The 246,373-nt window shown below is 39.0% G+C and overlaps 1 protein-coding gene, 1 non-coding gene and 1 pseudogene across 10 annotated transcripts; 2 read left to right on the forward strand and 1 right to left on the reverse strand.

Annotated features, from left to right (window-relative positions):
- The first annotated feature begins 17,719 nt into the window (after positions 1-17,719).
- LOC148004781 (U7 small nuclear RNA) lies at positions 17,720-17,775 on the forward strand (annotated as a pseudogene).
- A 13-nt stretch (positions 17,776-17,788) lies between these two features.
- Positions 17,789-17,851, forward strand: LOC120093933 (U7 small nuclear RNA). Its single transcript, XR_015626207.1, has one exon. It is a non-coding gene; the product is annotated as a U7 small nuclear RNA (small nuclear RNA).
- Positions 17,852-89,529: 71,678 nt separating this feature from the next.
- On the reverse strand, positions 89,530-226,191 carry Rspo2 (R-spondin 2). 9 transcript variants are annotated; one of them, XM_087558656.1, is made up of 6 exons: positions 225,946-226,191; positions 225,045-225,309; positions 157,466-157,654; positions 144,019-144,162; positions 142,079-142,267; positions 89,530-91,394 (listed from the first exon to the last, which is right to left on the reverse strand). In XM_087558656.1, exons 2-6 carry the CDS (start codon positions 225,136-225,138, stop codon positions 91,279-91,281), a joined length of 732 nt encoding a protein of 243 aa, XP_087414782.1. In that variant the 5' UTR covers positions 225,139-225,309; positions 225,946-226,191; the 3' UTR covers positions 89,530-91,278.
- Between the last annotated feature and the right edge of the window lie 20,182 nt (positions 226,192-246,373).

Here is a 246,373-nt window from a genome sequence, read left to right on the forward strand (position 1 = left end):
AAATTCATAGGCAAATGGATGGAACTAGAGAATATCATCCTGAGTGAGATAACCCAATCACAAAAATCACACATGGTATTCACTCACTGATAAGTGGATATTAGCCCAAAAGCTCAAATTACCCAAGATACAATCTATAGACCACATGAAGGGAGGCAGGAAGGGGTGGGTGTTTGGGGAGGAGGAACACCATCATAGAGGAAGGGGAAGGGAGGATGGGATAGGGGACTTATGGGCAGGAAACTAGAAAATGGAATAATATTTGAAATGTAAATAAAAAATATCCAATTAAAAACAAAACAAAACAAAACAAAACAAAACAAAAACTACACCATACCAAAGTCAAAGCACTTTGGAGCAGCTCCCAGAGGAGCTATCTAAAAGCAAGGAAGTTAACTGAGTTCTTTATTGGCACAAAAGTTCATGAAAGCACAAACCTGGAGATATACCCAAAAAGTAGCATCTGTCTAGGTGACCTGTGATGGCATGTCATCTCTACATCCAGGTGTGTTTTGTTTAACCTTAGTAAGTAAAGCAAGACAGATAGCAGAACTGAGTCTATAAGTATGAAACTCAGAAGGAATAAAAGTGACACCAAGAAATAGAAAACTATTCTATTAAAGTTAAACTATTAGAATAGGAAATATAGAACCAGGAAATTGGATACTTGGGCAATTAAACCAAGCACTAGTTTCTTGAGACAAGCAGCAAATAGCTATAAGATTGGCAAGCATGATTATAGATCAAATGAAACTTTGGAATCGTGGTTCAGACAGCAACACTCATGAGCAGCTTCTTTATGACAAGATCTATCCTATGTATAAGGGATGATGTAGAAAATATGGTAGTGCTTCTGTCCCCATGGACTCTACATTCAAAGGGTATGGCTAACAAACACAAAGTCAATTCTTAATTGTGTAGCTATAGCAAGGTATGCTGTTTATACAATAACAGAGCATCTTCTCAGCTGCCCTACTAGAATGGGCAAGGTCTTCCTGAGGAAGTGTCATGTAAGTCAAAATGAGAACAACAGAAAGCACAACACAAACAGCTCTATCTGTGAGAAGACCCTTCTGCCAAGAAAAAAGCATGAGGACAACGTGTCCCCATAATGCTCTTTTTCTTGACCACAGATGAATACACCAGCTCTTTCAAGCCACATTGAATATTGGTGAACTATACCTAAAATTGTGAGTCCAAATAAACCCTCTTTTTGTTAGGTTTCTTTTGTCAGAGTATTTTATCACAGCAACAGAAAAGTAACTAAAACTACCCCCATGCTCAAAACAGAGTTGGCATATTTAAGAAACAAAGAAGCTGTCATATGTAGCCATATAAATGAGGTATATGGCTCAAGGTAGGTAGTCCTGACCTTGGAAAGGAGGACAATACCCAGCTCAAAGACGGATGCTAAGTCTCAGGAAGGACTTTGAATGCCACTAGTGGAAGGCTATTGAAGAAGTGTGCCTTGGTGAGCAGTTCTGGAAGACTCTCTGGATTTTCTTCTGGTGGTAGCCTGCAGAAGCAGAGCAGAGGAAACAAGAAGGACTCTCAGTTCCACAGAACAGGACCCTTATGAAAAGGGGAGTGACTACCACAGTCTAAATTTGTGGACAAGGAGATATGTACCACCCCAGAGCAACTAGAAAATTCGAAAATTTGAATAGTTTTGTGGAGCCTGAAATGGCAACCACAGGAGTGCCCCATGTGAAGCAGAAATGGGCAGGCCTACCCTTCCAACCCAGCCTTATTCCCCTATCCTTTAGTCATTATAGGAAGATATATGTTGTCCCAAGAGGGCCACTGCACTACTATACAATTACATATCAAGGCTAAGAGAGGCAACCTGGTAAGGGTCATCCATTTTCCATGATTTGGCTTTCCCAAACAGGTGAAGGCACATCCCTTGTGGGTAAAACAGTGACCCGGAATACTATACCTTCTATTTGGTTCACATGCTTGGGGAACTTTCTGTACCAAAAAAAAAGAAGAAGAAGGAGGAGGAGGAGGAGGAGGAGGAGGAGGAGGAGGAGGAGGAGGAGGAGGAGGAGGAGGAGGAGAAGGAGGAGAAGGAGGAGAAGGAGGAGAAGGAGGAGAAGGAGAAGGAAGGAGAAGGAGAGGGAGAGGGAGAGGGAGAGGGAGAGGGAGAGGGAGAGGGAGAAGGAGAGGGAGAGGGAGAGGGAGAGGGAGAGGGAGAAGGAGAAGGAGAAGGAGAAGGAGAAGGAGAAGAAGAAGAAGAAGGAGAAGAAGAAGAAGAAGAAGAAGAAGAAGAAGAAGAAGAAGAAGAAGAAGAAGAAGAAGAAGAAGAAGAAGAAGAAGAAGAAGAAGAAGAAGAAGAAGAAGAAGAAGAAGGAGCCTACATGTGGTCTCTGGCACAAGCTTTAGTTCATGCTTTACCCTATGAAATTTCATAGACCCTTATTGACCCTAACAAGAAGCCAAAAGTCATGTCTGTGGGAGTAATCTAGGAGCAGACTTAGTCCTTCTGTGATGTTATTTTCTAGGACTAGAAACTATGATCCTTACAACTGCAAAACAAAAAGGACAGGGGATGAATCATTCTATATGTACGTTATAAATTCTACATGATGGATTTGAAGTGAGCAGCAAACAAATGATTGTTCACATTACATTAAATACCAAGTAAAACCTTGTGTGGCTATCATATCAATAATCCAAAATAAAAACCTCAAAAGGAGTCTTTGGAAGCCATTACCCACAGGCTAAGGCAGGCTAGTTGTAATGTTACCATCAGCCTTTAGAAAAGTCCTAGAGAATTTCATAAGCAAGCAGGAAGCAGTGTTCTGAAAATTCTGAATTGTCATGATATAATTAATAACTGTATTTGCTAACCTTATGTCACAAGACAAGAGACAAAATTAGCTGGGAACATAGCAGTAGAGAACAGAAAGGACTTCTTTCCCTAACAATGGACTTCAAGAAAAAAGGATGGGTGTGACTATTATCTTTATAGAATACTCTAAATTAAATTTGGTAAAGAGCAATCATAGAAAAATAAATTTGTCCAAGAACTTGCACACACCAAAATAACACTTCTTATTGGTGATATTGTTTTACCAACAAATAAAGATAATCGCCAAATTTTCCTTAGGAATCATGTAAGAATGTGTGATGTTCATCTTTTGTTTATGCTAGACCAAGGTGGACAATACATTTTAGTTCCTGCAAAAAGTTAAATGAAACAAATCAGTAGTTATAGGGGAAAATGATAGCTAAAAATCACAAGTTGGAGAAACTTAGTTTAAAAGTAACTGAAATCCTAAGGATACCATGAAATACAGCATCATTGCAACACTTGTTCTAATCTATCTTCATCATTTTCACATAATTAAGGAAATGCAGAAGACCACTCTGCCTACAGGCTATGGACATACATATTTAAAAGAGTTTGATACCAATATTACTCATAACTTATTAGGTCATTCATGTGTAAAGTGTTTTAGAATGAAATGTAAATCAAGATAGTCTAAGTATTTCCAGCTTAGAAAATGCTTTCATACAAATATCTCTATTTCACTGAATCTAAGTACTTAACAAGAAATCATGCTAGAAGGTGCTAAGATAAAAATAGTTTTCTGATATAGGGAAATATCAGTGTTTTGATTAATTGTGACATACAAACCAACCCAGTCCTAAAATATACTGTGGTTTAATTTAAACTCTGGACTCAGGAAGAATGAGTCTAACTAAAGACAGAAAAATAAATGCTGAACATCTCAATGTCCTTCTTTATATATCTCTATAAAATCACCATTCTTATGTTTTTTTTACATTCTCTAAGAAACTTATGGCAGAAGTCTCAGTGGTTAAAGTGCCTTCTTCCCTGGCAGCATGAGAACTGGAGGATAGACTCCCAGAAGCTGCATAAATGTCAGATAGGTGTAGTGGCCAGTCTGTAATTCAGTTCTGCTTGATCACCAGAGTAAGTTGACTAATGTTACTAGTCATATTGTTGATCTCTGAGTTTGATTGAGCAAGCCAGCCTAAAGGGCTATAGAAGAGTGATGGAAGAGAATCCTCAATACCTCCACATGCATAAACATACAGGAGCACATGCATATACGTGCATAAATATATGTGCATTCCCACAGGAGCGTGTGTGTGTGTGTGTGTGTGTGTGTGTGTGTGTGTGTGTGCGCGCGCGCGCGCGCGGGAACTTTGATACCTATCACATTTTATTTAACTCTTCATTTCTATCCATCAGGATGTACTAAGGAAATCTAAATTAATCCTAAATTAAATTAAACTAAATAAATATTAAATAAATAAATATCTGTGTTTCATTCAACACACACTAATATATAAGAAAAGTTTATGTTAACGTGAAGTGGTTAAAGCAGTATTTTTTGTGTATTCTAAAACAAAAAAGAGGCATTAAGTAATCATCAATAAAAGAGCCTATGAGCCTAGCAGCTAATGTACACACTCAAAAGTCCCACTGCCAGGGGGTTAGTCTGGCACTCTGCCAACACTGAGCATTGCCACCCCCCCCCAGAAAAATGTGTGGAATAACAGAACATACCAGACTCTAGATTAGTTACACTTACTAAATGAGCAGTCCAAAAAGCAGTAAAATGCAATATGTGTTGGCTGTTGTTATCAACAAGGTAAAGGATAGGAAAAGGGAAATATACAATGCATGCTATTTGCATACTGAATATTGACCTATGTAAAGCATGAAATCAAATCTTAAGAATAACATTCCGTACTCAAAATTGGGTGTGTCTACTGCTTCTGTTCATCTAAACCACTGCTCACAATTCCTTATTTGTTCATGCATCAAGGATTTGTTTAAGTTATTGCATGAGGCTGACTGTATAAACGTGGCTCCTGTAATCATGGAGATAATATTCTGTCTTGATACAAATAGCAATGCCCAAAGATTCAGAGGGCACTTAAATATAAGTGATTAAACAGATAACAGAAATTTTATATAAAATGAAAGGGTTTCAAGATATATGATCCCTAGTAAATGAACTACAAATTTATCCTTACCTCTTGTACTTTTGCTATTTATGAACTCATTAAAATTTTTATGGCTTTAATTCTTAAAAACTGAATAGAAGTACCAGTAAGTTCATAAATCCTGAATAAAATGTGTCATAACTAGCCATCTGCTGTAATCAGGTCTTTATCAAACATAAACTTGGACTTTGGAAACTAAGTCATTGGAATGTGGGTAAAAACACCTTGAAATCAGTACCCAATAATTTGCTCTCCAAAAACATTATTTCCCAAGTCAGTAAGTCGGAACCCCTAAGTACAGATCTGAAATGAAGTATAAGAATTAAATTAGTATCCCAGGGATTCGGGGGAATACTGAGATCTGCTTTCAACTCAACCAGCAGGGTTCTAGGGCGAGATGAGTGAAATAGATCAACAAGATTAGCTACATACTGGTAATCATTGAAGGCAGATTCTGGTCTGTGAAAGTTCATCGTATTTTTCTTTCCATAGTTTTATCTATATTCTTATTATTTGAGCCAAGTTCTTAATAAGAGGAAAATGCAACTTGGAATCAAAATAATATTCCACAATACAAGAAGAGATAGAAATGGAGTTGTGGAAAGATATTGAAAGAAATTAAACTGGAAAATAGCTTAATCAGATTTGTAAGTTTTAAAGAAATCCCTCTGGCTCTTGCATAGTGCAGAGTTCCTTAGGCAGAAAAGCTAGAGTGGAGCACTGCAGCTGCTGAGATCAATTATATAGAGAGGTGGGAATGCTGCAGGGCTAGGCAGAGAGGATAATGGAAAAGGAAAACACTAGTTCTCTTGATGGGTTGCTGCGAGAATGGCAGGGCCATTTGCCAATGTAAGGTCAGCAGAATAACCAGAATTAGGAAGGGAAATATTTGGCTGGGACATGGCATTGCTATGAAACTCTTATGGGACCTCAGGAAAGCCAGCTATCTCTGTATTTAGCTCATATGCATATGAAATTGTGGTCCCAACGTAATGTGAAGTACTTTAAATAACAGAGGAATTATTAATACAGCATTTGAGCATAGGTAGTAAGACCTTGGTAAACAACCCAAAGTAAGTACTATGAAAGTTGTAAGTTTTCAATTTTGAAAATTCTTTCATTCATTTTAGATAAGCATGTAGCTATTTTAAATATGGAAACCACTAATTTCTATTTACATCAACAAATTCAAGAGTAGATATGCTCAGACAGAGACCATCGTACACATGTAAGCACGAGCCCTTTCTGAAAAGTCAACTCAAATGTGATGAGTAGATAATGACTTAAATCCTAAGAGGAAGCAGATAAATTTATTTTCATAACATGTTAAATTACAAACAGCTAAGAAAGAAACAAATCAGGTGCTGAAATTTGAATGGATACGGGACTCCTTATGTCAGCCTAGTGGGACAGAAAGTATTCACAAAGATAACATTTGTTTGTGCATCTCCTTGCAAAGAAGAAAAAGTAGACCCTAAGAAAATTCCAAGCTATTAATATTTATAACAGAATAATAAACTGTAGGCATCTATTTTTCAACCTACTTTAATAGGGGATTAACTGCCCCTCTAGCCCACTGCCCATAATGGGCATGGAAAGGAAAGATTATTAAGATACAAGGGAAGTAGACCTGTTTAGAAGTAGTTCTTTAGAGAGATTCCAGTCTTTGTTGTTCTCAGTTCACTAGCAAACACCAAACACAATCGGCAGTTTTAGTCCTGTCCACTCAGCAGACACCACACACTAATGACCATAGGCAGTTCAATCCAAAAACAAAACAAACAAACATACATACTAAAAGTAAAAAACAGAGAGAGAAAAGCAGGTGCTGGTTCAACAGGCCATCAACATGGAGAAGAATGTAAATTGATCCATCCTTATCTCCTTGTACAAAGCTCAAGTCCAAGTGGGTCAAGAACCTCCACATAAAACCAGATACACTCAGACTGATAGAAGGGAAAGTGGGGAAGAGCCTTGAGCACATGGGCACGGGGAACAATTCCTGAAGAGAACACCAATGGCTTATGCTCTAAGATCGAGAATCAACAAATGGGATGTCATAATATTGCAAAGTTTCTGTAAGGCAAAGGACACTGTCATTAGGACAAAACAGCAACCAACAGATTGGGAAAAGATCTTTACCAATCCTACATAAAAGGGCTAATAACCAATATATACAAAGAACTCAAGAGGGTAGACTCCATAAAATCAAACAACACTTTTAAAAATGGGGTACAGAGCTAAAGAACGAATTCTCAACTGAGGAATATCAAATTGGCGAGAAGCACCTAAAGAAATGTTCAACATCTTTAGTCATAAGGGAAATGCAAATCAAAACAACCCTGAGATTTCACCTCACATCAGTCACAATGGCTAGGATCAAAAACTCAGGTGGCAGCAGATGCTGGCGAGGATGTGGAGAAAGAGGAACACCATTGTTGGTGGGATTGCAGACTGGTACAACCACTTTAGAAATCAGTCTGGAGGTCCCTCAGAAAATTGGACATAGTACTACCCGAGGACCCAGCTATAACTCTCCTGGGCATATACCCAAAAGATACTCCAACATATAACAAGGACACATGGCTCTACTATATTCATGGCAGCCTTATTTATCATTGCCAGAAGCTGGAAAGAATCCAGATGTCCCTCAGCAGATGAATGAATACAGAAAATATGGTACACTTACATAAGGGAGTACTACTCAACTTTTAAAAACAATGACTTCATGAAATTCTTAGGCAAACGGATGGAACTAGAAAAATCATCCTGAGTGAGGTAACCCAAATCACAAAAGAACACACATGATCTGCACTCACTGATAAGTAGATATTAGCCCAAAAGCTCAAAATACCCAAGATACAATTCACAGACCACATGAAACTCAAGAAGAATGACCAAAGTGTGAGTGCTTCAGTACTTCTTAGAAGGGGGAACAAATTCTCACAGGAGGAAATGTGGAGTCAAAGTGTGGATCAGAGACTGAAGGAAAGGCCATCCAGAGAGTGCCACACATGGGGATACTTCCCACAAGCAGTCACCAAACCCAGACACTATTGGGGATGCCAAGAGGTGCACACTGACAGGAGCCTGATATAGCTGTCTCCTGCAAGGCTCTACCAGAGTCTGACAAATACAGAGGCAGATGCTTGCAGCCAATCATTGGACTGAAAATGAACGGTGTCCCAAATAAGGGAGTTAGAGAATGGACTGAGGTAGCTGAAGGGTTTACAACCCCATAGATTGTGGGGGAGGATAATATCAATCAACCAGACATCTCAGAGCTCCCATGGACCAAACCTAGGAGTACACATGGAGTGACCCATGTCCTCAGCAGCATACATAGCAGAGGATGGCCTTGTCAGGCATCAATGGGAGAAGAAGCCGTTGGTCCTATGAAGGCCGGAAGCCCCAGTGTAGGGGAATCCCGGAGGTGGGGGAGGCAGGAGGGAGTGGGTGGGTTGGTGGGGAGCACCTCATGGAGGCAGGGGATCGGGGGCTGTGATAGGGGTTTCCAGAGGGGTAAACCAGGAAGGGGGATAACATTTGAAATGTAGATAAAGAAAATATCGAATAAAAAAAAAAGAAGGGGAAAAAATTACGAGGCTCATCGCCCACCCGAGCTGAAGCAGCAAGACGCTATAGGATCCTAATGAGAAGTTCACTGGTGAGTTTCTCTCTATGACGTCACCACAAGCAAAGTTCCACAATGCAGTGTGAGCCAAATCAATACATGTGTATCATCAGTGAAGCATAGCAAGGTGGAGCAAAGCCTACCCGTGGTCGAGCTCCCACTGTCTGTGGGGTCATATTTATATTCCATCTGAACCTCGTGCCTCCTTTCACATGTCTGTTATAGCAAAACATCCTTTCACCAGTGTGCCCCAGGAAAACATTACTTGTTATAATTGACTTTCAAAAGAATCCAGAAGTTCCACTTCAATAAACACAAACTTTTCACACTGTTTGATTCCATCTAAATTTTTGCTTCTGATTTGGAACTTAAAGTCACAAGGCTAAAAATATAGCTCAGTGATTAAGAACAGTTTCTGTGCCGGCTGAGGACCGGTCTTCAGTTTCCAGCACCCACAAGGTAGCTCACAGTCATCTGCAACTCTAGTTCCAGGAGAGCCAATGGCCTCTTCTGATATCCATGGAAAACAGACATGTACATACTACACATACATACATGCAGGCAAAACAAGTATACACATAAATAAGTAAAGTAAGTGAATAAATAAGATATAATATAATAATAAGAAATCCTTAAAAACCACATTTGTGATAATCCTTAGATATCAGATTTCAAAGTCAGTCTCCTTTGAGAACAAGTGCCCTATGACCCAGTAACTCATACAAACTTTATTCTATAGTTGCCTTTTGTCTTTCTATAAAGAATATAATGGTTTTTAATGAAAACACACAATATATTACTAAATGTATGTAATGAATTGCTTTTCTTGTTGCTATGATAAAAACCTGACAAGAAGCAAATTAAGGAATAAAGACTTTATTTCTGCTTAAGGGTTTGAGAGGATTCTGCATCACTACGAACATATCATAGTAGTAAGAGAATAAAGTACTCAGGCCGTGGTCATATCTCATCTACTGGCAGCAAGCAGAGAAATGAATACTCATGCTCAGCTCACTTTCTCTTTCTTGTTCAAGCCGTGAGCATGCCGAGAGAGCCAGGTTGGGCACTGACCTTTTAACTGAAAGTGCCTAATCTAAAAATCGCTCATAGACAGCCTAGAGGCTTATTTCTAGGGTTTTCCAAGTGAGCAATATTAAGCATCACAAGTACAAAGTATTTCTCATCTCTTCCAGGAATGAAAATCATCTTGCTACATCCCAACATGCTTATACTGATCTAAATTCCAGCATTCTGCGTAACTCTGACCTCTGTACTCATGGCCTCTGTCCCTCTCATTTGGGGAGTTCCTGCAAGAATGTGGGTTGCTACTACCAGAACATGTCCACAACATTTCTCAGAAACCAAGAAAGTAAACATTAAAAAAAAGGACAGCTCAGTGCTTTCAACACCAGATAGCTAGACTCTTTTAAAGCTTAACTATAACAGAAAATCACATCATTACTTGCACTTGGACTCTCAAGTTTAAAACATGATTTACCACCACTCAAAAACTAAGAATTTTTTACAACAGTTGTCAATGGTCCTTACTGAGGACCACAGCAAATCTCCTGACTTTAGGAATTGGGAGGACAGAGAAGGAGTTGGAGGCCAGGGGATCCAATGGGCAGTTAGTTCAGCCCAAGATCAGTACCTAATTAAAGCTGCCTTGTAAATGTTCCCAACGGGGAACAAAGAGTACTACTGGAATCAGTACCACCACTCTGTGGGACACCATCAAGAGCTAAGACTGAGGAAAAGAACCCAATCAACAGCTAGACAGAGGCAAGGCAGGCAAGTTCAAGGGGAAATGGGGTACATAATCTCCCTTTGTCCATGCCCTCTTCTATCTGGGATACCACCAGAAAATGCCACTTGATTAGGGCAATCAGGTAAAGCCCCCTTTCTTGTACAATCCTGATTTGTGGCAACCAACCACCACCCTAAGAAAGATACCTCTTGTTTCCTCTCACATGTGGGACCTAAACATTCTAGATACACAAAATCATATCTGTACCTATGCTGTGAAAGCAAAAGCAAAATTGGGAAACAAAGAGGACTAGCTGGAAGTGGGAGGAGAATGAGGAAGAAGGCAGGGGTGCTCAATGTATGCATTATTCTGCATGAAAATGCCACTTTAAAATTATTAACACCTCCCCGTTTCCAGTAGGTGAAGAATTCTAGTGTGGTTCAGCTGGTTGTCTCTTTCTCAGTACCTCCCTTGTGGGTACAGTGAAGCTCTCAGACAAGACTTTGGACACCTCAGTACTTAACTTTCCAGTTCACTTGAACACTTCCTACCCAGACTCAGATCCATATAGGCTGTTAGAACAAGGCCTCAGTTGCTCACCATTCCTTATGGGCATCTCCATGTGTACTATACAGCAAGACATCGGGTTCTTTTTGCAGAGAGAGTGAGATGGAGACAAAGGGATGAATGGAAAATCATGGTGGAAGCCAGTTTTTTATAACTCAATCTTGGAAATAATGTCTCATTATTTTTCCTTTATTCTGTTCCTTAGTGAGTGTACAACCAGCCCACCGACAAGAGAAAGAGGTTGAAAGATATTAGTGGTGGGGAGAGGAGTTCACTGTGAGTGTGTCAAAGGTTGCCAACTGCATGTGTTTATAGTGATCTGGATTAGTTTTGAGCTGCCACGATGCTTGAATTCACACCTTACCTTTATTATTTGCTAGGTGTGAGAGCCTTGAAGAGGCATCAAGGCACTTTCTTCCTAGTTTGATCATCTACGAAACAGGATTAGTAATGGAAATGACACCTTTTCTGGAGAAGTTAATGTAGGTTCATTATGTGAAAAATGGACACAAAAATGCAGAACAGTACTTTGCACATGGGAAGCATTCGCATAACACTAGGCAGTATTATTTTAATAACTACACATAGAACGTGCCCTCTTCCACTCATTACACATGCTCAAGAGGGAGGCATCATGTTTCACATTGTAAAAATAATGTGATACAAATGAGAAGGTTATGAAAGAAGCCTCCCCAGTAGTCTAGGCAAAGCCACAGTCATCGGAGGCAAAGCTGCAAAGCAGCACCTCTCTTGCCAAGGGACATTCCCAGCCCTAATTTTTAATAGCTAAAGCTTCAGCCAAGGAAGCAAAGTGTTTCATTTCTGTTCCACTCCCTTAGCCTCATATCCTCATGTCACAATAGCTTATAGCTTATTGCCCCAATACCAACATTCCCTGTTCAGTACGGAAAGAAGCAAGCTACTTGGGCTGATAGTACTCTGCCTGTAGCTCTGAAGTCAACTTTTACCCACCTCTCCTTTTCTGTAGATGACCACAACACTATACACACAAACGCACCACAGAGATACAGACTCACATATGCTTTTAGGCTCAGACACAATTGTTAGACATAAATATTATTTACCACTAAAAATCACCTAGAATTTAACAGTAAACATCCTTAATAAATGAGGGTTTTGGGGCTTGGTTTTATTTATTTATTTATTTGTTTATTTATTTATTTATTTTTATAGCATTTACAGTCTCATCATGGCAAGCTGCTGTCCTTTGGGAAATATAAGGAATTCCACTCACTCCAGGAACTTACATCACTTGGTCATCTGAGCGTAATGACACCATAAATAAATGTCCCAATAACTCATTAAAATTTTTATTATAATTGCCTACTGACTTTACTTACTTACACGCAGGACACTTAAACTCCCTGGAACCAGGTTGGGTCTATGAGACCACTCCATCTCCCTTTTACTTGGCCATTCTCTTCCAAAGCTTGAAGGAGGCTTTCTGATTGCTGTATGAAAAGAGAAGGCTGTGGTGGTGAAGTGCTATCCATCTTTCATTTTACTGTTGTGACAAAACTATAAATTCCAGTTTAGATTCAGCTAGAATGTGTACTAGCAAAAAGACTTATTAAAGTTCAAAGATTATCCTGAGAAAGACAATATATCAAAACAAATGACAGACTTAGCTTTAGAGATGTGGATTCCTTGCCATCAATGAGTATCATGAGGTCTCTTGGTGTTTGGTTATAATTGTTATAGAGTTTTATCACAGAAGTCAATGTTTCTGCAGTAGCCACTAGAGGCTGGGATCACCAGAGCAGGCTCTGAAGCTGGGCCTGTCTAGTCACTCATGCTCATTCTGGTCTCAAGTCAGGTTCTAGCTTCCTCTCCTCTCCTGTTTTGTGTTGGTCAAAAGCAGATCTTTTTGCACTCAATCCAAGCTAGCTGATATGCCAGGATCTTCCTACTCCATGGATAATGATCTGCTCATTGAAAGTATGTTCAGGGTGAGACAAGTTCTTACAAATCAGGCAGTTTTTTTTCCAGTTACAAAAACCTTAAGCATCATCAATCACAGTTCCATGAATGTTGTCTTTCCAACATTGTTTCTCTTGTCTTGTTTACTGCTCCACTATTTCATTCTGGAGAACACTATCACATACAATATCAAGTTACATTCTTTCAGTGTGACTGACTTCAATTCTGTCCTAAGCAGTAGATGTGACTTTTCCTTGGACACAGAGGCAGCCATTGAAAGCAACTCATCTTTAAGCCTCGGGGATAGTCTCAGGGTGTTCATGTGTTTCATGCCAAATGAAACAGAGCTAATCCTAAGAATATTTCTGGAATGTTTGTAAAATAACAACTCTCTTTTCTCTGGGGTTGCTAATCAGACAGGATATAATCCTGGGACTTCTGGAAGCCACATTGCTTCCTCTTGGAGACAACCAGCCTGAGAATGGGGCCAAAACAGAGAAACAGACTGTGTGGCTGGAGGAGATAGTGTTCCTGTAGACATTGTGTGATTACCTGGATTCATCCATGCTGAGACATTTCAATTAAATAAGCCAGGATTTCCCCTTGGTGCCTAATGCAATTTATAATAGACTTAGGTCCTATAAAATCAAAGGAACCAATTTTCCTTCCACAACTTCAGTGGCGGGGGGTTAATGTTCTAGACAGTGAAGCCGGTTTCCAATGGCCTGTGAATCTATGGATTTAGTGTCCAGGCCTTTCTTGTACGAAGAGAAACTTGCAGCATTTAGTCTGTATATTGCTAGTGACTACGTTGTTAAGTGAGCTTTTTCGTTAGTTGGGGAACAAGAGTTTGAATTTTATACATTAAAGTAATACAAAACAGAAAATATATAGGAAAAAGATGTCTGTGATAGAGGAGTATAGTGATATATATGGTAGGTACTGTGAGGTCAGGCACAGAAGAGTGAATTATATAATTAAAATTAGGAACCCATAGTAGTTAATATAGAGAAATTATACCACTTAAAATATAATGTTGCAAAATGTAGTGGGATTACAGCACCAGACAGCCCTACAAAAGTTGAAGCGAATACCAGCAGCAAACCACTGAACTGAGAATAGGACCCCCGTTGAAGGAATCAGAGAAAGAACTGGAAGAGCTTGAAGGGGCTCGAGACCCCATATGTACAACAATGTCAAGCAACCAGAGCTTCCAGGGACTAAGCCACTACCTAAAGACTATACATGGACTGACCCTGGACTCTGACCTCATAGGTAGCAATGAATATCCTAGTAAGAGCACCAGTGGAAGGGGAAGCCCTGGGTCCTGCTAAGACTGAACCCCCAGTGAACTAGACTGTTGGGGGGAGGTGGCAATGGGGGGAGGATGGGGAGGGGAACACCCATAAGGAAGGGGAGGGGGGAGGGGGATGTTTGACCGGAAACCAGGAAAGGGAATAACACTCGAAATGTATATAAGAAATACTCAAGTTAATAATAATAATAAAAAAAGTTGAAGTATTTGGAGCTCTTTATGACTTTCTTATTTTCTGGCATGAATAGCTCCAGTTTTTCTTCCTTCGCATTTCATGTGACAGGGTTCTCAGACTACCAACAGCAAACGCTGCTCCTCTGAGATGATTTTATTTTGTTCAGGCGTCTCACAAAAATAAGGCTTGAGAGGAACCCAGTCAGTCTAGATACTGAGTAGGCAATCATAACATGAGGACATTGTCTTTGTTACACTATTTTCTAGCCCTCTTTGTGAAACATAAATCTGCCATCTGTCTTAGGCTACCAGCTCATCTAATTAATCCTCTTCGGCTATACTACAGTGCAAAGCACTGTGCTGTGGTGACACTCATTCACATATGTGATGCACTTCCATCATGTGCACACTTCCGGTGGACAAGCTTACCTCCTCTCTTTATTTAGTCTGCGTTTTCCCTGGCAATGTAGCCTCCATTTTGTCATCTCCACCCTTCCCTCGGACTCACATTTGAGGAGAAAAAGAAAAAGAGCTATGATACCTGTCTTTCTGTGTTTGTTCTTTTCTTCACTTAAAATAATCATCTATCGCATCCATTCCCTTGAATGTGAGAGAATATACCTATTTGTATATGAGTAACATCACATTGTGTATATAATGCCATATACAGTACACATTTTTTGTGACAAGTACATAGGCTGACTCTGTAATCTGCATGTTTTCAGTAGACCATGCTGAAACATGGGTATGTAGATATCATTTATTGTATGATGATTTTTCAGTCCCTGGAGTATAAATTAGGAGACTACATATCTGGATCACATGGTGTTCTATTTTCAGCTTCTGTGGAACTTCCATAGCAATGCCCATAGTGGCTGAGCCATTTCACAATCCCATCAACAGTCTAGAAGGCTTTCCTATCCCACAATATCTTCAACCAGTATTTGTCATTGAGGTTGTTTTGATTTATTGATGATGGTCATTCTGACTACAGTGAGATAGGATTTTATTTGTATTTTTGTGGTAAAAAATGTTAAACACTTTTTTTACTGGCCATGCTGAGAAGTTCACTTGCCAATTTATCAATTGATTTACATGCTCTTTTGGCCTCTTCTTCTTCTTCTTCTTCTTCTTCTTCTTCTTCTTCTTCTTCTTCTTCTTCTTCTTCTTCTTCTTCTTCTTCTTCTTTTTCTTCTTCTTCTTCTCCTCCTCCTCCTCCTCCTCCTCCTCCTCCTCCTCCTCCTCCTCCTCCTCCTTTATCATCATGTCATCACCTTCATCTTTTTTCAGCTTTTTAGAGGTGCTATGTATTTTTTCCTCCCATTCTGGAGACTGCCTAGTCACTCTGTTGGTTAGTTCCTTTGCTGTGGTTAAGGGTTCAATATGTAACCCATGCGAGAATGGAACTCTATATAGACCAGGCTGGCACTGCATTTATGATCTATCTACCTCGACCTTTCATGTTCTGGGATCACTGGAATGTACCACCATGCCCCAGATGACTCCAATATCATTTGTTAATGAAGCTGTCTTTCCTCTAATGTATGTTTTTGTTACCTTTTTGAGAAACAGATGCCTATAGCTTCACGTATTTACTTCTGGATTTGTATTTAATCCCATTGATTTACCTGTCTGTTTATGTTCCAATACAATGATGTTCTGTTACTTTGGCTTTAGAGTCTAGTTAGAAATTAGATACTGTGTAACTCTAGGATTGGTCTTTCATTTCAAGATTGCTTCAGATATGGAGGGTCTTTTGTACTTTTAGAACAGTTTTGGCCTATAATTTTCACCATAGAAATCTTTAAGTGCTTTAATTAGATTTTACTCCTAGATATTTTTTCCTAGTGCTACTATTTTATGAATTTATTGTTATTTAATTTTTTCCAGGTCCTGCATGGACATGAAAGGGATGGCATGGCAGGATTTCCACCTCTGGAGCAGGGCAAGCAGGTTGTGGTCCTCTATAAGTGTTGATGGTTGCTGTAGGCATAACGATTGTTTGTATAATAATGTATGCATTTTACATTTTGCTCCTCCTTTGAGAGAATGTCCTCCGCTGCCAGGTTAATGACTCAGTAATAATCAAAAATAGCACCATTCTGGGAACCAACAATGTGTCTCTGTGATGCTGAGCCCTTCACGACAACCCTTAAGACTGTGGGAAAGAACTCTAAAAACATGAATTCAAGAATACATAAATCAGTGTAAGAGCTATCCCTTACAGGATTTCTCAACTATGCAAAACATAAGAATGCAATATAAATTATATGAGGGTGAAGTGGAAATTTCTGGTTTCTTTGGAGGCTCAGTTGCCTCACACAATGTTTTTATTGAAACTGTCTTATGAGGGGATGATTTTGCTGAAGTAGACACGTGAGAGGATGTTTTACTGAGAACAAGCATGTGGTGTTTTTCTGGAAGCAGCCTGGAAATAGGACATAAGGTATTTTGCTAGAGAAGATGCTTGAGAGAACACATGATATTTGGAAAGGGTATAAATATAACCCAACAGACAGTGAACAATGCTTTAACCGTATAGCATTGGTTCACCTTGCCTTTGCAGGCCATTGTTGGACTTTGTTGACACCAGTCTTTGCTGAAGATGCTCTATGGTATTTGTTTGCCTTGCCACTCTTTGCTGGCCATCATTTCTCATGACTTCATACAGCAAAACACCACCAAAGAATTTCTGGTAGTTTTCTGACAGCTTCTTGCTGTTTCTGAGAACTGATTGGCATAATCTTGTGGTTTCTTCTGAATCAAATTGCCATGCTAATTCATGAATGGTATTTACAAGTGGATCAGGCTACAACTGCTGAAGTAAACTGCTAGTATCATTAAAATGCAGATTGGATTTGCTCCAGAGAACTATTTCTAAACAGTTCCACATTCTCCTTTGCTCATCAACCTTTCTTTCCCACTATCTCCGGTGGGTGCTGGGTTAAAAGAGGGGCTAAAGCATTTGAAAATCCTTATTAAAAATAGGTTTTGAAAAATATAAACATGTATGAGGGGCTTCATGGACCTAAAAGAACAGAGGCAGCTGCACTAATGAGCCAGCTTTTCAGAAAGATATTAAAGAAGGAGATAAAGAGATCTAGAGCGTCATCTCAGGGCAAGATCCCACCCAGCTAAGCTTACTGTTTATGTTTACAAAAGCAATTCAATCTCTGAATTTATTTGCTATGTTTTAAAAAAAATTGTACTTGCTGTCAATTTCTAAGAATCAAGGGCTGAGGTCCTAAAATGTTGATTTCAATAGGGAATCCTAGTTAAGTAACTGAATTCATACATAAATAAAAGAGAAGGCTTTAGTCTGCAAGAGAAGCTAACTAGAGAGAACTCCTTAGAGAGCTAACATAGGTCTTTGAGAATTTTGTCCAGTAGGTTTTCTGTCAGAAAGCCAAAAATCTATTTACAGACCTCTTACAGCTCTGTTAGAATTTTGTCTGGTAGGTTTTCTGACTTTAATTGGAAAACCAAGAACTATCCAGAGAGCTATTACAGCTCTCCTAGAATGCTTCTGATCGAAGTCAGAAAATCCATGATCTAGCTAAAGAACTATCTAGAGAGCTATCTCTAGAAGACCACTGAGTTGTCAGCTTGCACCCATTATTGACATCAACTTGTTTTGTCTGCTGCTTCCAACACTCCTTCCCTAGGAGCCGCCAACCAAGCCTAGGCTGGTCCTCAGCAAATTTTATAGCTAAAATACAAAAAAAAGGGTCTCTCTGTGACATCTTAAAGACACTCACACACACACACACACACACACACACACACACACACACAGACAAATGGATAATTTCTCTAATTTCACAGCAGGCTTGTTGCTGATGTACAAAAATGTTACTGATCTATGCATGTTCAATTTGAATCCTGACCTTTTAGAGTTTTACAACAGGGTTGAAAGTCTTTTGGTGAAGACCAGAATATTCTAAAACTATGATCAAATGATATGCAAGTAAAGATGAGTTAACGTCTTTCTTCACGTTCAGATTTTCTTTTGTTTGTTTTCCTGTCTCATTGTTCTAACTAAAATATCAAGCAGTTTAATGGATCAATGATGCTAGCACTCACCCTTATCTCATTTCTGATTTTGTCAGGGCTAATTTTATTTTTTCCCCAATCAAATTATGATAGTTCTGTGTTTGCTGAATGTATACAGCCTTATTACTATCTATTTAGTCTTAATTTTGGAGGCTTTATCATGAAGAAATTTTGAATTTTGCCAGAAGTATTTTATCTCTCTATTGAGAAGATCATATAATTTTTTTCTTTTTCAATCTATTTATGTGCCTGCTTATATTTATTGGTTCACATAAGTGAAATTATTTTTGCATCCACAGAGTAAAACAAAGTTGACCAAGGGGTATGACCTTTCAACTGTGCTCTTGAGCTCAGTTTGCAACTATTTTGTTGAATATTTTGGCATCTCGATGCATCCAGGATATTAACACTTTACTCCTCATTGTATTTGACTCCAGTTTTGGTGTATGGTCTGATAGAATGAATCTGAAAGCTTTGCTTCTCTTTATGCTTAGAATCATGTGAGAAGCATTAGTATTATTTCTTTAAGAGCCTCATAAAATCTGCAGTGTTTCTTTGATATCTAGGTTTGTTGTTGTTGTTATTGTTGTTGTTGTTATTGTTGATAAACAGGCATGCAGCCTTCTCTCTGGATATCCAATGTCTTATCAAATTAATTATTGAGATGAATGGTCATTAATCAGCCATTTACCAACTTGACACCAAAACACACCACTTTATTGCTTTAAATATTACATTTGGGGTTTATTATTTATTTCCCTCTATTAATTGTGGATTTGGCTTATTCTCCCTTTTGAAAGGTTTTAAATGAATTTTTAAAATTATTTGATTTCTCTGATTTTTAATGTAGACACTGTAGCTATAAATGACCTAATATGTACCCTCCAGTTTCTGACAAGGTATGTTCTCATTTTCCTTTGAATCTAGATTCTGTAATATCCAACTAAGATTTCCCCAACAATTCACTGATTGCTCAAAAGTGGATTGTTTTCAGTTTCTTGTGATTGCTACCTTCATTTCACTGTCGTCTGTCTTAGTTAGGGTTTTACTTCAGTTAACAGACACCATGACCAAGGCAACTCTTATAAGGACAGCATTTAATTGGGGCTGGCTTACAGCTTCAGAGGTTCAGTCCATTATCATCAAGGTGGGAGCATGACAGCATCTAGGCAAGCATAGTGAAGGCAGAACTGAGAGTTCTATAATTTCATCTGAAGGCTGCTAGACGAAGACTGGCTTCCAAGTAGTTAGGACTAGAGTGTAAAAGCCCACTCCCACAGTGACACACCTACTCCAACAAGGCCACACCTCCAAAATGTGCCATTTTCTGGGCCAAGCATATTCAAACCACGATACCTTCAAGTGAATAAAAAAATATTTTTAAAGTATTTGTTAAAGCATGTTTTGTATCCTAACATAAAATCTATTTTGGTGGACATTCTAGGAACTTATGGAGAGAATATACATTATGCAGTTGTTGAGTAGAACTTTTTGTATGTGTCAACTGTCCCACGCGCGACCTCTCGCCGGCAAGAAACACGCGGGTACATAGAAATCCTTGCTGCGACCAAACTTTATTAAAATCTTAAGGAGGAAGCCCCTTGCGCTGGCATGGCGCGCTTATATACACCCTAGCGTGGTGCATCCACACCTGATTGGTTGCTTACTCATGACCTCATCAGGCACGCCCCGGAATGGGCAAAGACCTGGCATGAAGGCTCTCTTGCACATGTGCACACAGTTAATTTCCCGATAGGGAGTCAGCTGGCGCGGCGAAGGCTAGCACCATCTTGTCTAGCTCGGCCTTCCACGTGGGGCGCAGTGGAAGCCAGCACCATCTAGTGGTGGTAAATGTTATTGCGGCCCTCTACATCTTCCCCTTATCATTTTATTAATTAATAACAATAAATTATTGTCTAGGCTGGTCTAGGTCCCTGCAGTTACGTCCATCTGCTGTGGCTCCTGTCTTAGGTCGTTCCTCTATCTCACAGCCTTATCCGTCGAAGGGTAACCCTATCGCCACCGGGCCCCGTGTCTTAGATTGGTCTGTGCATGAGGAAAGTTGCCCGTCTCTGGATACCACAGTGCTGTGTGACAGTAACTGATAATGACCTAGGGCGAACTCTAAAAAGAGGCCAGCCAGAAGGTGAGTTAGTGGGGAGATCATGATCACCCTATCGCGTGCAATGAGGAAACCTCAGCGATGTAGAAGGGCTGATCGAAGAATCATGGAGTCTCTCTCATCCCAGTGTAATGGATCCACAGATCCATGGGGTGCAAGAGCAGAGAACTCAGATACCGACTAATTTTTGAAGATAGATAACCAAATTTTAGGGGAGGCCCCTTGTTCAAATGGCCACAAGTGCTTGAGTGATAACGGCCTTGTCACGTTTCTGTTGAGATCTGAGTTTGCAAACCAACCATAGCATGAATACTAATCCACAGCATAGGGCTGCACCAAACAGAGCCACCCCCACCCATTCTTAGAAGTACTAGGAATCCAAATCCAAAGAGGCAGTGTGAGGGCTAGAGGTAGTTTCCAAGGGATCCATCCGGGAGTCATTTCTAGGCATCAGAATTCTCCGTGTCAGTCGTTCCGGTAGCCAGAATGGGTTGTCTTCTTCCTGTGGGAAAACACAAACCGCTCCCCTGGATCTTATTAAAATAGGATCCGGGCCTTTCCATAGACCAGTCAAAACATTTTTCCATTTTACCATCTCGTTTGGTCTATCAGGCTCTGAATAGTGATGTTCGGCTGCAGTATGGCCTTGGGCGTCAAGATTTAAAAAATTAAGGGTGAAGAGTGCCATGGAAACAGCTACTCTTGGTACTGAGGGTAGAGCCTCCTCAACTCCCCCTTTTTGTTTAATTAAATAGGATTTGAGAGTGCGATGGGCACGTTCTACAATGCCCTGTCCCTGAGGATTATATGGGAGACCAGTCAGGTGAGTCACCTCCATCTGGTGGCAGAATTGTTGCAATTTTTGAGAAGTATAAGCTGGTCCATTGTCTGTCTTAAGGAGTTTGGGTTTACCCCAAGCGCTCCATGCCTCAAGGCAATGTTGAATTGCATGTGAGGCCTTTTCTCCTGTTAGAGGTGTAGCAAACATAATGCCAGAGCATGTATCAATAGAAACCTGTAAATACTGAAGTTTTCCAAAAGAAGGGATATGAGTAACATCCATTTGCCAGACCTGTAGCAGTCGGATTCCTCATGGGTTAACTCCCACATGTGGTACAGGCAGGAATTGACAGCAATTTTGACATTGGGTAACTATCTCCCTAGCTTCTTTTCTAGTCAAAGCAAATCGGCGGCGTAAAGTTTCAGCCGTCACATGAAATTGTCTGTGAAATTCTTTTGCTACATCTAATTGAGGAGACAAGGCAACTGCAATCACTCTTGTAGCTTTGTCCGCTAGGTCATTTCCGCGGGACATTGGCCCAGGAAGGCCCGCATGAGCTCTAATATGTGTTATGAATACAGGGGATCTCCTGCTGAGAAGGGTAGATTGAATTTGTTGAAAAATTTGAGCAAGTTTGCTGGAAGGCCTGATTAATCCAGCCACCTCAAGAACCTTAACTGCATTAACCACATAAGAGGAATCTGACACAATGTTAAGCGGGCCTGGGAAGGTCTCGAGGACCTCTAGCACCACTAAACATTCCACCACTTGAGGTGAGGTTTCATTATACTGCTTAGATACTACCTTATTATTGACCACATAAGCACCTATACCAGTTTTTGACCCATCTGTATACACTACAACCCCATCAACAAGTGGTTTCTGAGACATTATGCGTGGGAACACAATGGCTTGGCTTAAAGCAAATTGTAGGATCGGGTGTTTTGGATAATGATTATCAATCTGTCCAGCAAAGGAAGTAACTAACACTACCCAAGCATTTGAGGTAGCAGCTAATGTTTGAACCTGAATGGCTGTATATGGTACTATCAAGGTTTTGGGTTCTTTCCCAAAATGAGTAATAGCTGCCTTCAACCCGTGGAGTGCAAGCTGAGCAACCGCATCGGGATACCAGTCAATAATCTTAGCAGGAGATGCATTGGGATGGATCCATAATAAAGGCCCATCCTGCCACAAGACAGCTGTTGGCAGTTGCATAGTTTTGAAAACACACAAGTCAAAAGGCTTGGTCTCATCAATGCGCTGCAATTGAGCATCCTGTAAGGCTTTTTCTACAACTTGTAAGGCCTGCTTTGCGGCTGGCATCAATGCTCTCGGAGAGGAGATATGAGAGTCCCCTTCCAAAAATATATCAAATAAAGGTTTCAACTCAGTAGAGGAAACCTTTAAAAATGGTCTCAGCCAATTTATATCTCCCAATAATTTTTGGAAATCATTTAAGGTATGTAAATGATCTCTGCGAATCTCTAATTTCTGGGGAACTATTTTTTCAGGATAAATGGCCGATCCCAAAAATGAGCCAATTTCTACAATTTGAACCTTTTCTGCAGCGACTTGTAGTCCCCATTGTCCCAGTGTTTTGATTAAGATGGGATATGAGGTCTGTAAGGTTGTTAAATCTTTATCACACGCTAAGATATCATCCATGTAATGAGCCAGCAACAAAGATGGAAATTGCTTCCTTATAGGTTCAAGGGCTCGTTGCACATATAGTTGGCAAATAGTGGGGCTATTGGCCATGCCTTGAGGCAGGACCTTCCACTGAAATCTCTTATCAGGTTCAAGATGATTAATAGTTGGTATAGTAAATGCAAACCTCTGTCTGTCTTGTGGACACAGGGGATGGAAAAGAAACAATCCTTAATGTCTATAATTATTATCTTCCATTGCTTAGGTAAGGCAGAGAGTAAGTGTAGGCCTTGTTGGATCGAGCCAAATAAACGCATCTGTGCATTAATGGCTCTCAAATCATGGAGAAGTCTCCATTTTCCTGATTTTTTCTTTATCACAAAAATAGGAGTATTCCATGGTGAAATGGACGGTTCTAAATGACCAAGCTGTAATTGATCATTAACCAATTTAGTGGCAGCTTCTAATTTTTCAGAGGATAGATGCCATTGAGGAACCCATATTGCCTCTCCGTAAGCCAGGGTATGGGCATAGAACCCTCAATGGCACCTAGGAAAAACCCAGGCCCTGCCTTCCTATATTACCTTCTTGTGGGACCGGTTCTAATTTTCCTTGTTCCTAATCCCTTCCCTTTCTCGTAGCCCATTCTCTTCATAATCTCGACAGCTTGTCGAGAGTACTCGTTGGTCAATGTCAGACCTAGACCCTGTAAGACATCCCTCCCCCAAATGTTAACAGGAAGAGGGAGGACATAAGGACTAAACCTTCCTGATTGGCCTTCTGGAGCATGCCAGATCAAGGAGCATGAGCTGATAGTGGGGCTGGCCTCATACCCTAGTCCTTGTAAGGAATGGGATGATTGGGTGACAGGCGATGCCTTAGGCCACCACTTAGAGGAGATAACGCTCTTATCAGCCCCTGTATCTAGAATTCCCTTAAAAGTTTTCCCTTCTATATTCAACTCTAAAGAGGGTCTGGAATTAAGGTCCATCATTAGATAAGCAGAATCAGTCCCGGAAGAGCCAAACTTCGTGGTGCCTCTAGGGACCCCGGAAGAAGGAAAATGATCATGTAAGCTTGGAAGAATAATCAACTGAGCAATCCTGTCACCTGGGGAAATGGAAAAAAACGCCTTGAGGGCACGAGCAGAGAACTTGAAGTTCTCCCGTGTAATCTTGATCTATTATTCCAGGGTGAACAATAAGTCCCTTTAAGGTTAAGGAGGACCGTCCCATAATAAGGCCGACACTTCCCACAGGTAGGGGGCCTTTGTAGTCAGTGGGGACAGGTTGCACACCCATCAGTGGCATTAATATGAATTGGGTGGTGGAACAGAGGTCCACTCCTGCTGAGCTTCTTGTGGCTCTGCGAACCATGGTGTCCGTCTATTGTAAGCTGGAGTCCCATAAGTTTTGGGGCCCTGAGACCTGGGGCCCAGATACCCGTTTTTTGGAATATTTTCACCCCCTTCTGCCTGGGGATTCTCGGGCTAAGTAAGCCTGCCTCTGATATCTTTAACTGAACAACACTCACTAGCCCAATGATAGCCTTTCCCACACTTAGTATACAGTCCTGGTGCTCTCTTCCTAGTTCCTAGTGAGGGCTTGACACTCCTTTTTCAAATGTCCTGGTTTGCCACAGTTATAGCAGACCCTGCAATCACCTGTGCCTGAGCACTTTTGGCCCTGTAGGATAGCAGCCGCGAGGCCGGCATTAGTAAGCGGGCCTCCAAGTTCTCGGCAAACTCTCAGTCAGTCCTGTAATCCTTTGCTCTTCCTAGGTGTATTAGCTGCTCTGCATTCCTGTGTGGCTTGCTCATGGACCAACTGTTCCACTAAAGGCATTGCCTGTTCAGGGTCTCCAAAGATCCTGCCTGCTGCCTCCGTCATCCTAGCCACGAAGTCTGAGAATGGCTCCTGGGGGGCTTGTATGATTCTCGTTAAGTGTCCCCCGGACTCTCCCTTCTTGGAAAGTGCCTTCCACACCTTAACGGCGGCAGCAGAAATTTGAGCGTATGCTCCCCAGTCATAGTTAGTTTGATTATTGGCATATTGCCCTTGTCCTGTTAGCAAATCAAGCGTCCAGTCTCTCTGATTGCCTTCAGCAATGGCATTGACTTTGGCCTGTGCCTGAGAGGCATCATACCATAAGGCTTTCCATTCCATGTATTGCCCCATATTAGGGAGCACAGCCTTCACTGTTGTCTGCCAGTCTCCTGGCAAGCCTTTCGACTTGAGCAATAGTAAAATTGGCACTAACTCCATAGTTACGGACTGACTCTGCAAGTTCCTTAATTTGAACATATTCTACTGGTACGTGAACACGGCCTCCATCGGTGGCCTCAAACACCGGGAATGCCTGCTGTATCTTTTTCTGTTCCTCTTTAGTGAGGAAGGAATCTGAGTGGAATCTCTCCATATAATATGGAGGGGCGCTGGGGCTTATAGGCTGGGAAACCGCTTGGTTTCCACCTTCTTCTTCCTTTTGTTTACCCAAGCTGTTAGCTCATTGTTCATCTGGGTAGTATCTTTCTTTTTCACAGCGAGCTGCCTCATCTTCTAAATCCTCTCCCTCAGAGGAGCTAAGCTCATCTGTCTCTGAGCTATCAAGCTCTGAAGTCTTTGAATCCTTTACCAGATAAAGACTTCTGCTTTTCAAGACCTTTTTCTTCCTTCTCTGTTTTATCTCACCCAGGGCGTTTTTTCCCCACTCTCTCACTTCCGCATTGGAAGGGTCTTTTTTCTTAGGTGCACCTTTTCTCTTTGAACTCTTTAATTCGTTATCTAACCCGGTTTCTGACGCACCGCCTCACCCTTCCCCCAACGCTCTCCGCTTTGCTGTTACAGCTGGGCAGTTCTCACGCGACCTCTGACGCTGTTAGGCGGTAACTAGAAACTCAAAGGTCAATAGAAACAACCCGAGGGCAGCCAGAGCAACCATAAAGGTTCCTGCCACATCCGGCAAAGGAGTGAGCTGGAACAGATCAAGGCTAAACATGGTCTCTCCGAGTCTTACCCCCACTCACAGCTTCTGGATTTCTTCCGTGAAACGGAGGCTCCCCTTGGCACCGGCGATGATGTGTCTTTTTTGTCCCGGGTTCTCGGCACCAAATGTCCCACGCGCAACCTCTCGCCGGCAAGAAACACGCGGGTACATAGAAATCCTTGCTGCGACCAAACTTTATTAAAATCTTAAGGAGGAAGCCCCGCGCGCCGGCATGGCACGCTTATATACACCCTAGCGCGGCGCATCCACACCTGATTGGTTGCTTACTCATGACCTCATCAAGCACGCCCCGGAATGGGCAAAGACCTGGCACGAAGGCACTCTTGCACATGCGCACACAGTTAATTTCCCGATAGGGAGTCGGCTGGCGCGGCGAAGGCTAGCGCCATCTTGTCTAGCTCGGCCTTCCACGTGGGGCGCAGTGGAAGCCAGCACCATCTAGTGGTGGCGAATGTTATTGCGGCCCTCTGCAGTCAACTAAAGTTATTTGATCTATAGTGTAATTTAAAACTGAAGTATCTTTGGAGAAAAGCATTTCTTGATGACTTATCAAATGGATCTATTGTTGAAGTCACCACTAGTACTGTAGTGAGCTTATTAACTGTTCTTCTGTCCCTTTATGTCTAAAGGTATTGTTCTTTGTCTTAGGATTTTACTGCAGTGAACACATGATCAAGGCAACTCTTATAAGGACAGCATTTAATTGGGGCTGGCTTGCAGGCAGGTTCAGTGATGGCATCTCAATCAGCTCTATTATTAAAATTGATGGCTAAATTAGCTTTTCTAAACAGCAAGAGAATTGAGGAGTCCATCTCCTCTATCCTTTCCCTCTGCTCATGATAACACATATCTTTTCACCTCACTTGGACCATATGCAGACATGTTTTCTTTTCTCAGGGCATTGTACATCCTAATGAATTGGAGACTCATAATAGACATGTACAAAGACTTCTAAAGTCTGTAATAGGACTTTGAGAAAGTACCAGAGAAGAGATGGAGAAAGCTAAATATATCCCTAATACAGTTAAGGGTGTGATACAAGGAAGGAAGAGGAAAATCAGATTAGGGGGTACACACCAATGTGGTTTGCAATGCCATTCATAGAAGAACGAGGCAAATGACAGTGAAAATCAAGTACTTGGTTTTGCCCAGTGATTTTGTGCAACATTTTACATGTCTAGTTGGTAGTTTCTTTCAGGCAATTGTAGGACTGAGACTCAGGATGGAGAGATCATTGATTCATTCAGTCTTATAATAAAAATGTACAAACACTATGAGATTATAGCCCCAATTCTCTTGCTGTTTAGAAAAGCTAATTTAGCCATCAATTTTAATAATAGAGCTGAATGAGATGCCATCACATGACATAGCATTCCAAGCTTTGTTGAGAATAGCTTATAAGGAAGGACAGGAGAATGCTTGTAGTCTTAGTTACTCTTCTATTGCTATAAAGAGACACCATAACCAGGCTAACTTTTATGGGTATTTTTTCTTAAGTTGGTGACTTTCTTACAGTTTGAGAGAGTCTATTATCAATGTGGGATACAGACAGGTTTGATTTCCATTATTTGTCTAGTTACTTTATGAGTGGCATTACTAATCACATTGGTGTACATCTCTGAAACCAGATTAGAACATTAGCAGACACCCTTATATACTAGTCCTCAGGCAGCAGACAGAGAAAGAGACACTGAGCTTGGCATTGCAGTGGAATTTTAATCCAACAACATGGTTACTTTGGCAAGGGACCACATCCAAAGGCCTTCTAGGTCTATGTGATCCAGTTGGAATGAAGACATACAGGTTATAGTAGATCTGGCTGGAATATAAACATGCCCTTAGTACACACCTTTAATCTCTAGTTTGTAGAAGGAAGCAACCATGTTTGAAAGTGACATCTAATTAAAGGGCAAACAAAGTGGTGAGTCAGAGAAAGATTTGACAGAATGAGACAGAGATAGAATATGCCCAACTCTCATAACAATAGACAGGAAAGAGAGTCTACTTAAGAACAGCAGAGGGAGAGAGAACAAGGTAGACACAGATGGTGTGTGTATATATAGCAGCTTTACCAAAACTGTTTTACAGAGACAGGTTGCAGAAAGAAACAAGCTAGACACAGGGGAAGACAGAAGAAACCAGAAAATGAGAGAAGGAGCCAGGAGTTTAGAAAATATTGCCAAAGTTAGTATGAGCCAAGCAAACCATTTCAGTCAGAGACAAGAGAAGTCTGATTGAATAGGAGTTGATTTTGGGAGATTAGACTATATAGAGGCTAAAAGCATCTAAGCTTACACCTAGAGATAGTTAGGACACAGAAAGAAATGCTTTGGGCTCAGCCCAAGCTGTGTATTCACACGGCTTGTGTACGGCTCTCATCTCATCCCTTCCTCAGAGGAAATAAAAGTGACATTTACATGACATGAACTTTTGAAACCTCAAAACCCACCCCTAGTAATGCACCTCCTCAAAAAGGGCCACACCTTCTAATTCTCCCCTAACAGTTCCATTCCCTAGTGACTAAGCATTCACATAGATGAGCCTATGAGGCCATTCTCATTCAAACAACTGTACCTGTGCTTAAGGGACCATCTTCATTTCAGGACTGTGCAGTCCAATAAGCCTTCCTTGGTGCATGACCTTATCAGAAATACAGCTTCATGTGTATTATGATTTACCTCAAAAGCTACATTATCCCATAGAGATATTAATGAAACAGAGTGTACAATGTTAAGTGCTTAATAAAAGCTATCTGGTCAATGTTACAAAGGGAAAATGGTCAGGAAAATTGATGTATCATTCTGGGGTCCCTTTCTCTCATCTTCTGTGTAGTTTAGAGAGAGTTCTTCATAAAGCAGATGTTTTACACTCCCACACAAGTCCCAGTTCCAACACAGCCCTCCATGTTTTGAGGACACATTTGTTGGTTAAATCCTTCCTCCCTCCTGCACCATGCTGGCTGTAATGTATTCTCACAGCCAGAATGGACAGCATCAGAGTGAGAGAGTAGGCTCAAGACTTTAGACTCCTCTATCTTCAGACACTTCTCTTGGTTAGAAATACCATTAGCCTCCAACTGCTAGAAACCTCTACCCTAAGGAGCTTAATCCAGAGACTGGCCCTGGGAGAGGGTCTCAGGATTAGCAAAGATTCATGCCACAGGCAAAATAAGAAATTAAGAGCAAAGCCCAGATTTCTAGCCAGTAATTGTCAGCATTATCTGTGGATTTTTGTTCATTTTGTTTTTGTTTTTAATGTTTATTGATGTGTTACCTGAATGTATGTCTGTGTGAGGATGTCGGAAACCCTGGAGTGAGCTGCCATAATGGTGTGAACTTCCATTGGGGGCTGGAAATTGAACCTGGATCCTCTGAAAGAGCATCCAATGCTCTTGACTGCTGAACTACCTCTCCAGCCCTAGCATTATAGCTTCTGTTTATGACTTGTTATGGTTCTGACACCAACAACAGAGTGCTACATGTACATTGTGTGCATTAACCCTCACCAGTTCCTCATGGGAGACACTAACTTTTGTCTTTGTTTGACAGATAAAGGGACTGGGATTTAAAGAGGTTAGACAGCCTGGACACCAAGTGCCAGGAAAAGAATAAGAAAGCTGCTCTTAGCCATTCAACAGAACAAAAGTCCTGTGCATACAACATTTCTTTTAAATGATGTTTCAAAATGTGCTGCGTTCTTCCACACACATTAAGCCATTAATGTATAAATTAAGCCATTCTGTATAAAGGCTCCCTCGTTCATTTGTTTGAACATTCACCATATTCAGTGTATGCTGAATATTAAATGTCGGTTTTCATTTACATAGTCATTCCTAAAGGGGCATGATTCTAGGTAGAACAAACATTGGACATTTCTAGAATAAGTTCTTTAAAGTGTAAGCTAATTTAATAACGAGTGTGGTCATGCCTCATGCTGAACCACAGATGATATTTAGTGATAAGGAAAATATCAAACAAGGAATATGAATGAAAAGGGTGTGCTGGGAAAGCATGGGAAAATGTCTATACCTTTTGACATAATTCAATGAAAATTAGATTGCTTTTAGTAGACAATAATAAAATAAACCAACCAGAATGACCAGACAGAAGAACGACTGCTCGATTTCAATTCATAAAAACTTCAAGTGGAATGAAATGCCAAGGGAAGTGATTATTTTTTTTTTAATGTTGAGAAAACTAGTGGTTGAGAATTTATAATTTTGTCTGGTTTTGTTCTTTGAAACGTACCCAGTCCTGTCATGATCTGAAATTTCAACTACAAAGTTCAGCCACCAAATATCCTTTTTGGTGGAAGTTAGTATGTAACAAAAATAAATAGAGTCCCCACAAAGTTGAACGCTTCAGGTTTAAAACCAAGGAGGGAAAAAAAACTCTGGGTTTAAGTTTTGCTCTATACCGACGTCGGCCACTAGATGGCGAGATATGATGCAAAATGAGGCAGCAGAGGCCCTTAAAGCGAGACAGTCACTGTAGAACTAATTGAGGCTACAGAGGAGATTAAACCTTGCTGCTTCCACGGAAATGTGATTCACGGAAGTTACCCTGCTTTTAATCTTTATACTTCATTTTAATCATTTGTTTTGTGTGTTTGTAGGGGTGAAGAGGTGCATGGGTGCCGAGTGGTTAGAGAACAGCTAGCAGGAGTCTTTTTGTACTACATTGAGAATCGTGCTTAGGTCACCAGGATTGTTGGTATGTGCCTTGACCTACCTGCTGAGCCATCTTGCCAGCCCAGTGTAGTCAATCTTAATGTGTGCACATTATTTCTAAAGACGTTTCTTGACTTTCTCAAATTCTTGCCTAGAAGTACTAAACTACGTAAGAGCCATCTCATTGCCAAGCTTACATCCTGACAATTTCTCTTTGTCAATTGCCTTTTAAAATTTGCCTAAATTATTCTTTTATCCATGTAGGCATTTTATTTGCAGGTGTGCCAGTGCAATACTTGCATTCCTGGTGCTCACATTGACCAAAGTGTTGGAGGCCCTGGAACTGGACTTACTGATGTGTGCTGAGAATAGAGCTCATGACCTCTGAAAGAGCAGCCAATGCTCTTAACTGCTGAGCCATCTGTCCAACCCGTCAACCTCCTCTTAGGAGCTCAATCACATCCCATTGTTTGACAGAATCTCTTAACAACGTTAGCCATTACTTTTCTTCTGTTCTAATTATTTTTCACACACACACACACACACACACACACACACACACACACTGTTGTCATCTCCATCACTCCATCATTCATCCTGGCTTCCTCTCAAGCCCCTTCATCCTTGGGTATCTGAAGTACCCATTAGCTTCACTGAGCACTTCTGCAGTCATGCTTTGTGGACATAGTGTTGTTGTGGTTTGAATATGCTTGGCCCAAACTGTGGCACTATTAGGAGGTGTGGCCTTGTTGGAGGAAGTGTGTCACTCTGGGCAGGGGCTTTGAGACCTTTCTCTTAGCTGCCTGGAAGACAGGAGTCTCTTAGCAGCCTTCAGAATAAGATGTAAAATTCTCAGCTCCTCCAACCCATCCCTGCCTGGAAGCTGGCCTACTTCTGCCATGGTGATAACGGACTGACCCTCAGAAGCAGTAAGCCAGCCCCAATGAAATGTCCTTAATAAGAACCTGGTCATGGTGCCTGTTCAGAGCAGTAAAACCCTAAGACAAGTCCTCTGCTTGCCTTCATGTCACATCTGGTAGGTGCTCCATTTCAGGTCTAACTTAATTCAAGTGAATGTCAAGATATGAGAGCAACATTTCTTCTTAAATTAAAATGGATATGATGGATTATTTTACTTAAACAGAAGACAGCAGTGTAACTAGTCAGCCTTCATTTATGGGTAAGTCTAGGACAGTATTCTGAAAAGGCAGCACACTGGATCAATCTCTCTCTCTCTTTCTCTCTCTCTCTCTCTCTCATTCTTTCTCTCTCTCTCTCTCTCTCTCTCTCTCTCTCTCTCTCTCTCTCTCTCTCTCCACCTCCCCTACTTCATAGACATGCATCTTCTTCCATTGCCTTCAAACATTTCTTGTTCTCATGCCTTCAGCCTTGGACCTTAAGTTACACCAGGAAATTCCTTGGTTCTCAGGCCTTTGAACTTGAAATGAATCACATCCCTGTTTCCCTGGTTGTCTGCCTTGCAGGCAGAGTATGAGAGCAGGAAGCCTTATCAGCCAACATTACTGTGTGATAACTACCCTTGAATAGACCTCTTTTCTCTCTTCTCCTTTCTGCCTTCTTCTCTCTTTTCCTTTTCTTCTTCCCCCTTTCCCTTTCCCCTCCCTCCCTCTCATATTTCTTTTCTCTTTTCCTTTCCCCTGTCTTCATCCCCTCATCTCATTCTCCTGTTCCCTGGGGAATTTTGAGTCATACAACAGGCCACATAAATGTTCCAGGAAGGCTGAAGAAGTGGGGCTTCAATAACGACCAGTTAAGCAGCTTATTCAAAGTTTCTCATCAATAATTGCTAAAAATAGAACCAGAGACTCCTGACACCTGACTTGGCACTCCACTTAGTCAATAGCATCTTTCTTTGATCATGAAATGAAAGAACAGAGTAGCAATTTGGGGAGAAAAGCCTGCCAAGTGGACTTAATCTTTCCCAAGTGCTATCAGTGAAACAAGAAAAAAAAAGAAAGAAAGAAAAAAGAAAGAAAAGAAGAAGAAAAAACTTTCCTGCTAGCCTTTCTAATGTTCTGTACTAGCTGACTTCAGGAAGACTTTGTACCTCACAATGGAATTTTCCTAGAAATCACAAAGTGCAGGGAAGCCTGAGGTTCCCCAAAGTGACCTTTGTGGGCTGCTCCCTAGAAATATGTGAGTGGCACATGTTGTTTACATGGAAGAGCTCACATGGCACACTCATGGAAGCTTCCCTAAGCAAAGACATTTAATTAATCTCATTCCTACTGTACTTGGCCTGCAGCAGATGCTCAATATTTATAGAAGTGGGGGTGAGAGGAGAGGGATGGGGGGAGGACGGAAGGAAACAGGAAGGGTAGGAAAGAGAGCCAGGAATCTCTATTAAAGGTATAAACAAATACTGGTACGACATTATGCATTCTCTCTGTCTCTCTCTGTCTCTGTCTCTGTCTCTGTCTCTGTCTCTCTCTCTCTCTCTCTCTCTCTCTCTCTCTCTCTCTCTCCCTCTCTCTCTTGTGCACTTGAGACAAATACAAGTCAGACGTCTCCTCAGTTTCCCCTGTTTTATGACTGACTACTAAACAGAATGATTTGCCAGGTAGCTCTTCTCTGCACTGAACAATGGCAGTCTCTAACACTTTTGCTCAAAGTTATTGTCTGGAGCCAGAGCAGCGTTTCGCAACCTGTGGCCGAGACCCCTTTAGTGGTAAATGACCCTTTCACAGGGGCCTCATAGTAGATACCCTGCATACCAGGATATGCATGTTTGCATTTATATTCATAACTAGCAAAATTACAGTCATGAATTAACAAGGAAAATAATTTTATGGCTGGGGGGTCACCACAACATGAGACACTGTATTAAGGGTCTCAGCATGAGGGCGGTTGAGAACCACTGATCTAGAGAGATGAATTAGTGCCTAAGAGCCACCAGATACCTCCTTTTGGCCTCCATGGGCATACATACACACACACACACACACACACACACACACACACACACACACACACACACACTTTTTTTGTTGGTCACAGTGTTTCTGTCCTTACCAGCATTTCTTCCTCAGAGGTCATGGGTATTGGATGTTCACCCTTCTGCTTCACAGCGCCTCCCACACTTAAGGGACAGCAACATAGTTAATAGAGATATTAAGATTGCTTTTTTTATTGTAATGTATTTTAAAGTGTATTGTTGGGTCCAAAAATTGCCTCACAAACCACATAAACACCTATCTCAGTCAGACAGGGAGAGACCAGTCTGAGCATATGCCCCAGGACTGATCAACCAGGGCTGGGGACCAGGTTCGGGAACTGAATCATGACCCCAAGTTAAATCCTACAGGGTTTTGAAGCCCAAAATCCACAGACATCTGTGCCAAGTTATTTCACCAGTCAGGATTTAGGCATAGAGGATTTCCTTAGGAACATGTCTTTGTTGTACATTTGCCCTGTTTCCATTGGTTGGGGTATTCAACTGTGGCAGGGGACTTGCCTTGTCTAACATTCATGTCTAACTTGTCTACGAGGATGTCAGTTACCAGGGAGGTCTTGGGCACTTAAACTTTACTTGACCACTACTCAAAATGGAAATCTTATTCCAAATAGTTTCTTATATCTCTTACTGGGGCTCACCCCATGGGCAGCTTATACACAGGTGCAGGAAGTGCTGTTGGGTGGTTGGTCGGGGTCCAAGGTTATTGTGGGTAACTACGAAACAGTTCTACTGACTTCTACTGTGATTAGTTTCCAGGAGCACAGAACATAACAAAATATGTAATCAACTTTGGCATTAGAAAGTTTCCTAGTAACAGCAGAAACACATGAGAAATTTTCCTTATAATGGGAGGCTAGTCAGGTAACTGCTACCTAGGCCTTAACATTCTATCTAGGCCTTAACATTCTATCTAGACCGTAATATTTTCCCTAGATCCTAACATTATTCTGAAGCCCAGAAAAATTAGGGCATTTAGGCATTGGTACATATAACTTAATTTTATCAGTGATTTGCTTTCTTAAATGCTAAAACATTAATGACTGCATTCAAATATTTCATCTCTCTCAACCCATTACCACATAACTGACTATGCTATATAAAATATAAGCACAGATAAGAGTCAAGCATAAGTTTTATTTACATTTCCCAGGGTTCTACTTAATGAAATAACCATTTTTCCACTAAACTCACAAAATGTATTTTAAAATTTTGTTGTAGTGCATAAAAATCTCAGAGTACCCGTTGGCAAGCACTACCGGGAGCAGATGGGTAAGTGTGTTAGCTTCAGTCACACAGTGGCCTGTGAGCTGAGCACTTTCCACAGAGTAGCCCGTGAGCTTTCACCCGCCAGGCTTGGTGCCTTTTCTCCAGCTCCATAGAACCAGAAGATCCAGACGAGGTCCTGCCTCGTTAATTCTACCCAGCTTCAAGGGTCTCAAGAGAGCTTCACATCACTGCTGGCCTTTTAACTGGTAGAGCAGAGTTTATTATTTTTCAGTTTTGGTAAAAGTACAAAGAAGTTGTGCAGTGACGGCTGAACTGTGAAAAGTACCTTCTAGGTCCAAACCTCAAAAGCCCTGGACCTGCTTTTGCTGCCTAGTTTCTGTGCAGAGAGCATTCGTGTTCCGAGGAAGCCGTCACGTGCTTTCACCTTCCAGAGATTAACTTTATTTTTGGATGCTGGTGTAATATGTCATAAAGCCTCCTTGTAATTCACTTACTTAGCCAAGTACTGTGTTTGCACCTCACGCAGAAACAGGTTTGTCTTCTGTGTCACGGGATGCCTTCTGTGTAAGACGTTGTGTTTGAGTGAGGAAATGGAAATACTTCTTTCTCTCCTGGCAGGCAGGAGAGTTTGCCAGGTGGTGGAAAGAGGGGACAGTTACAGTGAGGGACAACCACAGAGCGATGAACACCTGAGTCTGGGAGGTGGGATCTCAAGAGAGGAGACTGTGGTCTTGTGGTTTTTTTTTTTTTAATCACATTTTATGTATTTTTCCCATACATTGAAGGCCCGTTGGCTGTGACTTGTAACATGGCCCTTTGTAGTAGTTTTCATTAATTATCATCATATTTGCTATAAAACCACTGATATTTGACTTTTATAGGGGGCATAATGTACCAAGAAGTTTCTGTGTTTGTAGCAAAACTAAATGTTTTCATTGCCAATGTTTTTTGTTTTTATTTTTGTCCTTTTGTTTGTTTGGTTTGGTTTGGTTTTTTGGAAACAAAATTTGGGACTGGCAAGATAGCTCAGTGGTTAAGAACCCTGGCTACTCTTCCAGAGGGGCTGAGTTCATTTCCTGGCAACCACAGGGGGGCTGAGGACTATCCGCAAAGGGATCTGATGCCCTCTTCTGGCCTGTGGGTGTACACACAGAGAATTCTTCTGCACTTAAAAAAATACATAAATAAGTTTTAAAGTGTTAAAAATAAATTAAATTTGGGATAAAATTAAGTTAATATGAAAAATATGTGTTGCCTTTGTGGGACCTCTGCAATTTTCCTTCCAGGAGAGAAAGAAATTGAAGATGAAGAAATATGTCTAAAACTAATAGCTTCCCTCTGAACTCTCACATAGAAAAGAAAGCAGTGGTTATATGATTCTCTTCATAAGGCAATAAAGAGAGAAGTTGATTGATGAAAATTTCAAGAGCTGGAGAAATGACTCAGAAGAGAGCCCTGACTACCCTTGCAGAAGACCTTACGTTCAGTCCCCTGCACCAACTATTTAAGACTCCAGTTCCAGGAGACCCACTACCCACTTTCGACCTCTATGGGCTCCTGCAAGTATGTGGTACACATATGTACACTCAAGCATGTGCATGTGCACATGCACGTATGCACGCGCGCGCACACACACACACACACACACACACACACAATATGCATGTGTAAAATAAAATAAATGTTGCTAAGAATGTTGGCACGTGTCTTTAATTCCAGAAGTCAAGAGTCAAAAGTAACTGGGCACTCTATGAGTTCTAATCCAGCCTCTACTACACAGAGACTTGCAGGCCAGCCAGCATTATACAGTGAGACTCTGTCCAAAATCAAAACAGTAAACCAAAATGATAACTAAAAGTAAAAGTCCAATCTGCACCAATAATATTTGTTTTCACTCAGTGATAAAGGTGGAAGGCTTCATGCTTCTGCCACATGGCTGCGCCCTGGAAGCATGATTAGCTTAGATGGAGCATGAAGAAAAGGCAAACACACAAGCACACATACCAAAAACTGGAACTGGGTGAGCTGTGCATTCTGATGGAAATGGAGCAGCAGCCAAAAATCTCAGTATGTTTATTTTAAACATCTTAACCGAGGAGGCTGGCTAATTGTATGTGGCTTAACTGGGAGGTAGGGTGATTATGTACAGCTTATCAAGCAGGCAGACTCAGTCAATCTCAATGTGTGTGTGTGCACACTCGTGTGCGTGTGTGTGTGTGCGTTTGTGTGTATGTGTGTGTGCATGTGTGTGTATGTGCATGTGTGTGTGCATGTGTGTGTATGTGCATGTGTGTGCGTGTGTGCATGTGTGTGTGCATGTGTGTGCGTGTGTGTGTGTGTGTGCGTGTGTGTGTGCATGTGTGTGTGTGCATGTGTGTGTGTGTTGGGGATGGGAGGTTCTCTGTAGAGGCGCAGAGTCTCAGGCTGTTAACATCCTGGAAGAAGTCCTGGTTGACATTTTCTGCACATGCTGCCAGTCTCCTCATGTAAGTCTGAGGCACTGGGATCCTTGACACAGCCACATTCAAGTCAAGAGTGCACATTCATTCAGGACTTCACCTGCCCTTATATATCCACTCAAAACTTGGCTTTCTCCATCACAGGCTTCCAAAGCAGATATTATATCTTCATGAATGTCACTCACCATCGTGGGCACATTTGATTATCAGCACAGTGTATGTCTTTTTGTGCCCAATATTGTTCCCTTGTGGACCTGTAGCTCTAGTACGCCATAGTCACGTTAAATAATGAATGCACACTCTGTGCATGTAGGACTAAGTGATCCACACTGGGCCTGGTATAAGTGGGAGGATTTGGCTTCGTGGTTTCATAACTTCTAGATCTAAGACTCAATTTTTAAATTTGCATCCTTTGATTTAATATTCACCGCACTTCTCTCAGAATTCTATGGTGTACTGCTTATATATTGCTAATGCAGAAGACACAAGACATCAAGTTAAATAGGGATAAAATCAATAATTCACAAACCAATTAGGTGATAGAAACTATAGTATTCCCCTCCCCATAAAAATAAATCAAGTGTCAGCTTATTGTAAAATCCCAATGTTAACTTGGGTTTTATGGTGGACGGTCTACCTTTCAAAGAATTTGAAGTCAACATAGAATACCAGCCTCCAAGAGGGGCTCTGTGGTGATGGCTCTCAATTCTGATGACCAAATGCCAATTGCAGGTGAGGGTCAGAAAAAAAATAGACAAATAAAGACAGAGCTCAGCCTCCGATGCAGGAAGAGGCCTTTGAATTCTTGACAGGATAATGACACAGCATAGGCTAATCTCCTTTGGGAATCATAACCAGATGTGCTTTAGAAAGTTGGCATTAAACCCCTTCTGAGATATGATTGATATGTTTACTCAAAATGTCGAAGAAGATAGTAAAGTTGGTTAACTTCCAGCCCTCCCTCCAGCTCCTGCCCAGTTTGCACACTTGCAGATCTTACTTGGGGCCTTCTATACGTCTCCTCCAGGAGATCTCAAGAAATTGGATAAGTGCTACCTTCAAAAGTAGTAACTTCTTCCCAAACTCTCTGACAAGCAAGAAACTAGTTTCCTTATGATTCTCTTGATCACAGGTACTCAAAATCTGTGACTACATGTGACCCCTGCTACGTCGTCTGCTATAAGCAACTACTCTCCCCACCTTTGACTGTTTCCTTTTGTCATAATTAAGCACACTAGCCCCAGGAAAACTCCCACTTCTCTAAGAAATTACTCTGTCTTACATATAGAAGTGATATTTATAAATGTGATGGTTTATACAAAGCTATGCTCGAATTATGCTTAACTTACAAAGCGGCAAGAAGACTACTGTTATATAGATGCTGGCTGGATGGGTCTCTGTCTTCATTTGACAATGTCTGCTATGTATTTGCTTTTCTGAGATTTGTCTTACTTATATTAAAACTAAATTGAGAATTCCAATACTTTAGTTGTATGCTTCAGATTTCTAGATTTGCATTTAGCTATGGTATTACTAAGTCTATTAATTGTAAGAGAGACGAGTTTCCTGGAGCCTGGTATAGCTTTCGTTCTGTGCATCTGTGTCATTATCTTTAGATCCACTACTAAGACCTCATGTCTCACATAAATGAATTGGACCAAAGAAGCAGGGTAGATCCAAAGTTGACCTTTGTTAACAATTCAAGCATCTAAAACTATCCTGGAAGAAAAACAATCACAGAGTTTTTCATTGAACTTATTTTTCTATGCACGTAATTGAAGCTATATAGTGACTGTGACTCAAACACTTACGATTAATCACATTGATCAAATAGGAGAGGCAGAGTAGGACAGCAGCTAAGATCTGTAGGTGAGCATCTTTCCAATGCCACAGGAAGTTGAGAAGTCAATACAGCAAACTCTGTCACGCAAAGTAAGGAAAGCATGTGAGAGATCACACTTCCTACTCTGAGGTAATACAATTAAAAGCAGCATTGACGAAGGCTCAAAGGAGAGATTACCTGCCAATGTTACCTTTCCCTTAACTCTCAGAAGTCCCACATGAAGAAAATCCCTGCCTACAGGATAGAGAACAAACTATTTCATAAAAAGGATAGCACTTCAAACTCTGTTACACCTACCAACGATAGCAGAAAGGAAAGCCAGACTGTTCTCTGCAACACAAACTAGGAAAAGCTTGCCTTAAAAATCATTGATGTCTGATTGGTAAAATCTGGAGGTTTTGTTTGCATTTCAAAATTAATAAATGAAGCCTTGACTAGCCCTAGTAGGAGGCAGAAATATGGGGCCACTGGTAGAATAGACTTCCATTCTGACTACATTTCATTATTGTCAGTCTTATTATTTTATTGGATTTTTTTATTTACATTTCAAATGTTAGCCCTTTTCCTGGTTTCCGGTCTATAAACTCCCTATCCCCCTTTCAGCTGTCCCTGTGGGCAGGAACCAGAAGGACCTGCCCCTACTTCTCCTGGGTCCCTGTGCACATGGGTCCCAGATGGTCCTAGGCACTTTCCTCTAGAGTCAGAAATGTGTAGTCTCCTCTGATTTCCCTTCCTCTGAAGGTCTAGCTCTCCCTCCCACAAGATTTGGGTGCAGAGGTCCATTCAGATCCAGGTGCAGTCTGGACTGCAGGGCTCCTACAGCTTGACTACCCCTATCTTCCTGTGCCCAGAGTTTCCTCTTGGGCCAGGGATGTGGGCAAAGGTGGGCAGAAGTGGCCATCTCTCCTGCCCTGCAGTCTCAGGATTGCCAACACATTTAGGTGATCAGCTTTCTCTCCCATGGGGTTTGGGAGCAGGGAGCTGTGGGTACTGATTTATTTTTAAAACATTTCCCCGTGTGTGTGTGTGTGTGTGTGTGTGTGTGTGTGTGTTATGTTTCTCCACTATGAACATTACAGTACTTCAAACTGAAAGGGATATTAATAGACAAAGACATAGAGTAAGGTTTGAACCTCACTTCTTAATTACAATATCCAAAACTGTCTGAAGGCTCTACTATTATAAGCAAGCTACACCAGCCATCTGGTTCATAAGAACATTTAAGAAGAAAATTGCAGCAATACCTACACCAGCATGTATAGGGCCAGGCAGTCTGGAAGAAGAATAATGGAGCATGAACCATTCAACATGGAGTAGGGAGTACAGTGTACAGTGTACTTGCATTATTCCCATTAGTGTGTTATCTAATGTTATCTTCTTTTTGTTCTTTCTGATTATATTATCTTGCTACTATTCTAAAATAAATGTTTTTAAATGCCTTATGGTAACCTCAAGACACTAACCCTCCCCCAACTAGTAAGAGGTAAAAAAATCAAAACACACCAGTAGGCCCAGGGACATAATTTCTCATATTGGAATGTGCAGACAAAAACTGGATAAACCACCCAAAGTACAGAAAAAAAACTAAAAATATTACGATATTTTTTGCTATAAGCCAGTGAAACTATATATATATATATATATGTATGTATATATATGTATATATATATATATATATACACAAAAGCATTATCAAAAGACTAACAATAACCACTGCTGGTGAGGATCTGGAGACAATGAAATGCTTAAAGACTGTTGGAAGGAATGTAAATGAAAGGAAAATAGCATGAAGTTTCCTCGCAAAATTAAAAATAAATCTAAAACATGATCAGCCATCTCATTGCTGTATGCATACAGCAAAGAAGTGAAATCTATATGTTAAAGAGACATACGAATTCAGATGGCCATTTCAATGCTATTTACAATAGCAACAAACGGAAAGATAAGTGTGCATAGCTGAGTATTGAATAAAGAGATGTAATTGCTGGCAAAGAAAAGGGTATTCAGTCACAAAGATAACAAACTCATGCCACATGATAATGTGAATAGAATTGAAGCCCATCACATGATGCAAAAATAAGACATGTACAGGAAGTCAAGTTCCATGTTACCTCACACATACAGGATCTAGTGTGGTTTGATTTCACAGGAGTTGAGAACAGAGTAGTGGCTTTCAGAGAGTGGGAAGAGGAGAGCTGATGGGAAAAAATGACAAGGCAAATGTTGACCACTAGTTAATAAGTTATGGTTAGAAAGGAGGAAGAAGTAGAAGGTAAATGCAGTGACCACTATGAACTATGCGATGTTTTCATTTGTATCATTTTTGCATATCATATTTTATGCATTAAGTCAGTATATTGATTTGACTATATGTGGAACATTGTGGTGTCAAAGTACAACAGTGTGATGATGTAAGAGAGAACTGTGATGTTATTGAAACATAATGATGGCAAATTTTCTTTTGTGGTGGCACAGCGAAACATTGTGATGTCATAGTGACTGCACTGTATTGTCTCAATTCAGTATGAAGGTGTCAAAATGCAGCATTATGATGTCATGATTCAGTGAGTGACAAAATTTATCTATAACTAAAAAAAGAGCCTATCCTGCCTATATTCCATAAAACCATGCTATTTTGTTAGTCTTCAGTTGGTTAACTTTGCATGAATAAAACATAATGAAAATATTCTTGTTTGCTATGATTTTATTTCAGTTCTAATCCTATATTCTAGATCTTCACAATAGAGATTAAATAAAATTTTAAATCTGGAACAAATGATTTTGAGTGTTCTTTATTTTAAACCATAAAGAGATATCAAATAGATAAATATGCTCAGCCTGATTTTAATCTTAATACATGTATGGAAACTGTGCACAATATCCCATTCATTTGACAATCTATTTTTCTTCAAGCCCCTAGGAGACAGAGCATCAGGCTGTTTCATTTGGAAATAGCTAAGCCATGTTAGAATGTAAACACATTTCTAATTTTCAAGTAACTATTTCATCTGGAAACAGATTGTCTCTAGCTCTAATTTGTATGGGAAATTAAAGTGAGATGATATGATTTAAACTAGTGTTATTAGATGGATATTGATATTTTATTAAAATGATTATCCCAGCTAATAGCTGCACTTGGACATGTCTCAGGCACCTCGAAATGTAATCCATTCCATTCTCGTGCACTCATTCCAACCCCTAATCTGTTTCTCCTGCAGAGCTCTTTATTTTAATCAGTGGCATTGCTGTCCACACAGGCGCTCAAGCAAGAAACTTTGTAGTCAACATCAGCCTCTCTTAATTAGGAAAGTGTGGTGGATGGATCCCTGCTTCTTATTTACTACCGCAAACACATGTCATTACTGACTACATGTTTAAGTGATTTCGGTGATTACCCACATGTTCTGAAGTTTAACCTTGCAGGACTCATTCCTTCACCAATAAACTCAGAGACACACATGAAATAGACACAAGGTTCTTTAATATTAATAGCTGACAATCTATTAGATGTCAAGACTTTACATCCCTGTGGGTCCCTGTGGGTTCGTTCCCCATTCCTCATGCTGTTTATTCTGTTAGCATTTACTATTCTTGAGGACAACTTTCTTTTTAAGATCGGTCCTTTAACTGATGCTGAGAGTCCGGAAGACAAAACTGAGACATAAAAACTCTTTAGTCTACCTTTGCTTCACATACAGATTCCCAAATCAACTGACTTATTTTACTCTCTGCATTCATTCCCTACCCTACATCATTCTTGGAGCCCCCTGAGGAGACTCCAACAGTGTCTCTTTCCTGTCTCCACTGCTTGCCTGCCTTGCTATCCACAGAGAAGTCACACTAACCTCATAATCCCTTCTTGCACAAATGGAGTGCTACATCCGTTTACAGCTTCTCACCTGACCAGCATCTACCACTGTCATCTCAGTACATCTCAAGCCTTTCGCCTCACACCAGCTCCAGACACACAAGCTTCCTTCCTGATCCTCTTCCCTGTTTTATGACCTCTGCTCATACTGTTCTTTCTGCCCCAAATCCATCCGTGCTTACACGGGCTCTGGGATTAGTCATAAAGAGTCCAAAAAGTTGTCGGCCAAATTAGAGCCTTTCTTTACAGATATTAGAGAATATATTTTGTATTTAAGTTCAGATTATAAGACCTGGTGCTAACAACAAGCCCAGCCAGCAAAATGCTATCAAGAGAAGGAGTCAGATGCAGAGAGAGAAAGAAAGGGAGATGGGGAGGAAGAGGGAGGGAGAGAGGGAGAGAGAAAGAGATTGAGAGATTACTCATGCTTCTAAAGCAGAACATAAATGGTCACATGCTCTGGTGGTTGTGCTATTTCAAATATTCTAGAAGATAAAAACTCAAGAGAAGAAACAATCACTAGAACCAGTTTGAATATTTATTAAGAACATGTAAGAAGAATCATAGTTTTTATTTTACAATTAATTTAATTTATCTTATATATTTGTATATGAGGTACACACACACATACACACATGACTGCACTCCCATATATAGATATGCTTATGCTATGGCACACATTGAGAGCTCTGGGATCAACCTGTGGGAGTCCATTCTTGCCTCTGACTATGTGAATACCAGGGATTGAACTCAAGTCTTCTGGTTGGATGGCAGGCATTTTCATACCCCAGGAATATTACTAATTCAGTCATATATTTTTATTTCCACTACCAGTAAATCATATTTTTGTCTAGTTTCATTCATTTGCTTTTTGTTTTACTTTTGATTAAAGTTCTTTTTTAATACAGGGTCTCATATACCCCAGACTAACCCCAAACTTGATCTGTTGCTGAGGATGGCCTTCAACTCATGATCCTCCTGCCTCAGATTCCCAAGTGTGTGGATTTCCTGTATGTGTACCACTCCTACTTCATTAATTTGTCCTGGAGGTCTAACAATACTATGTGCTATCCCGTTGGTTTATTTTTACTTAAAATCAAGCCTCTTGCATTCAGCTGAATCATATATTTTGTCAAAGTACTTGACATTCCAGAAGATGCTCTTGCACACACTAAGAGTTCTGACTGTGTCAAAGGCATATGCCCACTGCCCAAATGCCAACCACGTGAAGCTCCTGAGTCGCTTGTGTATTATTCTAAACTCATTATGTACGAACTGAAATAACAAAGACATTGACCCCTAAAGTAACCAGGAGAGCGTCTTCCATGTGTGTCTTGCAGCCTTTCTGGGCTCTACCCACAGTGCAATCCTGTTTACATAAGGATTAGTTCTCGTGACAAGTGTCTGGGTTCTCATTTAGGGCTGAACAGGACTCCCTCCGCCACAAAGGACCACTGGATCATAGAGAATGTGTTCTTTTAATTTACTTCCATAAACAGACAGAAATTGAAATCAGCTGTCAGCAAAGTCCAAATTAAAGAGCTGCGCATCAGAGCCACCACCGAATCAAGATCAGTTTTTAGGCTGGAGTAGTGGGAGGTGAGGTTTTTACATTTCCAGTGAAAATATATTGTTAGATATAAAGTGAAGATTTCATTTTAACTGGAGTTTAAATATACTGTGCATTGTTTGCTTTTCAAAAATTGAATTTAACTCGAAACTAATAGCATTCATAAAAAAAAAAAACGAGAACTTCCCTTGCTTAAATGCTGTACATGATCTCAAAGTATAATGCAATAAATGTGCAATTCGTCACCATCCCTAATATGATTATAGCGGATACAGCTCTGTCTGCTCAGCTCGCAGACTGTGACTCTCCTTGATATGCCTCAGAAAAATTGCTAATGCTTCTTCTAATAATTTTAATGATTACCCAATTCTGTCCTGGCAGGTTTTTCTTTCTTTTATTGTTTCGCCCTGCCATTGATGCTGAGAGCAAGTCTGCTATGAGCATACTTTGCTATTATGATTTTAGGAAGAAATTAAGCAAAATTTTCAGCTTGGACCTTCTGATAATTCAATGAATAGTACACAGATTCATCATGTCTATTAAGGTAAATGTAGACATCTGTGGTTATGTGTAATGCTGGATAATTGGGTTATCATAGGCATGAATGTAATTATGGGACAAAATGGCATAGTAGGGGAAGCAATCCCAGTTGTAAGTCAGAGCAGGATCTGAATTGTGACTTGGACATTCCCAAGAGTGCATTACTAATGTTTTTGAATTTTAATACCATTTGTAAAATAAGTGCATTAATTCTTCATATGGTTGTTTTAAATGTGTAATTTGATCATGTACATTACACTCTTACCATGAAGCCATGCCTATTGCAAATTCTCAATAACAACTGTTCTAACAATTTTACCAGTTCAACTCAGCAACAGATTGTTGAATTTGCTATGTGTCCAGCTCCAAGGGTTACAAAAAACAATAGGGAATCAGGTTCATGTCTTGAAAGTCTAGCTGGTAGTTTCAATTTTTAGCAACTCTAGTTCCTGAAACAAGCAATTTCTTGCAAGTTGGAGGGACACCTGAGGAGAGAGGAAGGAAGATGAGAGCTATGAGGGGCTAAAGAAAAAGAGAATAGTCTAGCAGGATGTCTGATCATATTGTGAACCCTGAGACTGTGGATTGGAAAAACCTGTTTCTAGGTGTGGTGTGGTTCAACCCTGGCAGACACTTTTAATCCAAGAGCTTATTGTAAAGAATATTGAGTAAAGTCAACCATAGGTCAAGAGGCAGAGCAAGCAACCAGTTGACATAGTGGGGAGAAAAAAAGCACAAAAAGTAAGAGGAAGTCAGGAGAAGAGAAAAAAGAGATGCACAGGAAGTAGAAAGGATGGACATTTGGTTTGGAGGGTTTTAAAGGCAGTGTGGAAAGGAACTGGTTTATTGGTGGTGGTGGTGATGGTGATGGTGGTGGTGATTTGGTTTGGTTTCTTGCTTTTTATTTTATTTTGTTTTTCTATTCTGAGTGTTTTGTTTCCTTCTGGGATGAGGAAGGTCAGCTGGGGTTTTTGTTTTGTTTTGTTTTTGTTTTGTTTTGTTTTGTTTTTTCTCTCTGACTCTCTGAGCTAGTAGGCTTTCACCAAAGCATCTGGCTCCTGAGTCTTCATTTGGTAAAATTGAGCATTTGAGATATTGTTCCACATAACAGCATTGTGTGGATTATAAAGTATAAAAACACTGCCTCAATGATGGGAGAATTAAAATCTGTCTTGAAAAGCGAACTTTTATATCTATATATCTATATCTATATATTTACCTTGAGTAATAGAAAAAGATACAAATGAATTTTTCCCACTCAAGAAACAATTAACTTATAAGAGCTATGCCCAAAGGGCCAACATTTACAAACTGTATTCAGCAAGGGGGTAATTTGGTAGTATTGAGTGTTTTTCAGACCTACCCAGCCACGCACAAGAGAAAAGGAAGAAAGAGAGAGAGGGGCAAGAGCTCTACTTTTTTCATACTCAAATGATGTTGAGCTGTTCACAAACTAAAAGCAAAAAGCACCCTTTTCCTAAGTAATATCAGGCAATTTAAAAACATATTTGCATAACTCCTCCATATGTACTGGGAATACATTCCAAAACTCCTCAGTGGATATCTGAAGTAAAAAAAATAGCATCAGCTCAACTTATATTATTTTCTCCTGTACATACTTTTCTATGATTAAGTTTAATATATTTTACCATGGGAAAATAATGATTAATGACAATAATGATTAAATATAACTAATATTGTATTTTATTGAAAGACATATGATTTGTTTTCACATACTATCTTACTGTGTGATGGTCATCTTTATTTTGTGGTGACATGAGATGAGTTTCATAACATCACCTAAATGAGCCAATAGCTGGGGCCCAAATGTTTAAGTTCATGAGCTTTTGGGATACATTTTTTGATTGAGACTACCATAGACAAGCAGTGTATTAAGAGCTTCAGGTGTAATAGCTAATTACTTTACAAAGTTTATCCTGCACTCATTATATCCAAAGTCATCGTTCATATCATAAATCTATTAACCTATTTATTTAAAGTATTTTTCTTAAAGTCTAGTTGATTTTTTTCTATTTTAAATAGGCTGGGGTTTGAACATAGGACCTTAAACATGCTAGGCAAGTACTCTACCACTGATCTACAACACTAGCTCGAAGATGTTTTTTTTACCATGACCTACCAAGTCCTTCACTCACCTTCTGCCCAAGCCCTTAACCTCATCTTCCTCACTCACACTTGCTTATCTATCTACTACCTTCAGCTCATTCCTTGCTCAACACCTTTGTCTTTTTTTCTCCACCATCATAGATCTATTCTTGTGCAGACTGTCTCAGCACACAACCTTTGGTGTACCATTGAAGTTTAGCTCAAGTATCATTTCTCCTTAAAAGCCATCCTGCATCATCCTGACTTGGCTACCATGTTGTTACCCTGATTCTCAGTCATCCACAAGTTTTGGAACAAGGTCAGTAACAACAGCAAGTTAGGCCAGTTTAAATAGATCTCTATTGCCCATGATAGACCCACCAAAAGCAAGCCAAAGCTAGCCAGCAATGGGAGCAAGTTTATACATCCCTGGAAATTTAAAAAAAAATGTGGTTTTCCATGAAGTGACATAAACCATGAAGTGTCTTCCCTTTAATAAAATGGTTCAAGAGAAGTCTGTGAGGCAAGTTTGATGTGAGCGCAAGACATCCTGAACTCAATCAAGCTGATTTAAATTAAAGCCCAGACCTAAACCTCAGTCCATAGAATTGAGACTCCTTTTATTTCTATGAATGGACAGAAGAGCCACAATTGTCAAATGACCAGTCCACTGCTTTGAAAACTTGAAACTGACCATGAAAGAAGTCATTCCCTGATTACTTGGGTTTTAGAGTAACGTCTTCTCTGGTTTTATAAAGTATACCATGCTTGAATGCACGTGCACAGACACACATACACCCACACACCCACACCCACACCCACACCCACACCCACACACACACACCCACACACACACACACCCACACACACACACACACACACACACACACCAGAGAGAGAGAGAGGGGGGGGGAGGGAGAGAGGGGGGGAGAGAGAGAGAGAGAGAGAGAGAGAGAGAGAGGGAGGGAGAGGGAGGGAGAGAGAGAGGGGGAGGGAGAGAGAGAGAGAGAGAGAGAGAGAGAGAGAGGGAGGGAGAGGGAGGGAGAGAGAGAGGGGGGAGAGAGAGAGAGAGAGAGAGAGAGGGACGGAGAGAGAGAGGAGGAGAGAGAGAGAGAGAGAGAGAGAGAGAGAGGGAGGGAGAGGGAGGGAGAGAGAGAGAGAGAGGGGGAGGGAGAGAGAGAGAGGGAGAGAGAGAGAGAGAGAGAGAGAGAGAGGGAGAGAGAGAGAGAGAGGGAGAGAGAGAGAACGAACTTGCAGATGCAGATGGTGGCTGGGTGAAAGTGAGGGCACCTTCCTCAAACTCTTTACCATTGTAAACAAGATCCTATAGAGGAAATCTGATGCAAATGACAACACCTTTTCCACTAACACCATCTCACTTCCTGATAAAGCATCCATTCTTCTACCCTTACAGAAATAAAGTTCTTAACTTCATCCTTAACCTAGCTTCTTCTGAAGCCACTTACAATCTTCCTTGGATTTCCAGATGAAGTTGGAATTCCCCCTCTGACAGCTATTCCTTCTTACTCTAGGAGATGCATTTAAGATGTGGTTTCTAGTCAGAAGATGGCCTGAAGTAAAATACAGCAAATGAAACTCGTATTTGAAGACATGGAGAAATGATGAAAAACAGTGACTATTTCCTGCCTCAGACAGCTGCTGCATGCACGTGATTCTCAACCCACACGCACTGCTCGTAGCCAACACAGAGCACTCTTTCCATAGTTGAGCTTCTGGTGACATAGCAGCAAACACGTGTCTTACCTACTAATGCTGGATGCTGAAACATCGAAAGATGCCATGTGCTTTAAGTTTCTTAGAATACAAGACTCTGCTTCCAGAGCCTTAAACAATGCTACAGATAAGCTCTTTACACAGTGCCTAAAAGATTCTGATATTTGGCTACCTGGAACGGAGATACTGCTTTGCATCTACAATAAAATCTATTCTTGGTTTATCTCATATAACATCAATTCAATCACGACTTAAAATAAAACCCTACCCAGGCAAGGTGGTAGAACATTATTTCTAGGCTGTCCTGACTGCATAGCAAAGCCCTGCCTCAGACACTCAACACAAATAATATAAGGAGATCTGGTACTTAAGCTCTTGTTATTCTCTCCTGAAACAAGAGGAACTCTTCCCTTTCTATCTGGAACAATGAACCCATACCCACCTTCAAGCCTCAGGAAAATGAAAAAGCAACCGAGCTGACCCACCCCTCATTCTGACCACACCCTCATTCTGATCACACCCGTCACTCTGACTACACCAATCACTCTGACCACACCCCTCATTTTCTGACCATAGCTCTCTGTGTTCTGTAACCCAAATGTTCCTCCTTCCCCACCTTGCTTCCTCATCAAAAGCACCAACCTTCCTTATGTCAAGCATTGAGTCTTCTCACAGGCAGGCTGAGAAGAACTCAGACATACAAGCCCTTGGCTCAGCTTTTCTCCAGCCACATAACATATGTTCTCTTCTGTAATTTTCTGGATTTATAATCTAAAACATAATGGGTGGATGGGACTATCTAGATCTAGAAACATTATGTAGCTTATAACATGAGTGTGTTGGTTCACAGGATGTGTGTTCATGTACAATATAATCTGAGCTATATTATCTTTTAAAAAGAATTTGAAGGCTACTCTGTATTGTGTTTAGATGAGATAAAATGTATATAATTTCTTCTTACTTTTACATAGAGCATATTCATGGGAAAAATAAAGAACAGACAAAACAATTTTCTTTTTAGTTTATACTCTTTTCCTTGATATGTACTGAGAAGCTATATTTAAAACACTAGAAGTGATAAGAAAATTGGTCTGATAATCTGATGTTACACTATTTCAAGCTGACTGAATCATAGGTTTCTTCTTTCTTGGGCCACAAAATGCTTCTCTGTCCAAGTAGCCTTTGCTAAGTGCCAACTTTTGCCTGTTGGTCATATCTTCATCTATGAAAACCAGGAAACACTTCTTTCTCAAATTTCAGGCTGTGGCATTTGTTCCTCACTCACTAAACCTATTACATCATTCATTCTCTGACTAATTTCTGTTCTATTTTCCCTCACTCTATGTCATAAAGATGAACCTTTCAAATCATTTTCTTAACATGCTGATACTGATCCAAAAGCCCATTTGGGAGCATGAAACTAAAGACTTTTTTGTCTTTCCTTTATTTTCCCTCTTTCTTTTCGTGTGTGTGTGTGTGTGTGTGTGTGTGTGTGTGTGTACATGTTCATGTGTGTACAGGAAGGAAAACAGAAGCGAATGTTGCTCTGTTTCACAATCATTCTTTGACTTTATTTTAAGACTGAGTCAACAAACCTGGAGCTCCTTGATTGGCTGAACTGCTTGTTCAGCAAGTGCCAGGGATTTACCTCTCTGTGTCTCCCCCGTGGTTACCCCATGCTTAGCTGGATGCTGGGTGTCTAAACTCAAGTCCTCTCACTCTTATGAAGTGCTTTACTGACTGGACTATCTTCTCACACTTCTTTTGTGATTTCTAAACTGTCAGAAGACACACTTCTGGCTTGATAAACAAAATCCCCTGAAGCCTGTGCCCAGAAATGATCAGTTTTCATATTTAGGATGTAGCTGATAGAGATCTCAGGCAAATGACAGGAGGAATTTTACAGAGTGGACATTAGCATAGATTTCTTGAGGTGCTAATGACAGGAAACACTTGGTACAATTATTGACCAAGTTAAGGTATATAGCACTAGGAAATTAAAATTGTGGAAGACTTTAAAAGCTGCTGTTTTGCCTTGACTAAAGGACCCAAGGCAGAGAAATTGGGTTATAATAAAGAAAGGTATCATCTTGAATGTTTATTGAGAAAACTGGAGATGAGGACCCTGTCATCTAAGATATCACACAAGATCCACAGTAGGGTTGTAAAATGCAACTCGGCAGTATAACACATCCTTAGCATGCCTAAAATCCATTGTTTTACCCATGGCAGTAAAAATAAATAGATAGATAGGTAGATAGATAGATAGATAGATAGATAGATAGATAGATAGATAGATAGATAACAAAACCAGACAGAACTAACAAACATGTAACTCAGTGAGTCATGCCTCATTGCTCTGTTAGCCAGATTTTGGTACCTTTCAACCCCTCCTAGGAAGGAAGGGTGGCTTTCACTGCCTGAAGAGAATCTAGACATCAAGTGAACCAAATTGTGAAGGAGTTAGTGAACATAATATGTCCCCTGGAGTGGGGGATGTCTGAGTCATTTAGCAGAAACCACAAGTGATGCACAAGATGACTTGATGTTGACATAAATGTAAATGTTTAGAAGGAAAAAGTATTCATTCCTCCAATCTCTCGCATGTTGACTGAACACTAGAAACAAGAATCCAATGTATGTCCTGAAACTTTGAGGTTGTGGAACAAAACAAACTGAATATAACCAATTACGAAAGCAAAACACGGGACCATCACCTGGAAGAATTACTGGGGGGGGGGGGTGAGGAGCAATACTTTTTCTGGATCCGTTTATGCCTCATCCACAGTATTTAGCACTGGTTGCAATTCTTTCTTAATGTCTAGATTAGAGAACACACCCATTTTCTTTAAATTGGATTTAAACTGTTTCTTGGAAATTCTAATGTTTTCCAAGATAACAACTTCCCCATTGCCAAAATCTCCTCTTGGCCTCGGGTTTCTCCTCTGAGTATAAGTATTGTTGCTTTTGCTTGTCATACAGTATCTTGGCTTCTTAGACTGGAAGGATGGCAGTATTTACCTGTTCCAGGTAGAGCTGGTACAGCAGGCCGATTGTTGTAGAGGGAAGTATGGGTAAAGGGAGGGTGCACCTCTACCGCCCTTTCATCAGAAGCCAATGGAAAAAGCTACCCTGCAGAGCAATGCCCCCCTTTGTACAGCTACACTTTGGAGCCAGAGAGGCTGAGATCGTTGGCAATATTTGCTGCAGCAACATAAATTGCTAGAGGATAAACACAAAAGATAGCTTTGGTCAAGCTAAGCAAGCCACTTATTGAGGTATTTGTAAATTGAAGACCCTGTAAGTCAAAGTGCCTTCAATCTAGCCCATTTTGGGATCTGAAGGAACAACTGCAATCATTTAGCCCAAACTCATGGTACTGACAGGCCATCTGCATTCCTGTTCAATATGTGGCCAAATGTATTTAGGTTTCTCATTCCTACGCATAATTGGTCCAAACACTACTCAGCTCTCACCTCTTAGGGCATTCATTCTCCTGCATATTTTCCAAGGCTACAAGTCTTCAGTACTTTGAAATTATCTGCCAATTCATCCTCATAAGTTACTACATTTGATAAATGGATAATAAAGCCCTATCCTACTTAATGAAGTGCTTCTTCACGCCTTTTTGAAAGTATAAAAAAATTTCCTTTGGTTTTTGTTTTTCACTTCTTTTGATGTGTCTCTGTATATGGTGCATGGATTTGTGGGTGTTTGTATATATGGCAGAGAGCTCAAGATAAAGATTAGGAATATTTCTCCATCGTTCTTCAGCCTTAATCTTTCATCAATACCAGAATTCATTGATATGTCTCATCTCAGTAGCTAGCTTGCTGAGAGAATCCCTACTTCTACATTTTGGAGTGTCAATTACAGATTCAGCATTTGCATGGGTTCCAGGCAACTGAATGTAGATCGTCTTATTTGTGGGACAAACACCTTAACCACCAAACTATCTCTGAAAGTACTTTTGTTACAGCAATTCATTTATTTAGATAGTCTCAATAGAAAACATGTAATTGCTGTGTGTGCATTTTCAGTCACAATAAAGACCTAGACGAAAAACTGCAGTTCATACAGACGGAGATAAAAGATAAGCAGAAAACCAGAAGATAACTTGACTTATATCAGAAGCTTGACTTCAGTCCCCATAGTCAAAGATGGTTCGAAAATCCAATGTAGTACAATGCAACATGGTAAAGGACAGAGGGCATATTCACTGCAAAATTTTTAGTGTTGCTGAAATGTTTTATTATTAGTTACTAGTGTTAAATTCTTATTATGCATAATTCATAAGTTACAGATTACCATGAGTGTGTATTAAACGGGAGAGAGTTTCTATAGGTCTTAGCAGGGCTCTTGAATTCAGGTGTCCATGAGTGAGAACTACTGGACTCATTTTCTAATGCTTGACCCAGAAAATATTGAGCAGTCACATAAATTTCAATTTATTCAATCATTTAGCATGGAAAAAGTCATATCTAAGACGGGGCGTTTGTCTATGACAGGGTGATGTTGCTTGCCAGATCATGCTACTGAAGAATGTTTCTGAGTTACTGAAAATCACACAGTAGGCATGCCCAATGCTGCCATTAGTTAATAAGAAATATGCATTAAAGATGGAATAGATGAGGCTGGAGAGATGGCTTTGTGGGTAAAATAATGCTGACTAAGGATGATGCATGCAAGTTGAAATAGGTCAGTTTTGAAAACTTCTGCTTTCAAGAAGCACAGAGTCAACTCTCCTGATCCTAAAATTCCAACAAGATTCCATTCTATACTATTGTCCATACATACATACTTTCCTATCTTCTGCCCTTTTTTAATGTTCTTGATAATAAAAGCATATCTCACTACACATAAGAACAATTCTGAAAATGTGTATGCAAAGGTAAATGAAAATATCTGATTCTTTGAGGGAGAACAGTTGTCTTTAAGTCATGATTTAAAGGAGGCAAGAAAAAATGTTGTATTTAATTTTTCTTATTAAGAATTGCCATTATGAAAATAAATATGTTCTTTAAGTCATTATATATTAAATTAAATAAGTATATTGAATATTAAATTAAACAAACTAAACAAAGTGGGAAGGAGAAATTTGGGGACCGAACCCAGGGCCTTGCGCTTCCCAGGCAAGCGCTCTACCACTGAGCTAAATCCCCAACCGAAATTTGGTAGTTCTTATCTTGCATCTTTTGGAGAGAAGGTAAAGAGCTGGAGGGAAATGCCTTAGGGTAAAATGTCTAGTGTTTGGGTCTTAGGAAGTTTTCTTCCTACTACCAATAAAATAAAAAAGGAATTTTTAATAAATCAGTGTACATGATTTGTATGTTCAAATGTTAAGATATAGATGGCCAGGTTTTGTTTAAGATAAATTATTTTTTTAATGATTTCAAAGGCTTACCAATGGCAGAGAAAACATTGAAACTTGTCATAGTCTTCCTTCGAGTTAAGCCTCCTCCTTCCATTTTATTAATATCTAAACAATGCAAATTCTGGAACATTTTAATGTGTGTGTTCAAGGTTGCGAATGTACCTAACATGTGTGCATATGTGCTCCGGCATTTGGAGACCAGAGAACAACCTCATGTTTCAAGGACACCATTCACTTTCTTTGAGCCAGATTATCCAACTGTTCATAAGATCAACAAGTGGACTCGGCTGGCTGGCCAGCACTCCACATAGGTTAGTTTTTTGGTCTACTTCCTTGGAACTGGAATTATAAGTCTATGCCACCACACCTGGAACTCTTGATAATTTTTCCCCCAATACCACCCATGTAATTCTAATGTCCAGGACTTAGTTTTGCTTTTCTTCTTGAACTTCATTACATGTATTATGAACAACTACTCTATAACTTCATGCTTCCATTTTTCTATTACAACTTCATAGCAAGATAGAGCATGAAGAAAAATCACACAGTATGCATGGTATTTGAATGGTGCCATTAGCTAATGAGAAGTATGCATTAAAGACAGAATAGATGGGGCTGGAGAGATGGATTAGTATGTAAAATACTTGCTGACTAAGTATGATGAATGCAGTTTGAATACCCAATACTTAATTCAAAAAGAAAGCCAGGTATGGTGGCATGTTCTTATAATCCCAGTATGGGGAAGTAGAAATTCATTCAATGACAGACTTTGTCTCTAAAATCTAAGGAACAGAGCAATTAAAGGAAGACATTGATATAGGTATCTGTGTTCAAATCTGTACGCATGTATACACACACATCACACACACACATGTTAACAAAATAGGCATGAAATTACCAAACTATGCCCACATGTATGATGTTTACCTTTTTTGTCATTTTGAAAAGGGATGCCTTAGGAATCATTTCATTTTATTGAGGAGAAACTCAGGTCAAAACTGCACAAGGAATTTCTAAACTCATCCAACAGTGTCTATCACATAGGTCTGTGCACTAGAATTACTACATGAAAGAGTTCAGGCACTGTCCCTGCCTAGATGCTACATTTCCTAAAAATCCAAATTTCCTGAGACTGGGACACAAGTTTAAATGATATTTTTCCCTACAATACTAGCCACATGATTCTAATGCACAGGGCTTGGTTTTGCTTTTCTTATAAAACTTATTGCTTGGAAGCCAGGACTCTCACTTCCTCACCAGTTACCCACAATGCCCTATCATAGTTGTATTAAATAGCATACTTCAAGGTGAAAAATGAGTCTTTGGAGAACTTAAACAAATCTTCTGAACATCTAATTTTACAAAAAGGGAGGTCTATATTAACCAGATGACTAATGTGCCTTGTCCCTCACCTTGTTTATCTCCTGTCTTCAGGAGTGTGTGCTAAATCTCCAAGGACTCATTGATAAGCCTGAGTAGATCTGGAAGAATGGTGGCAAGTTGTACTGCACAAAACCTTCTAGTATCCACTTGGAACTTAAGGTCCCAAAAGAAAATTTCTGTGAAATATCTTATTGCATCCTTCTTTCCAGGATTGTAATCAGAACTCTGCCCATTGGATGTATTATTTTTCTTATTTGGTTTCCCTTGGAAAAGAATGGAAACTCTGAGCCTTGGCCATTCCTCCATCTTGTTCTGATTTGTGCATTTAGTGGGCCAGCATAATTTGTGTGCTTCCTTTAATATCAAGAGAATTAAGCTGCATTATGTGGAAAATGTACAATAAAGATTTATAGACCTCAAAAGCAAAATAAAAATTAAATTAAATGTTGAGCTTTTCTTAAAGGTAGAAGTGGTTCATTTGATGTGCTTGCCAATATTTGGTTTGCAGGGAAATGTGTGTAAAGTCCCCAGGTTCCCTTTGTTTGATTTCTAGATCTTCTTTGTATAGAACTTTAATGGGGAACACATATACATAAGGACTAGAGTAAATATTATCCCATCACAAGCAAAACATATTTCCTGAAATCTACTGGAACATAAAAATGACAAATAATATGGAAGAGAATCTCTCTGAAGAATGTTGCTTTTTAATTTTATTTAATATGGTCACCTCAAACTTCTTAGGCAGTTTTTGCTTTTTCAAATAACACTGTCATGGCTAGTTTTGATCTCAGTGTTAACAAATTTTACAACACATTCTCTTCTGCAGAGCATCTAAACCAACTCTATTTTCTTAGTGTACTTTTTCCTTTGTTAATGTCACAGCTTTGTCTTCCTCTATTCTGAAAATCACAGTACCTAACATGAGATGCCTGGCATATATACCTTTAGAATGTTCTGATCAAGTATAACTTTTACCATTTTCCTCCCATAGACACTGTCCTAATGATTATAGGAATTGGCAAAAGGAAGTGAGGAATATATTCTTGCTAAAGTTATTGTGGTTTTTCAAGTTCTGACTTATAAAACCCACAAATCTTTAAACATCCAGAAGTCCCTTTTCAGATGGCTTTATGTGGACTTTAAACGTAAACTTGAACTCAAATTTTAATTCTACTTCTTGCTAGCAACTTACCTAATCATGTCTGGTTATTATATACATTGAATCCCCAAGAACAATAACAATGACATTCTTATAGGGTAGAATAAGAAAATATATAATTAAAAAGCTAGCAGATTGGTATCTCAGAGTATGGTTTTGGTGTTCTAGATTCATTTTTGTTTCTGCGATAAGATATCCTGAACAAATATCCTTGCTTTGACTCAGTTCGCTCCTTTAATAAATATACTTCTCAGAGAATAGTACCACTCAGAGTGGGCAGAGTCAGTTTACAATCAAAATAACTCACCACAAACTTGCCTATAGACCCCTCTGATCTAGTCAATCCCTCAACTGAGACCCTTTCTCTGTTGTTTCTAGGTTGTGTCACATTGACAAATAAAACAAACCAGCACATCCAGTTAATGTTCAGCGAATCAGTCTTTGAAATAAATAAATGAATGGTCCAGTAATTTTGGTGATCTATTTTGAATTTTGAATGAAAAGTTTCCCAGGGCATGGAGTATGAAGGTGGCAAAGGCTCATGTCAACCACCATGACTCTGCTTGTGGGGTCTTTGAGCCTCAGTTGTAACAGAAGGTCACTCTACCTGTGTTTTCTGGAGTCACATCAGAGGTCTGGAGTAATTTCAGTTAAAACCCCATCTATAATAATATCAAATAATCCAAAACGTCTTTGGCCCTTAGTTTTTGCTTTTAAAAACAATCTCAAAATTATTCTAGAAACTACACTAAAAAGAGCATACTGATATGTTATTTATGAAATTAACACTGGAAATTTTAGTTAATATCACATTAAGGAACTCACAAATTTTCTTCAACATTGATGTTGAATTATTTTGACAAGCACTTTGTAGCTACTTTGTTAAATGCAAGTCTTACTTATCCAAAATCAACAAGTTTAAACTGTTAACAATTTACAAAGTTTTTGACTCTAAAGGAATCAGTTAACTTTCTGTAGCTTCGTTTCATCAACTGTTATATGAGAATAGTGAAAGAATTACCCATTTATTGCTATTTGAGCATTAGAAAATTAGCTAAAATGAAGCACATTGACATAAGTATGGCACCTATTGGAGTTTAATAAGTATTTGCTACTTTGATAGTACTGAATCAATGGGTCTACCTCATTCCTTGTCTCTGTCTCTGTGTATGTCTCTCTTCTTTCTCTTTCTCTTTCTCTTTCTCTTTCTCTTCTCTTCTCTTCTCTCTCTCTGTCTTTCTTTGTTTCTGTCTCTCTCTCTCTCTCTCTCTCTCTCTCTCTCTCTCTCTCTCACACACACACACACAAAACTTTGAGAGAACATAAGCAGTAATTATAAACGATGGTCAGTTTCCCTAAAAATTACTACAGTTGTTTCATTTTGCATAAAGTATAGACTTAGTAGCTATTTTCCAATTTCAGTGTCATTGAGGATTATTGAAAAGTGATCTTTAAAAACCTCATATTACATGTAAATTATTTTTGAGTGCTGTATAGGCTAGACCTTTTCTAACTGTAGTTCAGTAACCACCTACATTTAAAAAATATCATGCATTTTTAAATATTCAGACACTTATCCCTGCCCAATCCTGCAGGATGAGAGGCTGAGAGTATGAAGCCAGAGAATAGAGGCATTTCAAACATATTCATTAAGCAATCTCTACTTGTGCTGAAATTTGAAAACATCTACAACAGATTGAATGTATTACTTTTTATCATAATATTTTAATGTCATCAAAACAGGAAGATGCAGTGTTAACTTCATTTACAGAAATCAAGCAAAGATAATAATAATTATTGAGTGCCTCTGTTTAATAAGTACATCTGGAATATGTCCTACTAAACTTCTGTATATGATTTGTGTCTCAGAGCCCATTTTCATGAAACATTCTTTTTTTTCTTCTTTTTTTATTAACTTGAGTATTTCTTATATACATTTCTTTTTTTATTTATTTATTTTTTTTATTAACTTGAGTATTTCTTATATACATTTCGAGTGTTATTCCCTTTCCCGGTTTCCGGGCAAACATCCCTCTCCCCCCTCCCCTTCCTTATGGGTGTTCCCCTCCCAACCCTCCCCCCATTGCCGCCCTCCCCCCATAGACTAGTTCACTGGGGGTTCAGTCTTAGCAGGACCCAGGGCTTCCCCTTCCACTGGTGCTCTTACTAGGATATTCATTGCTACCTATGGGGTCAGAGTCCAGGGTCAGTCCATGTATAGTCTTTAGGTAGTGGCTTAGTCCCTGGAAGCTCTGCTTGCTTGGCATTGTTGTACTTTTGGGGTCTCGAGCCCCTTCAAGCTCTTCCAGTTCTTTCTCTGATTCCTTCAATAGGGGACCTATTCTCAGTTCAGTGGTTTGCTGCTGGCATTCGCCTCTGTATTTGCTGTATTCTGGCTGTGTCTCTCAGGAGCGATCTACATCCGGCTCCTGTCGGTCTGCACTTCTTTGCTTCATCCATCTTGTCTACTTGGGTGGCTGTATATGTATGGGCCACATGTGGGGCAGGCTCTGAATGGGTGTTCATGAAACATTCTTTAACACTCTTGTCATGTTACTGAGATCAAGACCATGATAGTCATGGGACAAATCTAATGGTTGCATAATATAGACATGGGGTTCTAGAATAAATCAACAGGCAGAGGGAGAAGAAGAAATATCCATCATTAAGGCAGTGAATGCATAATAAATTTGGAAAACAAATCTCATAATATGTCAATAAACTATAAAGCAAAAGAGGAAGTATATCTAATGTGACAGTGCCATCCAAGTCACAGATGCAATGGACCATTGCTCTGCACTACTAGAAGCCAAGATACATCTCTCGGGGAAACCACATGGACACACTTGACTTTGCATACAGATAAAGGGAGTTTCTGGACATGAGTCACAATGCTTACTAGCCTACCATTACTCAGACATTGTCACAGTTTCTTATACTAAAATCCTATTTAGCACCCAGCAATGTGTGGAGGGAACTCAACCCTAAAAGACCCACATCTTTCACAAAACATAGGATATACCTCATGCATCTGGTAGTTGATCCTGGAGTCCACAATGTACATCAGTTTTAATGCTAAATGACAAGCTCTCTCTTAAACGTCAACAATGCCCTTAAAATCAGAGGTCGAGAAAACTATTCAAAGTAAGACACTGAAAGTTATAATTATAACAAAGTAATAAAGAAGACATAATTTCCCATGCTATGATGCCTCAGGAAATTGATGGGTTTAAAATGAGTTTAAAAAAAATAAAATTTGTAACAGGAAAGGAAACATATTGGGGGACACAGGGCTTCTGGGGCAAAGGAGTGGCACATAGATATGATTAAGATATTTGGTATTAATCTATGAACTTTTAATTTATGAAAATTATAATGAATAATCCAAGCAAACATTTAACATTTTACAAACAAATGCTGAAATTTTAATCACAACAAAGAATTCCATTCTTTTTCTCCTGAATATTGTTAAAAAGGGGGATTCTTCCACTGAAATGTAGTTTTAGCCTGTGATTGCTATAGTTACTGAAGGTGAAGGGACAGGACAAAAAAAACTGTCTTCAACTCTTGAAGCTTCTTTACTTTGACTTAGAAAATTAAGAGGGAGCACGTTTATATTTCCCACCCCTAATGGAAGAACTGGTTGCTAACAGAAGAACACACTTCTGAAAAGATGCCAATGAAATAGCTGGGTTTCAGAAGCCATGGACTGCACTCAGTACAAATAGCATTTGCGGTTTCAAACATGAGGCTCTGTGGCTGGGGTATGTGAAGAGGAACTGAAACTGAGCTTCATGTTCTGATGAGCAGAAAATGTACAGCCATGGTCAAAACCACTCTAGCCTTCCAGGTACGGGACTGTCATGCTTCCACTGTGGCCCAGAGCATCCCCTCTCCATTTCTTACTTGCCTGGGCATCAGTTTCTTTAGAATGTGGTCTTATTTATTGTAGGGCAGCATTAGTATGACACTTCATGTAAAAGATAATGCATTCAACACTAATGGTTAGGGAGGCTAGCTCTTAATGTGAACTATTATTTGCCCTTGAACTATGAGATCTCTGTAAAGATTTTCATGGAAAGAAAAAAAAATAACTAAGAGAAGAAAGTGAGGAGGAAGAGAGAGAAAGAGAGGGAAAGATAAATAAAAGTGAGATCCTCAGAAGTTGTAGACAGTAAATTGAATATTAAGGGTATCAAAAACTTCCATGCTCAGTAACCCTGAATCCGCTATTAAAAGTAGACCACCTGACTAGATCAGACAAAATTCAGATGTTCCACATTGTGTAGCTACCTGTGTAGTCTCTCTCTCTTTTAGCTTTGAGGCTCTCCTTTCTCCAAACTTCTTCCAACTGGAGGATAGAAAGAAAGGTCTGGAGATAGAGAGTTCAGAGAAGAGTGTTTTCCAGGCCTGCGAGTCTGTGAGACCCTCAGCACTACATAAATCAAGAAACGAAAACACAAGAGGAAAAGTACTTACTGCTCTGTTATGGTTCAAATCAGCATTTATTTTGGTACTTGTTCTCTGAAAAAGCTTAAATGTCAAAACTTCAATTTCATGAAACAACAGGTTTGGTCAAGGCCAAAATGTTTCGAGTATTTTTTTTCTCATGGTATTTCCACTGCTGGTGTTAGCCAAAACCCAAGCTTCATACCCAGATGAAAATAAATATAAATCTTTAAACCTCAGAAATGGCCAGAACTTGCTGTGAAGACTGAATGAATGACAGCTAAGGTTGGCTTGCATTTTATCTGAACTGGACTTCTGACTTTTACATGAAGAAAATTGTTATTGTGCTGGTGGAACAAATTCATCTCCCAAAATTAAATCCTCAGAAATTCCATCTACTCCATCAAATGGTAGGCAAACTCCAGTGGTTCATGATATATTCTTGTTATTTTTTCTGTTATTCTTAGTAAGGGGTTCAGTGATGAATTGAAATGTCTTTAGAAATTGTAAAAACTAAGCCTTGAGAATTTAACTCTCAAAAACCCACTTAATGCTTGCTGGGTAAAATGAAAGAAAAAAGAAAGAAGACAGAAGAAAGAAAGAAAGAAAGAAAGAAAGAAAGAAAGAAAGAGAGAGAGAGAGAGAGAGAGAGAGAGAGAAAGAAAGAAAGAAAGAAAGAAAGAAAGAAAGAAAGAAAGAAAGAGCCTTTGTGAGTATCACCTCAAGACCACATAGCTGTTCAGTAATTATCTGTTATTCTCCTTATTTATTTATTCATGTTCATATTGGCCTCTTTTTATTTTCTAACATGGACAGGATGAGGCACATAAAAGCACTTATTAAAGGACATGAATTTTGCCTTGAAGCAGACCTGTTTCTGCCCCCACAGGATGTACACGCTCTCCCCAGACCTCGTGCTGATTGCCCTCTGTGGGAAGTAGTGGTCAGCTTTAATTAACTAATTTACTTCCAACAAGTGTTTAATTAGGGCCTTTGCCCATATGTTGTGCTCTTTTGAAGATCCTGCCCAAAGTAAGACCTTTCTTCAAAAAACGTCATCTGATTCTCTGGCATAAGAAATCATGGAATATACAAAAAGAATTGACATCCTTTGACAATTATTAAATACAGTGACTAAATGTTTAACTTAGAAAAAGCATGGGGCCAGCCATCATGAGGGGAAAATACAATGCGATTTGATCATGGACCTGGAGACAAACCCTGAAAAAATCAAGAAAACTATGCCGGAGAGGTGAAGTCTTTGTCACCAGGGATGGCAAAGAATAATCGTCTATATTCCTTGACTATCAACTGTCTCCCAGATCCTCTCTACCCTCTCACTTTGTGTTCTCCAGAGTTGTGGGAGGTAAATGGTACCCATTTTCCAGAGAAAGAAGCTAAAGAAGTTTAAAAGTAACCCAGGTTACATCTGGCAGGTGTTAATTTGGCTGTAAAGCCTCTAAGGTCACAGTGAACCTCAGGTGTGTCTTGAAGAAGTGCTCCCCAAATTCAAAGCAACAAAATGACTGGAAACCTCCTTACCTGGCAAAGTCTACCTCTGCTGGCTCTGGAGGGCTGTGGAGATGGGTCTACTAAGACTTAGGGGAGTGAGAGACGCCATGACTGAAACCTCTCACACCAGGTTAGGCTTCCATTTTCTTACCTATAAAAGAAAGTGTTGTGTAAACTAAGGAGCTTCCAGAACCTCTCCCAACAATAATAGAGTAAGCCTATAATTCCATTGTGGGTTAGAAAAGGAGATGTGGCCATAGCCTTGTTAACAGGAAAATTCCTTAGGCTAGTGAAAGCTAGAAATTTATCTGAGCGGGAAAATCAGGTTGACAGATTTGGCAGCCTACATACTAGAGAAGGTTCCGGATACTAGCCAACACTGTGACAGAACTGTACTAGAGAAAAATGCACATAAAGCATGGAAAACAACTTAAGTGTCTGCATCTTACTCGAGTAACCAGTCATTTGGTTACAAGTTAAAGAGTTAACACTTTCTAGTTTCAATAACTGTCTACTGCAGGGAAGCAAAGCTTCACTGCTGTGACTAAAATCTACTGAATTGGTCTACTTGGGCTAAGATGGGTGCTGGGTCCAAAGCCAAGGTAATCTCCTACAGAACTTTTTTTCCCTGTAAACCAGAGTTTTAATTTTAATGTCCATTTTTCTATTTTTGTCTTGGATCATTCCTTTGATGATGTATTAAAACACAATGTTACTGAACAAATGTGAGGAGGAGTTACCTGCAGATTCTCAAGTCCCCAAGTTGATTCATAAGGTACAAAAACGGACAGCATTTTGTGTGTGCTCCTTGTCCTTTGAACCATTCCTTCCTAGTTAATATGAAAAACTCAGCCTGAAGTTTGGCAAGTTTTACAAATAATCCTTATTTACGTAATCTAGATGTAGATAAGTGAAATATATATCCAAGGATAATGGTAGCCCCTATTTATTGGCTATGTACTCAATGCTACACATGCAGTAAATATTAAATATTTTATATGTGTGTATGAAATGTCATGCTTTGTAATACTCACAGAGATTTTGTTGTATTTCCAGACATGTGAGCCTACTAATTTCTTTTTATTTATTTAAGCCATCCTGAGCTTGGATTTTGATTATTTGCAGCCAGAAATGCTCAAGCTGTTTTGTATTTTCTATGCGAGACATAAAGATTTAAACCGACTGTCCCCCCCAAAATGCTTCAATGACTCATAGTACAGAGAAAGCATGTGTGACAAGCAACCCTGTAATATGCTTCAACACTGAAGTATTGGAGAAGCTGTGGAGAAAGAAAGAAAAAAATGACAAGAGCTTAAGAATAAAAAAACCATTAATTTTTGATTGGATAAAGAGCAACATACATGAATGGGTTGGTCAGGGGACCCCAGACAAAAGACTGGCTTGTACAACAGCTTAGAAATGTGGAAGAGGGAAAGCATCAGCTAGATGTTTACGAGATGCTCTACTCTGCCTGACTGAGTACAGGGAATTGTGTCTGCTCAGGACCTGTAAGACTTTTGTCTCTGCTGCTGAGCATACAGAGAAAGTTTATAGAATTGTGTTATCTTGATTCAGACATCTGGATTCAAATCACATTATCTGTGTAATTTTGCATGCATTTCTGAACTTCTCAATGCCTCCATTTTGGAGGGGAAGTCTGAGAAGTAAAGTTCACTATATCAAATTCCTAAGTGTTGTAAACTTGAAAGATGATGAATACAATATTTTTGGTGTGCCATGACCATAATTGCGATTACCATTGTGCCAATGCAAAGGGTAAGACATTCTTCTGAAATACTTAGCATCCAATCCTCAAGAACATGACACAGAAACGCTAAGTGTAAGGAATGGAGAGGACAGAATGAGAAGCATTGCATTTAAGGGTATTGTAAATCAGTTTAATTTATTAGCATTTTTTGGAAATAATATAAACTGGAGATCAAGGTTGAACTGAAGATCACAGCATCTATCTATGATGGTGTGGAGAACAAAATCAAGAAGTAAGCATGATCAGTTAAGTGCTTGTGAGTGACAGAGAGAGGTAGGGAGGAACAGATGAAGAAGAGACTGAAGAGACACTTTAAAACAAAGTTGCTTGAAACTTTTATGTTTAATAAGTGTTCTCATAAACATTCTTGGTGTCCATTATAGCTCGAAGAAATTTGAAACTCTGAGCTTTGATCCAACAATCTCAAGTGTTTAAACAAGACCACCAGGTGATTCTAATGCATTCTGGACTCTGTAGACCCATTTGTCTACAGTAAGCTTAAGGACATGGATGTTTTGTAACATTATGGCTTTCTCAGGAAGAAGCAACTCTTGCAGCATTCTGCCGTATCCACAGAGAAGACTCACTGTTTCAGGAGGACTGAGGATGGGGCAGCCCAATACCTACCCCCAACCAGAGACACACACATCCTTACAAGGTAAACTCCATACAGAACAATCACTGTTCGTTTGGGGTGCTCTGTAACTGAACATGTATAATCAGGATCTTCTTCCAAAAGGCAATGAGAATGTTCAGAGTTGCTGTGTAGTAATCACTATGAAGCTACCTCAAGACCAATCCAGGAACAATGCCTTGAAATCCAACTAAGAGAAAAATTAGGGGACATTGGAATATGTGAGGAAGTAATCAGAAGGAAAATCATCTGGGACATTCCACTGCTCTTAGGGACAAGGCCACTCTAACTCCCGGAGTCAAATATAATAGCTCATCATGCCAGGTCAATGGGTAAAATTTCAAGGGTCAACAAGCCATGGTCTTAAAAGCTCCAATTACAAACTAGACTACCAGACAGATGCCCAATTGTCTACTGGACTCTGCAGCAAAACTTTATGCTCCTAGGAAGGAGGGGGTGGGGTGAGTCTTTGACTCTCAGGGAAAGAGGATTAATCCTATCCTGACCCCTGGGTCTCAGCTGCCAACTATCCATTAAATGTCTGGCTCAGTCGCATCCCTGGGTGGGCTGCATAATTTCAGGATAACTCTGAAATCCTTTCCTGTCTGTGTTCCAAATAAAACCCTTTGTACAGGATATTTTCTTATTTTCTCATCCAATGAGATTTTCTGTTGAAACATGGTTAGATGTATTCAGTTTAAACCGTCCTGGTCCTAATAATACAGAAGAAGTACAGTTTCTAAGTTTCTCACATGATAAGAAACCTCAGTATATGAACCACTGCTGATCAGGGCTGCCTACTTTCTCACAGTTCATCTCCCTGACCTTCTAAGCTAATTACTGGTAGCCTGGTTCACAGTTAGACATCCTTGTACCAAAGCTAGACATGTAGGATTACTCTGAGGTCAAATGGGAGACCTTTCATCCCCCTAAACTCCTAATAATAGAAATTTAGTGCAAGTAACCAGAAAAGGACCCACATTCTCAATTCCAACCCAAGCCTTTAGCACATTCACCGTAACTACCACATCACTATCTCTGAATATAACATGTGAATGAAAACAGGATCCTATTATCTCCTACTCTACATTATCCTAATTTTCCTTACTAGAAAAATAGGAATAACTGTAAAGGCTAAAGAAAAAGGAATTCAAACATCAAAGTTTTTTGTAACAAATAGCAGCAACAAGGGGAGGAGGAGGAAGAGGAGAAGGAGGAAGAGAAGGAAAAGGAGGAGGAGAAGGAAGAAGAGGAAGAGGAAGAGGAAGAGAAGGAGGAGGAAGAGGAGGAGGAAGAAGAGGAAGAGGAGGAGGAAGAGGAAGAGAAGGAGGAGGAAGAGGAGGAAGAGGAGGAGGGGAGGAGAATACCATTGCTGTACTTCTATGTTTTGCCCCAGAGTCCTGGACATCCTCTAGTTGAAGAAGTTGCCATATCCATGAATTATATTCTGACATTTCTGGTTCACTAGAACCTTGTGTTTCACCTAAGAGCATATTCCTATACAAAATACAGATGCTGAGAACTTCATCCATGCTGCTAAAGTCATGCCATGTAGTGCCATAGTTCCTGACACATATCTATAAATTGCCAACCCATCTGATTCCTATCACCTTCAAGATCATAGGTGCTACGCTTTTCTTAGTGAGAAGCATAGATCAATAGATGTCTAAGGAAATAATACAATCTCTAAAAGCAGCTTTGATGTTTATATATCAATGGTGTCATCAATAGTTTACATTTAGTGAACACCTATTTTCAATACTGTGATGAAAAATTAAAATTACATGAGTGAATTGATCAAGAAATTTCCTAATATAAAACAAAACTACAACAGAAGCTATGATATATGGTACTAAGCTTATGACAGTAAAATACAGTAGCAAAACCACCAATATTGTTTGTTGAGGAATTATGTCAGACATACATAAAGTGCATTACCTTTCTCATTTTATCATCATAATAAATTATTGGTGTACAGATATACTAAGAGTTTCTCATCCTATCTCCACCCTGTGATGAGCTGCTGTTTTAGTTTGCTTTCTATTGCTTTGATAAATATCAGGACCAAAAGGAATTTGAGAGAAAAGTTATGCTCCATCATCAAGGGAAACTGAGCCAGGAACTCAAAGCTGGAACCTGGAGTTAGTATCTGAAGAAGAGACCGTATATATTCTGATGTTTCTGGTTTAGTTTACTGCTTTGTGCTTCTGCTCAATCAACTTCCTTACATCACCCATTTGTCCAGGAGTAGGCTAAGCCCTCACATATCAATTAGTAATCAAGAAAATATCCCAAGGCCAAACCAATGAAGCATTTTCTAAATTGAGGTTACCTTTTTCTAGGTCTGTGAAGAAGACAACCACAAATGGCCATCACAGTCATCATCAGTGCACCATGTAGAATATTCTTGATCAAGAACAGATTTAAATGATTATTTGGTTCTTAGCAAAAGCACCTCCTCTCTCTCTCTCTCTCTCTCTCTCTCTCTCTCTCTCTCTCTCTCTCTCTCTCTCTCTGTTATGAAAATTGAAAAATGAATAGAATGGGCTGTGTTTTCCATAAGAGACTTTCAAGTCCAGAAGTCTAAAATAAAAGTGCATTATTGATAATTAGTTTTGTCTGCTGGTTCTTTGGAGTAAAAAAGATAGGAAGGTTAAATTTAAAAAACAAACTTTAAATTTTGCTTTATAGCTGATAGAAAACCTAAAGAAGAATTTATGAGATACAGTTCATATTTTAGATTATATTATCTATATTTTGAAGAATGGTCTGAAGCTGGGCATAGCTGGAAGCAGACAGGCCTTTTTGAACCTTCTTCTTCTTTTTTTTTTCAGAGCTGTGGACCGAACCCAGGGCCTTGCGCTTGCTAGGCAAGTGCTCTACCACTGAGCCAAATCCCCAACCCTCTGAACCATCTTCTTAAATGAACAAATCTTCTCTGTATTTCACTATATCACTAAAATTGTATGCAATACTTTAGTATTCTATATCTTATGTTCTGATTTCTTGGCTAAAAATATTTACAAAGTGTTAGTAGGAAGGGCAATACATAAATAATAGAATTATGCCAATATCCTTATTAACAAATGTGAAGTACTTAGTAAAATATTAACAATTCAAATTCACCAAATTATAAAATGTCATGGCTGTGTATATGAAGGTGCCTTGCTTTAAAAGCAACAGAAATATTTTGGTCAAGGTAATTTGTTTTGTAGTTATAACAAAAGGAGAAAGTTGTGTGTCTCCCAATAAGACTTGAAGCACTGCGTGAGTATGGCCCACCCTTCTCGACTATCTGAGTCTCATAACTAATTCCACAAATACTCTGTTTTGCTTTGGTGTTGTCTCTGCAGAATTCTTCAGGAAATGTCAGAACTTGCAATGAGTAGGCATAGATGTAGGAAATTCTATAATTGTCCACACACTTCTCTCTGAAAATCTACGTAAACTTCCTCTCTTTGATGTCATCAAACAGTATGTAGACGTCATGACATCACTATCTTGTTCCCTGATTTCTCTCTCTTAAACCTTTGCTGTTTTCCCAGATAGTTTTCACTCCTCATAGTTTTCTATTATTTCCAAAGCACATTGCCATTCTGAAATGTGTTCTTCTAATTCCCAACACATAAGTGTCCTTTAAAAGCAAAGATGAGAAAAAAATCATTTCCTATTTAATGTAAAGTTTAGAAAACCAGGAGCACAACAAAACACACACACACACACACACACACACACACACACACAGAAAGAGAGAGAGTAATTATTTCATTCAATTTTGTTTTAATGTAAGTATGATTAAGAATAATTACTTGAGATTAGATAATTTATAAGGGGCTCTCTCCTGAGGAAAACTAACTCTCACTCTCTTAGTCGTCAGTTGTTGCTGGTAGCTTTTCATCTAAGGGTGGGACCTTGGGAAATGACCATGTTGGCATATCTGTGGCACTGTCAGTATGCATGTTTTGCTTGTCCAGCCATATTTCATATGTGTAGCTTCCCTGCCATGCATAGACATCACTATCTAGCAAGTGTTCTAGCTGGATATACTTTTTTTAAATTTATTTTTATAGCCACTGAGATAGATATGTTAGATATACTACTTAATCTTATAACTAATGTGTAACATATTATAGATATTTTTAGTGGAAACATGGATACCTAAATATGTTAGAGAAGTTTACAATTGTTGGCATAAGTAAGCATGAAAACAAAAATCTAAATAAAATTCTCCTTGACTCATAAATCCCATGATGCTAACTACTCCTCTCAATTAATCAGCAGAAGAAGTAAAATTAAGATGATATAAGATTGCTTACCTACCTTCTTTTCCATGATGGGAGGTAATTCTAAATGGCAGAAAATAGCTTGAAACATAATCAATCTAAGACCATTCTTCAATGAAGACTAAGAATCCCAATGCCAAGGCTTTTCACTTATGAAAACCTAAAATTGAATGTGTCCTAAGTTGAGAGTCTTCACTAGAGGTGCAGTCCCTGGTTTTCTCCAGCTTATCAGTCTACCCAAGCCAACTCGTTTTGAGAGGACAGCACAAATGAATAGTAAGCAGGATTCTGGTTCATGAAGAAAGCTGAGAAAGGAGAGTTCTCAGGATCTGAGGTTTTGATGTCAGGGCCTCTTTATTCTGCATTTAATCAACAATTGTACATCATTCCCATAATTCAAGACTGATATAATTCTCACAGAGAAAATTATAGAAAAATCATTGGTCCACTGAAAATCCCTGCTATATGCAATCGAGTTGATGTTGTCTTCTGTACAAATTTTGCTGGTTTCTAAGTATCCCCCACCATGGCCACTCCCATTTCTCCATGCAGAACAAATTGAGAAGGAATCCATGTGACATATTACCATATTTATTGTCAAAATATCTATCTCAATATCATATCATTAGAGAAATTAGCTCGACACTTTAGAATATTTACCTTACAAAATAAAAAGAGAAACGGGATATACAGCAAACATTGAAGATGATGTAAGTGACTTCGGTTTATAGAGCTAAAGATTCATGGAACTGTTCAGCCATCTGGCTCACACATGGAAGAAAGCAAACTAACTGAGTTGGCTGAGAGCACAAGAAGGCCCATCTGGTCCTTAGCAAACATTGCCTGAGTGCCTACTCTATGCCAGGAACTGAAACCAAGGGTGAAGATAATAGCTTGGTGGAACTCAGCACAAGTGAGTATTTTTTTTCCTCTCCAGTTGTTTGAATTCTCAGACAATGGACTAGGTTAGGTTATAACAAAAGCCTATGAATACTCCATTTGTTAACTAAATACTTAATAACATTAGATTTTTCAAAAACATTTATTTTTTTATTGTCAAAGAAGTAAAAATAATTTAGTTAAGCTCAGGATTTCTGTGGAATGACAATCAATCTTTTTCCAGTATTTATTTTCCACTCAGCACTCTTTCCTTATTCCTTTAAAATTCTACTGCTCAGATTAACGTTTGTGCAAGAATTTTCCAGAATTCTCAAGATCAGAAGACTACTAAACCAGTCATGGTGTGCAGTATCCCAGACACTTCGATTTAAAGGCTATTCCTTCTGCCCAAGAACAAAATATTTAAACTTATCCTGGATGCAAAACTACATACTCTTCTGTCCTAATATTGACAGAGCATATATCCATGTCTAGTTTTCTTTTATTCTTTCAGTAATTTTGACACAAATTCATGCATTTACCATCAATGTAATCTGTCTCTCAGAAATTAGATATGACCAGAACTGGAATTATGCCAGCTAAACATCGCTAATATTCTCTCATACATTTCACAATCTATATCCTACCCACACACTTTCACATATGGTTTGTGCCTCTTTGTTTTAGAATATCTAAGTAAGGAATAGTACAGTATCTCCCAATATCAGCTACCTTTCCCATTTTCCCAAAGTAACACATTCGTTACGTTTAAAGATCGTCTGCCAGTTCTATATTCTAAGAAGATGTAAATGGATTTGGATTCCATTCATGTTCAACTACTACCAACAGAATGTATCATTTCTCTTTAAGTCAGGTAGCACAAAATATTCAATAGATTGTTCTAGAATGCAAAACTACAAGCATATTTCTAAAGCGTGTAAGTCAATTTTAACACAGAAACTCTCTAGACAGTGAAATCTCAGGTTACTGTTTTTCATACACACTAAGAAGGAAAGATGTTCATTTTCTATAGCAACTCTGTACTTTGGTGGACTCCTTTGGAAGTTCTCATTCTTCCAAGGATGGGGTCATGGTTCGTACCCTTTGGGAATTGACATGCAGTTTATAAGAATCCATTTGCCTGCATTACTCAATAGTGTTACATATTTCTCTGAACTGTAAGCTCCCAAAAGTGTGAGGTGCTGTATTGAAATAAGTATTTTAATTCTTAGATTGTAGCAAACCATATTGTATTTAGTAATTTGTCAGTTAAAAACACTTTGATCATCTCTATGAAGGCATTGCTATGAGAATGGTGTGGAAAACCACAGACTAAGAGAAAACAGTGGTGATGACCAATCTCATTAAGTAAGTTCATCCATCATCTACCAAAAATTCTTACAACAAACTAGAAGAATGAAATACAAAATTTTAATGGGCACAAAAGTTGGACATTTTGCTAAAAAGGATATATTGATAACAAATAAGCACATGAAAATAATAGAAAGCAAGATATTATGATACACACTACACCTTTGTCAGAATGTTGAACTTGCCTCATCTTGCCTTGTGTTAATGAGTGTCAATGAATATGCATGTGGGTAATGTTACTAATAGGAATAGGCCTAAAAAAAGATACAGAACTGTAAAACATAAATAAATGTGTTTTATATATATAAACATATATATAACATATAGATTTGTATAAAAATATTTAAAATATAAAAGCATATAAATTATATAATAAGCATATACACATTTTATACATATAGTATACCCTTACATAATACATATACTCACATATATCTATACTTGTTATGTATATAAATATTACATATACACATAGAATGTATATGTAAAAGACCAGCAATTAAAAAGTACACAATATACTCTTATGTTTACATAAACTTCTAAAAATATAAACTATAGTGTGTGAGAGCCATGCAGGTGAACATTTGCTTAAGACCAGAAAGCAAAAAAAGGATATTAGGAGATATTTAAATTTCAGACGTGATGGGTGTTTTCAATATTTTAATTGTAACGATTTGCTTGTGGGTTTTAATATGTCAAAGCCTACTCTATTTTACAACATGCATTTATTTGCTGATGATATATAAATACAGTTGTTTTTCTTTATGGTAAGGATAAAGAGAGAGATGATGATGACTTACATTTTTAAATTATTATTTGGCTAAAGGTTTCTATAAGAAATGAAACATTGAGTCCATTATTCCTTCATTTATCATGCATTTATTTAGGCATTTTAATTTCTAAGTACTACTATATAAACAGGGCAGGTGGGTTTACCACAACTTACACATTAAATCTTAGTGACTAGAGAGATGACTCAGAGGTTAAGAATGCTCAGTGCTCTTCCAGCAAACCCTAGTTTGATTCCCAAAACCCATGTTGGGTGTCTCACAACCACCTGTAACTTCAGCTCCAGTGCATCTGACACCCTCTTATGGGCACTGGGCACTGGGCATTTTCAGTTCACACACACACACACACACAGAGAGAGAGAGAGAGAGAGAGAGAGAGAGAGAGAGAGAGAGAGAGAGAGAGAGAGACAGAGAGACAGAGAGACAGAGAGAGAGACAGAGACAGAGAGACAGAGAGACAGACAGAGACAGACAGAGACAAAATCAGAAAGAAAGACCTATGTTTAGAACTATGTGTTAAAAATGAATATAAATCTTTAAATTGTATGGACACTGGAGAAGATAGGCTCTACAAAGTCAGAAGGACTTTGTCATTGCTAGGAGGAGTAAATTAGGGGGAAAAGACAGAAAGAGAACAAGAGTAAGGATTATTTTATTCAGATGGTCAAAGGTTCACACTTCTTTCATCACCTTAATGGTTTCATTCATAAATATTCATAATATCATTTTTAAATGATTTTGTATCTGAGAACTAATGTTCTGGCTAATAATGTTAATTCCTTTTCCCTTTATATGATTAATGTCCCCTTATAAAAGGAACAAAATGCGGCTTGTTGGTGATAGCAGTGAGCTATGACAAGTGAAAAAGCATTCATAGAAATGAAAGGCCTGTGAGAATTCTAAAAGCTAAACATTAGAAAACCAGTTTCAAATTAGCATCATCTCTCATCAGTACCACTTTGCAGGGTGCTGTCTTGCTCCATAATAGACACGTAGCTAGTTCCCTTTCATTTTGGAGCTGAACATGAGTTTTCTGGTTACTCAACTTTTCTTGCCTGTGTTGATTTTTACATGGTCATATCAAGGCAATCAGAACAAACATGGATATGGTCTCTATACTATGATAGTTGTCCATCTCTGACTATCATTCATTCACCATTCCGGCTCATTCAAAATATCATGTGCTGAGTACTAACTCCATTCAGAATAATGCTGTGTCAACAAATCAGACCATGAACCAAAACACCTTATTGTCTGCTAGAGGTTGAAAACCATGTAATCACATTTCAGAAAAAATATTGCAGGAGGTATTGTCTTAAAAGTAAAGATGAAGGGAAATGGATTGTTAGTTCTTTTATTACGGGACACATACCTTCAGCTTCCTTCTGAAACTTTCCCCTTCTTCCTGTAATGTCCTATTATTTGAGCCTTTAGGATTAATTGCAGCCAAACCCTTGATATATCTGGTGTTTCAATGCTTTGGCAATATATCATAACATATTTCAAATACAAAGAACTTTAAACAATTTTAAAAGCCTCATAGAAATGAAACAAGTAAAAAATAGCTGTTTCACCTTCTCCCTTTCACCTTCTCCCAGCTACATCACCCCTCCCCAAAATATTACCATGCAAATTTGAGATCTATCTGAGGGTCCATTTTCTGTTTCTACTGTGTACACATATACAATTATTACATTTGTTTACATTATTGCTTGTATGTTTTAAATGTTTCTGTAAATAACAACATATTTGAGAGATTTGAAGCACCAGACTTTCCAACAATGGATAGGTTTGTATGTACAAAGTAAACGACCTTTTTCCCTATCCTTCTTTTCTACATATAAACATTCCATGACTTATTTCTGCATTGATGATAGAATTTGAATGAGGCTGGTTCAGCAACGTTGCTCTACACATTCCTAAGTGGGGAGCTGTGAACACATGAGGGAGAAGTTGTCAGAGGCATATTGGGAAGCAGAATCACTGGATCATCTAATAGGCAAAATTTACGTTTTCCAAAGATTGCAAATTTATTGTTGGAATGTGCATTATTGCCAGCAGCAGGAAAATGTTTGTGTTTATGTTCCTAATTCAAATGTTTTCATAAGAAAGAGTACAAAATAGCACTTCAATAAGGTTTGAATTTATATTTTCTTATACCCAATGGAGTCAAGCATGCTTTCCTATTTAGTGGTCATCTAGACTTCTCATCCATGAGATATTTTTGCTTATTTTCTCAGTGTCTTCTAGCTGAATAACTTACGGTCTTCAATTTTAAATTTACTAAAATTTTTCGAATGTCTGTTATTATCTTATGGCCAGAAGAGAATGTTGGATTCTCTGAGACTGGAGTGGGAGGTGGTTGTGAGCTGCCTGACATAGGTGTTGGCAATCCTACTCTGGTCTTCTAGAAAAGCAGCCGATATCCTAGCCCCTACGCCATGGCTCAACCTTTTATGAAAGTGTTGTTAGAATACACTTGAACCTTTAAAATCTTAAGATACATAATTATAATTGGAAATTTGTACTTGAAATACTTAAGTACAATTCTCCTTGCCACATTTATCCTCAATTGCACATTACTCTTTGAGTCTGACAAATACAGAGGTGGATGCTCGCAGCCAACCATTGGACTAAGCACCGGGTCTTCAATGGAGGAGTTAGACAAAGGACTGAAGGAGATGAAGGGGTTTGCCACCCATAGGAAGAACAACAATATCAACCAACCAGACACCCCAGAGCTCTCAGGAACTGAACCACCAACCAAAGAGTACACATGGAGGGACCCGTGGCTCCAGTCGCATATGTAGCAGAGAATGGCATTGTCTGGAATCAATAGGAGAGAGGTTCTTTGTCCTGTGAAGGTTCCTTTTCCCAGTGTAGGAGAATGCCATGGCAGGGAAGCAGGAGTGAGTGGGGGAGGGGAGCTTCCTCATAGAAGCACAGGAAGGGGGATGAAAGAAGGGGCACCTGGGAAGGGGACAACACTTGAAATGAAAATAAGTAAAAAATCTAATAAAAATTTTCTTCAAACTTGAAAGCTAGATGCTATATAATGATCTCTCTCTCTCTCACACACACACGCACACACACACACACACACACACACATTCTTAGTGCTGGCTATGTATAGGAGAAGATAAAAAATCTAGCAACTTAAGTATTAAAATTCAAAAGAAATGAGAGTCAATCCAAAGCTCTGAGTAGAGAGACAATAATAAGTAATGCTTGAAGACTAGAAATAAAATTGAAACTAGGAGGTGCTCTCCAGGAGGGTTCAAGCTAGCATGTATAGCTAATGGTATGGCTGTCCTGGATGCCATTGGCTTGGAATGTGCATTCCCTGGGAGTATATTTGGTAATGGAATTGTATGAAAAGAAGACAGATAAAATTTGTGTTTTATAAATGACCATTATAGCAGACTAACAAATGGACACAAGCACTGTTCAAAGAAGAGAGTCTTAGCAAGCACTCCCTGTGAGGCCTGCTTAGTCATGAGGGATGCAGGCCAGAGTTCTAGTGCTGTCAAACACAGTTAACATGCTGTGTTTGTTAAGCATCATTTGTCTATGGGTGCTTATTAATTTTTGCTGCATATGAAACACCTTTTTTTGCTCACTGCCTTTTTCAATACTTCCAAGAGGATTTCAAACTGTTCTGAACATGAGGACCAGGGGTCCAGAGTGGGACGAATCATATCCCTCCATGGCAATCTCCTCCCTGGATACTGAAATGTCCCCTTCTGGTAACAGCTTTCTGAGTTTACCACAGAAATATTAAAGCCTCAGAACACCAGCTTTAAGTTATGTATACATTTCTTTTGTGTAAGGAAAAAAAAAAGAAGCTAGTTCTGGAATCCCAAACTTTACTATTTAGGTCAAAATGGACATTCCAGGGGGCTTCTTTTTCTGAGTTCCCATAAATATTCCCAGCTCTTCTGATGGTTGGCATTGAGAGGCCATGAGAAGACAAGATTCGAATGGCAGTGATCTGTCAGTGCTGGACAACATGTTGCCCTGAATATGCTCCAGGGATGAACGGCTCACTGTCTTTTATACAGATATTAGTCATTTATTTTAAAAGGTGATGTGTTCCTCCTAAAAACGCTTTGTGCTTTCAGCAGAATGAGCCAATGCCAATTTTTTTTAAGTCCAGTCAAGGGTTTTACTTACCCTTAAAGCTCTCGTGGCCACTAATCCACAGAAGCTGTTTTCTCCTTTGAAGTTTGCACTCCAGACATAGAGGACTGTAGCCAAGTTTGACTTCAGGAGACCTTCAGAAGTTGTTTTCTGCCCAGGTTATCCTCTTGGTGTGGTGGTTGAGCTGAGGCTCGGGTTTCATGGGGAGAACCAGTTGTTCATGTCTAAGGCAGAAGGAGTCTAGGCTTCCTGGGGGTGGGGTGCACAGGGATGGGGGGTGACTTGTAAAAGGAGAACAGAGAGCTGGTTTTAGTGAAATGAGCCTATGAACTATAAGACTCACTTAGATTTAAACATATGTTTCTATCAGATCTAGAACTAACTTTCAACATGATAATTGCTAGACAATGGTTATTCTGCGTAGGTCACCCAGTTTTCCAGTGTAATTATTAGTGAATCTGAGATGATGAAGTAACAGTCTAATAAAGAACGGCCATCCCAAGCCGACCATGAGCAGCAGAGAAAAAGAAGCCATGAAAGTGGTTGAACGCATTACCCAATGTTCCCATGACTGTATTCAGCCCTCACGCCTCACGATGCCCTAATATTTCTCTTAAATAGCCTCATGGATCATTAATCTCCTGGCCTTGACATCTCTTATTATTAAAGTGTTACTTAGCAACTTTTAGACATTGAAGTTACTCCAAAAAAGAAAAGCCGCAAGGTCTGTTGGTCTGTTCACCCTTATTTTAAAAACAAAACAAAAGGCCGACTGATCCTGGAATAAGCTTCGTTCGCTTGCTTAGGATTCTACTGCCTTGAGTGGATGAGATCACATCAAAAGCACAGTATGAGTTTCTTTGGCTCCCACTGATCAGAGAACAAAATTGCATGCGTTTGGCACTCAGCACCATGTTGTTCCCATAATTCTTCATGTCTAAAACTGACTGCCCTCTCCCAGTATTGGACTCTGTGTTTGGAACTTAAACCAATTTACGTGTGGTTTGTTGTGGTGGTGGTGGTGGTGGTGGTGGTGGTGGTTGTGGTGGTGGTGGTGGTGGTGGTGGTGGTGGTGGTGGTGGTGGTGGTTGTGGTGGTGGTGGTGGTGGTTGTGGTGGTGGTTGTTGTTGTGGTGGTTGTTGTTGTGGTGGTGGTGGTGGTGGTTGTGGTGGTGGTGGTGGTGGTGGTTGTGGTGGTGGTGGTGGTGGTTGTGGTGGTGGTTGTTGTTGTGGTGGTTGTTGTTGTGGTGGTGGTGGTGGTGGTGGTGGTGGTGGTTGTGGTGGTGGTGGTGGTGGTGGTGGTGGTGGTGGTTGTGGTGGTGGTTGTTGTTGTGGTGGTGGTGGTGGTGGTGGTGGTTGTGGTGGTGGTTGTGTTGGTGGTTGTTGTGGTGGTGGTGGTGGTGGTGGTGGTTGTGGTGGTGGTTGTTGTGGTGGTGGTGGTGGTGGTGGTGGTGGTGGTTGTTGTGGTGGTGGTTGTGGTGGTGGTGGTGGTGGTGGTGGTGGTGGTGGTTGTGGTGGTGGTTGTTGTTGTGGTGGTGGTGGTGGTGGTGGTGGTGGTTGTGGTGGTGGTTGTTGTTTTCTTGTCGTTTCTGTGTTTTGCAGGTGTGACTCATATAGCCTGACATCCTTTGGTAAGGGCAGTCAGGTCTGCCTTGATTACTCGGTGCTATTTGATAAAACCACAAGAACTGTCCACATGGAGGTACCAATTCTGTTGTGTTCCTGAGAAAGCTTAACACACTTTCCCCTTAAGGCACTTGCGCTCTTGCTCTGAATTAAAATTACACTTACATCCAGGGATAAATCAATGGGCATGAGGCCATGGTGGGGGGGCATGATTTTTATGATAGATATTGGTCTTAATGCTGTACTGTTTCTCTTAAAACTCCTAAATTTTTTAATCAGTCTTTCTCTCCAATTTCAGTTTATCAGGGAATCCACAAATTATATAGCAGATCCTTTACCCAAGTCTTTGTTCTCTCCTGGGAAAGAGTCATTTGAGAGTTTGAGAGGTGGATCAGCAGTGAAGAGTATGTGTGCACTGCTCTTGCAGAAGACTGGAGTTCAGGTAGCAGCCAGGTGTGGCTCACAACCACCTGTAACTCCAGTGCGACAATCACCCACTTCTGGCCACCAAGGGCATCTGCATTCACCACCAGTAGACACACACAGGGACAAGCATGCACATAATTAAAATTTTTAAAATTCTTAAATAATGAAATAGAGAAGAAGGAAGGAAGGAGAGATAGAGGGATGAGGCAGGTGCAGAGGGTGGGTAGGAGGGATGGAAAAGAAAGAGATACAATGTTAACAGTACAAATGCTATGCTTTAAGACAATTATGTGTTATAGTTATAAATTTATTTATGTATCGTGGTAAGGATTGAACTCAAGACTTTATAAAAGACAGGCAAGGGCTATGCTCTTGAGCTACAGACCCAGTCTCTGGTTCTGTTTTTGTTAATGTACAACTATGTTTAAGATAAAAATAGTCCAAAAATGTTAAAGGCCAGATGTGCTTTTAGGAGAAGATATTTTAGAACATTTTTACTCTTCCATATGTAAAATAGTCCACTTTTGCATATTACTTGCATATAGTTGTATATTGTGCTCAGGGTGCAGTGTAGTGTTTTGACATATATGTCCATGTAAAATGAGTAAACCATAGTAATTAATATGCACACTCTCAAACAGTTGCTATCTCCATTTCTTTGTGTTTAGGAACCCTCCAACCCTTATCCTGGAGTTATGATGAAACACACAGTAAGTTCTTCCCATGGTAACTCTACTGTGCTGTGAAACACTAGCACTGAAAGTTTCCCTCTAGCCACAGTTTTGTTCCCATTAGCCAATTTCGTATTTCCGTCCTAGCTTCCTAGCTTCTAACAGCTATCTTTCTTCTCTCCTTTGTTTGTTTCCACAAATGAGTGAACACAGGTATCTGTCCTTCTGTGTCTGCCGTATTTCATTTAACACAATGACTGCCCCATCCATCTGACTGACATGAATGACTGGATTTCGTACATTTGTACGACTGAGTAGTATTCCACTGTGCATATGTAGCGCATGTGCACGTTTTCTCTACCCATTCTTCCATCAATGGACTATTAGGATGGTTGCCTGTCTTGGCTGGTATGAATAATACTGCAAAACCATGAGAGCACTAATATAAAATAGTATTAAAATGTTAGTTTTGATTATTTATTTATTTATTTTTAGACTCCAGATTTTATCCCCCCCCCCATCTACCTCCCAAGGGTTCCACATCCCATACCTCCTGCCTGATCCACCCCCTGCACTCACCCCCATGTCCCAACAAAGATGTCCCCACCTCACCCACTCCACCAGACGTCTAAACCTCCTGAGGCCTCCAGTCTCTTGAGGGTTAGGTACATCTATGACTGAACCCAGACCCGGGAGTCCTCTGCTGTGTATGTGTTGGAGGCCTCATTTCAGCTGGTGTTTGCTGCCTGGTTAGTGATCCAGTGTCTAATAGATCTCAGGGGTCCAGGTTAATTGAGAATGCGAATGCTGGTCCTCCTACGGCATCGCCCTTTTCCTTAACTTCTTCCAGTTTTTCCCTAATTCAACCATAGAGGTCAACAGCTTCTGTTCGTTGGTTGGATGCACATATCTGCATCTGACTCTTTCAACTGCTTGTTGAGTCATTTGAAGAGCAGTAATGATAAGTCCCTTTTTGTGAATGCCCCATAGCTTCAGTAATGGTGTCGGGTCTTGGAGTCTCCCCTTGAGCTGGAGCCCACTTTGGGCCTGTCACTGAACCCTCTTTTTCTCAGGCTCTTCTCCATTTCCATCCCTGAATTTCTTCAGAAAGAAAGAATTATTGGTCAGAGCTTTGGCTGTGACATATCAACCCCATCCTTCAGTTGACGCCCTGTTTCTCTGCTGGGGGTGGATTCCCTCTCCCCACTGTAGGGGCATTCATCTAGGGTCCCCCCTTTAAGTCCTGAGAGTCTCTCACTTCCTAGGTCTCTGGTACATTCTAGAGGGTCTTCCCAACCTCCTTCATCCCAAGGTTGCTTGTTTCCATCTTTCTGCTGGCCCTCAGGGCTTCAGTCCTTTTCCCCAACCCCATACCATACAATGTTCCACTCTCCTCCAACACCATCACCTTTCCCTCCCCCCTTGTGGTTGCTTTCTTCTCCCTCTCATGTGGAAGTGAGGTGTCCTCACTTGGGCCCTTCAGCTTGTGGACCTTTGTGAGTTCTGTGGACTGTATCTTGGGTATTCTGTACTTTTCTTTTTTCTTGGCTAATATCCACTTATTAGTGAGAGCACACCACGCATGTCCTTTTGGGTCTGAGTTACCCCATTCAGAATGCCATTTTCTAGTTCCATCCATTTGCCTGCAAAAGCTATGATGCCCTCGTCCTTAGTAGCTGAGTAGTACTCCACCGTGTAAATGAACTACATTTTCTGTATCCATTCTTCTGTCATGGGACATCTGGGTTGTTTCTAGCTTCTGGCTATCACAAATAAGGATGTTATGAACATAGTGAAACATGAGCCTCTGTGGCATGTGGGGCATCTTTTGTGTGTATTCCCAAAAGTGGTATTTCTGGGTCTTTAGGTAGGTCTATGTCCAATTTTCTGAGGAACATCCAAATTGATTCCAGAGTGGTTGTGACAGTTTGCCATCCCATCAGCAATGGAGAACTGATCCTCTTTCTCCACATCCTCGCCAACATGTGTTGTCATCTGAGGTTAGCCCTTCTGACAGGTATAAGGTGGAATCGCAGGGTCATTTTAATTTGCATTTCTTTGATCATTAAGGACTTTGAACATTTCTTTAGGTGCTTCTCAGCCATTCAAGATGCCTCAATTGTGAATTCTCGGTTTAGTCCCATACCCCATTTTTTGATTGGGTTGTTTGGTGTTTTGGTGGTAAGCTTCTTGAGTTCTTTATATATTTTGGATATTAGCCCTTTATCAGATGTGGGGTTAGTGAAAATTTTTCCCAATCTGTAGGATGATAATTTGTCTTATTGACTATGTCCTTTGCTTTACAGAAGTTGTCCAGTTTCATGAGATCCCATTTATCAGTTCTTGATCTTAGAGTGTGAACCATTGGAGTTCTGTTTAGGAAATTTCTGCCTGTACCAAGGCTCTTTCCCACTTTCTCTCTGTTAGATTCAGTATGTTGAGGTTCTTGATCCACTTGGACTTGAGCTTTGTGCATGGTGACAAATATGGGTATATTTTGATTTTTCTACTTACAGACATCCATTTAGACCAGCACCATTTATTGAAGATGCTCTCTTTTTTCTATCGTATATTTTTGGCTTCTTTGTCAAAGATCAAATGTGCATAAGTGTGTGGTTTTATTCCTGGCTCTTCGATTCTGTTCCATTGATCAACCTGTCTCTCTCTGTACCAATACCATGTAGTTTTTATCATTATTGCTCTGTAGTAGAGCTTGAAATCATGGTGATTCCCTGACCTGTTCTTTTATTGTTAAGAATTGTTTCACTGTTCTGTTTTTTCTTTCTTTCCTTTTTTTGCCATTCCAGAAGAATTTGAGAATTGCTCAGTTTTTATAACTTTATTGAAGATATTACCTTAAATCTCTATTAAAGATTCTTTTTAGATCGTGAAAGCCCTTCAGTTGTATTTGAAATTTCCAGGAGAGATTATGAACAGCAATAAATCAGAGAGGTTATGATGTTAAACATAGCACATACTTCTTTGTATCAGCTTCGCAAAAGATATTACTGAAATATCAGCATCATGGAAAAAGACAATCTACTCAGCCAGTCTCATAAGTAACCATCTTTGAGTAGAGGAGGCCCATATGCCCTTCCGTTGAGAAGGGTATAGAATGATAGATTTTTAATGAAGACTGGTCTCATTGGAAATGGTGGTATAATCTTTCTGATTTATTGAAGTATAACACCTTCATAGTTTTGACTTTTATCACTTTGTACTTCAAGTGCCCCAGCCCTTTTGGGTAAATTAATGTCATGCTTCCTGAATGTCCAAGTAACAATATATTCTGTGTCCCCTTCCAATGCACAGTACAAGTCCTGGATCATCATTGGATATCCTGAATTTAAAAAATATTAAAAACTGTTTGAAGTCCAGTCATTTCTCCTAACGTAGGTCACATGGCTTGGCATTGGATATTATTTAGTGTCTTATCAATTCTGAAGCAATTAAGAACTGCATGTCTATGTCAAAACAGCTAAAAAATAACAGAAACATTCCCTTTCATCTAGTTTTGAAACTCAGAAGAAATGAGAGTGGGTGCATGAATCATGGGAAGCAGAAAGTCTAGACCTGTTTTAGGGAGACCTATGTTTACTGTTCATGGAGTGTGGAATAGACCCAGTGAGAATTCTTGGTACTCTGGAAAAACGTAGACCATATCCCAGATATAGCTGAAGCAGCTTTGAACTTGGACCATGTGTATTTCACTTGGAAGAACACATATGATTTCTCAGGATAGCCTAAAGACTTACACAGGTGTGGGACATGGGTTGACAGTCTCTACCAGCCTGCTTCCCCTGGGCTCCCATTTTCTGTGACTCTGTTGAGGAAGTCCATACCAGATCTGGAGTGGCCTTGAAACTGTACCCAGCCTGCAATGATATTTATCTTTATTTACTTTTATATTAAATCATCCCAGATTATCACAAAATCATAAGGTGAGTTTATGGTAACACTTCCCCAAATCATTCCAAGGTACATTTAGATTGGCTTTGAGCAGGAGTTTTATTAGTCTCTGAGTGTAAATAAAATAGTCATCTCTGGAAAGAATCAAGCTCACATCTCAAGAACACATTCAGCCAGTATGATATTATGTCCTTGAGTGGATTTTGATAAAATACTGTTTGTGTAACTTATCAACAACATGCTTTAAGACAAATCACTTAGCAAAAAAGTCAATCAGCATTATGGAGCAAGGGAAATGCCATCTAATCTAAAAGCATACCTAATAATGGATGCCAATTTCGAGATGGTGGTCTTTTGAATGTTCAAAACATCCATAATTAGGGTGTAGCAACTTTAATGACAAAGAACGACACACAGCTCCTAATTACAGTGGCGCACCACTGATACTAAGAGGCTAAGGAAAGGGTAATGAGCATACCATCCATTTTAACTGTTGCTCTTCCACAAAGCACACCGAAGTTCAAACCTATAAGATGAAACACATTCAGCTGTTCTCAAAGCTGTGTTTTTGAAATGCACTAATTTAAATTTAAAAACATATAGTTACTGTTTTCCCTTTGTAGGTTTTCAACAACATACACACAGGGAGTCACCATCTGTTTTCAGCCTGAGTCATTACCAATTCATCCTCCTGCTCTGTGTTATCAGATCAAGAGGGTGGACATAAATTTGGCCACCTGGGCGCTGGTGTTATTAACATGCACCCCAGACACACACTCATAAAGTAGCTTCGTTTGGAGCTGAAGCCTGGTGTTTCCTTTTTCCATTTGATCAATGCTCAGAATTGCTTAGTATGATTCTAATAATGCAACTGCAGATTACACGAAAGAACACAGAGAACTTCCTGGAGGAACTGCCAACAAATCCAAGAGAAAATCATGTGTGTTGTCAGAGACAGGAATACATGTGAAGCTCAGAAGAGTCAAAGCATTAAGGAAAGGAGAACAAGTCTGGATATACAGGAGGCTGGGCTTGCCTATGATATGCAGATGATGGAGATTAATGCTTCCATACATCGCTGTGTGTGGCCTGTGAGTGAAGATGGGCAAGCATAGTATATCTCCATATGGTAATAAAACCTACAGCAATCCCTCTCTAGTCACTTAGCTTATCCCAAAATTAAGGTATCACCTAAAGCAGATGTTTCACATTGGTTAAACTTTGACTTTATGTCCATTTGCACACTACATAGAATTGAGAACTCATCTGAAAAATTACAGAGGCAGTTAACACAGATATCCGTGGCTCTTTTTCTGCCCCCTTTAAACATTGGGCAAAATGATAGCAGCACAATTTTCATCACATCAAAGAGTAGGAAGCAAATTCATACTGTAATAATCTCATCTTTTAGAGAAATGTAACATAGTAACTGAAAATCTTATAGTGATGTTCTCCTTGTCACTCAAAAATTTTCTTCTTTAGCTGTCAAGATGGCTCAGTGGGAAAAAGTGCTTGCCATTGAGCTTAATAAGCTGAGCTGGGTTTCTGATTCTACATGTTGGATAAAGAAAATTGACTGCTACAAGTTGCTGTTGTATGACCTCCATAAGTATGCCATAACACACACACACACACACACACACACACAGAGAGAGAGAGAGAGAGAGAGAGAGAGAGAGAGAGAGAGAGAGAGAGAGAGAGTCCAACTGGTAGACAGACAGGCAGAAATAAATGGTAAGTTAAAAACAAAAGTTTTATTCCCAAGATTCTAGGCTGAGAAAATGCTGGACCATTCACTAATCCTTTAAGTTAACCAAAAGTTTGCAGGGTAACTGGTGCCCACTCATTTCAAGGGACTACAGCCCAGTTGTTAGAATAAAAAGATAATTGCTTAATTGTTAAGAAAAGCTGAAACATCTTACTTTAAAACTTTATTTCAATTCAGAGGAAGGTATGAGGAAATCAGGGCTATAAGACTAACTTAAAGGAGTCACAGCTCTCTAGATCCCTACGAAAGTCCATATGTTGTTTTGTTAGATTGTCATGAAAGAGGACCCAAGACTGTGTGGCTTAAAGAACAGGTATGTATTCCTCACCATTCTGAAGTCCATGATGAAGGTGTTGACTCAAGGTCAAGAGTAACAAAGGATCATTAAAGCTCAACATAACAAATATTGATATTTACATGTATAGCTTGGGCCAGTATTTGAGCCAACTCTCTTCCATACAGTAACTGAAAGACAGGTTTCGTTTACTCCATGGACATGTCTTTGTGCTTAAGGCACAAACATCATGCAAAAGGTGCACCTGCTACTATTAGAAAAGCTGGATCTCAAATGGATATATACCATTTCTCTGAAACCCCATGGATTTAAGTCAAGCACAAGGACCATCTATCTACAAGAGAACTGGGGAATAGAATGTTACTCATTGCTCAAAAAGGAGAGGGTCAGTTCTACCAGGTTTTACTACACTTATCCAGGTATCACATGTAAGTGAGACTATACCCAGGGGAGGCATGTGTAATGGGGAAACTATCAGCACACATTTATCTAACTTAAATTTGAAATGTAAGTAATTAAAGATCTCATTTGTTCTACTTTACACAGAAATGCATGGAAAAAATAAGTATTTTTACCACAATCTTGCTCTTTAGTTAAATACTATGATTGTGTGCATGTGATTGCCTAATTCTGTTCAGACATGTATGCGCTCACATCAGAAGGCTGCTACCAAAGCAACTCAATAATTACAAGTTTGAAAAATCCTCAATTCTGAAAATTACAAACTCAAGGACCTCTAATTCACAGAATGCTTGTTTTGTAGCTCAATTGATACATTTTATTGATTTTGAAAGCAATAAAAGAAAAATCCTTGCAGGGTCATTGAGATAATTATTTCATCATAAATGTAAATGAAATTGGTAGATGGTATGGTAACCTGAAATTAAGTATCATTATCACATTTATGTGAAGAGTAGTTTCCAAGTGTTTTAAGCATTGACATATTTTTGTTCTATATCAAAACCACTTTCAACAGATTGTAAGTTATGTGTAAATTTCACTCTTGGAGTATATGGTTCAGAAATAAAATTGAGGAGACAACAACCTTTAATTATTACAATTTTTCTAATTGTCCTTACTCCTCTCATTATTTTTATTGTATTACAGAGGGAAAGGGAACTACATAAAGCCTAGAACTCCAACCTGTTTTAAAGCTATGTCTCTGTAGCCTGGACAGGTCTCATTTAACTGAGACTATCCTTAAACTCCTGATCCCCTTGCCTCAGACTCCTAAATTTGTTAATGCTGGGATTAAAAGTGTGCATTGCAATTTCAAGTGCAATTCTTCTTGGTCACTACTATTATCTGCTTCTGGTGGTCCTCTCTATTTCTCTTTACTTCCATACCATCCTCTGGTTGATAATGAATATTTGAATGTCCAAAGTCTTTCTTCTCCCATCTGTACTCTTTCTGGGCCATCACATTAAGGCCTACGATTCAAAGAACAAGCAATATCCCAATATAGCCCCCAATTATAATCTGGCTTTGACCTTTTCCCTGAAGTCCATAATTATAAGCAATTGCCTTCTTGCTGTTTTTACTTAGCTACCTAACACCACTTCATGCTTAGCATATGAAAACTGTAATCATTTGCCAGTTCTGTCCCCCAAATATTCTTACTCAGAACAAAAGACCTAGATTATACCTTAGGCTCCATTTGTTCCTTTATTTCATATCTAACTCCCAAGGGTCCTAGATCCCTCTTCCTTTTAATATTGTTCACTAACCAATGTCATATGCATTCTCACCAGGGTAGTGCAATAACTTAATTCATCTCTTTGCTTTTTTCTCTTAAAATATACCTTCTGCACAGATGACGTAGTGAACAGTGTACAGAAATTAGAGCACATCTCTCTTCTGCTTAAGCAGGGCAAAAATCCAGTAATTTTTTTCTGCCCACCATATATAACAAAATCTGAGTTTTCTCTACAGCCTTCATGGGTCTTCATTTCTCCCTGACCGCTCTTGGTTCTACCTTTCAGACAGCACTTTAGCATCTCTTCCTGGTTGTCTTTTCTTCAACCCTCCTGATCCTGTTCTTGCTTTCTAGTGCCTTGGCTCCTCTTTCCAAGATTTCAAATGTTTGTCATAAGGCTTTATGTCAAAATATACCTGTCAGGTTCCTTCCTGCCACTGACATATGGTCTACTGTCTCCACCATAGAGAAAATCATAATGATAACAAACTTCAATCTGAAGCACATGGAACAAGCTAACCAGAGAAAAAGCATGCTGCAAGTATTGTCTACAAGACTTTACTCTTAAAAAATATAGTCCATACTCAACTTCTTGTCATAAGACATAAGTGGACACAAAGCTATCAAAAAATAAAACATACTACCATTTTGGAGGCCTGCTTAAGAAGTTCTGAGCCTCAGAAGCATAAATATGGAAAAACACTTACACAGCCATTTTTAAAAAAAATATTTTCTGGAAGAAGATAAAAGTTTCTCTTCTGGACATTAACATGTATGAGAAAAGCTAGACATTATTAATCCTCTATTCATGTCAGAATTTTAGAAGTATTTCCCTGGAACTCCACTTTGGGATTCTAGGTATTTTTATCAGAAGTCAAGAATATGATCGACAACATTTGCTGACGCTGGAGGAGAAGGCATGTGGTAGTCTGCTAATGTGATTCCTCATAGTCGTATTGCAATCTGCTTAAATAATTATTCCGTATACATTGCCCTGACTAGCTAACTCATTATTCTGCTTTAAGGTGTGAATCACCTACTTTTAAATTCATGTTTGTCTTTATATTCCAAAAGTATCAATTAAGACACTAAACAAGTGCACATTAAACACAGTCCCTAAAGACCTGACACTGACCCTCTCTTGTGTCTAAGATTTCAATTCCCCTTGATATGAGTTCTGTTCTTGGTCTCAATGACCTGTGGTTATAACTCTATTCTCAACTATAGCTTTAGCTTAAGGTAATAGCTTGATAATTACATCTTGGAAATTCCACCTTTCCCTGCAATCCTTCCTCCTACCCCGAATCATGATAGTAGCTTCCTGCTATAGCTCCACTCTGGCTTATTTTGGTAACACACATGACTTCATGGCTTATTTACTACCAGTGTAATTAATATATTCTTGATATTAGAGTGCATTTGAAATGCCTGGTTTGATTTCCTTGACTTCACCCCAACTGAGAAACAGTCCTGAATTCAGTTTTAGATTTATACACGTACTCCTCGGAAATAAGAGGGTATAAGCAAATCCCAATAAGAATAAAGTTAATGACTAGAAATTAATCAATAGATTGAAGTTGTCTGATACTTCCATAAATGTTTACTCATCTTTTTTTGCAGTATTAAAGATGGGACCTAGGATAATGGATGCCAGCAAAATTCTCTACCACTGAACAATTTTAAATTCTATTTTGTTAATAGAATGTCTTGGGGAAAATATAAAATAGCCAATGGAAGAAATAATAGGTACTAATTTGTGTAGGATTTGGCAATCTGCTATAGCGACCACAGTTCATACATATATATTATCCCAGGTCTTAACTAAAAGTCTGTATACTAGGATGTCTTGGTTTCATCATGACATTATTTCCATGAGGTCCTGCAAACACCACAATCGAAAGATGGTCATAATCCAAAGCTGGTGTTATAGTTTTTCAAATATATGTGTACAAATTCCTCATACACTAAAAATTATTTCATGTTTCTAAATACATTACATGTAGGGAATGACAAAGGAATGACAAAAAGCATATGTTCAGTATGGATGGATGCAATATTTTTAAAATATTTGTGATGCACAGTTGAGTAGAGCCCATTAGAACCTGTGGGTACAGAGAACTATAGCACATGTCTTAACTAATATAGCCCCTAAAATACAGCCCTATAGATAGATAAGAACTCACAGAGATAAAGCAATTTGTCTTAGGTTTCTTAGCCTAGATTGGAACTTAAGAAACCTAGTTCTGAAAAATCCCACTTTCAACTACTATGCAATAATATTTTACATAAATGAATATCATAAACACTGATATCAACATAATCTCTCATGTTTTTGATCACTCACTAGTAGGCACTAGTGTTGGTAAAGAATGTAATGCACTTCCCTTGAGTGTACTGTTAAAGCCAAAGAAAAACAGTCTAAAAAACAATTTTTGAGATTTTAATGCACAAAACAGCCCAGAAACATAACAAGCATTGACTTATTAACAATGAAGTATGATATTAAGGAGACCCCTACCCACTTAGTAAATAGGAATAGAATGTAAGGAGGCATGGAGAGAGAGAGAGGTGAACACTTTAGGATTACGTTCAAGCCCTAAAGTTGAATTCAACATTCAGATATGGCTTATCTTGCATCAGTATTTTCATAATGAAGCTTAAGACATCTATACATAACAGCAAGATGTTTCTGAATCAACAGAAATGCTAAAGAGGTAGTTTTGCCAAGGCAAGGCAAGGAAAGGCTTTGTCTTGCTTTGGATGTTTTCTCAAAACTATACAACTTTGTTCTAATTTTCTCCTTGATCATCCAGGAGAATAATGCATTTAGAACTTGCCAATTCATAGGTCTAAGGACCAACTGAGCCTAGGGGACAGAGATATTTCTGAAACCATGACCACGTGAGTCAACTGGAAAGCTTCCAACATGTTCTCGGTTCTAATGTAGTTGATCTCGACTCAACTGAGATATTAAGCTGTGACTCTCACTTGGGGGAATCCATCCTATTTTCTCTTTCATTTTCTGAGTGGTTTCATGACAGCAGCTTCCCCAGTGACCCAAGAATATGGCCAGGTGATTTATTGTTCAAAGTCATGGATTATTTTGAGTTTGAAAAAAAAATGTAATTGGAAAATTGATTGTGTAATAAATACAAGCAACTGCACATAAATCTTCTTCTTTTCAGCTGTATTTCATAAGTCACCAATTTTTGGACTCAAAAGGAGTTTGACTTCTGATGGCCAGATGCTGCATGCTGCTTTTTCTCTCTGTGTGTGGTGACACGAACTGGGGAAGTTCTATCAGCACTGAAACTCTGATATCACTCATTTGACTCTATATACAAACTGGCTTATCCTTTACTTACAATTAGAAACAAGCCCACCCCACCCCCTCCAAAATAATAGGAACAAAAGAAAACAAGAGGCAACAAAACACTTGTCAATTTTCAAGACTAGAACAGCCATGTACCAGACCATGGTTAAGAACCACTAGAAACAAAATGACATCTTAGCAATCAGGTATAACTTGTTTCACGCAGAAAGCATAAATATACAGTAAGGAGCTTCGAATATAGCTCAGCAGAATCTGTACATGTTAGCACTAGGATGAAATGTAGCAGGAATTTCCACAGCATACCCTAGCTAGGAAGCAGTCTCATCGTAGGACCATCTGAAGATCACTGATGCTGAGAACACTGCGAGGTGACACTAAACACCTTTTCCATGCTCATTTGTCTTTGACAATGCATGGTGTGGGAAATAAAAGTCACAAGTGAACAGTGCTTGCTCGCTTAGCACTGTCATCCACAGAAGTAGGCACAGGTGCATTCTCCAATGGTGATCTACAGCCTCGTGCCTCCCGCAGGTCCGCCATGCCAGCGACAGGGTCTTATGACAAACTGTGCTCATCATAAGAGTACAGACACATCAGTTCCCACTGATTCAACTCAACAAGCTCCTGCCATCACAGGCTCCAAATTCTAATCAAAACATAAATAACCCAGAGTCTGTGCTCGGGCACCTCCCTTTGCAACATTACTGGAAATGGATACTGGTCGGAGGATCAGGAATGCTGTCCACCAGTGTGGATCGGAGAGTAGCTTTGTGCACTTTTGCAAAACAACAACAAAACAAAACAGAAAACCTCCAAATGCCCTAGCTATTTCTTGTATTTTATTGATTCACTCTGTCTGTAGCAAGGAAGACGCTGTGCTGTTCTTGGGCTCTCTCAATCAGCTTCCGTCTCTTCTTCTTGTTTCTCTTCTCTTTGGCCTTTGGTGTTCTCTTCCCTGGGATGGGTAAAGAAAAGAGGGAAAATAGAGAATGTCAGAAAAGCCTCTTTCTTAAAATAAAAAGAAAAAACATTAAGAATTTTGTACAAGCCCATCTGGAAAACATCACCTATGGAAATGGCAGCCTCAAAGGGAAAACTGTTCACATTAATTTTGATGAAATAATAATAATTTTCTAAATTGGATATGCTGTTTAGAACAGAGACAGATCTTCTTGTTACAGGGAACTGGCATGTTTAAGAACTTCCCAGAGGCCAGATCAGTCTTTCAAATATCATCCTGGCACAAAAAATTCATTTATGCTCTCCCCCTTTTAACAATGCTACCTTTTACCAGCCATCATTGCATCTTTCTGCTGCTCCACATGTCTGTTGGTGAAAAGAAAATAAGCTTCTCTCTATAGTAAATAGCCCAGAAGTTTCAAACTCCCTTCTTCAGGGGGATGGGGGCTTTTATCACCATTCTGCCAGGTTCTCTACAGACTGATGAATGAAACAATTAACTGTGTGCACTGAATTTTTTTCATTTTTCTACTAACCAAAACTCATGAGGGATCATTCTTCATGTGATTCATTAGTTCTTATCTAATTGCCGGGGCTAGTCATTCTTATTAGCATTATGGGTGATGTGTTTTCTATCAGATCACACCAAATTCTTCTATTTCCCTCCTGTGCTCTAGCCATTAGAAAGCCCGGACCACACATACATACTTTAGGCTTTCCTCCGTCATGGATTAGTGCACACAATTTCTCCTCTGCCTCTGCCACCTTTTACTTCCTCCATCTTTCGCTTTGGAAGGAATTAACATTTCTTCACACACATGTACACATAAGGTTATGACAAAGGGAACCAGAAACAGGAGGTACTTAGTTTGGTTATTTTATGTTACAAACATACAGACATGTGACATGTTTAAAATAAAAGGTGCTTCATAAATGTCCCATTTTACATCTCTAAATGGCGAAAAATTTGGAGCTATCCACCAAATAGAATTGGAAACAAGTCTAAGTAAATGTTGATGTGACTGGTAAGAACCTTAAAATGGTTCCATTCAAAACTTCATTCTTCAACTCGTTCAAAGACACAACACTCAGTTAATTAATACAATTACGTTACTACTGACTTATACATGTTTTCAATTTATATGTGTGCATGTTATATGTGAGCGTATGTATGTGTGTATATGTGTGTGTTATAATACTGAGAAGAGACTTCTACTCAATCAGTGTGCTGAGATATATATATATATATATATATATATATATATATTTGAAAAGAGTATAAATGTCCACTACTAAAGTGTACCACCCCAAATAAGAAAAATGTTTATAGGATTAGATATATTGGAAAATAGGAAATTAATGATTGTATAACATTGCTCTCATTCATGCAGTCACTGTAATTTTTAGCTTAACCTAGTAAATACAAAAAGATATATACTATACAGAAAAAAGTGTCCCATTTTCAGAAAGTCATCACTAAACAGCCTCAGCACAGAAAAACTACTACTCTAGAAAAAATTCTGGACCTTCTCTACCTTCTGTGCTCCCAAGTTTGTACAATACACATGTTATCCATGTAGGGTTCAGTCACCAGATACCAAAGCGATCAGCATGGATGGGACAACAACATGAAGCTGACCATCCAACTGATGCACTTCAGCCTTCCTATACATAGGAAACTCAGTTCCCTAAGCCCTTTGCATTGCAACCTTGAAATGGAGAATGGGAACAAGTAAAACACCACACCTCCACCATAACCTCCACCACCAGCTCTACCATCACCTCCATCACCTCCATCACCACCACCACCACCACCACCAACCACCACCACCACCTACACGGAGACTGGAGAGTTAGCTCACTGGTTAAGAGAACTTATTGCCCTTGTAGAAGACCTCAGTTCAGTTCCCATGGTGGTTCAAAACCATCAAAACATAACTCAAGTTCCAAGGGATCTGAGGTTTTTTTGACCTGCACAGGCACCATGTAACAATATGATGTATGTATATATATATATATATTATATATAATATATATATAATATATATATATATATACATACACACAAGAAAAACACACATACTCATAAAATAAATCTTTAAAAATTAAAATTAACAGAGATGAAGGAGGTATACCTTGTAGAAAAAAATCAAAGCAAAGACTCCAGTTTCCTAAGTTAAAGAATGTATTTCCTATTCATTCATTTTTTCATTAGATGGTCACCATTAAGGCTGAGGAAGGGAAATAGGCTTATGCCTCAATGCCCTAGGCAAAGTGACAGGAATACAGTCAACATTCAACAAATGGTGCCTGAGTAAAAACAAGTATCACACTAAAGATGATAAAACTTACTTTAATAGACTCTACATTAAAATAATGAGAACATGATCATACCCCCATATTAAATTATAAAGGTCCTTGAAGTTAACTTCTGGTTCTCATTAAAATTTGGCATTAATGTTATAATGGCATTTCGCCATCTTTAAACATAGTTAAGCCTACCCAATGAAACCCTAGTCCAAGCCATCATTAATCCAAACAGCTGTGAAGTTATAACTATGTGGGTCTATTATCTCTAATGACGATACGCCTGAGGAACACAAAGAAGGACTTAAGAGAAAACAGCATGTTTAAAGAGAAGTGTCAATTACAATGTTTTACAAAGATTTCTCAGTTCTACATGTTCCCTAACTGAGCAAATATCCTAAGTTCACAACAACCATTGCTGACTATAGTTTTAAAATCATTCAGATTACAAGGAGAACTCAAGAGGGGGACACATGAATCTCCCTGGGTAGGGGAAACAGAATACACATAAATGGTGGACAGAGGTGAGGGTAGGGGATGGGAACAGAAGAGATCAGGTTGGGGAAGGACAGGACAGTGTACTGAGAGAAACAACTGGAACTGGAGGATGGGTGCATATTGGGCACTCCTACTATAATAAAAATGCCAAGGAATCTATAAACATGACCCTAGCTAAAACTCCTACCAATGGAGCATGCCAAACCTGAACTGGCCACATCCTGTAATCTGGCAGGGCTTTCAATGTGGGAACTGGGACACCAACTCTGACAGGAAATGTTCAAACTATAATTTGTCCTGCCTACAAGATGTTCTGTGGTAAAGGTGGCACAAAAATTGTTAGAGTGGCCCCATGACATAAGAGAGAGTCTACCTATGACACTACCCAGAAGAATAGAAACCAAAGGCTAGATAGGTATCCCAGAGACCTAGAAGAGAACCAAACACTATCTATCTATCTATCTATCTATCTATCTATCTATCTATCTATCTATCTATCTATCAACTGTCTAAAAAGAAGTTAGTAAAAACATTTTGCTATACACGTATATAGGAGCCTAACAAACCATCACCAGAGCAGCCTCATCCAGCAACTAGTGGAGGCAGATGCAAAGACCCATAACCAAACATTGAGCAGAGCTCAAAAATCCTGCAGAAGTAGGAATGGAAGAATTGTAGGCGCCAGAGCGGTCAGTACACCACAAGAAAACCTACAGATTCAACTAATCTGAGCCTATTAAGAGCTCACAGAGACTGAATCAGCAACCAGGAAGCCTATTTGGGCCTGAGCTAGGCCCTGTGCATATATGTTACATGTTACAATGCATACTGTCTTCTTACAGGACCCCTAACACAGTGGGAGCAGTGCTTATCTCTGACTCTTTTGCCTGCTTTTGGGCCCCTTTTTATCCTACTGTGTTGTCTCATCTAGCCTCAACATGAGGGGAAGTGGATAGTTTTACTGCAACTTGTTTGCTATTCATGGGAGACCTTTCCTTTTCTGAACAGAAACAGAGGAGGTATGGATGGGGGTCAGGGGAGGGACTTGGAGTAGAGGAGATCGAGGAGCATAGGTTAGAATGTACAGAATATACTGTGAAATATTCATTAGGTTTATCATTCCTTTACCTAAATCATGACATTTCTTTTGAAAGTAAATTGAAATTAAGTGAATTGAAAAAATGAAGCTAATACTTCCTGTTTAAACTTGTTCTACTAGACTGAAAAGGTCAAAGAGAGCTCCTGGCATTCATGGTTTCAAAATCTTCATGTGGAAAAGGTCACCAATATAAAATAAACCAGATAGGGCTGGAAAGTCGGCTCTTTAGTTAAGAGAACCGATGGCTCATGCAGAGGACCTCGGTTCAATTCCCATGGTGGTTCACAACCATCCATGACTTTTGTTCTAAGAGATCTGAGCTCGAGTTATGAATGCTTGTGAGCCACTATGGGAAATGTATACTATTTCACTAAACCCTAACCTGTGTATAGTGACTCATACTTTTAATGCAGCTAATTTAGTGTCAGTTATCTAATAACTCTTCCAGTGAAATCATCAGTACCAGAAATCATCAGTATCAGAGGGTCTTTGGATTTGTAGAAGGACAGCGATATTTATTTGAAACACTTGGTATTGTGGGCTTGTTCAGTGATGCTTCTTAAAACTATGAGATATTCTATCAAACTGAATGGTTATTTTTTTGGTGAAAAGTTCTAACTAACAATGATTTGGGGACCCAATGATAACCATGATGGTTTTCCTCTGAAAACTGTTGAACATAAACTCTTGGCCATTGTTTGATTGGTTGGTTGGTTGGTTGGTTTTGTACCATTTCTGATATTAAAAATATTGGACATACCAAAAAATTAAGATAGCAAGCCAAAATCTGACCACAAATAGGAGTAAATTAAGTGAAAATATTTTGTGGTCCACAGTAGATTGTACTGACTTAATACTCAAAATAATAAAACAATATTAAAAGAGAAATTATAGAAAAAGTTTTACATACATTTTCTTCCAAATTTCAGACATTAGAAAATTAGATTAAGACTAAGAAATATATCTGAACTTGCTCTTATCTAGTTGATAATTTTTATTGGACATAAATATAATTTTATTTCCCATTTAATTTCTTTAAATACCTAGACATATTCATATATCTATGTGTGGACTTTGTATTATTGAACATTCTCAACATATTATGCACATTTAAATCCATGCACACTTGTTATGCTAAATCTAACAGATTTTACTTTCTTACTCTTCAGTTCATAAGGGAAGATTCAGAATCTTTACTTCACGAGATAAGAAAAAGTTTTGGGTTTATAATTTTGGCATCCCTCACAATATGCAACTCTTCTAACAATTTCTACATATTATTATTCTGAGTGCTTTGAGAGCACATGACCCATTACTACAGCATGAATCTTTTCATAGTAGCACAGTGCAACCTACAGAACAGATCTACCAAGAACCAGTCTATGGATGCAAGATGATGGCTCATCTTTGTTACTGTCTTTGAGGAAACCAATGTGACTCGAGAGAAATACTTCCATGGTATAGAATCTGGATATCATGATTGACATATCTGGTAAGACATTGTGAGTCATCTTCTACATCTACTGTCACTGCTAAGCAAAAGGTCATGACATATTACATGAGAAAATCATGTTGGCTAAGATAAAAAAGGAAGATAAGATTATCAAAATAAACAAAACTAGAAAGATATTATCAAAGCCACATGGTAAAGCAACATAATCTTGTTGACTTATGGACACATGGAAATGGTCCAAAAGGATATCCTATACATTCTTCTACAGTGAGAGATGGGGAACTGCTTGTGGAAATATTCCTAAGACTCAGCTATAAATTGCTGCTATTACATTCACAATATGGTATGTTATTTTGAAACAAAATAGCAGGAGAACTAACAAATCATGAAAAACTGAAAACAATGAATCTGTTGAATTCTTTTTGATCCCTTTATAAGCTTTCCAATCCCACAGTTTTGTTTTCCTTTGATTCCATAGAAAATCTTTGCATCATTGCAGTAAGGGTTCATACCCTTCCATCAGTAGGCATAGAGGCTATCTAGGGTCTCCATGCTGCCTACTGTTTATCCTAAGAAAGACTTTACAAGAGTAAAGGTAGCAGTCTCAACTTAGGCAGATTCCCAGGGAACTCCCAGAGACAAAGCCACTAACCAGGAGTATACAGGATTGGATCTGAGGCCCCTGGCACCGATATAACAGCGGTCTGCCTGGTCAGGCCTCAGTGGGGGTATATACCCTTAATCCTCAAGGGACTTGAGGCTCCATGGAAGGGAAAGGGCTAGTGGAGGAGGAAGCACCTTCTTGGAAGCAAGGGGGAGGAGGAATGCGAAGAAGAACTGCAGGAGGGGAGACCAAGGAGGAGGCAATGACTAAAATGTAAATAAATAAAATAATAAAAAACAACTTGTACGTGTAACAATAACAAAAAACAGGCATCAACTTGAGAGGAGGTGAAGAGTGTCATGGGACTCTTTACAGGATGACTGGAAGAAGGAAAAAGGAGAAAATGATGCAATTATAATTTAATTATGAAGTACCAGAAAGACAAGATTAAAAAAGAAAACATCCACAGCAAAATGTGGTTAAACAATAAGTATATAAAACAAAAAACACCCAGATAGCTTTAAGAGGAGGAAAGAAACACATTATCACATACAAAGAAAACCTTTCAGAATAGCAGCTGGCTTCTCAATAGAAACTTAGGAATCCTGAAGATTGTAGAGCAATTCATTTCAAGTCCTCAAAGGCCATGATGATCAATCTAAACTAATACCCAACAAAACTATCTGCCACAGCTGGAGAAAGAAAAGTCTTTCATGATATTAACAGCCTGAAGGAGGGGAGGAGGAGAAAGAAGAGGACAAAGAGGAAGAAGAGGAGGGAAGATGAAGGAGGAAGAGAAAAAATTAATAATAATCCTGGAACTAAAAAACACAACAAAAGCTCTGGGTCATATTGAAAACAGTCCAAGGCAAATGTGTAGTTCTAAGAATGTATGTTAAAAATCAGAAAGAGCACAAATAAACGACTTAATGAAGCAACTTAAAATTTGAAAAAATAAAAACAAACCAAATCCAAACCCAGAGGACAGCAAGGAATAATAAAAATCAGAGCAGAAAGCAATTAAATAGAGACAAAAGTCCCCACAAAGATTCATCAACTCTTAAAGCTGGTTCTGTGAAAAGATGAACAATACTGATGGACACTTGGTCCAACTATCTAAAGGAAAGGGAGGACTCAAATTAACAAAATCATAAATGAACAGGAAAACATCACAATAAACGCAAAGAAATTCAGAATATTATAAGAGTTTCTTTAAAAACCTGTACTTCATTAAGTTGGAAAAGACAGGGATAAATTTATAGATGCAGTCAAACCACTAAAATTAAATCAAGAAGAGAACAACATCCTAAACAGACCTATCTATAACAAACGAGGAGACTGAAATAGAAATACAAATCTTTCCTATGAATTAAGTCCAAGGCCAGATGGATTCACTGCAGAATTCTACTAGACTTTCAAGAGAATACACAGCCCATACTTCTTAAATTATTCAAAAACAGAAACAGGAGGAGCACTTCCAAACACCTTATATGAAGCCGGTCTCACACTATTGTGAAAGCCAGGTAAAGATACAGCAGAAAAGAAAGCTACAGTCCAATTTCACTGATGAACATAGATTTTAAAAATGTTTAATAAAATAATTTTAACAAAATGCAGATAAACACAAAAATAGATTATCCACCAAAATCAAGTTGGATTCATTTTTGAAATCCAGAAGTGGTTTTATATACTTAAATCAATAAATGTCATAAACTACCCACATGAATTTAAATACAAAAGACACAAGATAAAATCCATAGTTGAAAAAAGAGTCTGAGAAAATCAAACTTGCATTCATGATAAAAAGTCCCAGAGAATGTAGAATTAAAGAAAAGATATCACAATATAATAAAGAAATTCACAGTTAACGGCACCCTCAATGGAAAAAACAAAACAAAACATTACTAACAGCAACAAAACTAGAAACAATCTTACAGTACTCAGGAATGAGACGGTCCATGACCCTCATTCCTTTTCAACATCATGCTTACAATGCTAGCTGGAGCCATAAGGCAAGAAAAGAACATTAAAGGAAAACAAATAGGAAAAGAACAAGTTAAACTATCTCTCTTTGCAAATGGCATAATATTATACATTGAAGGTCCCAAAAAATTCTAGTAGAAAACTTCTAGACACTATCAACAAACTAAAAAATATAGCAGGATATGGAGTCAAATCATGTAAATCAAAGGCACATACCAACAGCAAACAGAGATAAAGAGATTATGGCTATACTTCTACACACAATAGCCTCAAAGAAAATAAAATATCTAAGAACAAACCTAACCAAGGAAGTGAAGGGGCTTTACAATGAAAACATCAAGTCTCTGAATAAAGATAGTGAAAGACATCAGAAGATAAAAACGATTCCTGTGCTCTTGGATTGGCCAAAATAGTATTGTGAAATTGACTATTTCATTAAAAGACTTTGCTAGACTCAAAAGCAATACCAATTTAAAAAACCTTCATCTCATTCTTCCCAGAGATAGATACAACTATCCTAAAATGTATATGGATACACATAATGCCCTGGATGGTCAAAATAGTATGAGCAGAAAGAATAATGTTAGTAGGACTACCATCCCTGAACTCAAGATACATTGCAGAGACCCAATACTTAAAACGACGTGATATAGAAACAAAACCAGTCATGTAGACCGTGTAGAGCAACGGAACAAAAACAAAGGCCTAGGGGCTGGGGATTTAGCTCAGTGGTAGAGCGCTTACCTAGGAAGCGCAAGGCCCTGGGTTCGGTCCCCAGCTCCGAAAAAAAGAACCAAAAAAAAAAAAAAAAAAAAAAACAAAGGCCTAAACATGATTACATGTAACTCTAGCCATTTAATATCTGACAAGGACGCCAACACCACACTCTGAAGAAAAGAAGATGTCTTCAACAAATGGTGCTGGGAAAACCGGATGTACGCATGCGGGTGAATACCTTTTACCTCCCACCAAAACTAATCTCCAATAGGTCAGAGATTTAAATGTGAAACCAGAAACACTGAAACTGCCAGAACACATAGGTCTAGGGAAAATAGAACTTTGAATAGAATTCTATTTGCCAGAGAGTTAAAGCCAACAATTGACAACTAAAAACCTTCGGTACAACTAACAAAGCCATGTGAAGAGTCTGACCACAGAATGGAAAGAAATCTTTGTCAGCTAGACATCTGACCGACGACTAATCTCCAGAATTCATCAAGAACTCAAAAAATAAAAGTCAAATCAAATAAAAACCAACAAAAAAAAATCACCCTTACCCATTAAAAACAAACATGGGCCTGGAACCTGAGCAGAGCGATCCCTAAGGAAGAAGAAGAAAACCAAATGATGGTGACTAAGAAGGAGCTTAACCATGCTTGTGGTCCTTAATGATCAGGGAAACACATATTGAAATAACTTTGAAGTTTCATTTTACTTCAGTGAGCTTGGCCAAGACAACAGAACAGCAACAGCAGATGCTGCAAGGGATGCAGGAAAAGGAAAGCCTTATCCGATGGTCAGACTGCAAACCGGTCTATCCACTCTGTAAATTAGTGTGGAGAATTCTCCAAATGCTAAAGGTAAATCTATCACATGACTCCTGAGATTCCCAAAGAGCTCAAATCCTACTCCACTGATAGCCAGGCCACTGCTGCTCAGTCACAATAGCTAGGAGATGGAAACGTCAGAACTGTCCTATGACCGACAATGGATAAAGAAAACGTAGCACATATATTCTATGAAATACTTCCCGGCTGTAAAGAAAAATGAATGTTATCATGAAGTTTGCAAGGTAAATGAGTGGAACTAGAAAAGATAATCTTGAGTGAGGTAATCCAGACTCAGACAAACAAAGGTTTTCTGTTCTTTCTCACCTCAGGGTCTTAGCTCCAAATATCCAGACATGAGTGCACACACCAGAGTAACTGCAGAAAAGAGGAAAAACTAAAGTAACCAGTGCCAGAGCAGGGGAGAAACAGAACAGCTGGGTGTGTGTTATCTGATCTGGGAAATGAGAAAATTGGGGGAGGGGACTTCAGTTAAGGAGAAGGAAGAGATGAATATGGAAGGGGGATAAAAAAGAAATGGTGTGGAAAAGCCATAAAAAATAACAGTATTAACATCTACCTAAAATACCAAGAGCACATGTACGTTGGTGTGTAAATATATACACAGTTTACATGAAAGGAATTTCCATCTGGACAGGCAATGATTCTCCAAGAGTCAACAACTATCCAAATTCCAACCTCAGGCATGAGCGACACTCTCTTGAGTCCTTCAGAGTTGTTCTAGAGACTCAAAAACATTCCAAATTGTTGTTATTGCCCTTGGTCTCCCTGTGAAAGGGGGAAGGTAATTCCCTACTGCTGAAGACAGCATGGACTTCAGAGACATGGCTCAGGGACTACTGAATCAGACTTGATCTGAAAGCCTCCTCTCTGAGGACTAACTTCTATGGTAGCAGAAAGCACCACTCAATCTTCCAAAGGAGAAGCAAGCAGTGGCCCTACCCATCTATGATACATATAAACCACAACAGTGACCAGTGTGAAATAACCCTAAGGGTTCGAATGCTAGTGGGAGAAAGTCTTCCCCAGAGAAAAGTGTCAACTGGTTATATAATACCAAAGAGTCAACCCTGAAAAAAATACATATGAGTAGCATCATATGGACTGAGTAAGTTTCATATATATATATATATATATATATATATATATATATATATATATATATTATGTGTGTGTGTTTGTGTGAAAGAAAGGAAGGAAAGGGAAGGAGAAAATGATATAATTATGATACAATTATATTCTAATATTGAAATAACATTTAATAAAAGGAAATGGGAGTCAGATGACTAAAATTCATTGTATATGTATTCGTATATTATACATGAAACTGTCACTAAAAGCAGGGGAAAATCCAGCTTTAAATAAAAATATTAATTAAAAACTCTGCACAAAGACCTCATATAGCTTTCCAGTAGTCCTTGCACTGTAACTGGTAGAGGAGGATAGTGACCCCAAATCAGACATAATAGATGAAAAGGATTTCTCTGAGCACACAAACATGAAAAGTTATTCAGATATCAGAATCCAGAAAACTTACTGCCTATGTATGCCAGGCGAATTCATCAAGCCATTAGGCCTGAAGGGAAAGCTGCTGAGTGTTACTGTCCGTCCTTTCACCACCCAAAGTTGTGCTCATGTCTATGGGCTGTGCTAATGATTTTTACAGGAATAAAGAAAATATAAAATGGCCCATTACCCATTTGGCTTGCCTTAAAGATCTGGTTCCATATTCAAAATGGTAGAAGGAGAAAACAGTCAAATCCAAGAAGCAATTGCACCTACAGGAACTATTATACTGCCACTAAAGTTTTCTGTTTATGGCATTTCGAATGTCCCTGGTTTTACAGTCATAAAATGTCATCCTTTAGCTGTGCGATATGACTTTTATAGGAACATTTAAATAGTTCCAAGCCTTTATCAATGCTCCTGAAGCCATGGGGTTGACAGATAGGGATGAAATCTGGCTTGGTTCCCTATAACATGTGTCACCCCGGGTAGTTTCAGTTTGTAGACATAGCTCACACAGAGGGGAGAAAACATTCAAAGATGTGATTCTATTCACTTAATCATAGGGAAGAATAAGCAGGGAGAATTGGATAAAAATTCTTTCCATATGTTTTATGTTCATGGTAAAGGACAAAATTTCTGGGTGGGGGAAACCTAAAATCTAGTTCTGTTTATGTTGTGGAGATAATATAATATATACTTCTACCACAAGGGGGCAGTAATCCACTTTTACTGTGAGACTACTGGTGAAGCATTTGGGTTTTTTGGTTTTAATTGTTCAGGGAAACTTTACAGTTCTTATTTCTTAAATGAATTTAAACCTCATTTTGAGGCTTATTTTATCCCAGAGATAAGTTCTGTAGAGGATTAAACAGTAACAAGACCTGAATGCAGCACAAGGAAAAATATAATTGCCAATCCTGTCAAAAAGATGTCTGTGGACAAGAGAAAAGAACTGTGAAGACAATGCTACTCTCTAGCCATTTAGCAGAAGAAAATCACTACTGGTGCCAAACGTTAGTAGACATTTTCTTATGGAGAAATGAACACAAGCTACAGCTAAGAATCAGTCTTCTTGCTTTTATCTCTAGTTAACCAGAACACTTAAAACTAACCATGAACTTCAGCAGCTTCTCCTTCACACAGTGAATACAGGTTTAATTCAAGAATAAAAGCTGACCATTTATGATGACTCCTGACAGACTACTCTGAGCAATCTGGCCTCCCACCCACAGTTAGTTTCAGGAGACAGCAAGTGACATTTCAGGCGTGCCACTCAAGTTCAGCTCTGCTAGGTGCATTGAATGCTGAGCAAGTGAAGCACCAGTTGTCTAGAATGACCTATCCACCTTCCTCTACCTAATTAGTATCAGGGCCGGCTGCAAGCAAGGGTTTTGATTTCAGTGGTTCTTACAGCCTTAAGAAGCCATTATAGACAGATGTAGCTGTTGAGTCATTTTGCAGTGAAGACAAAAAGCATTTATAGACGACTGATATTCCCCTTACTGATTTCTCTGACAAATGTCACCACAGCGCAACCATGAAAAGCCTTTATTGTTACTTGTTTTGTGGGGTTTGTGTAAATCCACTTTGAATCATTGTGTATTCTTTTTAGTTTTGTCAATATTCAGTCTACAAAGTTTCCTCAATATAGTCCAAGACTATAGATATATAGAACTTATCTCTGGGAAAAAATAAGCCTTAAAATGAGGTTTAAATTCATTTAAGAAATAAGAACTGTAAAGTTTTCCTGAACAATTAAAACCAAAAAACACCAAAATGCTTCACCAGTAGTCATTTTAAGTGCTTTCTAAATTTTCTTATTTAGTTGAACATTGTGGGACAGATTAGTACTCAAACCATGGTGCCAAAAACTTTGTGTAGCAATGCATTCTCAATACACTCAAAATAATCAGAACTGTCAGAAAGTGATCAGACACACTAGGCAATTTTATGTCAAGTCTGAAAAATGGCATCAGGATTGTCATATTTTTATGTTATCAGTCTGTTAAAGGAAGCCATACACAGCTTAAAGTTTACAAAAGACACTAAAATTTTAAGTATGTAATAAATAATTTACAATAAGAATGACACTGAATCAGAAATTTCCAAGGGGAGATTCCAAGTTGAGGATCCTATAAAGTCAATAAAAGATATAATCTGTTGTTAGACAAGAAAAAGTATGTAAAAAATAGCAATGACCCATTACACAACAGCAAACTTTTCTTGATCTTAGCATGCTGTCATAGGAACCTGTGTTGGAATACAAGGTAAGGTCATGGAACTGAAGCAATTCTACAACAAGAAAACAAATAACCTAATTTAAAAATGGAAAAAGGACTGGGAGAGACACTTCTCAAATGAAGAACAGCATACCCCAATGGGAAGTCATAGGAAGGCAGCAGCTGTCCAGTGCTGGCAGAAATGTAAGTCACTGCAACCATTAGCATGGAGTTTCTGCTAAACACACAGAATTACTTCATTAACCAGCACTTCTGGTGTTGGGTATCTACCCAAAGGAACTGAAGTAGGTAATGTGGAAGGAGTCTGATGCTGTCCACATATATTTCCCCATTATCCACAATATCTAAGATGTAGAAGCAACCTGAGGGCTCATTAATGGATTTATAAATATAGTAAATATGATGCACATGGGAAACTCCATGGCCTTCAATAGAATAGACTGTTATCAGTTACAGTGTAGACAGAACTGGTCAAAATTACAGTAAGCAAAACAAGTCACTACAGAAAAAGAAATAATACAGTGTGGTTTTACTTATATAAGACCTACAAAAATTGCTGACATGGAAATAGAATATAAAGGTAGAAAGGAAAAGGAAGAGTAGAGGAAGAGAAGATGATTAAAAAAAGATTTGCTTAGCTGAAAGGAATTGCATTAATGATTAACTGCATTACAGGTGATCATAATCAAAGATAACTACATATTTCATTTCAAAGGGCAAAATTTCCTTGCAGTGCTAAGGATCAAACCCAAGACCTTTATCATGCCAGCCAAACTTTTATTAGTATGTGCACACAGTTCAGTTAAAATATTTTTACATGTGATTGCAGCAAAAAATGAAATTGCAAATATGTTAATTAGCCAAATATAAACTTGTATTACATATAATGTACACAGAAAAAAAAGCCCAACAAAAAGTGAAAATAGATTTTTTTTAAAAACTCCACACCTGAACAGTAAAAATAGATGTGTATACGAATGCAGAATTAAGCACTGGCCATTTATTATGCATAGACCAGCATCATACTGGGCTTTCTTTCAGTAACAATCAAGATATTATGCCCCTAAGGGATTGTTGAACAGAGTAGAGAGTGTACTATGTATATTTCAAGACCTGACATGGCAGAACTATGAACAAACAATTGGTCTCTTTTAACTGAAAGTAAACTCTTCTCTCATACAATAGTCGCCACACTCCATTCCTTCAACTCCTCTTCACCACCTCTCTCCCCTAGACTCACTTCACCTGCATTTCCCTTCAGAGAAACTGGGTCTCCAAGAGACAACAACAACCAGAAATAATAATACAAGGTAAAAGTCTTCATATCAAGGCAACCCAGGAGTCCAAGAGCGGGTAAAAGAGCCAGAGATAGACCTGCTCCCACTGCTAGGGGTCCCACCAAACATTAAGCTAACAGTCATAGCGGATATGCAGAGGACTTTTAGATCAGCCATGCTAGAATGACAGTTTATTCCAAAGGGGGGGGAGGGACAGTTTTCCCATCTCATACATAACACAAAAATTCAATTCCTAATTACAATGTAATTTTTAATGTAAATGTCAAAAAAACTAAACTAAAATCTCTTACTATGAAGTTAGGATTGCAGAGTTTGCTGAGAGATTGTGTCTCCTAGTAGTAGCATGAGTACACCTATAAGGTCTTACCAACTTGACTTCCTAAATGTAATATGAACAAAGATAACAACAAGAGGCATGGCAAAATGGATGTGGAACTGTCCATGAGATTTCAATCTTATCAAAGAACTATAGACAACTAAGGAAATGTGGAGTGGTGGTCTTCTCCAGGAAACAGCACACCATAGTTTGTACTATGCAAATGGTCAGTCCGGAAAACATACATACAAGTAAGATGATAGGGACTGAGTGGTTATATCTAGGGATATATATATATACCATATTCATATACACATGCAATAACAATGAGAGAAGAGGCTGTGAATTTTAAGGAGAGTAGAGATGCATTAAGGGGTTGGGAGGAGGAAACAGAGGGAGAAGTGATTATATTATAACCTCAAAAAGAAAAATCTAAAAGAAAAATGGAAATTATATCTGTATTAAAAATATTTGGCAGAATTTATAAGAAAATAAATAATCTTGAAGCTCCAAACAGCCCCAACAAACACACACTTACCAGAAAATGTTAATGGGGAAAAACAAGATGCAAACTATAAGTTTGCACTTGAAACACACAACACTTAATGAGGCGCTTTAGCCAGAGTGGTAATTATAAAAATATGAGGATGATAACCAATGTCCCAACAGCTGAACCACACCAAACCTATCCCAGATATATCTGCTCATGGGGCAAAGCAGCCTTGTGCAGTCAAATGGCATGGCGGGTGACATACCCACCAGACTGCTGAGTGACTTACCCAAACTGGTGACAAAGATAACGTTTATCTCTGCTCCCAAGCCCCGTGGGAGAGAGACCTCGCCGCCTGGTCAGGTGGGCACTCCTGAGGCTGCAGAGCGGAGGAGACCACCAACACTGCCCACCCCTGCCCACATCCCTGGCCCAAGAGGCAACTGTATAAGGCCTCTGGGTTCCCGTAGGGGAGGGCCCGGGAGCTGCAGGACCCCTGCGCCTGAGACACCCCCGGAACCTGAAGGAAACAGACCGGATAAACAGTTCTCTGCACCCAAATCCCGTGGGAGGGAGAGCTGAACCTTCAGAGAGGCAGACACGCCTGGGAAACCAGAAGAGACTGCACTCTGTGCACATCCAGACGCCAGAGGAAAACACCAAACGTCATCTGGAACCCTGGTGCACGGAGGCTCCCAGAAAGAGCGGCGCAGATCTTCCCGGTTGCTGCCGCCGCAGAGAGGACTTAGGCAGTACCCCACGAGCAAACTTGAGCCTTGGAACCACAGGTAGGACCAACTTTTCCCCTGCAAGAAACCTGCCTGGTGAACTCAAGACACAGGCCCACAGGAACAGCTGAAGACCTGTAGAGAGGAAAAACTACATGCCCGAAAGCAGAACACTCTGTCCCCATAACTGGCTGAAAGAAAACAGGAAAACAGGTCTACAGCACTCCTGACAAACAGGCTTATAGGACAGTCTAGCCACGGTCAGAAATAGCAGAACAAAGTAACACTAGAGATAATCTGATGGCGAGAGGCAAGCGCAGGAACCCAAGCAACAGAAACCAAGACTACATGGCATCATCGGAGCCCAATTCTCCCACCAAAGCAAACACGGAATATCCAAACACACCAGAAAAGCAAGATCTAGTTTCAAAATCATATTTGATCATGATGCTGGAGGACTTCAAGAAAGACATAAAGAACTCCCTTAGAGAACAAGTAGAAGCCTACAGAGAGGAATCGCAAAAATCCCTGAAAGAATTCCAGGAAAACACAATCAAACAGTTGAAGGAATTAAAAATGGAAATAGAAGCAATCAAGAAAGAACACATGGAAACAACCCTGGACATAGAAAATCAAAAGAAAAGACAAGGAGCTGTAGATACAAGCTTCACCAACAGAATACAAGAGATGGAAGAGAGAATCTCGGGAGCAGAAGATTCCATAGAAATCATTGACTCAACTGTCAAAGACAATGTAAAGCAGAAAAAGCTACTGGTCCAAAACATACAGGAAATCCAGGACTCAATGAGAAGATCAAACCTAAGGATAATAGGTATAGAAGAGAGTGAAGACTCCCAGCTCAAAGGACCAGTAAATATCTTCAACAAAATCATAGAAGAAAACTTCCCTAACCTAAAAAAAGAGATACCCATAGGCATACAAGAAGCCTACAGAACTCCAAATAGATTGGACCAGAAAAGAAACACCTCCCGTCACATAATAGTCAAAACACCAAACGCACAAAATAAAGAAAGAATATTAAAAGCAGTAAGGGAAAAAGGTCAAGTAACATATACAGGCAGACCTATCAGAATCACACCAGACTTTTCGCCAGAAACTATGAAGGCCAGAAGATCCTGGACAGATGTCATACAGACCCTAAGAGAACACAAATGCCAGCCCAGGTTACTGTACCCTGCAAAACTCCCAATTAACATAGATGGAGAAACCAAGATATTCCATGACAAAACCAAATTTACACAATATCTTTCTACAAATCCAGCACTACAAAGGATAATTAAGGGTAAAGCCCAACATAAGGAGGCAAGCTATACCCTAGAAGAAGCAAGAAACTAATCATCTTGGCAACAAAACAAAAAGAAGAAAAGCACACAAACATAACCTCACATCCAAATATGAATATAACCAGAAGCAAGCTACACCCTAGAAGAAGCAAGAAACTAATAGTCTTGGCAACAAAACAAAGAGAAGAAAAGCACACAAACATAACCTCACATCCAGATATGAATATAACAGGAAGCAATAATCACTATTCCTTAATATCTCTCAACATCAATGGCCTCAACTCCCCAATAAAAAGACATAGATTAACAAACTGGATACGCAATGAGGACCCTGCATTCTGCTGCCTACAGGAAACACACCTCAGAGACAAAGACAGACACTACCTCAGAGTGAAAGGCTGGAAAACAACTTTCCAAGCAAATGGTCAGAAGAAGCAAGCTGGAATAGCCATTCTAATATCAAATAAAATCAATTTTCAATTAAAAGTCATCAAAAAAGATAAGGAAGGACACTTCATATTCATCAAAGGAAAAATCCACCAAGATGAACTCTCAATCCTCATCTTCGGTTGGTTTATATACAAGTGTGCAATTTCTAGGCTTGAAAGTAAAATGATGCTATCTGGTGCTGGATAGAGGAGCCTTATTTTTTATTATGGCAGCTTGCTATTTTTGTAACATGGTGATTTGGTTGAACACAATAAAGTACAGTAGTAACTGATCTCCCCTTCTTCCTGGATGAGTGAGGAGATGATTAAATGTTGATGTCAGCATCCTTGAGCATATTCAGATGAGCTTCTGCTTCTGTTGAAAAGGATGCTGTGTTTGATTGTGGTCCGAAGCTTTGAAGCACTACTTGGCATCTCCTTCCTTGGAGGTCTCACTGTTTAAACATAACAGATTTGATAGCTTGTTGGTAAGGTGAGTTCCAGCTTGTCTCCACTAGGCCATCTTCATGTGAATCCGGTGGTTATACGGTTTTGTTCTAGGGATATTTCATTTTTTTAATAACGGTTTTAGCTGACATTCATGGAGAGAATGAATCCTTAGAACTGTGCCACTAGTGAAAGGAAATCCTGTCTAGAGTATGTTTCTTTACAAAGCTGTGTCACACCATCCTTTGGGCCCTCTGCTGGAAAAGTAGAATCAAGTCTCAAATAATGCCTTTTAAATTGTATCCTCTAGTATTATAGATGTAGGACAGTACTGTATCATACCTCTGTGGATGTAAAATAGCTTGTATCTGCTTTATGATACGTAGTAGTGACCGTGCTTTATCAGAGCTGTTTTTAATGATGTTGCTCAGAATGTTTTCTTTCCAGATGATGATTGAGAAGCTAATCTAAAAAAAAAAATGGTGCCAGGTACCACAAGAGTAACAGAACTGTGCTGTTTTCTCGGGTTTTGTTTTTTTACTTTTTTTTTTAATGGAGTGTGCTGGATATCTCTACAGTTTTGTTCAGATGACTGCAGAACCTGGAAAAGCTGTTGCTGCTGTTGATGCATAACACACTGCTATTATTGGTCTTTTTATATAAATACAAATATATATATACAGAAAAAATAAAATAAATTGATAATGGATCTCCACAAAAAAAATAAAAATAAAAATAAAAACAAACAAAAAACAAAAAAAAATTCTGAAAAAAAAAGATAACGTTTAATTCTAGCTACTGTGTCTGAGAGGATCATTGCCCAGTAATGCACAACCAGAATGGAACCACATGGCTTGAACGACTGTTGAGGTGAGACTGAAGAGCACCAGAAGTCATTTATCTTAAATTCAGTCTCTAGTTTAAGTTTCTGTGGGTGAGCATATATGTGCTTTCTATCATACCCATTTTTAGCAAGTTTTATAGCAAATACTGTAATAGCAAGAATTCAGGTATAACAGAACATCAGATATGACCACCTACCGCATACCAGATTCCTACATGCTTACATGCTTTTGCACTGTCTTTTGGTTGACTGAAATTGATTTGTTTATAATTGATAGATTATTTATTGATATTTTTGCTTCTTCGGAAGGTTTATGCGACTCTTCTCGACCCTTTGCACACAGGCATGTTGGTTCTGGTTTTTCATATATTAGTTCTTCATCCAGTAAACCCAAGACATTTCTTAATTTACATGTTTTTTATTACTACCCATCCTTTATCCCACCATAGACTTCTAGAGTTTGTCTTTGACTTCTAAAACTCTATGCTCCCTAGTTCCTCCTTTTTATCATTATTCTACACCCAAGTGGTCATTTCATTCCTGACAAGCCCGTATTTAAAAATAATTGCTGGGTTTAGGTTCCTTTCAATTCCTTACACCTCACTTGACCTTCTTTTATCTTTGTACACACTTAATCTCCACCCATTTACTTCATTTACTTTTACATTCTCACCTGGTTTATGAATGCCTGAAGCCTATTGGGGACAAACATTTTCTTACATTTTCATTTTTTTCCCAAGGTGAATGTCAGAAGTCCGAGCTTTCCTAAATTCTGAGCTGATTTTACTAATTCACAAATGATATTATACAAGCTTACAATTGGTTCTTGCCACACACACACCCGCCCCAGTTAGCTCATATTTAGAAAATGAACTAAAGAGATTGCCCTGACTCATCAATCAGGTAAGGATTAAATTCCATTTTCCAATAGGAAACTAGCAGTTCATTAACCCTTTATCAACCTTACTCTTCATGCAAGTGGTTTTCTGTGTGTGACTGACTGAGCAGCAAGCCTCCAGGTCGTCTTCGCCTTACTTAGTGCACCAGATAAAACTAAGCTCATCTCTAAGCACCATCGCTCCTTTCTGGGCTCTTCACACTATAATCCTGATTACAGCACTCAAAGGAATCACATTGTCCAGGATGCTTCCTAGATCTTATGTATTTTCTGAAAGACAGTAAATGTTTCCAATAGTTTACATTGTATGTTAAGGCAGCCATGAACCAAGGACTCTTCCCTTTGCCCCAACACAACCTAAAACTAAAAAAAAATAAAAGCAAAACTTAGGTTTGCTTACAGTAGAACTATGCCACCTTCTCTTTTTGCAGACAAAACTTTTATGGTATCATTTATAATCGTGTTAGTGCCCCTCCAGAGCCAGCCACCCAGTGATCTTCCACTCTTTCAAGACAATAACACCAAACTCCACAAAATCCTAGATATGACTACTGAAAAAGAAAAACATATACAAAGACACACAAACACACACACTCATACACAAATACACACTCATACCCACATAGACACGTCTCCACATATAGACACACACACTCATAACCACATAGACACATGTATCCACATATAGACAGACATGGGTTACTTACCCCGCCTCTTTGAGAAACACACACACTCTATTCAGGTGTGTCTTAATTTCTTTGATAACCTCTCTTCCTAACTGTCATACTTAATATCTTATTTTTAAATTTTGAAATGATAAACGAGTTACAATACTTCTCCCCTCCTTTTTCCCCCTCCAAAGCTCTCCATGGGCTCCTTTCTTTACCAAAATATTCAACTCTGCTTCAGAAAACAGCCTCCCTCATCCTGAAATCCTGAAATGTTCTTCACCATCAAAATCACAAATCCGGATCTGTCTGTCAAGATCCCTAAATTTTACACAGGCTCCTGGGTGGGTCCATCAAGGGTGGTAGTGGGATGTTGTGTTGCTGTCCCCACAGGACTTATAGGAGGATGGAAAATGCAAGGCCAACTGGAATACAGAGTGACATGTTGTCTCAAAAACATAACTAATAGTTAGAACTACCCTGTAAGACTAGTGCAGTAATTAAACAAATTAGTAATTTAAGACAGTGCCCTTCTGTTGCGATAAAGCAGAGAGGGCATACAGCTAAAGACCGTCCGCTGGGGTTTCTAACTAATTAATCAGGGCTTCACTGAGTGAGGACAGGGCCCAGGTCAGAGGTTGCCTAGGGGCTCTCACTCACACACTAGCAGCAGCTGGAAAGAGAATACTTTTTTCCATCTTGGCCCTTCTAGGTTAGTTGCTGGAACCTAGGTTCTGACCGTAGGATTTCACTTACAGTGTTATCCATCCTATCACTCTAAGTGTTTTAGGAAGAAATTTAGGAGTGCTGGCTAGGGCAAATCCATTCAAATACCACTTAATCTGAGGTCATTAATACTAAGTTCATTCAAATATTCCTTGCAAAGAAAACACACAGTTAAATTTTATATGACTGAGAACAATTCACAAGTACACCACCGTTTTTTTTCTACATGAACACAAAATGAAATTCTAACAATTCTACCTGAACAGCAGGACAAGACCTCAAGGTGCATCTCCTCCCTCTATCCGCATTAGAAAGAATTTACATCCATTTATTCCAGAAAGACCATTTTAAAGACCCGAGAGAATATTTAAGTATTTTTAATAACTTTAAGTACCAAGTAGCTGTTGACTCTTTGAACTCCAAACCTCCTTTTGTGGTTACTCAAGTATGACTTCGGAAAGTGAGAAAAACCTCACCATACAATCTGCAAGCTCTTTAAACCTTATTAGGTCACTCTTTACCCTTGCTGAAAGCATATAGTTAACAGATATACTACTTAGCTGACAAAGTTTGCAAAATTAATTAGCTTACATAAACAGATATCGTGCTCATTTGTCTTTTGAAATGCCATGTTTATTTTAGAGACTCAGAATTTATTCTTGCCAAAGTAGACTGCAAGTTTTTCTGCAATACCGTTCTTCTAGCTTAACTGTTGGGTTTGTTTACTAAAGGTACTTAAAGGAGATGAAAGTACACAATTGGGCTCCATGCCATTCCCATTCTTTACATGTGAAACATCTAGAGGTAGTGAAGCCTTAGAGTCTTTCTCGCATCATCTTAGTTCAGGAGTGCAGCACAGTAAACCTGACATTGGCAAGCAGCTCTTAGTTTACTTTGACCTCCCATTCGAAGTTGACCCAAAGCCTCATGGCCGGTATCTGCTGTAAACCATAGCTGTTTCTGTGTAACACATGAACACGTGAGAAACAACAGTAACCTGTTAGGTAACATGGCTGTTTGGATTAAGAGGAAACTGAACCCTGCTCAGGACATGATCTGAGCACTCCATACACCTTAGTAGTGAAGGTGTCTGTCATTGCTAATAAAACCAATAAACAATGTCAAAGAGCTCAACAGAGCACAGACAGATATTAAGTTTACTTAAACCAACCACATTAGATAATCTGAATCAGAGCAAAACGATAGGAAAATTGTACCACATGCCTGACACCATGAAGTTCAAAGTCATGTTCTGACTCAGTGACACCACAGATATTTGGCTGTTACACTGGTATCAGAAAGACTTCTTCCTATGGCTGTTGACAGGTATCCACTAACATAGATAAGATTTACTGTACATCCCATGTATCCTCTGACTTACGCAGGTTTGCCAAAGTAACCTTTCATTGTTTTCAGAGGTTAAGTAATGCTACAGAAGTTACTCATGTCCAACAAAGTGAGGATCACACAGAGAAAGGAAAACACCCAAAGGAAAACAAATGTGTAGAGGAGATAAATTCACTTCACGATGGATGTTTACCAAAACGAAATTACATCCACAATTCTCTCAGTTGGGGACCAATGGCAAGTTTCATGCCCCCTGTTTAGCAGCTGAAAGCCAGCCAGGTCCTGCGGCTTGGCTCCCTCACAAGCCTTAAATACATGCACTCCCAGAGCTGCACCCAAGAAGGCCAATACTTTGCATGCTGCTCTCAGCTAAGCAGCAAGGGAGAACAGAGTTCTATAACAACAAGCATGAAGAAATTATACAGATAAATAGCTTCAGTGTCTGCTGAAGGGCAAATATCCAACACTAGGTCTTCAGAATCACTGAAGGGCCCTTTAACTCACAGCATCAGCCCCTCTTCTCCGACTGTATTTTCCAACTATCTTCATAACGAGAATTTGGATAAAATTAACAAAAGACATAAATTTCAAACGTTGCTTTTCTCTTTTATTTTTTTCCATCTCTCCCCTTATGTCACATTCTGAAAAGGACAGAAAGCAATTACCTGTATTTCTAATTCTCAGTGGTTAAAGTTAGATGGTATGATGTTTAAAAATGATGCTGGGTAGAATTATGTAGGCCCAATCCAGCTGTGGAATCCACAGAAAGACTGTAGTCACCCATCAACAGGCTTCCAGGTGATTCTGATGGTTTCAGTGGTTTGAAAACTACTTCTCCAAGTCATTAAGACTGGTGTTATCTATTGTTTTGGGTGTGGGCTGACATTATCAACACAGGTACTAGCTAACATTAATGTCCATGCATATGCACAGGTATATGTACAAGTACTATAGAAAGGATTATACTTATATTACTGACCCAAAAGGATACAATCCAATCTGCAAGAGAGGAATTCTTTTACAAATAGAGGGAAAAGAATAGATTGAAATTATTATTTAACTCTAGAGGTCACCAGTCTACTCACCAAATATCTCAGATACAGAGTCTAAAGCTTTCAATCTTGGCAATATGCAATATTTCCTGTTGTTGCAATTGCCTAGACAGTGAGAAGAAGTGTAGAAGTGGGATTTGCAAGAGAAATAAATATAAAGGAAGAGGAATCAAGCACACCAGCCTCTACGGCCCAAATGCTATACTCCAATTGCAGTAAAGAAAAAGGCTGCTTCAGCTATGTAACTCCATCGTTAAAGGTCTACTCTCCAACTACCATAATGAGTATCCCTCATTGTACCAGAATTCTACCAGATATTTCTCATGGCATGAAGATACATTCTGAGCCGTAAAGTTGGAAAACAAATACCACGGTGCTAAAATTATACAGTCTTGGTTTTGTAATGGTTTCAAACTATGTTACTTCATCTCTAAATAAGTCATCTAACTCATGATGGATACTCAGTAAAGTCTTATTAAATAGACAGCTATGATCTAACACTGAAGAAATAGGATAATTTTTCAAAAGCATCCCTTCGCTACCCAACACATATCAAGACCAGACCCAGGCACTGAGGTTGGCCTCATTACCAGATACTTGGCTTGGCCACTATGTGTCATTTTTCATCCCATGATTGTATGACATGGTTCAAATCCTTAACTAGTTAACATGCTAAAACTACTTATAATCCAATTTGTTTCTCATCATTTAGGCAGATGTTTTAACCAAGCTGCTAATTTGTTTCAGAGCATACATAAAATCCAACATTTCTCTACCCAAGCTGGAAAAATACTAGAATTTTGGCAGCATGAAAAAAAAATTAGATTACTCCCATAGAATCTTGTGATGAAAAAAGTCGAGCTAACTAGAAGAAAAAATTTAAGATTTAAACTACTTAATTTACTAATCTTGCACTAAAATTTTTATCATAATAAACAAGAGTTACTTTGTTTGAACTAGGTATCTTTGGATTAATGCTGTTTCCTACACACTAAAATGAGGATTACTTTAAAGTGTGTCTTTATTATTTACATATCCTCCAAATCACAGATTTTTCAGTCCTTCTGGCTCCAAGACAGCCTATATCTAGCAATGCCCTTGGTAATTTGAGATCTACAGTATACATTTAACACAAGCCTCTTTTATTTTCCTTTACATGCCTTCAGAGTACATGAATGTTATCACTCCACATGACTTTCTGTTTGAATGCTCTGTGCTCATAAAACTAACTGAATCATACATCTCTATCGTGTCACTGAAACAAATACAATACTATAAAAACACAAGGGGGAAAAATAAAATATAGTCAAGTTAAAAAAAATCAGACAGATCTGGATAGGAACCAACAATAAACACGAAATAAGCAACTCAAATACACTTCAGGGAATTCACACCAGTGCACACATGAGAGCTGCGTTCCACAGAGAAAGACAAAGTCTAGGGGATACTATGAAGGAAAAGGCTTTTGCCCAGTTTTCTTTCATCAGGGCAGCAGAAATCCTCCACATAGCCAGATATTATGTCTGAATTACAGCTTGAGCATTCCTAAGTACTAAAGAGAGACAGTTACATATACAAACATAAGCTATTTCTTTTATGTATATGTGGGAAGAAGGTAGTATTTAAAAGAAATGGAATTTGGACTGGGAAAAGAATAAAAAAACCACATAATGCCTTAGCAACAACATTTATCCACCACAATGGTGTACCTCACTAGCAAAATAATAAAAAAAAATTGGCTAAACATTAAAACGAAGTGACCACACAACACAAATTATAACATATGTTTTGAAAAATGCCTGTTATTTCTGAAGCAGCAAGCACAGGACATACATAGTCTGCACTACGTCCTCTGTGTATATTATTATAGTTTCTAGCTTAATATTTTTATGGGACTCCCTACTGTAAGAATGAGTGAGTCTCTGACTCTTGTGCCTGCTCTTGGGATTCTTTTCCTCTTGTTCTGTTGCCATGTCTAACTTTGATGATAGTTTTGCCTTATTATCATATTTTACTTTGTTATGTTTCATTGCAGTCTCTTAAAAGTCAGTTGTTTTCCTGTATGAGGCAAAAAAGGTATTTCTTGTATATATAGCTATATTGTATGAAAAATAATCTATTTTCAATAAAAGCAAAAAATAAAAAGTTCAAACAAAAAAAAAACTACTTGAAATCCAAAACGAAGAGCTATCATTTAGAATGTTGAGGTCTGAAAATTTTGATAACATAATATAGGTGTGTAGTAATTTCTTTCAAGATCAGAATAACTAAAAGAAATTTAAAAGAAATTCACCTTGTCCAATAAACTTGCACTCTTTCTTTTTTCTTATAAAGATGGTCTCAAGATGGCAAAGGAAAGGTCACTAAAATAGTGAGGCAAGAGAATCAGGAAGAGGTCTACGTGGAGGGACAGCATGTAAGTATGTTGAAAGGACAGAATCAAGTGGAGTTGGTGACCTGTACACAAGGGAAATCAAGACAAAACAACAGGGGTTCACCTGGAGTTCTAGGCAGTGGATAAGGAGGAAGGTGATATTTGCCAATTTAGGGCAAAATGTGTGGAACAGTCAATTTGATGAGACAACAAGAAGTTGACTTTGGAGTTTGTGGGGAAAACTAGGTAGGAATGTGGCAGTCAGGACCAGGGCAACGAGGATACTGACAGAACAGGAAGAGAAAGGGATGGAAACATAGCAAAAGATCACTGAAACTAAGTTGCCTCTGAAAAAGAAGGCCAAAGGCTCAACAGCACCCAGGTGTAGGTTTTGAACTCACGCTAGAGAATTTACTTGACAGGACTCGGGTTTTACTGCCCGCACTGCAAAGCACAGAACAAAAAGGGTAGTTTTCTGTTACAAGAAAGTACAAGTTGTTCAGTGTATGAAGATTGCCAAGGGAGGAACAGAAAGGTGAGTGAATTGACTTAGTTATCTACTAAATAAGGAGAAGATGGTACCATTTTTTAAGAAGAAAATTCAAGATTAAAATAACAAGCATATGGAATGAGAGAGGAGAGAGGAGAGAGGAGAGAAAGGGGAGGGAGGGAGGGAGGGAGGGAGGGAGGGAGGAAGGGAAACGCTAAATAGCAAGAACCTTGCACTGAGCTAAGAGATGAGCTGGCAATCTGAGCACCTTTGTCCACCTAGCTTGTGAGTTCTTCAGCTTTCAACACGATGGGTGATGTGAAATTTAGAAGCAATAAAAAAGGTAAAAGCTGAGAGACGGGCCAAAAGAGCACTTAATTTGTTCTTCTTTTAGTTCATGTTGGTGGCTCAAAGTACAACTTATACCCCTCCTGAAAGCCAAGGCTGTGACATACCTTATGAGGCCTTCCTATCATACTCAATCCCAGAAAGGAAGACCTTCCCTGTGTTTTCTATAAGGAAGGCCGAATGAAGTCTTCACTTGTCTATCACACGGCTCTTCCATTAGATGATGAATTTCCATCAACAATGTAACTCTTAGGACAACAACCCAAAGACATGTTCTTCTGGTATTACAAATGGTTCCTATACACTGGGCCTATTGTAAAAGTAAATATAAAAATCATACAAAATACTCAAATTATCAAAAAAATGTCCAAGATCACATATGAGCCATATAAAATATATATAGACTTAAATTATCCATTCCTTTTATTTTTAATATCCATTCCTTTTATATTTTATAAAAATGCTGGTACTAAATTTATTATCCACTTAAAGCATATGTGTTCATATATGTAAAATAAAATATATATGCCCACACACTTATATAAAAATGATTTTAACAACTCTTTAAACAAAGGACACAAAATTCATGAACTCATTTCTGTGAGAACATACATGCCAAGTTTTACCTCTGAGAAATATTTCAAAATTCATTTTCATAAAGAAGATGACATCCTCTTAATTCTATTTGCCTCAGCTGGCACCACTCAAGACTTAGGAGAAAGCTTAGGAGACAAGAACAGAAGCTAAAGCTATCATTGTACAACACAACAAGTTATAAATCCAACATTGTTGTGCTACTTTGGACTCATTTCAATCCATCCGAAAATTAAAGACCTCGTCTTTGGGCTTGACCATTTATTTATAAGTATAGAACTATGAAAATTTCAAAACACTGCCAATGTAGAAGTCTTGGCACTGCATCTTAACATGTAAAAATTCTATTTTTCTCTCTTTTCTAAACCTTTTTAAGAAGTGTTGCTTGTACTATCAATATTCTTTTAAATTGTAGTTTTTGTTATTTTGTTTGTTTAAAATAGTCCTAAGAGAGGAGAGAAGGGGGAGACACACACAAAACATAGAGAGAGAAAGAGGGAGGGAGGGAGGGAGGGAGGGAGGGAGGGAGAGAGAGAGAGAGAGAGAGAGAGAGAATATGAATATGAATGAATCTCAAAAATATGGATCTTCCAGGACTTGGGAAAGGAGAAAGAATATGAATAAAATATATAGACTAATTATACTATTAAATTGCTTAATTTATATTTTCCATCTTGGCCTTTTATTGAGAAATTTTGACAAAAGGAAACAACTTACCCAAAATACAGAAAAACAGTGAGCGAGCAAGTATAACATTAAGACATGATCAAAAATAAAATCATGGTTCTTACATGCAAAGTGTCTGCTCATCTCTATTAGAGAATTTGGTTGTATATATTATCTTTAGTATATATTTTACCCAGTGCTCAGACTTATGTATAGAAAATATTTGGAAAGATATTTAAAATTTATGCACTACCATTAATGTATAAGCTCATAATTTTAGAACTTATTCCAGAAAATGTTAATAACCCCAATGCTCTCTATCATAAATAAGGGCAAAACTGACGTAATCTAAATATTTAGCTCAGAAAATTTCAATGTCATGGTATGTTGCAAGGCTCTGGATTTTAAAAAGACCCTAATCCTCCTGGGAAGATTGTTCAAATTTCAGGAAACCATTTTCAGGCCTCCAGAGGCAATGACTGGAGGATACTGAGCAAGCTGGTGGGACAGAAAGCCAACCAAGAAGGAAGAAGGCACATAGTTATGAGGAGGAACGACCACCAGAGCCACAATAATGATCTACTGCATGCCAAATCAATACCCTTCAAGGACGTAAGAGTGAGGTGTGCCCGGTTAGCAGAAAAGCTTGGAGTCAGGACAATACTGTGACTTTCTAAAATTTTTGGTGATTTTGGGATCAACCTGCAGCTGAAAGAGCTGCTGTACCCACACACATCTGAATGTGCGTACCCTACACTCTCATTGAACCTCCTAAAACTGTCACATAGATTTCCACACTCTCACTTCACAGAAAGAAAAAAAAGCCTTATCAGCAATGTGTCTAGAGCAAGAATTAACCTGGACTAACTCTAAAGAGACCACATCAGGATGCCACTTGTTCTACGTCCATTATATGAGAGAAGAACTATGTGGACGAATGCAGTGAGCCAACAGAGTAGTCCTGAGAAGCGGCAGAAGGTGTGCATGCACTGGCGGGAGACATTGTATTATCGAGGAACTTAATTCCTACAGAAGATATCCAAACACCCCGAGTATCAAAATAGTTCTACATTTTGACCCTGATAAAATGACTTTCAGCCTGATTTTACTAACCAGGTGCCTTCATTGAAAGGATTTGATCCAGGTTACAAGGAAATACCCAGCCTCAGAATTTTCAGTAGACCAGTTAAGACAACATACATTTTACTCACATGTCACATATACGGAAGAAAATGTGGACTGTGTAAGGATATTTTTTATCTCTTAAAAATCCTGATCTTGCATGTAAAAACACTCTTAAAATTAAATTGAAAATAGTAGTGCTTAATTAAGCAATGTGTTATTGACTTCAGATTTTAAGTTGGAATAGATTAAATAAAATAGAATCAGATTTTCTTACCACATTAACAAACTTGGGTGTGTGTGTGTGTGTGTGTGTGTGTGTGTGTGTGTGACAAAAACAAAGAAAAAGTGGTCATAACATTTGGGAGGGATTAGGGGAACAGAAAGGACTGGAGATGGGGGAAATTATATAAACACAGTACATATATATATATAATTTAAAAGTGAAATTCGTAAAAATTGGGTGGTAAATTTGTGATATTAAAAGTCTTAAAGGATTTAAACAAAAGTAAAATGATCAAAGAGTTATATTATATATATATATATACATATATATATATACTACCTGAAGCAGTACAATAAGGCATACTATGATATATACTTAATACATAACTAATAAAAACAAAATTAACAAATCATCTGAAAGTAAATGTTAAGGCAACTGCCAGACTTATGATTTCCTGGATTTTTATATATTCAAATACATTAATTTCACTTACAGTAAAGTCTTCATGACTTCTCTGCATAAAAATTTCTGCCTTTAATATTCTCACTGCCTACCTATTTCCTAGACCAATGCTTCAGACACCACTCATGAAAATGCATTATCTTAAACTTCTCATTTATGAATCCTGAAAAAAATTACTGAGCATATTGAAATAAAAGACTTTCTTTTCAAAATACACACTTTCTCAGTCCACAACATTATCAGCACAAAAGGTCATTTATTAAAGCTATAATATCCCACCCACTTAGTGAAAATAAATAAATACACCGAAACAGACTACCTCGCCAGTCCCTCAACCAACTGGATTAAAAGTTGTGCGTTTCACCTGAGGTGGCTATAGGAATGTGGAAAGTATCTGGAAGCTAAACACAAAACACAGGTTCAGTCAAAACAAGCCCTTTCCCTCATCACCCTCAAGCATATAGCCTCCAAGGAGTCAGGTGACAGATGTGCTCAGGGACCAAAATAAAATAAAGATCTGGCCAGCCAAGAGAAGAAGGAATTTAAACACAACAAAAGCTCATGTTAGTACATGTTGGTGCTAAATTTACTCTGCGTGCTGAGGTAGGCCAGAGTGTGGAGCGACTGAGCAGAATGTCCTGGAATCTTCTAGACTTCTGAGACTATGGAGACCAATGTGGTGCACAGCCACCGTACAGCCCATGGTGGTGAAGAGCTCCAGTACAGCCCATGGTGGGGAAGAGCTCCAGTACAGCCCATGTGGTGAAGAGCTCCAGTACAGTCCATGGTGGGGGAAGAGCTCCAGTACAGCCCATGGTGGTGAAGAGCTCCAGTACAGCCCATGGTGGGGAAGAGCTCCAGTACAGCCCATGGTGGGGAAGAGCTCCAGTACAGCCCATGGTGGGGAAGAGCTCCAGTACAGCCCATGGTGGGGAAGAGCTCCAGTACAGCCCATGGTAGGGAAGAGCTACAGTACAGCCCATGGTGGTGAAGAGCTCTAGTACAGCCCATTGTGGGAAAGCCCCCGCAGTACAGCTGATGGCAGAATGGTGACTGCAGAACTGAGATCTTTCTACTGTGTTACTGCATTTCTAATGAATGTCAACAGCTCAAACAGAGCCTTAAGTCAGCAGAAAAGATATTTTGAAAACTTCTCCAAGAACGGAGTCAGATATCAAAAAGTCATAGAATATCTATAATGAGAGGAAAGAAATTGTGGAGAAAGCAAACATCTGTGTGAAACAACAACAACAACAGGGGTAATAACTCTTGCTTGTGATTAACTCAGGTCAAGCCCTAAACAAGCATTCTTTCCTTCCAGTTACCGAGTCACATGGCCACTGGCAGGAACTGTTATCACTTCATTTTCCGCAGAGTGTTTCAGAAACTTGAAACCACCCCTGCATTCCCTGTGTGAATACCCTACAGTTTTAAACAACCATGAAGTGTTTGCTTCCCAGGATGAGTGCATTTGACGGTCTTGGTGGTGTGATCCATCACACACTGTTTAGCAGAGAGACGAGGGATGAGAAGGACGGAAAGGTGACTAAACAAAAGGCCACGGTGATGGCAGACGTTACTGTGTGACACACGACATCATCTGCATCAACAGTTAGGCCACCTCTCATGCCGTGGACTCTTTGTCCTGCAGTTCAGTCACTCAAACAGGAGGCATCCATAAGAGAGTAGGCTATATTGCTGAGAATGGTGACATTTAAATATGTGCCCAGTTTGCTGATCCTGACAAAGCATCCTGTTCATCTATCCAAGAGTACAAGGCAAAGAGTGCTAAGAAATTATCTGAAAATATATGGTCCACATTCTATCTTCATTTTTTAAAAAAATCAATTTCTAGAATCAATCAAAAAACAGTGTATACGACTGCTGTGATAATAAATATTTGGAATAATTGAAATAACTGGAATAAATATTTGGAATACATAATTAATATTTGGAGAGTTATTTAAAATCAAAATGCCTATTTTAGGTAAGCTTTATAATTGCTTAATGCCATCTTTTCTATTCCTAGTTAAGAATGTCACTAATAATGCAGATCTCAACTCAGGTTCCATCAGTGAAGACAGCAGAACCTGTCTTCTTGAACAGCACAGGCCTAGCCAACCTTAGAACCCTCTGGCTTTGCCATTGCTACAATATCTTCAATCTTACCCACCAACGATTTAAAGAGAAGTGTCCCTGTGACCACTGAACGAACAAAGGAACTTTGTTTTGATCAGGGTGCATCTCACATTGCTCAGTCCCTTCTTGTACTAAAAGCCAGTTTTCATAGGTGATCTTAACTCCTTAGCACACAAAAGGTAGATTTTTGCCTGGAAGGAACATGAAATGAGAACTACTCAGCTTTCTAACTTGGACCCAGTTAAGGATGTGTATTTTATAAGACACTACCCTAAATTGCAAATTATTTCCACCAAGTCCTAATCCTGTTCTCAGTCCCTTGAGACATGACCCTTCACCCTTTGCTCCTCCCCTTGATATGGTTCTACCCTTTTATTGCACATTTTAAAAACAAAACATAGAAGTAAAGCTTTCAAACCCACTTTCAGAGTCTTGAGAGATGACACAGAGGTGTGGATAGGAGCAGTTTTCTAATTTAAAGGTCAGATGGTTTATTTCTTTCAGGAAATGCAGAGCTCCCAGGATGCTTTGCTCACAGCTCCTTGGCCCAAGGCTACTAAGAATCTGAGACTGACAGGCCATACACATTCAGAGGGTCAAAGAAATCTTGGAAATCTGATGGCACCCTTCCCAACATGATTCTGAGAGCACACTCACTTCTCACAAAAAGCTAGCAGCAACATTTGGTCAAGTGATGAATATGGAAAAAAAATCAAACACATTGACCTGGCTCTAGCCATGTATAGGAGCTTGATCTCTCCTGATAACATTTAGAAATGGTTAATGAATCTCTTTTATAGATTCTGGGAGCTATTGGTGTTATAGGTTTTTTTTCCTAAAAATGCCTGTATCCCCTGCCATTGGTGTTTGCTTCTGTCTTCCATTCCAGTTATAGCAACTTTGGTTGCTTTTCAAATCTCAATTCATCTTATCAGCAAAGCTTACGGTTTGTACAATACTTATTAGTGAAAATCAAGTATCTTACTAAGGAACATGAATACTTTATTTCCTTCTAGGCTGTGAATCTAGAGAAAATTATACCAAAGCCATAGCAATTATTTCCAGATTCTAGGTTAACCATTTGAGAATCTTATGTATACTAACGTCATAATCCAAACTCAAGGCAGCATCAAGATGTTAGCGCTCACTTTATGATCTTCTTGCTTTAAAAAAGTCAAATTTCCTTTTATTTTATAATTTTATAGATTACATTATATATAATTAAAATGTATTATGTTTACACTGACAATTTCCTTGTAAACATGTGTAAAAACTTTAATATTAAAGTAGACTTTGAAATCACTTTTATGAAGATAGGTTGCATGCACCATACCTTGTATAATAATTCTAGATCCTTTGTCTAATTTGTGAGCTGGGAAGCTTCCTATACTGACTTTAATAGCCTTCAACAGATACTCCATTAGCCACAAATAAAACCCACTACACAGTATAAGAAATGTGAAATGATATTCGCACCTCTTTGCTGAATATCCATTCTTATGCATTCTATCAGCATTATTCAGATCATAATTAGAACCAATAGAAACTCAGCATTTTCCCCAGTCCCTTTCCACTCACAGAGAAATCTGCTGAGTTTGATGGTTAGCAGAACTCACTAACTGTGCAATTTTGAAGTAATACTAGACTGAACAGTCTCTAAACATTGCAGTTAAACTAACACATTATTTATAGTGATTAATAAATCACACACAGCTACCGAAAAACCTACCAAAGAAATGTCTGAAAAGAGGAGGGCAATTGAACAAGGCTGTAGAGAGGCACATGGTTTTGACAAAAGACGACATAGATCACTTTCGTCCAGGGCCATACAACTGTCTTCAATTAACTGACAATAATTATCTGCCTTTCGTTAAACTGCCATCACCTGCAAGGGGATGTTATATGCCAGGTTGTTGGAGAAAGATGTCAAACTCTGTAATAACTTCATGGAATAAATTCAGATAAGAATGCTTCAATCAAGTTTCCATGTGTCTAGAGAAGAGCCTTGCCTTCTTAAGACCCCCAAAGTTGGCTGAGCTGAGGACTGTGCTTCCAAACCTATAATTTCTCTCCTACTTCCAGATTCCAACTGCAAACTAAAACTCTTTCAGTTCAAATTAGATTTAGAAGCCTTGGGGACAGTAGAAACTGGACAGCTGAATAGGTCAATGTCTTTTTTTCAGACTGTGTGAACATTTTGAAAACCCTATTCGAAGGGCTAAAATCTAACACCCAGAGCTCTTTAATCATAATATTGTAGTGATCTCAGAGATACAATCATGCTGGCACACAAGTTACAATTAACTTAATTTCCTCACAGTGTACGTATCAGAAATAAAGACTGAATTTTAAGATGTTTTGATTCTTTTGTAAGACTGCCTTCTGATCAACATACAGATTTTTAAACTTGTTTTTTTTCATAGTATTATGTAAAAATGTCTTACTTAAAATAATATTTTTGTCCCTCTTAGGAAAATTAAAAAGCCGAGACTCTAAAGTTATGCTTTGGTCAAAAAGAACTATGTAATTTCCTTTTGGGGAGAGAAGTATTTTGGGCTAATAATTTGTTTTGATTTTGTCATTGCTAAAAGAAACAGATGCTAAACATCTTTTAAAAGTTTGAATCCATATACAAGACATTTCTTAAACAAAAGTATAAAATGAACTAAAAGTGTGGTCTTTTTATTTTAGCAACATTTGTTTCTGTCTGAACGTCTATCTGCAGTAGCAGATGAATGCACTTATTTCCTGAATATGGAAAATGCCAGCATTGAAGCTGAATAAAATTGAGTTTAAGATAATTACCCTAGATTCCATCAAAGCAACTTGGCATGCATCAAAATTCAATTCCAGTTAGCTGATGGGATTTCATCAGACTGTTTAAAACCCAAGGAAATGAACAAAAGGGGAGAGATGCTGAAAATTGTGTGACAAGTGTCAACCAAAACACAGAGCACACACCAAATGTTTCCCTACATGCAATGCCTGGGCCATTAAGTCTCTCTCACACATTCATGTGTGCACAAATGTGAAAGGCTAATAAATTATGATATGTTTCAAATTTTCAAATTCCCTATATGGGGTTATTGCATGACACTGACTGGAGCTGTTTGTTAGTAAGCATTGAAGCTGCATAAGATATCACTCTCTTGAGCACTGTGTCATTAAAAATGAACCTTTTTTAAAATGCCAGTACTTGGGAGGTCACTGTCCTTGTTTGAACCCCTTTAAGCAAATCCTTAATAAATGTCAGTGATTACAGAAGGAACGGTCCAAATTAGGCTACTACCACTGCTCAAGTTTTAGCTAGACACGTGCACATGTCATCCACCTGGTGAAAAGACTTCGCATAGCGGTTTTTGGAAAATACAGCTCTTATGTTTCTGATAAAGTAGAGGCAAAATGGCAACACAGAACACACCGCTTCAAACGGTGCTACAGAAGCTGGCCAAATAGCTCTTAATTCAAAGCACATTTGATGACTGTATTAAGGCAATCTGTGCACATGGAGTTGACAATTATACCAAATGGAGGAAGTGCTGAAATGTAGCAGACACTTGACATTTGAGATAGAAATTACATTAAATTACTCGAGATAGCAATACCTCTCTCAACATGTAAAATCCATGTATAGATGCAAGACAGATGCATGCAGCTTCCTTCTGTAGGGTTTGACATAAGATAAAAGGAGAAGGGAGGGGGATGGGAGCCTTTATGAGCTACATCTTACCTAAGCTGGTATTAGATTGCTTTTACCATGTCACTGCATCAGACACTCAAGAATGATACATAAGTACTCGGTATTTGGGAAAATAGACTGTTCAGACCAACCAGTCTGTTGTCACTTTCCTAAGACCTCAATGATAAAGATATATATTAATAATTCAAGTTTTTACTTTTGATTACTATCATGATCTAGATATTCTACTAATATAAGAATGTACCAACATTGAGCAGAAAAGACATTAAGACCCATGAGAAATATCTCTGAAGAAGAAAGCCTGAAAAACTCTAAAAAGAGTATTTTATATGCAGTGCAAAATGACACCAAGCTTTGTGTGAGGACCACTGTGTGCTCCAAGCATCTTAATTTCTTTTCCTGGTGCTGTATTAATACAGCCTGACCAAAAAAAGAAAAGTCAAGGAAGCAGCTTATTGTGGTCCCAATTCCAGGATATAGTTCATCACAGCAGAGTAATCAAAATGTCAAAATGAGCTTAAAACAGTGAGTCATATCACATGCATAAGCAGGAGGCAGGAGGAGGCAGAGAAGGGTTAAGACATACCCCTTCTTGGCTCTCTTTCTCCATTTTTACAGTTTAGGATCATGACAGGGAACAGCGCCCTCCACAGGGGATGGGTCTGTCCACCTTCACAAAGACATATTCTTCCCCGCAGGCACTTCTAGAAGCCTGCCTCCCAAGTTATTCTAGGTTCTATAACACCACTAATCTGATTTAGCTATATAATTGGCATAGTCCAATAAAAGACTATAAATATAAGGATTTTTAAAAATTATTTGTTCACTTGAGAATCTTGCAAAGTCTACACAAATAGGAACATAGTCTAGGCTAAGTTGCACATCACTGCTCTGAGATGAAGCACTATGAGTTAAAGTACTTTTCATTTTATGCATTCCTTCTATAGTGAAAGTGTGAGTTGCATGACCATGCCCAGGGATTGGTGCGCACTGCATGATAAGGGGCTATATATTGTCTAAAGAATGCTAGGCTTGGTGTTGAAACAAAAGTCAGGCCTTTATTATTTATTTACCATTATTTAATGCACTCAGTCTCTGGGCGCCTTAGTTTTATAATGGAAGGAATGCATTTAACACATCTGAAAGCTTTGATGGGAAGCCAAATACCTCATCCTCTGCTTTTCCTCTGAAACAAAACTCATGTATTCAGAACCTCCAGAGGGTAACAGAAGGAAAGAAAAGGATGAGATACCAGTGCCCTGACTGCTTGGCCTTCCCCAAAGCCTGGGGAAGAATTCCATACAACAACAACAGACAGCCTAATTTGAACAGCCCTGAATACAGGTCCCTAGACATTCTTGCCTGTCTTCAAAGTTTAATTACTAATGTATAATGGAGTAGAGGATTGTCTCCCCAGAGCTAACATACTATAGGCACAGATTTGATAATGTATTGTCAGAATCAGTTATCAACTGTACCCACATTTCTAAGTTTATGCTCATTCCACTGCATTCAGGGTGGCTCATGCTTTTAAGTTATATAGTATATGTCATACCCATGCTTTAATGTCTTGCTTAGTGGCTGTCCTATATACATAGGCTTGAGTTCCTCAATATATCCTACATTGGTGGCAGAGACTTCCTCTTCCATGTGATCATTGTCTAGCCAACCTCAAATTTCTCAGGCAATATTCTAACTGGGAGACCCAATTTGATAGGCAACTCCTGCTGGGGTTTTGACTCTCTTCTCCCCCACTTCATTCCTTCTCCGATCTCTACTCCTTTCAATCACTGGCTTTTTGCTCTCTGCAACATGTATTGGTTCAGACAGATTATCCCCATTCATGTCCGCTAAGCTATGCACATGTCCCAGTTTTCATACTATCTTCCCATCTCAGCTCTGTTCATTTTCGCTGACACAGACCTCTCACAACTTCAAGTCTGTACTTTGCTATCTGGTCTTAGCAGCCATTAGTCTCTACTATTCACCCTGCAACTGCCATCCCCAGTGGGTAGAGTTGATAACCGATTCAGTAAATATGCATGACTTCTGTGTTCATATCTAAAGGTAAGGAGGTCAGGCTAATAGAGGTAAGGTTTGCTCAGTCCAGTGTCCTAATAAGGATGATCATTGGCTGCCTTCACTAATGTTGAAACTTAAGTGTTTCATTTACCACCCATCCTCCTACATGTGTAGTGAAATCAACTCAGCTTCAACACATCAGTTAGATAGCTTGGAAATGTAGACCCCTACACAGTGATATAAAAAGACTTCAAAAACAAATAGAAAAAAAAAAGAGTGAGCAATTGAGAATCAAGATTAGATAGGTAGGTAGTTTGTTAGAGGGTGGAGGACAGTGGACTGGGCAATGTATCTCTGTGATAAAGTACTATCCAAGCACAGAGAAGATCCTAGATTTGATCATTGCATCATAACATATAAAAACATATGTTTTTATGCTTTACAGCATACAAAACAAGAATGGTATTATGTATTCCTCATGACAATTTTATGTCACAGGCACATGTAATTACCCCCATTATTATTATTGACACTTTTCAAATTTGCTTGCTTTTAATGTCGACCAAAGATTTAAGTCCTGTTCTGTCTGGGTATAAGGACTATATTACGGGCTCAGAGCACTGAAATATTGTGATGCCTGTAGAAAAGGATGCCCAACCCAGAAGGAAGGAGATAATGGATATGATGATATTGGATATAATGGAGATGGATATAATGATAAACTGGGTACACTAGCAGCATATCTAGGGAGAGATGCCTACCAATGAGTAAACTGTGAGACTGGAGCTCATGAAGAAGCTAGTACATATCAGAAGTAGCTGTGAGATGGGCTGGAAGCAAGATCGTGAGTACCAAGAGGAGGCTAGCTCATATGAGGCAGTATTGGCAAATAACAGATGTGGCAAAGACCTCACCTGAGTCCATCTCTATTTCCCTTCTACTCAGTCACACTGTGACATGTTGGCCCCATTCTACATACACCTGAAATTTAGAAAATTAAGAAACTTGATAGTTTTCAACCAAAAGGTGAACTAGTATACAACAAATTTAAAACTATTAATTTCCTGTACTGTGCTTTTCTAAGATACTCATTATGTCTGCTGTCAGTAAAGGTGTAAAATTGAAGCAAGGTGATGAGTTATCAAAGATGATCAAGTATGTGATGGAAGATCAGAAGATGACAGCTAAAGAGCCCTGAGCAGACTGGGTTATTATAGGACAAGAGGAACTGATGAACAAGTAAGTTATACACTTCCTCCTGCCCCATGTCACAAATGTAGCAAATTAGTTACTATATACTTTTCTCCTGACCCCAGCACTTCACTCAGAATTCCTTTAAAACCCATGTCAGATAAGATCATTTTAGATTATACAGCTGAAATCAGGCCTTGTGGGAACATTTTCATCCTTGACTTGAATAATATTTATGTGTTTAAAGAAAATATACTGGAAAGGAAAATGCATTAGTATGTTAATATGACAAAGTAAAAAGAAAATGGAGAATGATCCATTCAAGGATCTGGGTACAAGGCAGATGAAAGGAGTAAGAAACAGATATAGTTCACTTGGGGTAAAAGCAAAATGTGCCTAGATTAAAAAAGAAATGGGAAAAAGCAGAGGAGGAAATGTTGCACAAATACCAACCAGGGAATGGCCTGGCTTAGTAAGTTGGCAGACACAGATAGAGGGGTCACAGCAGACTGGAAGCCAAGACAAAATCCTACACTCATTAGAAAAGCAAGCAAACAGAAAAATGCATAAACATCAGGACTCCTAAGTATTTGCTGGCAATTCTACCATTAAAATCAGCCTCTGCTTAATGCTGGCCCCAAATCCAGAATGGACAGTTCATCCTGTCACCAACTGACACCTTCTCAGCGCAACATTCAGACACTTAGATTTTGAGCTGGCTATCCACAAACATGCCTGCATTTAAAAATGTCTCTTGGCCTTTCCACACCATACAAGACAAAGTCCAAAGTCCTCTTTGCCACAGACACACTTCCCAGGCAGCAACTTAAAGCTTCTGCCATCAACCATAGGGTTTGGCTTTTCCCACTGAGATTTCACGATCTCCATTAAAAAAAAAAAAAAAAAAAAAAGCCCGGACACAGCATTAGGAAACAGAATCTCCGAACATGTGTTGAGTTCATTTTGTGTTGGAAATCTACTGCTGGGCATCGGTCTACATTTATAAAAGTAGTTGAGTACCAGGTGAGACTCCCTTGGAGAAAACTAGTTTTTCATTTGCAATTAGTTATCAATTAGAGCAACCTTCTGGGTTAAGGATGGATCTTCTGAGCTCCAGAATCCCATCAGGTGCAGAACTGTGCAGGCCCTGACCTGTGACTTCATGCATATATCCATCCTGCTGTGTTTAGCGAACCTTGTTTCCTTGGTGTTTTCCATCCCCTTCTGGCTCTTACAATCTTTCTCACCCTCTACCACAGTTCTCGGAGAACTGATGGGAGGGACTTGACAGAGACATAACATTAAGGATGGAGTGTTCTAAGGTCGCTTACTCTCTGCTTGTTGTCTGGCTGTAGGTGTCTGCATTTGTTCCCATCTGCTGCAGGAGAAAGCTTCTCTTAGACAGCTTCTTATGCTACTGCCAAGGTTGCTGGTTGCTCTCCGCTCACTGACAGCAAGGTGATACCACTGAAGACCACTCAATGAATGCAGAAAAGTTAAACTGGTAACTATCTAGGGCCTTCAACACTACGGACTCGTGTTCATGGAGCTCTATGAGTATATCACAATGCCATTAGGAGACATTTAATAGCTACCTTTCTTCAGCAAAACAGTAATATTTGGTTTTCCCTTAGGTACTGGGCCTATCTAGTCTTTGGTTCTTGGTCACACAGGCAGAGTTGCAGATGAGTTTCATCTCATGGTGTAGATCCTAAATCCAGTCAGATCTTGGTTGGTTGTTCCCAAAGCTTTGTGCCACCATTGCATCAGCATATCTTATAGGCAGATCACCATGGTAGTTAGAAGGGTAGTGGACAGAGTACCTTCCAGTGCGATGGACATTAGTCAGTCCCTACTGAGGGCTCTAGATAGTTACCAGTTTGACTTCTCCATTTTCATTGAGTTGTGTAGATGTTGTCTTCAGTGATACGAGCTTGCCATGAGTTTGTAGAGCAACTGGTTGGCAGTAACCGGAGTTATTTGGCCTATCCCATGGGGTGTTTCTGGCTACAGTTCAATGAAATGGATGCTATTCCTGTTATTGGAAGCTTCATTTGTTGACATGATATATCTATTTGGGAATCTGTCTCCACTGGTATTTGATGGTTTTCATTTAGATGGACCTCATATGTGTATGTATTATTTTAAGAAGTTTCTACTAGGTTTCCACATGACCCCTTCATCAAATGGTCATTTACCTGTCCTTTGCTGTATTCTATCCCTCGCCTCTTCTGCCCTCAGTTCCACATTTGATCCTAATGTTCCAGCCCCCAACGCTCTTCTTTGGTGTATGTAGAATGGATTCTAATTGTGAGTTTGTCTAGATTCCTATGTGCATGTCTTTACGTGTCCTATGTCCCACGTCTATATATGCTTCTCATACTTTTATTTTGCCCTTTTTCTTCTGTTCATTTGCTTTGTCCCATTTCAATTTACTGGTTTTGTTCTATCTTATTTTTTTTAGTATTCCTTAGCTGCTTCCTTGTTTTCTACTGTGAGACCACAGGGGGTAGATCCAAATGGAAAAGGAATGAGGAGAAACTGTAAAAAGTTGGGGGAGGAGAAACCATAATCAGGACATATTTTATGAAAACAATCTAGTCTCAATAAAAGAAGAATAAATAAAACAAGACTTCAAGAGCTGGAGAGATTGGTCAGTAGTTAAGAGCACCAAAAGCAAAGAAAAACCAGGTTCAACTCCCAGCATCCAAGCCATCTACAACATCAGTTCCAAGGTTTCTGACATGTTCTCCTGGCCTCCTTGGGTAGCAAGCATGCACATGGTGCACATCCACATATACATGCAGGCAAACACTCATAAAGTGAAAAAGTAAACAAATCTTAATACAAGGCCTATAGCCATCCCTGCTCACCTTTTCCTTGCACCCTGATATCTAATAATATCTCTCCTCCGACTAAATATCAGATACTATTTTAAGAGGCAGTTGACATTTATGATATGGATCTTTTGCTATTGTGTGATATTTTATTTTTCAACTGACTTGATTATCATTCTTGTTTAAATAACTCCCTTCTCTCCCCTGTTCATTTCTTCAGAACATGGGAAGGATACATAGAACAATCATAAAATCATGAATTTCATAGAACAGCAGATCTCACACTGCATAATCTATGGGAAGGTGGTCTACAACATATTTAGTAAAGTTGAGTTCAACTCAGGAAGCATTTATTCAAGTTCCATGTTCCATGTGGGTTACTCATAACTAATAATTTTGATACAGATTAAAATCATTCAAGAACAGCCTTGGAAAAGAGACAAAAACCACAAAGGGCTTCTGAAAAATATTAGCATAGGGAAGTCCCTTGAGAGATCTTCTTTACCATCTAGTAAGTATACAATATTTACTGACAAGTTTCAAGGGCAGCACCCATCCCTAGGACAACAGAGCTGTATCATATCCATATGCTTCAGATGCCAACTTCTAACCTCTCTCCAAAATCCAATATTAACTGAAAGAATATTCAAGATGATCCCAGTCACATAAAACTGATGGTAATTCACAGAGTTCTATCTCCACCTCCCCCCACAACTCTGTGGAGACACATCATGATCACACACTATTTTTCAAGGAGGGATATATGAAGCTGCTTTGGGGAACTCAGATATGACATACACAGTCTTTTGTACACCTCTCACCACAGGATCCACTGCTCTGGATGGGACTCCCATTTGAAAAATGTATTTTATCTGACAATAACCTCCCTCAGTGTTTTCTTCCTATGGAATCAGAATATTGTGTGAGAAGTATCAATTTCCTCAAGTGTATTCTATCATGTAAATCCTTCTCCTACAACATCAATTAAATGCACATACTTCAATGTCCTCAAATTTTTCTTTATCCTCATATTTTTACATTTGGGGGTTTTTGTTACCAGGCTGCGATGTACCTCTTTACACGACCACTAAATATGATGGACATTTGGCAAGAAGATGTAAGAGCATTGTGCTAATTATGAAATGTCTCTTGACCAGACAATTTTATATATCATATTCCTAGTCTCCAAAAGTCCTTAAATAGAAAAAATACTAGACCTATGGAAAAATATGTCTATATAACACAGAGATGCTGATTTGTACAGGAAACCCTGTAGTGGCATATTAATAGTGAAAATGTTTATCAAACCTGTTACACAAAATAATTGTATCATCTTAGCTACTTCTGTATGATGACAATATGAGTCATACTGGGATCTCAGTAAAAACTGCCATCTGTTCCAACAGAATGTTCTCTTGTTGCCTCTGGCCCTGAGTCCAGCTAGAGTTCAGCCCAGCAGCTGCAGAGGTGGCACAGGAAACCCATGCGAGTGACCAACTTGCTTCTACTCCTCATCAACACCACAGAAAGATCACAAGTATTAGAGGTGGAAAATGATTTCTAAGAAATATTAGGTGACTTTTTAGCAAGGCTTTCTTATCTCCCAGGGGATAAGGTGATGTCTCCCATAAAGGGGCCACTCCATATCCAGCACCATTTGTGTCCTATTAAAAGTTGATTTTATTTTTGGAGAGTCATAAAAAATGGTTTTACATTGTTCGCATTAAAAAAAGTCAAACTAGCTTAGTGCTGAGTAAAATTCATAATAGAAAGGCTCTCTGGAATTTTCCTCCTTGCCTTGTTACACATTGGACTTCAGGCCTTCGGTGGCACATGTAGTTGAGAAATTCTTTTTATAAGTGCCCATAAAAGAGGCTGGAACATGGTGCCCCAGACTGTGATTAAATAGGTCTGGTAGAGGTTCCAGATGGGAAAGGCCAAGAATGGCACAGAGGTATAGCTTCTTTCCTTTGCTCACTCATTGACTGTCCTCTCAAGGCAAGCATGAATGGCATCAGGACAGACTCCCAATGATGCTGAGACAGGAAATTCTTATTTCACTCCTTTGAATTCTATAAGAGACCTGACCTTCTTAGATTTCTCCTGCTGATGCCTACACTCAGAATTTTGTCTGGGTTTACTATCTATAGAATTAATGCTTTCCATTTGTCCTATAGGAACATCCTTTGATAGTATACTTTTCCACAGAACTTACATTAAGCTATGTGATAATCAATAAACCTAAAACAACCAGATTTCTTAAAAACAGCAGCAACAGGTGCACCGCCACTTGAAACAGGGCACAAAACAGTGATCCCAACACTTGTATAGTAGAACTCCAAAAGACTCTGGGATTTCTAAGACACTCTTCTAAGCATTCACACACACACACACACACACACTCTCTCTCTCTCTCTCTCTCTCTCTCTCTCGCTCTCTCGCTCTCTCTCTCTCTCTCTCACACACACACACACACACACACACACACACACACACACAACCACTGACACCACCACTGGCAACAATAGCAATGAAAATTCTACCACCAACAGCAGGATACCAATGCTTATCCTCTGCTCATTTTCTAAGAACAGGGGAAAGGAAAAATTTTATAGCAGGGCATGATAGAGAGACTTGGAATAGGATACTTCTCAAGATATCATTCAGACCCCTGAAACAGGAGTTTAGTCACTCTGCTGCCAGAATTATTTTGTGAGCAAGTATATCAGTTTTATATAATTAATAATAATAATAATAATAATAATAATAAATTTACAAAGTGGCAGCTAAGGGTAAATATTCAAGTTTACAATCACTACAAATAATTATGAATGTATACAAATTACCTAGAAGCAGTATGATTTGCTTAATTCAAAATCACTACAAACACAAACCAATGGTTGCTCAAAGAAATACATCAAAGTATTTAGCAGAACACAGAGGACATCTAAAAATCAAATCTCACTTTAGATACTTCAGAGGAAAAATTGCATTATGCATACCTTTGACAATGTGTACGTCTCAGAAGAAAAGTGTTTTTGTCGAATCCTGTCTTCCAAACTATCCTTGAGGCAGGCATGTAGAAAACTGACCACATAAATTACAACCCAAATGTGAACAAAATGTAGAACACATGTCTAAAGCATATTTTCTTGACCCTGTCCTACCAAAAATGTGCTTATTTCTTGTTCTTGGTTTAATCCATCGCAAACTGCAAGCATCTATATTTCTATTACCTAAGGCTTAGTCTACATGATACTGTCAGTTTATACACACAAAAAATAGAGATTAGTGAGGTCTTGTTACTGTCACCTTTTAAAAGTAGATGTTTACAGAGATTGTCTAAGTTGGTAAATACTATTTTCATTTGCTTCCTACTAACACTTGAGAACTACTTTTTTTTTTTTTTTTTTGGTTCTTTTTTTCGGAGCTGGGGACCGAACCCAGGGCCTTGTGCTTCCTAGGTAAGCGCTCTACCACTGAGCTAAATCCTCAGCCCCGAGAACTACTTTTAAAAATAAAGTAGTGGGGAGGCGGGAGGGAAAAAAAAGAAAATAAAGTAGTGGGCACGAATGAGGTAATGTCCATAAGCAGGATTGATAAGTTTTCACATTTAAATAGTATATGCAGTAGCAGGCTTCATGTTTACATTGTTGGCATATTGCTAAGAAAATGTGTGTGGCTATGACCAACTAACAGTGAGTAGAGGTGGTCACAACACCAAATGCAGATGGCCACTAAGCATCTGTCAGAGCATCACCTAAGAGGCTGATTACTGCAATGTCAAAGAAAGAATCAAGAAAGGCAATGATGGGTACAGATCCATCCTATGTGGACTGCTGAATGTGGTGCACACACACCAAGCAGCCTCATCCAGAAAGCTGACCCTGAAGGACTAAGTATGAAAGGACTGACTTGAAGCCACATACCCTGGTGAAGTGAAGACTAGCAACATTAAAATCATAGGAGGGTAGGGCTTTCATAGAATATGAATCAAAGCATGACTAGTGGTCCCATGCTTTGGTGCATATAGACTACGACCTCTGGAATTCACCTCTCGTTATTCTACACAGCAACTTGTTGGCATGGAGGTAGCATGAAGTTATGTTTCAAAGTACTAATAAAGACATCAAATGATATTTCTGAATGGAGGGAGAGAACTGAAACTTGGATTTATCATGATACAAGACAGTCATGGCTTTTCCTTTAACTTTCACGCAGGAAAAGGAGCAGCCACAAGAAACTCAGCCTTCCTACACAGCAAGATCTTAGTCAAACTCTTTATGATGTGACTAGCAACTTGCTAAGGGCCAGGAAAGCCTCCCAGGTGCTCACTGGGACAGCCTCCTTCCCCAAATTATTGGGGGAGAACCAAAAATATTAAAACAATCATTGAGTCAACAACTACAACACATATACCTTGATCCTCACAATCACCTTCCCTCAGATCCGTGACCAACATCACTTTCTTAATATCACACACGAGTTAGCACACCTCAGTGAAACTCCTTCATTGTCCTGCGTTACTTTCCTATACAGCTCATGCCTCTGCATGAGATTATATAAGCTCATCCATTTATCTTTTTTTACCACAGTTAGTATTTCTAAATCACAAATCCTTTAAGCAATAGAACGATAAACACTAATCAACTAACATCTAATAAAACTTGCTGTCAGAGCCAGTGGGCTACTTAAACAAGTCAACACACTTTGCTATAGGAGCCGAAGAACTTGAATTTGTTCCCTGGAACAAATGAGGGTAGAAGGACAGAATTAACCCCACAAAGTCCCCGCCCTCACACCTCCGTCTTTGTGGTTGTCTCTTCCAAGCACCATTCTTTAACTCCTTGGGGTTGTTTTCTCATTTAGTGGTCAAATATATAATAGCCTGCTTATCTTTTTCTCTTAAAACACTGCCTAGTATACAACTTAAACTAGACTCAAAATTCCTCCCATTAAGAGTTTTGGGCTATTACTGTATTGTTCCCACCCGGATGAAATCTAACAGTGGGGAGGTGGAAAGGGGTGGCTGTGTCTGCAAGTACAGCTTTGACTCTTTAGGGGTCCACTCTTCTTCCCACTCGTTTCCCAAACACACTATCCATTTCTTGTCTTGTCTTTTCATTCTCCTGCGGTCTCTTAAGCTCCTCGTCTTTGTTCCCCTCTCTCACTTCTCCTCTTTGGTCGCTAAGCCAGCAGTAACATCTACATTTAAAACAACTCTTCTTTAGTCTTTGAAGGTTGGACACACAGACGTCATTTTTGGAACAAGAGAATAAAAACCACCAGTTGCAGAAGGCTCAGCACATGTTCAGGGCAACTCCAGAAACATGGTCAGCTCCATGGTCAGTCTGTGACCTTTTCCTTGCCTCCCAGAGGGTAACCACAGACCTCACCTGCCCCTTTTTAGCAATTAATCCTGCAGTTGCTGAAGTTTAGAAGTCTAAACCTTAGCGATCTCCCCACCAGTATTTTCAGTTTATAAATGAGGAAATAAGAGTCAAGAAGGGTTAACTGACTTGTCAGGAGGTCACAAAAGTTAGGAGTTGACAGGATGTAGACACCCAGACCACAGACCAAACCTCTAAAGACTAATAGAAGAGTCCAAGAAATCTTACATGTTTCATCCATAGTCGAAGAAAAGACAACTGATCAAGAACAAAAAATTAGAAATGAAATGGATACTTCAGTACAAATACATCTACTAAAGACTCTATACAGTTTTCTCCTTTTTGACCCTCACAAACAGATCAGCCTGTGGTGTGTAAGGAACTAGAACACTAGATCATCACACCAAGATGTTTCTCTTGTTATTTTCACCTATGTAGTTGTTCATTTTCTCCTATTCAATAGCTTTCAGTGTAACGTCTTAGGCACACAGCAGCTACTCCACGATACTGACCTCTAACTCCGGCCTTTCCATAATCGAAAGCAGCTGATTTTAATGCGACTGTGCTCTCGTGTAAGAGGCTCAGGCTGCATTTGAGTGCAATCAGGTTAAGATTGGCTCCAACGGGACAAAAATCCATACATATGTTGGAAAGATCTGAAAACTGCCTGTATTTCCAACCTGATTACGACTTACATTTTTGCATGGTTTGTCAAAGCAGATCACTGAAATCAAATCAAGATGGAAAGGAGGATAGTGCGGTTTTCTTCTCCATTCTTCCTGTAATCAGCATGACCAGCTGAAGAAAGAGCCTTTCCCCACTCTCACCTGAGGCAAGGTGGGACTCTCCACTGGAGGTTACGCCAATTTTTAGCAACTGCTGCTCTAGTTCCTCAAGTAAATCATAGTTCTTATATCCTACGTTTGTAATTAGCAGTCATTTTATCACAGAGCCATTAGTTTCTACTAATTTAGTTTATTTGTCTTTAAATAATTTGTCAAACAATAAAATGAGTTTCGGCATTATCTTCAAAACCTTCTTAAAAAGACACCAGTGTTTGCTATTTGATATTTAGACAAAAAAATCATGTTAGTAAACTGAAAATTAGATAGCTACAGAGATCAGACCAGCACTTAATGGGAAAAATATGGTTAAAACCTAAATAAAGTTTAAGCTAGGATCTATCTCTGATTCATTTGTCTGAGGGGTGGGGGTGGGGGCCAGCAAATCAGGCTTTAGAAAATTTTTGTGGCATAACTTATCAGTAGAGTCAATCAGATTCCATTAAGATGATAACTGTTGGTGGCACAAATAATGCAAATGTAATAAACATTATGGTTAACAACCTATCCGTTCCCTAGAAAATTCTCAATCATGACTAAGGCCAGAACGAATAAAAAGCTGCAAAGAATAGAGGAATATATTGGGGTTCTTATTATACACATGCATGTTTGCTACAAGAATATTTTCACTTTAATTTTTGCTATTAACGTAAACCATAATTGCGGGGACCGTGTTGCTGGAACAGGAGTGGGGGGAGGGGACAGTTATATAAACAATATACAACAAAGAAAGTCTTTCTTCTCAATACCTGAATACATCAGGTTCCCTTTTAGGCAAAAGGTTGCAGGTTAAATGCCCTCAGCTATCCAAGACATGGCTTATTAGTTTTGTAAGAAAATATTTTCTTATATTTTGACTGAAAAATACCCACTTAAAGTGAACAAAACCATCCTTGTTAGTGAAAAGCAGACCCCCAAAGAAAATTTGTTTCAAAGGCCCAGTAAGGAAAAGCAAGACTAATTTAAGAGGAAAAGCTGGCTCCTCCACACGAGCTTCTGAATCTGGATCTAATAGTCCTCAGAGGCCAGCCGGAGTCTTCCAGTCTTCAGAGTCTCGTCTTTCTCCATGGATCATAGACACTGTCTCTGGGGCAGCAGAATGAGGATGCAAACCCACTTTAAGTAACTATGTGGTCTCTTTCTGGGCTTGAGTTAAAAGGTTGAGAAGTTACACAGCAACAGTGAGTGAGGGGGAAGAGGGCAAACAAAAGTTTGGATTGTTTTAAAGTCGCTCTTCCAAAAACAACTTACTTATTGCTTTTTTTTTTTTGTTTTTAATCTGTGCACCTAAAAAAAAAATCTCGGTTTCCTCTGTGGCAATATGGCTTTGGCCAGTGATACTATAAGTGTCAATAAGTGATTACTGCTTTAAGCAGCACATGAATATTGTGCATATTCCACATGAATACACTGGTGAGATGGTTCAGTCTGTAATAGGCTTGCTGCACTGTTAGGAAGACCAAAGTTCATATACCCAGCATCTACATACATGTCAAGTATGCCAATAACTCCACCCCTGGGTAAGATGCACAGAGACACAGGGTCCTAGGGCCTTACTGGCCAACCAGTCTAGTCAAATTAGTGAGTTCCAGGTCAGTAAGGGACCATGTCTTAAAAAGGTTGACAACAATAAAGGGAAATGCCTAATGTCATCTGGTCTCCACATGCACACACATGTACACATACACATCCATGTCACAAACACACATGTAATCACAACACACAAACACATGTATCCAAGAACTGCATTTTGACCTCCTGGTTCTGTATTGTCTAACACCTCACTAAGTACTCCTCTCCTAGTTTCCAAATGAGCCTAATCCGGCTATTACAGAATAATGACTGCAAATCAGTATAATTATTACAAAGAGTTAAGCACACACATACCAGTAGCTGTTTTCTACAAATTATTATCAAAACAAAGAGAAAGGGCTAATTGTGGTAACATTAACACAGGGTTTTTTCCTCCCAGTGTTTGGGTAAGTTTATTTTAAGCTGTCATATTCAACTAGTAATGATGCAGATAATTTTACAGATTCTATAAACCTTTCTAATCTAAACTCTTCTCAACTGAAAGTTGGCCCCTTCTCCTGAGCAACATCTGCAAAGGCCAAATTTCACAAGAAGCCTTTATTATGGCACATTTGAGAACACACACACACACACACACACACACACACACACACACACACCCCACACACACACATAAACCCATACTTTTAGAAATCTCATGTTTGAAAGCATATTGATACTCCTTCAAATTATTTCAAAACTATTATAAAAGCAAATGAAATGTCCACTCTATATAAATCACAACTTAAGCATTTGTTTCTTAAAACAAAAAGGTAGAATTTTATCTCATGTCCAATGTTAGTATCGGGTTTCTATCATGGATAAACAGCATTTATTGGGTGGAGGAGGGAGCTTTCGGAAGGCAGGCAGCATATGAGCATGATTGTTTAGACCCACCTCCTGGACAGTGCCTCATGGCCATCTTGCATCTCCTGGATTCTGCAATGGTTGGACATAGTATTGTGTCTTTCGCTGGCTTTTTAACAATCTGCCGTGTTCTGGTTTCCAGACCCCATTTAAATCCACACGTGCGGTTGTTTCTGCTACACGTTCCCCATTCGCTCCAATGACCAACTTCACAACCTTCTGATAAAGATTTAAAAGATACAAACACAGACAATAGTTATGTGTCCACTGCTCATTATACTTTACCCATCACCTCCACCACAAATATCAGATAGCAGGTTATGTAACCTGTGAGATCTGCATTCCTAGTTCTGGAACTACAGTTGTTTAAGTCACAGGGCAGCTAAGACAAACAAATTTCTCCTAAGTAACTTAAGGCCTCATGCTTTCCGTCTGTCATGTTTTCAAAGAAACACTGCTGCTCAGGCCTAGGTGAAAAACTGCATCATCTCTAGAAGATGATCTCTTAACAGACAAAACCAAAAACAGAACAGGCTCTTTGCATGCCATGACAGAAGCCAGAAACTGACAGGCTAATTTCGGATGCCCTACTCCAAGTCTATAAGTGTGTTTGCTTTAAGTACTAGGAGGTAGGCAAGGAGATTGTGTGTGTGTGCATGTGTGTGCATGCATGCACATGCATTTCTGATTCTGCATATTCTATTCATTAACAAGTATGCTGACAAATTTTATAGCCTCTATATGCTGTATAATACTAGTGTGAAAAATAACAGACATCTACTTCAAGAAAGGTATCTCATTTTCCTAGGCATGGGTGGCATTTAGTATCCCTTTTATAAGATTATTGGGTCGTGGTGAAGACGGGAGGAGTAAGGCTATGCAAAGCTGAGCCTCCTAATGGAACTGTCACTGAGAAGCTCCTCACCTGAGCACATGAGGCCCCCAGCCTGGAGTCTACAAGTGACATACAGCATTTCCAATCTCAGTAGGCAACAGGACCAATTCGATATTTTTTCAAACCCATTTAAAACCGTTATATAGGCCAATGCACAGGATTCTGTCATGAAATATTATACACATTTCCATCCACAATTTGAAATGCGATTATAATACATTTATTTCCAAACCACACTTTTAAGTAAATTTTCTCCCACAGCACTTTGCAAAATATTGCAGCAATATTTCTACAGGAAAGAATTGTCAAGTTCCATTTAAGGAAATGAGAAGTAGAATTGATGATCGCTGTTTATCAAAATGGATACATAATACACCTAGTAAAATTTGAGGGAGATGGGCATGAAATTATAGTTAAGAATCATTAATGTGTTTGTCAAATGCAGCAAATTTACCTGTTAATCAGTGGCACGTGCACAGTATTTTATAAGCACCAAGGTGTGAAGTCACATAAAGTTTCTAAGATCTGTAATTATTTTTCATGTATATTAAAGTATACATTCTATAGATCTAAAACTCAGTTAACAGCAAATCTACTTTAATAAATTTTGTGAAATTCAGTCAGTCATCAAGAAAATACATGTTGGCCCAAAAGTATTCTTTCAATTTTTTTTTTACACAGATGGCTTAGCAAGAAGGTCCATGGTTCATTTCCTGCATGACTAAGGCAATAGGATGGCTGGCATGATTCTGCTGGGATGTTTTACTATTCTACTAAGTAAAATGTTTTTCTCTAACAGTACTAATAACTTAGATAATAAGAAATGGATATATTACAGATGATAAACTTTATCAGTCCTTAAGTACCCTAACTTGGCAAATACATAACTAGCAAATTTGGAAACAAAGCTATCCATCATGATGCCTAAAATATTCGGAATCAGCAAACAAAAGCCCTTTTAGTTCTGATGAACAATAGAACCCATTTACTGCTAGGTTGACTATACCCAACACGAGTATTCACAGAAGCAGGCATGAAATTTTGAATTTTGAAAGTTACATTAAGAATTACTCACCTACACACTCCATGGTCTCATCTAGTGGTGCAAAACCCTCCGGACATTCATCAAAGCAGCGGCCTCTATGCAAATAAAAGCCTGCTTTGCACTTGGTACAAAAGTCTTTGCTAAAGCAAGAATCACAGTTTTCTATTCTGCATCCTACAAACAATTTTAAAGAGAAAAAAATAGTTAAAGAATGTCATGTATTTTAAAAATCACTGTTACACAAATGCATTGGCTACCTCAAGCAAAATACTAATGGCAGAGAAATACATGCACATGCTTTCATTTACTTATGTCATAGCATTCTGATGTACTCCTAACTCTCCCAACAGCTTGCCCTGTTCATAAGCTAAGTCATGATGCCAGCAAAGGACTTGAGACAGCTGTTTCCTGCAGACATGTTTGGAAGTTCAAATGCGATTAAAGCAAATGGTTACAAAGAATGACATCTACGCTGCCTTTCAAAGTCCACAGTAGGAAACAGAACTGGAAAATCTTGTGGAATATATTCTGTTTTCAGATAGTCAGGGACGAAAGATTTCAAGTTTCAAAGTATATGTAAATGCCTCGTATGTTACCTAAAGCACAGGTCCATGCTATCTCCCTTTTTGTTCAGAGAATGATGTGACATGGGCAATGAAAAGATACATTAGGTCATTTCTGTGAGAACATCACTGCGCAAAGGCCTTTACATACATTCCCACTTACTCTTTCCCACTGAGTGGAGCCCACAATTTGTAAATGAGGATCCTGAGCATTAAAAAACAGTAAGTCACACAGGGTGTAGTGGCTGCTTTGTTTCTGACTCAGCTTTCCTTAAACCCAGTCTCCTTTCTTGATAACTGGGTGGTAACATTTGATAGAGGCTGCTAGTAACAGTTTGTGAAACAGAGACTGCAGGCCCAACAGACCAGGTTTGGAACATTAAGTCTGTCTCATGAGCTCTGCAACTTTGAATAGCCACTTGCCTCTCCAGACCTAGGCATTTTCTCATATAAAGTAAGAGACCACCAGAACCTTTCCAGATTATGATAAAGATTTGCAATAATGTATACACCCACTGACACATAATATGATGATAGAAGTAACAGGTAATTGGAACTGTGTATTTTCAACCACAAGACAGAGTGCTCCAACGAGGTGTTTAAAGAAAGCAATTAGAATATGTGAATTCTAGATCAGATTCTCTGGCAGTCAGTGAATTCTGGACCAGACATAGGTGTCAGGCACAGGTAGCAGTGAGTATGCTTTCTGAAGAGACTAGGAGACGGATGGCAGGTTGGTTAACTGAAAGGCCATGCTTTCAACAGAATGTAGTCAGTTGTTACTTGTAACAGTTTAACTGGTGGTGATCCTCAACTGGTGGTGATCCTCAGTATCCAAAGGAATATGCAAATTGAATAGGACCTCGTCCATTCTTTTCCAAGAATACTATCCCAATATATGTATTGCCATCAAAATTCTGAAAAGACTTAAGTCATACATTTCCTACAACCCAAGAGATAATTGGGGTAGAAAACTTAACTGAAATAAAATATTACAATGTCCTTAAATTTTCAAATGTTAAGAAAATAATTCCAGAAATTAGAAGGTTACAGTGTTGAATAAAATAGATTATGTGACAGTAATTTCTAAGTCATAAGGACAAAATGGCAGCTCTCTGACTTTCTGTTTTGACTCTCTACATATCTGCACATTAAATGACCACAAAGCACCCAACTAACTACCAGCAAATGCAGAACCAGAACACCAAGTGTCAATGGGTCCACCATTACAATTTGGCATTGTCTCTTTGCTGGGGGAAGAAAATGGTGGGTGTGGCGATATAGCTTGTTACCTTATAAAAATTTATTTGTAGCCTCAAATGCTGTAACTTTAATAAACAGAGGTCTATGACTGGTCAGAGGCCTCTCAATCATGGTCAAACTACATGACCAGTATGTCCACAAATTGTTAGGTTTCTTGCTACAGTTTTTGAAAAGGCAGGAGGCCATCATTGTTCCAGAATCATTTTCCAAGACTTGGTAAGCATTTCAAAGGATGAAGCAGAACAGGGCAATGGGTCATATATAATTGTAAATATATATGTTGTTTTAAAAGTGAAGATTCTACACTTCATCTATCAGTCATTACCTACAAGGTCTGATTTTGCTTTTAAATATGGTCTGCCCCATTGGGTCTTTCGGCCAAAAAGTTACAGCAGCAAGCATTTGGAATTGATTTTCCAGGGTCTCTTACTGGTCTTCACTGTTACATAAGTTCCCCTTTCCTTGTGCCATTCCTTGCTTCTGGTACCACTTCACAAATGCAGAATTTCTCAAATGCCTGTCATTCTCAAGACAGTCCCTTGGGACTATTTCAGGCATAAATCTTGCTGGAGAAAGCTTAATTATGTACTCTCGAATTTGATATATTTGATACATGGATAGTAGAATACTATAGCCATTAAAAAAGTACACTGGGAAAGTGCCAATAGCCTATTGTGAACTGAAAAAAAAAGGCAGGCTACAAGTTACATTGTAACATGAGATAACAAAGACATAGGTACAAGGGTGCACATGTATATGTGCGTGCAAAGTACATAGGAAAGTTAATTTGAGGGAAGGGTAGTAGAATTGTGAAATGTTAAAAAGTGTTATGTGTCCCTAAATCCAATGAAACCTTTATAATTGCAATTTAGTTATATACTGAAAATAACAGAGACAATTATTTAAAATAGTTTAATAAACTACCTGGGTTTACAAAAAAAAAAGCTTCTATATTAACACTATGAAATCGCCCTTTTGATATTATCATGGAAAAACAAGGAACATTTTAGGTCACATCTCAGCCCTTTCTAGATTTGCGAACACAAAGTTAGAGCTTTAATCTCACATAACCTGCTTTAACCTTCTCACTAACCTTATGCTCCTTTCATCTTTCCTTGCCAGGTCCTGTTTTCTAAAATTCTAATGAGTAACACTTACCTTTCCGTTAGAAGAAAAGAACACTCTAAACTATTATCTATGCAATAAGACATTCTTTAAATGCTATGGCTGATGTTGAATGCACATATGTAGAGCTTGGCTGGCCCTCCTGGATTCTATGGATTCACAGCTTATATCACACATACAGCTTGCAGCTCTTAACCAAAGGCCTTCTAAACTAGCAATGTGCAAGCCTCTTTCCCCAGAAATTCCACCTTGATGTCCTTTAGCACATGAAGACCTTTTCAACAGCCCCAGGCTCCCCAGCCCAACCTGGCCATGTCTCTAAGAGGCAAAGCTTCTGAGTGAGAGAATAATCCCTTTGGGGGCCTCACAGTCTTACACTCAGCCAGGAGCCATTTCCCCAGAACTGCATACGCTTGTTACCCTCCTTTTAAAATAAGTTTCTCTAATTCTTCCTTTCCATACAAAAGTTCTTCTAAATAAAATTTTGAAACATTACCAAATCTTTGAATAACATACAGAAAATTTCTTTCTCCCCTAAAGGCAAGCCAGGATCTTAATCCATCAGAAGGGCCAATGTCTTCACTGTTTCTTGTAGGTGTTTAGGAAACCTCTTCATAACACATAAATGTAATGGGTTAAACGCCATTTAGAGGCCAATGGGAAATACAGTAGTTGGTTTAACCTTTGAAAAATTTATACTATGTAATAGGTATATCAAAATTTACTAAGCATAGGCTTTTACTGTAAAAGAATGCATTTTAAGTCCTCGTTCAGAAATGTAAGAACCTACTTTAGCCAACTTACATGCTTCTTAATTACAGCGCCTCCTCAAAAATGCAATCCACCATGTGAGGACTGCCAATGATGGTTTAAGTAAAATTACTGTCCAAGTGAAACTGTGGCCAAACGCAGGCTGACAGGGCTGTCATTTGGCCACAAGGGCTTTTTCTAGTCAAGAAACAGAAAAGCATGCTGGGCACCCCCCTCGGCTGTCCTCCGAACACCACCCCATACAGTCTCTAAAGTAACAGTTTTCAAATTATACTGCAGTCTATTTCATACCAAGCATTCCCCCAGAACCTAGTATGTGCTGAGGAGGCTGCCAGACCCTAAGAACATGGTTCCTAAACACTCAGCCCCCTATCTCAGGCATGCCAATGCCAGAGTGATGGGCCACAGCCACGTGGCACTAGCACAGTATCAAACAATAACAGAATACAGAGTAGAGAAGTACATGTTGGCTACTATACAGGCAGAGAGATCATGGGCTCGTTGCTGTTCTGCCACTAAGTTTTCATTTCAATTTACGAATTCTCCATATCTAGCACAGTGCTGGATGTGGAGTGGAATTATAGCTCTTGCTGAGTAAACAATCATGAATGCCATTTGAAAGCTTAAATTCCTTAACTATCTAAATACTAAGTAGGAGATTGCTAGCATGTTCACTGTACAGAGCCCTGGTGTGAAACAGAAAAAACCCAAGCAAACCTTCCTCAATAGCTATAGAGAAGTGAATCACAAGGGAAGTAGACAATACCTGAAAACAATTGAAATTGAGAGGATGATTATCAGGTGACACGGGTAATATACACTGTGGATGTTAGGCTCATTTAGCTAAGTACATCTTAAAGAGACATAGAAACACACATTCCTTGACAACATTGAGGAAGCACAAATGGCCTGGGAGAGGCCTGGGAAGAGTGGCCTTAGTGGGAAAAGGTCAGAGCTGGCCATGCTGTGTTCAGAAGCCATGGTTTAGAAGCAGAAGTTATCCACTGTTTATGTGGTTTTTAACTATTTAGCTAACAATTAAAATTATTAAGAATAAAATTGGGTTCAAGGTTAGGGACTTGAAGTGGCACAGTGTCTGGTAACCATGAATACCTGAGCACAAGAGCAAACTGGCCAAAATATAATGGCCACTGTGTTTCTCCATCTAGACAGATAAAAACCTGCAAAGGTCAGGAGACCTGATGGATGAGTGACCTCAAGAAAGGCACTTGGGCACGCAATTGAATAATAACATGACTACTTAATACTAGAGAAGCTGTGTGTGTGTGTGTGTGTGTGTGTGTGTGTGTGTGTGTGTGTACGTGAGCTTGCGCGCGCACCTGCAATAAATGACTGGACCAAGAATAAAACTGTTTCTTACAGATGGCAGTCTTTAAATATACTTATCATTTGAGGATTCTACATATTCACTTACATTTTCATTGCATTAATGATTAACTATGTGTAAATGAAAGTTATTTTTCTATATGAAGTATTCTGGAACTTTTGACCTTCCTTCCATCCATTACCTTGTTCCAGTTGGTAAGTTCATTTGTTTGTTCCCCCTACCCCATCTCCCTGACATACAGTCTTCCTACGAAGCCCAGTTTGGTCTTGAGCTCATGACAGTCTTGCCTCAGCCTTTTGAGTACTGGAATAAGAAGTACGTTCTCTTAGTAAGACAACATTAAGGGTCATTAAGGCAAAGCGAATCCTAATCTTACTGAGTTGCCCACAGGCCCGTAAGAGAACTAAAGAATCTATCCTTAGGTCTTGCTTATCACAGTGCAGCTGGAATAGCCAGTGTTCTCATCAGACTCATAGTTGTGCCTCTGATCCATGTGCCCTCTTCTATACTCAAGATAACTGGATCGCATTCAAGTTAATTGTGCTCACTAGTAAAGACAGTTTTGACTTGAACCAATTCTACTGGGTTTTCCCCAGACTTCAGCAAGGATGTCTATTAAGTGAGTGATGCTGTTTTTCTACATTGACCTGCAAGTAGTTGAACACTAAAAGTGAAAACTCAAGTGCCCCCCTTTATTTTCTTTAGTCTGAAATGCACTAAACCTCCTGAGGAGCAGTGTGTAGCTAAGCTCTGTAGCAAAAAAGAAATGAGCTTAGTTTTTAGGTTGTAGTTTTTAATCAATTCATATTGTGGTGAAATTATTGTACTAACATATTAGAAATATGTAATTTTGGTAACTTAAAATTTTCACTGAGGGATGTTTATAATCTATTGCCAGTTTGGAAAAGGAGTGTTGCAAAGTAGCATTTGAAATTAGAGATGTCTAAAAAATATGCAATTTTAAGACTCTTCAGTTTATGTTGCTGTCAATGGTTCTTAAGACAAAAATTCCTGAAAGTCTAATTTTTCTGTGTTTGGAATAAGTCATCCTTTAACATCTATTTACTTTTACCCTATAATGAACATAGAAACCTCTAGGAATCCCTGGGACTGGGAGCTCTTAGACTGATACAGCAGTGACTCGGGGACTAGGTGCCTTCAGAACAGAGTGCCTCTCTACCCTGAAATGAGGTGCTGATGTGAAGTAAGCAACCGGTGTGCAGCAGGAGGCACAGGGCTTTGAATAGGAGGACAATCTCGGAAAGAGAGAAGGGGTAGCAGAGGGAGAACAGGCAGCGAGCACTGATGGCTACCTGTGGAGTCATCTACTCTGAGTAATAAATACCAGGAGTTAGGACACTGAGGACTCAAAGTGTCTTAGAGGTAAAGATGGTCAAGGAGAAACCTTTCTATGTCTATCTACATTCTTCACTAGTGAGGAGGGGTCACCTAACTTAATTCTTTTAAACAGTAAAGTCCTAGGTTAGGTAAACTTTACCACTCAAAGTATAATCAGGTCAGGTGAATGAACTCAGCCCAGAAAGAGGTTAGTTTTGAGATAGGTAATGAATTCTGCTGTGAATCTGCCACAGCACTCTCCTTTGACAGTGTCTTAGTATATAACCAAGGTGGATCTAACACTCAGCATCCTGCCTCTGCCTTCTTGGTGTCCAGTGAAAAGCATGCCCTCCCATGTGAAGCATTCTTTATTTTGATTCCTAGAAATAATATGCTGCCAGGCAGTTTTCTTCACAGACTTATTTTGAACTTAAATCTTAATCCTTATTTTGTGTAAGTACCAAATTCAAATTTGTGAATTACATTGCTAGTACTGTCTCTACACTATTTTAAATATGGTATCTTTTCCACTCTCAAAAAAAATAACCCAAAGAAATATTCAATCCAATATAAAACTAAATAGTCACATACATAATTGGCTTCTTCTCTCACTTCTCAAGTGTTGCATATTTGAAATTGCACTGCAAACAGTTGGAATGAAGGAACAAGTCCTTTGGGAAGGCAACACCAGGCTCTAAAGGGATTTGTGTTTCCATTTAGGGAAAACGGGATAAAGACAACAACCGCAAAGTAAAATTGACAAGAAGAGAATTTGAATTATAAGACAAATTAATATTTCATATCAGATTTCCAATTCTTGCCAGCAGCCGGTCCATCATCTTGGTCACTCCTTGTACTTTTCCTAGTTTGGTAACTTGTCACCCTATCATCTTAAGGTGGAACCACAAGAGTGCAATAAAGTTCAGACCAGAGTCCCCATTGGAAATTATCCCATTGCAATTCTCTCTGCCCAGGCTGAAAGAATAATCCAAGTGTCTTCTAGTGCACAGCTCCTCCTCCACTTGACTTCTACCCAATGGAAAGGAAAATAATTTCTCAATTCCTTCACTCTTTAAACAGGCTTAGATTAAGGATTCAGAGCTTGAGAGTAAATGTTATAGAATATAGACCATAAGGTCTCTGTTGAAACTATTCAACTCTATTAGAACAGGAAAGTAGCCACAACTCACGCATCACAAAGCATAGCTGTTTTCCAATCAAACTTTATTTATGAACCCTTAAATCCCACCAGTGCATTAAAAACTAAAACACGGGACCAGGCATAGTGGTGCACACCTTTAATCCCAGCTTTTGGGAAGCAGAGGCAGGCTGCTTTCTGAGTTTGAGGTCACCCTGGTCGACAAAATAAATTCTAAGACAGCCAGGGCTACACAGAGAAGCCCTCTCTGGAAAATAAATAAATAAATAAATAAATAAATAAATAAATAAATAAAACAAAGAAAAACAAAAACAAAAACACATCCAGCCAATGCTTTACTGTTCAAAGCATAGAGTGCAAGGTGGTATAAGCCTTTTAAAAGAAATTATTCTGGGACCAGAGAGATGCCCCAAGTTCAGTTCCTACCACTCACATTGCAAGTGTAGGTATACGATGAAGACACTTGAAGGAAATGGCTAATAAAAAACTCTGATAATGTCACATATATTGCCAAATGTCTACAAGGTCAGCAATCAGATGACTGAGGCAAGAGAACTACAAAACTTGAGAACAGTCAGGGCTATGTGGAAAGACACTGTCTCTAAATAAATGAACAACTAACTACAACAAGCCCTGACCCAACCCATTAAATGACTGATACCTTAGTCATAATGCTCCCCCCATCACAAAGACAAAAGTAGTGTTGTTCAACCATACCTAGGAGGAAGACTATGATCTTTCAAGGCTACACATTTTTTCACATGACGTTATTACTTTAATCAGTGATTGTGAAATTATGACTCAAAACAGAAGAAAAAGTTCCAGTTTAATTTTTGTGGCTGGGATAAAATATTTGAACAAGAGTTGTAGTGGATTTGGCCTAATGCTGCTTGTATTCTTATGTTAATTTGGGTCCCTAAATTTGTTTGCATATCATGTAAGACACTGCCCCCAGTTGGTTCTGATTGGAAAATAAAGATCCTGGCAGCCAATGGCTGGCCAGTGAAGATAAAAGCAGAACTTGAGATTTTCCCAGGCTTGACAGCAAGGGAAGAGGAGGAAGGAGAAGACCCACCATGCTCAGAGAAGAAGGAGAAGGAGAAGGAAAGATGCCACACTTGAGAATAGTGAAGGACAGGGAGGCATAACCAGTATATGAAGAAACCAGGAGAGGGCAGTCCAGTTCAGCAGCCTTCTGCATCCAGGACAGCCAAGATAGACTTTAGAATTTTGTAAGTACTAATTTGGGATTATTGGTGGGAGGGGGATTAACCACATGGAGGTTAGGAAGTAGCCTGTTTGTTGTGCTGTTTAAAGTATATCAAAATATAAAGACTGCATGTGTGTTTTCATTTGGGAATGTAAAACATTGAGATGGATAGTGAACCCACCAAAAAGTATTGCTACCAAAATTAGCTAAGATGAGGAAAGGCTTTATTTGGCTTTATTTGGATCAAGGTTACTATCCATCCTGTGGGGAAATTAAGATAAGAGTCAAGCAAAAAAAAAAATCACATGACATCCAGAGTCTAGAATAGAGAGAAATGAATGCATCAATGCTGTCTGCTAAGTTGTTTCTTCTCTTACCTAGGTTTCTTCTGCCGATATAGGGAATGGTTCTGTTTCCTATGGGCTAGATCTTCCCAGATTAATAAACAATTGTGCCCATGGGTAATATTAAACAATTCCTCAATTGATACTGCCTTCCCAGGAAATTGTAGACTGTGGTAAGTTGACATTTAAAAGTAATAGCAAGTCAATAGTCAACATCAAACTAAATGGAGAAAAACTTAATTCCACTACAACCAAGGATAAGACTAGGCTACGTACTCTCTTCCTATCTATTCAATATAGTACTTGAAGTTCTAGCTAGACCAATAAGAAAACTAAAGGAGATCAAAGGGATCAAACTGGAAAGGAAGAAAAGGTATCACTATTTGTGAATGATATGATAGTATACATAAGTGACCCTAAAACTACTACCAGAGAACTCCTACAGCTGATAAACACCTTCAACAAAGTGCCTGGATATAAAATTAACTCAAAGAAATTAGTAGCCCCCCCCTTTGTACAAATGATAAACTGGTCAAGAAAGTAGGGGAAAAATCACCCTTTAAAATAGCCACAAATACTCTAAAATATCTTGGTATAACTCTGACCAAGAAAGTGAAAGACCTATAAGACAGTAACTTCAACTCCCTGAAGAAAGAAATTACAGAAGCTAGAAGATGGAAAGATCTCCCATGCCCCTGAATAGGTAGGATTAACATTGTGAAAACAGCCATCTTACCAAAAGCAATCTATAGACTCACTGCAATCCCCATCAAAATTCCAGTACAATTCTTTACAGATCTTGACAGGGAAATTCTCAAATTTCATATGGAAAAAAACAAAAACTCAGGATAGCAAAAACAATGCTGCACAACACAAGAACTTCAGGTATCACCATCCCTGACTTTGAGCTATACTACAAGGTAATAGCAATTAAACTGCATGGCATTGGTATAGGAACAGACAGCTTGATCAAGAGAACCATATTGCAGCCCCAGAAATAAACGTGCACTTGATTTTTGACAAAGAAAGCAAAACCATTCAATGGGAAAAAAAGCATCTTCAACAAATGCTGCTGGTCTAACTGGATGTCTGCATGTAAAAAAATGCAAATAAACCCATATCTATTACCCTGCACAAAACTCAAGTCTAAGTAGGCCAAAGACCTCAACATAAAACCAGATACACTAAATCTCGTTGAAGAGAAAGTGGGGAATAACCTTGAACTCCATGGTATAGGAGACGACTTCCTAAGCAGAACACCAATGGCTCAGGCTCTAATATCAACAATTGATAAATGGGACCTCAGGAAATTGAAAAGCTTCTGTAAGGCAAAGGACACTGTCAATAGGACAAAACAGTAGCCTACAGATTGGAAAAGGATCTTCACCAACCCTACATATGACATGGTGCTATTATCCAAAATTTATGAAGAACTCAAGAAGTTAGATACTGCCAACCAACTAGTCCAATAAAAAAAGGGGTACAGAACCAAATGGAATCCTCAACAGAGGAATCTCGAATGGTGAAGAAGGACTTAAATGTTTGAAGTCCTTAGTCATCAGGGAAATGTCTACCAAAACAAATCTAAGATTTCATCTTAGCAAGATTTCATCAGGAAATCTTACACCAGTAAGAATAGCCAAGATAAAATGATCAAGTGATGACACCCTCTTAGAGGCAAAGGAAAGGGGGAATGTGATGAAGAACTCTGTGTGTGGAGGTGGGGGGAGATCAGGAAGCAGACAATGTCTGCAATGTAAATAAATAAAATTATTAATTAAAAAAGCTACACAGTGAGTTCCAGGCTAGCCTGGGCTACCTGGGAACCCTATCTAAAGTAATCCTGTCATCATGAATTCTGAGTCAATCTACCCAGAACAACTTCTCATTATATAGTAAACCTGTACCTAAGTACTTAACATTTTATTTATGAACAGATGCTGATTTCTCCATATTTTATTTTCTATTTATAATATTCAATCCTAACAATGCAGAAAACACCTATAATCTTCATATATACCTGTCCCTTCACTGATACACTCAACCCCTACATTTTGGAAAGGGTATGTTAACCTGTTTCGGTAACTTCATCCAGCTAATGTAAATATACAACCTGCTTGCACTATATTCAGACAATTGAGAAAAATGTATAGAATAGAGAAACATCTATTATAGCACAGGACAGAAGCTAAACAAGTAGTGTTGCTGTGACATACAATCAATCTGATTATCTTTGGGTTTAACTAAATGACAGGTTTTTAACATCAATATAGCTGTGTGCTGCTTGTGAGTTAGGGTGGTAGTTAGGATGAGTGAGGAGAGAATATTGAACAAGAAGCCTATGATTGTGCCTGTTGACATTCTTGTTGAATCCCATGGTTACATGTGTCATTTTTCTTTGAGACCTATCTGTGTTTACTATTTGTCAACTTTGTTTTGAATTTAATATTTTTAAGACAATCTTCCAGGTAGAAGAAAGAAGGGAGTTTACATGTTCTGGAAAATATACTATATGCCAGCATTCATATTAAAAATAAATGCATAGTTTTATTTGCAAAAAAAAACAATACAACTAAAATACTACTCTACACACTTTTTTCATTAACACCTAGGTAGGGACAAGGAAAAAATGTCTCCTATTGGTAGAGATTTGAACTGACACTTGTGCACACATTATATAAATATGCAGAGGACCTGGGCAATACCTAAATACCTAAAGATTTTAAAATATGTACTATAATTGAATGTACATGTTAAAAAGATGAATCAGGCAAATATGAAAAAGTATGTTTGTACATGGAAAAAAGAAGCATTCATAAATGAATACTCCTCAATGTTCCTATAATTCTTAAAGGCTGAAAGTGAGAATCTAATGAGTAATTAGCTAAATATTGCATATAAGATACAGAAATATATATATTAGCACAGAAATAGCCATAACTCATTGAACTAAAATCAGTCACAAATATGACATGCTTGTAAGGAGGGAAGACAAATTGTGCAGAGAAACACATTTTTGAGAACCGAAGCAAAGACATTAACCTTCAGTATCTTTGGGAAATGTGTTGCTTTTGGTCCTTGCATTTGAATTTTATTAAGATTCATTTCTAAGCTTTCTAAATAGGGGAATATGCAGCAATTTAAAAGTAGAACTTTTATGTAAGTGAATTTGCTAATAAGTGAGAAAGAGAAAATGTGACAGAAACATCACCTAACATATCAGGGACAATAGAAGCTTACATTATCTGTAAGTATGCTCACAGCATACTTCAATAGGCTATTCCAGTGCTATTTTCATGAGCACTTATGAATTTTACAAACTTCATTCTGTAGATTCCAAGAAGCCACCTTCAGCCAACATATAGAGCAAAGTATTCCTGTACAGGAGGCTGGGGAGATGGCTTGGTGATTAAGAGCATTGAATGCTCTTCCAGCAGTCCTGAGTTCAAATCTCAGCAACCACATGGTGGCTCACAACCATCTATGATGAGATCTGATGCTCTCTTCTGGTGTGTCTGAAGACTGCTACTGTGTACTCAAATATAATAAATAAATATGTTTAAAAAATGCACAGGAGAATAAGATACTCAAATTTGACTAGAGGTGATCTGAGCCAGTAAGAACAGAAAACTGTTTCCAGGTGGACCACTGTCTTATGCATGGTAAAATCATAAACCTTAAAGACCAAAAATACACTTAGAAATTCAACCAAGCTATTGATACTTGTAAGATATGTCCCTCAAATGATCGAAACAATTTCATGAAATAAAGGTAAATCCAAATTTCATTTAATCCTAATATTGCTATCTTGACTACTGGTACAAACTATTCTGTTACTTGACTAGAATGTTTTGTTAAAACAAAACAAAACAAAACAAAAACCTAAACACCTTAATTACATCTTTACCAGTAATGGTACTTCTAAAAAAATTTATAAATTTAAATATATATGTATATATATTTGTAAATCAAACAAAAGCTGGAAAAGAAAAGGAAAAAGAACTATAAAATTAAGATTAAATCAAAGATTTTTCATTCATATTAAAATCATTTGAAGGAGATAGTTGGTTGGTTTGCCAGCAGTAATTTCTCCTTATAAAGTTCTATCAAGCAAGCATTTTTTGATTAGGATAATGAGAAATGGTCAATCTAAATAACTGAAAGAATGTGTCTAACTTACGAAGTACCTACACAAAATACAAAGTATAAAAGTTCTCTTATCTCACCTTATTCATACTTGAAAGTTTTAGTTTAGAGAATATCTGCAGACTTGTTACATATTTTTTCCATAAAAATCTTAGCACATCATGTAAATTGCATATAGTAGGATAGGATGTACAAAAGGCAAATATTTACTTGCACATCTGTTCATATCTGGGGCTCGGTGTCCATAGTACCCTGATGGGCAGGAATGCAGACACTCTCCATACTGGCGCATCCCTTCTCTCCGAAGGAAAAAGAACAACTTCTGCTGACATCGGCTGCAGCCATTGTCCTTCGAACAAGACAAACAACCCTTGCAAATGGGATTTGATACATAACTAGCTGTAACAGAGAAACACAAAACAAAATTATTAGAATAGTAATGTGATTAGACATTTGGTCTATATACCATCATGCAAAGAACGACGTTTCAGATCATATACCCAAGAAGAGAACCTGTTACTGCCAGGTTTCTAAACCAATATAATTTCTGTTTTCTAACACTCATCTTTATTCCAATAGATGCTTATAGTTCTCGCCCCTTACCAAAGAAGCTTTTTTGCAACAGCTGGAGACTATTACAGAAATCTTCCCTGGTCAAAAATATGGAGACTATATGATTGCTGGAGTAAGAAACCCAAATGGATACATCTGGAAGGTAACCCCTACACTTAAGGCTCAGGGAAAATCATGGAAGAGGGGGAAAATATTCTGAGAGGCAGATATCAAGGATGCCTGTGGATGGATCATGTCTCCTAGATATGCCAGAGAAAATGCAAAGATGAACTTTTAACAATACGGTTGTCTGACTAAGACCAGCAAAAGGACACCAGTTGACATGCCAGTGCACACAAGAGAGTCCACATACATGATCCCTCCCCTAGATAAGAGGTGTAGGTCAGTGGGTGCTTGAGAGGGAGAGATTCAGCTGCCTCCAGGAAAAAAATATCCCACCTAGGTTTGCCAATTCAAAAAGGTCAGTCATAGACACATACAGATGAATGAAGCTAATGGACTCTATAGCTAATATACACGTGGGTGCATATACACATGGGAATATATGTGGAACAATTACAATTAAAAAAATCATGAACTTGGGAAACCAGACTCTTGTGTAAGTTAAAGTGTAGAGAGGAGGACAAAAGTGATTTAGATGTAGTGGTCATATATGAAGCTCTCAAAAATACATTTAAAAAGAAGTTCCTGCTTTACTCACATAGAAATGCAAGCATATACCCTCACCCTGGCAAATGAACCATTTAAACTTTAATAGTAGGAGAAAAATAAGACATTTTCATCTCCAGAGCATAAAATTAACATTTAAATTTAACATGAGCACAAGACTTGAAGGGAATCCAAAACTAAACTTTCAAAGTTTCTTCTTTATCAATTAGAAACACCAATAAATTAAATTTTAAGTAAACAAGCACTTGCTATAACTTTTAAGGTGCTACTCCCAAGACTATTGGGCAAAATGACTAAACCAAGCAACAGACAAAAATAAATTTATAAAACATTAGCAGGAAAAAAAGCAGCCAAATCTCTATGAATGGCATGGACACACTGGGGGATGTTCACACTATGAATTTGGCTCAACAGTGAAAAATAAAACCTTAGGGAACCGTAGGAAAGGCAGGTATGAGTGAAACAGCAACAGGGAGATGAGAGTAATTAGAAGGCATTATATACATGTATGAAATCAAAGAAAATATTAAATAAAAGCTGCAATAAAGAAAGGATTTTAGAACACAAATACTCTCAAAATGCAGCCAGAAGAGGAACAAAATTAATACACTGAATCTTGATCCAAGAATCAAGACACACGGGCAAAAGGAATGTTCTGGAAAATGAGCAAAGATGCTTTATGGAGTAGGCATGAGAAGATGAAGGTTGAGAGCTAACCTAGGAAGAGTTCTATGTGTACAGTCAATTTCGAGGAGGTACTGTAGCAAATGTCACAGTGTGGTTTAAGTGACATGAACTCCTCCCATATGCTATCATGGCCCCAAGTGTCTAAGCAGAGCTCACTTCTCAATACATTTTCTTCCTCTCTCCTGCTCTTGGTGGCCCCAGGCACCTCCTGGCTCAGTAACTGCAATCTCTCAGTCAGCTACCCCACTACCTCCCTGCCTACTTTTTTTTCTGTCTCCTGTAAGCATTTTTACTCTTTTGTTTTACTTTTTCTTTTTATTGAAAATAGATTTTTTTCTTACAGAATATATCCTGATTATGGTTTCTGTCCCTCTATTTCTCCCAAACACACACACACACACACACACACACACACACACACACACACACACACACACCTGGCTGACCTGGACCTCACATGTTCACCTGCCTCTACCACCCAAGTGCTAGGTAGGATTCAAAGGGTGTGCCACCAAGACCAGCTTTTCCTTGCTTGCTTAAAAAATGATGGAAATATTCTCTTTAGGAGATAAGGTAGGTATAAGGATAAGATGTAGAAATATAACCTTAAATTCAATATATCATCATAAAATTTGTTATTCCTAGTTAAAATCAGTAATTTAAAATACAAAAGATCCTCTGTGCACATGCTATAAAATTTGGAAACAAACACAGTCTGGTATTGAATCTTTTACTTTAAAAGGACATCCTTTTGTCGAACAAATAACCGTTACTAGTACTAAGAAATACATGTCCAGATGAGCAGATAGATACACACCACAGTGCCCTGTGCCCAGAGTATCATTCCTTTGTTTAGCAGGACTCAGATTCCAGAACACTGATAACTGTGGATGATCTATATAGGTTTTAGCACTATTAGATTCCCTAGCTCCTGGACTCACAGAGATCTATCCCGTGGACATTCTCTTTCTTAAAAACCTATGTATTCCAAATAGTCTTCAATTTATTGCCTCAATTCTGTAAATCTGGAATTGTAGAACAAAGCACAGATTGTCTGGAGATAAAGGTCTTTTTATCTATAAGTAATGCTATTGAATGAATGCTTTTCCAGGTATTCTCCACATTCATGTAGGTACATACAATATATGATTCATAAGTTTTCATAAATGTGATAATACAATGAAGCATAAGTTTTTTCCCTATTTCAAAGCAATAATCCACCTCAATGCTTTTAATCTGATTTCCTGGAAGCAGTTTTACCTGCAGCCTTTACTTAGCCCAAACCACTCAGGTATCTAGAGAATAAATACTCTTTCTGAAGATCACAACCATTTCTGTCCTTCAGCTTAATCTGATGGATTTAAACAATTAACAGAACTAGGAAATACTTCTCTCAGTCCAGAACTAATATGTCTTTCTAACCCCCAAACCCACATCTCACACACACACACACACACACACACACACACACACACACACACAGCGGGGGGGAGAGAGAGAGAGAGAGACAGAGAGAGAGAGACAGAGACAGAGACAGAGAGAAAGACAGGGAGAGACAGAGAGAGGAGAGGGAGGGAGGGAGGGAGGGAGGGAGGGAGGGAGGGAGAGAGAGAGGGAGAGAGAGAGAGAGAGAGAGAGAGAGAGAGAGAGAGAGAGAGAGAGAGAAGACAGACAGAGGGACAGAGAGATTTGATTGATTTTCTCACAAAGCAAAAATGATATGAGCCACATCCAGTCTAAATGCTCTGTTTACTTTTCCTAACTGAAATAGCTTGGGCTGCTAAGATTGTCTTCCTTCTCTCATTCTATGATAATTATACAACCTCTGTTAACCACTTGATTCAACTTTTTTTGGTTTTATTTTTGCATTGGATATTTTATGTATTTACATTTCAAATGTATACCCCATTCCCCATTCCCCCCTCCCCCTGCTTCTATGAAGATGTTCCCATTTCTACCTCACTATCCTGACATTCCCCTACACTGGGGCATCAAGCCTTCCCAGGACCAAGGGCTTCTCCTCCTATTGATGCCAGACAATGCCATCCTCTGCTAAATATGTAGCTAGAGCTATGGGTCCCTCCATGTGTACTCTGTGGTTGGTGGTTTAGTCCCTGGGAGCTCTGGGAGGTCTGGTTGGTTGATATGGTTGTTTTTCCTGTGGATTGCAAACCCCTTCACCTCCTACAGTCCTTTCAACTCCTCCATTGCGGACCCTGAAGCGCAGTTAGGTGCAGCATCCCATCTGGAGAGATGGCTCAGCCATTAAGGGACAGGCTTGACTCTTTCTTCTTAGGAGTTCCGCTAATCTCTCCATTCGGGACTTTATCCTCTTTTGAACACTTCTAGAGCTCAATTCTGGGCTCATTCACCCTGAATTACATTGTTAACAATTTCTAGAAATTGTGATTTTTTTTTAATAAAGCAGTTCCATTTGTCTTCTCTACATTCCCTGTTACTTTCAGAAAAGGTTTTACTCTAATATTGTTCTTGGTGTCCTGGGCAAGTGTGAGTTTCAACAAACTTAGAACCAAGTGAACATCTCTGTGTAAGAAAGGGGAAACAGTAATACTTACAGTAATAGGAGTAAATAATAGAGTGTGGATTGCTAGAAAAGAGAAATACAGAAGCTGTAATGGTGTTGAAAAACTGACTGGGAAGAGACCAGCTCTGTCATTTTTGAACAATGTCTACCTAAAGCCTCCACCCTGTGGACTGGCATTTAGAACTCTCGTCTGAACAACTAGGAGACTAAAGCAGGAACTGGAGTTCCTGCAGATCCTGCATCCAGAGCCCACCATAGAACCCTTTGCAGCCAGCGCTGCCTGGCTTCTGCTCTTGGAGTTAATTACAGATTAGCAAAAGGTTATTCAAATCTCAAAGCTAACTTTGAAGAGAGAGGAGAATTTGTAAAGTTTATACTCACAAGGGCATTTTTCTATCCCACAGTGATCACAAACTCAAGTGAAGCTATACTTGCTTGGAGTTCAAAGGTCAAACCAAGAGCACTTTATCATCATAAACCATACTCCATAGTAAGAAGTAGAGAGGAAAGGGAATTACAGAACCAAGGGAATCAACAAATTAAAGGCTTTTTTTTTGTTTTGTACTTATGTATCAAAAGACTACTTTAATCTTGACCACAAAGATTTCATAGTCAACAAATTTCACCCTACACTTATTTTTTAAAAGGTATTCTTAAAACTGTTACAAAGCACTGCTTCGGTTACTTGAACCTGGACAGACTTAAGCAATAAAAAGTGACTTAGGGAATGGATGCTGTGGTCTGTATCTTCCCATCTCTATAACCTGACCCTTGAGGAATGCTTGTGAAGCAGGAGCGAGGCTCCACGCCCAAACCTAATGATCTATTAAGACTCCTCCAGGCACGGGTTTCTAATACTGCCCGCTACCAAAGAACAAGAGTAAAGTGAGTTTGCCAACCTCTTGCTCCGATCCTCTAGCAGACTTTCAGTTTAACTGACCTTCATTCCATGCCAATTATCTCCGCAGACTTCACTGTACTGTAAATCAACACTCCAAGAGTAGTTCAACCAGAGTCTTTCCATCTATTATGTATGGTAACTACCCTAACTCTGGATCCAAACACAAGCCAAACAGAGATTTAGGCATGACTATTTTATCAAGGTCGTAAGTCAAATGGCTCTGTCTATTTCTGTGAGATTTAATTCAAGTGTGCAGGTGGATAAACATTTCTTAATTCTCAGCTTTGATGCTCATGTTTATTTGTTTTTTTCCTGTAAGCTTCAACTTCTCCAACCTCAAAGCCTGCTGAGATCCAGAGCCTTGTACGTCCAACCAAAACATGTTCCCAAATCTAGACCCACCCAAGACTGGAAAGATGAAACTCCTCACATGAGACATGGAGAACACTGAAAAAAGCAGTGGTGATTCTGCATGAGGCCAACCACATCTCCTGGACATGTTTGGATCAAGGAACAATTTCACATTGCCAGTTCTTTATCACGAGAAAGCATACTTAGAACTTGATCATAATTGTGTCTATCCAATTGTGTTCCTTTGGAATTGTAAAGCAAATCTGGCCTTTTGTATTAATCTTGATGTTTTAAGTTCTATCATGTGTTAAATATATCAGCAATTCACATTTTTATCTTATGTGTTGAGCAGCCATGTGTCTCTACAATGTTCCGGACACTTTTTAAAAGTGCTCCCCTGTTCTGGAATTAGCCCCTACCAAGGGAGACAAGCACTAAGTTTCTTCTAGGAACAGGCATCTATTTTTCACAAAGGGATGGATGTCTATTTCTGAAAATAGGGGGACTCAGAAATAGGCTGTTGGCACCTTAACATCACTCATTTTCTCATTAAATACTGTTTAATTGTGTTACACCAATTTCTAAACTAAAATGTCAGTGTCACTTTATTACTGGAGCTAATCATGAAATTGCTAAAGTGCATAGTCATCCAAAAGTCCAAAGTGTATATAGTAAAAATAAGTAAATTTGTGGCACCAACAATTTGAATGAAATCCAGTACAATTTAACGTGTGTCCAGATGCTTTCCATAAGTCCTTGACAACGCTGCGATGAAAGTCCAGCAATTCAGTGTATCAGCATATTCAACAAAGCAACCAGGCCATCAATTAGTGAGTCAAAGAACATTGGGTTAAAATCCGTTACTCCTATCTGGATACTTTCCTGGTTTGCATGAAACTAATAGTTCCATAAAATATCACCATAAATCATGGAATGCAATTAATATGAAAACAGATTTTAATATTGTATGTTCAAAAAGTCATCATAGCCAAGATTGAAAAATTTTGAAATTTGAAATGTTATTAAAATTTAGATATACACTACTAAATGTCATCCATTATAGTTTTAGGAGAGAAAATAAACATGAATTTAATATAGAAAAACTGAACATAATAACCAAGGGTAAAGTTTGTGCAAAAAAATTCCTTTGGCCGTCTAGAGTTTAACGATATTTTCTCAGTATTTCTGTTCATTTCTCACCACAAGTTGTTCAAGAATATTTTTCCAAATAAGACTTACACAAGATAGGGTCTGAGTGCTGCAAGAAGTGGGCATCAGACCCCATCTCTAGCCAGCATCTACCTCCAACTGATAACTGCTAGTCAAGGAAAAATTAAGTTTCTTCCACAGAGTCTCACTGGGTATACAGAGCACACACAAGGGCAAGCCCCATGCCCAGCAGTAGATGGTCAACACAAAATGAACTCTGTTTTTCTTAACCATACAAGTCTTTTGTTTACATACTAGAGCTTCTGGTTTTTGTGTATTGATGGGATATGTGTGCACATGTGTGTCTTTGCAACTTGGTGTTTCTTGTAATTTTCTTTGGCTCCTTTTTTATATTTGTTTGTTTTGTCCTATTCTGATTTGTTTGCTTTTTGCTTAATGTTTTATTTTATTACTATTTTTTAGATGCCCACTTGTTTTCTAATAAGAGAGAAACAGAAAGACGTGTGCATTGGGCAGGTGCGGAGGTGGAGAAGATCTGGAAAAAGTTGCAGGGAGGGAACACTATATCCAGTAACAACTGTATGAAAAAATCCAGTTTTAATAAATGAATAAATAAAGGAAAACAAACAAAAAAGTGAAATAAAGTTTTAGAAAGCTGTGCCTTCATACTCAAGCAGTACCTCTGAGAAGTATTTATTGCATAGCTAGAAGTGTTATTAGCAATAATTCTATTTTATGCACTCTAATTATGTCAATTAAAAACTTGGATATCTGCTTACATCTAAAAGTATTCATTGGGAAAATAATATTTCCAAAATATATACACTCCCAAAATATGGAACTCTTTTAATGAAATTAATGTTTTCCTTTTCTAATTTTTTTTTGTTTTGATTTTGGAAGCACCACACCCTGGAAGCCGAGATCAGTACCTGGCTTGAACCATTAAGAACTAAGTCACAGGAGCGTGTTACCACACCGTGCTCAGAAATCACTCCTCTGAATTAAAGGTTTTAACATTCTGCTTCCAACAAAATAGATGTCACAGTAGAAAAAGTTAACATTAGAAGAATGTAGTTTTAAATTATGAGATTATGAAGAGGTTCGCAAATCTATTTAAACACATGAAGTGCTAATACCTTCCCAAACATAAATTACTACAATTGTAAGTCCCTAATTACTCTCCAGAGCCAGCACTATTTCAGCCGTAAGCTTCATAAACTGGTACTATGGGCAAACATTTACAGCCATGATTAACTACAGCCACAGGATGGTTCATTGCCTGGGCTTTTTTCTTTCTTTTTCAAATACAAGTCAGGGAACCAGAAGGTCTGCAGGAAGCATACGCCTCTAATGCTTACTGCAAATCAGCTAAGATATCCCAAGATGCTCAGAACACTTAGTAACTGTTACAAAAGGCAGAAGGGCAACATGAAGATGCTGCCTTACATGGCATTGCTTAAGGGCAGGGCAGACCTATCCAGAATGTGACGAACACATTCTCTTCCTAACATAACAACTAACAGACTTCATTAATATTCAAGACAAGCTGCAAGACTGGAAGAGATAGAATGACTATACCAATGGTTGAAAAAGCAAAAATAACTTTGGTAAACTCATTCCACCTTAAGAAAATGCTAAATTCCTTCAATGTACTTCACCAAAAACTGAACCAAAGAGGAACTGTAAGCATTGTGTTGGGAGCCACAGAAACTTGACAGAGCATCCAAAAAACAAAAAAAAAAAAAAACAAAAACAAAACAAAACAAAAAAAACACATAGTTCACAATGTGAAGTACCATGTATACACATTCACATTCATGATGGTGAGCTTTGTCAACATGACATAACTTAGAACCACCTGGAAGATACATTCAATATGGTATTGTCTCCATTGGGCATTTCAATTTAAGAGTGTCTTTTTTAAGTTATTTGATGGATAGAAACCCTACTCACTGTGGGCAGCACCATTCCCTAGACAGGTATGAACTTTAAAGGAGTAAAAAATTACACTGAGCACAAACAAGCAAGCAAGTGAACATAGATGGACTCATTATTCTCTGCTCTTGGCTGAGGATGTAATGAGACAAGCTAAATTCCCTGCCTTAACTTCCCCACAATGATGAATTGGGCCCTAGAACTGTAAGTAAAATAACCTCTTTTCTCTCCTAAATTGTCTTTTGTTGGGATATTTTATCACAGCAATAAAAATGAAATTCACAAAGACAGACAGGGAGAGAGGCAGAGAGGCAGACAGAAAGAGATAGAGACAGAGAGAGGGAGAGGGGAAAGGCAGAGAGGGAAAGAGATAGAGATGGAGAGAGGGAGAGGGGGAGAGAGAGAAAGAGAAAGAGCATGAAAGCTAACAGGTGAGCTGTGGAAGGAATAAGATCTTGCAGGAGAGGAGGTTGCCAAAGATATGGAATGGAAGTAGGTGACTCCAATGGGAATACATGATAAACTTGAAAGGAAATGTCTGAATGAAACACAACACTGTGTACAATGAATACAAGGTAATAAAAGAAAGGAAGAAATATACTTCAAAAATATATTTTCTAATAAGTTAATATCAAAATTCAAGTTATAAGATACAGGAAAAGAATAATCATCCATAGAGCACAAAAAAAACCTCTCAACTCAATACTTAAAATAACCACAAATGTTGAATTTTTTTTTCTATAACCAACATTCAGTTTGGGAGTCCAAGCTTTAACAAGCTTTATTCTTCTTTGTAACCTGACAAAGTGTAGGACACAAAAGCTTTCTGCATATCCCTATACCTGATGTTAATTCTGATATGTAATGAAAAATGTGCCAAGATGGATGAGAACACACTTATCCCAAAACTAAACTACTAACACACATGCACACACGCACACATACACAAGCACACACACACATATACACAAACACACACACACAAGCACACAGACACACACACACACACACACACACACACACACACACACACACACATGAGAAAAACAATCAGCCACCAACAATATAAGGTCTTCAGCTGCAAGTATCCATAGCATTAATTATTCAGTAAAAAAACATAATGTCTGTTCATTTTTTTCCAACAAAATGGTCTGGAAAATGGTCCTTCTTTTCAAAACAAAGGAAGAATCCTATCATATGCTCTATAAAACAAGCCACCTGCTGGGATCCACACAAAAACATAATTTACTCCATGAAACTGTTCTAATGCCAAAAGAAAATCTTAAAGTTAGAATGCGTGAGATCCTCTAAGCCATGGTTAGAAACTGCTGTGCTATACAAATTACTCATGCTTAAACTTGGCTTAAGCTTTAACAACACACTTAAAAGACCCATGACAAAATATAGGCACAATGCTGTGCTCATGGGAACCCCACCATAAGCAGATCTAAATATATACATTCGTGAAGATTGTGAAACCGGCACTTTCACATGGTTCTGTGTTTATACAACGAGATAATCTATTTACTTAAATAGAAAATAAATGCTCACAAACCCAAATTTGTGTTCCATAAAACATTTAAATACTTCTTACTCTAACACTATGTGAAAAGAGTTTTGCATTTTAAGTACTACAACATATGTGTCAAGGTCTGGCCCATATAACTACCACTATGCAAAAGATTCCTTTCTACCTAGGCCAAGATTAAATTAATTTAAAAGGAAGGAAGGTGGTATCATAGAGTCTATTCAACTCTACATAGGACACCTACTTTCTAGAAAACAATGCATTTGTTAACTCCTGCTTACACCATCTTTTAGAGCAATAAATGGAAAACAAATTGAATGGCCTATTTCATGTCAAACACAAAACCCACAAAAAGAAACCAACTATAGGGTCCCTGTGATCTAGAGATGGAAACTTCCACAGCCCTCAACACTGGGTTTTGAAAGAATGAATGAACACATGCTTGTTAGCTCTATTGCTCTTGAAGACAAAACAAATGTTTAACTTTATGGAAAAACACTAACACTGAAGTCTGGCAAAGATTATCATGCAACAGTAATGACAGCTATGACTTTCACTTTTAAACAGTAGTGCATTCCTGTACATATCCAATGTGGGTCATCATTTGCACCAATCACCTGTGTGCACAAGCGTCAAACTAAGTCGCCACAAAATCTCCTGACTTACAAAGATTTTGTTCTCAATTTTCAAACCAATGTCCTACATTACTTGCTTATGACGGCATTTTAATATACTTTAATGGGTGGTTATGCTAACTTCACATTCATCCATACCTGATGCCCCAAATGAAATTTATTCTAAGATGATTCTTACATTCAGATCAAGAAAAAGAAGGATGTCTCAGAAACACGAAAGTAAAGAGTTACCACTGGAGATCATGCTATATGACCGAAGAGCAATGCTTCTTGTACTTCTTGAGAACATACTTATCATTCAGAATCTCCAGACATACGAGTGAATAAACAAATTAAGAAACCTTTCTGAGGTCATATAGCTTGAATATGGCCCTCACCTTTTACTTCAAAAGAAGCCGTGTATTTTTTGTTTCCACACTAAGGAAAACATATACAGCATTTAGAAAGAAAAGGCACTAAAACCGTGAAAATCGTTAAAACATCTCCAACCAACACTTCCAAATAAAATTACTGTTACATCAAAGAGGACAACGGGGGAAACTGAGTTACAAGTTTCTTCTGGCAGAAGTTAAAGAGAAATCTCCAAAACTATAAATGAAAGTCTTTAACTGTTTGGTCAGATAGCAAAAGGCCAGCACTTTTTAAGCAGAGAGCTCTACTTGACAAGTTCAAAGAAAACAAAAATCACCCTCAAACCATGCAATTTCCTGCAAATGGGCCACTCTCTTCACTGTCTTTGAAGACAGAGCCCATTCTGGCTAAGGGGCCTTTGAAGTCACTCAGAAAGCATACCTATGTAATTAAAAGGCCTCAGAACCCCATTCAAATGACCCAAACTGGACTTTAAGGATACACCAAAGAGAGAAGTGTGGATGGATTTGGGAGTAAGTTGTCCACTACCCTGACTCTTCTCTACTTCCTCTAACATTGGAAGTAAAAGGTACATATATGTATGGAGATGCACTAATTGAAAACTGTTAATAGTACTTGATGACTCTCAGGAAGGATTCTTATAGATGAATTTGAATAAGCATATGAAACAATACAAACACATAAGACAGCAAAATGTCGATTCAAATGTTTACATATGTTATTCTGAATCATATGTATATTGTTAAACATTAGGTCCTTTATGTCAGGTGTTCAGGATTCAATAAATATTTTCAGAAACATTTGTCTTTCATACTTGATTATCATTTTCTAACCTACAGTCAGTATCAAGTATTCTAATAATAGCCATTGATATTTTTTCTTCTAGTTAGAATTTCACCCGATATCACACATTGCATCAGGTTTTCCTATCTCTTTAAATTTGTAATCTGAAACAGTCCTTTCATGAGTATCATATTTTTCTTTTTATTATATTTTTATTATTTAAAATATTTTTTTAAATTTAAACATTTTTTGATAGTTCCCCCTCCATCAAATCCTTCCAGATCCCATTCCCCTCCCTACCAATACAACATCAAAACCAAGAAAACAAAATAAAACAAAATCCATTTAAAAAAAAAAAACAACAAAACCAAAAAAAAAAAAATTAACCCCACCAAACTCTAAGCAAATAAACACACACACACACACACACACACACACACACACACACACACACACACACACACCCTTTGGAGTCCATTATGTGTTAGCCAATTACTCCCGAGCATGAGGCCTGCCCCAGAGTGAGTGATAAATTCAGTGGAACTCCACTGGAGAAAACAGAGTAACGAACTCTGACTGTAAAGCTCAGGAAGGCAGTTTTGTGTTTACAGCTAAACTTTCCAAACTAGAGATGGAATTAGAATAGTTCCAAAATAAGAAATATAAGTGGAGAAATTAATGATGTTCTAGAGAATTTAACAAAGTTGGAATGAAGCTCAGAGATAAAGTCAAACATTTAAATAAACAAATATAAAAAGATAAACTCAGAAGGAGGAAAAAAAATAATAGGATAATCCTAAAACAAATGCAGGCCAAAGGGCAAGTTTCCTGAGTCATATAAGAAATCGTCAAAAATAAAAAGTTAAAACCGCCCCTAGTAGGGTGTAATGTGCTACTTAAAATGGATAAAAAGTATTATAGCTTACCAATTCTCTAAAATTAAATTAGCTTCAGAATGCAATGCAAATGAAAAGGCAGGTAAGTTCCCACAGTAAGGAGATCATCCTCTACAGCCACAGTACTTACTGCTGCTAATCCTCAGACATGTATGCAACATGGACGAGACGCTCATGCGCCTGTCTGCTTCCACATATCCTCAGTCACCTCTGAAATGCCACGCTCCACCCATCCAGAAACTAATTAAGGAGTATGCATTGCCATGAGATGCTTATTTTTATTTAACTTAAAATAAATCATACACTATTCGTTGTCTTCTTGTTGATATTTTTATAGTCTAGGCCAATTGTTTCATAGAATGCCTTAAAACCTGATAGTGATACAGCAATTACTATTTTGTGGTCAAGTAACCAAAATATCTTACTATTGTGATACCGACGAATGAAGTTGTGTGCGTGTGCGTGTGTGCGTTTGCGAGTGCGTGTGCGTGTGTGTGTGTGTGCATGTGTTCGTGTGTGTGCGTGTGTGTGTGTAAGTTACCCAGGAGATTATCTAATAATTCTAATGAACTAAGCTCTCTTTACGATGAAGTGATTTGACCAAACCCACATTAACTAAGTAATCAAACTTAGCATCACTAAAAAATGGAACAAAGTATACTGCACACTCCCCTCCCAGTGTATGGTGACTAGGTGTCACCTCTACATTGATGCTTTGTCAACAGACACTTGCAAATATTTTTGTCATACTGTCTCTAGCTGCATTTTCAGGGATGAAGAGTTTGGCACCATGGAAACCATTTTCTTATTCTTCTCATTCTCACCAACAGTGCCGGGCCAATAACCAATTTCCAAAAAAGGTGCAGCAAATGGAGAAAAGCAAAAGTCAGTAAACACTGATTATAAGGAGTTGGGGTTTTGTGCAATACAAGACAGAATCCTTACACTGATCCACAAAGGTAAGTGTGTATGCAAACATATGCTCACACACACACACACACACACACACACACACACACACACACGGCAATAAGTAGAATTAGCTGTTTTCTGGGGAATTGGTTCATTATCTTGTCTCGTGCACAGTTGAGCTCCCACAAAGTCTCATTTGTGTTTTACTCATACCATATAGAAATTTGTTCTATAAAAATTCTCAATTTCTTGCTCATTCTCTGAAAGGAATATGACACGCCCACATTCCTGCTTAAGTTATCAGCTAAAGCACAGTAGCATGTATCCATGTATTAACACAGAGTCCATCGCGGGATGTTATGCTTGTAATGAGCCTCGCCCACAGAACGGTGGCTGTCTGGACTCTGGGGAGCACCATCCATATTTGGGCAACACACCAAAGTTCATGCTGTCTCCGACAACCTTTCGCCGACATCTAATTCAGTCACTCACAAGAATCCTTGAGTCATCTTATAAACCACTGCAAATGTCCTCAGTGTGAATTAATTGTTAATCCATAACATGATGGTTTTTTAACTGGAACTTAGTAGAACTGGCATAAAAAGAACAGATGTTATCACATAAATAGTATTAATAAAAACCAAATTAGATTCACATACGAAACTATTATAAACACATGTAAATGTTTCTTAATTTTATAACCATGTCAAACAAATACACTATGCACAATGCTTGCAATTTTTTAAGTCTATGTTCATAGAGTAAAAGTTTACTAATAGGCTATATGACAAAATCATAAATCTGGAAAAAAAAGGTAAAGTCATAAAAAGAAAAACAACAAATTGGAAATGTTGTATCATACAACAAATAACATTTTTATTGAGACTATTTGAAAACCTAACAAAAAGAAATGGAAAAGTTCAAAGAATCAAATATGCTGTTCAAAAGATATACATGGAGATGTATTGAACCTGACTAGGGACAAAGGATAAATCAAAATAGAAAGTCTTCCTCATCCTTTGTTGAGTTTAAAATATTGATTCTCTAAGAAATACAAGTTTTAGCACTGAGGCCAGAGAATCACAAGTTGTAGGTCAGAGTGAGTAACATAATGAGACTCTATCTTATTTTTTATGTGAACATTTAACCTCTCTGTCTCCATTGTCCCCCTTTAATCATGGATGGGAGGGCAGAAAAAAGGGGGAATATGGGGAGGGATAACTAAAACTCAAGGCTTTCTGAGTAAGTCAAATGGAAAGCTATTCTATAGAAACTTCATAAAATATATACACATAATATATAGAAAATATTATACATATAATAATATATATTAGTTTTAATCTAATAGCCTACAATGGTGGGACAATCCTCCAAATATCTGCCTGACAAAATATTCCCAATGGCACAATTTTGCATGAATGTTACAGGAGTAGCCCAACCACCTTATGATTGGATATAAGGCTCACCCCATGAGATAAACCTTGCACTGTTAGTAGGGCCAAGAGTCTGTGGATAGATGGGTAGTACACCTTGAAAGAGAACCTAGTTATTATTATTCTGCTGAAGGAATATAGAATGATAACCACCGCTAATGATTTATTACTATACCCACATATTAGTTTATCTCTCAATCCCTATCATAGAGGCTACAGCTTATAGTAGATATCAACTAACCCAGAGACCATCAACCAGCCGGTATAAAGAGAAGTAAGAGTGATCAACCGTAAATGGGAGAGTCATATCGCATGTCTCCCCAAGGCTCTGGAATCTTCACAGAAGAGTGGGTAGAAAGACTGTGAGAGCCAGAAGTGAATGACTTTAAGAAAACATCATTTTCAAAACAGAACAGAAAAGTGCCACTTATGAGCTCATAAGTTTTAACCACATGCACAAAGCCTGTTCAAGATCAAACCAGACAAAATCCCAGCATGGGAAGTTGGAAGAGGGAGGTGTTGATGAGCATGAAACCATACCGCTCACTGAGGAGCTACTGGCATCTGATGTCTTCTTGAAGAGGGAGAGTCAGTTTTCTTTATTTATGTGACCTCATATGCTGACCATTACAGAGAAGGCCCCACTGTCAAGAGTATCTGGGCAACACAACTACACTAAATTGGAAAAAGAAAAAAAAACTTTAGTTGGATACATAGGTGAAAATGGAGAGTTGAACCCAGAAGTAGTCAAGATACTGTGTTAAATTCTCAAAAATTAATAATAATAAATACCTTTTAAAATAAAGAGTAAACTTAAGAAGTGGGCTCTCTGAGAGCACAACCAAGCATCTGTAATAATGTCAGGGATTGATGCCTGGACCAGGAGGGGGCATCACTTGGAATGTAAATAAAGTAATTAATTAAAAAATGTTTAAGGAGGAAAAAAAGGAAATGAACCTTCAAATATCTCTCCTGGTAATATAAACTAGTATAAATCTTCTAGAACAGTACTTGGCAATACTGAATTTTCTGCCTAACCCAATAACATCATTCCCAAGAATCTAGCTGAAAAAATAATTAATTGGGTAAATGCACAAATAAATTCAGCTTAGATTATAGAATTTGTTTAAATAGTCGGTTAACAACCTACCATACATCTACAAAGTACTTTATGCCTAATAACTATCGATATTGACTGCAAATAGCTATTGATTGATTATGTATGATGGTGTTAATATGTTCAGAAGACTTTTTATGTAAAAGATTCAGAGAACAGATTATAAAATCATGTATATTCCTATTTTTCTTTATTTACAAAAAGGACATACAGCATATATAATGTGAGATTTTGAAATATTAACTAAGAGGTTTTTTTTTTCTTTTACTTCATTCAGCCCTTAGTCTTTTTTACACTCAAATACACAAGTGGAATTCGCTGGCTCAGAGAAGATCGCTCAAAGAAAGTAAGACAGATGCTCAAATTTTGAGTTTCCAAACAGAATTTTAAAATCTTGGAACAGGCAAAGCTCTGTTCTTTCCTTTAATTTTACTTCATTGTAAGACACTTGGCTTTGAGTACTATAACCAGAAACTCAAGACTCAGAACAATAAATGTTCTCATAGGTAAACATGGAACAGTATCTATCAGAACAAATTACCTACTCTGGCTGGATAAAGATGTTGAGGGAAAGAATTGGAAAGAGGGGTTGAATAGGTCCTTCCAAGGAGACACAGCTTCTCACCTTACAGAAATGGTAAAATTGTAATCTGTATCCCGCTGGTGAGTTTAAGAATCTGAAAACAAAAGACACATCATAGTTAACTGCACCCACCAGGAGTACTCATTCTCTTGAGACTCAAACCAACAGCTCGGGTGAGAAGGTAGGGAGACCTCCAGGTAAAGAGAACTTGAGGTGATCTCTCTAGCCTGAAACAGTACAGGAGAAGCCATCCAAAATGTGTCTATAGTGAACTGAGAGAACACCGGCTGGAGACAGCCACAGAGCCAAGGCAGAAATGTAGACTCTGCGAGGTGAGCAGAGCCCCCACTTACACACGTGACGCTATGCAATGACATGCACTAGGCAAGGAAGGGGACAGATGAACAATGACGGCCCACAGCTGGAAGAGCGGTGTCACAGGACTCTGGTCCTCCATGGCCTTCTGTCCCCAAACATGATGCAATCCTTGGTGTCCAAGTGGGTGGAGGAGAACAAGGGTCAGGATCATCCAGAAATGAGATGGAAAAACATTTAATCGGGACAGCTTACTATACAATTACTTTTCCTCTAAGAACTTTTCCTCTAATTCTCGAGCTAGAAACCAACTCCGAGTATGGAAAATAAAGTGACTATTTGCACCACTGAGCAAGGGCACTTCGTAGGAATGATCTGCCTTGCACACAGATGCAGAGAAATACCGGGCAGTGGTGTCAAATAATGTTACTGCAAGTTTCTGTTGTTGTCGTTTTTAGGGTAACATCTTGCAGGGATCCACATTACTTTAACCAGTTCCCATGTTCAAAAAGGAGTTAATTATTCTATCAAAATAAAGAATTTCAGGAATAATTATATTGCCAAAGTAATTTTGATAACAGAGACACCATGTCTCTTCCCTCCTTAGTCCTTGCTTTAAGTTGTCCAGAGTTTCAAATGCAGAACTAATTTAAAACAAAACAGAAAAAAAATCACCTAATCAGTGATTTCCCTGAAAGGACAAAGCAGGGCGCGTGTAGTTTTTCCAGCATGTGCTAACTGCACTTACTGATCACAGCAAGGAAAGAGCTGTGAAGGGAAGAGTTACTGTCTCTTTAAAGAAGACATAAAATTCTAATTTGCTTAAAATACACAGGAACCCAGAGACCTTAATAACCTTAATTACAACTCCTTCCAAGTTGAACATTCATAAGCCTTCAATCCCTTTGCTCATTTTTACTGCCAGCAATTAGGAAACGCACACAGAGCTGGAACCCTGTGTGTTTGAGTTTAACGGTATCAAGAAACATTCGTGTCATTTAAGCCTGTGTTTGCTCCTTTCTTTCAATACAATGAAAATACTTATAGAGAGAAAGAGGTGGACAGGATCGAGAGAGCAAAAAAAAATGAAGGTCAGAATAAGTAGAAATAAATCCATAAACTAATTCAATATTCAAATAAACAATACTTAGCTCTTGTTCATATGATTGGCTTTTATTATTCCTCTGCCCTTCCAATAACATGTGGAGTAGGAAATCTGAAACCAAGATGGATTGTATAAACTGTGGCGCTAAATTAGCAGGGACGCTTTAAAGTCCTGCTATGGGAAGCGCGGTCCTCCGCCCTGCAGCGTTAACATCATCCAAAGGCCCCATCTTGGGTCTGTCTTCCATGCTATTAAGGAAGATCCCAACCAGATTCCAACACACCACCTCACGTTCCAAATAAGAATAGATAAAAAAAGCCATTGTTCCTGGGAGGCCTAAATTTATCCTTGTGATTTCATACGTAAATGACATGTATCAAACAAAAACCAAGCCATTATAACCGAAGAAGAGGCTTTCTTTTTTTTATTATTATTATTATTAACTTGAGTATTTCTTATATACATTTCGAGTGTTATTCCCTTTCCCGGTTTCCGGTCAAACATCCCCCTCCCCCTCCCCTTCTTTATGGGTGTTCCCCTCCCAACCCTCCCCCCATTGCCGCCCTCCCCCCATAGTCTAGTTCACTGGGGGTTCAGTCTTAGCAGGACCCAGGGCTTCCCCTTCCACTGGTGCTCTTACTAGGATATTCATTGCTACCTATGGGGTCAGAGTCCAGGGTCAGTCCATGTATAGTCTTTAGGTAGTGGCTTAGTCCCTGGAAGCTCTGGTTGCTTGGCATTGTTGTTCATAAGGGGTCTCGAGCCCCTTCAAGCTGAAGAAGAGGCTTTCTAATGCATAATCTCAAAATGGAAATTGAAGTTGTATACAAAAGAAACTGAAAGTTCTATTCCATGAGATTATTAGGAGACCCTATACAACCTCCACTACAAGAATCACCCAGATGGGTAATTACTACTGTAGGTGGATACTGCCTACATCTGATTACCCTGGTAAAGTCAGGAGACAGTTCAGTCTTTAGAATCCCCTTTACTCATGCCTTCACTGAGAGACTTCCTATTTACTCCCATCCCCGGTTGCCTACTCTCGTGCTCCTTGATTATATGTCCCAGATTTTACTTCGTGTACCCTTGAGTCAGCCCAGCTACACCAAGGTCTCATAATTCCTATTGTATAAAACTTTCTGGAAAAAGTTGCTTTTGAAACTTTATTATCCAGCCTTAGTTTGCCAAACAAAAATAAGACATTGGTTATTAACGACTCTCACCACTTTTGAAGATAAAAGTAAGAGATTGCTATAAAGGATAATAGCTTTCAAGAGAAGCATCAGTTTCTAAATTACATACACTGTACTTGAACTCTTGAAAAAGAGCTGGAAAGGACAGTGAGAAGGGTTGGGATTTAGCTCTGGGATAAAGCACTTGCCTAGAAAACACAAGTCTCTGGGATCTAAGAAATACCAATGTCACCCCAACAGACATCTATGGTCTTAATACAATATGATGCATATATGTTTTCTCAATGAACTACTGTTGTCTATGTCCCATAAAAGCAAGGAAGTAAATGTAAGAGAATCTAGGAAGCAGGATAGCCAACATGATTAAGAAGTTACAGGAATCCTTAAGGTGATTCTTGAGAGAAAACCCAAGATAATGGTAAAGCAGGCTTCATAGTTGACAGCAGTGCCATTGATTACATATCAGAGACTGTGAACGAGGATTCTTTTACCCAAAAGGATAAAATAGTTAAAGTATTCTAACATACTAAGACCAGATTCAGACAAACTGAAGAGTTTTCAGTTTAATTAGAGGGTACTTTAGAGAAGAAATACCATTCCAGAGAAAATGACTCATAAAGTAAGAAACGCAAGAAGCACACACCAGGGGACGGGGTGTAATGAAGCTCAGTTGGTACAGTGCTACCTAACAGGCAAAGCCCACCATATGTATCCTAGCAACACATAGCCAAGCATGGTGATGCAGGGCTGTAATCTCAGCATTCAGGGGGCGATCCATTGTGATCAGAAGTTCAAGGTCACTTCCTACTTCACAGTTAGTTCAAGACCACACTGTGATCTAGGAGGTGCTGAGAAGGACAGAAGAGACGGAGGGAGGGAAGGAGGAAGACACAGATTAACTCATTTTAAGGTGAGCCACTGAGAAGGAATGGCCCCATTACCTACAAGATCCAAGAGCTTTTCACATTTTCTTAAATAAAAAAATGGGGCTCACAATGAAAAAATGCCTATATCAATGATACATGACATTTGTGATAAATCATTTCACACTGTGGTATTTCACTGATGTTTCTCAAACCTCTGTTAGGTCAAGAGGGAGACCTCAAACTGCAAACAGTTTAACCAGAACCACACTGAATAAAACTAGGCCACACAGAAGTACTTTTCTATATATGAGACAAGGCCATACATGTATGATTTCAAAATTTAAGCTGTCCCAGTACTGGATAAAGCTTACGTCTTTCTAGACTCAGCAAAAAATAAAGACATCGTTCAACCCTAAGGAATTTTGTACTTAGTTAGAGCTAAATCTCTTTGTTCTTATTTGCCAAATGTCTGTGTTTAATAGGACAGAAAGGAGGTATGGATATGATTGAAACCCCAGACAAAGCATTAAAACTAAATGCATATATCACCAAGTGCTAAAATTTCGTCTGTAAAAGACCCAAAATCTGAAAGTGCCAATATTCTAAATTCCATGCCTTCATCTTTTAGTAATTTTGGCTTTTATACGCAATGATTCATATATTAAAATGGATTTCATGCCAACTTAAGAACTGTATCTGTTACTGCATGCATGTTTACAATAATTCTAAAACTCGGCTTATGGTATACTTGAATGTAACAAATATATTTATTCTACAAAAGATTTATAGAGAAAGGAACATGATAGATTTGTTTTGTTCTTAATTTCTGGTCTGTGACACTCACAATCTGAAAAAATGAACTCAATTCAAAACTCAGTACGATTTTTTAAATGTTTAATTTAATTTTAAACATATGCATTAGTGTTTTCCTGCATGTGCTTCTGATACCTACAGAGGCCTGAAGAGGGCGCCAGATTCCCTGGAACCAGAGTAGCAGACAGTTGTTGAGTGTCCTATGGGTGCCAAGGACCAAACTCAGATCCTCTGGAAGAACAGCCAGTGGGTGCTGAGCCATCTCACCATGCCATAACTCTGATTCTTTTACCCATAAAAGAACTGCGATCCATTTAGCCCTTTATCTCATCTTCTACAAAGCTGATCCTTACTCCTTGACGGGTTCTCACTTTTGTCAGCTTCCCAGAGACTTTCAGTGCTAGGCAACTGTCAAGCACGTGTTTATAAACTACATTGAAACTTTCCTTTAATGGTTTCTCTTTTCTTGGCTGTTCCATTTGTTTGTTATCATTTTTGTGTTCTTTTATTCATTTTTTCTCAACCTAGTTTTTGTTTTGTTTTTGTTTTGTTATCATAATAAAAAAAAAAAGTCTTAGTACCAAAGGACTTGCTGATTGACTAAGGACATTATATACGTTTTTTCCTACAGATATGGTGGTCCCTCATTAGCACATGTTATTCACAACATGTTCCAATGATTATCACTCTCAGACTGTTTGAGATTCCTAATAAGACGACTAATATCATATATTACTACCCATCTATCCATCTAGGATCAGAAATCTAAGCAAAGTTAATGTCTAAAGCTCTGCCTTCCCCAGTCCTGGGCGATTTGGCAAGATCAATTGCTTAGCACTCTAAACAGAGGTAAGCTGGCTCTCAGCTGACTTTCTTGGTTTTTAGGAGACTCAAGAGCCTAACTAGAATTTCTGTGTGGGAGACTTATACATCTATCCCACCTTCCATCGTAGACACATCCACTCACCACACACAACTGCCAAACGCTGAGTCTGCATTCTCCAAGGCACACTTCCTTCCATTCACCCAGTACGTAAACTACAATTGCCTTGGTTTTAATAGACAGAAAATATCAGTATGTATTTATGCAGCAAGAAAATTATGTGGTGCAACTGGTAATGATCAAATCAATATGATTGCATTGCTTTTCTTCAATCATGTTATTTCTAATTCAACCCTTTTAGGTATTTTGAAATAAATAATGAACTTTGGTATACTTATACTTCTAGGCTACTGTACACTAACACTATTTCCTTTTACCTAGCTTTCTTTTACTTCCTAAATCCAGCCTTGCTCCATCTTCCCTCCCTCCATATGAGGCGAATTTTTGTACACATTTCTACACATGACAACATGTGATATTTGTCTCTACTCTTATTTTGTCTTCCACCTCTATTAATCTTGCAACAAGTGGCAAGATTTTGTTATTTTTATATTTGAATAGAATTCTACGCACATATACACACATATTCATGCACATGAATACAAACATGCATGTGCACATACACACACATATATAAACATACAATTTGTCTATGGGCATTCTGATTGGCTTCTGTGAATAATGGTAAAAATTGTAGTATGAGGGCAGGCTTCTGTTGACATGATGACGTCTTTTCTTGTGTGTACATAGCCAAAATGGCCAAACCCATTCAGCAAGAGAACAAGAGACATTCAAATTTAAAAACAGGAAGTCAAGAAATCTATATATGTAGACAGCAGGGTTTTAAACAAAAGAAAAGCCCAAAGAATTCTCATTCGGTTCTCACCCAATAATATATCAATCTTCATAACTTCATGTTCTAAACCCTCAAATCTTTCTAATGTCTTTTCCAGAAAAATATCAAAACACTGTATTTAGAAACAAAGTCCCTTTATCTTACTATAAAATCCATTATGGTTTTTCTCCCACCTCCCAAATAACATTAAATAGCATCCTGATTTAGGACCAGTACATAAAGCATGAAACCCAAACTTTGAATCCCTACTTCTGTTTTTCATCTACTCCAAGAATAAATCCAGCCATGATGCCCTTATTCTAAGTTTTTATTCAAATTCATGCTTCATATAGTATCCATTGTATTCATCTGTCTACTAACAAACGTATTTTGTTATTTACTGCATGCTGGGATGGACCAATGGTGAACTAAAGCAACAAACAATTACCTCACTTAAGGGACACGAGGAACTTAAAGGGCACTGTATTCTCCCATGAAACAGATCTCTGGTATTCCCACTGTTGAAGCTAAAGACCATAAACGAATCAACAAAGCCCCCCGATAATATTTTTATCCCATTTCTCACATTCTGGTGAAATTATACAATAGTGCTATGTATCTTGCCATAAGAATGTCACTGTCTGTACACCGTGGCACACCAAGCATTCAACTGAGTACCTACAATATTGACATCAATACTATTACCTAAACAAATGCACCTTCCATTATGGTTGTTTTGAGACTGTGGTTTTCACTGATGGAAAATGGATTCTTTTCTCATATAATGTATCTCGATTACAGTTTTCCCTCTTATTTTTCCCAGTTCTTCCCCAGCACATACTCTTTTTACTTGCCTCCTTAGAAACTAAATTAAGGCTTCTTGTCATCAGGGACATACAGTCTAACAATGTATGCCTGCATGGTATGCCAGATTTAATAGAATGTTAGGTGGCAAAGGGAAAGATATCTCTAAGGCTTTTCACAACCATTGTAAACATCATAAGATCATGCATAGATCATCTGCTTAAAGGATAATCAATTGTAGCTCCTTGCCAAATAAATCATTAACTTACTGAAATAGTTTAACTCTATAGGATATATAAATAAATTACTTATTTTTAATTAAAGGTCCCCTTTTCTTCAGTTACCCCAAGCTTCACTTTCTAGTTAGATATCACTTCCATAGTACAAAACAGTTTCCATAAGTAAAAGCGAATAAATATATGTTATGAAAAACCCATTTCTTTTCATTTAAGATACTTTTAAACATAAAACCTCTCCCATAGTCCCCTTCCCATAATGCAGGCAGAAACTGCTTTTGTTCTTACAAACCTGGAGAACATTAGTGTTGGAGGGACATAAGTTCCCAACTTGAAGGGAACAATGATGTCTATCTCTTGAAGGATAAGCATTAGCCTTCACTTTGGTTGCCCGTAGAGGTCTCATGGGTTAAGGGCACTGAGATCAATAAAAGGATGGCTTCCCTAACCTTCATTATCTAAGGAAGCTCTGCCTGGTAGGCACTACTATATCCAGCCTTAGTTCTCTTACCCTTAGCAACCCTTTAAAGGAAGGCTCATGTCATGCTTAGTACTTTCCAGAGGCAGCATATACCTCTAAAAGTCTCCCTCTTCTTCTTGAAATGTTGGAGAGATAAGTGAAAGCAAGAGTCAGGACAAGAGATGTGTGTGTCTAAACAGGTATCCAAGAACAGAAGAATAATTCTCTCCTTTTTAATCAATAACACCAAAATCTAGGGGATTTTCATGTCCTCACTCCCGGGGATGTTGCTCTGGGGAGAAATAGCACTTCTACTCTATACCCAGACTTAAACACATATGAGTTTATGTGGGGTAGCTAATAAACATAGAAACAAACAGAAATTGATTGTGTTAGGTGCTCTTAACATATGTAACTATGGTAAAGAAGGATCATGCACATTTATTTGACTATAGCAGTGGTTGTCAACCTGTGGGTCACAACCTGTTTGTGGCTTCAACAACATTTTTATAGGGGTTGCATAGCCGATGACCTGCATATCAGATATTTATTTACATTACGATTTATAACACTAGCAAAATCACAGTTGTTAAGTAGCTACAAAAATAAATGTATACTTGGGGGTCACCTCAACATGAGGAACTGTATTAAAGGGTTGTAGCATTAGGAAGGTTGAGAACCAGAGGACTGTAGTAGTCATCCATGCATGCAATACAAACAATAAAATATAAGTCTAAATTATAATTGTATTAACAGAAAACAATAAAAGTATCATGAGAAACATGCTTTTACCCTCCCCTTCTATATAGTAAAGATATATTTGTATATTAAAGATATAGCAAAATGAGAATGTGAGAAAAGAGATGGAGAAAAAAGACAGGAAGACAGGGAAATTGATTTTAATAATAAATCACTAATAATCAGTTTAAATCAACTCCTATAGTTCATTCATATTCATACATACTCAATAATTTACTCCTTAGAATCAGTAAAGATGGCCACTCTTCTTCATTATTTTGAGACAATAAAATTTTATTCCTTTAATCAAATGTTCTGAACTAAAGAGTTGAGAAGACGTGAGGGTTTTCACCATCCTGGAAGAGTACACCACTCTGCCCCCGGAGCCCATCGGAAAGCAAAGCTTAGAAACCACCAGCTTCTGGTTAAAATAAATCAGACCAGAAACAACAGAGCCTTTGTGGAGGGGAAACTGGAGTTCAAGTACATGAGGATCAGATAAAATGCAACACATGGCATCTGAACTCAAATGATATGCTTTGATTTGTAGATTAAAAGTTAAGCAGCCAGCAGCATTTGAACACTTAGGAGAAAGGATATACAAGTAAAAATAAGGCAGGCTTCCTCATAGGTGCACAACCAGACAGAGAAGGGAACACTGAAAGTGTGGCCAAGTGAAAGCTGTCTTTTAGCTGTCTTTTAAAGCTCCAGTAGTATGGCTGCATTTAATAGGACATTTTCTTATGATTATGAATAATAGATATTTGATAACCACACTTAGAAAATATATCTCAAAAAAACTACTGATAATGAAAGAACAGCTCTGAATCGGGCAATACACGTGGCCAAGCTCATAGTCTTTAAGGCCTCTGTCCTGTGCAATGGGAGGAAGCGCTGGATGGAAGGAGTTAAGCAGAGTTGTGTCTCAATTACCGCTCTAAAACCAGTTACCCAAATTCTTTTAGAACCTCTTGTTAGAAGCTACTCAGATTACCCAAGATAATAAAAACCCAGGAAGCATAAGGGTTCTTTTGACCACACATTAAACATGAATTAAATTACCGAAATTTCATGGTGTATACTCCCAATATAGTATGTTTCTATGTTTAAAAGAAGTTAGCCATTTTATACATGGAGGTTACTTTTAAAGAAAACACTTTAACAAAAAGCTGGAGTACTTAGGTGAAGCAAAAATAGTAACAATAAAATATATTTGCAGATTATTTTTGCAGCAAAATTCTCCACAACTTAAAACTGTAAAATACTGGAGAAAATATAAACAGCCATATACAGGAGAGTAGTTGAATAAATTATGGTACATTAATGTAGGAGAGTATAATACACTCATTATTAAAAATGAATCATTCTTGGACTTGAGAAGCAGAGGCAGGCAGATCTCTGAAGTTCGAGGCCAGCCTGGTCCACATAAGAAATCCAGGAGAGCCAGAACTATGTAGTGAGACCTTGCCTCAGGAAAAATAAAAGTAATAAGATTCAGATAAAGACTTATAAACTGATAGGCAAAATATAAAAGAGTTTCAATGTTAAAGAATATCATATATGCTATTATATGCTCTTTTGAGTCTAAAGCAGAAGGTAAATATGAAAATATACATATGGGTTTATCTGTGCAAAAACAAGCACCTTATGAATTAAACCAGACGTGAGAGGAACTAGGTACCTACTGCAAGCAGGAGTAAACAGAATGATAAAGGAAGTATAGTGTGAATGGCATTAACATAGTGGTCTGCTAGAAATACGAACACCTCTGCATCGTTTCACCTTTCCAAATTATGTTACTGTCTACCATATTGAAATCATTGAAAAGTCCTAAGGACTGGGGAAAAGAAACCAAAAATAGATAAAAACAGAAGAAGGTCTATGTGAATTTATATAGAGGTATAGACACAGACACACACTTCCTTCCGGACTCTGATTGCTTCAAAGGCCCCAAAGCAAAGAATTTACCAAGCATATAACTTTTATTTACTATGTTACCCTTGTCAACTAACGGCCTCTTTTGGAGAAATGCTGACTCCAAGGCTGGGTCAAAAAAAGTACAAAATCTGCTAGAGACATCTGGTTCCAGAGAGCAGTGCAGTGTTCCCAGAATGCTAAGAATGTGCCACAAAGACCAGAGAGACTCATGCCCAATCAGAGATTATTTGAGCAACAAGATAAATGGCAGCAGATTATAACCAATCCAGAGCAGAAAAGAACAAATCATGAGTAAATAGTGCCTAAGTAGACATATGAATACATAAGCAGGAAGAAGGCAAAGTTCTTCCATACTATAAAATTTCATTCAACGACTACGAAATAAATGAGGAAATAGAAGAGCATTTGCTAGAAATGTCCAGTTTTAGTTTCCTACTCTAGCTAAAAGCATTTAATGAATGTGTGGTAAGAAACAAACTTTCAGGCCAGCAAGATGGCTCAGCAGATAAAGAATGCACTTGCCAGCAAAAGCAGGTGACCTGAGTCTGGGCCTCAGGCTCTCCATAATGGAAGGACAGAAGTCACTGCCAGCAAGATGTCCTCTAACAGTCACATACGTGCCATTGCATGCATATGTGATCAAACATATACACACGCAAATAAATTTTAGAATTTAAAATGTAATACATCCTTATACTTTTTTTAAATTATAATATAGTTACATTTCTCCTTTTCCTTTCCTCTCTCCAAATCAGTGGTTCTCAACCTTCCTTATGCTTTGACCTTTTAACAATTCCTCATGTCGTGGTGACCCCAAGCATAAAATTATTTTCATTGCCACTTCCTGTGATTTTGCTACTGTTATGAATCATAATATCTGTGTTTTCCAATGGCTTTAAGTGACCCCTGTGTAGGGTCATTGACATCCCCCTAAGGGGTCTTGACCCATAGGTTGAGAACCACTGCTCTCAACACTCCCACATACCTCCCCCCTTTTAAAGAAACAAGATTCAGTATAATGTCACAGTGTCTTACAGAAGATAATCAGTAATATCAAAGGGAAAACTAGGGGCTGTACAATTAAACTGTAATGCAGTGATGGGAATGCCACTCCAATTGGATCAGCATGGTACCAGGTACTTCCTGGCGCAATGCACTGAGAGAAAACTATCCTATCAATCCCAGACGGGGATGGAATGCTTCTGTCCAATGATGGTGAAGCATAAGAAAAATGCAAGCAGAAGACTGATGGACAGACCAACATTCTCTAGAATAGATAGTTGTGGATCAGGGAGTGTCTTAGTTATGGTTAACTATGGCTGTGATGCACCATGGCCAAAGCAACCTGAGAAAGAAAAGGGTTTATTTTCCTTATATTTCCATATCACTGTTCATAACCAAATGATGTCAGGACAGGAATTCTATCAGGGGAGGAGCTGATGAGAAGGCCACAGAGGGATACTGTTTACTGACTTGCCTAGAGTCCAATCTTACGGAGACAATGTCTCAATTAAGGTTCCCCCTTTCCAGATAATTCTAGCTTATGTCATGTTGGCATAAAACTATCCAGCACAGTGAGGAGGGAATAGGAGGAGCAAATGAGGTGGGGGATAAGGTGAAGAATACAGGGTAGCTGGAGGGGAATACAGGTTGGGGGAGGACAGCTAAAACTAAGGGTTCATGTAAGAGGTCATTGGAAACTTAATGTAGTAGAAGCTTCCCAAAATATATTCATGTATGATGGCACAAATAAAATTGCCAAATCATGAGGGAGATGGAGCCCAAAGTGGACATCCCTCATTACCAAAGAAGCTTGCTGTGATGGGAATGGGTTACATCTAGTCAAGTTGTTGGCAAAGGAGCCCCATGGGAGCCTGCAATAACCAAGGCTTTTGCCAGGTCTGCTAATTGCTCTCCCAAACTGACAGGAAGACTATTGATGAAGACAACACATATACAATTCACTAAATGTGGGAAAGTCAAGCTAGTGCCTACAAAGAGCCTTCAAACTACAGACTAGTGCCCATGGTACTAGAAGGTTCACAGTATCAAAGGAGAACTGTAACTACAAACCCTGCCTGCAAAATATGCAACAGTGACGCTAAGCTTGGGGAAGTAACCAACCAACATCTGATTGGATTCAATGTCCCCATCAAGATATGGCACCCCTTCCTAACATTGGTTGTGTGAACATGAACCAGAGACTAGATAGGCCAGGGAGATAGGGCAAAACAAGTCACTAATGTTCAGATAAGGGAAGGCAGTCTTAAAGTGGCTCCTGATGACATATTTCTATACCATATATCTGTGTCTGTGCCTTGTTTGGCCATCACCAGAGAAGCTTCTTCCTGCAGCAGATGGAAAAAATAGAGACCCCACCTGGAAAATGTGCAGGGAAAAACCTTTAGAACCTCAAATGGGACATCTCTAATCAAATGCCTCACCCTAATGACTCAGGAGCATTGTGAAAGGGAAGGCAGAAAGAGTGTAAGAGCCAAAGAAGTTGGAGGACACCAAGGAAACAAGGCCCTCCTGATACAACCAGTCCATATGAAATCAGAGACTGGCAGTGTCCACCGGGCCTGCACAGATCTACACCAGACAGGTGCCAGGGTTGAGAGGAAAAGTGGACGCAAGCCTCCATCGCTAACCCAAAAGTTATCTCCAATTGAGAGCCAACTGCAAATGAAAGATTAGTTCTCTCTAAAGGAGTCTCACTGAGGATACAAACAACTGTTTTGAGCAGTGTCCATACCCAGCAGTAGTTGGCAAACACAAGCATGTTTAAAGGATCTTTGTCTCATAATGTTTTGTCAAGGTGTGTGTGTGTGTGTGTGTGTGTGTGTGTGTGTGTGCGTGCACGCGCATGCACACACATGCACCTGTCTGTGTCTCTATGTGTGTGTCTCTATGTGTCTCTGTGTCTGTCTATGTGTGTCTATGTATGTCTGACTATGTTATCTGTCTCTCTATGTGTGTCTGTCTATGTGTATGTTTAACAACACAGGTACTTTACATATACATTATGGCTTCCACTTTAATATTTTGATGGGACCCCTATGTGTACATGTATGTCTCTGCATCTCTGTGTTTCCTGTGATTTTTCTTTGGTTCTTTTTCTTCTATTTGTTTTGTCCTATTCTTGTTTGATTTGTTTTATTAGTATATTATTGTTGTTGTTGTTAATAAAAATAATAATATTTAGATGCCTGTTTGTTTTTTAGAAACAGAATGGTTGTGGATTCTGATGAAAGGAGAGGTGGGGAGGATCTCAGAAGACTTGGGGAGGGGAAAACATATTGAAAATGTACTGTGTAAACAAAATCTATTCTCAATAAAAGGCAGAATAAAACATTGTCAAGGTCCAGAAAGACAAGGACATCTAGATGTCTAAAGTGATCCAGATTAAAAGAAAATAAAGACACAGATATTAAGCCCCAAAGTGTGAAGGGCAGGCTCTAAAGTAGGAAGTTTCCCTTTTACTATAAATAATTATTACTGGACAGTAGCAAAATCTGAATAAATCCTATGTATTAAATAGCATTAAATCAGCTTTGTTTTCCTTTTTAATAAGTGCATCTGATTTACAAATTACAAGGCTTTGGTTTTAAGAAATTAAGTGTGCATGGAGATTTTTGGAGATAAAGACCATTGTGTCTTCAATCTACAAAATATTTTGGAAAATTAGTTGATATGACACTACAAGTATTAGATATGATAAATTTTTAACATTTGAAGAATTGAAGCAGATGATAGGCAGCCTTTCCATAGATCTAAACCTAGTGTGCAATGAGAATCAAGCAATATATTCCAAGCTTAGGCAAGAGAAGCAAATACCAATGTACTTCAAAACAAATACTACAGAAGTACATGTGAGAAACTGTAAATCACTAGGTTTTCTTTACTTCATTTACCAAAATAGTTTCATCTGGCTCTATAGTCATAGATCTTTCATGTATATTCTCCCTGTAAAGGTGGTATGCATGTGTGCAGGATTTTCATGAGGAAAGCATTATAAAATATCATTCAAGGAGTCAAAGTATATGGAAGATCAGGATTTGTATAAAATTTTTTAACCATTTTCTGCTTCTGAAATTATTTTACAACAGAAGTTATAAACATGCCCCCCCACCTATTGCCACTGCTCTTAGTTCCTCTCTAGGACTTGATGGTAAGACCCTATTGATGAAAATACCACATAAATGGATGGTAGGACATGGGGAAGTCAACCTGGTACAACCCTGAAGGCTTCATCCTGATCAGGCAGCTTTTATGGTTCTGGCAGTCACTATGCATGAAGAAGACTTAGCATCAGTTTCACCCAGCTATGAGTCCTGACAACTCTAGTAGTGGCTGACCTGGAAAGCTGCACCCACTCATGTCAATAGTGGCATTAGTGCTGTGGGACTGACCAACACTTCTGATTGGATTTCAAGCTCACGCCCCAAAATGGAACTCATGCCTGGTATGGTTAAGTGTGGGGGGGGGGAACAAACGAAACAAAGCAAAACAAAAACATGGCTTTCTAGGTCATAGGCTCTAAGGGAGACCCTAACAGCATTATTCTGCCAAATGCACAGACCATCACCCCCTAAGTTCCTATCTGTGTAATGTGTATTCATGCCTCTTTCAACCTTCATCAGAGAAACTTCACATATAGATAGTGATTAATAGAGACTAACAGGAGGTGAACTGCAGAGATGACCATGGGACTCAGCCCTAAATGTGACAGACATCTATCTATACCATGCCCCTCTCCCAAGGCTCAGGACTCACCATGAGAGATGGCAGAAAGATTCTAAGAGCCAGGGGGAGTGCATGTCTGTACTGAAATAATATTTGCCACACATGACAGATCAATCTCATTCACAAACTCTCAAGGGCTGGGATTAAGTGGGTAAGGCTTGTACAAAATGAAGCATTCAAAATACCAGTACAGATGGAAAAGAGAGTCACAAGTCCCACCCCTAGTAGTGAAGCTATTGGTAGCTGATGGCTAATGATGAATGACAAGTCTGTTTTCTTCTGGGTGGCATGGTGTTCCCTTTGAGGCACCCAACACTCCGGTTGACAGTCCCTCATTCACACACACACACACATACAAGAAACAGAAAACAGACACTGTGACATCAAATTTGAAGGAGGGGAGACTTGGATCCCAAACATCAGACACTGCATTATTCACACTTCTAGAGTTTGGTTTTGCTTTGTTCCGGTTGTGACTGTGCCCTGGTTCTTCTCTCTTGAAATAAGAAAGCACTTAATTTTTCATATTATGGGAGTCTGCAGTTGAAAGACTTTATAAATATTTTAGAGAAAATATTGGGCTTTTATAGAAGATATTGGGGTTTTACAGAGAATTTGAGTTTTAAAAGAGACTGGATATTTTTAAAGAGACAACTTTTAAAGTGCTTGAATTTGTAAGGCTGTGAGACTACTAAAGTTTGTAAATTATATTTTGATGTCATTATTAAGGTGTAATCTTGGAGATAAACAAGAAAGAAAAACTTGTGGCTAAACAATGACGTGCTTTGTGTGTCATACTGACAAGGGATCAATTGTTCTGCATAGTTTTATCTCAGCTTGACAAAAACTTGACTTATATGTAAAGATGAAAGCTCAATTGTGAAAATGCCTCCATATGATAAAGCTTTAGGGTATTTTCTTATATAGAGAGGGCCCAGCCCATTGAAAGTGGTACATCACTAGGCTGGTGGTCCTGGGTTCTATTTTAAAAAAAGGCTAAGCAAGCCATGGGGAGCAAGCCAGTAAGCAGCATCCCTCCATGGCCTTTGCATCAGCTCCTGCCCCCAGATTCCTGCCCTGTTTGAGTTTCTGTCCTGACTTCCTTTGATGATGACCAGCACTGTGGAAGCAAAAGCTGAATAAGCTTGCATTGTGTTCATGGTATTTTGCTACAGCAATATAAACCCTAAAGGAGACAGTGGTCGCTTGATGTTGCCAGGGAAAAGTGAGGTTAAGGGATTCAGGAGGAATTGGAAGGGAGTAAATGGGGATGGAGTGAATCCAAATAAATTATATGCATGTATGATCAGTACATATTTTTAAAATACTGAAACATCAAAAAATTAAATATGCAATTCAAGTTTCAGCAAGCATTAAATCTTATTGCACTTGTCATACCCTTCAGAATATCTCAGGTCATTCCCAGGTCTATTGATAGTACAGCCTAGTGGTCCCACTAGGAGCTAACTGTGTATACCAAGGAGTTCCATGTCTGCTGATCTTGACTAGCCATTCGATATATTTGTCAATAAACAATGTTTCTAGGTTCTCATCTGGAAATACTGTTTCAACAGTGTTGTTCCAGTGTCTCCTCCCTATTAACCTTCCACTAAAAGGGAAAGAGTTTTCTGGTTAGAGAATTTTGAACAATGAGCTCTGTATTGTGGACCAACCACCTCCAGTGGACCAACCACCTCCAGCATCATTTCTTCTTTGGAACAAGCCTATCTCTGGGTAGACCAGACTGTCTCCATCCAGTATAAATTAGAAAAATTATTTTTCAGGTATTCAAAGCTACTTTATTGACTTTTATCAACAATAAAGATACTTAGTTTGCCCTGTGAAAATCTTGACATACAACTTAAAAATAAATACTATTTATTGGTTATCTCATCAACTAAACTGTAGAATCCTATAATGTCATCCTGGCGTGCAAAAACACACACTTATGATAGATGATAGATGGAAGATAGATGATGATAATAGATATATATAGGATGAATGGATAGAAGATATATAATAGATGATTGATTGATAAATGATAGATTATTTGAATCATACCTTTGACTCAGATAGAAGATAGATAATGATAAATAAATAGATAACAATTTGAATCATATTTTTGAGTCAGATAGATGATTGATTGATTGATAGATGATAGATGATAATTAGATGATAGATGATAATTAGATGATAAATATATAGATAGATGATAGATAAATGATAGACAATTTTAATCATTTCTCAGAGTCAGCTCAAATTCTGATTCTGATTATTAGAATAATGTGATTTGAGGGTACAAGTCTTAATATCAGCATTAATTTTTAAATTTTGCTACCCCACTGTTTGAAAAAGACATCCTATGTAACATAGGTCAGCAAACTAAGGCCCAGAAGCCAAATCTAGTCCACGACAAGTTTCATTTTTTAGTTTTTATAATAGAACTATGCCTACTCTTTACATACCATCTATAACTAGTTTTGGATTCTGGAGGCAGAACTACACAATTGCTATAGAAATATGACCTAAAAGACCTAAAATATTTACATTTTGGGCCTCTATTAAATATTATGTAAGGATTGTTTTGACTGAATAAAATGCTATCAATTACTGGCATCTAACATTTGAATGTTTATTATCAAATATCATGGTAATATTCAAAGAAATATTTTAAAAGAAAAATTCCCTGAAAATATAGACTTACCAAGTAACATTATATGGACTGATCAAATTTTATCTACATACTTGGAAAACACACTTCACAACCACTGAAGTTCAAAAAAAAGCCATAAATTTTAAAGAGAGAAGGGGAGTTATGTGTGAGGATTTCAAGGGAGGAAAAAGAAGGAAAATTATGTGATCATAATTTTAACTTTTTTAAATTATTTAGACAATAAATATAAAACAAATTCCTATGGCCATGCAAAATCCTACACTCAAATATTCCACACATAAAAATAGAGAAAAGGCTACCTATAAAAGTCATTTTCAAGTTTCCACAAATCTGAAAGCTCAGGAATCATTACTCACAGACTCTTACACTGGGAAGCATCTGCAAAGCGACATTTATCACACTGCCCCCAAGAGCAATGATGACTCAAGGGAAAGAGAACAGAAGCCAAACATTTTTTCTACCAAAAGAAATACCAAACTAGAACTGGAAAAGGATATTTACAGATTGAATATTCTGCAATGGGTGGGAAGAGGATATTGAGGAAAACTGCTCTCATTTCAAAGGAGTTGAGGCTCCCACTGTTACATCTGTTACACTTAAACGATTTCTTCTTCCAGGTCAGAAGAGTAAAAGATAAAGACAACCCTTGTCTTTGTAGTAAGGACTAGTAAGGAACTGGTAAAAAGCACAAGCATGCATATAACAGGACTCCAAGACTTAATAGCTATTCTTCACATGCTTTTCATAGAAAGGAGCGCTTTCTCTTTTCCTCAACTCTGTATGTTAGCTTGCAAACAGGTTGGAGGGGTAAGTTTTACAAAGTAGGGTCTTAAGACAGTAAAGACAACTGACATACTAACTTCATTGTCTTCTGTTATGAAAAATAATCTAACAAAAGCAACATGAAGGAAGATGGGATGTATTTGGTTTACAATTGCAGGTCACAGTCTATCATTGCAAAGAAGTCGGGGTAGAACTTGAAACAGCTATAGTCATAGCCGCAACCAAAGCCCAGAAAGAAAGGCAATAAGGATATCTATGCACAGCTTGCTTTCTCCACTCTCTTACACCAAAGTCTGGTGTCACCCACTTTTAGGCTAGGTCCTCTCATTTCAATTAACATAACAACCCCGTCCCTGTCCTAACAGTTACCTACAGGCTAACTTGATCTAGACAATCTCACACTGAGACTCTTCCTCATGATTCTAGGTGGTGTAAAACTGACTAAACCAATGTGACAGTTCCACTCTTTGCCAACTTGATACACAAACTTATCATTTTAAGCATAACTTCCCTTCCTTATCCCCAACATCTCATGTTTATCTCAAAGTAAAATACCAGCCCAACTTTAATAAAAAGTGCCAACACTCTTAAAATTCCAAGACTTTAAAGGTCCAATGTCTCTTGATATTGAACACAATAAAATCAAAAGCAAATTACAAACCTATCGCATCTAATAGAAAAAGAGTAAACATTATTGCTCCAAATGGGGAAATCAGACTCCTTCGGACAAAGCAGACATCAAATCCTGCAACTCCATGTCTCACATCCGAGGCTTATGATGCAGAACTCCGGAAGGCTTAAGCAGGTACACTCCCCCACCCTGCTATGCACCACACATATAGCTACTCTCTTAGGTTGTGTGAGCTCTTATCCATGCCTTCAGCTCTCCTCTGCAGATATCACATGGTTCAATACCCTAATATCACCAACACAGTGGGGGATTCGTATAATTGCCTCTTGCAGACCCTCTGCACAGGCTCTGGCCCTGCCTGAGTGTAGCCCATCCCCTGGACCACTGATGTATCAACTCTTGTGTGCTCATGCTTATCGCAGTGCAATGCAGGAGGCTTCTCCCCAATGATGCTCATCTATCAATTGCAGCTGCTTCTTTGGCACCTGCCTGAATACAACCTTGCCTTGACATTCTTCTGCCAAGCAAATCAGTCTATTACTTTGAAATTTAGCTTCACTTAAGTTCCTAGGACACAAGCAGAAAGAAGCTGAGTTCTTGGCCAAAATATCTTCCAATCTCACAGGAATAGATCACAAGAATGGCCTCTCCACCACCATGTCAACCTTCCTTCCAACACCGGCTCTAAACAGGGTCCTTAGAACCTGGGAAAGATCTTACTTCATTCACTAATGGATCTTCATTATAAAGTGCAGGAAACTTGCAAAGCTAGAAGAGTAAACAGATGGAGCCTATCACAAGCTTCCTTTCATCTGTCATAACTAAAAGGTCCTATTAATACCATCAACTTAAAAATAAATTTTAATATTGCTAATTAAAGGTGCTATATTTCACAATTGCTTTGAAAAATTAACAGAATGTTAATCCATTTTTCTAAAAAGAAGGTTCAATTTTCATGATTGCAAGAGAAAATTTCAGGTAAGATGAATATGCATATCGACACCTTGATATGAAGAGTGAAGGCTGAGAATTTACATATCTTTATGTCAAGATATAATGTGAATGGAAATGTGAGAATAAATTTGCTGGCACTGGGAAAGTGGAAGGTTGGTGATTTAGTTGGAATTTGTTTCTTTTGTTGCTTCCTGAGATTGAAACAGAGGGGGAAAGAAATGTGACTTTGTACCAGGAAGGCATCAGCTTGCAGTACTCAGCTGAAGAGGAGGCACCATTGTCTAGCACAAGCCCTGATAGATAATGCGATGGACGATACCAAGGTTGATGCTTCACCCCAACTGCAGTACGAGTGGCCCAACAACTCTATAAACGGCTAAACTGGCAAGAAACAGAACAAACTGGGGAGCTGTCACCAAGGCAGGGCTTGTCTAGGTGAGGGCTTTAAACCAGGAACCCTGACTAGACCACGGGCATAAGAACAAAAGCAACTAATGTCTCAATCTTGCTTCTAACATCCAAAATCTTCAATCTCTTTGTCCAATTCAAAAATGAAAGTTTATTCTAAAGACAACAAAAATAGGACAGGAAAACAAGAAAGTTACAAAAAAGCACCTGTGGTGTTTACCAACTTTTGGCTTTACCAAACATTCACCAGAATTTAGAAAACATTGTCCCTGAGTTACACATCCTCTGTGACCTCACATCCTACTTCATTCCTGAAAATGATAAACTTGTTGGGAGTAGACACACACCAGTGTGGCCATCCTCCTAGGTCGGTTTCTGGCTTTTGAGGATAATGCGGTTTATATAAATAAGTAAACATAGTCCTCTTTGATTCACTTTTTTTTTAGGTATTTTTTCTTTACTTCATGATTAAAATAAGGAAATAAAAATTAACTTCTGTCACTCTTCCTGGCTATCTTTGGAAGAAAGAAAATAATTCTTGCTAAGTACTACAACACAAATTGTTGAAGACCACCTTCTTTTGCCTCAAGGACATATTATGGACCCAAGTTGCATCATAACTTCTCTAGCATCTCCTGTCGGCCATGACCTTTGTGAAGGGGGTGCATTGTTCAGAGAATTCTGCTGGGCCCTAGTCTCCTCCACACCACTCATCCTTCTCACCCTTCAGGCAACAGGCATCTTAGCACCTCCCTGAGGCTAGTACTATATATAACATTTTTGCCTCAGTATCTTTTCATGTATTCACCATAAAAATATTCAGGGTACCATGAAGACAACACTTAATGTTCAAAATTTCGCTTCTTTGGAGTCACCTTTTTCTCTAAGAAAAAATAAATCCTGAACCAATGAGATGGATCAAGAGATAAAAGTACTTGTAAGCCTGATAACTTTGATCCCCAGGACCCACATAAAGCCAGCCGGATGCCATGGCTGGAGGACTGTGGTGAGGTGGGCAATGGAAACTGAAGAATCAGCTAGATTCTTCTTCCCTGTACACCACAGCAGCAGAAACAAGACCACTGGCTCAAAAACAAAGTAGGGAGAGAAAAATCAAAAGTTGTCCTCTGACCTACACACACACACACACACACACACACACACACACACACACACACACACACTTGCACAAAGTAAATCTTTAGAAAATATCTAGAAGAATGCAGATTGATCCATGCTTATCACCCTGTACAAAGCTTAAGTCCAAGTGGATCAAGGACCTCCACATCAAACCAGACACACTCAAACTAATAGAAGAAAAAACTAGGGAAGCATCTGGAACACATGGGCACTAGAAAAAATTTCCTGAACAAAACACCAATGGCTTACGCTCTAAGATCAAGAATTGACAAATGGGATCTCATAAAACTGCAAAGCTTCTGTAAGGCAAAGGACACTGTGGTTAGGACAAAACGGCAACCAACAGATTGGGAAAAGATCTTTACCAATCCTACAACAGATAGAGGCCTTATATCCAAAATATACAAAGAACTCAAGAAGTTAGACCGCAGGGAAACAAATAACCCTATTAAAAAATGGGGTTCAGAGCTAAACAAAGAATTCACAGCTGAGGAATGCCGAATGGCTGAGAAACACCTAAAGAAATGTTCAACATCTTTAGTCATAAGGGAAATGCAAATCAAAACAACCCTGAGATTTCACCTCACACCAGTGAGAATGGCTAAGATCAAAAACTCAGGTGACAGCAGATGCTGGTGAGGATGCGGAGAAAGAGGAACACTCCTCCATTGTTGGTGGGATTGCAGACTGGTAAAACCATTCTGGAAATCAGTCTGGAGGTTCCTCAGAAAATTGGACATGAACTGCCTGAGGATCCAGCTATACCTCTCTTGGGCATATACCCAAAAGATGCCTCAACATATAAAAGAGACACGTGCTCCACTATGTTCATCGCAGCCTTATTTATAATAGCCAGAAACTGGAAAGAACCCAGATGCCCTTCAACAGAGGAATGGATACAGAAAATGTGGTACATCTACACAATGGAATATTACTCAGCTATCAAAAACAACGAGTTTATGAAATTCGTAGGCAAATGGTTGGAACTGGAAAATATCATCCTGAGTGAGCTAACCCAATCACAGAAAGACATACATGGTATGCACTCATTGATAAGTGGCTATTAGCCCAAATGCTTGAATTACCCTAGATGCCTAGAACAAATGAAACTCAAGACGGATGATCAAAATGTGAATGCTTCACTCCTTCTTTAAATGAGGAAAAAGAATACCCTTGGCAGGGAAGGGAGAGGCAAAGATTAAAACAGAGACTGAAGGAACACCCATTCAGAGCCTGCCCCACATGTGGCCCATACATATACAGCCACCCAATTAGACAAGATGGATGAAGCAAAGAAGTGCAGACCGACAGGAGCCGGATGTAGATCGCTCCTGAGAGACACAGCCAGAATACAGCAAATACAGAGGCGAATGCCAGCAGCAAACCACTGAACTGAGAATAGGTCCCCCGTTGAAGGAATCAGAGAAAGAACTGGAAGAGCTTGAAGGGGCTCGAGACCCCATATGTACAACAATGTCAAGCAACCAGAGCTTCCAGGGACTAAGCCACTACCTAAAGACTATACATGGACTGACCCTGGACTCTGACCCCATAGGTAGCAATGAATATCCTAGTAAGAGCACCAGTGGAAGGGGAAGCCCTGGGTCCTGCTAAGACTGAACCCCCAGTGAACTAGACTATGGGGGGGAGGGCGGCAATGGGGGGAGGGTTGGGAGGGGAACACCCATAAGGAAGGGGAGGAGGGAGGGGGATGTTTGCCCGGAAACCGGGAAAGGGAATAACACTCGAAATGTATATAAGAAATACTCAAGTTAATAAAAAAAAAAAGAAAGAAAGAAAAAAATATCTATCCTTGTAGGTCTTTGTGAGCACAGGGGGACTCATGCTTACTGCTTAGTAAACATAGCTCATGGAGTGGGGCTGAGGCTGAGTCAGATGATAACAATCAAGGTTCCGGGATCCATCCCCAGCACTACATAAAACCTGCTGCAGGAGTGCACAACTGTAACCCCAGAACTCAGGATCTGGGGGCAACAGAATCTGAAGCTCAGGGAAAGCATTAGCTACATGAGTTCATGGTCAGTCTCAGCCAAGAAGGACCTTGTCAAGAACAGGAGGCGGCAGATGTAGATATTTGCAACTCGAGTATACACTATCATGGTTTTTTTTTTTTTCTTTTTTTTCGGAGCTGGGGACCGAACCCAGGGCCTTGTGCTTGCTAGGCAAGCGGTCTACCACTGAGCTAAATCCCCAACCCCACTATCATGGTTTTAAAAAGAAAATATATATATATATATATATATATATATATATATATATATATATATATATATATATATATATATAAACAAATGAAGAAAAGATAGCAGTCCGTGCCTCAGTGCTGTGCTGGGGACATGTGGAAGGCACAAACATGAGTCCATCACTTTCTAAAATGGCAACACCAAGCCTCCATTCTTTGTGTCATCCGTCATATGTAGAAAGCTGAAAAATCTAACCCACGGCCATTACCTTTTGCTGAGTCATTGTATGCTTTGTGTGCAGAGCAATCAGAACAGTAATTGCGGGACTAACTTTAGAACATGAAATGGCTGCATCTGTGCTGGCGTGAAATGCAACGTAAAAAGCAATCAGTCCTTAAGCTGGAAGCTGTGAGTTACATTGTTTAAAAAGTACTTCAGATTGCTACTTCTCTGGGATAGCCCAGAGTGCCCAGTCAGGACAAAAGACTGAAAGCATGGGTTCCTTCATGGGCGGAATACTTAAGATCTCTCATTCCCTCCTCAATCCTCAACTACATCAAAACTAACGTGTTCTTTGTGTCTCTAAGGCACCCTTTTCCTAACCAGATGTTGATTCAACTAAACAAAATATGAATACAGCATTTCTGAGGTAATCTTAGGGGAGGAGAGAAGTAGAAAGAGGGATTGAGGGAGGGAAGGGGAAGAGGAGAAAAGAGAGGGGTGAGAAAGGGGAGAGAGAGGGGAGGGGGAGGGAGGAGGAGGAAAAAGGAAGAGAGAGAGGGAGGGGGGAAGGAGTGCATCGTCACTTGTCTAGCAGCCGCAATAGAGGTTTGGAAAATCACAGACTGGGACTGGGGATCTAACTCAGTGGTAGACATTTAACGTAGCCTCTGCACTCATTGAACACGGCAAGAGGTTGCCTGAAGCAGTACGGAAACTAAACCAATTTGTTACTCAGGTGGCTTTCTTCAGAAGCCCAGAGGCAGAGAGGAAGGAGACACTGAGTACAAGCGCTGGTCAGTTGGAGGAAGTGAGGACAAACTTTCTGACCTGCCAACAGTGAAAAGAGGCAGATGGAGGTAGCCAGGAAGCAGGCAAGAGCGCCTATCACAGAACTGAGGAATTGCTCTTTTCAATGCAGGACAGCTGGAGGAGCTTTCCTCCTCACATGCCTGATCCCCAACCCTTTGCCAATAAGCTTCACCATCCAGGACAACTACAACTACGTAGGGCTGCTCCTAAGTGTAAACGGAACAAGGCCTGGAAAAGCACACCGCTGAAACACACTACACTTAAGGAAACAAAAATCCTCAAGGACCAGCTTGAGCTCTCATTGCCCAAGGGGAAGAGGCACTGAGTGGGAAAGATTTTGGCTAGAGGCTGATGAAAGTGAAAACAGCTTGGGACAGCCAGTCAGTGAGGAAGAGAGGGCAGTAAGAGCAACTAAGTAACAAGGGCCTTGAAAACAGAGCTTTTAAACCTTATGGCTAAGTATACTCAATTTGTAGCTGGAAGTTTGTTTTGATTAAAATGCTTCCTCTGTTTACCTGTAAGGTTAATGTTTTGCCACTTAAAACTCTAACGCTTTTACCAAAAAGAAGGCAGAGAGATAAAAAGCCTAGGGTGACATTCAGCTGCTTTGTCTGTGGAACACTGCCAAACAAGGACTATTTGCTTCATACGGAGAAAAAAAATAACAAAAAACAACAACAACAACAAAAAAAAAAAAAAAAAAAAAAAAACCACGGTTTCTAAAGTTGCATCTAATATGTTAGATCACTCTCTTGGTAAACTGCTACAGAAGAAGGTTGTCTTTGGCTAGACTTTTCCTAATGTATTTTGAGGAGGAAAATTACACACCTTGGAAAAGACCCAAAACATAGTCTTAGCACCTCGGCTTCTAAAGCATGCCAACATTCTCTCATTGCATGTTTAATTTGAAAGAAAATTAAAGAGATACCCGTGACAACTTGGCTGAACTTTATTACTGTGATAGCCAGGCAAGAAGCTATGGAATGTGAATGCCCTACAGCCCGGTGACAGCTATTCCAGCCAGGAACTGGGAAGGAAAGATGTCCCTGTGGGGCAGAAGACTCCAGGGAAAGTGAAATGAAGGAGCCATTTGTGCAAAGCCTTGTGTTAACAGCCAGGAATTTTAAAGAAAAAAGAAAGAAAAACACCTCGTTTTCCACTTAAAAAAATAAACAAAACTAAAGAAATGTGTTTACTGACTTAGAAAGAATAACTAGTTTCAACGTAATGTCTGATGCCCTGGGCACTCCAGAGCTCTGTGTTCTGTGAATACAAATCCCACAAGAAGCTGACCTGTCCCAAGACACATCACACCAAAAATGGAACTGGGTGCATGAGCAATCAGAAAGAACCACTCATCTCCAGTCCAAAGAAAGAGCGAGACATATTTAGGAATTGACCACACAAAGACCGATTCTGATTCTAGAGGACATAACACTAATATTTTGGTTGCAAAACCCATGTATTAGAAATAGGTTCAAAATTTAAACAAATATAAATTCCTTTCTCCCTTTATTATATAACATGATATATTTAAGATCATCAAGATATTTTATTCACTCTATAAATACCAAGACTTACAAATAATACAGTTTCAGGTGACTGAGGTAGGATAGTCTGACCCATATGTAACTGCAATGCAAAATTATCTGAATTATGCTCATTTATTTATTCATCCATTTATTCTAGACATCAAAAGCTAGCCATTTTGTCTGTATATGTTATCCTGACATAGTCCTAAACACTAATTTTTTTTCCTTCATTGTCATAAGTGAGTTGCAAGAAAAACATGAACTATTTGCTAACTGCTGACTGTATCCAGATATATGTAAGTCTGGAGTTAGCAAATCTTTCCATCCATCCATATATATGGTTGGAATTAAACCGTATAATATAAAACACAGCTACATACATCTTCTCTCCGTTCACTTCACCATCTCTATTTGAGGACACGAATCATTCCTTGTGCCAGATCAATGTAAGGAAATATGTAACAAAACATGAAGTACCTCTTATCTCCTAGGGACCAAAGAAAAGAACAGATACAGTTCAATATGAAAGTCCCAGCTCTAACCCAGAAAATGCAAATCAAGGCAGTTTCTGCCCAAATAAAGCTTGCCCACACATGTTTCAGAGTATGGAAACCATTTGTTAATGAGCAGCCATAATTTAGACCTATGGCTTTATGAAAAGAAAACGTTTATACATTTGTAGAACGGCATAATAAGAGGAGTTCACAAATGCAAAGATAAAACGTGCTATCATTTATCTTGGATTATCAAATCTTGGAACTTGATTGCCTTGCAAAACATCCAAATCAAGACCAATTATAGACTTTTCTCACATCACATACACTATGAAACATTTAGCAAGAATGTCTTTAACAGTATTCAGAAGATTAGAAAGGAAGAAAAATGGTCCATTCAGTGGCAGAGGAAAACATTAGGATGTGAACATGGCTTAGGCAGGGTGGAAAGACAAAGAGCTAAGCCTCACAGTGAAAACAGTCAGTGATGAGTTTTTAAACCAAACATTTCAAAAAGGAGCAACCATCTCCGATTTGGTCATACTAGTGTTTAGATTAAAATTGGGTACCAAGAGCCTTAAGCACTGCTTGCAGAACATTGCTCCTGGACCCAGGAGTCTGAACACAGCATTTATTCAAGTAACACCCAGCATACTGACCTAATCCTGTCAAAATACACACACACACACACACACACACACACACACACACACACACACACACACACACACACACACACGGTACAAGAAATAAATATTTACTCTATGAAATTTTTCTCCCAGCAACTGTAAAGGACAATCCACCATATATTCCAATCAATCAATCAATCAATAAGCAAGCAAGCAAACTGTCCAAGTTGCATGAGATACTAAGCCTTTACCTAGCCGTCAGAAGAAATCTTAATTGTTTCCCAAGACAACAGTTGACTCCAAGTATCTGGAGAAAACACATAATGAAGATAAGTTCAAGAGTAGACAGGTGGGGCAAGGATGGAAACAATGGATACAGTGATCCACAAGCAGACAGGAGCACCATGAGACAAGGAGTGGTCAGTAGGACTTAGTGACCACAGCCAGTTCTTCATCAGTGGCTGCCCCAGAGAAGTGTAGTGGGATCTGGAACCATCACCTCCCTGCCCTTCTACTCTAATTCACGAATTCATGGCATTATCCAGGACTATGAAGTATTAGAGGGAGAGTTGGCCAGAAATGTCATTCCAGGCTTATTTCAAATATTTCACTGCAATTCCCAATTGCTCTTATGTCAAGAGTCCAGGTCAAGTATACTGAAGGAACTCTGGGAAATGTGATTTTTATTGTTTAACCAGCAAAGGGTTTCTCGCCTGATAATGAAGAAAGTATGATCACCCCACAGATGCTCTACACAGCCCATTCTTTCTTACCTCACACTATTTTGCCATTTTTTTCTTGTCCAACTGTAATGGAAAAAGAAAGAGGAGGCTCAGGGTAGTGCTTCTTTCCACTTAGGAATTACGAGGTTCACTCCAGGCCATGGAACAAGGTACACTATCAGCACAGTAAGATTTCCTTTTTTCTTCTTTTTAAGGACACAGGATTTGTCAGATTCTTAATTTTGCAGGAAATCTCAAACAAAACATACCATGTGCCTGTTATCAAGTACCACATTAAGCACTCCTGTAATATTGCTATCTAGTCCTTATGATTACCCTAAGTATGTAGGTATTATTAACACCCACTTAACAGATCGGGAAAACTAAGGCCTAGAGAAACCAGGCAACTTTCTGAGGACATCCAGCTTCTGCCTAGAATGCTATCCATCCTTGCCTCTCATGATATACTTCATACAGTTTGGGGAAGAAAATCACAAGAAACCTTAAGAAAGCAAATTTCAGAAAGATTGTTGGGGATGGGGGGACAGAGGGAACCAGTTCATGCCTGCTCTCTCTGTATTACACGAAGCAGACAAGAACATGAAAACTCTTGCTAGAAATAAGAGAAAGTGACAAAGTCTTAGCACAATTACAGAAAAGTCTATGCCAGAAAAAGAAATGTGTTAAAAATTATGTGTTTGTTTCTTGAATTTCCAACTTTAAAATATTCGTTTTCATTTACCTGGAATCTTGGCCTTCCAGTATGAAATGCTTTCATGATAAGTAACTCAGGCATCACTGTCCCTGATTAATACTCCAACATTTAGGAAGAACACGAAGTTCTTCCCATCCACCCATCCCAGCTTAGAATTAATTTGAAGCATTTTTTCCTATTATATACATAGCTCCAGAAACTCTGGGGATAGAAAAGTCATCAGAAAGCTCGCTGTTCTGTTCCCACTACAGTGAGTAAACACTGGGACATATTTAATATCTTCCATCACTTCTTTTATATATCTGTTTTGTATCTGTTGCGTTTTCAAATACTCTTTCCACATCCTCAAAAGAGCCTTCTGGGAAAAATGAGACACTTTTTAGTTACAAGTCCACAGATATTGCAATATTTTCGGTCATAAGATTTTGGACTTGATAGTATTAATAATGGTGGGTTATAATAAAAATCACCTGTAAAAGAGTTTATGTGAGAATGAAATACATTCCATCGGAAGATTAGTTATTCAAAAGACCCCTCTACATACCTGTAAGTTTACCTACTAAATACTAAATAAATAGAAAAAGGTTAAGGAAGCAAATGTGGTAAGACGTTAATCATTTATTCTAGGCTACATGTATGTGGCTATTTATTTTGCTTTCCAACCTATACCTATGGTTATTACTAGATCAACCAAAATTGAACATGAAGGGGATTTCTTCTTTAGAATCTGAAGGAGACAAGGCACCATTAATGAAAACTCCATTTGTTTTTTTTTTTTTTTGGTTCTTTTTTTTTTTTTTTTTTCGGAGCTGGGGACCGAACCCAGGGCCTTGCGCTTCCTAGGTAAGCGCTCTACCACTGAGCCAAATCCCCAGCCCCTGAAAACTCCATTTGTAATGAAGAAAACAAAACAAATGCATTGCAAACATATATAGTAAAGTCTCTGGGGAAAAGTACTGCCTCTACCAAGTCAAAGATAAACAGGACCTGAGATCTTGTCATTCCTGACAATCTGGCTGCACCTTACCACCCTTCTCAGCACTGAGCAGAGAACAGGGCATTCTTTACGCTAAGACCAGAAAGAGCAAGTTATCTATATTTACCCAGAGCAAGGAGTCCTAGATACACTAAAACTGGATTGAACCTTTACATTTCTTCCTGGGAGAGTAGCTACCATCATGGCAACAACAAATGCATCAGAAGTAAAAAAAAATAGTTAATTCTCTAAAACTCAACTCTCTGATAAGATATGTACAAGAGCTGTACAGAGTTGCCTTAGCCATAGCAAGGTCTTTCCCTGCCCTGCAATATCTCCTTCCACCAGCAACACATTTGACAAACAGAACAACTGAAAATTTAAACAGGCCAATGAATGTTCATGTGAAGGTTAAAATGGGATTCCATGGGGCTGTAGAGATGACCCAGCAGATAAGAATATTGGCTCCTCCTCCAGAGGACCTAGGTTCAATTCCCAGCACCCATATGGCAGCTCACAACAGTCTGTAACCCCAGTGGCATGGGATCTGACACCCCCACACAAATGCATATAAAATAAGTAAAAGAAAAGAAAAAAAGAGATTCCATCACTATAAAACAAAGTAAACAGCATGCCATGTTAGTGATATGAGGTCACTAAGTCAAGAATGAGAACAGTAAACAAAATTGGAAAGAATAGGGTGAGGTCTAAATCAAGACTACAAATTTAGCATAATTAAAATGGAGTGTTTGCCTCCCTCAGCAGAGGGGGTTGTGGCACAAAGACGATTCTTCATCAAAGTTGGCTGTTTCTTCCTCTGGGTCCTAACAGATGTTAAATGATTCAGAGAAAATATATATAAGATGGATTCTTTTCCAAAGGCCTCATCAATTAAATTAGAAATGCATGTTGAAAATGAACAAATGGATTGAGGATGTGGTCAAAGACTTGGTTCAAGACGTGAGGTCATAAAGGTCCTGTTAAAGCTAGAACATAAGACATGGGATGGAACAGTGTAGAGAGGAGTGCTGGAGAGATGGCTCGGTGGAAATCACATGCCACCCAGATATGGGGGACCAGAGTTCAGATCCCCAGCATCCACATAAAAAGCCAAGCAAGTGCGGATGTGGTAGCCACATGTAAGCCCAGCACATGAGAGGCAGAGGCCAAGACAAGCTGGCTAAGTGAACTTGTCAATATTGGACTTATTCTGTTAACTGCTGTTGTGATTCGCATTTAACTAATCTTAAATATTGACTGTTTCCCTTAAATTCCGTTTCTTAACTAGGATTTAAATGCCACTGTGTTGAACAAAGGGGCAGTTCAGCAAAGTAAAGAGGGATACAGCATTGTGAGTGCTCCTGCAAACGCTTGCTAGGGACATTCATGGGAGTAGAATACACTATTTCACAAATCAAAATTCAAGTCATGGCCCCTACCACTCCAAATTATGCTGGAAAATACTATCTAGTAATGGAACAAAAAGGAAAAATGAAATCAATGAATGTATGGTCTTGTCTACAACAGAAACATAGAGGAAATTCTAAATGATTGAGAAATAAACAGCTGACTCAACATAATGGAGGTAGGAGAGGAGGAAGATAACGGATACTCTCGGGCGTAAAGTCCGGAGAGGTCCTCATCCCAGGCATGGAAGAGCACACACTTCAGTTTGGGCCTTGTTCTGGCCCTGAGAGTTTACCACGGAAAACATAAAGAAGAACAAATGCTACTTAGAATCCTTTCCAGCTATAAGAAAGAAAGTTGTCTCAACAGTCCACAGAGTATACAGGAGTCTTGACACAAAAACACAATTTGAGTGTCTGAAAACAGAAAGAACAGGCCAGGCTGAGATAACAAGGAGCAGTGGAAGGCAGATAGGGCTCAGTCACTCTATCTTCCACATTGGGCAAGGAGATGGAGATTTATGGGATATAATGGACACAATGCATTGGAACACTTAAGCTGGAGAGCCAAATTCTCTGGCTTGTTTTATAACCATCACTCTGAATGCCCAGTGGAGAAGAGAGCACAGATAAGTTGAAGACTACTGCTGTGGGTCGGGAAGAAGGCGGCCATAAGGTAACCTACAAATGGCAGCAGATCTAAAGGAGGGTATGTGCATTAGTGAAAACATAAGGAGCATGAGTTAAGCCATGGCATTAACACCTAACCTTATTTGGAGCCATGGGAAAGGAGAAAAAGTCTTGCCTTCCTATTTAAATACATGCTACTTGGGGATGAGAGAAGTAATGATGTTGTTTTCAATAGGAATAGATTTAAGCAAGATGTTTATTTTAAAAAAAACAGAAACAAAAATAAAACATTATCAAAGGCCCAAAGCAATACATCCATCATTCTCACCTAAAGAAACACAAACAGTACAGTGTTCTAGAAAACCAGAGGCAGTAAAATCAATAGCCTCGCATCTCCATCTTGGTAGTAAGGGGCACAGCTGAGCTGGGATCCCTAGACTGAACCTCTAGTCTGCCACTTCCAACTCTGTGACTTTGGAAATACCACTCACTCATTGGTGCCTCTGATGTTTCATCTGTAAAATGAGAGAAAGCAAAGCCTGTTAAGAGGGGTTTGGATAACTAATTAAAATATGACCTTAAGAACTATGGTTCAAGGAGCTGAAGAATAGGTTGGTGGAGAACTTGCCTAGTAGACCTGAGCTCAATCCCAGCATGAGACACCAAAACAGAATGCCAGAAGAAAAGTATGTTTGGCTCATATAAAGTGGTCAATACATGTAATCATTATAACATGTTATAGTATCCACTCTGTCTGTATGTAAGAAAAAACTGTGAAAATGCATAGGATATTCATTGATAGCAGTATCTTAAATAAAGACTTCAGTGTTTTAACGTTTTCAGTACTACAGCTAGACATGTTTAAGATATAACAGCTCAATGGTTAAGACCACAGAACCAGACTTGGGTCTCTAGCACACTGGCCCATGCACGGGGTCTTACACACTCCCCTGTACCTGCCATTCTGGGGGATCTGATACCCCTCTTCTGGCTTCCTCAGGCACCTGGACTCACATACACACCCAGGCAGATAATTAAAAATAAAATCTTAAATGACAATTTTCAGCATTAACTATCCAACAGGATGTAGATTTTAAATTTTCATCATGAATGTTCTATGGCGCAGACATTACAAATGTGTCAGAAGAGTTAAGAACATCTGCCTCTGATACCTTTTTCCTGAGTTTTATTTTCTGTCAGAAAAGAAAAAACAACTAAAATGAAAAATTCTGAAGTGTTAACAGTGGTCAGTCACTGCTTGGTGGAAAGATTTCTGGCAGTTTCTGTGGACTTGTAACTAAAAGTGAGTTTCAGGTACACTTCTGAAAGGAGCAACATTCAGAGGACTGCGATTGGATTATCTCCTTCATATGCTCATTTTTCCCAGAAGGCATCTATTTGCCTCTTAATAATTAATGAATTTAGGAGTCGTATTCATTTTATAAACTACATTTGTAAAAGCCAACTCATTACATAAATACAGGTATATAAACTGCTCATTTTGTCCAAAGACGAAACACCTAAACATCATGACAAAGTCAAACGTTTGTTGAAAAACTGCTTTCAGAAACCAAAATTTTTAAAGGTTGCTAGGAGTAATTTATGCCTTTATGCTCAATAATGAAATGCCCTTTATTTGTTTACTTACTTCAAAAATACTGTACAGATTAAAGTAAAAGAATTTATTCTTTCTTTTATTAATAGAAGAACCTTTCTTTACACCTTCCTAATTCTACTTTCTACACTTTTTTTTTGCTTTTTTAAAAAGTACTACACAGCCTCGTAAGTGGCTCAGCAATGGAGAGCCTCTCTGGAAGGCCCAGGACTCTGGGTTCAATCCCAATAACCTTTTTCAAAATGCACCGTGAAATCACTTTATGAACAAGGAAATCCTACCAGCAGTGTTAAATTTCCCTGGAAACAGGGATCATATGATCTATAAACAGTTTAATTTTCACAATATATATTCATAACTAATAAAAAGTTCCTTCACTGCATCTTCAATAAGAAAAGATGTGAATATAACTGTTATGTTAAAAAACTATTAGTAATTCTATACAGTGTTAAATGAGGTAACAGTGGTGAGTTCAATTTTTAGCAGCTAAAGAGTTCTATCAGGAAGGGGTAATTTTTTTATCAATATTAGTGTTTTCTGTTTGGGGGAGTGGTTTGTTGGGTTTTGTTCTTTGTTTTGAGGGGGTTGTTTTGTTTGCAACTTGTCTATCAAGCACTAAAGATAAAATCATAAGCATTTTTCCCTGTAAGTCTACAGGGTACACCTATCTAGCAGAAAATCAGCCACGAATGGGCTACTGGCACAGTTTCTAACTGGCTAACTGCCTTGTGTGTCAAGCTTTGAGGAAACAAATTCTTCTCAGGTGGTATTATTTGTATTCTAAACATAGAATTAATCTCAAAGATGTTCCTTCCCCTTCTCTCTAAACTTTCCACAGGGTGTTAACGTTCCACCAAGTGTTTTGGGGTGTTTTGTTTATTTTCTTTTATTTGTTTGGGGAGGACTGTTTTGCTTGGGGCTTCATTTTTTTTAATTTATTTAATGACCCTCACAGTACACTAAGACTGAAGCAGCTGCTCACTCACTGAGAGGCTTCTCTGAACGCTGTTAACAGGTCCTGAGAAGATGGCTAACAGAATTCAGGTTTGCAGAAGGCTAGCAGTTACCTCCTCTTGGCACTATCCAAAACATCTTTTTTGATGCTGTTCTACAAGACTGTTCTAGGAGACAGAAGCTGCTGAGATGTGACCTGCCCCATCTGACAAGCAGTGGTCAGACACAAACAAAAGCAATTGATTTTCATGTAGTGAAAAAAATCAACTCATTGTTTTGGGTCACACAGATCCACTCTTTACTGTGAAATTTTAGTAGCTAATGGAGAACTAGGTTTTTTTGTTTTGTTTTACTTGGGATTTGGTTTCCTTTGTCTGTTTCGCTTACTTCTGCTATGAGACCTGTGTTTCACAACACCCTATCTATGGTTGAAAAGAAACAGTTGTTAATAGAGTTTCAGCTAATAAACGAAGAAAGAATTTTTTTTAAGCTGCACTATTTTGCAACCTTTAATGAATCTGATGACTCAGACAAACATCATTCATTAGAAGCAAGCATTAGATGAAAGGCTAATGGGAATCTCACAATGAAGGGATCAAGCCAGCTGGTACCACAAGAGCCCACTTCTTAGGTCTTAGTATCATAAGGTGTGTGTGCTGTGCCCTCCGGTGTAAAGTATCCTGAAGCTCACAGCAGCCCTTGTAAAGTGTCCTAGCCAGAAGAGTGAACCTGAATCTAATCAAGGCTTCCAGAAAAAAATCCCAGTTGGTCAAAATTGTGGAAGATAAAGGAACAAGTTAAATAAACCACACAAAGGAGTAAAGTGGCCAAATGCCGAAGGTTAAATATTCCATGGAAAACTAACCTTTATAAAGAATTAACACAATGGCACAACACACACTGAGGGGGGGAGAGGGGAGTAGGGAGAGAGGGGGAGGGGGAAAGGGGAGAGAATGGAGAGAGACAGAGGAGAGAGAGAGGGGGGAGAGAGAGAGGGAGGGGGGAGAGGGAGAGAGGGAAGGGAAGGGGGGACAAAAAGTACTATTTTTTGCCTCAGCAGCAAAAAATTGGGAAACTTGAAAAAGTGTGACATACATGTGAAATTGTCACAGGAAAATGGATTAACATGAATAATAAGGGTCTAGTTTGCTTTTTGTCACTGTGAGAAATTTCACTACCAAAAGTTCAGTGGGAAAGTGATTTATTTTATCTTACAACTGCCACAGTACACCACTGGGGAAAGTCAGGGAAGGAACCTCCAAGAAGAAACTGTAGCAGAGACCACCAAGGAACACTGCTCATTTAACTGCTCCCTCTGGCTTGCTCAAATAGCATTTTTACATGCTCAGGTAAACCTGTCTGCCTAGAAGTACTGACCACAGTGAGCTAAGGCCTCCTACATCAAATGACAATTTAAAAAAAAATGAGTCCCCGTGTTCCCAAATTTAACAGAGATAACTCAACTGATAGTTCCTCTTCTTAGTTATGTCAAGTTGACAATCAAGATTAACCTTCACAATTGACAGGTATTAAAATCATAAATCATTTAAGGGGATCCTAAGGACATTCAACCAAATGAATGGATTGGTAATAGGTTTTCTTTAACGTTGCCTTCTCTACAAAGAGAACAGTGATAATTGAAGCAATCAACTATATTTGGTTAATAATTGGTATTGTCAAAAAATAATTTTGTTAGATACATAAATGACATTAAGACCTTACAAAAATATGCTCATGTTTTAAGTAATGCATTCAGAAATATATTCATAAGACAGCATGAACCTGGTATTTGTTTTATACCATTTTCACAAACAGAAGCAAAATGACAACATTAAATAGAGGGGATTCTCTATTAATTTTCATGAAAGACATGAAGATTTGTGTACTACTCTGCCCCTCTACCTTTCTATGCACTTTTAAAAGTTCACAGAAGTTTAAAGAGAACAAGACCTACACAATAGTTGACTCACTAATGTAGATGTGGGAAGTCTCAAAAGGCCCCACCCCTAGATGAGAAGCCACAAGGAAATTAATGGCTGCTGAGAGAGGGAGAATTCGTCTTCTTCAGGATGAAGCCTCCTGATTGATTACTGAATCCCACATGGTCTATCAGCCCTAGACAAATGCACATGTGGGCAACACAAAATAAACTCACCAGGCTGCATTTCTATCCATACATGCATGCACATATATGCAACGATGGAAAAAGGAGAGGTCAGGAATTGAGGCAAGAGTGAGGATGACAAAGAAGTTGCAGAGAGAAAGGGAAGGATGGAAATAATGTAAATAGAGTACTCGTGTATAAAATTCTCAAAACAACTAGATAATCTCACAAGTACTTGATATATAGTATAAAATATGAATTTTTTTCACATGCTTCCAAAATGTCAGTGTCAGATATTGCTAATGTTCACAGGGACAAAAAGATGACTAACACCACAAGCCATGACAGAAGGCAGTCTGAGGTTGCTATAGTGTATCCTAAAGGGTGCTCCCAGCTTAGAGGACAGTAGACTTTGGGGGAAACTGCTGTTCCTCTGTTCAGCTTCAGAAAAAGGGCTAATCGATAAGCAAAACCAGTATGTGGATCGAATCTACAAAGGAATGAATGAGTGAATCTTTAGATTCACGATGTCAAGTAGAACTGCACAAGCAGAGGGGAACTGGAGATTATGTACTCCAAACATTAACATGCACGGAATATCCCTAAAACATCCTACCTCCAAGGTTACTCAGTCCACAAGTCTGTAGGTTGCCATTGGGTTGAGTCTTGATTTGTGTGAACTACACCTGACTTCTATCATGACTACTGCTCCACATAACCTTATCACCACACAATGGTGCCTTTTCTATAAGGCTGTAGTGAAAATAAAATTCCATTTAAGGACTGTCTGTTTTGATGCAATCAGTCTGTTATATGCAATACTGTGTACTCCAAAAATAGACCTTATCCCCAGTACTTGTTTGGAAACAGGGTTTTCATAGTTGTAAACAAGACACCAGTAAGTTGAATGTTCATACAGTATAATTGGTATTCTTTATCTGCCATTATTGTGTTTTAAGACAAAGTTTCCCCATGTATCCCAGACTGGCCTTGAACTCCTGACTCTCCCCACTTCCTCAGCCCCATAAATGCTTTAACAGGCCTGTACCACCACACCTAGCACAACTATGGTTATCATTAGAAAAGAGAGGGAGACACAGAGGGAAGTGAGCATATGAAGGAGATGGGGGCTAGTTTTATCCTACCAGCTGTCCTAGGGATATGTATCTACCAGAAGCAAGAGAAGACAGGAGATTACCCTCTAGAATCTCAGCAGAGGCTTAAGTTTGCTGACCTGTTATTGTCTTAATATTGGGCATGCAGCTTCCAAACCTATAGGAAAATAAGCCTGGTGCTTTCATCCAACCAAAATGTGGCAGTCAGTTACACCAGCCCTAGGAAATCATGCAATATCATTGTGCTTGATACACTTCTGAAAGGAGCAACATTCAGAGGAAGACAGAGGACTGTGATTGGATTGAGGACTTATCTGCTTTATTACTGAGTCAAGATAAATATGTTTTATTTTGTCACATCATAATCTTGAGGAGTCAACAATCAATAAAATTCAATGTGGTCACACAGACAGACAGACAGACAGACAGACAGACAGACACACACACACACACACACACACACACACACACACACACACACACCCCTATTATCTGAGTACTACCAAAGCTAAGCCAGGAGAATCAGAAATTTGAGGTCAAAAGGGGCTCCCAAGTACAACTTTACTTGAAAACAAAACTAAACAAAACAAATGAAAAAAATAAAACTAGTATCCACAGTCTCCAATCAGTTCAAACAATTAGTTCCTCACAGTTCCTTGTCTTTATTAGTAAATTCATCCTGTCATTCCTACTCACTGCTCTGTTTCTATGATCAGTCACCCAACATATTCAATGTCCTCACACTCCACAAAACAACAGCTTACATACAATTTGTCTTCAGTTCAATCTCTAATAAGATACTGCTTCAAATAAGACTAAATGCAGAGCCCCCCCCCATGCCAGAGGATCATCTCCAGTGACTGCCAATCCATTCTTCATCAAGTACAGTTTATAATTACAGTAAAATATACACTGCTTTATCTAAACAGCTTCTTTTTATCTGTTTTGGTTTTTTTTTCTTGTTTGAGTAAATACATTTATTTGTCTTCTTTCGTGCCCCTTCAGAATATTAAAAGTTCTCTTTAACATGTAGATACGAATGCAGCAACTCATTAAGAAAGCCAATATCTATGCTCTTGGGCACATATTTCTTTATGAATGACTCCCTCTTTCAGTCCTCACTTTTAAGCCTGTTTCATTCATTTAATAAAATTTCAACTCTGCTTCAAAATAAAAGCCACAAAGAAGCATTCACTCTACAATTGCTAATTAGACAAAGCAAGGGCAAAATCAATCTCATTACTTGTCACAGAGAGTAATCTAAATGTCCAAACAGCTCCTTACCCATCATGCTATTTTAAATTATAGTTGCTAATCAATATTGGTCAAGTACTTATCTTCTACTCTAATTACCTCATCGAACACAGTATTTATATGTTACCAGCTCATGCTTGTTACAGCTCCAATTCTTCAAATTGACATCAATAACACGTAAGAGCTAATGAACATGACTTCTCTATTCTGACCAAACATCTAAGTGCATTACTTAGTTCTGAAGATCACATTGATGATGTCAGCATTTGGAGAACACTTTAAGAAGCAATTTTGGTCCATGTCTTCCATTCAGAATGCAAAGTCTCAACATCTGTGTACAAAAAGTTGTTGGCAAGAATGCATGCGCAAGTAGCGACGAGGTGCCACATGAATTCAGTTGGCCACCTTCAAACTTATCCTGCATGAATGGTCCTTGAACATCCTGCATTTGTCAATTACCTACTCAACACATTCCCATAAGGGTTCCTGTTGCTTGGCAAACAGCAAATTCTAAAGTCGGCATGTTTAAGTGTCTCTTTAACTAATGGGTAGTTTTCTATTTTGTTTAATGAATAGTTTGCTAAATATCAACATTCATCTTCCTCCATATGCCTAATGTAACTTTAATGTTACATTAACTCAAAAGGGTTGAGGAATTTGAATTCTCTCCCCTTGATGAGCCTCATGCAACTAGAGATGATTATCTTGTTTCTGCTCCTCTTTTCCCTAGGACTGACTATCCCCTCCATTGCTTCAAACTTCTCTCTGAATTTAACCAAATTTGAATGTTGGTGCACAGGTTGAGGTCACATAAGACTAATGCTCTGACTTGCATATAAAGAAGCAAGTATATCTCACAAGGCCAATCTACAAGGAGTCATTTTCAAGCTTTCTATTAATTTTCAGATAATGTGTCTTAAAGAAAAGGAATTGGCACGATTCAGTCAAGAGTCATATTGACTATGGCACGACTTGCCATCAGGAGTAGTCAAACATTCCTTCCCAACCCCACAATACACTAACCTCAACCAACCCACTAATAGTGACTTGGGAATCTGCCAAATGTCCACTTTGCAGACATCAGTGGGGGTTTGCTGTGCTGTTTTCATTTTTCCTATAGGTGGTCTCCTGATACCAGCAAAGTTTCTTCACCATGCTATGCCAGAGAAGGAGGGTAGCAACAGATATCAGTGAAAGAAAAGCTACAGGAATAATAATTCTACCTCTTCTCCATCATTGGGTAGGTATTGAAGGTCCTTGAAGAAACAGAACATTTGAGCAAGTTTGTTCATCCAATTCACTGAACTTAAGATATTTCTACCATCTCCTAACACAGTCCAGAGCTAGCACCCAAGAGGCCCTCACAGTAACCTATAAGCCTGACTCTTAAGCATGCATGCACATACAAAGAGAGGGGATGTGTATATAAGAGAGAAGACACCTTTAAATATCATGAAAAAAAGCGTCAAAATTAGCTTTAATTTGTCAAATTATTTATCTATAAGAGAGAGAGAGAGACTGAGAGAGAGAGAGAGACTGAGGGGGGGGGGGGAGACTGAGACTGCTTCATTTTAGGGCCTACTTAGGTATGAGAACTGGGAGCCTTGACCAAAACTCTTCCCAGTTAACTGTACCCTCAGTAAGTATGTCTGAGACAGGGCAGGACATTTGATGATCATCAGTGCCCATGGCACAGCTGAGAACAACAAACATAGTTATCTCAAAGAGATCGATCTTGGCGGGTGTATATGGAATGTGTCATTTGATCGCAGGATATATATACTGCCCTGTGATTCAATTATTCCTCATGGACAGAGCAGATTGGACATCCCAATGGGACAAAGCAAAGCTGGGCTTCAAAGTCTTGCAGATAAAGGAGGTGGGGAAGGTACTGTGTAAGGTTACACTGACATAGCATAAATCTGTGTACACTGCAGACTAGCTCTGAGTACCAGAAAGTGTTAGAATACATGTGAGGAGGAAAATGAGGTAACAGATATTAATCCCTGACTTTCATTTTATTACCAAAGATGGGGAAAGTACACGTTTTAAAAAAAAGGTAAATTTCATATTTTCATATAAGAGTAGATGACCATTTTCAAGTACAAAAATATGGAGGGTTACTGTGCATGTATGACAGATCCATGTCTAAAGATTAAAGAGAATTGTGAATTTGAACTCCTTTAGGCAACTCCAAACTTTATCAACAGCTTACATTTTTAAGCATGCGCTTTAACTGAAAATGTTTAAATAATAATTTTAAATTAACATTTCTCTAAGAGGGAATAGAGGCTGGTGTTTAACTGCAAACCAGGACAAATTCCAGCTTTGATATCCACGTCACAGGCATTAAAACTGTAAAGTTGGTTTCTGGAGATGAAGAACCCAAGCCAAAGCGCCTGGGAAGAGTTAAAGCTGAAGCACTTTGCTGCTTTCGTTCCTCTATGGAATGGCGTCGAGATAATCATATTATCAGTGGAGAAGCAGAGCAGAGCTGCCAAGGAAACAAATAGTTACAAATTCTACAGAACCCTAAGAACCAGGCAGGAAAAGAGTGCAGAGTGTGCCCTCTATTGGTCTATACATCTTAATTGCGGAGGTGGTCGGTTCACAACTTGTATTTTTCTCAGCAACAGGTGGGGGACAAAAGCCACCGTGGTACAAAAATCATTTATTTAGTGGGCTGACGCAAAAGTTAGGATCCAGTGTCAGCGCACCATCCCAGACTGCAGGAGTAACAAACTCTAGCTCTAAGCATCCCGAAGACTGAGAGTTTGATGCATCTGCTCATATTGTCAAATCTAGTGCTCCAAATAACTGACTGACAATTATAACAGAATTTTATATCATGGTAACTATCTCTCTGTAAACAGAACGGATGGGTAGATATACCTTGTTCCTGGGATAAAATTAGATCATTTGAGGTTTTAACAAAACCTTTTACATTTACTATATTTTATAAGCTCTCTAGATGTATGTAGAGTTACCAATTATCATTTTTTAAATCCAAAAGTGTTAACTGTGTTGGTTTCAATGTCGCGTCCTCGGGAAGGAACAGCCTTCTTTAAGCCTTGTTTTTTGCACACCAGAAACTGACAGAAGACAGGAGGGCAGTGGACATACAAATTAACATGTACACAGAGCTAAATTCCGTGGGAATTTGACAGCACTATGGGCAGCTCATATCCCTGAAACAGGAACCAGAACTTCTGTGAGGCACCGTTCCTTGTCTTTATGTAGACAGGGGATAAGGGTGCTTTGGAAGAGGTGTATTCACTTACGGAGGTCTTTGCTACTAGAAAGGTGAACTATTATCTTTGAGGAAAGACACTGACTATGCCAAAGTAATTATTTGCTGTGGCTTCTGATCTGGCCTTATGGTACATGTGCCCTAGTGAATGACTAAAACCCCTCTCAGTAATGAAAGCTTCTAGAAAACAAAATTCGCATCACTTTGAAGCAGCCATTAGACATGTTCATTAAGGTTTCTCCCCTATTCAATTAACCAACACTTCTTAAACTATTAAAGGAAAGAATTGAAGCTTGTAGCACTTGGACACTTTAGGGAAAGGCCTAGATCTAGACTGCCCTCCCTGCCCACAAAGGAAATAAGTTTTGTCTTTCATTGCAGAAAACATACAAAAGCCAGTGCTCCTCTCCTGAACCCCAAATTTATCACCTCTGCTCAATGGAAATGTGCTGAGCAGGAAAAAGCCTCCTTGACAAGTATTCCTTGTCTATATATCATTAAAATAGAGTGACTTCAGGTAAATTATAAGTGTTTTCCTCAAATGACAATGTTAAGAAAAGCTATCTCTAATTTGTTCCACTACACACTTTAGAGTAAAAGTATTTTAATAGATTTCTCTATTCTTTATTGATTATTCTGATTATAATGTGTGCATAACCATAAAATACATGCCACTACAAATGTATGTGTAAAAACTAATGCAAACACAAGTGCATATATATGTTCATGGTCACATGTTCTTGTTCTTGGAGTATTAGAAATAATAAGTTGCTATCATTCATATATCAGAGATTGGTGAAAACATACCAATTATGCAAGTTTTTACTATGACATTTATGGTCCCTTAATTACTCCAACTTTTACTTCCAGTTATTTAATCTCAGTTCTTTATTAGTATAATTATGAGGTATAAGACATTTTGAGACTAATAAAAGTCTGTAGTATCCGAATTTTCGGATCAAAATTAAAATTAATTTCCAGTTTTTGAAAATATTTATATAACAAAAATGCTGATTGATTCAGATGTGTTTGTGTCTAGTTATAGCCACACAGTTCTTAACAATTCACTTTAAAATTCACATAGTCTCTTACTAAGCAGCTCATCAGCCTTATCAAGCAAGACCCTCCTCCACACAATGAAATGCCAGGATTCTGAAAGGAACTATATAATCATACTCCACATAGCCTTTACGTATCTATGAAGGAATTTGACTTCTTATATACATGAGCACACCTGTGTCTCTCAGAGCTATGGGTTTATGAATGTATTATGTCAAAGTCACAAGTATCAAAATAAGGATTAAATGTTTTTGCAGTAATTTATCTAGTGTATTAGTATGAATGCCTTTTAAGAAAGTGCCTATCTTTCAATTACTTTCTCCTCGATAATTTCTTCATTTCTATGAATAAGGTATCCAGGGTGTGCAAGTCCACTGTTGCCCCTTTCTCTAAAGAGGTGTTTTCAGAAATATAGGCATGCCTCCTCCAGAAGTATCCCTAACCTGTCCCCAAGCCATAAGCCACTAAAGAAAAATCAAACTATCATTTAAATGACAGGTAGGCACTTGGATCCACATGCATATACTGACCTACTGAGAATTTGAGACTTACAGTGTTTACTGGCTCTTAGACATCCACAGTAAGCAATGGGACCACAATTGGCAGGTAAGCATTAAAACTTGAACTATGTGTAAAACACTGTAACTTTTTAAGTCACCAAAATTTCCTAAGGACACTCAATGAAATCTGTTCGATAACTATATGTTTTACTCCCATTCCTGTAGGGAAGACTCTGTTGGGAACAACCAGGATTGTGAAGATGACAAAGGCATAGGTGTAGTTTTTCTGCAGAAGTTCAAGGTAGGATAGGGCGCACTGCAAGTTAACCAGAATAAGGAAGAATATAAGGTGCACTGAGGAGTATCATGAAAGGCTAAGAAGTTAAATAGGTACAATGTCACTGGGCCTCAGAAAAGGCACTTCCAGGAAGGCCATCCGGAAGCAATGGCATTACACCTTCAGTAAACCACGTGAAGCAGAGTTTAACTATGTGATGCTTTAGGAGGCTGGGAGGAAGGAAAGAGCATACTTTGATTAGAAGGGGAGAACACAGGCTACCATATAAGAGATGCTAATACTGACTTTGTGGGTAGGCTGGAGGCTGCAGTGCTTGAGGTTTGTGAGCAAATAATAGGAGTAGATCTGTGGCTGCGAATGGTGCCCATGGCAGCGTTCTAAAGGGCTGGGGTATAGAAAACATAATGCTCTTAGATAAGGAGGCTATGAGGTCCAAGACAGGAAATATGCTTGGAAGATACATTCATGAGACATAAATATATCTAAGGCATATTCTACAATAAAGGATAGCTTATTGTAATGAACTGATACGGTTTTTAGACAGAGGGAGAAGTGTCAAAATGAGACCAAAGGTCACAGTTTTAACAGAATCCTCGTGACTGGAAACCAGGAACACAAGCAAAGGCATATATCCAGGGGAGAGCCATGAGGAGGAAATAAGTTGTCAAGCCCAAGTTTACGTAAAACACTTATCCAAGTATCAGTAGCTGTTGAGAAATCAGAGTGCGCTGTAATCCGAAACCTAAACTGAAAAGCTGAGAACTAAAGTTTAAATTGGTCATGGAAGCAAGTGTTGAAGAAAAGGCATGGAAGTAAGATCGAGATTAAAGGTTACTAAGTAAGAGGTCCCAGCTATTCGCAATAAGAACCAATAGGAATATACAGAAAACTGGAACCAAAACCTACATTGTGATGTCACTGGATAGAGGAAAAAGCCCCCACTGGAAAAAAGAATAGGTTATCTTCCGAGAGATAAGTAATGGAGGATCAAAGTGATGTCACAAGAAAAATAAAGAGTACAAATGGCCATCACGAAAACTTTTATCTAGTCTGGCAAGATGATTCAGTGGTTAAGAGTACTGGCTGCTTCTCGAGGGGACCAGGGTTCAATTGCCAGCACCCACATGAGAGCTCACAACTGTTTATAACTCAGTGTCAGGGGATCTGCATTCCTGGTCACCAGTTACACACACATAGTACACACGCATACATGTAGGCAAACCTCCCATAAATGCACATAACATTAAGTTAGAAAATTATTTGTTTGGCTGGTTTGTTTGGTTATGGTTGGTTGGTTTTCTGAGAGAGAGTTTCTTTGTGTAGCTCTGACTGTCTTCAAACTAGCTCTGCAGACCAGGCTGTCCTTGAACTCACAGACCTCTGGCTGCCTCTGGAGTGCTGGGATTAAAGGCATGCAACACCACTGCCCAGCCTACTGTAAAATTAATTTTAAAAAATGACTTCATCAGCCAACCTCTGTTTTGCTGTTAAATAAAAGTACTGTAAAAAGGGAAGACCAATAATCTTGACTAGAAAATCCTTTCAGAAAAAGGATGGAATTAGAAGTCAGACTGTAACCAAACGCAAAGTGAATGATGCCCACAAGATGACCAAGTATAGACAGCAGAGAAGGAAATGAAGAGAAGATTGGACAGTGATTGGACAGTGAGGTAACTGAAGAAGAGAAGGCAAAGGAATGCCCGTGACCTGTGGCAGAGCAGTCGCTTATGAGAAGTAGGTGGCCAGCGAGACAGGATATGAAGGGACAGGTCAGTGAGAGAGATTCGAGATGAACATTATAATGACATATATCTGTGGAAAGGCCATGACAAAGCCCTTCATTGTGCATGCTAACTCAAAACATAACTCAAAGCAAAACTTTGGGTTAGCAGCACTGCAGAACACCTAAAAAGTCAGAAGGGAAGAAAGGTTCCAGAGGAGAGAACAGAGGCAACAGAGGAAAAAGAGATGTAAAAGCAGTCAGTGGGAATAAAAGAAATAAAAGAGTAAGTAGCCTGGATAATCTATGAACTGGCCGGTTCCTGAATAAATCAGGAGGTAGGTTTGCATTATGGAATGAGAAGTGTCATTTCCAACTTGTGATTGCTGCAATATTGGATGCTGTTCCGGGTTTGCTTGAAGAGCAGATCAAGTAAGCCAGAATGAAATGGAAGGCTAGGAGAACGTCACCTATTCTGAATCCTTTCCAAGTGTCAGCGGCAAATAAGATGTTGGTCTGAGCTCAGCAATCGCCTGACCGCCTTGTACTGGTTAAAACACTGGCCGGGAAAACCGATGCAATTATGCTGCAAGTGAAAGCAGCCAATGGGCATAGGGGGCTGGGGTGGGGGTGAAGGAAAGAAAAGAAAGAACATGTTTATGTCGAAAGTTAAACATCACATCAACTTTTCTGAACTACTTTGGAACTTAAAAAAAAGCAAGCATACATACATACAAAATGTATTGTGAAGCTTTTAAGTGTACGTTAATATGTTCCATGTGCTAGTTTGTACTTTTGAAAGAATACTGGAAGAAATAAGCCATTAATAAAAAGTACTTATAGGAAACAAATACCTTTAAATCTCCTCATTAAACTATAAATGACAAACAAACTAATTTAGTTCTGTGCAGTGAAAGAGAAATTGTTTGTCTTTTTCTCCGACCTCAGCTGCCAGAAACACACCACACAGGTTGTGATATAGACGTCATCTTTGTAGAAGAAGCCAACAGTAATTTTGTGAGCACAAGAGGTTACGATGGAGGAGTGCTAGAGGCTTCTGAGAGAAAAGGTTACAAGCAACAGCGCTTGGAGTGCCACGCCCACCAGCCACACTAGTTACAGGTCCCTAAGCCTGGCTGCTTTGGAGCGCTTCCTCAAGAAGTCTCTCCTCTATGGCCATCCCTGACTCTGCCATAACCAAGCTGATCTGAAGAGTGGAAGTGGTTCAAGATTAAGCCACCATAGCCCAAACTCAGGAAATTCTGTGAGATCATAATAAAGTTATATTTCATATTTTCAGTAATTCAGCTTAAAAAATGTGGCTTACAATCACGCCATAAAGTAAGTAAATACAAAAAAAAAAAAAAATACAAACCATTTAAGAATAGAATTAAATCACAAGAACCCCAGACAGAGAGAATCATGGTTAACAGTAGCTAGTAGGGGCAGAGATAATCGTGGTTAACAGTGTTAGTAGAGACTGCTTACTAAATGAAGAGGAAAGGGCTAACAAATGTCAGTAGTTACTTTGCAGACAAAACATGAGTTGCCAATCAGCCTCCCCAAATATCAGCACGTGTGTCCCTTCTACAAAGATATGCATTCTTAGCACTGTGTTTGTGCCTAATTAATAAAATTGTTTCAGCTGGGCCCTATTAGTGACCATTAAATGCACTTTATGAAATAAGGGGAGAAAACCCAGTCACAGTCTACGATGGTCTTCACGAGATACTTTTGCCCCAAAGTTGACAAGGTTGAAATTTTATTTTCTCAATCTTCTGGCTATCTTTGGAATAAAACACGGAGCTAAAGGATACATTTGCTCTCTATTTCAGACTGGATGCAATTGACTTTAACTGACTAAATGATCCAATCTCTGCCAAGGATTTTATTTCATTAAGAAAATGATATTAAGGAGCATCTGAGATCATGGAGCAGACTAAACATAATGCCAAAGGAGTTCTGAAAATATGCCGCAGTGAAGGTTTGATTATTTGCAGATGGAATACAAAAAAAAAAAAGAAGAAGAAGAAGAAAAGAAGAAAATCAGGTCCCAGGGGCAAGCCTAACCAATCCTGGTGCCATTGCTGCCTGCCTGCATCAGAGCACTGAGCCAAGGAAATAACTCATCTTTTATGCTATGACACCTTTTTTTCTTTTTTCTTTTAAGTAGCAATCACTTTTTTCCTAGAAGGTAATATTTAACTGCCACTACGCAAAACAAAGGAGCAAGGGGAAATGTTGGTACCACAATAGGCTCTAGCATGTCAACTGTCAGTATTGACTCGATTTGGCTGGTAGTCAGACATTCACCAAAAAAAAAAAAAAAAAAAAAAAAACAAACCACCACCCACCAAACCTTAATTTAAATCAATGTCCTTTGGAAAAGCCAATTGTTTGGTATGCACAACAATTGGTGTAGGATCAATCAGTGGACATGAGATCAATTAAAAGCAGCTTAAGTTTGTGAGGAAGGACAATTCACACAACTTGAGTTAGATCTCTATTCATTTCAATATGTTCACAATACAGTCCCTTAAGCTTCCTTGCAGGGCAGAAAAGCTACTATGACCCTGCGATGTCTAGCCAGTCCTTTAAGTAGTTCCACTTTTAATTAAAAACACAGTGCACCCTTTGTTGGCACAGATAGTATGGCCACTTTAAAAACTGTAGTTATTTCAGGCATAAACTTGGGATTCAGGAAGAGACATCTGTTGAGGGAGAGAAAGCCAGACACATACTTTGATAGGCGTTTTTTTTTTTTTTGAAACAGCCATACCAGTGGACGTGGACGTGAAAGCCTTCAAACTGTAGGAATGACAAGGTTGCTTTGGCACTGTGGCTCATTTTCTAAGTGGGTTTTTAAATGTCAGAGTTGTGAGTGTGGATGGCAACTGATGTAAGAGATTCTGCTAAAGCAAGCTCGGAAACAAAATAGGATGTGATTCAGATACCCAAGAAGAAAAGCACAGGCAGTGAGCCTGGGAGATTGACCTATAGGAGAGACAAATGCATGCAGTATCGCTCCTGGCCGCAGGGGTGCTGTGACGCCATTCTCCACCCAGCCAACATCTCCGAATCCAGACAATGCCCTTAATTCTTCTCCACTGAACCACAGGGGCCAGCAGTGTGAATCAGAAGTTCACCACCAAATTAGTAAGTCATGTAATAGTCAAGAATGTGCTAAGGAGTTTTAGAGACTTCTGTAGTTTGCAAACTTTAGGCACTGTGGTATTTTCAACAAAACTGATTACAATTCCAGGTTTAAAAGTGACCATAGCTTCTCCAAACACTGTGGACCACAATGTAATAATAACAATAACAATAACAATAACAATAATAATAATAATAATGCCAGCCAAGCAACACCTGAAAATAATAATGGCATGGAGAAAGAACCCTGTTGAAAATGGTGAGAAGAGATGGAGAGTCACTTTTCAAAGTTGGGTAGCAATATGAAACTCTCCCAGCTTTTGGAGAGGAGATTCTCCATGATTTTTTATATGTAGTAATCTGAGGGAGGGAGGGAGGGAGGGAGGGAGGGAGGGAGAGAGAGAGAGAGAGAGAGAGAGAGAGCGCACCAGCCCTCAAATGTCAGAAAAAAGACTGGAGGTAGATATACATGTTCTTTATAATAAACCAGAGATGCATATCAACAATAAAAAACACTGGTTCTTCAAAAGTCGCCCATCATGTGTGATCTGAGACTTTGCTCAGGAATAGGCCAAGTTCTTAGCTCATGAAAAAAGCTTAATGCCCTTCAAAATGTCGTCAACAACAACAACAACATTGGTGTCTCCAAAAAACAGCTGCAGGGCCAGAATCCTTATCCAAGCAGAGACATTTATAGCCTGGTAAAACAAAGTCAAGGTCTCCAAGCCTCATGACAAATCCTACCAGTGTAAAAGATCAGCTTGGTGGTCAGACAGCGGATTTTCATCAGGTGCTAACAAAGGCTGTTGGGAAGGGCCCTACGCTGGTACTTCAACACTATGCCTGGGTGGTGCAGTTTATGTTAACGTCCCTACAGAAAACTTCCTTGTGTCTGGCTCAAAAATGCATATGGCTTAGCCACTGCCCTCCAGTAACACTGGAAGACAGGAGTCCAGAAATATGAGCACACTAAGACGAATTCCCCGAAATCTTTCTGGAGGCTTCCATCTGCCTTCACCCTTCATACAAATGATGGAGAAAAGTGAGCATTTAAAAAGACTCACATGAATCTCATTGAGGGAAAAACCCTTCCCTGAAATTGCTGCTTTTAAGGAAACAAACAGGGCAATGTGGGCTTATTTTTAACAAACATTCACGCTGCAGGGGAGAACTCCCGGAGAAAGCCAGAGCGGGAGTCGCTACTTAATTCATTAAGTTCCCATCGCTTCTCAGGTTCCAGAAAAGTGGAACAGTGTTGCTTTTTTTTTTTTTTTTTTTTCTGGGCAACTCAGATTCTTCCACACAACTTGACATTTCTCCCCAACAGGCCCCTCGTGACACACACACACACACACACACACACACACACACACACACACACGCCAGACCATGTCTAAAATTATCTGGGGGCACTCATGGGTCGGGAAATTAAAGACACTTGGACTTCGAGGAAGACGATTAAGAAGACAAAAGAAGAAAACTAGAAAAATGGATGCCACATAAGAAATATGATCCAAAGGAGAGTTCAGGAGAGGCAGCATGGCATAGACTGTGGACCACGGGATAAATCCCTGAACGCTTGCAAGAGGGAAGCCCAGCACTCCAAGCTCCCATTGCTTCTCTCTAAGGTCTCACCGCGCCTACTAGGAGCAGAAGAAAGCTTTCTGTGCAACTGTGAATGGGCAGTTATAGCCTACACAAAAATTGGGGTGCAGAGCACAGTCCTGTCCCTCGAGTTCCCAAAGCCTAGACGTGAATAAGCACTCCCACCTACTCAGGAACCCCACGCACCTTCAGGCGAGCGCGACCCACCTCGCTTACTGCGTCTCCATCGGTTGCCTTGGCACTGGCTGTAATCCATACAGTTCAGAATGATGAGAGCAAATGAGAAGAGGCAAAAACGCATCTGGACGGTCGGGCTGGGGAGAGACACCTCTCAAAAGTCGAGGAAATGCTGGGCTCCTGCAAGGAGACTGTGCGGGTCGCGCTCCTAGGGAGGACTCAGAGACAAATGCCACTGCCCAGGGGCTGCAATGATCAATTTGGCTTGATGGGCATCTCTCCCTCCGCGGTGAACCTGGGAGATGAGGAAAAGAGAAGCTGGGTGGGTGGAGGACCGAGAGAACCCGGAGGAGGTACCTGCACCTTCGCGCCTCTTGGTTTAAAGAAAGGAGGGAGGGAGGACGCGAACTCACTGGCAGGACCCACGCAGCAGTTTAACGCAGATGACACAGCTGCAGGCGACTTGGAGAGGAAGGTGATTACAATCAGTGAATTAGCAACCTCTGCCGAGCAGTGGCTTCTGACCCTGGGGAAAGGGCGTTGTGCGAGCTCTGCGGAAGGGAAGGAGCTCTAGAAGCAGCCGCGCGCAGGGCTTTAAAGGGGCGTTCTGACGCCCTTCGCTCCCCAGACGGGCTATCCCAGAGCCGCGGCACCAGGTGTGGATCGCCTACCGTGCGCTCGTGTCTCGGGCTGCACGGCGTGCCTAGGCGCGGCGCTCCATCCCAGGCTCGGGAAGCGAGCCGGGCTGTTTGGTCAGCACGTGGGCTCGGAAAAAGTTTGCGGACACCCGCCCGGAGCTCTTGGCAGCTTTGGGAATCCGCCGGCTGCAGAAGGGTCCCCGGACCCCAAGGGTCTTCGGGGCTAGCGGCGCGTAGCAAAAGCGCGCGGCCGGGCAAGCACAACCGCAAGCGCTGGGATGCTGGGTCTCCACCTTCGAGAGCGATTCCAGGCGAGGGGCGAGTCCGCTCTTCTCTTGGCGTCCGGGTCCAGTCGCTGCTCCCAGTGCTCTCTCCACCACCACTTCACAGCTGAAGTTTCTCGCTGCTTGAGCTAGGGGAGACAGAACACTGCCCGGGAGGCCGAAGGGATGTGGCCAGCGCACTTTCCGATGGAGATGCACACAAGCTAAGGCTCGGGATGCTTCTATAAGTAGGTGGTGCTGTGGTCCAAGACATCTAAAGCCAGGCTGCCTCAGAGTTCCTGGGTCCTAAAGCCAGAAACGCTCCGGTTTCCCTGAGGTCCTAAAGAGCACTGACAGCATACAGAGAGCTTCCTGTAAGAAAAATAATGCTCACCAGGCTCTCCCACAGGGATTGTCTAAACTGGAGAGTGTCTAGGGTGAGAAATATGGCCTGACCTTACTGTTCACACCCAAGACATCCTCTCTCGAGCAATGGGGTCGTTTTCCACCTTTCCAACTAGCCTTTCTCCAGAAGAATCTGTTGGGGACCTGAAGATGCCTTCTACTTTGCACCAAGGTGCTACTAATTTTGACCTAGTGAGATCTTCTGCCATAAGCTCACTGCTCTTGGAAATACTGTATTTCTTCTTTGAGGAAAAGATAAGAATCTATGTTAAACATGGCCATACCGGCGTCTTTTTAGATGTGTTGTAGGCACCGTTGTTACTGCAGCATTTTACTGACTGTTGGTTGGTTTTATTTTTGTGATTGGGCTGTAGCCCGGGCCAATCTGGAACTCATCCTGGTAAGGCTGACCTAGAATTCCTGATCCCTCTGCCTCCACCACCTAAGAGCTAGGATTACAAACACATGCAACAGTCCAGGCTCTATAATAACATTTTGTACTATTTCAATTCTCCTTTTTGTTCCTTCAGTTTCTGCATGTGCTCAGAAATTTGAACTGAAGAATCACATAGAAGTAATGGGGACTTTAATAGCCATGTTTAGTAATCAGTCCACTATTGTCTGTAATATTCCTGTTCTAGGAATTGGGGTCCCTGAGAACAAGTGAGCTGGAGTTGAAGTTACTAGTGCTGTCTCATTGATAAGAAAATTGAGCTAAGACTTGCCCACAGGGTACAAACTTCTGACTGGACACTTGGAAGCAGTTACTTTGACCCAGCTTCTCAAATCCTCAACTTTTTATTATTATTATATTATATATATTATATATATATACATATATTGTTTGGTGTGTGTGTGTGTGTTGGTGTTTTGCCTGTATCGTGTGCAAGTGTTCCTGGCCCCGTTCAAGGCCACAAGAGGGTGTCAGATCACCAGGGACTGGACTTAGAGACAGTTGTCAGTCAACATGTAGATGCTGGGAATTGAACCCTCAGTCCTTTGGAAGAGCACACAGGGGTTTGGTTTGTTCGTTTGTTTGGGTTTTTTGACTTTGTTTTGTTTTGTTTTTAGTTAATCATTCCTTTGGTTTACATCTCAAATGGTATCTCACTTCCTAGTTACACTCTCCCTCCTCATCCCTCCAGCATCCCCCTATGCTGAGGCATCAAGCCTCCCAGGACCAAGGGCCTCTCCTCCCGTTGCTGTCATGCAAGGCCATCCTCTGCTACATATGTATCTGGAGCCATGGATCCCTCCAGGTACACTCCTTGGTTGGTGGTCTAGACTCTGGGAGAACTGGGTGGTCAGGCCAGCCTATGTTGCGTTTCCAATGGGATTGCAGTGCCCTCTGCTCCTCCAAACCTTCTACCAGCTCCCCAAACAGGTTCCCTGAGCTCAGACTGATGGTTGGCTCCAAAGATCCACATCTGCATTGGTCAGTTGCTGGCCAGACTTCCTCAGGACCTGCCATACTAGGTTCCTGTCAGCAAGCACCTCTTGTCCACGGCAACAGTGTAGGGTTTGGTGTCCACAGACATGATGAATCCCAAGGTAGGGCAGTCCCTGGTTTGCCCTTCCTTCACTCTCTGTTCCATTTTCTGTCCCTGTTCTTCCTTTTGACAGGAACATTTCTGGGTTAAAAACTTTGAGATGGGTGGGTGTCTCCAATCCCTCGACTGGGGGCCATGTCTATCTGCTGGAGGAGGATTCTAAAGGATCTATCTCCCTCTTCTCTGTTCATTTTAGCTAAAGACATCCCTGTTGGGTCCTGGGAGCCTCATGTTTCCCTGTTGTCTGGGACCCTCCAGTGGTCATCCCCAGTTCCCCATCCTCCCAGCTACATATTTTTGTTCAATTTCCTGGCCCTCTGTACCTCTCTCACATCTCCAGATCCTGATGCTGCCACCCTTATTTCCTCCTCCTCTTTTCCCCCGCCCATCCCCCTTTCCCTCCTCCTTCCCCAATCATCCTGTTCCCCCCTCACTGCAGGACTGAAGCATCCACACCCTGGTCTTCCTTCTCCGTATGTTCTGTGGGTTGTATTATAGGCATTGTGGGCGTGTACACAGTGTTCTTAACTGCTGACATTTTATCACAAAATTCGGAAATGACTGGAAAGAACTCAGCATGGACTATTCTCTCCAGCGTGGTAAATGCCACTCTCTCCACATCATCACATACACTAGGTGCTGTCCTTCCAAGGATGAAATTCAAGGGAGGAAAAAAATGCTCTCCCCAATAGGCTTCCTGGTTCCAGCATAGCTCTGAAACACATTTAAGGTTGATAAATTTTCCATGTCCATTCAGAAGAGCAAACAGAAGCATAGACAGCACTGCTTTACTGGGTTACTTTACACAGTTATCTGGATCGCCATTTCTTTGGCAGTATTTTCAGGAAATTAGATCAAGTTCTCGTTCACCTCTTCTACCCAAAAAATCCATCTTTTAGCAATTTGCTGTGGGGTCTAAGGAGTCTGAGAGCAAAGTCACCCATGAGTAGGTTGGATTTATGGGCTGCTTATCCCCAGTACTTGAGAATTTCACTCCTTTGGGTTGCCCTGTCTTAACCTGAAATATTTTACAACGGTCAGCTTCAGTGTTCAATGCATGAGAAAAGAATTTAGCAGCCTATGGACAAATGTGTTTAATAACACAAAAAATAGACTCTGGAAGGAAAGATGCCTGAGTACTTTTTGGTGATATCCTGGTTTCTTCCTTTATTTGTAAAGGGTCGAGCAGAACCTTAAGGTCTGTCATGCAAGCACTATTTTATAGTCTCATGCTTGATTTCCGACACAAACTTATCTGTATAAAATCTTTTTCTTGTCCCCACACTATTCCAAGGATCTAAGATTATTCTCCCACTTAAAATATAGCCTCACAGGATTCTACACTGTTAAGGATCTTAACCCCATACATACCTTTGCTTCCTTTTATTCCTAAATTCAGAATGTGCTGCTGTTAGAGCTGGTGGTTCATAGTCACTCCACTCTGGAGACTCAATAGCCATTTTCTTCTGAGTTTATTGGTTTCAAAGGAGCTTTGAAAGTAGGTGTGTGCCCAGTGTTTGTTTACAAAGCACACTGTTGAGGCCGACTCCATACCATTCACAGTTGTCAGAATGGCTCTTCCTTAGAAACAGTTCATTCTTGAAAGCCTTTTGAGTTATGAGTCCATTTCTTCACTTCCAGAGATGAACATATTCTTAATAAAAGATTTGCATCTGTCAATCAAACGTGTGTATTTATGCATGTTGTGTTCTTATCTTTAACGGATTCTCATGGCTCTTTCTCTTTTCAGGTAGAAGGTTATAAGACCGGGAGAGTGAGATGTCCTAGATAGCAGGTGATCTTTGTGTCTTTCATTTTGTATCATTCATTCAGATAGCTTAAATTTGCAGTTCTTGCAAAAGACCATTACGTCGAAGTCTCACGCACCTCCCTCTCCCAGGTAGCCTGCTCTCTTTCTTAGTGTTATTTTAGCATAGTTTTTTAAGTTTTGATTAGACTTCCAAAGGTAAATCCTTAGCTATTTTTGTGCTTGCCAATAAATGTGTGTGTATGTGTGTGTGTACTCACATATATGTGAATGTATGTGTATTTACACGTGTTCTTACTTACCTCTCTTACATCCTAGTCTCTCTCTCTTGAACGACTTGGATAGTATAGTTACTAACTGAGACCTCAATGTTTTAAGTGTGCCTCAGAGTTCATTCCATTTCAACTCAGTGTCATTTTTCTTCTTTTCAGGAAATCATATATATTTTCATTTTATTTATTTAGTCAGCTCCGACACTATCGTCTTTTTCTCTCTTTTTGAAAGTACCACATCACATGATCTTCCATGATAAATTCCTAAAACTAGGAAAGTTGAATTAAACAGTTATACATACCTTTGTTCTCTCTCTCTCTCTCTCTTCCTCTCTCTTCCTCTCTCTTCCTCTCTCTCTCTCTCTCTCTCTCTCTCTCTCTCTCTCTGTGTGTGTTTCCCTCAAATTGCTGCATAAACATTTAATGATACTTCATTGTAAAAGAATCCTTTTTCAGTAAAAACAAAATAATACATTTCTTTTTTTAAGATTTATTTATTTATTTATTTATTTATTTATTTATTTATTTACTTTTCGAGTACACTCTAGCTGTCTTCGACATACCAGAAGAGGGCATCAGACTCCATTACAGATGATTATGATCTATCATGTGGTCACTGGGAATCGAACTCAGGACCTCTGGAAGAGCAGTCAGTCCTCTTAACTGCTGAGCCATCTCTCAGGCCCCAACAATGTGTTTCTTAAAATTCAAGTAGAAAAAAGTGGATTTGTGGGCTGGAGAGGTGGTTCCATGGTTCATAGCATTGACTGCTCTTCCAAAGGACCAGGGTTCAATTCCCAGCACCCACATGCCAGTGTATAGCTGCTGTTAACTCTAGTTTCAGGGTTTTAACACCTTCTCACACACTTACATGTGGGCAAAACACTATCGCACCTAAAATAAGAATAAATTACTTTACAGTGGGCTTGCAGTAAAGTTTTAATTAGTAATTCTTGGTTTTTAAAGAAAATCATCTTCCCCTCGTATGTCTAAATCATATTTCCTTTTCTGTCAGCTCTCTGAATATGCAATATATTCCTTTTCTATTGTCTTCATACTGTCTTTTGAGTTGTAGAACACAGCCTGTTAAAATGGATTATGCCTTGTGATTTGAGCTGAAAGTATGTGGGGTTTTTTTTCTGTTTGTCTTTTTGTCTTTTTTACCATGGTTTTTATGTAGTACACATGAAGGAAACCTTAAAGACTGTGCTGGAATGGAGTTTGTCAGTCTCCCCTCACGTAGGTCGCAGTTGGCAGTTGCTCATCGCATTGCTTCACAGTCTCATTCAGGGGGTGGCAGACTCATAGTTTCCGCAGCACACAGAGAACGCTCATGATTGATCTCCTCCTAGCACAACAGAGGCTAGGGTAGGACAGACTCTGCTTTCTCTGAATCTTGGGTATTTATGTTCACAGATTTGGTTGAATTTGGCATGGACTCTTGCTTTCCTTCGCTGACTGAGTCAGAGTCTCTTATCTCTTATGTTATCAGATATTCATAGTCTCACACTAAAGTTTCCCACAATGTTTTTATTCGTTGTTGATATTTGTTCATGGTACATGTAATATTACCAGCTGGAACAATGTTGCATTTTGTGCCATTGTGTCAATATGAATTATGTAAAATTTTCCTCTTAAATATATTAAATGTCCATTCTCCTAGCTGTATGAGATAATTTATTTATTGTATTTCATTTATTATATTTGTGTAGAGAAATTAGATTAATGAGACAAATCTTCAACAAGGTCACAGATCAGCCCTTATCCAGCCCAACTTGTTTTAAAAAGTCACACTATAACCCCTTATTTAATGTTTTAAAAATGTGTAAATGTTTGATTCTCCAAAAGCTAGCCCTGTGTCCTGCCACTTGAGAACTTGTCTCTATGCTAGCATGATAACGCCCATACTTGCTTTTGTTCTCCATCTCCTGGAAATAATGCAGGAGGCCATTTTGTTGTTTCCAAAGGAAATCCAGATCAGACCAGCTCAATAGTGCAAATCAAGATCTGACCTGAAATTTTAGTTTTCTCCATCTGTAATCTGTGCCCTCACACTTTTTAGCTGCATCGCTTCGGTATTCTTGTGTACAACTGTGCGACTTTCGGAAGCAAACGTTATTGTGAAAACAAGAGATATACGGAGATTCTCAGTTATCTAAAACTTGGGTTCAGTTTTCACTGCTCTGAATGGGGTATCTCTTTCACTCTGTTTGGACAATGGCTAATCTGTTTGTGCTGTGGCTACGATAAACAACTGAGCAGGTAACATCTTCCCCAGAACTTTTCAGTCTTAGCATCCAAAGAAGATACACCATTTCCAAACACCATCTTCAAGGGCAGATGTCCATTTCACCCTCAGCAAGTGAATGGGAACTTTCAGCAGGCAGTTCCTGTGCTAGACCCCTTGCCTGTTCCAGTGGTTTCCATCTTTATTTTACCTTTACCCTGGTTTTGTTACTTTCTAGATGTATTTTACCTGGTAATGTTAAATGGATTTCTAGAAGCCTCTATGTTGAACCAATATGGGGGGATAGACTTTAAACATAATAGAAAACAAAACATTAGTAAGAAAACTAATATGGGGTTCTTTGAGTTCCTGAAGACAACTACTCTATTCAGAAAAGAACTAAGAAAATAAGCAGGTAGTGAACCTGGGGGCTGACTAATCCCACTGGGAGATAGAATTAAGTCAGACAGAGGGAGAGAAGGAGAGAGGGAGACAGGGAGACAGGAAGACAGGGAGACAGGAAGACAGGGAGACAGGGAGACAGGGAGACAGGGAGACAGGGAGACAGGGAGACAGGGAGACAGGGAGAGGAAGAGGGACCAAATTTTCACATAAACCCTCCTTCTAGTGGACCACAGTGATATTTGGAAGTATCAAAAAATAACTTTAAAGTAGTATCTGAGGGTCCCCTCAAAGTCTACTTATTTTTCCCTTCTAGAGCAAGGGAAATAACCCTAGCTAAGTAAATAATCCGAGCTCTTACTGAGGATGGACAGGAGAAAGATTTACAGTTTTAAACTTGACTTCATCCATTAAAGAAGTCTGGAGCTATGAACTGGCTCAAGCCAGGCTGTGCCTCAGTGGTGAGTCAAGTTATACTTGTAAGCCACACTTACTGTTTTCCTGTTATACAAATCAGATCATTAACTGTGCAATTTAATAGATAAAATTATTTTACTAGTTATGAAAATAGATTAAATGGTCATATATAGCCTTTTTACTTTATACAAATATCAAATATCAATATTTGCTTGCTTTTATTCTTTGTCTGGGCCACACAGATGTGGGGATTGTACTTAATTTGGTATCCAAATATTTAGATTGAAAAGTGTAAGCCAGGTGCTGTGTGGTGCATGCCTGTATTACAAGTACCACAGGCAACTGTCACAGGTTGAAGGCCAGCCTGATCTACATGTCACACCAGGCAGGATAAATAGCAATACCTCATTTCAGTAAACCAAAGTAAATAAACATATGGGTATGAAACAGACAGTGTGGCGTAGCTAAACAAGAATGCTACCACTACAGCAGAGGCCATGTGAGCAAGATGTGCTACTCTCTTCTACAAAGATTGGTGTGTCTGTGTGTAAATATGTAGTCATCCTATGTGGAAGCATAAATTCACTTTTGCGTTTGAGAATTAAATGTGATTAAATGTGACTTGGCTCAGCCCAAGTCATGTATCCGTATGGGTTGTGTATGGCTCTCATCTCATTCCTTCCTCTAAGGAAATAAAAGTGACATTTCCAGCTACTGTAGGTCACCTTTTCTCTTACTCTTTATTACAGATCTTCTTTTGGAAGATAATGATTTTACTTTATAGTTATTATCATTTTGAGAGATAATAACATTAGAGAACTAAAAGTCCGTTCAGTTGCCATTTCTTTTCATGCACTTTCCTTTAGTCACTTAACAAACATATTGGAACCTCTGTATTGGCAGTGCTATAAATAGTGAGTGTATTCTGTGAAAAAGGAAGACAGCAGATTCCAAGCTAACAAATAATTTTTAAAAATAACGTCATTTTTGTTTCCTGGAGTTTTTATTTTATTTAAGTACCTTTTCTCCAATTTTTCAAACTTAGGACATATTTTGGGTTATCCATACCATGCAGACATGGGTTTTATTACAGCTTTCAGACATATGTGCTATTGTGCTGAGTTCAGCATCCTTCCCTGCTATGGCAATGTCTCCTTTGTCAACTTCTCCTGTTTTCTGATCCTGATTCCATCACCACCTCCCCTCCTTCTGTCTCCCTTAAGCGCTTTCTCCTTTCCCATAATCCTCTTTCTAGTTTCACAACCTATGCACATACAAATAAACACACACACACACACACACACACACACACATATATATGGTAGTTTTATTTGCAGTATTTTTTTAAGTTCAATGTTGATTTCAATAGTATCTGTAATAGCTAGAACTATTTTTTGTTTGCCTTTTATTTAAGTGTACATTTTTGACAACTGTTTTTCAGAAATTAGGCAGATATAGCTATTCAGAATATATATTCTGAGCCCCATATTTCACTGATCTTCTTGACACTTGGTTCCTATGGTTCTGTATTTTAAGATTTGGAGTTACAACTCCAGCGTCACTCTTTCTGCTTAGAATTGAATTGTCTGTTAGGAGTCTTTTATGCTTCCGTATGAATTTTGAGATTATTTTTCTCTATTTCTAGGAATGATGTCACTGGAATTGGGGTATATTGAATTTGTAGATTGCTTTTTGAACTACACTTATTTTTCCCTTTGTGTTATGTAAGAATCCCATTTATACATATAATGCATGTGGTAAACATGTCCCAATTAAATGAGTTCTCCACAGTGTCGTATTTTCTGTATTTGACCAGTTACGGGCCACTATGCTAATCACCCTCTACTGTAAGACAAACTTTCCCTTACATGTGTGTATAAATGTAAAACTTAGGGGAAATATATTACTGTGTCTATTTAACTGAATAATATTATTAGGTTCTCCCCTAGGGCCTATCACCTAAGCCAGCTCCAGTTTTTTTGGCAGATTTACAGTGCCAGGCATGAATTCCATTTTTGAGAGTGGGATTTAATACAATCAGAAATTGTTTGGCTGCTGCCATAATGATACTATTAATGTAAGAGCAGAGAGAATGGGCAAATTTGTCCTGTATCAAAATCTAAAAGAAATGTTCTGTTTTCCCTATCTGATGTAATACTGGCATAGGTTTCTCGTATATAGCCTTTACCTTTTGGTAAGTTCTTCCTATTACTAGGTCTTTAGGTCTTCTGTCATGAAGGAATGCTGAACTTGATTGACAGGCTTTCCTGGATCTGTGGAGATATTCATGTGGATTTTGTACTTAAGTTTCTGATCTGTGTTCCATTTATTGATTAGCATGTATTGAACCAAACTTGGATCCATGGAATAAAATCAACCTGTTCTTCAATACAGACTTATTGGTATGTTCTTAAATATTGTTTGTGTCCTACTTTGATTCTGTTGCTATGATGAACACAAAGAAAGAAGGCAACTAGGAGAGGAAAGGGCTTGCTCCTGGGCTTCAATTCAGAAAGCCAGTTAGCAGTACACCTCGACTGGCTTCAGCTGTAAGAGTCTGACTTGAATGTCCATCTTGGCTTCCCTCCATGATGAACTATAACCTAAGAGATAAAATAGCATATTCGTATGTATTTGAGTTCCCTCTTAGTTTTTTGGCACCAGCTTAATATCCAGATTCATCTTGGTTTTTGTTGTTGTTGTTCTGTTTTGTTTTGTTGTGTTTTGTTTTAGAAAATTATACTTAGTATGAGGTCCTGGGTTTTGAGTGTATACAGTCCTCCTTGAAACATTGGCGAGCATCTGGTCCTTCTCAGCATCAGAGCTAAAATCTGGAGTTTTCACCCTCCCCTTCCAATCCAATAATAAATCTAGTCTAGCATTTTCTTTTCCATATTTGTAGCTGTCTTCTTGCAGCAGTGATGAATGTAATGTGGAAATGATGAAAGGTTGCCATTGTGGAAGCACAGAAAGAGTAAGTATGAGCTTATTCTTCAAAACTCAGCAAAAAGCTACCAGAGAAATAAGAAATTGGAATCAGAACTGATAGACTGGGGAAAAACAGAAAGGAAAGAAGCCCAATACTTATGTAGCAAACTGTGTCCTGATGGGGTGGAGCATGAAGTGGAGAAGGTTTAGACTACTATTTCTCAACCTGTGGGTTGAGACCCCATTGGGAGTTGAATGACCCCTTTCTCAGGGGTCACCCAAGACCATTGGAAAACACAAATGTTTACATTATAATTCATAATAATGGCATAATTGCAGTTATGAAATAGCAATGAAAATGATAGAATATTTGGGGATTACCACATCATAAGGAACTGTAGTAAAGGGTCACAGAATTAGGAAGGTTGAGAACCACTGGTTTAGACTGATCAAGTAGACAACAGTCAGACTACAGGTGAACGGCACTTCAATGTTGATAACCATGAACATTTTCTTCAATGCCTTGAGTAATTTTTTAAGAAGGGAGCATAGCATATCCAGTTCTTTCTTTGAAAAATAATTATACTAGCAAAACTAAGGTTCTATTGGAAAGAAACCAATTAACAGAATACTTATAGAATGTTTATGATGCTATATAATTAGTTGTCTCTCATATAGGCTACTGCACATCACTTAAAATATATGTGCAAAGTTGGTTCTCGTTTCTCATTATAGATATACTCCTTAGAGTCACTAGAAATACTGAATTATTTAATATTCAATGTTGTTTTGAGGAAAACCACAGTAGTATTTTCTTGGAAAACCTACATTACATTATTTTCATAAGCCAGTTGGTATATAAATTTATCTTATTCCATGTATGTTCCAAGACACCCTATTAAATATATACACTGATCCACGGACATTGAGACAAGGTGACACTCTAATATCTCAGGACCATAGTAAGATCAGTTCTGTTTATCTTTTCTCTAAGGCACTTAACAGCCTCCTTGCCCTTAGGAAAACAATCCTTCAATCCTTCTCCATAGTGAACAGCCATGTTGAAGGACAAAAATGTACAACATCTGGCACTGGATAGGTCACAAAAAGCTGGTGCTTAGTTATAGTTTGAGAGCTGAGACAGGAAGCTAGGACAGTACCTAGCTGACCTCAGATGGGAATGTGCACATCAGGCAGTAAACATTACTTACAAGTTTGAGCATGTTTATTAATGACAGAGCCAGTATCATAACATTGATTTTGGGATTACTAATAAATTTTAAACAGTATGCAAATTTATAAAAAATGGATTCTAGATAAATATATCTACGAAACAAAACTAATACATGATTTGTATAAATAAAAAGTAAGAAAAAAAAGCAGATTTGAAAAAAAGATAAGGTAAGATGCAAGGATGAAAAGATAAATGCCAAAGTTTCTGTTTTGGAAGGTGTTGTGATTTGATAGGAACGGCTCCCATAGACTCATGTGTGTGACGGCTTGACCCATATGAAGTGCCACTATTAGGAGGTGTGGCACTTGGTCACTGTGGAGGTGGGCTTTAAGGTCTAACGTGCCCATGGTGGGCTTAGTAGGCCATTCATTTTCATTGCCTGTAGATCAAGATGTAGGACTGTTAACTTCCCCAGCTCTATGCCTACCTGCATGCTACTATGCTTCCTGCCATGATAACAATGGGATAAATCTCTGAAAATGTAAGCCCACCTCAATGAAATGTTTTCCTTAATAAGAAAAAAAAAGCAACACTTTCATGGTATCTCTTCACAACATAAAACCTTAAGATAAAAGTTTGTATAACTATCAAGATACTAACACAAATTACTATCATGGAGGAGTCATACATTGGAATCATGAAATGTTTGAACTTGATCAACAATCTGACAAAGATTGCCAGAAAGCTTTGGTCAATAAAAATGTAACTGGATCATCCTGAAGATGACATCAAGTGTGCAAACCATACAGATGAAGCTGTAAGAATGTAAAATAGTACTCTAGCTGGCACCCGAACCTCGCTGATCCAGGCCCACAGCTCCCCACTCCCAAACCCCATGGGAGAGAGAGCTCATTGTCCAGACAGGTGGGCACTTCTGAGACTGCAGGGCAGGAGAGGCTGCCACTTCTGCCCACCTTTGCCCATATCCCTGGCCCAAGAGGAAACTGTATAGGGCCTCTGGGCACAGGAAGAGAGGGGCAGTCAAGCTGCAGGAGCCCTGCAGTCCAGACTTCTCCCTGATCTGAATGGACCCAGTCAAACAGCTCCCTGCACCCAAATCCTGTGGGAGGGAGAGCTAGACCTTCAGAGGGACAGACACATCTGGGAAACAAGAGGAGACTACACTCTGCCCACATTTGTGACTCTAGAGGAAAACACCTTGCACCATCAGGGACCCTGTGCACAGGGACCCAAAAATAGGGGCAGACCCTATTGGTTGCTGCCCTCATGGAGAGCTGAAACCTAGGCCCAAGGAGCAACCTCAGGCCCGAGACCAGAGGTAAGACCAACATTCTGCTCCAAGTGATCTGCCTGGTGGACTCATGACACACACCCACAGAAACAGCTGAAAGCCAGTGGACAGGAACAACTACACGCCTGAAAGCCAGAACACTCTGTTCCCATAACTGGCTGAAAGAAAACAGGAAAACAGGTCTACAGCACTCCTGACACACAGGCCTATAAGAGAGTCAAGCCACTGTCAGAAATAGAACAAGGTAACACCAGAGAAACCTGATGGCTAGAGGCAAGCACAGGAAGCCAAGCAACAGAAACCAAGACTACATGGCATCATCAGAGCCCAAATCTCCAACCAAAGCAAACACTGAATATCCAAACACATCAGAAAAGCAAGATCTAGATTTAAAGTCACATTTGATCATGATGATGAGGACTTTAAGAAAGACATAAAGAACTCCCTTAGAGAAATGCAGGAAAACACAACTAAACAAGTAGAAGCCCTTAGAGAGGAAACACAAAAATCCCTGAAAGAATTACAGGAAAACACAAACAGGTGAAGGAATTGAAAAAGGAAATAGAAACAATAAAGAAACAACCCGGGATATAGAAAACCAAAGGAAGAGACAAGGAGCCGTAGATACAAGGATTACCAGCAGAATTCAAGATAAAAAAGAGGATCTCAGGAGCAGAAGATTCCATAGAAATCATCCACACAACTGCCAGACATAATGTAAAATAGAAACAGCTACTGGCCCAAAACATACAGGAAATTCAGGACACAATGAGAATATCAAACCTAAGGATAATAGGTATAGAAGGGAGTGAAGACTCCCAGCTCAAAGGACCAGTAAATATCTTCAACAAAATCATAGAAGAAAACTTCCCTAACCTAAAGAAAGAGATGCCCATAAACATACAAGAAGCCTACAGAACTCCGAATAGATTAGACCAGAAAAGAAACTCCTCCCGTAACATAATAGTCAAAACACCAAATGCACAAAACAAAGAAAGAATATTAAAAGCAGTAAGGGGAAAAGTCAAGTAACATATAAAGGCAGACCTATCAAAATTACACAAGACTTCTCACCAGAGACTATGAAAGCCAGAAGATCCTGAACAGATGTCATACAAATCCTAAGAGAACACAAATGCCAGCTCAGGTTACTGTGTCCAGCAAAACTCTCAATTGACATAGATGGAGAAACCATGATATTCCATGACAAAACCAAATTTACACAATATCTTTCTACAAATGCAGCGCTACAAAGGATAATAAATGGTAAAGCCCAACACAAGGAGGCAAGCTACAACCTACAAAAAGCAAGAAACTAATGGTTCAGCAACGAAACAAAGAGAAGACAAGCACACAAACATAATTTCACCTCCAAATCCGAAGATAACCAGAAGCAACAATCACTATTCCTTAATATTTCTCAACATCAATGAACTCAATTCCCCAATAAAAAGACCCAGATTAACAAACTGGATATGTAATGAGTACCCAGCATTTGCTGCCTACAGGAAACACACATCAGAGACAAAAACAGACACTACATCAGAGTAAAAGACTAGAAAACACCTTTCCAAGCAAGTGGTCTGAAGAAGCAAGCTGGAGTCGCCATTCTAATATCGAATAAAATCGATTTTCAACCAAAAGTCATCAAAAAAGATAAGGAAGGACACGTCATATTCATCAAAGGAAAAATCCACCGAGATGAACTCTCAATCCTAAATATCTATGCTCCAAATACAAGGGTACCTACATACATAAAAGAAACCTTACTAAAGCTCAAAGCACAATTTGCACCTCACACGATAATAGAAGGAGAATTCAACACCCCACTCTCATCAATGGACAGATCATGGAAACAGAAATTAAACAGAGACATAGGCAGACTAACAGAAGTTATGAACCAAATGTACGTAACAGATATTTATAGAACATTTTATCCTAAAACAAAAGGATATACCTTCTTCTCACCACCTCATGGTACTTTCTCCAAAATTGACCATATAATCGGGCACAAAACAGGCCTCAACAGATATCGAAAGGTAGAAATAATCCCATGCGTCCTATCAGACCACCACAAGCTAAAGCTGATCTTCAATAACGATAAGGAAAGAAGCCCACATATACATGGAAGTTGACCAATGCTCTACTCAATGATGATCTGGTCAAGGAAGAAATAAAGAAAGAAATTAAAGACTTCTTAGAATTTAATGAAAATGAAGGTATAACATACCCAAACTTATGGGACACAATGAAAGCTGTGCTAAGAGGAAAACTCATAGCTCTCAGTGCCTGCACAAAGAAACAGGAGAGAGCATATATCAGCAGCTTGACAACACACCTAAAAGCTCTAGAACAAAAAGAAGCAAATACACCCAGGAAGAGTAGAAGGCAGGAAATAGTCAAATTCAGAGCTGAAATCAACCAAGTAGAAACAAAAAGGACTATACAAAGAATCAACAAAACCAAAAGCTGGTCCCTTGAGAAAATCAACAAGATAGATAAACCCTTAGCCAGACTAACCAGAGGACACAGAGAGAGTGCCCAAATTAACAAAATCAGAAATGAAAAGAGAAACATAACTACAGAATCAGAGGAAATTCAAAAAATCATCAGATCCTACTACAAAAGCTTATAATCAACAAAACTTGAAAATCTGGAGGAAATGGACAATTTTCTAGACAGATACCAGGTACCAAAATTAAATCAGGAACATATAAACCATTTAAACAACCTCATAACTCCTAAAGTAATAGAAGCAGTCATTAAGTCTCCCAACCAAAAAGAGCCCAGGTCCAGATGGGTTCAGTGCAGAATTCTATCAGACCTTCATAGAAGACCTCATACCAATACTATCCAAACTATTCCACAAAATTGAAACAGATGGAGCACTACCGAATTCCTTCTATGAAGCCACAATTACTCTTATACCTAAACCACACAAAGACCCAACAAAGAGAGAGAACTTCATACCAATTTCCCTTATAAATATTGATGGAAAATACTCAGTAAAATTCTTGCAAACCGAATCCAAGAGAACATCAAAACAATCATGATCACGTAGGCTTCATTCCAGGCATCCAGGGATGTTTTAATATATGGAAAACCATCAACATAATCCACTTTATAAACAAACTGAAATATAAAAACCACACGATCATTTCATTAGACGCTGAGATAGCATTTGACAAAATTCAACACCTCTTCATGATAAAAGTCCTGGAAGGAACAGGAATTCAAGGCCCATACCTAAACATAGTAAAAGCCATATACAGCAAACCAGTAGCTAACATTAAACTAAATGGAGAGAAACTTGAAGCAATCCCTTTAAAATTAGGGACTAGACAAGGCTGCCCACTCTCTCACTACTTATTCAATATAGTTCTTGAAATCCTAGCCAAAGCAATCAGACAACAAAAGGAGATCAAAGGATAGAGACTGAAAAGGAAGAAGCCAAAATATCACCATTTGCAGATGATATGATAGTATATTTAAGTGAACCCAAAAGTTCCACCAGAGAACTACTAAACCTGATAAACATCTTCATCAAAGTGGCTGGGTATAAAATTAACCCAAATAAACCCTTGGCAGGGAAGGGAGAGGCAAAGATTAAAACAGAGACTGAAGGAACACCCATTCAGAGCCTGCCCCACATGTGGCCCATACATATACAGCCACCCAATTAGACAAGATGGATGAAGCAAAGAAGTGCAGACTGACAGGAGCCGGATGTAGATCGCTCCTGAGAGACACAGCCAGAATACAGCAAATACAGAGGTGAATGCCAGCAGCAAACCACTGAATTGAGAATAGGACCCCCGTTGAGGGAATCAGAGAAAGAACTGGAAGAGCTTGAAGGGGCTCGAGACCCCATATGTACAACAATGCCAAGCAACCAGAGCTTCCAGGGACTAAGCCACTACCTAAAGACTATACATGGACTGACCCTGGACTCTGACCTCATAGGTAGCAATGAATATCCTAGTAAGAGCACCAGTGGAAGGGGAAGCCCTGGGTCCTGCTAAGACTGAACCCCCAGTGAACTAGACTGTGGGGGGGGAGGGTGGCAATGGGGGGAGGGTTGGGAGGGAAACACCCATAAGGAAGGGGAGGGGGGAGGGGGATGTTTGCCCGGAAACCGGGAAAGGGAATAACACTCGAAATGTATATAAGAAATACTCAAGTTAATAAAAAAAAAGAAAAAAAACAATGCCTTTATGAAATTCATACGCAAATGGTTGGAACTGGAAAATATCATCCTGAGTGAGCTAACCCAATTGCAGAAAAACACACAAGGTATACACTCATTGATAAGTGGCTATTAGCCCAAATGCTTGAATTACCCTAGATGCACAGAATACATGAAACTCAAGAAGGACGAGCAAAATGCGAATGCTTCACTCCTTCTTAAAAGGGGAAGAAGAATACCCTTGGCAGGGAATAGAGAGGCAAAGATTAAAACAGACACAGAAGGAACACCCATTCAGAGCGTGCCCCACATGTGGCCCATACATATACAGCCACCCAATTAGACAAGATGGATGAAGCAAAGAGGTGCAGTCTGACAAGAACCAGATGTATATCTCTCCTGAGAGACACTGGCAGAATATGGCAAATACATAGGCGAATGCCAGCAGCAACACTGAACTGAGAATTGGACCCCGTTGAAGGAATCAGAGAAAGGACTGAAAGAGCTGAAGGGGCTTGAGACTCCATATGAACAATGCCAACCAACCAGAGCTTCCAGGGACTAAGCCACTACTCAAAGACTGTACATAGACTGACCCTGGGTTCCAGCTGCATAGGTTGCAATGAGTATCCTAGTAAGGGCACCAGTGAAAGGGGAAGCCCTTGGTCCTGCCAAGGCTGGACCCCCAGTGAACGTGATTGTTGGGGGGAGGGCGGCAATGGGGGGAGGATGGGGAGGGGAACACCCATATAGAAAGGGAGGGCGAGTGGTTCGGGGGATGTTGGCCTGGAAACTGGGATAGGGAATAACATTTGAAATGTAAATAAGAAATATCCAATTTAATAAAGATGGGGGAAAAAGAATATAAAATAGTTCATTATGTCTATGGGTATTAAATGTCTGTGTACCATGTTCAGGCAGTGCCCTTGGATAATAAAAGAGGGCATCCAATTGCCTGCGAGTAGATTTACAGAGGCTTGTAAGTGGCTAAGTGGATACTGAGAATCAAACCCGGGTCCTCTGGAAGAGTAGCCAGTTCTCTTAACCATGGAGTGATCTCACCATCATCACCACTGTCAAAATGCTAGACCATTTATAAGTAAGTATTCTTTTCCCTCAGACTCTCGAGTGGTAACCTGACCGCAGCCTGACTAATGGAAGCGGGAATCGCTTTCCCCTGCTCTCTGTGGCTGATCCTTTCTGGAACCACAGAGGAGATTAAGACACTGAAATTGAACTGAGAATAGGTCCCCCGTTGAAGGAATCAGAGAAAGAACTGGAAGAGCTTGAAGGGGCTCGAGACCCAAAAAGTACAACAATGTCAAGCAACCAGAGCTTCCAGGGACTAAGCCACTACCTAAAGACTATACATGGACTGACCCTGGACTCTGACCCCATAGGTAGCAATGAATATCCTAGTGGGAGCATCAGTGGAGGGGGAAGCCCTGGGTCCTGCTAAGACTGAATCTCCAGTGAACTAGACTATGGGGGGAGGGCGGCAATGGGGGGAGGGTTGGGAGGGGAACACCCATAAGGAAGGGGAGGGGGGAGGGGGATGTTTGCCCGGAAACCAGGAAAGGGAATAACACTTGAAATGTATATAAGAAATACTCAAGTTAATAAAAAAAAAAAGAAATAGTACACAGTCCCACTCAAATTTGTTATAGAAAGGTAGGAATTAGTGAAGGATGCATCTTATGATATAACATTCTGCTGGAAAGACTTTAGCTTCATCATTCCTGAGTGTGTGGAAAAGTGCAGAATGTAATGAATAATTCTTAAGTTCTATATACTGACTTCTCCAGCTTCTCCTGCTGAAACTGTTGACTCTGTCCAAAAGGCCAGATGAAAACACTACCTGAAGCAATGGTATTATTCATTGGACTTGAGTTTACCTATTAATTAATATTATTGGCATCTATGCCATGTTTGGAAACTTAGATATCTATACAACGGTGTTCTTCAATTATTAATATGCATTAAAATCACCTGCTTGCCCCACCCACAGTTTCTGATTCAGTGGGTCTGGGTAATGCCTGAGTTATGCATTCCTAATAAGCACTGAAGGATACCAAGGCTGGGATGTTGCTCATGGGATCAGCTAGAAGACATGTATAAGTCAAGTTTTACTGTTGTTCACAGCAGTAGCCAGGCCAAGTAGTAGGAGCATTTGATCATGGCTAGTCTAACGTGATATGTGCTAAGGACATCGGGATACCCCATTCTGCAAATGATGCAGTGAAATGCAAAAAAAAAAAAAGACACTGAAATTGTTATGCCAACAGGTTGCAAGTCATGTGACTATATTGGAGTCATGGATTGCTAGGGCTAACGGCCAATAAACAGAAAGAGATTTGTGGCAATAATGTTTAAATACAGTAGTCTCTTCTAAGCTTTGGGGGCTGTTCCAGTTCTCACTGGAACTACCTGACACCATGGGTAGTAAAACCTACGTAGACAGTGGCCACACCTGCATATAATACCCATGAGGAAAGGTTTCTGTTTGACCCTTTCAGATGTACAGCATCACTGCTCGTGGATACAAAGCTATTATTAAATAAAACAGGTGCTACTTCAACTATAGCTAGTGAAACCCAGACAGTCCATGTGAATAAGAAAGACAATTGGTAAGTGGCTAAGTCCTGGGTAACATAGACAATGGGATGGAGGCACACTGGAAGGAAAGAATGGGTCATAGTCTGGGCAAAGATGAAGCGGGGTGGCTGAAGATGTATCCCTCTACTTACAACAGCACACAGTTCAAAATGTGTGAGCTTGTAAATTGTTTATTGAGGAATTGTCCATTTAATATTTGTAGACTGTGGTTAGCTATAGGTAACTGAAACTTCAAAAACGCCAAATCGTAGACAACGGGGAACAACCGTGCCTAGGTTCTCTGCTGCTGTGATCTGACTCTCTGCAGAGAATGAACTCAATGTGCTGTGATGGCAGTGACAACTTCAATTTATAAACCTGATCAAGTCATGGGTGGCATCCTTGTGAAGAAAGCAGTGCTATTATTTACAAAGAATGTTTCTCAGGAGAAAAGGATTTGGCCCGTATTTTTCTCTCCCAAGTCACTTGCCTCTCCAGTGTGCCGTGGATAGCACATCATAAGCTTCCCTACCAGGAGCCAGCACCATGTTATTGGATATTGAAGACTTCAGAGCCATGACACAAGCAATTTATGATTTACTTAGGCTATGACATTTTGTTTGAGCAGCAGAAATCAATTAGGACATAGACATCATGCCCAACATGATTTTGGTTCTTTAGTTTACTTCTCTGATTTGTATTTTAATTATAGTGTCTCTCCCTTTCCTTTTCCCCCTCTAAATCTCCTATATACCCATCACCACTCTCCTTCAAATTCATGGCCTCTTGTCTCAATTGTTAGCGCATGCTTACATGTATTGGTATATTCCAAAATATAACTTATTGAGTCCATATAATATGTGTACTGGGGTGGGTGTGAACATTAGGCACTGGACAACCAGTCAGCATGCTCTTCCCTGAGGAGGACCACCTCTCCAGGCCCCTGCTTTATTCCGTTGCTTGTAGTTCTTTGTGTAGGGTCGAAGTCTTGTGGAATTTCTCATTGGTATCCTTCTTGCTCACCTCATGTTTGGCTGGCAGTCTTGTTAGTCAGATTTTATGGATATAGCATCTGATGTTAGTAAGGAACAATCTCAAAGCAAACCCCCCAGATCCTCCAGTTCTTAGGATCTTTCCATACCCTTTCACAATGTTCCCTGAGTGAACCTTGGATGTATTCGCTGGGGCTGGATGCAGGATGTTGATTGTTGGTTGTTTTCTG

Source organism: Rattus norvegicus, chromosome 7 (genome assembly GCF_021556685.1).
Source record: "Rattus norvegicus strain SHRSP/BbbUtx chromosome 7, alternate assembly SHRSP_T2T, whole genome shotgun sequence".
In the NCBI taxonomy this organism is placed as follows: Eukaryota; Metazoa; Chordata; class Mammalia; order Rodentia; family Muridae; genus Rattus; species Rattus norvegicus.

Coding starts and splice junctions, on each gene's coding strand:
- Rspo2 (XM_087558652.1), bottom strand. CDS start 225,138: ATGCGTTTTTGCCTCTTCTCATTTGCTCTCATCATTCTGAACTGTATG. Junction 144,163..157,465: donor AGATATGAACAGATGTGCAA/GTAAATATTTGC, acceptor AATTGTTTGTAG/GATGCAGAATAGAAAACTGT. Junction 142,268..144,018: donor TGAGACCATGGAGTGTGTAG/GTGAGTAATTCT, acceptor AATCTTTATCAG/AAGGTTGTGAAGTTGGTCAT.